Source organism: Furipterus horrens, unplaced genomic scaffold (assembly GCF_987537825.1).
Source record: "Furipterus horrens unplaced genomic scaffold, mFurHor1.1.pri manual_scaffold_11, whole genome shotgun sequence".
Lineage (NCBI taxonomy): Eukaryota > Metazoa > Chordata > Mammalia > Chiroptera > Furipteridae > Furipterus > Furipterus horrens.
Window position 1 is genome coordinate 77773416 of NW_028327181.1, and position 241029 is coordinate 78014444.

At 45.8% G+C, this 241029-nt stretch overlaps 8 protein-coding genes, 2 non-coding genes and 2 pseudogenes across 20 annotated transcripts in view; 4 read left to right on the forward strand and 8 right to left on the reverse strand.

The window, feature by feature from the left end:
• Nucleotides 1-2105: 2105 nt before the first annotated feature.
• On the reverse strand, nucleotides 2106-64667 carry PLXDC1 (plexin domain containing 1). Of its 3 annotated transcripts, XM_090291771.1 has the most exons (15): nucleotides 64408-64667; nucleotides 56021-56199; nucleotides 35812-35955; nucleotides 35444-35513; nucleotides 34721-34843; nucleotides 33994-34112; nucleotides 32946-33045; nucleotides 21500-21595; nucleotides 17327-17408; nucleotides 13973-14033; nucleotides 12850-12985; nucleotides 7297-7332; nucleotides 4547-4707; nucleotides 3248-3392; nucleotides 2106-2894 (listed from the first exon to the last, which is right to left on the reverse strand). In XM_090291771.1, the coding sequence occupies exons 1-14, from the start codon at nucleotides 64481-64483 to the stop codon at nucleotides 3273-3275; spliced, it is 1503 nt and encodes a 500-aa protein (XP_090147897.1). In that variant the 5' UTR covers nucleotides 64484-64667; the 3' UTR covers nucleotides 2106-2894; nucleotides 3248-3272. The 3 variants fall into 3 exon arrangements, with proteins under 3 accessions (XP_090147897.1, XP_090147896.1, XP_090147898.1); XM_090291770.1 differs by having other exon boundaries at nucleotides 2106-3392; XM_090291772.1 differs by lacking the exons at nucleotides 12850-12985; nucleotides 13973-14033; nucleotides 17327-17408 and having other exon boundaries at nucleotides 2106-3392.
• A 2069-nt stretch (nucleotides 64668-66736) lies between these two features.
• TRNAC-GCA (transfer RNA cysteine (anticodon GCA)) lies at nucleotides 66737-66808 on the reverse strand. Its single transcript has one exon. It is a non-coding gene; the product is annotated as a tRNA-Cys (tRNA).
• Nucleotides 66809-67511: 703 nt separating this feature from the next.
• On the reverse strand, nucleotides 67512-67583 carry TRNAC-GCA (transfer RNA cysteine (anticodon GCA)). Its single transcript has one exon. It is a non-coding gene; the product is annotated as a tRNA-Cys (tRNA).
• A 429-nt stretch (nucleotides 67584-68012) lies between these two features.
• Nucleotides 68013-77322, reverse strand: ARL5C (ARF like GTPase 5C). Its single transcript, XM_090257561.1, is given in 9 exon segments — nucleotides 68013-68822; nucleotides 70394-70545; nucleotides 71088-71171; nucleotides 72316-72463; nucleotides 73600-73660; nucleotides 74269-74350; nucleotides 74352-74395; nucleotides 76738-76793; nucleotides 77267-77322. Coding segments are annotated over 9 exon segments (732 nt in total). The 3' UTR covers nucleotides 68013-68773.
• Nucleotides 77323-79268: 1946 nt separating this feature from the next.
• CACNB1 (calcium voltage-gated channel auxiliary subunit beta 1) lies at nucleotides 79269-97438 on the reverse strand. 3 transcript variants are annotated; one of them, XM_090291204.1, is made up of 14 exons: nucleotides 97175-97438; nucleotides 94634-94720; nucleotides 91498-91617; nucleotides 90636-90758; nucleotides 89945-90081; nucleotides 89663-89739; nucleotides 88258-88277; nucleotides 87917-87997; nucleotides 87429-87487; nucleotides 87135-87244; nucleotides 86833-86984; nucleotides 83262-83357; nucleotides 82653-82838; nucleotides 79269-80934 (listed from the first exon to the last, which is right to left on the reverse strand). In XM_090291204.1, the coding sequence occupies exons 1-14, from the start codon at nucleotides 97256-97258 to the stop codon at nucleotides 80470-80472; spliced, it is 1797 nt and encodes a 598-aa protein (XP_090147330.1). In that variant the 5' UTR covers nucleotides 97259-97438; the 3' UTR covers nucleotides 79269-80469. The 3 variants fall into 3 exon arrangements, with proteins under 3 accessions (XP_090147330.1, XP_090147329.1, XP_090147331.1); XM_090291203.1 differs by lacking the exon at nucleotides 88258-88277 and adding an exon at nucleotides 89104-89258; XM_090291205.1 differs by lacking the exons at nucleotides 88258-88277; nucleotides 94634-94720; nucleotides 97175-97438 and adding exons at nucleotides 89104-89258; nucleotides 93274-93365.
• Nucleotides 97439-99950: 2512 nt separating this feature from the next.
• RPL19 (ribosomal protein L19) lies at nucleotides 99951-104267 on the forward strand. 2 transcript variants are annotated; one of them, XM_090291207.1, is made up of 6 exons: nucleotides 99951-99970; nucleotides 101104-101210; nucleotides 102380-102502; nucleotides 103110-103230; nucleotides 103596-103706; nucleotides 104047-104267. In XM_090291207.1, the coding sequence occupies exons 2-6, from the start codon at nucleotides 101105-101107 to the stop codon at nucleotides 104168-104170; spliced, it is 585 nt and encodes a 194-aa protein (XP_090147333.1). In that variant the 5' UTR covers nucleotides 99951-99970; nucleotide 101104; the 3' UTR covers nucleotides 104171-104267. The 2 variants fall into 2 exon arrangements, with proteins under 2 accessions (XP_090147333.1, XP_090147332.1); XM_090291206.1 differs by lacking the exon at nucleotides 99951-99970 and adding an exon at nucleotides 100117-100198.
• A 4988-nt stretch (nucleotides 104268-109255) lies between these two features.
• On the reverse strand, nucleotides 109256-121980 carry STAC2 (SH3 and cysteine rich domain 2). Of its 4 annotated transcripts, none has more exons than XM_090292257.1 (11): nucleotides 121530-121980; nucleotides 114951-115260; nucleotides 114488-114585; nucleotides 114231-114321; nucleotides 113109-113221; nucleotides 112944-113016; nucleotides 112791-112849; nucleotides 112215-112312; nucleotides 111773-111824; nucleotides 111301-111438; nucleotides 109256-110791 (listed from the first exon to the last, which is right to left on the reverse strand). In XM_090292257.1, the coding sequence occupies exons 1-11, from the start codon at nucleotides 121617-121619 to the stop codon at nucleotides 110630-110632; spliced, it is 1284 nt and encodes a 427-aa protein (XP_090148383.1). In that variant the 5' UTR covers nucleotides 121620-121980; the 3' UTR covers nucleotides 109256-110629. The 4 variants fall into 4 exon arrangements, with proteins under 4 accessions (XP_090148383.1, XP_090148382.1, XP_090148386.1 ...); XM_090292256.1 differs by having other exon boundaries at nucleotides 113109-113224; XM_090292260.1 differs by having other exon boundaries at nucleotides 110672-110847.
• A 7042-nt stretch (nucleotides 121981-129022) lies between these two features.
• On the forward strand, nucleotides 129023-144974 carry LOC149998373 (transcription factor CP2-like protein 1). Its single transcript, XM_090257562.1, is given in 18 exon segments — nucleotides 129023-129060; nucleotides 131958-131997; nucleotides 132000-132116; nucleotides 132948-133068; nucleotides 133201-133274; nucleotides 134002-134107; nucleotides 134215-134321; nucleotides 136517-136669; nucleotides 136893-137003; nucleotides 137521-137618; nucleotides 137851-137905; nucleotides 138184-138277; nucleotides 138629-138719; nucleotides 139155-139237; nucleotides 139730-139875; nucleotides 139989-140040; nucleotides 142020-142161; nucleotides 144458-144974. Coding segments are annotated over 18 exon segments (1638 nt in total). The 3' UTR covers nucleotides 144468-144974.
• A 3233-nt stretch (nucleotides 144975-148207) lies between these two features.
• FBXL20 (F-box and leucine rich repeat protein 20) lies at nucleotides 148208-227205 on the reverse strand. Of its 3 annotated transcripts, XM_090291991.1 has the most exons (16): nucleotides 226112-226177; nucleotides 200296-200408; nucleotides 181411-181472; nucleotides 175567-175621; nucleotides 172994-173068; nucleotides 171599-171693; nucleotides 171052-171120; nucleotides 165314-165409; nucleotides 162932-163058; nucleotides 161781-161855; nucleotides 156404-156534; nucleotides 154211-154271; nucleotides 153553-153597; nucleotides 152186-152242; nucleotides 150791-151003; nucleotides 148208-149296 (listed from the first exon to the last, which is right to left on the reverse strand). In XM_090291991.1, exons 2-16 carry the CDS (start codon nucleotides 200314-200316, stop codon nucleotides 149189-149191), a joined length of 1290 nt encoding a protein of 429 aa, XP_090148117.1. In that variant the 5' UTR covers nucleotides 200317-200408; nucleotides 226112-226177; the 3' UTR covers nucleotides 148208-149188. The 3 variants fall into 3 exon arrangements, with proteins under 3 accessions (XP_090148117.1, XP_090148115.1, XP_090148116.1); XM_090291989.1 differs by lacking the exons at nucleotides 200296-200408; nucleotides 226112-226177 and adding an exon at nucleotides 226925-227205; XM_090291990.1 differs by lacking the exon at nucleotides 200296-200408 and having other exon boundaries at nucleotides 226112-226354.
• On the forward strand, nucleotides 176330-178193 carry LOC149998375 (large ribosomal subunit protein uL30 pseudogene; annotated as a pseudogene).
• LOC149998376 (magnesium transporter NIPA2-like) lies at nucleotides 212733-216240 on the forward strand (annotated as a pseudogene).
• A 4172-nt stretch (nucleotides 227206-231377) lies between the features above and the next one.
• The window catches only part of MED1 (mediator complex subunit 1), a 22694-nt gene continuing 13042 nt past the window's right edge, over nucleotides 231378-241029 (reverse strand). Inside the window, exons 11-17 of the mRNA XM_090290580.1 lie at nucleotides 240197-240308; nucleotides 239555-239679; nucleotides 239192-239310; nucleotides 237911-238112; nucleotides 236215-236310; nucleotides 235992-236097; nucleotides 231378-234865 (exon numbers count right to left, since the gene is read on the reverse strand). Of these exons, the coding sequence (XP_090146706.1) occupies nucleotides 231634-234865; nucleotides 235992-236097; nucleotides 236215-236310; nucleotides 237911-238112; nucleotides 239192-239310; nucleotides 239555-239679; nucleotides 240197-240308 (3992 nt within the window). The 3' untranslated portion in view covers nucleotides 231378-231633. The remainder of the gene's footprint in view (nucleotides 234866-235991; nucleotides 236098-236214; nucleotides 236311-237910; nucleotides 238113-239191; nucleotides 239311-239554; nucleotides 239680-240196; nucleotides 240309-241029) is intronic.

Consider the following 241029-nt stretch of genomic DNA (forward strand, 5'->3'; position numbering starts at 1 on the left):
TAGCTCAACTGGTGGACACTCTGCTTTTCAAATAGTGTGGTTAGCTGGCAGCTTTTGCCATTGTCTTAATTTAACTAACCAAGCTACAGGCTGAGCACACTACAGGTTCACCCACTGTTTTTAGCCACGAAGTGCACATATGTGTATATACGTATATATGCCTAAAATATATATACACTCTGGGATACATTACAGAGGGAAGCTATGGTAAAGCACAAACATTAAAAAAATTGTTTGCGCCCTGGCTGATGTGGCTCAGTGGATTGAGCGCCAGCCTGCAAACCAAAGGGTAACTGGTTCGATTCCCAGTCAGGGCACATGCCTATATATTGGAAGAAAATGAATCGATAAAAACTCCTCCACATGGGAAAAAAAGTTGTTTGCATGGGTCCATCAATAACTTCTAGTAGTGACAAAAGGACATTTCAACTTTAGGATTCAGGTCGAGACCTGGGGAAGTGGCTTCTAGAGTCAGGAGTCTGCCTGATTATGGCAGGAGGGAGGTGGGCAGTCAGTCAAACTAGGAAACCCTGTCTGCCCCCTGGGGCATTCCTGGGTGCTGAGGTTGGTGGCTGAGCTCATATGCACTGTTGTTCTAGAAGCAGAAACCCTTGGGCCCTTACTCGACAAATCCACAAATCTAAGAGCTACTGATTAAAGAACAATGTCATTGTGCTCACAGCCTGATCCATGGTCCCCTCCACACTTGGCCTCTCCATTCCTTTTCTTATTCCCATGTTCTTGCTGGCTCTCTAAGAGCAGTATAAAACATAGCCTCCCTGGGACCTTCTGATTTCTGGGTACAACACGGCTCCTCAGAGCCCCATCTCACAGGGTTCAAACTTCCTGTCACAGTGATGAACTTTCATGGACCCTCCTCTCCTATCTCCTGGGGTGGGGGTCACCATGAGGATGCCCATGTGGAGAAGGTGCCTGCCAACCACCTGCTTTCCTCAGATGGTATATGCCTGTGGGGCAGAGGAGCCTGGAAGCCCACGAGCTCTCTGTGGTTGATCATGCACAGTACGCGAAGTGCTACTTTGCTTTCCTGGTCTGTCAGCCAGACTTGGAGCGTTGACCACAAGACCCTGATGTCTCCTTCGGGTCACTCTCCACAGCTACCCGGCTAACCTGCTCTAAGCCTCAGAGTAAAACTCCTGGGTCTAAGAAGCGCTAATCTGAAAGAGATCCTAGGGATAGCTGGGACCCAGCCTGAACTCTGGGAGTGCCTACTCTGTTTCTTGGGAACACCAGGCTACACATTTCGAGACATTCAGAGACTCTTCATGTTCAGAGGCCTCTCTCTTAATGACACATCTTTCATTCTTTTTGCTGATGGTAAACCAGGCTACCTGATGCCAGACAGCCTCAGTGCCCTCCCCTCTGTCATCCCAGGGGTTAGCCAGGCTTATTTGATCCAGCCACCCAGGCACCTGGCACTTTTTCTCTACCTGCAGGCCTTGGCGCAGCACGGCTGCTTTCTCCGATCTCCCTGTTCTTTCCATTCGGGAATCCAGCATGGCTGGCAGCATTCCCACTGGGAAGAGGCGTGCTGGGTTTGGGCATGGGACAAATGGCGCTGTGCACTGCATTTGGCCACAACAGAAACTGTCCCACTGGCCAATTAGACTCATAAAGTTCATAGATGCTTTGCTGGGCATGCAAGAGCGAAAGTCACCCTCCGCCGGCCAGGAGAGCTGGGAGCCCAGACCATTTCCTTGCCTGGCTTCACTTTTCTCCATAAGACAGCTCTTTTACAGAACTTTCTGTCCCTCAGGAGCTCGAAGAGAACCCTGTTCTCTCTGTGGCACGGTCTTCTTTCTTTCTCAAATTCTGACCCTCTCCATAGCTCTCCCTTGTCTGATTTATGAAGAATATATATATATGGCTGAGGTCAGGCATGTTTCCTGCGCTGTCATTCATGTCCTTACCAAGGATGAACCATGGGGTGCTGAGACCACCTGTCAAGTGTTTGACTGTGTGTGTCTGGTTATTTGTGGACTCCTGAAGTCCCCTCCCCCTCTCCCACCTCAGGAGGGCGGGTAGTTTAACTTCTTCCTTTGCAGTGTCCCCAATGACATGCATAAAAGGGTTGACTAAGTGGAGACTGTGATATTCCATTTATTTACTGCTGATACTTTTTACTTTGGAAGAGGGTGAGCTATAGATTTTCATTTTAACTGCTCTGCAGAAGCAGCCCTGACTCATCTCTGGGACAGAATGCCCTTCAAACCAGCTTAAGTTTGGGGGCCTAAAAGCTCTGCCCCCAAAACTTCCAGCAGAGCTGGGAGATGGGAGCCATTTTCCAGGTTTTACACAGCAAGTCCCTCCTTTTCGTGTAAGCGTCCTCTGTCCCAGTGGTTCCGGTGGCTTTGCTTCTCAGCACACTCCAACTGAAGTTCCCGCTGGTTATGTCTCCACAAACCACCCTGTATCTCTCTACTGGTGATCAAAATCCAGCTTGAAGGAGGAAAAACAGGAATCAGGAAAGCTCTACCTTTGGAGGTCCTTGCTGGCACTGACAGAGGAAAAGGCCAGTGAATACAATGGACACCAAACGTGCCACTGGACTAAAGAGCCCTTCATGGCTCGCCTGGCCAAGGCTGGGCCACAGCCGGGATAAACGGGCTGCACCCACACCCAACACAGAAGTACTGGTTCTCAGCAGAAAGGGCCAGTTGAGAGGGCAAAGCCTAAAGATGCAATGGTCCCCACAAGTCCTTTCCCCTCCTTTGGTTTTCCTCCATTCGTCAGTTTGACAAAAGGCTTAGAGCGGCTGTACCTGTGTTTGACAGATGGCCAGAACTCTTCCTCTAGACTTCTGGAGTCACTGAAGCAGGGGCTGAATGTGCCGAATCCATAGCCATGAGGACCAGCTCTGGAGTCTATGGACCCTGGAATGCAGTGGCCCCAGTCAAGAGCTCAGTTCTCTTGTGTCGTAGGCAGGGGTGTGAAGTGACCAGGAGCAGGGCATCTGGTCATCTCCAAGTGGGAGGGGGCCTCTGGGCCAGTTACTGAGTAGACCATTGAGAACCCCAGAAGGGGAGACCCCTTCCTTGAAAAACTCAGTGTGGTTGCTTTTCTGCCCCTGCTTCAATATTGGGGTGTGATGGCCACACTGTAGCTTTGCACCTCAGACCACTGTCCGATCTCCCAGCCAGGGTATGTTCAGAGGAAGCCAAGAAAAATCACTTCTCCGCTTTGTTTCGGTTTGTCTTGTTTGAGGTCACTGGGTCTTCTGTCCTACCTTTCCAAGGGACGACTTGGTGCTCTCAGAACTGCTCCGCCTCCACAAAGCCCTCCTTCTCATGGCCCGAGGGTTCAACCTCTGTGTAGGTGGAGTGGTTGGGGTGGTTGCGGAATCGCATGGCCGGCCAGTGGTGAGATCTCCGCTGCAGGGGCACAGACCACAGTCAGCAGGCATGACCTCACCCACTGGGAACCATCCCCCAGGGACAGTGCTGAGCACTGAGACTCTCTTTACAAGGGCACAGGGGGCCTACTGAGAGCTGGATGAAGTTCAGGGCCCCTCTCTCCAGAGGACTCCCTGCTGTGACCCCTCTACTGCTGGGAGACCTGCCGGGATGTGAGGGCCACAAGACATGAAGCTTTAGCAACATACAGAATGGAGCCCTGAGACAGTGGAAAGTCAGGAAGTAGGTGAGAGACGGAATGATCTGGAAGGCTCTGGAAAAGCCAAGATAACAGGTCCTACATCAGAATCAGCTGGGGAGCTTATGAAAATGCAGATTCTTTGGCCTGCCTCAGAACCCTGTTAGCATCCTTGTGGCTGGGGATAGATACCAGATAGGCTAAGGTTCAAAAATGACTGGTTAGGATTCACAAGAAACAGGGGTAGTGTAAACAAAGAGGAACCACCTGGGCCTCTGGGTAATGAGGTCACTGGGCTCATACACCCTATAAAGGAGACTGAGGAGAGCCAGTGAGAAGCTGAGAGCGGGGCTGGGACAGGAGCTGCCGAGCTCTGTGGCCCACAGGGAAGGGGGCTGGGCCTTACTGTCATGCTGCACCCTGGGCTGGTTCTTCCAAATTCTGAGACATGCAAAATGGTGGCATCCTCAGTGGAAGCTCCCAGAGGAAGCAACTCATTATTATTATGGTTTGTTGATTCTAATCTAAAAAACCCACACAGCAAAGAGGCAGAGACCTCAGTCCCATTATGGGTTTCAATAAATACCAGGGCTGGACTCTTGCCAAGAGAGACCATAGATCATTAGAGATTGGCTGCATGGCCACTACATGGCCATGTGACCACTTTTGGCCTTCTTTCTTTGCCCTGGGGCCTCATTCCACAAATGGGGGAGCAGAAAGGACAGGAGAGCAGGAGGGGTTCTGAGGGGCAGAACCCCAGGGGTGGGGGACTAAAAGGGCACTAGCCAGCGTGAGATGTGCCCGGATGGAGTCAATGAAGGCTCCTCGGGTGGGAACGGGAGCCCGGCATGTGGCAGGTGAGGGATGAGATCGGGAGAAGCAGGTACTGAGTGGCCAAGGAAACACTAATGCAGAAGCAGAGGGAGGAGCTGACCTCGATGAAGAAGAGCGCCGCATTGGAAGTGGGGTGGCCGCTGATGTAAATCCCCACCAGGATGATGGCCGCTACGAGGAGGACCGCCAGCACAATGCCCACAATGGTGCCCAGGTGCACTGGGGGGCCCTTGGTCTTGGGGGACAGGTTGTTCTGAAGGCCTGTGGAGACAGTGTTAGTGCAGGGCAGCTGCAGGGCAGCAGGGAAGGTGGGGCCATGAAGTCCTGGGTTCTGACAAAGTCCCAGAGATGAAAACTGTCAGAAACTTCAGTCTACTTATGAAAACAATGACAAGGTGGGGTTGGAGTGGGTGGAATCATGAGCATGGCATTAACATTCTTGGCATGGTTCAGGTGGTTTTTCAAAATCACTTGGAGTTGCTCTGGCCAGGTGGCTTGGTTGGTTGAAGCATCATCCCATACTCCAGGGTTATGGGTTCAATCCTGGCTTGAAGCACGTATCAACCAGTCAATACATAGGTGGGTGGAACAGCAAATTGATGTTTCTTTCTTTCTCTCTCCACCCCTTCCTCTCTCTCTCTCTTAAATCAATTTTTTAAAAATCACTTAAGAGTTGCCCAAATGTCGATCGAATAAGGTTTATAAAAGTTCTCTCTGATAACCCATGCCACATAAATACTTTGAAGGAATTCACAAAGGTTATGTGATGGTGAAGAGTTTGGGAGCTGGAATCTGGCTGCCTGGATTCAAATCTAGACTCTGCCACTTACTAGCTGCGTGACCCTGGGCAAATCATTTAACCTCTCTGTGTCTCAGTTACTGCTTATGTAGAACATGGGTAATAATAACTACCTGCTGGGGTTATTGTGAAGTTAAAATGAGATAATTCTTGTCAAGTACTGAGGACCATGGCTGGTATCTTGGACGACTCAATAAATGTCAGGTATTATGAGAGCAAAATGACCGTATTTTTACCTGTCATAGTCTATAACACCAGATTCTGACCTCCTGGAGGGCAGACAGTGTCTTACTCACCTCTATGTCCTCAGTGCTTAGAAAAAAAAAGGCCAACCTGTGATAGGAGCTCAATAAAAGAAACGAGCTAGGTCCTCTGCAGGCTAATAAACCAGCAGGCACTCTCTGAGAACATCCCAGCCACTTGAAATATATCCCAAGGAGAAAACTGAGTATTTCCATAGACTGTTAAGCTGGAAGCTCATCCAGTCCCACCCTTCCTGTGTGGCTGAGGTAATGGAAACACAGAGAGGTGAAGTTGATTTGTCCAAGGACACAGTCAGTGCCAGCCACTAAGAAGCCTAACTTCCTGATACCACTGAGCTAGCTATTTGCTTCTTCTCCCAACCCTAAAGGGATGTGGAGATAATAAAATAGAGACAGATAAGCAGGTAAGCAACAGGAATATCTAATCTTATTTACATGGTTAGTGGGTGGGATGGGAGTCAACAGAGGGTGGGGATTTCTTTTTTTAAGATTTTATTTATTTATTTTTAGAGAGAGGGGAAAGGAGGAAGAAAGAGAGGGAGAAATACATTGATCGGTTGCCTCTTGTACGCCCCCAACTGGAGACCTGGCCCGCAACCCAGGCATGTGGCCCACAACCCAGGCATGTGTCCTGACTGGGAATAAACTGCGACCTTTTTGTTCACATGCTGGCACTCAATCCACGGAGCCACACCAGCCAGGGCGGGGGTGGAGATTTTTAAAAGGATGCTGCATATGCATCCAAAATCATTGCCCTCCCCAATCCCTCTCCTCTGCAAGCAGAGGCAACCCTGGAGGTAAATTACCCTGGGCATTTCAGTGCTCGGTCTGTGCCTCTATGTGTCAACAGGTGGGAGGACTGAGGAGGACTGAGGTGACATGCCTCCAAGCTGGCCTCCCCTGACTGGCAATCAGCCAGCCAGCAGCCTGCAGTGACCCTGGTGATCTGATGGTAAGGGCTTGGGCCAATGAACACAGGGTACAGAGCCGGGAACGTGGCCCAGCTGCACCCCCCCCCCCTGCCTTGCACCCACACTCTGCAACACACATGCACAATCACACCTACTGCCCACAGAAGAGTAACAGTTTCATCTCTGTGCTCTATTGATAGCCTCTTCTCTCCTGCTGGAAGCCCAGACCTCCCAGGCCCTGGAGTGGGAAGCACTTCCGCCTCCCCTTTGCAGTGTTTGAAGCGGAGCCTGAGCCAGCTCTGCGCAAAAGGCAGGAAAGGTGGGGCTGCCCCATCTCATCAGAGACTGGCCTCCCAGGTAATCCTGGGGCAGGGGATCTCACCTTCTGGCACCCTATAAAAATTGTGGTGGACAACTTTTGCATACTCTCTGCCAACCCAGGTAGGGACTCAAAGGAAAGTTGATGTGGAGGAGCTGCCTCCACCCCTCGCTGTGAGGCCCAGGGGGACAAGAGGCCGAGGGCCACAGGCCTGGCACCACCGTGCCTGCCCTTGCACAGCCCTACTTCCTCTTCTCTCTCATTTTAGGGTGGTGGGTAGTCGTGAGCAGAGACAACGGGAGAAGAACAGCAGGAGGTCCCTGACTGAGATAGGAAGTATCTAGATATAGACACATGTTTCTTCAATCTAGGGGACTTGTGCCCAGAAGCCCCTGCCTTCCCACCCAGCAGGAGGTCTAGGACGCTCAGGCTGCTGTTGTTGCCCCCTGCCCCCCTCAGAACGAAAGCAAAGAGGCCAGGTGACTGCTGCACCCTCTTCTGGGGTGGGCCCAAGAGGCAGTGGGTCTGGCGAAGAGGGGCAGGCAGTTCTGTACTTACCGTCTCCTCCTGCATAGGGATTCAACTTGGTGTCATCTTCAAAAGGAAAGGAAAGAAGATGGAATATTAGTGGAACCATTGTGGCCTTTGTCACTTTAGGTCTGGATAAGACTTTAGGGAGGTTCAGTTCAAACCTTTGTTGGAGGCAAGGACACTGAAGCACAGAGAGGGGAACTGACTTGCTCAAAGGTCACACAGCCGTGTAATGGTAGAAGGCCATGAACAAGCCAACTTTTCCTAGTCTCGTGTCCATTCATTTAACAAATACTTATTGTCAGTTGTGAACTGAGCACTGGCAGTAGGCACTGCCTTTGCCAGCAGGGAGTTAACAGGTGGGATGGATGGACGGACAATTAAAATCCAGCCTAACGGGGCTCTGACTGGGGGCCTCACCAAAGGGAGACAAGAAGGAGGGGTGAGTTATGGGGCTGAGAAAAGGGGTCTAGATGGAGGAAGGAGCATGGGCAAAGGTCCAGAGTCAGCAAGGACTTGGCTAGTTGAGAAATAAAAAGCAGTTCAGTTCTGGATGCTGTGGCTCAGTGGATTGAGTACCAACCTGTGAACCAAAGGGTCACTGGTTTGATTCCCAGTCAGGGCACATGCCTGGGTTGCAAGTCAGGTCACCAGTTGGCAGGTGTATGAGAAGTAACCACACAGTGATGTTTCTCTCCCTGTCTTTCTCTCTCCCTTCCCCTCTCTCTAAAAATAAATAAGTAAATAAAATCTTAAAAAAAAAAAAAGTTCCATGTAGTTGGAGGTGGAGAGGATGGGAGCAGGGGATGTCAAGAGTGAGGCTGGGGGTGGGGGCACAGATGTCTGAAAACCAAGCTGAGGACCTTTCACCTTCTCCTAAGGGGCAGCGAGAAGCTGAGGAAGGATATGAGGAGAGGTGAGTAGGTCACAAGATCAGGTTTGCCTGGAAACCTCCCGTAGGGTAAGAGGCAGAGAACAGATTTCCACACTAACACACGCTCTCCAGTTCAAAGTGTGTGTCCTGTGGCTTCCTAAATAAGTTCCAATGATTGACCCTTCCTGCAGTTCTTCCCTGCTGTCATGTGGGGAAAGGAAGGCAAGAGTCCCATGTTGGCAGCATGCTCTAGATGACAGCAGGTGACTGCTTTAAACACTGAAATTGAACAAATGGAACCAGTCCACAATGTAGGGCTGCCAGCATGCCTCTTGTTCCTCTTCCCCCTCCAGCGCCTCCACCGTCTCTGTCATTTTAAAGGCTTTGCTGGCTCCCCCCTGTTCACAGGTGCTCAAGGCCCTTGCAGTCTGCCCCGAGTGTTCTTTCCTTATGTCACGCACCACACAACTCAAGCCTGCCGCAGTGGTTGGAACAGGCTGCCCAAGGCTCTCTGACACCCTTGGCTCACGTGTCTCTGAGCGGCTGCATGTCCTGTTCCTCCCGCAGGGCTTGCCCTTCCTCCCGTTCACTCTCCCTCTTTCAGAAGACCCAGCCCTGAACTGCCCTCCGCAGGAGGGGTTAGGGCTGGGATTAGGGTGAGGTGAGTGAAGCAGGGTCTGGTCCTGTCTTGACCTATACTTTTGATATTTTGTTCATTATGGAATTTTTGGCATCCATTTCGGTTTTTACAAATATTGCATTAAAGTATTATTTATCCTGATTATGGCTTTTGGGGATAGCAGGGGTGTCACCTGAAGTTTTTTACCTGCATTCAGTGGCTCACTCACCTCACCCTAGTCCTGGCCCTGTCACTTCCCGGAAGACACATGGGTGTCCTCCTCGGTGTCCCATTGCATTTGGTACCTATTTCTGTCGCATCTCAGGTCCCTAGACTGTGACCTCCTCAACACCCAGCCCAGTTACACTCCAGGGTTGCACATAACATCCCTATTCATTTTCAGTAAGTTTTGAAATATCAAAAACAAAATATCATATTAGATAATGGAAGGCTAGACCATAAGAATATTTAAAAGTGATTCTCTATGAGGGAAAGAGGAGAGAAAACTAAAAACTGAACTTTTAAAAATACACTTGCTTTTGTAGACTTGACTTTAGATCTATGTAAATCATCATTTAACTATTACATAATTATAAAGAAATCAAAATTTAAAAGCACCCCTAAAAACTGAAAGCAACAAACAAACAAACAAACCACCCCCAGCAAGTTATAGACATGACAGAAATCTAGATTTTCTTCAGGATTTTCCATAAACAAGGTATTTAAACATACCTCTGACTCTATTTTGTTACAACAAGTTGAAAATAATGAATTGGTTAATCAAAACTGACCAGAGTAACCCTAACCATCACTGGGAAAATTAACTTAATTTGAACCAACTTGTTTCAAATCTAGAGCATTGAAAATCCATTGTGGCCCAGTCCACACCTACCCCTGGCAGATGAAAGGACATGGTGCCACCTACAGTGACTAAAGGTGACCACGCTGAGACCACGACAGCTTTTCTCCCATTTACCAAGGGCTGGTTCCCAGCTTCCATCTTGTTGGGGTCCATGGAATACAAATAGATTCCCTAACTAATGGATTGTGGTAGAGTCCCATGAAAACTCACAGAGGGAAGAAATGCGTGTGATGTTTATTGAACGGGTGGTCGCTTTTCTGTAGTTAGCTGTCACCTCCTGCTGCTGTCAACGTGTTCTGTTCAGCTGCTCATCGGATGAGCCCTTTTATTGCAGCTTTTCCGGGTGAGGGCCTGTCTGTCCTTGTGATAAATGCATGGGCTTTGTGGCAGCTGGCTGCCACTCAGGGGTTATTCTGACTCACACCTAGCCACACACCTTCCAGCAGCTTGAGCCCACTGGCTCAGTCCTGCACCGGCAGTCCCTCTGGCTGAAGTGCTGTATCCCGTTTGCTCACAACATCTCCCTGTACCCTGAGGTGGACTCTCCCTCGCCTGCCTCCACAAGGCTCCATGAGTAGGTTGTAACCACACAGGCAAGAGGGTGACTGAAACCTCTCCTGCCAAGATGTCCTGAGAATCGGGTGTGCAGAAAGTCATCATCAAAATGTTTTCTCTTACAGATTTAACTTGATCATCTCTGCTGCCTCCTCCAGGACTGGAATGACAGGAAGCCACAATCATCCTCACTCTAATTAATGTTTTCTTTGGGGGACTGTTACACAGCACACAGAAGTGAGACACATTCCTGGCTGGCAGGAGATACACACATAATCAAACTGGCCAAAAGAACGCACTGCCTCTGTGTGGGGACAGCCCACCATGGCAGGAGCTGAACAATTCAAGTCAGACTTGAATCCAGTCCCCAGATGTGTGCTGGGCTCTCCACAGCCACTGCAGCCACCTTTGGCCTGTGACGCAGGGTGGCTCACCTGAAGATCTGGTAAATCCCTAAGCATTGAGCTCTGAGGATGTTCTCAATAAACACATAAGGTTAACTCAGGGGTGACTGGCCAGGGGGTTCTTTTAACTGGAATTTCCTTTAATTGGAAGGTCACCTGGACTTGATTATTAACTCCCTGAGGGCAAGATCTCCTCCTGCTCTTTTTCATTCAATTTATTCAGTGCCCCCTAGCACCAGCAGGAGCTCTGCCCTCACTCCCATGGGGCCTTAACCCCCTACTTGCTATTCCTGGTCAATTCTGGAGTAATGGGAGACAATGAATCTACCTTGCTTGTTTGGCCTTCATAGTTTTTCCCTGTTCCCTGAGTCCATGAAGACCTTTTACTATTTCTTGCAGCAGTGAGAAAAGCAGTGAGATTGAGGGGCAAAAATGGCTGCCTTCGGAGCCAGATGAGACCTGATTCCATCTCTTCTGGGCTGTGTGACCCTGGGCAAGTCATTAACCTCTCTGAGCCTTAGTGTCTCCTCTACAAAATGTGGATAAAAGAGTATCAACAAGCAGGACCATTAGGAAGACTATTAATGAGTGCACAACATTAGCACCCTACCTGGCACTCAGTCAGTCCCCCCGCCAAGTGTTAGCTCTTCATTTGTTCGCTTTCCTCTGACTATCCTCTGGGTTGCTGCTCTAGTTCTCTGGTTCTCTAGGCTGCATTAGAAATGCAAAGGCTCCACCACTTATGTCCTTCATGTGACCCTGAGTAACCTTTGTTACCCCTCTGAGCCCATTTCTGTATCTACAAAATGGGACTGTGGCTGAATAATGCTTTAAAATAGTAACTTCTTTCTTTGCTCCTTTCCTCCTTTCCACTTGCCTCTTTCAAGCAGGTGTCCAGCTCAGGGGAGGTGGTAAGAGCCCACAAGTCTCTCAGTCTTAGCCTAAAGGCAAGGAGCTAAAAGCTAGATTTGATGTATTGAAAATGGATAAGAGAGGGATTTCTTATACACAGCCAGAGTCCTGGAGGGGCCTACACAGGCTCTGGAGACAGTGTAGGTGCCTCCGGGTGGATGGACCTCTGGCGAGATCCACAGCTCCATCCACCCCAGGCCTTAGGAGGGCAGAGAAGCCTCTGGGGACAGCCAGGCCTCAAGAGGCAGGGAGAGATCAGCAGCAATCAAGATGCACACAGCTGCCCTACTCAGACCCTCTGCCTCACAAGGTGGAAGGGACAGGGAGCCCAGCCCCAGAAGTTCTTAATTATTTACTTATTTATTTTTTATTGTTGTTCTATTACAGTTGTCCCATTTTTCCCCAAGCCAAGAAACTTCTGAGGTGGGACTCTCTGCCCTCCAGCTGAATAAGTGCTGAGAGAAGAGAATTATAGAAAAACGAGGCAATCTTTCTGCTACCTCTGAGTGTATAGACTGCATCTATTTCTTCTACTGGGATGATAAGACCTCACAGGTTCTGTGAGGATTGCTAGGAAGATTAACTCGTCGTCGTCGGCAGCCGTCCGTCTCGAGAGACGATGGTGTAGCTTCTTAAGAGTCTATCTGCACCGCCGAGAATGGTTGTGCAGTCCGACTCGGGAGTGACACGGTATCTGTCTCCTCCCGTGTTGAATCGACATCTTGTGATGACGCTGGAGTGTCCTCTCCAGTGGAGCTGAAGCTACAGAGTCTGGGCAGGGTGATATGGAGGGTCTGCTGTTGCCCATGCAGCAGACCCCCCCTCTCTTCGCAGCTGAAGGATCCAAGGGAAAGACGGAGTCAATACAGCTTGGCTTCAGGTGCGCCGCAGGAGTTGCCGGTGTTGACTACAACGTCAAACCGCCTTAGGGACTCCGGCTCCGGATTTTCTGTCGGGGTTTACTCCCTTAGCCTTTCCCCTGAAGAGGTATGCCGCAAGGCAGCAGAGGTTTTTTGGAGTCAGAGTTTTCCTTCTCTGAGGAAGATTAACTGAGATATTATATAAAACACCTGGCCCTGGCTGGACATGCCTTTTTCTCCTCACCATAGGGAACTTCTTCCCACTGCCCCGACGTGGGCCAGCACAGCGGCTAGAGCCTGGATGTGGGGTCCACTTGCTCTAAACTAGGCTCTGCTTCTCACCAGCAAGTGAACCCAGTTCTCTGAGCCTTGGGCCTCTCATCGGTGAAAGGACAGGGCAACTCTTCTTCCCTGAGATGATCCCTGTCAGAGGTGGTGATGCTCCAGGCCAGTAGCCTTGCCCATGGCTTCTCTCCCTTCCTCCCTGCTGCTACCTTCTGTGGTGAGGCTGTCCAAGAGGAAGGAGGAGGAAGTGGTGCTGAGGTCTCCATCAGAGGGGCTGGAGGAACTGTCAGGGGAAGATGAGTAGTGGTCCTCGTCCTGGAAGTCCTCACACGTCCGGCCCTCTGCCTATAAGACAGACCCAGAGCTGCCCTGGTCAGAGACCCCGCCAACGGGCATGTCACCCAGGTGAGGATGGCAGGGACACTTTCAACCCTCGGCGGCCAGAAACTTTAAGATTCCGGTGCATGGTTCAAGCATGGGGATCTACCTGAAGCTGTGCCTTGAATACCTTTAAGCCTTCCACTTGATCCTGAAAGCATCTCATCTTACAGGGCAATTGACGTGTCTACTGCTTTAAATCCTTACTCAAGTAAGGAGCAGAGATGCTAATTTTAAATAAATACAGCAAATCTGTACATTCACCAACAGCCAATGTCAGAAGTGAGCTGCTGGGCAAGATTCTTTCAAGGCCAGAAAAAGACAGCTCATCCAGCCTTACTAATAAAACATGGGGATGGGTGCCCGGGAGTAGGGTCTGGGGGTTTACGTTTAAATCTGGGGCCCGGCACCTTCTCAAGCTTACCAACTGTGAGATGCAGGCCTCGCTGAGCCTCAGTTCCCCACTCCTATCAGTGGGGGCACCAGCACCTAGCTCCTGGGGCCATGTCAGGGTTAAATCAGAGCAAGTGTAGGGCAGCATGCAATGATGTGCACTGGAACTGCCAGAGAGGTGGAGAGAGGAAGGGAGGGGAAAGGACACATGGGTGACACGTATGTCAATATGAGGTGTGACAACAGGACGCTCCCCACCCAGGATCAAAGTGTGGGGCATTCTGGAAAATGTCAGTAGTGAGAAGAAACCTGTATGGGATTCTAAACTGGAGGAGCCTGGAACAACCCTCCTTACTTCCAGATGACTGCCACCCTCAAAAGCCCGAAGGCTGGAGTTGCAATCCCTTCACAAATGTCACCAGGGGCATAGCCTCCCAGGGGATCTGAGTCCCAGGTGGAGGGGACAATTTCACCAAGAGCCAAAAACACCCTGAGAAAAGCTACCAGGCAAGGGACCTGCCGATAGCTGGTTTCCCACAACCTGGCTCACAAGCCTCTCACCTCCTGGGCACAGCCATAGGACAGCCACTCCTGGCGGTAGCGGTCAAAGCCACTGGAGCATCTGCAGGGGGAACCAAGGTCAGAGGTGTGTGTGTGTGGAGGGGAGAGTGATAGAGAAGCCCTCCTCTTCCCTTCCCCCATGCAGCAACAGCTCTCCCATGATAGTGAGGAGGGGGCTAGCCTCCCAGGGCTCAGGTGGTCAAGCTCCCCAAGACCATGGGCAGGCGCCCTCAGCACCAGGAAGCTGTGGAATCAGGAGTCCTACCCTCTTGCCCCATCTAGTCCTTTTCCAGAAGGAGGGGAAGGTGTTTGTGAAATCCATACCTTTTTTCTGACCCAGCTCCCAAGGATGAAGGCTTCACCTGCCCAGATGTGTGTGTAGAAGGCTAGACAGACTACATGACCTCTCATGACCTTTCAGGCCCCCTTGACTCGGGGCTGCCCTGAAATTGCTAAAAATCCTGGGAATTCACATACACGGTCTCATCTGGGGAAAACTTGTTCATTCACCGAGACCGCTTTTTTGTGGAAGGGCCTGAACTGGCAAGGAGAGGCTGGGCAAAGGTGGACATCAGCAGGTTTAGCCAACACCCACTGCGTGATCACAGAAGGGCAGAAGTGAGGGTCCTGCCACAGGCTGGGAGGGATTAAAAATGGGCTGACCAGCATTCCCTGGGACTTTGTGCAGCTCAGCGGGGCTGGAAAACACCGAGCACTTCCCCAGGGAAGGGGTGGGGGCATGAGGAGGAACCAGAGAATGTTCTCCACGGCATCGTGATCAAATTTCCGATCTTCACTCTCTGGTGCCAGAGGAATCCATCAAGCCCTGCTCAAGTGCAGGGACATCTGCATGGGAAAAATAATATCACGCGCCACCAGCACTGAGGAAGAATTCATGTCTAGTTAACTTGAGTTAACTTTCTGGACCAGCAGCTGCCTGCGCATCTGCCCGAGACCTGGTAAGGCTGAGGGCTGAGGCTTTCCAGGGACTGGCAGCCTTTCCCTCTGAAGATGCTCCAACCTGCTACTCCTGCAGCAGAGCCAACCAGACTGCTCTCCTCAGCTCTCTGTGTCCGTTGCTGTGGGGGCTGGAGGACGGGGTCTCTACTGGGGGATGGGAATTAAAGTTTCTTTTAGGCCACAGTGATTCTTTCAAGGACTGAGGCTTCGATATAGGTCTAAGAGCATCTCATTCTAAGCCCCGAGCCAACCAACCCAGATCCAGAGAAGAAATGGCCATTTATGGAGTGCCTCCTGAATGCCAGGAGCTGCCCCAGCCACACGCTGCTCCTGCACCATCTCACGGGACCCTCACAATGGCACGGAAGGCAAGGATTATGCCCCTCATTTCCTGAGCCAAATCCTGGAGTTAAGGTCATCCTTAAACTCTGGAGTGGGGGCAATGTGGGATGACAGAAAAACATGTGCCATGGTAAGTGAAATTGCCTAAATCAGAGCCAGCCCCAGGGCAGGGAGGGGAAGCCCTGGGAGGCTGCAGAGGGCAGAGCCGGTGGAGGGGAAAGGGTTAGCCAAGAGCCCAGCAGCTGTTGGTGGGAGAGGGCATGCTGGCCTGCTCTAATGCACCAACCCTGCCCTCTGACAGTTTAGAGACCTGGATTCAGCTCTTAGTAGGAGCTGAGGCTTCAGAGAGCTGGCAAAGAGGGAACCATGCTGGGGTGAGCTCAGGCCCATGGGCATCTGAGAACCGGAGGTTTCCAGAATTACATCAGCCTTGCAAACTCTGACGAAGCTCCTCTGTCCTGGAGCTGACATTACCACAGCAAAGGCGGTGCCCACACCTGAGGCCCTGCCCTCCCCGAACCTGACCAGCCCTCATTAGACTGGCACGGTTTCCGGGACTGAGTATATGCATTAAGTGGGGCTGCGTCAACGCGAGGGTTTGCTTTCATCTGACCCATTTTACTGTTTTCATGGCTCAGCTGTTGCTGGATGCTGAGTCATGTGGTGACAGCCTGCCCAGGGGTTCCGGGGCTCATCTGAGGTCATCTGGATTAGCTCTCCATGCTGAGATGGTAGCTCTTGAACTTGAAAGTGTACAAGATGGACCACGCTGCAAGCCTTCACTCCCAAAAAAACCAACCTGAGGTCTACCCTGTGTATATTCTCTTGGAAGCTCTGTGCCTTTCATGTGAAGGGCTCTGAACACTTTGCAAAAACACCATTTGGTTTTTAAGGAGTTAAAATAAGTGTGTTTCTCACCCATGTTTCTCTCAACCACATAACTCCAGCCCATTTTACAGGGAAAACAAACTGAATGAATAAGAGCTGTGGGAGGAACACCTGAGGGTCCTGATGAGACCCTCTTTCTCCTCCCAGCTGGGAACTGTGTCCCGTGTGCTAGTCAGGCTGCCAGTAAAGGCAATGCCTTCTATTTCAATGCCAGGATATTGGGAAGGAGCAAAGGAAACACTGACAGATGTGTGACAGCTGCATGGAACTCAGGGACACCATAATTTCTAATTTTTAAGATTGCCTTAAAGGCTCTTGGAGGTCACAGAGCATCACACTCTCCTGGGAGATCTAGTCCCCAGAGAAATTATTCTTTTCTTCCCTCTGCCATTTACTTATCGTGGCCAGGAGAACAGGGCTCAACTTCTGAGTCTCATCTGTAAGGAAATGATTTCAGAACAAGGAGTGGAAGATGAGCTGGATTTAAGAACTTTATCCCTGAACCTGCATTTCATCCAGAATTTTCTCTGCTTCTAAAACCAAGTAAACACAGCTTTGTTTGCCCCAACTTCCCATAGATGCCTGACATTTCCACACCCCTGGTTTTGAGGAAACCCTGTTTTGCAGCCTGAGAAATATCTTGAGGTGGTGTTTTGGGGCCATGGGGCTCTCACCCAACAGCAATGGGTCTTTGGGTCATTCCCAGTCACTGAGCAGGCAGATGTCACGCTTGCGAGCAGATACAGCACTGTGTTGAAATGCAGGATTCTGGGCTTCTCTCCCAGCGATCCTGATACAGGGGCCTGGGGCACGTCCCAGGAATCTGTGAGCCTTGGCTGATTCTGGAATGCTAGCAAACTCTGGACCTCTCCGAGAAGCCCTGCCCTAGGGTGAACTAACCCTTTCCAGCGGGTGCAAGGAGGGAGCTGCAGTACCTGGAATCTCTAGGAGCCTAATGTCACAGGGGCCCTGCCACACAGTCACCTTGATTGGCCACAAGCCTCAGGAGGTAACTCACTTCTGTGACCTCCTTCTCCTAAGGGTCAGAGCGAACTGGCCCGAGGTACCTTCATCTTGGCAAGGAGGCCTGAGGCAAGGAGCAGGGCCTCTGCCCCTCCTCCACAGTTTGCCTGAGGGAACCAGGGGGTCAGTCTGGGCACAAACCTCTGGAGGACATGGCACCAACTGCAGTTGAAGGTCAGGTCCGAGGACATGCAGGCATCGCAGCTCCGATGCTGCAGGCAGGCTGCAAGAGAGAAGCAGTGGCCCCTTAACATCTGGCCCTCCATGGGCCTCCAAAAGGTGCCACTTTCCTGAATGCTGAGTCCTTACTGGACTATGCAGTCTCTGACTAGCAGGGACCCTAGAGGTCACTAATACCACCCTCACTTGAGTCCAGCCCTGATTCCTCCGTCTCCCCCCACCCCTTCCTACTTTCTGTCTCCTGGGGGGTTCAGATCCTGAGATGATGCTGGGGATTCAGCAGTAAGACCTGGTCCCTGCCTCCTTGGGCCTTCTTGTGGTCATATGGGGAGACAGACACTAAACAGATAATCAAACAAAGATAACCACATGGTTATTATTTTGATGAGGTTTACGAAGGAGAATTACAGGGTACTATAAGCATGTACAAAGGGATCTCGCCAAGTCTGGGAAGTTATACTCCGGGCCATTGCCTACTATTAGCGGGTTGAAAGGAACTCTTTTAAAATTGAGATATATTTAACACATATTGAAGAAGTTCAAGGTGTACAACATATTGATTTGATAAGAGTTATATTGTGATATGATTGCTATTGCAGCTAACACCTCTACTATGTCACATAATTATCATTTTTTCATGTGGTGGGAACAATTAAAATCTAGTCTCTTAGCAAGTTTAATGTTTATAATACATTTTTGTGTCTATAATCACTGAAAACGATTTCTTAAGATATCCTGGTTTGACCCCCAGGCAGAGCACACATTCCCCACCCCTGACATTCGGTCCATGTGAAGGGGTGGTCTCGGGGTCCTGCTCCTGGCCTCTCTCCACTTCCTCACTCTCCTCCTCCCAGGAAAGTCCGAGTGTCCCATTGTGAGAGTAAACCAGACATATAATTCCATTATTTCTTTGTCCTCTCTGGCAAGGGGGCTACCCCAGGGGGCGTGTGGGCATCCCTGCACATTCAGGCTTAAATCTTACTTGGGAAGTTACGTAACCCCTTGGTGCCTCCATACCTCATTTATACAGGAGGGATCACGCTGCTATCTGCTTGGCAGGTCTGCTGAGAGGATGACATGAGATAATACCTAGAGAGGGTTTAGAATAGTGCCGGCCACGTGGTGAGCCCAGTGAATGCTACGTGTTATTGACTGTGGTCTTATTCATTCCTCTCAACATTCCTATCAGGTATTCATTCACTCATCCGCCCATCCATTCATTCTTTCAATAAATATTGGCTGAGCACCTGATGGGCCAGGCACTGTCTTGGGTGCTGGAGACACATCAGTGAACAGGAAAAGACGGAAGCACTGCCCGCACGGAGCCTGCAGTCTCGTGGAGGAGACGGCTAAGGCATACACAGACAGACAAATCTACACTAGGTTTCTAGTGTGGAGAAGGGCTGTGAAAAAAATAGAGCAGAACAGGGAGGCCACACGACTGTGGGGATGTGTTCTCTTCAGGAGGCTGGGGAAGGCCTCTGGGAGAGGAGTCTGGGGCAGAGACAGAGAGAGGCGAAGGAGCGAGCCGGCAGAGCTCCTAGGGGCAAAGTCTAATCAGAAGGGCGCCTATGCAGAGGCCTGGGAGGAACATGCCCCAGGCATGTTCTCAAGAGCAGCCAGAACACTAACAGGCTGGGCAGAGTGGAGAGGCGAGACCCTGTAGGCAGCGTATAGTCAGTAGAGAGCAAAGAAGTTAGTGGCAGCAGACTGCTAGGGGGTGGGTGGACCCCTTCTGGCACCTGCCACGGAAAAAGAGCAGAGAGGGCCAGGGGAGCACAAGGTACAGGGGCTGGATTTTAAGAGTGGTTCACTTGCGATTGAACGCCACCCACTTAAAGTGAACCAGAATGACCTCTGAGTGGCAGCCAGCTGCCACAAAGCCGATGCATTTATCACAAGGACAGACAGGCCCTCACCCGGAAAAGCTGCAATAAAAGGGCTCGTCTGATGAGCAGCTGAACAGAACACATTGACAGCATCAAGAGGTGACAGCTAACTACAGAAAAGCGACCACCCGTTCAATAAACACCACACGCATTTCTTCCCTCTGTGAGTTTTCATGGGACTCTACCACAATCCATTAGTTAGGGAATCTATTTGTATTCCATGGACCCCAACAAGATAGGAGCTGGGAACCAGCCCTTGGTGAGTGGGAGAAAAGCTGTCGTGGTCTCAGCGTGGTCACCTTTAGATGCTTTGTGGGAGGGACTGACTGTAGGCACCATGTGCTTTTGTCTGCCAGGTCTTTGCAGGTCTGACAGGGTGGATGGAAGGCAATGGGCTGGAAATGAGCAGAAAGTGGCCTGGCCTGAGAATGAGAGCTCCGGCTGTTTTGTTCCCTTATGTATCCAGAGGGCCTAGAACAGTGCCCAGCATGTGGGAGATGATTAACATGTTTACTGAATTGCTATATAGATGCTTTTTTATCCTCATCATACAGAAGCAGGAAATGAGGTTTGGAGAATCACTGAGCTAAGAGGGGTAGGTCTGGATGTGGACCAAGGCTATCTGAGCAGAGGACCTGAGTTCTTAGCCTCTGTGGGGTCCTTCTGCCCCAGCACCCACTCTCACCCCACACTACCTTCTCATGAGCCTCTTCTAGAAGAGGGACCAGCCACAGAGTACAATGGCTTGGAGATAGCCCATCCACACCTTTGGAATAACCTTGGACAAGACCTCTCCCACTCAAAGGTAAGGGAGAGAGCCTGGGCTGGGGGACGCAGTTTTATGAGGACAAAACTAACTGGCGTCCGAGAGCCTCCAATCAGAGCCTTGGTAGAACTGCCCCCACCCCCAACAGCTGCACCCGTCTGAGAGCCCTGGCCTGGCCATTCCCAGTGACTCTGGAGGCCCCTAAATGGCTCTAGTTAAACTGAAATCAAACCCTGGGAGCCTCATGGGGTGTTCATAAAACCCACTGACCTTTATTTCTCATCTGCATTTTAGATGTCCTGCGTGCTATTAAATGCTCACAAAATTCACTGGAGGGGTGGAAAGTGGCTTACATGTACAAACAGTGTCCCAGAAACTCATTCCCAGGACATTTAGCTTCTTCCGCCTGGGGAAGTCAGCCCTGTCCTTGGATGTCCTTGCTCATAAATGAAGTTTTATTCAAGTCCTAGGATCCGAGGTTTGCTCTCACCAGTTCTTAAGAAACCATGGGTTCTTAGGCCCCGGGCCTTTCTTGCCTAGAGGGAAGGTGACTGAGTGGGGGTCGGGCTGAGATCTGCAAGGTGTCCCAACCTTGTGACCACATGGTGTCTGGGTCCCTCCTCTATTCCAGGGGAGGACACATGCTGAGCCCAGACTAAGACATGTGGCTTAACATTCGAGAACCTTCCTTTGCCTTTTTTCCCACTCCCTACTCCCAGATCCTCCAGGGAAGAGGAAAGGGGGTGGGGCAGGGGAAGCCAACAAGAAATGTCCCAGAGGGCAGGGAAAAGGCCATGGCTTCAGAAGCTGGGAGGTACTGTGAGACAGAAGATGAAATTAAAACCCCCTTTAAAAAAATACAAGAATTGGAGTGAAGTCCTCCTTTCCCTCAGTCTCCCCAGCTACTCCGACCAGATCCTAAAGAGCACCCGACCCTGACCCTGCGGGGTCCACAGCAGCAATGAGGGCCTTGGCCATGGTGTGCCTTCAACTGTAGGTGAGTGGGGTACAGAGTGAGGAGAGGCCCAGGGCCCGGGGTTCCTGGAGAGCTGCTGGCTAAACCCTTTTATGGCCTCCTGCCCAAGGGCTCCAGCATCACCCTCCTGGAAGGAAAACACAATGATAAACTGTGGATCGGTTCAGCGCCTGGATTATTTTTCCTGGGGCTCAGTCTAAGTTCTCAGAGGTACATCTTGCCTGGGTTCCAATTATGTGCTAATAACAATAGCTGTCATCTGTCAAGCACAAACCATACCCCAGCCCTAAGGAGTGTCAGTTAGTGTCAGAGCTGGGAGGGAGGTGGTGTTAGGCCCAGGTGACGAATGAGGAATGAAGGCACAGATGTCAGGTGGCCACACCCCCGCAGGGGCCAGTGCTGGGCCTGGGAACGGCGTTCAGTCTGTTTGACTCCAAGGCTCTTTCTAGGACACTACTGTCCTAGACCGCCTTCCCTTGTCGGTGGGAACCACCCCTACTTACTTGGCAAGGGGGTGAACTCCACGGCCGACCTGCTGGTGACCTTGCTGGGGTCCAGCTCCACACGGTGGTATTCAAAGATGGCCCTTCGCCGAGATTCTGAAACAGAGGCAGAGCCTGTTGTCAGGAACATCTCCTGGGCACAGGGCTTCCGGGACTGTACCAGGAGCCTGATGGTGGGCGAGAGATTGTAGTGAGTGGAACAGAGGGCAAGAAGTAAACCCATCAACCTGGGATAATGAGGCTGATGCTAAAAGGAGACAGAAGGACAGGAGTTGACCTTGGGAGAGCTTTGTGTTATGAGCAGGTTTAATTACTCACTGCAGAGGCCTGGCTGCTCCTGGGGTCAGGACATAGGCGATCCCACGCTCCTGCACGTCTCTGTGACTATGCAGCTGCTGCTCCCATGACCCATAATGCATTTCCACCCCTTCTCTCCCTGTCAAGCTCACCCTTCTACCCCTGGCCGCTTCCTCTGACAACCTCCCTTGACCATGTCCTCCTCTTCCCCACTCAGGCCGGGTGCCCTCCTCCCACTGCACTCACCACCTTGTGTGGTCATTAGATTTTACTTGGAGGGTGGGGGCATTAGACTGTGAACATCTGGTTCTGAACCTGACCCAGAGGGAGCACTCTGCACATGTCTGTGGATGGACAGGCTGACCTTGGAGAACCTCTTCCCTCCTGGACAGAGGCCAGAGTGAGGTTCAGGGCCTGGAGCCAGGCTTATGTCCCTCCTCAGGCCCTGCAGAAACTTCGTACAGGACCTCAGAGTCAAGAACCCAAGTTGTGATTTGAGTTCTGGTCCTGATTCACTGGACAACCTTACGGCCTCAGTTTCTTGTCTGTGAAGTGGAAAGATAAAAACACCTACTACAACGCCCTTTGGAGGAAAAACCTGGAATTGTAGATGAAAAGACTTTTCCTAAAATGGCAATCTGAGATGCTCTGATATTTCCCATAATGCCCCTATTCTCACCCAAGAAGCATGACTTGGGGTTGGTTTCCTTTTGTTCTGAAGAGCAGGCAGCCAGCCACTGAGCTTTGTGAATGAGTTTGAGTTTCTTATGAGGGGAAAGGGTCACTGACTGTTTGGTCAGCCCAGCACCCCTTCTTCTTCTGAACTGCTTTCTTAATTTCCTTTGGGGAGATTGCCCCCAGCCCCTTCCTCCATGACCCTGCCTCCCTGGCCACACACTGATTGGTCCAGGGCTGAGCATCTGATGGAAGCTGGACCAATCAGAGCCCTTCCCCGGGACTTTTCAACTATAACCAATAGGCTTTTTGCTCTCTAGTAATGAAGCTAAGCTAAGCAAGGCCAGAGAATGAGGAAGTACTGGTGGTCTATGGAGACCCAGGTCCTGCCCTGGTCCCTGTATTACCAGTTGTCAGCTCCCCTTTCGCTCTATGGGCTACTTTAGTATCCCCAATGTAGCCTTTTTTCCACATAACCTAGTTTGAGTTGGGTTTTTGCCACTAGAAGCCCAGAGTAGGTGAGGATATAATTTTCTCATTCAGCTGAAGGTGGTTTGGAGGAAAGTTCCCCAAAGCAGCAGCAGAACTCACTTGAGGCACCCATGAAAGAGAGCGAGTCCTGTGCAACTGCTGGGTGCCCCATCCCCTGCTCCCCCTCCTTTATGAAGAATCTGGGTTGCGGGGGGCATCTGCTGCTTAAAAGAATATCTTATCTATGTTTCTTTCATTTATTTATTCCCCAGTCTTGGAATTGTTCCCACCTACTTAACTCAGGATTGAACCCCAGGTGGTGTGGTACCAAATGAGCCCCGCTGCAGAGTAACGGTGGACACTTCGGCCCCTGCAACACTTGAGACCACAGAGCGTCCTTGAAATACATTCCATGCAGTGAAAAGGAAACTGCCCGGCATTGATGCCAGCAAAGCTCCCCTGGAACTAAACAGGAATCTGCAGCCCGCCTCAGAGGCCTGTGCCTGAAACACTAGCACTACCCACCCACATGTCACTAGGAGGGTCTGTCTGTTTCCCGTGGGCTGGGGTCTGCTCTGGGTCGAGGGGAAAGAAGATGTAGAGACCTCCAAGAATGTAGGGAAGAGAAGCTCCGCAGCAGGAGAGGGACCACACAGGGAGGAGAGGTTTAGGCTCTGCCCTTACCACCTGTGTGACCTTGGACAAGGGACTAAGCTGAGTGAACCTCATCCAAAAATGGAACTAGTTATTCTATACTTATGGGGTTGTTCTGAGAATTAAAGTCGGCAGCTTAGGCCAAGTACCTGGACCAGAGGAGCCACTTCGAGTATAAGAGTTCCTCTTTCTTCTCACCACATGCTCCCTTTATGTGTTTGGTTTTCTTGTGGCTGAAATTCTAGGGTATTTTCAGTCTCTCTCAACCCTTCAAGCTCTACTCTGGCCAAAGAACAGGAGGAAAAAGGATGGCATGTTTCTCTCCCTCCCTCTCTCCCCCAACCACCCCATAGCAGATTTCTTATCAGTGATTTTTTGAGTGGGTCTCTCAGCTCCTCGGCATCTCCTGAGGATGCTGGGGATGCAGTGATCCCCTGAGATGCAGCCTGAACACGGGGCTGTGCCGACAACCTGGACATCCCGGTTGCCCATGGTCACCCTCCCAGCCTCGAATGCTGTCCCTCCACTGCCCACTGCAGGCCTCTCCCTTTTCCTCTGTTGGGTCCCAAGGTCCAGCCTACTTGCTTTCCTCCTGAGGGGGCCAGCCCTCCACCCTTGTCTCCCTGGTCCAGATTGACTACTGTTTGCTTTTGCATCCCCTGGAGAATGAGGTAACAGGAGAACTGGGGGAAGAGCAATACTCGGGTGGTGAATAAACCTTGGCAACCTACCAGGCCACCTCCGAGGGCTCCTCAGAGAGGACTTAACCTCAGAGTCCCTCTCCCCTCCCCCAGCCTACTGGCTCCCATGAAGAGGGGCAGCGGGAGGACTTTGGCCTTGGCCTTCATTTCCTGCCAGGGAGGACGGGGAGGACGACCACTCCAGCCCCAAGGCACCCTCCATCTGGACCCCAGGATTGGAGCTGGACAGTTTATAATGAGATCCAGGCCTCCTTCTGTTTCCTCCTCTCTTCCTTTCATTGCAGGCAGATCAGGGAACTTTCTGCTTCTGAGGAAAACAGCTGGAAAGGGTGGTGGAATGAGGGATCTGGGCACGCCTGGAGGGTGTCTAGAGAAAAGCATGGCCCAGTGTGGGCTATATGAGTGAAGAGATGGGCCACAGCTTCAGAGACTCAAGCATATCAGGTTGAGAGCTGCAAATGACAAGTTGTCTTGCCATTCATTTCACAAGTGGGGAAACTGAGGCCCAGGCAGATTAACCCATGGACTGATAAAAGTTTGTATGATACTTCACAATTTACCAAGCCTATCCACAGCCCTAAATGGAAAAGAATTACTTAAATGAGAAAACAGCCCTGGCTTGTGTAGCTCAGTGGATTGAGTGCCAGCCTGTGAACTGAAGGGTCACCGGTTCGATTCCCAGTCAGGGCACATTCCTGGGTTGCAGGCCAGGCCCCCAGTTGGGGGTGCCACGTTGGGAGTGTGTGAGAGAGGCAACCGGTCGATGTATCTCTCACATATCAATGATTCTCTCCCTCTCTTTCTCCCTCCCTTCCCATCTCTCTAAAAATAAATAAAATCTTCTTTAAAAAAAAGAGAAAAAGCATACAGAAGCACAGCTCCACCACACACCACATTCATTCACTCTCAACACTCAGATACCGCACAGACCAGGTGTGGGCCTGCTCTGTCCCCGGGGCAGTGCTAAGCCCTGAGCACTCAGTGACATGCAGAACAGACCTGGCCCTGGCCCAAGGAGCTCACATCATTGGAGGGTGCCTGGATCTGACTCCTCTCACTTGCTCTCACAACTTTCTGAGGGACACAGACAGATACCACTGTTCTCCCCTTTTCACAAAGGAAGAAAGTGAGATCAGACAGGGAACTCATTTGCTCAAAGCCACAGAGCTTTTTATTTTTATTTTTTTTGCAGAGCCCAGACTTAAAACTCAAGCCTCGATGTCAAGGCAGCTCCAGAAAGTCACCGAGGTGTGTGTAGAAAAATGTTTACAAACTGGCTCCTGGAGAGGGGCGGGGGGAGAGGCGGAGGCAGGGTGGGGGCCTCACTTGTAGCATTTGCTGATTTTTGTAGCAAAATGGCTGATTTCAAGCTACCAATCTGGAGTCACTGAGCATAGAACTGTGAAGAGATGTGGTCAAGCTGCTCTGTACAAGCTTCTCCAGCACACCACTGTTGATAGCTGTGTTTTTAAAGGAGTCCAATGGAAATGTTTCCAATTTTTAAAAAAATCATTAAGCCAGTGTCCCAAAGACTTAGTAATCATGGTTTATTCTCTCCCAAACAACCCTAAGTCTGAGAAAGAAGAGGCCTGAGAGGCGAGCCTCAAACCTATCAGGCAGGCACCGCCTGGTGTTCACAGGGCTACCAGGGCACTAGAGAGGAGAGAACCACCCTCATCGAAAGCTGACTGAGACTCACAGAGCCCTGTGCAGGCCTGTGCACAGACGCTCACACACAACAGATTTCTTTTTTGATACAAGAAAGGCCCCTTGCCAAGCAGGAATGGGCTCTGAGATTGGGATGCGGAAGGGCTCCTGGCTGTACTTCATCTGCCCAGAGGAGGCACCCTTTTCAATCTGCATGAAAGCCCTGCCTGTGTGACACCAACTCTTGTGAGAAGGTGGCCTGGGCTTTAAGTGACCCTGGGAGACGAGGACGGTCCAGGCAGCCTTTCATAGCTCATCCCATCCTATACCAGGGGCCATCTCTCCTTCTAAAAAACCTCCCTTTTAGCACTGAAATGTAACAGAAAAAAATACATGTGAAACTTCATGTCTTCCGAGGTGCCTGAGGCCCTGGGGTCTACAGTCCAGTAAACTTTTCTTCCTTTATCCACCCCATCCTTCAGGGCTTAGCTCAAAGGCCATGCCCTTTTGAAGACTTCCTCCTTCCTCAGGAGCAGTTAGTGGTCCCTCCTCTGAGCTCCACCGTGCAATGTCCAGTGTCACCTGTTACATTGCTCCATCAATATTTACTTTGCTGGCCACCTGCCTCACCAGGCTGCAAGCTCCCCGAGGGCAGAGCCTGCAAGTTATTTGTTTCTGTCCCCCAACCTGAAGCACCAGGCCCTGCACATAACAGGGCCTCAAGAAATGACTGTGAATAAATGAATGGGTTACCAATAGTCATGAAAACCTCAGCAACATATTATAACTTCAGCCCGCAGCCCGAGGGAAGAACGCCCTTCCTCCCCAGCCTACCACAGATTATGGCCTTTCTCAAAAGGGCCACCCCCAGTGGGCCAGAGACAGCCAGACAACTTAGAGCTCAAAGTAGATGAGCTGGCTTGTAGGACTTCTCCAAGGACACAGGGGACAGCTACTCATGGTCAGAAGGAAAGTGAAATGAAAGGACAAAGCAAGTCAGAGTTGGGGCACAAGTGAGCCAAGTTCAGGGACCGAGACACACAAACAGCCCCCAGGGAAAGTGGTGCTCGGAGCAGAACCCAGGGGTGTGTCTCTCCACCAGTCCAGCTCAGAGTGGAGCTGGGGCTGTGCCACAAGCAAGGAGCAGCCAGAGGAGGCCAGATGCCCTCCAAAATCCACCACAGCGCTCCCAGCAGGTGCAGGGGAGGGCCCAGTGCGGTAGGATGGAAGAAGTGGGGGTGGGGTATGCAGAAACACATCTCTGATTTAAAATATTTGCTCATCTCAACTGCTAACTTGTACTTATTTGAGTCTGTGGCTTTGGTAATAGTTTTAGTTCGCTATAACTATAACTGTCTGTCTAAATGACCAACAGATCCCTTCTGGAACCAAGACAGAGGCCACCCCAAAGCCACATATTTGTCCGTTTGAGACATTCTCTTTTACCTCTGCTTCCACTCATCAAAGATTCAGAAATACTATGGTCCAGACATGAAAAGCCCTGCCACCCAATTAAGAAATATTCATGATTCAAAAAAGAGGTTTATATGTGCCATTTTGTTTCAATACAGACACCAGTGGGAAAGAACCATTGTTCAGAAAAATCAGACTCATAGGACCCACTACAAGCTTCCCTCCAAAATGGATGGTTATGATATAAAAAAACATCAGACAATGGTTCAGGAAAAAGTGTTCATTCACTCATTCATGTATCCGTTTGCTCATTTGTTATTCCTTCAATAATTATGAATCAGCTCTAGCTGGTGTGGCTCAGTGGACTGAGTGCCAGCCTGTGAAGCAAAGAGTCGCCTGTTCGGTTCCCAGTCAGGACACGTGCCTGGGTTGTGAGCCAGGTCCCTAGCTGGACACGTGTGAGCGGCAACCACACATTTGATGTTCCTCTTCCTCTCTTTCTCCCTTCCTTCCCCTCTCTCTAAAAATAAATAAATAAAATCTTTAAAAATAATAATTATTATTACAAATCAAGCCCTAGCAAGTGGCCCCAGAGATAAACACAATGAAGGTCCTGCACCCAAGGAGGACCTCCTCAAGCACTAAAACAGAGTAGAAAAGAGGCAGAGAGAGCAGAGGAGGCAAAGTGCCCTGGCTGAGTGGAGTGGCTCAGCGGCTGGAGCATCTTCCCCTACACTGAAGGTTTTGGGTTTGATCCCCAGTCAGGGTAGGTCTCTCTCTCCATCTCTCTCTCTCTCTCTCTCTCCCTCCCCCCACACACACCCCCTTCCTCTGTCTCTAAAAATCAATAAATAAAAGGAAAAAATGGCAAGGCTCAGGGAACAGAATAGAGAGAAAAATAAAAAAAGTGAAAAGAGAGGAGAAATGGCCCCCAGATGGATAAAAAGCTCCAATGGAGAGCACTGTAAAGGATTCTTTATCCTTTATTCAGAGAGGCCAGATACAAAATGGGCCAGACCTGGTGATGACATGTCCCCGCCCACCACGCCCTCACTTGGCTGGTTCTTCTCTCTCTTCTGCAGCCAGTTCTGAGGCCTCCCACCCAGCAGCCCCGCGCAGAGGTACAGCACAAGCCTCTGACACATTTCCAGACCCACATCTGCCTTTGAAAGAAAAGGAACGTTCTGGTAAAGGAGAAAGCCAAGTGTTAGGACCATTGAGGCCATTCCATGACCAGCCAACAGGCAGTCTATGATTTGGAGGCTTTAATAATGAAATCTTCATTAATCGATTCCACTAACTCAGAATCTATCAGTTTTGAGGTTGGCTACACTGAAGTTGCTTTTATACTGTCCATAAAAGAAAAGGTTTCTTAAACAAATGACTAGAGGAAATTATATAATTATATTGACTCCTGGGGGCCCCTCCAGCCAAAGAGAGTTAGTAAGCTACTCTGTGTTTTGTGTGCCTCTGCAGAAGGATGCTGCTAATTGCACATGAGTCTCTGCATCAAAGCACATTCTGCAGACCCTCTGCTCCAAAGCCTGTGCAGCAGTTCACATAAGGAAGCAATGGTAAGAAAAACTCTCCTTCCCTCAACCCAGGAGCGAGGCTGTGAATTCCCTCTGCCCTCAGGCAAGGGTGGGAGGAAAGTGGAGGCTGGGAAATGAGAAAGTCCCTGGACAGGGTTCAGTCCTGTGGGGATTCTTGAATAGCAGGAAACCAGCCAAGCTTGGGTACAGGGACAGTGATGCCACCCCTTCTGTAGGACTAGGTAGGCTTGGACAATGGGAATATCCATGGTGACAACAGGGTCTGCAGACCACAGCACTCTCCCTGAACTTGTGCCTTGTTTCAGCCCTAGTTGTTTGGGATTTACTGTTATTTGCAGCTCAACCTAATCCCAACTAATTCCCTACTTCCTGGGTTGAATATCAGACCCAGAGAAACCTGACTGCTTCACCCCATAAAAGCCATTATTCCCCAAAGCAGAGATCATGGCCCATTGTAAAACCCAACGAAGGCCATAGAGACTGTCCTAGAAAAACACATGCATGTGAGGATGCTCCACCTGCACCTCAATATTCTTCCTAATGTCTAGGCCTGACCCGTAAGCTAAAAACCTTGACAAGGAAGATGCAAGTACCAAATAACTCATCCCCAGCTCAAGTGGTGCCAGGCAGGCCCTGCTCTCCCCTGGGGTCAGCAGGGGGCAAAGGACAGGGTCTCAGCTACACCCACCTGCTTCAGCACTAGCTCTTGAGCTGTTACTCATTGTTGGAGTGCCTGCCAGCCATAGGCACTGGGCAAAGTGCTGGGGCCACAGTGAGCCCCTGGGGAGCTCACAGCTAATCGGGGAGAAGGCAGGTGAGCAGGGCAGTGTGATGGGTTTAATATTAAAAGTATCAACAAAGAGCTAGAGGAGGGGGAAAGGAAACCATGAATTCCGCTGCAGGGAGGAGGTCCCATCTGAGTTTTGCGAGCTGGTAAAAGTGGGTAGTTTATATAAGAAACTGTGCCACAGAAACTCAGATTGTCCTTGGCATGTTCAGGACCCATAGGGCACACACACCAGCACTCCTGGACAGGGTGGTGGGGGATGGGGGTTTGGAGATGAGCCTCCAAAGTCAGGCTCCACTGCCGGGGGCCTTGAAATGGAATGCACTCTCAGGGTTTTGACCTGATGCTGCAGGCAACCAAGAGCCAGAGGATGATGTGACCAGATCTGTCTGACAGTGACAAGGAATGGGGGACAGAGGGACGGGAGACTGGAGTCTGGGAGCCCTTGGGCAGTGACTGGGGGTCAGACCCAGGCTTTGAGCTGGTCGGTGGACATGGTACCTCAGCAAACACCACCTGAAGTCACCAAAGCCAGCGGTTTCCACCACAGAGCCCTTGCGTCTCCTCCCGGTTTCTCAGAACAGGAAAGCTGCCCTCCTGTTTTTTCAGGTGCATTGTGCTTCCTCCCCCCACCCTGTACCCCGCCTCCCTACATCTCCCTGACTGGCTCTAAAGCAGCCTTTCATTCAGATGCAGACACTCGGGGGATCTGACTTCCTCTAAATCACCCACATTCAACAGCTGGATCCAACACGCATTTCCTGAGACTCTGCCGTGCACAAATCCTGTGAGGGACACACAGATAAAACAGGCCAGACCCTGCCCCAGCGGTTCCATGGTGCACAGGGAGGTGGGAGTACGCATCACTGTCCTTCCTGCAAAACAGCCTGGGATGTGTGCACATACGGCTGTGGTTGTTTGGGAAACTGAAGAGGAAAGGATTCACCCCATGAGCGGAATGGAAATGAGCCAGACTCAGAAAGTCTCAACTGTGGACCCTGAAGTTTAAAAAAACCCAGAAGAGCTGGTTTTCATTTCTCCCTTTCATAGCTGTGTGACCACAAGCAAATCACTCCACCTCTCTGAACCTCTGTCCTCATTTAGAGAGGGACAAACACAGTAGTACCCCCTTATCTGCAGAGGATATGTTCCAAGACCCCCAGTGGATGCCTGAAACTGAAGATAGTAGCAAACCCTACATATACTGTTTTTTCCTACACATACATGCCGATGATAAAGTTTCATTTTTCAGTTTGTCACAGTAAGAGATCAACAAGAATAATAAAATAGAACAAGTATAACCATATACTATAATAAAAGTTATGTGAACGTGGTCTCTCTCAAAATATCTTGTTGTCCTGTGCTCACCTGTCTCCCTGTGATGATGAGAGATGATACGATGCCAATGTGACGAGAGGAGGGGAGGCGAGGGACACAGGCATTGTGACGTAGCATTAGGCTACTACTCATCTTCTGGTGAGTTGGCTACTGACCAAGGGGCAGTGAGTGTATACAGCGTGGACACGCTGGACAGAGGGATGATTCATGTTCCCAAGCGGAATGGAGCGGGACGGCAAGAGATTTCATCAAGCTACTCGGAACGGCATGCAGCTTAAAACTTATGAGTGTATATTTCTGGAATTTTCCATTTAATATTTTTGGACCATGGTTGACTGTGGGTAACTGACACCACGAAAAGCAAAACCACGAATAGGGGGGCCTGTTGTACATTCACTTACAATGTTGGGAGGATGATCCAAGAAGATACCATAAAGCTCAGTGCCTGGTGATGGGATCATAATAAGTATGGGAAGCAGGCTCTAAAACGGCCTCCAAGGACCCTCCCTTCCTCTTGGTAGTCACACTGTGTAACCCTGTCCTGGACTTAGTGACTTGCTTCCAACCAGTGGGATATGACACAGAGTGATAGGACAGCACTTCAGAGATAAGGTTACGAAAAGACCGGCTTCCAGCTTACTCACCCTCCACTGCTGTCTTCCTAGCCTGCTCTGATGGAAGCCAGCTGCCAGGCTGGGAGCTGTCCTACGGGGAGGTCCACATGGCAGGACCTGAGCGGGACACTGAATTCTGCAAACAATGTCGTGAAAGCTCTCGGAAGTGTATCTCTCCCCTGACAATTGTTGAGATGACTATAACCCTGGCAAACACCTTGACAGCAGCCTGTGAAAGACCCTGAACCAGAGGACCCAGCTAAGCCGTGCTTTGCTTCCTGATTCACAGAAACTCTGAGATAATGTGTTTATTGTTTTCAGCCACTAAGTTTCAGGGCAATTTGTTATGTAGCAGTAGCTGACTAATAAAATCAGGGCGATCCTGAGACTGTTTAGCAACTAGCTCAGGTGCTAAGCAGTTAAAGCAGATGCTGACAGCAGCAAGGGAGTGTGTCTTGCAAGTTCTTGCTGAGCCTCTTACTAGATCACTGAGAGCTCAGGAAAGGGGTCTGGGAAGGGACAGGTCAAGTGCTGGGAATTTATCTTATGGAAATAATCACACATGGGGCATAAAAGTACCTACTTGCAAGAATATTTGCTGCGGCACTATTTGTTGTAGCAAAATATTGGAAACATCTGAAAAGTCGATACCCAGGGGACTGGTTAAATTAAGGACATCCATGCAATGAGCTATCATGCAGCCATTAAAAAGAATGAGGTGTGTGCTGATATGGAATGATGAGCAGGATAGACTTTGTTCAGGGGAACAGTGGCATCATGTGTGTTAAATGTGTGTACATAAACTTATCCGAAGGCTTGTAGCTGTAGAAATAACCTGGTAGCCCTGGTTGCCTCAGAAAGGGGAACTGGGGTGGGGGCAGGTCAGGGATGGGAGAGAAGCCTAATTTTTCTGTTTCCTAGACTCCCCTGTGATGCTCCTTCCATCACCTGGGGGCGGGGAGGCAATTTTGACTGTGCTCTGGGAGGACTCATAAACCCTAACTTGGTGTCTGGAGATTTTCTAAATCGGGGATTGCCAAGTGGAAGGGCCCTGGCCCCGCTGCCCATTGACAACCAGAGCAGTGCTTCCTGCAGGAGATTTTATTGGATAAAATGGTTCCTCTGCTTTAATGAAGAGAAGTTGGAGCTCGATATGCCCCCTTTCTTCCCTTAGTTCCCACTCAACTCTCCACCATCCATCCACTCGCCATCACCACTGCCACCTCTGACTAGCCTGGGTCAGTCTGAGCTGAGTCCAACCCAGTCCAGGTCTCTGCTGAAGCTGTGGGGACTCACCTGGTACGTCCGGAGATGTATTGACAGTCATGAAGGCATCTGACAGGCCAGCTTTTACGGGGTGCTGGGAGGAGCTGATTTCCAGGACGGACATTGGGATCTGCAGCAGGGAGAAGAGGCTCCATCTAACCCCTAAACACTCTTGGGCCAGCCAAGACATTCCCTCTGCTCTCCAGACCCATCTGCCTGCTTGGCGCCGCCTCTTGGAGGATGTGAAGACATCTCACATGCAAAGGATCCCATTCAAATTTCAAGTCTTCCCCACACCACCAACAAGCACATTTCCATGTTCTATGCTCCACCTTTGTGAATGGCACCTCCATGCAGGCCAGAGACCTGGGAGCCCTCCCTTTTCTTCATTTCTGCCTCCTCTGTATAATACATCTTTAAATCCTGTTAATTAGCCAGCCAACTGGCTCTCAAATCTATCCAGTTCTTTCCATCGTCCCCCACCAGACTCCAAGCTGGCAGCACCTCTCTCTTAACTTATCTCCCAGCATTCCCTCTGAGCCACCAACAATCTGTTCTCCACTCTGAAGCCAGAGTGACCTTTGTCAAAGGCAAATCTGGTGTCCCCCTACCCGTCTTGCCCCTCACTCTCTCCCCTCCAGCCACTTGCCTTCTTTCAGTGCTTCATACGAGCCATGATCTATCCCGTCACAGGATCTTTGCATATGCTTTTCTTTCTCCTGGAACATGCTTCATTCTCCTCTCTGCTTCCTTAACTCCTATGCCTCCTGCAAAGTTTAACTCTTTTCCTTAGGGAAGCCTCTCCTAACCCCCCTGTGACAGGCTCTGGTGACACAAGGCACCTCTACTTAGGAGCACTTTTTACAGTGGCAATTCTACATTTGCCCCTGCAATTATTGTCCATTGTCTCAACAAGACTTAAATTCTACAAGGGCGGGGCCCACAGCCATCTTATTAACTGCTGTATCCTCAGCACCAAGCCCTATGCCAGGCATATTTCAGGTTCTCCACCAATAGTTGCTAAATGGAAAAGAAGGCTCCACAAGACCCAGTCACGTCTGAAGATGGGCTTACTCACCTCCTTGTAGCCAAATACAATGCGGCCATCACGGTGCAGGGCTGCCTGGAAAGTGAAGCTGCCCCTGTCCTCCCGGCCTTGGAGGTAGACATGGTCCCACTGAACAACAAAGACTGTCCCTGTGGAGAACAGCAGAGACCTGGCTGCATGGGGAGGGAATTTGGGGAGCAGGGCATTGCAGAAACAGTGGCCAAAGTGGATGGGCCACAAGTTGGGCCTCTTAGGGACGATGCAGGCAGTTTGCAAATTTGACTGAAGGCAGGAGCTGGGTAAGCCACAAATATCAGCCTGGCTTCCAAGCTGGAGAGGAACCAGAAAGTCCTACTTCAGCCCCCAGCTACCATGCTTGAGCATCTCTTACTCCAGGCATGCCCCTTCCTTCTTGCCTATCCTGACACAAAATAAACAGGAGAAATAGAAGAAATGCCTGTTCTCCTGGGGTGGGAGATTGGGTGTTCAAGGACAACCTGCTGAGCATAAGAAACAATAAAGGTCCCTAGTACTCATTTCCCCTCTACTAAGAGCCAAGCCCTTTATCTCGTTAACTCATCAGATCCTGCCGGGGAGCAGGCATCTTGCTGCATCTTACAGATGAGGGGGCAATACAGAAAGGTGGAGTGACTGCCTTACTGTGTGACTATGGCAAGTCCCTTGCCCTCTCTGGGCCTTGCATTCCTCTAAAGGGAGCCCTGGTACTAGGTGACTTAAACTCTGAGATCGGTCTCACCGTTGTCAAAGTAAGCAACCGTGGAATTGTCGGAGTAGCCAGGGTTGAAATTGGCCATCAGAGGGGCCACGTATTGAGTAGCTGTGAGCATCCGATGGGTCACGTCACCAGTAAAGATGAAGCCTAGGGTGGGAAGAAGGGCAGAGGAATCACCAGAGAAGGCCCAGAGGGCTGTTCCCTTATGCTTTCTCCCCAAGGGCAGGAAGGAGCCATGCAGACATAGCTAGAAGCCAGCCTTGAACCTCTGTCCTCTATACTGAGCTGGTAGGTTCAGGGTTAGGTGTGTACGGAACCAGAGAATGTTCTCCCTGCCCCTCCAGGTGGGCACAAATCCCCACCTCTCCCTCTCCCTAGGAACGTACACAGGAATCAAAGATGGGCTCTTGGTATCAACAGGGAGTCTGGTCCCAGGAACCAAGCTCTCAATGCAGCCTCCCTTTCCCTCTCAGTCACAGATTCAGAAACACAGGGACCATAGGGACTGCCCACACTGGCCTGAGCCAGCCGAGGGACACACACAGGAGCAAGTGAGCTGATGTGAGGGAGGCATTTGAACTCACTCACTCACCTCCCTCCTGATAGTGGGCTCCCAAGACAGTCAAACATGGATCCCTCCCTGGCCCATCTGTACAGCCCTATCTCCAGTGAACCTCCCCAGGTATGTCCCCCAAGTTCTGGCTGAGAGCTCCAAATCCTCCCTCAGACCTACTGACCCGGCCTTACCTCCCGTTGCTATGGTGATCTGCCGCAGGGGATGCCCGTAGAAAGGGAAATCAAAGGACAAGACCACTCTCTGCATGGGATAGGACAGAGTCAGCGTGGGCCAAGCTGCAGGCCGGGGGGGTGGGGGGGACTGGACATCTACAGTGCTCCATGCTTGTCTGGACAGGGTGGGGGGGGCAGGCACATCCAGGGCAGGCTGACGGGACCACAGATGGGCACCCCAATTCTGGCCAAGCCATCCAGGATACCCTGGAAGTCACCTTCCAGATTATACACCTTAGGCCATAGCCATGCCCCCTGACCAGGCGGGGTGGGGTGGCTCCCAGCACCCCCGCCCAGGGAAGCACTGCCGGGAACCGGGCACTCACCGAAGCCTGCCGGTGGGTGTTGGAGAGGATTCTGTGCACCTTCACTTGGCTCCGGTTGGCTTCGGCCATGTCCACCCACAGCTCCTGGCTGCGGGGCTCGCTGGGGCCGTACAGACGGGACACATAGTAACTGTGGTTGTCCTCCTGCCACCACCCAAGACAGAGCCCACAGGAGGCATGAGGTGTCAGGCATGCCAGGAACCCCCTCTTCACGTCCCCCACCCACATTCTCATACAAGCAATCATGGCCCTCCTCGGGAGCTGGACCTGTGGTCCAGATGGCTGGTTTACTTCCGGTAGCTCCATACCTGGCCCCTAGCCCTGCCCATACAGCGCTGGCCTCAGGCACATCCAGACCTGCTGTGTCCATGCTCAGCCTGGTCATTCCCAGACTGGCCAGCAGGTTTTCCTGCAGCCCCTGAGTCCCCATGAAGCATACAAAGGCAGAGCTTGGCTTGAGGCATCAAAGAGAAACAGAGAGGGCAGCCCCAAACAGAGCGCTTGTTTTCAGGGAGCTCCCAGACTGGGGGGCAGGGAGCTCCCCTGCTCCGGGAAGTACCCTTTCTAAGGGAGAAGGAAAAAACTGGATCTTAGAAGCTGCCAGTCTAAAGATGGAAGCAGACCCTTGATCTTGGGCAGTTGCTGGTCTGATGGAGGAGGTGGGACTTATGCAAACTGAATACACAGTTATAGAGCCTCAAGCAGAGAGATGATACAGGTCCCATTGTACAGTCACTAGAGGGCTCAGAAAGGGGAGAGAAGCAGCAAGGATTTCTTCAATGTGTATTTCTAACCTCTGCTATGTGCCCAATGGGGATAAAATAAAGAACAAGCCAGAACACAGCAGGAAGGTGTTAATTCTATAAAGACTTTCCTGTGTAGGAGCATTTAGTACCAGGATTGAAAACAGGCCGGGAAATGGTTGGTGAAAGGGTGGAAGAGCCAGGAGAGGAAGCGTTGTCACAGCATTTCAGCCCACGGGGTGGGGGTTTAGGGGGGAGTCAGCTGTAGGAGAAACGGAGGCCGAACGGGCAGGTTCACTTGGCTGCAGCCACAGAGACAGGGCTGCCGACCTATGAGAAGCCCCGGACGTCGTGGGTCATCAATCAGGCTGTCCAGCGGCAGTGGCTTCAGACACAGCAGAGCAGACCATGTGCTCTCTGCCAGCCTGCAGCTGCCCAGCCAGCCCTTGCCCTGGGCCCAGCATGAGCAGGGACAGGATGTCAGCTCTCCCCACCTGCCAGGAGGAAGACTGCTCTTCTGACAAGTGACATACTCTGGGCACCTGGGGTCAGGGCAGAACTGGGGGAAGATGAGCAGAAGAAACATGTAGACCAGGGGGTAGATTTTGCACAGCCATTGCCTGGTTTTACATCCATCAAATAAAACTAAAACATGTTTGAGGCCACATCACTCCGCTCACAAGCCATCTGGGGCACCTGTTGCCCTTGTGACAAAATCCAAACCTTAGCCTGGCACCTGAAGTCCCATCATGAGCCAGTGCCACCTTCTCTCCAGTTTTATTTCCTCTTCTCAACTTCCCCTGTGCATCCTTGTGCCCCCACTGACCAGACCAGACGCCTCTGGCAGTCTTGTGCCACCAGTGGTCACTCATGCCTTTGCACATGCTGATCCTCCTGCCTGGAATGACCTTCCTCACCTTCTCCCCATGGCTGATACCCACTTCCTTAATGCTTAGGTTAAACCTCGCCTTCTTATTGACCTTCTCCCCCTACTTGCCCAGTGAGGTCCTCCATCTCTTGCAAATGGCCCCCACCATGCATGGGAGCCCTCAGAAGATATGTGTACCATTTGTGAGAATCATATGAGCCCACCCTTGTTTGATTTCTGGTTTTACTCATGAAATCACCTGAAGGGGCCAACCTGATGCCACCACCCTTGGGGTGAGGGCAAGTGCCCACGTCAAGGATATTGCCTCCCATTGCTGCCACAATCACACACCCTGGGGTCCCAGAAGGTGCTCAGGGGAGGAAGCACTATTTCCCAGATCTGCCTGCGGGCACCGAAGGCACCTGTGCCTGTGGCCAGAGCTCTCAGCCTTCCTCAGGAAAGCAGTCCTTCCCACTTCTGCCTCTCATTCGACTCCCAAGGGGATCAGACGCCATGTCTTTCCTCCTGGGTCTCCAGCTCTTCCATCTCCACCATCTCTGCTGGGGATCCTCACCTTGATCAAAGAACATACAAGAAACCCAAAACATGCTCCCCTCCCCCGAAAAATCACCTGCCAAGAAAGAGAGCTCCATGCACACCAACTCATGCCAAGAGATATGTACAAAGATGTCCCCAGCCTGCTTCCTGGATTTCACATAGTCAGTGGTTTCTATCCCGCTGCAAAGCAAAAAATAGGGGACCCTGAACAACACTGTGTATCTGATGGTCTGCAGGACCCTAACTCTGACCCCAGCTCAGTTGTGACCACCTTCCAGAGCCACTGCCACAGCTCACCTCTTCTTCCCTCTGGTTCAAATATAAAGGTGGTTTATTGCCCTGGCTGGTGTGGCTCAGTGGGTTGAGCTCCAGCATGCTGACCTAAAGACTGCCCTTTCAATGCCCGGTCCGGGGGCACACACTTGGATTGCGGGTCAGATCCCCAGCTGGGGGCATGTGAGAGGCAACCGATCAATGTATCTCTCACACATCCTTGTTTCTCCTCCTCTCTTTCTCCCTCCTTTCCCCTCTCTCAAAAAAAAAAAATAAATAAAATCTTTGAAAGTGGTTTACTAACTTACGAGATTTAAAAAAAAAAAGTGGTTTATTAAAGGGCATGGGTTAGCTTTAAGATTTTCCTGAAGAAAAGAAAACAAGTTAGATGCTATTCAGGCTGTTATTTAAATTTCAGCTGCCCTCCCTTCCCCCAACACCCAGCTGCCCAAACTCTGATCCCCTGACAAGTGGGGACAGGTGAGGTCATCTCTGCACCCATGGCTCAAGGTCCTTGCATCCTCGGAGCTGGAGAAGTGTTTGCCAAGGTGAATGAGGGGGGAAACCAGACCCTTCTTTTTGCCTTTATAAGAGAAGAAGGAGGGATTGATGCCTGGCATTGGGTTGAAATTCTGGAAATAAACCTCGGCTATCTTTTTATGATCTATGGGTGAGGGGAAAATGAGTGGCCCAGCAGAGCAAAGCAGCTCCTTTTGTGTGCTGTTGTGGGATGAATTGTGTCTGGCAAATTCAGCCCTAACCCCGAGTACCTAGGAACATGACCTTATCTGGAAATAGAGTCTTGGCGGGCACTAATTCCAATGATGGATGTCCTTATAAAAGAAAGAAGAGGGAGATTTGAATACAGAGGCACAGAGATGACACAGGGAAGAAGGCCATGTGACAATAGCAGCAGAGGTTGTGTGACACAGCTTACAAGCCAAGGAACACTAAGGATTGCCAGGAGCCACCAGGAGCCGAGAAGAGGCGAGGAAGGAGATTCTTCCCTAGAGCCTTCGAGGGACCATGGCCTTGCCAACGACTCGATTCAGCCTTCTGGCCTCCCAAACTGTGAGAGAATGAATACATTTCAGTTGTTTTGAGCCACCCAGTTGGCAGTGATTTGTCCTGGAAGCCGTAGGAAACTAATACACTTGCCCACAGGTGTGTTGCTGTGGCTCAAGTCAGGTAACCCTGAGCTGTCTCCCCTCCCATGTCACTGTCCTGCTCAGAATGTTCTGGGCTTTCCAGCTGCCCTTTGATGAAGGCCACACTCCTTGCCACAAATTACAAGGCCCTGGGGGGCAGACTCCAGATACTGCCTGTTCAACATCCATTCACCCCCTCCACTTTATTACCAGAATGTTGATTTTGTAGCAGGCAGCAATGGAGCCAGCTAAAGAACCTCATTCCCCAGATGTCTTAAGGGTTACACGTGACACATGTGACACACGTGACATGTGAAACAGGCTGGCTAATGAGATAAACTGAAGGTTCTAGGGGAGCCTTTTGAAAGAGGTTAAATTTGACTGCTTGCCCCTCTTGCCTTTGCCCTTCTTATTCCTTCCTGGAGTGCAGATATGATGAATGGAGCTCAATAGCCAGCTTGTGAGTTTAAGGACAAGAACCGCACCTGAGGATGGTGGAGTGAAGAGCTAGATGGAACTTGGGGCCCTGATGACATGTGGGAGGAATGCTTGTTGCATCCTTGGACTCGGCCCTCTGATACACACACACCCCCACACAAAGCTTTCCTGATGCGTGGAAGTCTGGCCCCCATCCCCACACACATTCCTTTCTCCCTCTGCTCTTCACACTCCAGCCCTTTGGGGCTCCTCTGAGTCACTGAAATCACCAAGCACTTGTCTGCCTGGACCCTGGTACTTCCTGTGCCTCAAAACCTCTTTCTTCTTCCAACAGAAGCCAACTCCTCCTTGTCCTTCAGGCCTCAGCTCTGCAGTCCTTTCCTCAGCAGCGCCTCCCCAAAACCCCTGCTACACTCCCCACACCGAGGACTGCTCCCTCTCAATGAGTTGCGCACTTGGGATGATTTATTTGGCTTTTAGACTTGTTCCCTCCACACCTGCCTGCCCTGTAAGCTCCCTGCAGGGAAGGTCAGCCTTTATCGATGATGCTTAACCACGGAGTAGGTGCTCAACTGGAGGATTTGTTAACGAATGAACGACCATTCAGTTTCAAAGCATGGCTTGTGAAACGCCTGCCCACCCTTTGTCTGGCCGCTGCCATGCATTCTGGTGACTAGAACAGCATGGTGTGACCAAACAAAGCAGGACGGCAGCTAGCAGGGACAGGTGTCACTGTACTGCAGGAGTCAGTTAAATACAGCTCCCCAGCAGGAACCTGAGCAGGCCCGTGTTTTGTAAAATGGCTGTTTGAAGGCTGGGGGAAGGGTCTTGTTTCCATCAGCTGCTTCCTGGGACTCGCCTGGTGATAGCGTTCGCTAAACCTCCACGCGTTGGAAGTGAGGGCCCTGGACAGAACCCACGTTCTGCAGTTGTGAAGCCCAAATATGCTGACCTGTCCCTTGCTGCCTCACTGAAGAGGCAAAGGGTGGGGTGACTGGGGAAGCGTCTCACCAGCCCATTGCTCCGACTCTTCTATTTCCCATGAAGGAAAATAGTTAACTGCCCCAGCAGGTGCTGCTCCAGGCTGAGTGCTGCTGGGGGATCCTTGGACAGACAGAATCACCTCACTCTTTGAGTTCCCAAGGGGCCCTCTGGTGGCCCCTGTTCAGTGACGAAAGGTCTTGAGGAGCTGCTGCCTCTATTTCCTAGGCAGAGATTCTCTCCCCTGAGTTAGCAGGTCCCTGGAGAGGGAGGGCCTCGGCACATGGGCCACGCTCAGGCCAGGTGGGTGAGGTCAGGTGCCTCAGGCCTCAGAAGTGCCAAGGCAGCCAGCCCACCAGGGGAAGAACTGCCTCAGGCGGCACTGCCATGCAAAATCTGCCATAGGTCCCAAACAGGCCCCAACAGACAACCTCTCCTGGCACAGGGTGACTGATTATTCCCAGAACAGTGAGGCCGGAAGCTGTATCTATTTAGAGCCCTGGTCTGAGGAGGCTCCACAGTGATGGGTGAGGCCAAACTGCAGCCCACAGAGAAAAGGGGACAACTTGGAGCTGGGGTCATTCCTGGACAGAGCCAAGAACAAAGGCCACGGGGGTGGGGAGGTGCTTGGGAGAACTGGAGGAAAGAGAGGGGCAGCTGGCATTGGCAGAGCTGTGACAGTTGCACGGGGTATTTCAGATGGATCACCGCATAACAACTCTGGGAGGTGAGTACTAAAGTTAGCCCCATTTTATAAGTGGGGAAACTGAGGCCCACATATCTATCTGAATCCATGTCAGTCTCACTCAAACACGAGGCCTTTTCCTCTGTCTACTGTTTCTCAGGTCTTTCAGTAACTAGTTCACTGGAAGGTGACTTGGGCCACCTATCAGTCATTGGTTAAAATCTCTCACATCATAAGAACTGGCGTGGGTCCTTTAGGGCAGCAGTCCCCAACCATTTTGGCACCAGGGACGGGTTTTGTGGGAGACAGTTTTTCCACGGACTGGGGGTGAAGGGATGGTTTTGGGATGATTCAAGCACATTACATTCAAGCTCACTTCCTGCTGTGCAGCCCGGTTTCTAATAGGCCTGGACTGGTAGCAGCCCGAAGCCCGGAGGCTGGGAACCCCACTTTAGGGAGCACAGAGCGCAGGGACAGTGTTGCATTCATCTCTTCACCTCTAGCACCCACCTGGCACAGGGCTTGGCACCTGGCAAACAGTAGGTGTCAGGGATCTGCTGGCTGAATGAGTTCAATCAACAAGGACCCCACAGCTGCTGGTGCTGCAGGCTGTGCTGAGAATGTGCGACGTGGCTCCAACAAGGACAGCATCCTCCCCCATCACCGATGTCAGGTGGCACAAAAACCACTTGTGTAGGACCCCGCTGCCTCCTCTGGGAATCCAAGCCCATGGAAAGCATTCCCATCGCTGGGACACCCCCCACACAGGAAGGTGTCTCCTGCTTTCTCAAGTTCTTCTCCGAGGAGTAAAGCTAACAAGGGAGGTGCTTTCAGCACAAGGCAGAGGAACCTGGTCCCACCCGGCTTACACATGGAAGAAAAGCATTAGATCAAGTGGCTGACCATCCAGCAGGCCAGCAAGCATGGACCATGGGCAACTCTGATGTCAACAGGGCATTGTCCTAAGTGTGACTGCTGGGCCGTAGAAAAGGGAAGGAAGACCTTACATGCATCTGGATTCAATAAATACCTTCTGTGTAAGTGAAAAAGAGACAAGGATTGAAACAGAGAAAGCAGCCCAGGTTTCCGACAGCTTTTCAGGTCCCTGAGGTCAGACTGTCCTGCATCTTGGCGCCCTCACTATAAACCTTCCCCCTGAGACAGCTCGATTGCTCCTTGGAACCAAAGGGCCCTAACTAGAACAGTCTTGCTCATGGCATGATCAGAGCAAGGACTTCCAGGGATACCCCAGACAGTCCGTCACCAGCACAGATAGTGAGAATCTGAATGGGAAGACAGAAGCGAGAAACCACATTTCGGAGAGAACTTTTCCCTGGCAACACTGGCCACCATGTCTTTTTTCTTCTACAAAGTTAGTCACTGCTGGCTTCCTGACTGACCACTGGGAGAAGAATCATGTGGTTTGGAATTCTCCAAACTTGGCAGTGCTTCCCGTCTATAGCTGCAGGTCCCTGACCGTGTTGCCACTGGCAGCAGCAGTTTTGAAGATGGAAGTCCACTCAGGGCGGAGACTAATCAATGCCTCCTAATGACCATTCTCTCCTTCTTCCTCCCTGAGTAGCAGAACCTCCCAATTTTAAGGAAGTACATCACCACCCAGTTCCCAGCCCCCGTTACAGCTGGGTGTGCTCAATGACTATGTTTGGCCCATGGAAGAGGAGCAGAATGATTGCCCTCAATAGGAATGGGGCCCTCACCTTCCTTGGTGATCACTGGCTGGGCTGCAGATGTGATGGTGGCCCCTGAAACAGCCATCTTGGACCACAACACAGAAGGCACTTATTGTAGAGGAAACCTGGGTCACCAACACCAGGGAAACACTCCATCAATCCCTGCTTACTTATGCTCAAACTATTACATATCAGAGAATAAATTTCTCTCAGGTCCAAGTGCCTTGTAACAATAGCTGAATTTGTATCCTAATTAATACAAGCTCCTAAGCGGCCTCCTCAGGCCAGTCAACCTGAGGGTTTCTTCACCGTAATCCATACAGATGTCTCTTAAAAAGGATCTGTGTCCTGGCTGGTGTGGTTCTGTGGCCTGGGAACTGAAAGGTCACTTTTCAATTCCTGGTCAGGGCACAGCCTGGGTTGCGGGCCAGGTCTCCTGTTGGGGGCATTCGAGAGGGAACCAATTGATTGATTGATGTTTTTCTCTCACATCAATGTTTCTTTCTCTCTCTTTCTCCCACTCTCTGAAAATAAATAAATAAATCTTTTTTAAAAGACTTGACTGGTGTGGCTCAGTGGATTGAGCTCTGGCCTGCGGGCCAGGAGTTTGCCAGTTTGATTCCTGGTCAGGGCACTTGCCTGGGTTGTAGGCCAGGTCCCCCAGGGTGTGAGAGACGCAACCAGTTGCTGTTTCTCTCACACATGATGTTTCTCTCCCTCTCTCTCCTCTCTCTAAAAATAAATAAATAAAATCTTAAAAAAAAAAAAAGGATTTAGAGGCCTTGCTTGGCAGTTAACTTGCCTGAGAATTCACCCAATTCACAGCCTGTCATCGCATTTGACCTGCTGTCTGTGGGGCAGTCCCTTTATTCCAGAGGGCAGCCCCCCAGACACTGTGGACTGGAGGCAAGGCACTAGCCGGAGTGGCCTGACACTACAAAGGGTCAGGGAGCACAGCACACGCCAGAGCACTTGGCAAGTTCATCAAAGGGAGCTACACTTCCTTGAAATGCCTGCAGGAAGCCCTAGTCAATAACCCCCATTCCTTTGGGGAAGCAGCATGATGTGGATTTCAAACATTTTTGACCATGAAATCCTTTCCTCCAATTAGTCTTCCATGGAAGCTCAATACATAAATCACATCAAAGTAAAGCCACTCTGGGAGAAGTAAAAAGAAGGACCTGGAGCCAGGTTGAGCTACTTCCTTCTCCACACCCTCAATCCACAGGAGCCCAGGAAGCACCTGTGGGAACCCTTAGGGTTCTGTGGAGTGCAATTGGAAAACCACTGCTCTAGGATCAAGTGCAGGGGCTGTGACATCAGACAGACCCAAGTTCAAAACCTGGCTCTGCTACGTAAGAGTGCCAAGCATTACTCTCCACTCTGAGGATCTGTTCTGTCAGTACCCTTCCTCGCAGAGTTGGTGAAAGGATTACACAAAACATATCAATGGAAAGCTCTTAGCTCAGTGCCTGGTCCACAGCAGGTGCTTGATAAGTGGGAGCTCTGATGATTTTGTTGGACCTTCCTAGGAAAAGGTCTCGGTTATGGAGGCTGCCTCCTCAAAGCCATCCCCAGCTCCATCCTAAACGTCTGCTATTACTGAGTCTCTCCTGTCTCAGTTATTCACGTCCAGAGCCTGCCAGCACTTCATCTGTGACAGCGGGGCAGCATTTACCTTGGCTGAGCTCAAAATGGTTCTGGACAGGAATTCCGGCGAAGCTGTCACCATCAGCCCATCACCTGCCAGCCAACTGGCAGGTGGAAATGCCAGGGCACACAACCAAGGGCATCCTAAGGGGCCTGCTGGAGGCCTGGCCAGCCAGGCATGTCGGCTGCTGCTCCCGGCAGCTGGGTCCAACCCAGGAGGTACCGATGGGATTACTGGGGACGGGGGCACCCCAGCCCCTGCCTCTACCATTCCATGAGGCCTTACAAGGCCAACAGGAATATTTTCTAGGTCCCTGATACTCAAAGTATGCCCCAGGGACCAGCAGTATCTGTGCTACCTGTGAGCTCATTAGAAATGCAGAATCCTAGGCCCAACCCCAAACTTGCAGGATCAAAATTGCATTTGAACTAGTTCCCCAAGAGATTCTTTTGCACAATAAAGCTGGTAAAGCGGTGGTCTAGAAGCACTCTCACTCATTTTTGTCCATGAGGAGACAGTGGTTAAATGTTCAGACTCTGAAGGCAGAAAGACCTAGGTTCTTGTCCTGGTTCTGCCACTCACTAGCTGTGCTACCTTGGGTAAGCTCTTCACCTCTCTGTTCCAGGGTAGTATTAGAAATACCTGCCTCCCGGGGTAGCTGGGTAGATTAAATGCAAGGCCACAGAATGAGGCCGGCATTCAGGAAGGGTTCCTTTTACATTACCTGTTATTATTTTCCCTTTGCTCCTGTATCCACACAACAACCTCCACCTGACCCCAGAAGTATTCAAGCATTGGACTGAAACAAACCTGCAAACCCACAGAGAACACTTGTCATCACAGAAGTGCAGAAAGCGGGTCTCACCCAGGAAGGGAAGGACCCAGACCAGACAAAGGGGCACTCACATCAGTGCTGAGGTCTGGGTTAAAGAGCTGTCAGGGTGGGTGAGGCTGACCTAAGAAGGCCCTGGGAGTGTGGGGTTCGACCAGGCTTGGAAAGAGGGTGTGGACTAGCTTTCTAGACAAAGCATTTCTTCTTTTCCCCAACACTACGTGGTAATGGAAGAATCATCTTATCCTGGCACTGATTCAACATGTGGGCTTTGGGAGTAGTATCAGCCAACCAGAGATTTTTATAACATAAATATATATCATATAACCACAGAGAATTAGGACAACAAGGAAAAAGGAAAACAAAAGCAGGCCTCCCCCTTCCTTCATCTGGTCCCATTTGGCACCATTTCTTCTAGTCTTTTTCATACATATATAATCCCCATGGTTATCATCCTGCTAATCACCCAGTCGTGTGGGCTGGTTTAGTTAATTGCATGACATCTAAAGCAGTTTTTGAATAAAACATGGTCCTTAACCATCACGTGTATTGGCTCCCTACTCAGAAGAAAACATACAATTTTCTTAACTATTTTCCTATTATTGGGCATTTAGGTAGCTTCCAAGTTTTATGCTCCCACGAATACTGTGTAGTGTATTTACTGGTGCATTTCCATATCCTGGGCTATTTTTCCTCCTTCAAAGCTTTTGGTAGAAAGTGGTACTTATCACACTTGAATGTGCATACAAATCACCTGGGAATCAAGTTCTGATTCTTCAGGTCTGAGGGCTGGGCTTCTGCCTTCTCACAAGCTCCCAGGTGCTGCCAATGCTGCTGGTTCTCCACCAGACTCTGAGGAGTAGTGAGCCTATGAAGAGTAGCACCTAAGGCTTCCAGGCCAGAAATCCTCTGTTTGCTGGGATCCTATCTTTGCACTTTCAGGTAAGATCTGGGGTGGGGGTGATGTGGGGGGTGAGGGGGGTTGGAGGAGCACAATCCTTTTTTCTTAGACCTTTCTGGTTAACCTTCTCACCCAATTAGCTCAACTGATTTTTATAACAACTTGTGAAGCATTCTCAGCTCCATCTCACAGATGAGGAATCTGAGGTGTAGAGTGATGATGTTGTAAGAATATATACTGTCCACCATACCTGGGGCCACAGTAGGGTGGCCAGATGTCCTGGGATTTCCCAGGATGCTGAACGTTCAGTGCTAAAACCAGGGCCATCCTGGGAAAACCAAGGTGGTTGGTAATACGAACCCTGTGCCAGGCCCTTTACATAGATTCTTGTAGAACACCTTTATAGTTACACTTAAAAAATAGCATCCCCACCTGCCAATAAACAAATGGACTCAAGAGGGATTAAGAAATCTGCCCAAGACAAAAATAAATAAATAAATAAAATCTAATTTTAAAATGGGCAAAAGGAAACTTCCGGCCAAGATGGAGGCCCCGTCTCCCTCCACAACTAAGAAGGACTACAACTACTGCAAAAACCATAAATAAGCAGAAGTTCCAAAAGATAAGTGGAAGTACAACGTATGAAGTTATAAAGAAGTGGTGCTTGTCTGGACGGGTAGGAGGGGCGAAGCCGGGGCGGAGAAGTCAGGCTGTGCTGGCGGCGGTGGTGGGAAGGCAGTACAGACACCCGTATTTAAGGGGAGGCGAGAAGCACTTGGGAGCACCCCTGGCTGCAGACCAGACCTGTCAGCTTGCAATTCCAACGCCAGGGAAGGCAGACCCCCATTGCCTTGGATATGAAGCCCGGAGGGGGTGGGGACAGGGGAGGAGGAGGCTCCGGTCTCTCAGCGGAGAGGGAACAGCAGGAATCCATCTTAGACCCCCGCCCCCGCACAAAGGTCCACAGTGCGGTGAGAAGGGTCGCCTGGTTGTGACGCGTGCACGGGGCTCTGCCCCCAATAGCATAGGAGGTGTGACAGCCCCGCCCAGGAAGCAAAGGTAAACACAAAACTGTCAGGATGGCACAGATCATGATAGAGATCCCAGTGACACAGCTGACAAGACAGCAAATATCTAATCTAACGAAGCAGCAGATAGGATATCTTTCTGAGGCACAGTTCAGAACTTTGGTTATAAAAATGCTTATAGACCTAACAGCATATCTTAAACAAGACAGGGAAGGATTGAAGGCTAGTCCTGCTGAAATGAACAAAAACACATATGAAACTAGTGGTGAGGGAAAGAAAACCAGGGGTCAAATCAACAAATCGGAACATAGGGAAGGAACAAATAGTCAACCAGTGCAGAAAGAGGAAATGAAAAGTGAAGAAAATGAGGAGAGGCTCAGAAACCTATGGGACAGTTATAAGCGGGCCAACATCTGAATCATAGGGTTGCCAGAAGGTGAAGAAGAACAAGAAATTGAAAAATTATGTGAAAAAATAATGAAGCAGAACTTCCCTAACTTGGGGAAGGAAATAGACTTACAGGTCCAGGAAGCACAGAGAGTTCCAAAAAAACTGGACCTAGGAGAACCACACCAAGACACATTATAATCAAAATGTCAAAAATTAAGGATAAAGAGAGAATCTTAAAAGCAGCAAGAGAGAAGAGAATTACGTACAAAGGGGTCCCCATAAGACTATCAGCTGATTTCTCAAAAAGAAACTCTGTAGGCAAGAAGGGACTGGCAAGAAATATTCAAAGTAATGAAAAGCAAAAACCTACAGCCACGATTACTCTATCCAGCGAAGCTGTCATTCAGAATAGAAGGGCAGAGAAAGTGCTTCCAGGACAAAGTAAAACTGAAGGAGTTCATCAGATCCAAACCACCATTATATGAAATGTTAAAGGGACTTGTTTAGGAGAAAGTGGATCAAAACTATGAACATTAAAATGAAAACTGTACCACAATAACCAACAGAAGCTAGGGAATTGAAACAAAGGCAAACTAAGTAGGCAACAAGAGTGGGAAAAGAATTATTGGTATGGGGAACATTTTTGGGGGAGGTCAGTGGGGAGGGGGAAGGGGGGAAAGGGAGGGAGATGGTACAGGAATTAAGAAGCATAGTAGGAGGGAGTGGAGTAGACAGGAAGATGTTGAGAAGAACTATATGCACAACCAAGGGGCATGGACTAAGGAGGGGGGACAACTGGAGGGAGGGGCGTCACTGGGTGGAGGGGAACAAAGGGAAAAGAAATTGGGACAACTGTAACAGCATAATCAATAAAGCATATTAAAAATAAAATGGTTGATTTTATATGACCCACACTGGAAGGAAGGAAGGAAAGAAAGAAGGAAGGAAGGAAAAAGGTAGTGTAAAAGGATGAAAGGAAGAAGAAACCAGCCTGCCCAAGGGAAAAGGTCAATAAGAGGGACGTATATGGGAGATGGACCTCCTGGGGCTGTGCACCCAGCAGAGGCGCTGCTGAGGGAGGGGCGACAACAGGGACTGAGATCCCATCAAGGGCCTTGAATTTTGCTCTAACATTTCAACCCTATAAGATGGCTACTTACCACCCCACCTAGGAAATATAGAGCTAACAGGGGCTTGCCGATGCTCGCCCTGTCAGGTGCATTAACTGAGGGGTTAGGTGTCCAGCCCAAGGTAGGTGCCAGAGCCAGGACTGCCAGATTCTCCACAGTGATGGAGACTGGACGTCTGGACTCCACCTCTACCTCCCACCTCCCTGGTTACCCTTTCTTCTCACAAACTCCCTTATCTTCTCTCTCTTCAAATGCAACTCACAACTGTCCCCTCCCTCCAGCCCCCTCACACTCTACTCCCAGACATCTTCCCACACAGGCCTCCTCACCTCCTCCTCCCTCCCTGGCCTGGTGGGGTTCTTCAATGAGCTCCGCTTGCTCTCCATGTGTCTGTGCTATGAATCTGTCCTCCTGTCCTGTCTCCTCTAGGCCCTTAAATCTGCAGAGGGAGCCTTCTGGAGGGCTCCTTTTGGGAACTGCCTGCTTGGGGAGGTTGTAGAAACCAGGTAAGAACTGTACTCGTCCACCTCACTGTTCAGCTGTCTAGGAGGACATGGTACCTGCCCCGCTGCAGGGTCCTCAGCATTTCTGGGCCCGCCATGGTGGTGGATGAGCTGGGAAGTTTTGCTTGGGCCAGAAGGGAGAGGAATTCATGGAAGCTGGGTGAGGGGAAAATTGGGGTGGCAGGAGGGACTCTCTTCTCTTACGGAGTGAACCTATTCTATTACAGGGGACCGTCCAAATCTTAATGTTCTTAAACTTGGTCCCTCCCAAACTCTGGCCTCAACCACAGAACTAAGATTTGAAAATCCCCAAGATGGAAGAGAACCTTTGTCCAAGGCCTCCCCCTTCCAGCCTCTTGGAGAGGAAACTGTGGGACATCCCGAGGTCTCTGACTTAGCACTGTGGCTTCCCCAACCCCTTTCCCCCTCCAAAGAAATTCCCAGGGTTCCAGGGCCTTAGGAATGGTCTTGGTGAGAAAATCTCTGGAAAACTGGAGTTCAGATGAGTTCTTTTCCCACTGGGATGTGGCTTTAGAGTGGGCGTGAGAATAAAATCCAATGAAATGGCTCTGACCGGGGGCCTTGGAGCTCAGTTCCCCTTGGGGGTGCAGGCTGGGCCCCTCAAGGCCTCACAACAAGAGGGTCTGACTTGGAAGGGGTGTTGTGGTGAGGTGGCCAGGGAGGGGTGCTGGGCAGAAGGGGCTGAGCAGAAGGGACGGGCAAGAGGGGTAAGTAGGGTGTCTGGGCAGGGGGCCAGGCAGAAGGACGCACAGGGAGGCTGGGAAGAGGGGTAAGGGCAGAGAGGGTGAGGAGGAAAGATGGTCAGAGGCAGGGTGGGCCTGAGAAGGCCTGGGATAGAGGCTGGAAAGAGGGGCTGACCTGAGAGCTGGGCCAGAGGGACCTAGCCAGGAGGGAAGGCACAGCCAGAAGGATGTACTGAGGAACGAGGAATGAAGATGAGGGGCCAAAGGGAACGGCAACTCACCTGTCAGGCCCTCAGCCCCTGGATATGGCCCCAGAGTAGGGGCAAAGATCAGGCTGTGCTATGGATAAACAGTGGAAGTGTTTTCCTGTTGAGACCCAAGAAAACTTTCTGAAACAGACCATATCAAACTTGCAGAGATGTCCCCTTCTCACTACTCCCCTCTTTCCCAGCCCTGTGCCGCCAAGGTTGGGTTTCCTTCTGCCAGAGAGACCCTAGCTCTCAGAAATGCTTACCAAAGATGCAGGAGAAGCAGGTATCTCTGGGCCCCTTTACTGGCTCCTGCAGGGGCTGAGGCTGCCCACTGTCTAGGTCAGGGTGGGCACATAGCCTGAGCAGTGTTGAGGTCTGGCTATGCTGATGGGGGTGACTATCAGTGTCCCCCAGGGACCACTGCTCAGTGCAAGGCCTAACAGGCTCCATGGAAGGTAGAGAAGGGGGCACAGGCCTCTCTGAGGTCAGGCACGAGAACTCGTGGGGTGTGGTGTGCACACATGTGTGTAAGCCCTGCCGTTCTCTTCTGTGTGTGGGAACCTGAAAGTCAGTCAGGTTGGGATCCTTGGAGGTCACTGAATCTGGCAGCCTGCCCTGGGCATAACCTCTTCTCATCAGTAACCCTCTTTTGAGGTCTCTGGGGGTGAACAAATCCTTACTTCTTTTGTTCCTTCAAAGGAGGAGTTCCCACCATGTGCCAGGCACTGGCGACAGAGTGATAAAACAGTCTCGGGTCTCATGGTGTTTCGGCTCCAGCAGGAGGACAGGCAATATAAACAAATAAATAGGGAATTCAGTGCAGGACAGGAAAAGTGCTATGGAGAAAAATCATCTATTTCCTCTGCCCCAGTAGCAGCCCCGCAGCTACTGGAAAAGAATCACATCTAGAGCCTTTTCTATGCCAGGCTAACTACCCCAAACTCCTGCAACCATTCTGGATCACTCTGGTTTTGAGATAATCATCTAAAAGGAAGGCACAAGCCCCTCAGCGCTGGTTAGGCTGAGAAATACCCAACAGGATCCCCAGAGCCCCAGCCCTGTTCCCAGGGCTTCTGTGGGTTTCCATTAACACAGCTGGCTTTGCCACCTCCATCCCTGGTAGCCACTTCTTCCTCCTGACTCATCCTCAGCCCACAGGAGTGGGCCCCCAGCCTTTCCTCCTGAACCGCTGCTAAGCCACATCTCTCTTGCCTTATTTTAAACATAAGTGTCAGGATTTCTATTTACCTCAGTAGTTTCGTCCAGGGGAAGCCCAACCATCCTTCAGCCTGCTGAGGGTGGTTTCTGGTTCCTGACCTGACATCTGAACCCTCTTCCAGCTAAGGTGGAGGCCTGATCTGGGAAATGCGGGGCGCAGCCCGTCACACAGTCAGAGGGACCTCCTGCCAGGGTGGCTCTGCTCTTCCACATGGACTCCTGGTGTGTGGCTGCTGAGGGAGCCATGAAGTGCGGAGATAATGGAAGTCTTGTGGTCAAGCACAGAGCCATGTGGTGCCTGAGAAAAAGCCTGGTATCCTGGTGATCCATCTGGTAACCAATTTTGAAATTGGTTTGAAATGTTACATGTCAGAAGTTCCCACACGCAGAGCACCATGAGAATCAATGGGGGCTCTTTTAAAGAAACAAATTCCCAGACTCCATCTGCAGAGTTTCTGAACCAGTCAGTTTAGGGTGGAACCCAAGAATTTGTGTTGTTTTTTAAGTGCTGGGGTTATTGAATCCATGCTGGCACTTAAAGATCTCACTGCCCTTTCTGAACGCCTACAGACAATTGTTTCCAGAAGTCTGCGTCTCCGTCGGTCTCTTTCCACAAGGTCCTCTCTGCACAAACTGGGACATGGCCCTCTGTCCCAAAGCAAGTATCAGTTCTGTAACTGATGGCCCAACTAAGCTGGGGGTAGGGAAGGGTGAGCCTCCAGGTGCCCCCTTACTCAGGGGACTGCTCCTGCCATGGCCTTCCACTCCACCACCCCACCATGGCCCCCTGGTTCTGACGGATGGAGAAGGCAGGGCGGAATGGGAGTGAGTGGGGCTGCACGAGCTACCTCAGGGCCAGGACTGGGGAGGAGAGTGAGGCACTGGCCTCGGGTACAACATTTAATGACCAAAACTCAGTCATCGAGACAGAGAATATTTTAATGCCATATTTTTTAAAAAGTAAAGATTAATGCAGACAAATCTATGATGAACACAATATCAACACTTTAAATAAAGACAGGATCAGCCATGGTGCCAAGCCATGTCATGGCCTGAGATAAAAGGAATAATCAGTCATAGAGATGATGCAGAGAGGAGGAGAGTTCTGAGCGGGAGTTGTCTCCCTGCTCCCTCCCTCCCAGGCTGCAGGCTGACACTGGTCTCTGTCCCACCCCTGTTGCTACAGTTCTTGTCCAGCAGCCCCTCCTGCAGAGGCAGCCACAGCTCTTGCTGGTTGGGTAGGCACCTCCCTGCCAGGTGCAGCGGCCTTTTCTCTGCCATGCTGTTGCTATTCCTAAAGTGCTGCACACTGCCCACTCCTGTGCAAACTAGCCCTGCATGGAAAAAAGAAATGATGCAGACAGGAAGCAAGGATGGAAGGAGGGTAGGAGGGAGGGAGGAAGGGAGGAAGGAAGGGAGGGAAGGAAGGAGGGGAGAAGGGAGGGAGGGTGGGAGGGAGGAAGGGATGGGGGGAGGGAGGGTGCAGAGAGCGGGAACGAAAATGCTTAAACTAATTTTCAGTATCTTTAGAAAGAAGATATTGCATCTATGGCATGAGAACAGGAGCCTTTTTTAAAGAAAAGAAATCATCAGAAAATAATAAAGAGCTCTTGGAAGTTAAAAATATGATAGGAGGGGGAAAATCAGTAACATTAGAAAATAAGGTTGAGAACAACCACTGAGTAGTCTTCAGCTGTTCTTCCACAAACTCTTAAAGAGAATAGAAATAAGGATGACAGAAAATAAACAGTTTCTAAAAGTGTGGGGGGGGGGGTGTGGAGAAAAAAAGATAGAGAAAATCTCCCAGAAAGTGGAACAACAATAACATGCAAACTAATAAACAACAAAAAATGCAAAGGGACCAACAGACAACAGAAGAGAGAAGAAAGTTTGCAGATCATTCCCCAAGAAAGACAATAAATCAAGGGGAATTGTAGAAAGAAGAAGACATGATAGGGAGAAGATTATCAAAGAAATGAAAGAGGAAGACTTTCCAGAACTGGTGAATGTAAGACTCTAGGTTGGAACAGTCCATCAAACATCCAGCCAAAGCAGGGCCTTAGCTCATGGAGGTTACAGAGAACACCCTGAAAGCTTCTGGAGGTGGGGGAGGGGGAGTATACACAAAAATGGGGCATAAGAATGACATCAAACCTCTCAACAGTGACATCAGAAGCCAGAGGACAATGGTGAGGTACCTGCAAACTTCTGAAGGAAAATTATTTTTAATCTAGAATTCTATATTCAGCCAAACCATCCATCAAGTGTGAGACAGAATTAAGGCATTTTTAGACATGCAAGTTCTCAAAAGAACTTTTTCTCCTGTGTAACCTTCCTCGAGAAGCTAAACAAGGGGCAGAAGCCAGAAAGAGAAGACACAGGATCAAGAGAACAGGACGCCCAACTGGGGGTTCCATCGATGAAGGGGAGACCCCAAGATGGCTGTGGGGCAGGCAGCGGAACAGCCAGTCCAGATTGGAGCAAGACTGTAAAAGAGAGGTTCTGGGGGGTGGGGGGCGGGGGGTGAGAACTGACAGGTTTGTCTACCTCCAAAATTGTACTTGGAGCTTTTAAACAACAAAATTCAACTGGAGTAAATTTGAAAGAGCTTATTGGCTTTATTGAACGATTCATGAGTTGGGCAGCATCTCATCTAGTAGATAGAAGGAAGTTTCTAGCAAAGAGTAGATTGTTTGCATCAAGGTCACCCTCTTTCAGGGGATGACAGAGGTCTATCAGGCAGATGACCTCACTAGAGCTGACCAGGTAATTCCAGACTGACTGGTTTAAGATTCCACTCCAGGGAAAGGTTGAGACTATAATTAAATTAGGTATTAAGTGTTGGTTTTTGTGCTGTGGGTTTAGCACAAGTGACTCCATTTTGGGCTGGTGGTCTCTTTTTTAACACATCCAAAGGACGTGTAAGAATATATACAACTGCAGTAAGTACAGAAAATAAGCAAGTGGAGGGGGCAGGGATCCTGGAAAAATAAAAATATATGAGAAAGTAAACAATGCTATCACCCTGCTTGGATTAGTGGTGAACAATATTTACATGATTATAATGATATAAAGCATTTTACTGAAATGCTTTTAACAAAAATATTGAGAGTAAAACGACGCTCGGGGGAGTATATAAAAGGCAGATCTTCATCTACACAATAGGCAGCCAACAGAAAATATCTAAATGGATTAATCAAGAGGCAGCAGCATAAGCAAATTACTTAGAACTACAGAGGTAACCAGCAGCAGAAATGACTGAAGCCATGCGTGGGGGTGGGGAGCGGCTACTGTGTTTTGTTTTCCAACTTTAGCATTCTTAGACCTTTTTGACCATCTCTAAAGCACTTCTTGGACTTAAAAAAAAATTATGAAAACATAAAATAAAGGACTATGTACTGAGTAGCACAACCTCTTGTTCCCTAGCTTTTCAGCATCCTGAGAATTGACCCTCCTTACTCTGGGCCATAGGAATGTACGCACTCACACACTCTTTAACAGATGTCACAAGCAGCTCATGGTGACAGGCACACAGGAAGACGGGCACAATACACGTGCAAACACACTCCTGCTAACATGCACACATGAGTATAGAGTCACCCACACACATGCAGAGAACCCCCAATAAGTGCCCCAGAAAGCGAGCTGGAAAGCAGGAGACACTGTGAGGACGGCCTCAATCCCCCTGACCTCCCTGCAGCACCCCAGAACTGCACCAGGAGGAGGAGGGTCTCTCCTGGGGCTTCACCCTCATTGCTTCCTCTGCTCGGAGTTCCCTGCCCTGAGGCTGAGCAGCCATGAACTCTTTGGGGACACACAGTCTGTAGATGGCACAGAAATGAGGTGGCATAGGGGCCAGAGCTGGCAGCTGGATGTGACTAAGAATGCCACCTGCATTCAGCTTTTAGTGAAGGCCCTAAGCAGTGGAAAAATGCAGCGTTAGGGACCCTGTGGACACGCTGTGCATCCTTGAGCAAATCCCTTTACCTCTCTGAGTCCACGAGGAGGTAGGCAGCCAATAAAACTCTTGAGATGCCAGATGTTATGACCCAGGCTGGGCTCTGCTCCCATCCCCCTCCAGATCCCTGTCTTCACTATGACCTCCAGGGCCAGCACCAAAGGATATGAGATTTGCGTGTCTGACAAGGGTACATGGGGTGCTTGGTGGACCCCCCACCGCCATGTCCCTCCCCCTCCATATTCCTCTAGCACTCACCACCACCCTGGTCCTGTTATCCGGCAGGGTGTCAATGGCCAGGGTGCTCCCACCTAGGTCCTGGCTCAGCTGGGTCCTGTCTGGCTCCGACACTTGCCCAGGGCTCTCTCGGGCTCTCCGATTCCAGCCCGGCATGGTCCCCTTGGCGGTCCATCCAGAGCCTCGGCCTGCATCCTGACCTGGGAGAAGGGGGACAGAAAGCTGGGTCCTGGGAGTCCAAAGTGAAGGTCTGGGAGGGGAACCAGCGCACTCACTCTGCCAGGCCCCAACCTCATGCCATCATTGCCTTTGAGGACACTGACTTCCAGGGCAGGAGACACCCCACATGCACTGAGAGACATGTATTCAGCTCTGCTCCATGCCCTTTGCACATATGACTTTCAGCCCTCACCCCAGCCCTCCGCAGCAGATAGGATGCTCTCCATTTCACAGACAGGAATCAGTGACTCACAGAGGTTAAAGGTCACACCACAGGTTAGGGATGGAGGTAAGTTTCAAACCCAGGTAGATCTACCTCCAAAGCAATGGTTACTCTTAACCTCATTACACACTGGAATCACCAGGGGAGCTTTAAAAATTCCTGATATCTGGGTCCCACCCCAGAGACTCTGATGTAGCACAGTCCACGATGCAGCCTAAGCGTCAGGATTCTTAAATGATCCCCAGGAGAGCTAGTAAGAAGCCCTGAACCTATCAGTGCATACGAAGGTGAGAACCACTGCTCTGGAACCTTCCAAGCCAGTTCCTTACCTCTCTGACAGAATGATACATAATCTCACCTTCCAGGGGACTCCAGGGACTAGAAGCCAGAGGCCAGAGTTCTAGTTCAGGGCTTCTCAACCTTGGTAGCACTGGCATTTTGGACTGGATAAATTCTTTGTTGGAGGGCGGGGGCAGTTCCTGAGCATTGTGACATATCAACCAGCATCCCTGGCCACTTGCACTAGATGCCACTCCCTCCCACGTTGTGATAGTTGCAGATGTCTCCATAGTGGGGGCCGCTGTTTAATCCTACCACTACCTTACGACACCTTGGGCAAGTCCTTTTCCCCATAAAATAAGGAGCCTAGACACCGTGAAGGATGGCAAATAGCTTTCATCTGAAAACACACCTCTAGTTAGTGACAGCCAGGAGCACTCTCCAAGAAGAATTCCCAGGCTCCGTTTGTGTTTAGCAGGAAAGATTACTATGACCACTTAGCAGAGTCTGCCATGGCACAGGGCTGGAAAGTGGTAGTGCCCAGGCCATTCAGCAGCTATTCCCGGACTCGATGTTCTCTCCACTTCCCTCACTAAATTTAGTCTAAATGACGCAGAAATCATGCTTGTCCATTTCAGAAAGATGTGTGCCCTCAAAGATGTGTTTTATATTGTCACTCCCATTGCCACACCCACTAGGGATATGCATGTGGGACACAGGCCACAGATAGGTGGATCTGATAGGCCCCACAATCTTCATCAATTTCAGGCCCACCTTGTGTCAGATGCCCTTCTCGACCTTGGTCTGTGCCCACCTACTCCCCAGAGCCCTTTCCTAGAGCATCCCGTGGTGTTGTACCATGTGCCTGTCTCCCTGGTGCCCCCAGGACTCTCCCACCATCTGCAAATGTGTGTCCTCAGTGCCTAGCAAACAGTAGGTGCTCAATCACTAACACAATTGAGTACACGGTACCGGAGGTAACTTGGGAGCCAGGAAGCACAGAGGCTGAGACAACGATTGGCCAGGACCAGGCCTGGGGCAGGGGCCAGGACTCTTTGCTGTGAGGCTCTGGTTTGTCATTAGACATTTTATCCAATTAAGTCATTCTTGGCAGCTGGCACCTGCTGGACCCTTGCCGGTCCCTTCTCACTTCTCTGCTCCTAATCGCAACCAGATGCTCTGGAGAAGATAGGGAGAGGGGTGGTCTCCAGACCCCCTCCCCCAAGATGCCCACTGGCTGAGATGGACCTGGGCCCAGTCCTGGGAAGACAGCCTGCCCTTGGTCCCTACCTCAAGCCAGGGCTGCCTTGCCCTTCTCGGGCGAGGCCCACAGCTGCCTCTAGAAATAGGACTGTTTGTGCTGGGCTGCTCTGCCCAGCTCCCAGGGTCCTCCTGCAAGCCTGGGCAGGAGCCAGGATAGGAAAGGAGTGTGTGCAGAGCAAGTGGAGAAGTTTGACTGGCTGGGACAGGGATGCTGGGGACCTGCAGGCATCACAATCCTGTCACTGAGACAGGAGGGTGCCTGGAGGATGAGGGTCCAAGGCCTGGGGAGAAGGCAGGGAGGAGGTGCTCAGCTAGAGGTGAGGTTGGTGAGGACACATCTGTACCCACAAGCTGCTCGACCTTGGACCCATCAGTTTACTTCCCTAAGCCTCAGCTTCCTCATCCCTCAAAGGGGAACAGCAATCATGCCTATGGTACAGGCTGCTATAAGCCTCGGTGAGAAACAGAAATTAGAAGGCTTTATAAATAGAGGGCTCAGGGCCAGGGTCAGAGGCAGAGTCTTTGAAGACGGGTAGGGAAAGGATAGAGAGGAGTCCGCCTTGTCCTGAACCTTGCCTTCCCAAACCGCACCGCTCCGTCTCCCTGCCACCCTCCCTCTCCCAGCTGGCTAGGACAGGACATCACCCCCTCAGCCCGCGGAAGGAGCCAACACAGCTGGTTGCTCACGTGTGTGTGTGCAAGGGCCCACGTGCCTGTGCATACACGTGCATGCACACACACACAGGCTTGTCCGAAGGCCCTGGCCTCCTCCCTGCGTGCTCATGCATGTGTTACACACCTATTCAAACCTCAGTTGTTCCCTGCTCTGCCTTCTGCCTTGCATTGTAGAGCCTCTGCCTGTGAGTGAGGGCGAGAAGCTTCCAGAACAGACTGTTCATTTATTCATCCACTCAGTCACCCATGGCCCCAAGTAGCATATGGTCTAGTGGGCTGTCGCAATAGTAATAGTAAATAATGACAATGATCTCTAATTGTTAAAGAAACGCTTACTCTGTGCCAGCACTATTTCAAGGGCTTTAAACAAATTAACTCATTTACTCCCCACAATAACCCCAGGAGATAGGTGCTAGTTTTAGTTATATCTATTTTACAAATTTGGAAACAGAGGCACAAATTGTTAAGGAATGTCCCAAGGTCACACAACCAGCCCGTGGCAGAATTTGCACTCAGGCAGGCTGGCTCCAGGGTCTGCTCGGACCACAGGAAGTGCAGCAAGATGTGACGAGCAACCCTGGGATGTTTTCTGAGGCACAGGGGCATCCTCAGGGCAGGACTAGAATGTGGGGTGGGCTCCCGGAATGTGGATGCCATGCTCTGAGAACCACTGGACCTGAATCTGGGACTGCCCTGGGAGACTATCCCCTGTCTTGCAGGGGGCAGTGCAGTCGCACACCACCACCCTGCTCCAGGGCAAGAAGCAATGGGTAGATTTCAAGAGGCCAGGTCATGCCACCCTCATGCCTGGTCCAAGCCGCCCTCTTCCCATCCATCACCCACACTTGCCCCTCCAGCCCCATGACCACCACTCAGTCCAGTAGCTACTTTAGCCTCCACCTTTTATGCCCTTCAGCTAGTCCTTCACACCTCCACCAGAGCATCCAGAGGATAAGCTTGATTCCAACTCACCCATGCGTCCCACTCGCCACAGCCCTCCAGCTGAAGACTCGGCCACTCTACTCAGCATTCAAGGCTCCTTGTGACTGGATTCCTGCCCTCTCCTCCAGCTTCCCATCTCCCTGAAGCCCTCTCCAGGACCCAGCCCTGCTCTCTCTGGCCACAAGGATTCACACACACAGTTTCTCAGATAGGATCACTCTGCTCCATAAATAAACCCTTCTCCCCATGAGCTCTTGCTCATCCTTCAAGCCTCATAAGATGTCACTTCTTCCCAGCGCATCCTCTGACATCACTCCCCTTTGTCCCAAATGCTACATGTGCCATCCCAGCCCTGCTCCCAACATATGGCTGCTGCCTGTGCATCTGTGGGCTCCAGGTACCTGGCACAAAACAAACGCTCAGTAAGCTTACATGGATGACAGACTGAAGGGAAGAATGGGAGGGAGGGAGAAGGAAAAGAGAAAAGGATCAAGGGAGGGAGACAGGAGGGGAGGAGGGAGATAGCAGGGGAAGAGGGAGAAAGGAGGGGAGGAGGGAACTTTAAATGCTCTGAGTAACCGAGATCTGGGCTGAGAAGACCCTTCCCTTGGGGCACAGCCCCACTGGAAACCTCCTCTGCAATGTCACAGCAATAAAAGACACAGGTGTGGAATCCGACAAGCTTGAGAATGAAGCCTGAATCTATTACTCACTAACTAATGCTGGACACATTGCAAAATCTCTCTCAGCTTCAGTTTCCTTGTCTGTAAAATGGGCATGATAAAACCTACGCTTGGTAGGTCGTTTTGAGTCTTTAACAAGGCAGCCTTCCCTGGGTTTCACATGAGGACCCACTTTCCGAGGGGTCTGGAAAAGGCTCCAGACCCAGAGCCGAAATCCTGCCTCCAAGTTACAAAGCCCCCAATTGGTACCCTCTCCCCTCCTGCTGGAGTGCAGGTTCCACTGACAACCCTTATCTGGGGAGAAGGAAGGAGGCATAAGGAATTGGCAGGGAGGGACCACCAAGCAGCTCTGAAGAAAAGGGAGAGGAGAGAAGAGTTTGGCCTCCTGTCAGTTTCTCTTGAAGGAAGAGGCTGGTGTTTGTGGCCACCTCTGATTCACTCACTCACCCAGTACACATTTATTGAGACACTGCTGGGCAGTGGGTACCATGTTGGCTGCTGGGGTGACAACAGTGATCAGACAGACACAACCCCTGTGCCTATGTAGATTCTAGTTGGATAAGACATATACAAAATCAATAACATGGCAAATAAGACAATGGGAGATGGTGACCCGTGCTATAAAGAAGACAGACAAAAGGATTAGAGGTGTTGATACTTTGGACAGAGCCACCAAGGTGGGGTTTGCTGAGGAGGTGGCCCTTGAGCTGACTGAGACCTGGATGAGAAGCCACTTACTGGAAGGTCTGAAGGAAGGCAGCCTGAGTGTGTTGAGGGACAGAACAGGGACAGCGAGGCAGGTGTGAGGGTGCAGACAGGCTATCTGATGGCCACATTAAGAAGTTTGAATCTCAGTCTTGGTTTGTTTGGAAGTCCCCAGTAGTGAGGAGGCGGCTGGAAGCAGAATCATAGCTAAAGGGGCCCTAGACAATCTAGTCCAAATCCCACTTTATAGAAGGGGTTTGAAACCAGGGCTCAGAGAAAGAAGTCGCCACGGTCGCCAAGGGTTGGTGCTGGTTCTGGTCTCCCGCCTCGCAGACCCCAACACCACCTCCAGCTGCCTCTTCCTTCTATGTCTGTTTTAGACACCTCTGGTTCTACCTGGGCCAGACCCTCATTGTCCCCTGCTCCCACTAGGCACCCCAAGGCCATCTTCCTCTCTGTCCATCTGTCTGTCTGCCAGCCTCTCCTGGTATACCTCTCCACCTAGCTATATCTTTGGGTCACTCATTTTCTTTCTTCTGCTCCCATTTTAATGACGTGTGAAATGGTAAGGCTCTGCCTTGCCTAGTGTAGCTCAGTGGATTGAGTGCCGGCCTGCCAACCAAAGGGTCCCTGGTTTGATTCCTGGTCAAGGCACATGCCTGGGTTGTGGGTCAGGTCCCCAGCTGGGGGTACTCGAGAGGCAACCACACATTGATGCTTCTCTCCCTCTCTTTCTCCTTTCTCCTCTCTCTAGAAATAAATAATAAAAGCTTGAAAAAAAATAAAAAGAAAGAAATGGTAAGGCTCCATTAAGACCACCAATCCATCAAGAGAGGAGCTGTATAGATGGAGATGTGAACAAAACCAACCCCACCTCCGTGTCCCAGATTTAAGTTCCATGGTGTGACCTTTGACCAACTTCATTATCCTTAGCAACCATTTCAAACTTTCTAGTGCATAATTATCTGTGTTCCTTAAAATGTAGCCATAAATGTTTTTTCAGTAACAGCTAGAATCCCATGACAACTGAGATAAATATCAAACTGGTGATAATATTGATTTTAAACAACTGTCTATCACAAGACCACCAGGAAGTATGGTCCCTGACACTACTAAATTCGTTGTCCCTTTGTCCTGTCAGTCATTAATACCCACATTAAACTATTTTAAAAGTACTACAACAGGGGTCCATTAGCAGAGAATAATTTGGGCAAAACTGCTGGGCCATTTGTCCACTCAGGCCTGATCTTCCCATGAGTACCATAAAATAAATCTCCTATATTCTACACAGTTGCTGACTTGGCTTTCAGTCTGAAGACACCTTGTTATGATGGCCAGTACAACTTGGAAAGGAGATCTCAGCTCCCTCCTGAGCCATCGCCCTACCCAGCCCAGAGGGCTCAGGAGCCTTGGCGCTGGATGGCAGCACCCCTTCAGGTCCAGCTGCCCTTTCACTAGTCCCAAGGGCTCCACCACCCATCAGAGTTAGGCTGTCCCTCTTTAGTGGCTCACCCACAGAAAGTCCTACCCCGACACCTGTCCTACCCCAAAGAAACCCCCTAACAGCTACCCCCTCTGGCTTCCTGAAGCTTCCTGAGGTCTAACCAATCTTTCCTGCTGCAAAGAAAGTCCATTTCTTCTGGCTTAATCTCTATCAAAGCCAAGAAGACAGAGCATCCCCTACTTAAAGATGTGATCCAAGTTTCTGCCTGCCCTGCTCTGCTGGCCATTCCAGCTGTCTACTTCCTCAATCCAACTCTGAAGAGGCAGCCTTCAGCCAGGCCTGGGTCCAGCCACTATCCTCCTTGTCACCTCCCAACTTCCCTTCCCCAATCCTCTCCATGGTTCTTCCAGTTCTGCAGAAGTTCAGAGCACTCCCTCATCAACCCAGTCACATTCTGAGTTCAAAAGATCCCACCAGGTTGGTTGGGGCTGCAAAGGACCTCAAAAATTGACCTGTCCAACCTCTTCCTTTATATATATATTTAAGTTATCAGTCACCCATACATATTACAAGTCAAAAAAGGAAAGACAATCATAAAAAGAAAAAAGATCTCTCATAATTCCACCAGAAGAGCCAAAGATTTTGCCCACAGTCTCACTGTATAATGAGGCAAAATAGGCTCAGAGAAGGAAAATAACTTGCTGAAGGTCACACAGCAAGTGAGATGCTGGGAATAGAAGCCAAGTCTCTGGCCGCTGTCTGTGTGGTCTCCCTGAAAACCAGTGGGATGGTTTCACACCAGCAGCCTCTTGCCATATCAGCTTCCACTGCTCTCTGCCCACGTCCCCACCATCAGCACGCTTCCCTATCCTCCTTCCCAACAGGGACCCAGGCCTGTGACAGCTACATACAGGGACCCACTAAAGTCAAGAATGTTGTCACTGACACTGCACCTGATGCTAGCATACCCCCGAGAACTAGCAGCCCAACTACACACACACTGCTCTGTTCTGTCTGAGGGACCCTATGCCAGTGAGGCATAGAGCTCTGTCTCCCCAATTCTGTCAAGAGATTTGACTGCAAATTACCCCCCTTCCCAACCCCAGAGAAGGTCTGGTTACATGAGGAGAATGTAAAATTACCTGTTGAGAAATGGTCCTTTTATAACATGAGAGATTCAAGGTAGATCTCAGAAAGGACTTCCAGTTGGGAGAGATGGTTGTAGAAAACTGGTGTAAAGGGAAGAGGAGTGTGCAGACAGGTACCTCCATCCCCACTCCCAATCTACAGCCAGAGCAACTAAAGGCCAAAGGCCACAGGGCAGAGCAGAGCAGGAGTGAGAGGAGGACCTGGAGAACGGGAGGTAGAGGATGGGGGAGCAGCAAGTTACTTCTTCCTGGGCCCAGAACCGCTCTCCAGGTACCAGACAGGGAGAGGACAGCTTCAGTCCTGGCCACCAATGCACTTCCTCTGGGAGAGATGCTAGTCTCCACCATCCCCTTGTCTGCTCGCACCCAGCCTCCAAATCCCACTCAGACCCAGATTGGGTCAGCTTGGGGATGGGGGCAGGGAAGAGAAGGGGGAGGCAAAGCTTGGCAGACTCCCCATCTCATCAGAATTCAGCCTTGCCCCATGTGGCTAGGGGTCCTACAAGCCTCCCACTGATCCCTTTGGGACCACAACCCACTGCCTCATGGAGCCCCCTCTACAGGGCTACTTCAGTGTCCTTCCAAGAGGACAATTTCTGATGCCTCCACCCTCGCACACCCTCTGTGTTTAGAAAAGTGGGGTTCCTGTCCACCTGCAGCAGCCCACAGGGCTCCTGGCCTCTTGCGGACAATACCCCCACCCTACCCCCACCCCACCCCCACCCACCCCGGACATCACCAGCCTGTCGGTACTTGCCCCCGCCCACGCCTGTCTACCTGCCCCCTCCCCACCCCTGGCCCACCCGGCAAACTCCGGCCAGTCCTACCTGCTCCTGGCTGGGGGCTCAGCGCCCGAGCAGCCTCCTGGACCACCAGCACCAGAAGCCAGAGCTCTCCCCGCATAGTGAGCTCCAGGATCCGCCCCCGGCCAGCTGCAGTCGAGGGAGGGTGCCCAGGCTCGGCCACGGGGTCCCAGAGGATAGCGGTTGCAGAGCTGGGTGGCAAGGCGATGGTGGAGCGCGGGGCCCGACGAAGCGGCGGGAGCGGCGAGCGCGCGAGCTGGAGGGGGACGAGCAGAGCGGCGGCGGGGAGCGGGACCGGGAGGGGGCGGGACGGGGTGGGGGGCGCGACGCCTCAGAGCTCACCCGGGTCTTCCCGGGGCCCTCCCCCGGCACTCTCCGAGGGCTCCCGCAGCCACTCCCGCAGCCGCTCCGCCCCAGGAAGAGGAGGGGGTCGGGAGAGGGGGCGGAGTAGGTGGACGGTGTGGGAGACTTTGGGCAGAGAGAATCCCGAAGAGCATCAGCTGTCCCCCTCCGCCCCCAAACACCGCACCTTAGTTCCTGCCTCCCTTCCCCTCCTCCACTCCCCTAGGGAAAGCAAGAGAAGATCCAAGGGACCAAACCGCAGGAAGGGACAGGTGCCCTTTCCTCGGGTCCTGGTTCCTGCCATTCCACCTCACCCTCCAGCTCCACCAGGTTTCCAGATTTTCTGGGCTCTTCCTGGGAGTTCTGTGGATGCTCACCCCACCCCGTGAATCTCCCCTAGCACAGCCTCCCCCCTCCCACACACCCCCCCTCGGTACTCTGCCCAGCAGACGCCTGAATTCCACCCCCCTCTCAGGGCTCTCTCCACTTTACCACACAACCCCCCATTTCCAGAACCATGTTTCCCCCTGCCCAACAGACTGGAGGGTACAGAGAGGGGGCACCCGGAAGGTAACCCAGACCATCCTTCTCTGGGGACCCCAGGCCTGCTCAGAGCCCGACCCAGTCAATCTTCAAAGCCAGCCCCAGAGCAAAGACGGTTCACCCCCTCTTCCAGCACCTTATAACATGCTCTGGGGATAGATTTCTTTCTTTCTTTCTTTCTTTTTTTTTTCTTCCAGGACAGAATAAAAATACCAGCAATTTAGGAGATTTAATAGACGGCAGGGAATCAGGTCAGGACCCGGAGGTGCCTCTTCCCGCTCCTGACCTAATTCGTCAGACAGCAAGGAGCTGGAGCTCTGGAGTGGAAGAGTGAGGTATGGGGAGCACCCTGGCTTCTACGGGTCTGGGGCCTAGGAAATGGAAAATCGCGGAGAGGGGTATGGACCCTGAGCACCATTGGGGGAATTTCCTAGGAGGAGGGACATGCGTGGGGACGGTAAAAGGAATAGTGTGAGCTGGAATGAAAAAAGAACTACAGACTGACTCATTTCTCAATATCCCAGTTCCTCCTTCCTCAAGGGCCCAGGGTCAGCTGGAATGAAAAAAGAACTACAGACTGACTCATTTCTCAATATCCAAGTTCCTCCTTCCTCAGGGTCCAGGGTCCCAGAAAATAGCTCCTGCAGCCCTAAACCCTCTATTCCCTTAAATTGAGACAAGGAAAGGCCTGTCTGTAAATCCTTTTCTAATTCAAATCCCGATTCTGCAGACTCTCAAATAGATTCAAATAAACTGCCTTTTCCAGCTGCGGCTTCTTGCTGCCCTCTAGTGGCCATGTGACGACTCGCAACGCGCGTGTTTTGAGGTTTCCCTCACTTTCCCGCACCTGCCCAGACGCTGTCCACCCTCTCTGGCTCTGACCCAACTGGTCCACATCTCCTCGCCCCTACCTTCTGGGAGGTCAGGGTGAGAGGCCCAGGTCTTTTTATAGATTCTCCAGTTTGGCGTGCCTCGAAGTCTGTTTTATAAGGTCTTCTACAAGGGCTCTGGCAGAAACAACTTGGAAATAATTAGAAGGAAATGACAATGTAATCTTTTTTAATGTAAGCCTCTAGAACTTGAGCGTACATCGGAACCACCTGGAGGACTTATTTAAAAACAGATTTCTCGGCACCACCCCCAAGTTTCAGTAATTCTGGGGATAGGGCCGAGAACTTGCATTAGTAACGCGTTCCCAGGTGATGGTGCTGGTCCCCGGGACCATACTTGAGAGCCACTGCTGTAGAGTTCTCGTTTCTTGCACTCTCTCACCGCTTCTCGTCTGACCCAAGAGAGGTAACGAAGCAGACGTCAATATAAAATTGTGGGGAGTGAGGAATGGGGACAACTGTAACAGAACAATAAAAAGTGAAATGAAATAAAATGTATCACATGACTTTTGAAGGAAAATATATATATATATAATTGTGGAAAAGAAACGTTTCGAGTGTAGCGCCCAAAAAGGTGAAGGGGGCACCCGGATTTGAACCGGGGACCTCTTGATCTGCAGTCAAATGCTCTACCACTGAGCTATACCCCCTCTTGCCAAGCGTGGCGCAGAAAGCCTCTTAACACTGATTATACTCAGGCACTGTGGGGGAACTCTCGAAGAGTAGAGTCCAAAGTTTAAAAAGCTATAAATTTCAAGTGGTTAAAAGTCTGAATGCGGGGTTTGTTTTGAAACATTGAGTTTAAGGCTTTTACGGACGGTGTAAAAGAAATTCAATTTGGAGATATGGGAGGGTAAGGCCCTCGAGATCTTTGAGATCTCTCATTTTGGAGCGTTCCTTTGGGCCACGGTCCCCTTCTGTCCTGCTAGAGCCCCGTTGGTGCTGCTCAGAGCCCCTCTCTCCTTCCTACACTGTCACGCGGGCTTCTCCGGACCTTCCTTCCGCAGCACCAGCACCCTTAGAAACTCAGCCTCCTTCCCTGAGAACTACCTTCGGGTCACTGGCCAGGCAGACTTGGGGGTGCTCCCGCTTCCCCCTACCTAGGGCAGTGCGCCTTAGTACAGTCCACACGAGTCAACCCGAAAGTCTTCGCCCTCATTCGAAATGCATTCGACTTTTAGACACACACACAAGCTGAGCGCGTGGGTTGGCAGGACCCGGGCCTGCGTCCTCACTGACTACAAAAGAGGTTTGTTTGCAGGGATCCTCGGCCGCATCCCCTGTCACCTGCAAGGGAACGTAAAGAGAAGTGGACTGCTGGACCAAGAAAACTAGAAATGCCTGGATACGGAAAGGGGGCACCCGGATTTGAACCGGGGACCTCTTGATCTGCAGTCAAATGCTCTACCACTGAGCTATACCCCCACCTTGATGTGAATTTTTGTTAAGATAAATTTCTGTGGAATAAGAAAATGGTATCAAATTGTGTTTTTATTTCAGGGTTGTGCTAGTATAATCTAATGGGAAAAATAAACAAAACAAAACCAGAACCTAAGTAAGGACAGCTAGAATTCCTGAGTTCTTCCTTCACAATCACGCCTCAGGAAAACCACAGAATTAAAGAATCCTGGGCCCTTCATATCTGTGTCTAGACTCTCGCCAAGATATCCACTATCTAACTTGGGAAGAAGATAGACCCCAAGACCATCCGGGGTCTGCTGCAGTAATAGCGCCTCTCCCTGTATACAGGGCTTCCTGGGTTTCCATTCTGTCTCCAGCTCGACCTATATAGGACTCTTGGGCTTTTTCAGCCCCTAAGGGCCCCTACTCCGGCAGGCGGAAATAAGAGATGAGTACTTTTCAATGGCATTTATTGCACCTTTATAAAAACCCAAATATAATGTGACAACATCATTACAAAAAGACAAGTGGGACATTTGGTAGGAGTGGGATTTACATTGGAAGGACACTGGGAATGAAGGGCATAGATGCAGTGGCTTAAAGTTCAAAAGCTGTGGTCAGAGCCGGCATCTCAGAGGGAATGGGGAGGCCAGGAAGGAGTGGAACTCCCTGCAGTGCCAAACACTGTTCCTGTCTGGGATGTCCGGTCCCACTCCCTCTCCCGTCCCAGCTTTTGGTTCTTCCCTCCTTTCCCCTGAGCACACCTGCATCGCCTTTCTAGAATATCCTTTGCCAAAAGATAGGTGAGGGGCCAGAAAGCTGGGGTAGGGGTGAGAGGGTTGAGGATGGAATTCTAGGATATAAAGGAGTCTCTTACTCTGTCCAACCCCCACCCAATTTTTCCTACAGAAAGGCTGAGAGCTGAGGGGAGGAGGCTCCACTTCCTAATTCACCCAACAGCTTCCCTGATTCTCCAAGAACACTTGCTTCCATGGAATGAGGGGCAGCTTCTCCTGCTGTCCTGTCTGTAGCAATTCAGGTATCCAGTCTAGCTCCTCCTTGGGGAGTTGGGTGGGCAATGACAATCTCACTGTCCATGGCTGCTCCTGCTCCCACCAGAGAATTGTAGAAAAGTAATAAATGGTCACTTGGGTTTTCCACCCATGTAGTGCATGCAAAACCCCAAAGTTTCTCATTGGCCTCAGGATGGAATGTCAGTTGGCAGTGGCCCGAGATTGTATCCACTGGAGCCCAGTGAGCAACCTGCAGGAAGGGAAGAACAGGACAAGGGCCAGCATATCTCATGAGGATGATGACCTTCAAGCCCCCAGGCCCTGCCAAAAGCCAACTGAAGGGGCAACTGAAGTTGCATCCAGTCTTTCAGTCAACAAATATGAACAGACTGAGTACATACTATGCATCAGCTACTGTGCTAGGTGTTGCCCTCTGGAGCTTATGTTTAATCATTTGATATTCAACAAATGATTAAACAAATAATTCCATAACTACATACCTTAATAAAGGTTAGGAAGGCCTCTGGATATCTGGGAGTCAGGGGGCACTTCTCTAAGGAAGCGGCCTGGAAACCTACCTTAGCAATGTCTCTGGACAAATCTCTAATGACCCCTTCCCACCCACTTCATTGCAGGACGCAGAACCAGAGAGATTTCAAAGGCCTGGGAAGAGGCCTTATACGCATGTTCTCCCATTAGACTGTTAGCAATGCTAGAGCAAGGGACAGGGGAAGAGGGGCATCTTGATCATGTCTTTATTACCTGGTACAGTGCATGACACATTAGGGTATTTAGGAAATGCTGGTTGAATTGAACTGACTGTGGATTGGGGGAGAAGGAGGTCTTCTTGACTCAGAGGGTAGCAAGATACTACCAGAAATGTGCAGCTCCTTGGTCTGACCTGCCCAAAGCCTCCCCTTCTTCAATCAGCCGTCTAAGTCCTCAGCCTTCTGTGATTCCACTTGAGATGGAAGAGGAAAGGGAACTTTCCAGACCTGATACAAGGCTCTTTCTATATGACTGTGCCCTAGCTCCTTCATATCCTTCAGGAATTTACTCAGTAACTACCTTCTCAGCAGTCCCTCCCTGGATCTCTCATCTAAAATTGCAACATTCCCCATGTACTTCCAATCTCCTTTCCTACCTGAATTTCTCACTGAGCATTTAGCACTTAAAAAATATATATATATATATTTATTATTATTATTATTATTATTTATTTTCCTACCCCCCCACTGGAAAGTAAGCTCCATGAGGGCAGATATTTTTGTCTGTTTTGTTCGCTGCTGTTCTCCAATGCCTAGAACACTGCCTGGCACAAGTAGGTGCTTCATACAGTGTCTCTACAGAAAGTCTGGGAAGTAGTAGGTATAATCATCCTCTTTACAGATCAGAAAACTCAACGTCAGAAGAGTCAGTAATTTTTACCTAGAAGATTTGTTTCTGGTCTTCCCAGGGCTATCTCCTCTTCATTCAGGTCTCAGCTCAAAGAATATCTTCTAGTAGAGGCTGTCCCTGACCACAAGAGCTAAACCAGACTATCACTGTGATCCAATTTCACTTTCTTCAAAGCACTGATCAGTACCTAAAACGTTTGTGTTTAGGTGGGTTGTCATGTCTCTCCCCACTAGAACAAGCCCCTTGAGAGCAAGTACTCTCTTGCTCACTGCTCACCCACAGCATCTCCATTGTGGGAAGCTGCTCAACTGACTTGACTACCTGTGAACCAGATCCTGATAGGAGAGGCAGGAGAATGTTCTGATGGTCAGTAGTTCACTGGTTTGGCCAAGCCCTAGAGGTCCAGGTGGGGCAGCCACTGACCCTTCCCCCGTGAGGGCACAGAAGCCCTGTATGTGCCACGGGTGGTCTTTGATAGCACTAAGGGCGAGGAATTGAGAGATCTCCACAGTGGTCATGGAGTCCTTCATATCCTGCTTGTTGGCAAAGATCAGGACGGAAGCACCTCGCAGAGCCTGTGGACAGAGTAGCTCAGCTCCAGTCAGCCTGCTAGGGCCCAGCCTCTCTTCCCAGTGCCCCATGAGGGCCCCCTGGCTCCCCTCCTCTCCTGGCAAGAGAGGCCTACGCCCGCACGGGGTGGGGATGGGGGCCTTCTCCCAACATAGCAACCCCAGCTAATGACACTGACAGCTCATAGAATAGCTCCAAATCAGCTCATATAATCCCTACAACAGCCCCACGACATAGGAATTCAATGATTCTCGCCATTGTATAGTTGGTAAAACAGGATTAGAGAGGCCAAGTGACTTGTCTGGGGTGCCACAGTGAGTGGGAAGTGGTGTTAGGACCCTGAACCAGCAACTTTGGCTTTTGTGGTCAGCTATGCTTAGGGCATTATTGTCCTTCATCTGAGATCAACTAGCTCTGCCCAAGGTGCTGAGCTTGAGGCTCTCAGAGACTGGGTCATCATTGGGTAAGAAGCTCAGAGAGGCTGAGTGAGTAAGCTGAGATCACACAGCTAGCACACTGGGCCCTCTGCCGATCACCGGGGGCTTACCTCATGGGCCAGCATCTTATACAGCTCCTCCCGAGTGGTCAGCAGCCGGTCCCGGTCTGTGCTGTCAATCACAAGGATGATGAACTGGCCAGCAGAGGGAAATCATGAGTGGTGGGCATTCTCTTTGCTAAAAGTGCTTCCTGCCCACCTGTGCCCCTACTCGCCTCTGCACTACCATGAGCCAAGTCCCACAGGGCACACATGTCCAGGCTCAGGGTCTCACTGCCCTAGTCCCATTTTTTGGTTGATTATTTATTTATTTACTTATTTGTCCTAGTTCCATTTTAATTCTCCTTTCCAACCAGATACAGGGAATCCACAGCACAGCCTCAGATTTCATACCAGAGGCTATGTCAAGCCCTGGGCATTCGTGACTCCAGTTAGCCCTTTGGAACTGAAACTACAGTTGACCCTGAACAACGCGAGGGATAGGGGTACCAACTCCCACACAGTTGAAAATCCACATATAACTTTTGACTCCCCCAAACTTCAGTCCTCCCTTGTTATCCACGGGGAACTGGTTCCACGGCCCCCACGAATACCAAAATCCATGGATTCTCAAGTCCCTTATATAAAATGGCACAGAACAATGCATACAGTTGGCCTTCCACATTTGTAGACTCCCAACTGAAGATCGAAAATACTGTTTTTGATCCATGGTTGTTTGAATCTGTGGGTGCAAAACTCAGGAATACAGAGGGCTGATTGTATATATATTGAAAAAATCCACATGTGAGTGGACCCCAGCAGTTCAAACCCAAATAATACAGTTTAAAGGTCAACTGTATTGTTATCCCCATTTACAAATGATGAGACTAAGTTTCAGCAAGATGATGTAGCTTACCTTTGGTCACATGACTGGTGAGTCGCAGAGCTGGAATTTGAACTTGGCTATCTCATTCCAGTTATGAAACCACTGAACTCTACTGCTTCCAGAGCGGGTAATGCTGGCCCCCGGAGACAAAGGGTCTACCCATCCAATGCATCAAACAGAGCTGCTAGCAAGCAGACAAAGTTGCTAGGAAATATTCAAAAATTTTAACAGGCACTGTGCTGTGTAAGTATTTGACACACATGCATTAACTATTGTTCTATCATTTAATTTTCACAACAACTCAGGGAGGTCATTATTATGATCCCCATCTCACAAGTGGGGAAACCAAGGCTCAGAGAGGTTAAGTAGCTGGCTAATGTCCCACAGCCCCTCCAGCCCCAGTGCTCACCTCACCTCAGTGTTGGAGTAGTATGTGTTCCAGGTGGAGCGCATAGCCTCTTGTCCCCCTATGTCCCATATGAGGAAGTGGGTCTTTTGCAGAACAATCTCCTCCACATTGCTACCAAAGGTGGGGCACGTATGGACCACCACATTCATCAGGCTGGGGAGGTAAGAGAGGGTACCAAGAGCTCAGCCCAGCCCACTCCCACCTCTGGCCTCCTACTCCTCTGCTCACAAGTCAGGCTGAATCTAATTCAGAACCAATCAGCCCAGGTTGAACGAGCCTCTGCTGAGCGCAGGGGAGTGCAGACAGAAGTGAGACCAAGTCCTTCCCTGGCTTGGACCCCAGAGAAGGGAGACTTAATGGAGCAGTCTTCCTGAAATTTAATATGCAGTTGAATCACCTGGAAGACATGTTAAAAATCAGAAGCTGATCCAGTGGGTCTGGGCTGGGGCCCAGCGTTTTGCACTTCTAGTAAGTTTTCAGATAATGCCAACGCTGCTGGTCTGTGGACCAAGCTTTCAACAGCGAGGGATTAGAAAAACAAGACAGACACAAGTGAGGGCCATCAGAAAGGTGCTCTGTTTATAGTGACATAGAAAACGCACACCCGTTTATATGTAAGGAATTCCTCCGGAAAGTCTGAGAAGTAAAACTGGTAGTTAAAGGTGAGAAAGAAACTTACTTTTCATTGTATACTCTTGTACTGTTTGGATTTTCCTTTTCTTCTAATTTTTAAAAATCATTTACATATGTCACTTTTTCAGGGGAAAATTTGTCCTAAGTAAATATTCTGGAGACTCCAGAACGGGAGAGGTGCCATCCAGGTAGAGAATTTTTTTCTGCGGGGGCAGGGGTGGGTGGGGTGGGGGACTCCTATGGGTAATTACTAAGCACATGATCCAGACTCTGCCAGACCAGGAGCTACGGAGCCCAGGGGCAGAAAGATGCAAAGGTGAAGTGCAGGAGGTAAAAAGGAGGGACCTGCTGCTAGGGGGAGCGAAGAGCAGGGAGGCGGGAAGAACCTGCCTGCCCACCAGCTTCAAAACGACCCCCGGTTTTGGCAGGGGCCGGCGGTAGATGGCCGGGCTCAATGGGGTTGTCCATACCGATCAGCATTCGAATGCCAGGCCAAGGGGCCACTGAACTGAGGGACATACCAGGAAGGTTCCACTAGCGTTCCCCACAGTACTCCTCCCGGGAACCTAGGAAAGGGCTCCGGTGATTGGTCCAAATGTTTGTCAGTCTGGTGGGAAAGCACAAACCCCCTCTCCCCACCCCCGAGAGTCACTTACAACTGGTAGAGAATGGTGGACTTCCCTGCATTGTCCAGTCCCACGATGATAACCTTGTGCTCTGGAGGCATCCGGGGGGAAGGGCAGGGTCAGAGCCAAACGCGATGACCGAGGATTGTGTTACCAGTTAGGCCTCCAAAATTGGAAACAGGTGCTCTTAGTCTGGTACCATTTCTTCTCCCCCGTCCCCGTCTCCCACCAAAAATAGAAAGAAAGAAAAGAGAAACAACAGGACAGATTTCTTTCCCGCCGGGCCTGGACACCTGCGCCACTCAGAGACAGTGGAAAAGAGAGGTGGGCCCCATCTCCCTTGCTCCACATTTCCAGAAAAGTGATTGTCGGAAGGGTCCGGGGAGCCCTGGGCTTGCCAGGAGGAAGAGTCCAGGGAAAGAGCAGAGAGCGAAGTCACAGTTGCAGGAAATCGGCGGCAGCGTTTACCGGAGGAAGGTGGTTCGCCCAGCCCTGCGCCCTGGTGCGCACGAAGCCCATGACTCGCGAGGAGCGGGCAGGAAAGGCACAGGGGAGACTGTGCAGCAAGAAAGGAGCGGCCACGCGGGACCCTCCTAGTCTTCGGTTCCCCAACGCATCCGCCCCGACGACTCCAATCCGGGGAGCCCCAGGTGGGAGCCGGATCAAAGCGGTCGCTTGGATGCCCCGTGCGTCTCTTACCCATTTTCCCTAAGATGCTCATCATCTTGGTGATCAATTGTCCCACAGCGCATTCCGAACCAGGCAGAAGCAGGACTCGGTGGACCCTCGGGGTCCAGGGTCGAGCCCCGGAGCTTGGAGCCCCGCCCTCGGGAGGGCCGGGAGGGGTCTATGAAGTCACGGATGCCTCACGAGTCTTCTCGGGGCTTGGGAATTTTCTGGGACGCTGACCCCTCACGGGGGCTATGAACGTTATGGTGACAACAAACTACCTGTCCAGAGCCCTGGAGGTGCAAGGAAAATGGGGTCCAGACTCCACATTCTGCCCCTCAGCCTGAGAAAACTCCAGAGTTCTCTGGGTGGGCTGCTCCCCTACTGCAAGTCAAGGAGACTGTACAGTGTCCCACGACTAGATCCCAGCTCTCCCTTCTCCAAGGCTACCTACACCTAGAGCATGAGACTAAAGCAAAACCCTTGGCCATCCACCTTCTGCACCTGCCAGCTGTACTGGGTAGACAGGGCTCCCTGATCCTCTCTGTCTGCGCTGGGAGAATATTCTTGACCTTCAACAGGTTTCTAATTGTTCATCTGTGTGGGTTTTGTAGGCCCACTCAAAACAAGTTCCCTTGGGGAAGGGCAGGTCTCCCTCCTTTTGCAGGACCCTTGGTGATAGGCAACGTCCAGGAATAAATCAGTGCTACTTCTATGATTTCCTGACAAACCAGCTGTTCACGCACCACTCCCTGATCCCAGAGGGTAGGCATCTGAAGACAGTGATGGAACAAAATAGAGATCTCTCAGCCAGAGAACCTACAGAAGGATCCAGATACTAAAACCCAGCAGAGGAGAACCTGGGCCAAGAGAGCCAGGCTGGAGCAATGGGTTGTTTGTGAATTTCCTTCTTTGCTTAAACTGGGAAAAACCAGAAAACGAAAAGAGAAGTGGGGAAGGCAAACCAACCGCAAGCTACAGGGGTGGTTGGGAGACACCAGCTGTCACACAAGAGAATTGGCTCCTTCCACCCCACTGCTGTGGCTGGTTTCCCTGCCTCTGTCTCCCCTTACCAGGGCATCTTCCTCACAGCCCTATTAACCTTCAGAGTCTGTTACTCCACAGCTCAATGGCTCCCTATTGACCACTGGATTCAGATCAGTCTCCTCACCTGAAATTCAAGAGCCTCCATGAACAGCCCCCATCAGCCTTTGCAACTTATCTGCCATTTCCATCCACTGGTCCTTGCTCCCATATGCACAGCTCTTTCCAACTGTGCCTTTGCTTCTGCATTTTCTCCACCTGAATGCCTTTCCCTCAGAAAGGTGGATTCCTGAGACCCATTAGCTGCCTGCCATAAAGGCCACCTACTTCCCAAGCCTTGGCCTGGTTCTCCAGCCAAATGGGGCTTCTCTCCATACTGAGATTGCAGACTGGCATGCCTGTTTCTTCCAATCACCTGTGAGTCCTAGAGTGCAGGGCTCACGTCTTACTCAGCTGTGTACTTCCCCTACTCCCCACCTGGTTCGGTGCCTGGAACACAGTAGGGATGTGTTGCTCTTGGACTGAAGTACAGTGAATTAATCTACAGCCTGAGAGATGGTGTCTGAAGAGAATAAAGAAGAAGAAAGGAGGAGGAGGGGGAGGGGGGGGGAGGAGGAGGAGGAGGAGGAGATGATTAAGAAAAGCTGGGAAGTTGTGAAGCAAGAACACAGTTCTCTAAATACAGAATTTTCATCCCACCCAGCTTGGTAACAGACTCAGAAGGAAGAAGAATCAGCTAGCAGAGCCCATCTTGCTGACTCCATTTCAGCCCTAGGAAAGGAGCTGGGCCTTTGACTGGGTGCAGTAGGGTAGAGGCACAGAAGGGTGCCGAGGGAAGCAGCAATGTGTTAAGCGTTTTCACCATCTGTTTTCCGGGTGGGTGGGGGGGAACCTCTTAGTGTATGCATACTGCCCCCTTCACCACCACCAATTGCAGAATTGAAAGTGACATTCTGCTAGCAGGAGCACATTCAGTAAACAGACAAGAGCCGCCTTTGCTGTGAGGCCCAGAGCCTGAATCTTGGGGGCATTTCATTCATTTTTCATTCATTTGACAAATATGAACCAGGAGTTAGAAAACATGCCAAGTAGATGAAATAGACCCAGTCTAGGTCTTTTAGAGCTTACTGTCTAGTGGGGAGACAAATCCACACACCAAAACAAAAAACAAATAAACAAACAGAACACCCTGGGAGACAGCGGGTGGGAAGGCCTGGTTTAGAAGGGAGCCAAGGCACACTTCTCTGAGGATATGATCACTGTAGCTAAGCGAGATTTTTCTCTAGGGTACTGGACTGGAACACCATCTCGCTTCTGGGCCCCAGGGACCCCAGCTCAGCTAATTTTATTTTCGATATGTGGAAACCTTCAGCCACACCTCAGACTGAGGTTCAGTCTGGTACAGAACTTACTGCAAAGACAGAAGCAGCTAGTGAGGTAGGGGGAGTCCCCAGTGCCTCAGTTCCTGAGCCCTTGAGGTGGCTGCGGTAGTAGAACTAGCCTCTCTGGGCCTAGTCGCAGCTGACTTTCATGGTTGTTGACATTCTCACATGTGGACAACCACCAACGTGCTGACTGTGTCGATTGAGGATTGTGGTTACCAAGAGACAAAAATCTCTCTCTCCTCCTCTCAATATTTTCAAGCTACCTAGAAATGCCCCAGCCTGTAAGCTATGGGCAAATACAATTTCAGACAGAAGGCACACGGTGAGGAAACAGAAACATATTCAAACACCTGCTTCCTCCTACCCAATCCCCTCTCCTCACAGAAACTGGGCTATCCTGGGGTAGGGGAATTAGCCCTAGACTTCGGTGTCATGAACACCACAGAACTTGAAATCCAAAAATCTGAGTCCAAGTCCTTGCTCCATGGCCATGTAACTATGGATGAGTAGCTTATCGGTAAACTGGAGTTAATAATCCCTGTACTTGATTCAAAATATCAGGCTCCACGAAAGATGGAGCTCTCTGATGAGCTCCTCACCAAGCACCCAGCTGCCTTTTGCTCTTCTCCTTTTGGATGTCCTCCCACAGCTCCATAAACCCACCTTGTCCAAGGCTAGACATCATTTCTGCCTCTAACCTGCTTTCTTTCTGTGACCCACACTCACCCCTGACAGCTCCCTCTCTCTCACTGGCCACCTCCAATTGCTCTCCAAGAGCTTGCGATTCTAACTACTAGATGTCTCTGGCAGCCGTAGCCTCCTTTCCCATTCCACTGCTGAGGCCTAACGCAGGCCCTGCTCGTTCACCGGCAGTATTGCACGTTTCCAGGCTAGACCCTCCGATTCATTTTCCAAACTGCAACCAAGGCAATATTGCCATCACTGCTTACAATCCTCCAATTTCAGGACAAAGGCCAAACTCCTTAACGTGACTCAAGGCCCACGATGTCCTGCTCCTGCACGCCCTTATCCAACCACCACCTTGGGAGCATGCTTCGCTAGTGAAGCCCAAGAACATGTTCTGCATGTCACTTGTTTTCTCTGCCTTGAACACATTCCCATTTCTCTGCTTCTAGTCCCAAGCCTTACTTTCTCTAGGAAGCTTCTCCTGTTTTCTCTAGGTTCAGGCTGTGACCCTTCTTCCCGGTTCCCCCAGGACCCAGTGCTTCCCACATCAGAGTTCATCATGCCATCCTGAATTGCCTGTGGCTCCAATGCAGACTTGTGCCTTGTACATAGTAGGTGCTCAGCAAATGTGTGTTCAATGAATCAACATGGGAATGAAGGATTGCACTGAAAGGCAGTGCAAAGAGCACTACCCAGGGAGGTGGAGACTGGACTTCAGTCCCAGCAGTGCTGACTTTGCCATCAACTCCCCAGAGACCTTGAGCCAGCCACTTGACCCATGGGCCTGCCCAGCTTTTTCCTTGGATCTGTTAACCCCTCATGTCTGTTGCCCTCTATACACACACAGACACACAAGGCATAGAGGGGCACTCAGGTTGAAGACCTGGGAGCTCTAGTACTTTGGACCCACCACCACCTCAGAATCAAGAACCAGGGAAGCGGAGAAATGGTTTGTGGGTGCTAAGTGAGACAGGATACAGGTGACAGCAGTAACAACCTTCAGAAGTCCACTTCCTGCCTGCTGATGGTGGCAGGAACTGGCAGTCACCTGATTTTCTTCGTCTTTCAGGGGGGTGTCCTCATTCTTTCTGCCGCCTCCCCCAAGTCAGGGCTGGGAAGGGGGCAGTTGTGGGGGCTTCAGTGAAGAAAGCCAGAACTCAGTCCCTCCCTCTCCTGAAGCACTGGGGAACAGCTGAGGCCACAGAAGCAGAAAAAGCAGCACAGGCCTTTCAGACATTGTGCCAGTGGGTCTGGATCTCACCCATTATACAACACCCATGACGTCCATTTCCCCACTTCAGGTTCCCATTTTCCCTGACTCCATACTTATAGAAGATGGGTTAGGTGTGGGGTTTGGGGCTGAGACTGGCCACGTGGCTCCTGTCAGGTTCAAATGTAATGCATCGAAACCACAAAACAAAGCCCCATCTCTCCTGTGGAGCCAACTAGTGGCCCCCAACCTTTATGGGACCAGGGACCGTTAGTGTGGAAGACTTTTCCATGAACAGGGTATGGGGCCCGGGGAGACAGGAGGCGAGCAGTAATGGCTTTGCCTGCTGCTCACCTCCTGCTGTGCTGCCCGGTTCTTAACAGGCCACTGACCAGTACTGACCTGCGGCAGGGGTCGGGGAACCCTGGAGTAAACAACTCCACACACAGCTTATTTCTGCACACACCCCTTCCATCCTCCTGCATGCCAGCAGCTCCCACTTGCCTAGGCTGGCAACTGTGGCGGGAACAAAGCAAGCTTGGGAGGCTGCTGCAAAGGACAGGATGGAGGTTTTATATGTGGCAAAATACTTCTCTAGGGGAGTACAGAGGAACAGACAGATGGGGGCACAGGATACCAGACAGAAGTGGTCTCTTCTAACCAGTAAGTGGAAGCTGCACCTCACCCCCAGGTGGGGGTGGGGGTGGGGTGGTACATTGGCACAGGAGGTGGCGAGACAGGCATGAGGTGCCCATCCCTGAGGTGGGCAGCCGGGCAGGGCCCAGTCTTTGTTGGCACAATCGGCTCTCTGACCCAGCTGGGATGCCAGGGAGGGGCAGGACTGCTGGGCTATGGGAATGCTAGGGAGAGGAGCAGTCCAGGTCAGAGGGGGTATGAAAGCCTCTCCTGGGGGGGGGAGTGGAGTGGACATGGATAAAGAACAGGGTCACAAGAGGCAAATACAGAGCAACAGCAGCAGCAGCCAAGTCCCCCAGGGGAGATTCGTGGTCCCAAGGGAACCCCTGGGATGGTGATCATCTCTTGAGCACCAGCCCAAAGGGCCTCTCTCCTGGGGTGTCAGGGTGATAGTGAATGAACAGTTTTTGGTTTCAAAATGAGGCGGACCAGTGTTCCATGGGCTCCACACCCAGGTGGCACAGGGATGGGAGGCTCAGAAACACAGAGCCCCTCTCGTGATGGCAGCAGACAAGGAATGTTGTAGGCAAAGCTCATTCCTGGGGCAGGTGAAGGCTGAGGCATGGAGGTGGCGGGAGGGTGGGTAGCAGCATCTCAGGTTGCCCACTCCTCAGGGTTAGGTCCTGGGCGGGCAGATGGCACATCTGATGCCCATCAGTTTCTACCCAGACCCCTCCCCAAGAGGCTTCCATCCTGTAGCTTTCTCTTACCAGTGTTGCCAGAAAGCTGGGGGGAGGGGCACGATGAGGAGCCCTGGATCTGAAGTTTGGGAAGGGAACCCTCATGGGAAATCCTGCAGTCTCCCTCTCCAGGAAAAACCTCCTACCTTTCCTAAATACTCCCGGTTGGAAAAAGAAAGGGCCACCCCATTTAGGACGCTCATTTAGAGCCCCAAGTAGAAAGAGTTAAGGAAGTGCACCTTTTCTCTGGGAGAGGGAAGAGAGACCCCTGAGGTGGGAAAAAGGGGACACTGCAGACAGGTGGGCATCCCCCCCACCCATTCACCACAGGTAGATAAAAAACCTACAGCTGGGGCTTAAGGGACCCCCAGGAGCTGGGCATCTACCACCAAAGAAACCCCAAACATTGAGCAAAGGCATCTGAAAGGAGACAGCGCCCCCTGGAGGTAAGATGCACCCCCGGCGGTGAGCTGCTGTCCCTCCCCTCTGCTGGGCTGCGGGCCCTTCCTCTGACAGTGGCCCCTGCCCCTCAGCGGATGTAAACACCCCGCCCCCAGCCCTCCAGCTCGTTCTTGTTGCGCCCCAGCACTGGACCCCCGCCCTCCGTGCAGTAGCGGGCCTTATTTCGGCCGCGATTCCGGTTGTCAGTCAGCTCCTCTTCATAGTCTTCTTCCTCATCCTCCCAGGATCCCTGACGAGCTGGAGGGGTGCTGCTCCCCGCAGGGTCTCCAAGCCCTGGCCCCTCTGAGGGGTCAGTCTCCATGTCCACACATGAGTCTCCCAGCTCCGTGTAGGCAGAGTTTCGGTTGCCAGAGGTGTCGGCATCAAACGTGTCCTGGCGGGACAGTGCCCGCACGGTGCCCACTCGGCCTGGTGGGTGGCTGCTGGGGTAAAGGCCTGGGGGCTGGCCCAGCTCCCCGGGGTACTCGTGCACACTGGCGTGCTCCCCGGTGGCCCGTTCCAGCGGCTGGTCCCCGGACGCAAGGTAGGGTCCCTGGTTAGCAGACAGACAGCACAAACCATGCAGATCAGGCAGGGGTGAGAGAAACACAACAAAGCAAGGCAGGTTAGTGATGGCACCGAGGCACCAGCCTGGCTGAGGGAGCAGGGGGCTGGCTCTATGGGGTGGAGCCCCACAAAGGGTGCTAGAGCCCAGTCAGACAGATCTTAGGGCATTTGCTCCTCTGTTAAGACAGGGGTGCCCAACCTTCCTAAGACTGAGGAGGCGTGAACTCTCCTGGTAACTATGGTACAGAGCCCATGAGAAATTAGTCATCACTTCCTCAACCCATGTCATTAACGCTGTCCTGGCGTAAATCACCTTTAACAGCTCATTAGTAGTGCTACTCGTTAGTGGTTGATTGGATTAGTCAGTGCCCCAGTTTTCCAAATATTAAGGGTATTCTACTCAAGCTCACTAACCCCAACTCCTTCAGCCCACATCAGACGCTATTCAGAGGCTTCTAGAACCCCACACTCCTCTGCCCCCAGATGATTGGAATTCCTCCACTGCCCCCAGCAGAAATTCAAAGCAGCAGGATAGAGAAGGCAGATGGGTCTCCATCCCCCACAGGAGATGATAAGGTGACCCAATGTCCTCAGCACCAAACTGCCACATGAAGGTGACCTGATGGCCACTCCCACCACAGAGGTTGCTGGATGGGTGCAAAGAGGCCTGCGTACTAGTCCTGCCCCTTTAAGTTGTATGAACCTAAACAAATGACTCCCCTTTCAGTGGCCCAGATTCTCTGTGGTGGGGTGATGGAGATTAGAGCAGCAGTTTCTAAACTGTCCCCTACAGATCTGGGGTGGAGTGTGGAGGGCACAGAAGTGCTTCAGGGGTCCCCATGGAGGTAAAGTGGAGGCCAAGCCACTAGCTCCCTCTGAGCAGAGCAAGGATGCCTTCTCTACACACTGGGCTTCAATATAAGATTCAGTGAACAAATCGACTGTTGCTGAAAACAAATTTGAAAAGCAATGGTCTAGAATGGTTTTCTTCTGGCTCTGAGAACCAAATACTTAATGATGTGCTCTCAGAGATGGGCCACGGCTCCCACAGGAGGAGGGGGAGGCAGGGCAGGGCACCCACAGGAGGGCCTTTCCTGGAATGTTTAACTGGGAGAAGAATGGAAGGTTTAGCATCAATCACTGAAGATGCTACCTTCTAGGTCCCTTCTGAGAGGCCTCCTGGGGTAAAGGCTCTAGGGGAGGGGGCAATCTCTTTGGATTTAAAGGCTCCTGCTCTGTGGGATTCCCTCCTCTATTGGGTTTACAATGCTGTGATCACTATTGTGTCTAGAATGGGGATGAAGTCCAGCAAATTAACCTATCAGTCTTCCCCATGTTTTCTTTCTTCCTAGTCACTTGTCTTATAGAGCTCCCAATCAGGCCTCATACCCCCAAATCACCCGGCAGTGGACATAGTCCTATAGGACTAGGCCCAAGGAGCACCACCAGCCAGTCCCAACACCATCAAAAACCACAGACACCAGAAGCTGCTGGTCACCACTTTTTTCTTTTTTACAAAATAAAGCTCTTTTCCTTCCTTCCCCATGTTCCCTGCATCCAGTTCCGGGCCCTGGGCAGGAGAGGAGATGGGCAGGGCACCTACATGGCTTGCTCCTGCTGCTGTGGCACCGCCCTGGCCTGCTGGGAGGCCTCCAGCCCACCCCAGAAGCTGAGATTTCTCCTGAGTGAGGTGAGCACCTGTACCTGGAGGTTGGAGACAGGGGCAGGGCTGGCAGCCAGGGCTGCGGTAGCCATGGTGCGATTCAGCAGCGGGTTAGGCGGAGTGCTGCTGGGAGGGTGTGTGGCCTTCCAATAGGCTTCCAAGTACTCGGCCAAGTGTTCGCAGGCATCCTCCAACTGGTTCTCGTCCAGGATGATGTCAAACATTTCCTGTGGAGGCGGGGTTAGGGGCAGGGCTAGGATGAGCCAGGCATGATCAAGGGGGTGAGGGTGTGGCCTGGACACAGTGGGTGGAGAGTCAAGGGGTTGAAGGACAAAGTTAAAAAGAGACTTCTGGATGTCCAGAAAGAGAAGGGCTCTCAGATACATGCATTGACAGAACTATAAAAGCTCTTGGCACCCACACAGTCCAACTCCCTCATTCGAGATTTAAGGTAAGCAAGGCTTAGATTCCACACAGAGAGGTGGTACTTCTGGGGCTTGAAGCCAGATTCTGACTGTCCAACACTTTCCCGGAAAACCAGTCTGTAGGGATGAGCCCAGCCCAGGTGTTCCGGTCACTCTGTCTCCCATGCAGGCCAGAGGAAACCAGAATCCAAATGTTCCCCCACCCCCGCAGGTCTGAGAACTCACAGGGGGACACTGTGCCAGCTTCTCCGAGGCCGCTATTTGCACATTCAGGTGTTTGGACTGAGACTTCCCTCGAGACTTGATGAGCCTCTGAAGTACCTGGTTTGGGGGGGAGAAGAGGAGCTAGAGGGACTCTTGTAACACACCAAGTTGGAGAGGCAGGTCCTGGTTGAAGCCAGTGTGGCGAGCCGGTGTCAGGGCTGGGGGATGTTCGATGACTTTCATCCCTGGCCACCTTCTTTAGAAATCACCTCGCCAGCTCTATATACATCCTACACAATGCTCAGGCTCTCTCCTGGGTCTTACACCAGCCTCTCCTGGAAAATTCTCCTAACAGTGGCTATATGAAGGGCGCTCACAGGCTTCATTCACTGTCCAGACCAGCTTCTCCTCCATGCTAACAACAGCCATGCTTTATGGGGCACTTACCATGTACTGGTACTGTTTGGTACTTTTTATATGACCAATTCATTTAGTCCCAACAATACAGTATTCCCTCACTTATCGTGGGTATTATGTTCCAGACCCCCCCGCGAAGTAGGAACCTTACATTTATTCTACACTCTTAAACCTACGTAACTTTAACAACATACATATATAGTACCGCAAAAATTCGCGATAAATAATTAAATATAATATTTTTTAAATCCCACGGTATAGTAAGGTTGCAATAAGTGAACCGCGATATAGCGAGGGACTACTGTAATCGCATTAGATGAACACTATTATTACTCTCACTCAATAACAATAATAACAACAGCTAAAACAAAGCCACAACCTTAACTAAGTGATCAAAGTTAACATCACCAACAAACCAACATCATATGCCTCCCGATGCAATGCACTTGGGACACATTGCTTTGGTGATATTCCAACCCAAATTGCAAAACCTAAATCAAGTCATAAGGAAAACATCAGACAAACCCACACTGAGGAACATTCTACAAAATCAGTGATCTCTACTCTTCAAAAATGTCAGTGTCATGAAAATCCAAGAAAGGTAGAGAAACTGTTCCAGCCTAAAGAATACTAAAGAAATATAAAAGCTAAGTGCAACACATGATCCTGGCTTGAGGGGAAAATTGCCATAAAGGGCATTATTGGGACAATTGGTGAAAACTGAAGATGAACTGTACTTTATTTTATTTTTTAAGATTTTATTTATTTGTTTTTTAGATAGAAAGGAAGGGCAAAACTTCGATGTGTGAGAGAACGTCAATCAGCTGCCTCTGACCACCCCCACAACCCTGGCACATGCCGGGGTGGACTGGGAATGGAATCGGTGAATTTCGGTTTGTGGGTGGATACCCAACCCACTGAGCCACACCAGTCAGGGTGAGATGAAGTATATTTTAGATAACATTTCTTGAATCTGATAATGCCCTTGCTCTTAAGAAACACATGTTGAAGCATTTAGGGATAAAAGCATACAATATCTACAACTTCTCTCTAACAGTTTTATACACATAACACATACATACGTAAAGTAAATGTGGCAAACTGTTCAAAAATCAGTGAATCTGAAAAAAACTGAGTTATATACTTTAAACGACTGAATTGAATGGCATGTGAATTATAGCTCAATAAAGCTGTTAAAAAAATTAGTGATGCTGCCCAAGCTAGTGTGGCTGAGTAGATTCAGTGCCGGCCTGCAGACAGAAAGGTCACCAGTTCCATCCCTGGTCAAGGCACATGTCTGGGTTGCAAGCCAGGTCCCCAGTTGGGGGTGTGAGGCAACTGGTCTATGTTTCTCTCCTACATATTTCTCTCCCTCTCTTTCTCTTTACTTTCCCCTCTCTCTAAAAACATAAATAAAATCTTAAAAAATTAGTGATACCCTGGCTGGGTAGCTCAGTTTGTTAGAGCATCATCCCAATATGCTCAGGTTGCAGGTTCGATCCCTAGTTAGGGCACATACACAAATTAACCAATGAATGTATGAATAAGTGGAACAACAAAATCAATGTCTCTCTCTCTCTCCGCCTCCCTCCCTCCCTCTCTCTTTCCCTCTTCCTCTCTCTCTCCAAAATCAATAAATACATTTTTAAAACTAGTGATTCTGAGTAAAGGATATTCAAAGGATGAGAGTTCTTTGAACTATTCTTGCAATTCTAAAATAAAATTAAAAAAAAAGAATAGCTATAGTGCATAGTAGGTGCCAGCCACTTTACATGGTTAATCCATTTATTTGAGCTTCACAACCACCATTTGAGGATCCCTATTTTACAGAGGAAGAAACTGAGGCATAGAAATGTTAGGTGCTTGCCAAAGGAGCACAGACCTGGTAAGTGGCAGCACTGGGGCATCCCGGCAGCCTGGACTCTCAAAGATTCCCCACCATTAACTTCAGTCATTGCTTGTCCATGGGGAAAATGGACATACTGTTGCTTTCTAGTTCACGACTGTTTTTGCATCCATTATCATATTTGATCTTTTCAACCACCCCAGGAAGTACTTAGATCCTATCACCCCTTTATGCTCAGAAAGGTTAAGGTTAAGAAACTGGGTGCTTACAGGATGCGATCATGAGGTAATAACAGTTGCCGCCCCTGGTTGCCATTATGAACTCTGGGCTCTTCTACATCATTACCTTAAACTCTCTCAACAATAATGCAGGGAGAGATTATAATCCCCATTCTATAAGGGAAGAAATTGAGGCTTTAACAGCAAAAAACCAACAAAATCTACTTAATAAGCCAACCAGAGCTAGATTAGGCCCCATGCTGTCTTCTAATTTCAAACCCTTCACCTACGTTTGCCCTCCATTTTTCTCAAACCCTACTTCTTCACCTACGCTTACCCTCTATGTCCTCCCCCATTAACATCTAGGACGGAAAACTAACGGAGCTGCAATATGACAAAGAAGTAAATCAGCCTTCCTACCGATTTCATCTCTATCAAGGTCCCCATGAGGACAGTGCAGCAAAAAGGGCTGCAATCAAAAGACAAAAGACCTTCCAGCTGTCAAGTAGCTGGGTGACACCTGGGACAACAAGCACAGAATTCTTTCAGTTTTCTGGATCAAGGATGGGAGGTCAACCAGAGCAGAGATAGGGGACTGGCCTACATGACCCTAATAATAATCCTTATATTAATATTTATACAGCCCTGGCTGGTGTGGCTCAGTGGACTGAGTGCTGGCCTGAGAACCAAAGGGTTGCCAGTTTAATTCCCAGTCAGGGCACATGCCTGGGTTGGGGGCCAGGTCCCTAGGTTGGGGGCATGTGAGAGGCAACCACACATGGATGTTTCTCTACCTCTCTTTCTCCCTCCCTTCCTCTCTCTCTAAAAATAAGTAAATAAATAAGATCTTTAAAATATATATTTATACAATATTAATAGCTGATATAATAGCTAATAATGATGAGGTACATTATTGCAGATCCTTTGCCAACTACAAAGTATTCAAATTAGGTTGAATCTTTGCAGTGTCCATATGATGGAGTTTTACAGAGAAGGAGAGTAAAGCTGGGGTGATTAAGTCACATAATTAGTCAGCAGTAGCTGGGATTTCAATAGGCAGCCAGACTCCCGAGCGCTCCTGTCCCCTCTAGGGTCAGGCTCCGGTACCCACCTTGGGAGAGGTGATCTTGATGTAAACAACAATGGGGGCCAGTGAGGTCTTAGAGAGCTGGGCCGGGTGGTTGATGGTGTCAGCGTCCAGAGCCACCAACTGAAGGGTCCGGGCCAGCTCGAAGATTCGCTCGATCTCACTCTGAACCTCAGCTGGGGGAACACGGAGTTATGGAGAAGGGGGACTGTAAGGGAGCTTCTTTATTGAGGCAGTGGGTGGATAGGACACTTCTGGGGCATCCACCCCACCTCCCACCCCTCGCAGATCTGGCCCCAGAGAAGGCGATTGAGGGGCGGGCTCACCCAGGCTGGAGCGTGTGTTGGAGCGCTCAATGATGATGTGCTTGCTGGGGTTGTTGAGGACTGAGCGCTTAGCCAGGGAAATGTCCGCTGTCACACGAGTGATGGAGATCCTGGGGGATAAGACAAAGGGAGTGAGGGGCAGGTGGGCTGGAATGCCCTGCCTGTTCCCCAGGCTCCAGGCCTGCCTTCTATCCCTCTGTCCAAGAGTCCCAAAATTATCATTCAAACCCTCCTGCCCATCACCAGCAGCAGAAGACCGCAATGGGAGTGGGGAGCTAGCTCCCAGGGTCTTACCTGCCATCAAACCGATGCTTCAAGAAGTCAAATAAAGCTTTCTGCATCATGTCTGTAACCTAAGGGCAGGGAGTGGGGTACAGGGAGAGTCAGACTTTTAAAGCCACTCAGCAACGTTGAGTTGCTGGGTACTTGTCCCCTTCACATTCCATTTTCTTCTTAAATTCATGAGATGAATGGGATCTTGGGGCTGAGGGTGGTCCTTCTGAGTCTCGGAGCTTCCAATGAGCTCTCAGATTCCAAAGGTCCTTCTAGGTGGTACCTCTGGGAAGACTCTTCTGGGGATTTGGGGTTGGGGGCTGGATCCTCTGAGTGGATCTCCCTGTGGGTTGGGTCAGTCTGGGAAATTTCTCTGCAGGTCTGTAGCTCTCTGGGGAGGACACCCGGGAACCTGGGCCCTTCGAAGGAATCTCTCTGGTGTCTGAACTTTTGGAGTCTCTCTGGAGGTCTGGGCCCCTCTGGGTCCACTCCCCTCTATGGGCTCCTACCTCATAGCCCTTGAGCGACGGTCCCACCAGGATGATGGGCCTCATGGAAGGCACCACGTCATAGGGGGGCACATGCTCTGTCTGGAGGGGAAGCAGGGAGGGGAAACCCCAGAGTGGAGATGGCATTAGCCCCTCTCCCCCCTCCAGGCTTCCCCATGCATCCTTTCCTCCCCCTGGTCCCAGAGCCCAGATGTGGGGGTCAGGATGAGGGTAGGAAGGGATGGCCAGGGAGAACCAGGAAGGGTGGGGGAAATGGGACAGATACGGGAATGGGTGTTAGAAGGTCCCCCTAGCTCATCCCAGGAAGTGGGGAGAGGGACACAGAAAGCTGTGATACTCACCGACTTCTGCTTCTGTTTGGCTGGGTCCAGAGATTGCCAAGAGGGGGAGCGGGGAGAGAAGGGAGGGCACCCAGGCAGGGGCAGAGGGCAAGGAAGGAGCCAGGACAGGAGGGGCAGGGAGAGCGGGCAGACGAGGAGAGATAACAGGGCATGCGTGTTAGTGACAGACGGAGCCAGAGAGAGGAGACGGGACCCCATGCCAGGGGGAGCGAGAGATGGCCCTGGACCAGGGCTGGGAGTGGGACTGTCTGTCAGTCCAATGGACTCGGAAATAGTCAGACATACCAAGACCCCCCTTCTGGGTCTTGGAAAAAAGCTGGGAAAGGTGACAGCCCTTAACTTGGTCCCTACCGCTTGGCCCCAGTACAGGCTAACCCGCCCATCTTAAGAGTTCCCTTAACGGTCCTGCTCAGTAGTCAGTAGACCCTCACATGCCCACCCTAGACTCATGGAGTTTGAAAAGGACAAAGAAGGGCCACTGGTCCACTCACTCCTTCGCATTGGGGGTGGGGTGGGGGAAATGTGGAATATCCCACTGTAGTGAAGGGAAAGGTCGGGTTTCATTGCCACCAGACCCCCCTTACAGTGGGGGAGGAGGGGAGCCTTCCAAGAGAAGAGGTGCTTCAATGACAAGAACAGAACCACCCCTTCCTGCAGAGTGGGCCAGGGTAGGGTTGTGTGGAGACAGATATGTCTGTTCTCTGGGCCATCCCATCCCTCCCACCTCCTCAGCACATCCTCACAGAATCAGGCTACTACCAAATCTGAATCCAGCCCAGCCCTCTCCCCTGCCAAAGATCTGGGCCCTGACCCCCTCCCGTCTTGTAAGTACCCAGCAAGAATTACCTTCTTAAAGAAGGGGATGCGTTTGCCATGGGGTGGCGGAGTGGTAACACTGCTAACACTAGTCTTGGCAGAGCCACCATGCTCCCCAAGCTCTGCCTCCTCGTCCTCTAGCTCTAGGGGGTCTAGTTCAAATGCTAAGTTAGTCATTTCATTACCTGGACCGGAGAGTCAGGAGAGAGGGAGGAGGGAGGCGAGGTGGGGAGGAGTGAGATGGACATGGAGACACAGATACAGAACGCAGGGATGGGATGGGGAAAAAAGAAAGAAGAAGAGGTGAATGGAACAGGACTGGGAGAAATGAATGGGGGGCAGGGGGAGGGGAGTCAGGCAGAGAGATGGAGCTACCAAAGAAATGGGAGAGGAGAGACATGAGAGGATGGGCGCTGGCGGGCCCAGCTTGTGGGGTGTCCTACTCTTCATGGGGAGGGGACCCCTGGATGTGTGTGGAGGACTCAGGACCGAGGTGCCCAGTACTGCAGGGGAAGGAGGGGAAAGGAAGTGGGGAGACCACCCCACCCAGGAGCTTCCCCCGACTCCCTGGGGAGGCAGCAGCTCTTACCACTGGCAGGGGGTGTGGGGCGGCGGGTGCCAGTCACCACATCTCCCAAACTGGAGCTGGAGTTGTCACCTGATTTGCTGTGTGGGCAGAGAGAAAACGGAGCTGTGAGCAAAGGGGAAATCTGTTCTCTCACATGCTGCCCTGCCCCTATGATTCTCTGGCCCCACTGGTGAAGTCACAGGCAGCTCTGTGCCCCCTGGGCAATGGGTGAACCCTTGAGGCCTAGTCCTGGCTGGATGGCCTCTCCCTGGGCTGGCAGTGCCCCGCCCCCCAGCCAGACACCTGGAGCTGAGGCGGTTCTGGCGCAGCTTCTGTTCCTGCAGCAGACGCAAGCTGTCCAGTTTGACAGGGCTGGGGATGAAGCCAACCTCACAGCCCTCCTTCACCAGTCGCCCGATCCACCAGTCATTATTGTATTTCTGCAAACAATGGCAGGTGGGGTGGGAGAGACCAAGAGGGGGATTGGAGGTGCAAGCCAGCAGCCACCCTGCAGGGGAAACCACCCCTGGTCTTGCCTACCCTGCCCAGGGGATGGCACCCTCAAAGAGCCCCACCTCCAGCTCCAGCCTCTGAGTACAGCCCCAATTTTCAGGAAAACTCCAGGACCAGCATCCTCTGGGGCCATGGATCACCCCACCCCCAGCATATCCCTGTGCTGAGAGTCCTTTCTCCCTACATGTGTCTTCCCTGCCCTGGAAAAGCAGGGACACCTACATGTGCCCGGAAACATGCCACTCTACTTACAGGCCTCACCACAAACCCGCCCAACAACCTTCTGACATAAGCATCACCATCCCATTTTACCAATGAAAAATCAGAGGCTCAGAGAGGTGGAGACAGTAGTCTAGAAAGCACAGCAGACGCAGCCCAGCTCTGCTTGGTTCAGAATTCTTTTTCCACTACAGTTCCAGATGCCTTCTCTCCTGGCACCCACTACCCTGCCCTCCCTCCAGATGCCAAGTGCTCTCTCCACCTCCTTGATGTGCAGGAAGTCCTTGGGCTCGAAGGTGATGGCCATGCCCTGAACTGGCACCTCATCCCCTGGAGATGGGTTGTAGCCAACATTTGTCCGAACAGCAAATGCCACCGGTTTGGTCTAGAGGCGCACAGGGAGGACAACAGCCAGACGGTTAAACCGCAATGTAATGTACAACTTCTTGACTGAGGTGGTGATTCTACAGGAATTTGTTTTATAAGCTGTTCATTAAAAAGTATACTGAATGGTTTATGTAATTTTTTGTATTTATATTAAATTTACAATTAAAAAGAAACCAAAAAGTAGAACTCAGCCCTCTCAGGGTGGAGGAGGGCAGTGGGGAATGATAAGTATTAGGAGTTGGGGAGCCCAGAATGACACCCAGAAGGAATCACCACCACCATCATCATCATCATCATCATCATCATCTACTATTTAGTGTGCCAGGTACTGTGTTACATATTTCATACACATTTATCACAAAAATCCTATGAAGTATTATTATCTTCATTTTAATCAATGAGGAAACTAAAGTTCGGAAAGGTTAAGTAACCCACCTAAGATCACACAGCTAATAACAGCGCCCAGGAATTTTGACTCCAGAAAGAAGTGTAAGCTTTTAGCATTTCTCAAGCTCCTATTGTGTGTGGAAGTAGTACTAGACACTTATTATACTGTATAAGGAGGCAGGTATTACAGGCCGTATTTCACAAGTGAAAGACAAAGGCACAAATGAAGCTCAGGTGTATACCAGCTAGGAAGTGGCTGGGCCAAAACTGGACCCTGGGTCTGTCCAGGCTGTCTCTGAGGCCCAGGGGTGGGTGAAATAGGACATAATAAACCCCTCCTTCTTTCTCACCTTGGCTTTCTCGAGCTGGGCTAATGCCTGGCGCTCTGCCTCCTTCCTTAAGGCTTCCCGGTCCTCTTCCAGAGACACATCAGAGTCTGATGGACGGCTGGTGTAGGACTCTGCTGAGCCCTGGAAACAGACAGGGCCAGCTCAGGGCCAGCTCAGGGCTGACACTGCCTCGCCAGCTCCTGGGCCTCAGAAGTCATGGAGGTGCCACCCATCATGGAGGCCTCAAGCCCCAGGCAGCCCAGCACGATGCCATAGGCCTAGGAGAAGATGGTATTGAATGGGAGGAACCAGGGATTGAGGTTTGCAGGCCCACAGGAAGAGTGCGGCTCTAGGAAGGGTGACAGCAGCAAGCCAGGGGTTAAGGCAGGTCTAAGGACAGCTGCTTGGGGCCCAGGGAGGGGCAGGAACCTGATAGGGGCAAAGCCAGGAGAGGAGTGCCAGGGGACGAATCTCCCCTCCCTGCTCTTCATTCTCTCCCCTGCCCCCAGCACCCGCGGAGACAGACTCAGCAGAAGCCCAGTGGGTCCTTCTAGGGACTGTAGCCACCAGCTTAGGTCTGAGCTGCCTGCACTGTTGGCAGCGAGCAGCCTGCTCAGTATGATGGGGCCACCAAAAATTCAGCTACCTTGCACTCAAGGGTGTGGGAAGACAAGAGTCCAACAGTCCCTAGCAGAATCAAGAGAACCCCAACCCTCAGGCTCTCACAAGGTACAAAAGAGTCCGATATTCCTGAGGTGGTGCGGGCAGAAGAGGCAAGTGAAGAGTAGAACAGGGGAGCAGGCCTTTCCTTAATGCTAGGGCTGCAGCTGCCAGGGTTAAGGCCAGCTCAGACGTCGGACGGCGCCAGGAAGTTGGTCTTGTCCACACTGACCATCCCAGAGCACAACTTCTTCAGTGATGCAGGCACATGTGTGAGACACACGTAGCCTGTCCAGACTCGCAGTGTGAATGACCAGGCTAACTCATGGGTGTGCTTGGATGTGCAACTTCAAGTCTGTTTAGGAGGGTGTGTTCTATACTATGCGCTGGATGTCATGACTGAATGCAGACAGGTATACATGAGCCCAAACAGAGGGGTGCCCTAGAGGTCAGTGTCCCTGAGGGTATGTAGCACATGAGGGCAGGAGCCAGGAAGTGTGGCTTTGTGTGACTGTGCTGCGGTGCTATTGCTACGAGGGGTGGGAGGGGTGGGAGATGACAGAGATGACGTGGAAAAAGAACAGGACTGTAGAGATGTGGAGGTTTTCTCCTGAGGGCATGAAGGGGCCACTCAGCCAGAAATGCCCATTAGGTTGGTATGGGGGGGGACCTGAGAAAGAGAGAAGACAAAGTTCCACCTCCCCCAGAGGACCCTGGTCATTAGCTAGTGCAACTGTCCATCCTTTTCCCAGTCAAATCATGAAAATGGGAGACTCGTGAGGGGAAATGTTGGGGGTGGGGGTGAAGTTGCTAATAGACGCTGGAAAGAGACTAAAGGAAGGAGAGTGGAAACCAGCTCACTATCACTGTCCACCCCTCCTGACGGGAGCAGCCAGAGTCAGGGAGACAGATGCACAGAGAGCCAGAGCAACAGACCCAGGACAGGGTGCCAGAGAGGCGCTTACTGGCCCAACATACATATGCACACATGCACACGCACATGCATGCACACAGACATATCAGGAATGGCGGGGGACGGGAAACAGTGAGGAGGGGAAGAGACAGGCTGGAGTGAAGCCCCCTCACAAGCTTTCTTGAGGGGCTGCTCCCACCACGTCCCCCCCATCCCCAGCTCACCACCACGAGGGTCCGGTTGGGCACCTCCATCACAGCGCCCTCGATGCCTGGCCCTGCTGGCCTAGGAGGTGGCCCAAACTGCCCGTTCCCCCAGGGGGCTCAGGTTACAAGCAGAGTTGCTACATATGCAAACTGCGAGGGTATATTTAGCACAGAGACGGAGCAAGGACTGCCCCCCCCCCCCGCCAGGCACCTACTGGGGGTCAGAGCAAGGGAGCTAAGAAGAGAAAGGATTAGAGGCTGGGGTCTGACACCCTGGGCTGCCAAACACCAAGGTCCTTTTCTGTCAAGAGGGGTTACACTGAGAGCACAGTGTAGCCCTAGTCCAGTCCTGCAACAGGAGGAACGAGGGAGAGACTGAAGAAAGGACTTCCTATCTGTGTACTTAGGAGATGCTGGGATGAACAGCTCCTTTCCTGGGCTCGTATGTGCCAAGAGCTGTGGAAACAGGAATCAAAGAGAAGGACCTCACTCTAATCTGTGGTGAGTCTGCCTGGTACTATTCCCTCTCTCTGGCCCAAGGGGGGCTTGAGCTCCACAGGACCCCTCCTCCCTACTATTCTCTGCCCTCGTATGCTTTTCCCATTTCCTCTTCAACGTACTCCCTTCCCTTCTCTGATCCCAAGCCCCTCTCATCTTTTTTGGGTACCAGGCTTTGTTGAGATGCTCTGTAGTCATAGCAACCACATGCTTCTCCCTGAGCCTGAGATGGCCTGGGGTTGAGAATTAGAACAGAGATGAGATTGGCATCTTCCTGACTGAGCACAGATGACCCCAAAAAGCTATTCAGTGACTCTGCCTTCAGTGAGGGGTGCTGGGCTAAAGTCCTTTCTAAAATCAATTACCTCCTGCCAACACCCCACCCCCCTCAACACGCTTTCTCTCTACATACTAAAGAACAGTCATATCTGGATGTGAGGAGGGTATTTCTTTGACCCATACCTAACCAGGGCTCCAGGGACTCAAATGTTCTGACTCCTCATTTCTTAGGACTTGGCTAGACCCCTTGCTGTCAGATTCTGGGGGAGGACACGGAAGCAGATAGCCAGCAGGGGGAGTGGGTGACAGCCTGAAGCAAGCTAGGAGGCAGGCCAGGCTGTCACTGAATGAGATGACGCAGGCAGGCAACAGGGGCTGGTGCCTGGTGCTGTGGGCGGGGCTGGGCGGGGGCTGAGGGAGTGGGTGCAGCTGACAGTATATGCAGGAGAGGTCATGGGGAGTCACTGTAATGGGTGGTTCCAGGCAGGAGACAAATGATATGCGGGAGGGTGTCAGGAGAAAACCTCAGACCCAGTTCACCAATGCTGGGCTCCACCAACCAGCCACCACCCTCTTTGCAGCCCAGCCTCCCTATTATTACCTGGCGGACAAAGCTGTTGGATGTGGTATCTGAGGATGTGCTTCCATCCGACCTTTTGAACCGTCCTTTCCTCTTGCTGTATTTGCCCTAGAGAAGCCGGGAAGGGGCAAGAGTGGAATCAGAAAGGCCCTTTCCCAACCCTTACCCTCTCAGGCCCAGAGCTACAACTAAACCTTGGAAATATCATTCCCTGATCTGAACAGCCCCCCCCATCTTCTTCCTGAGATGGTACAGCCCAAGGGGGAGGGAGAGCCCAGACGACAGTCATGGGGTGCAGGACAGTGCGAGAGCCCTATGAAGCGCACACAGAAACCCCCAAACCAAGCCAGAGAGGCTGGGAAGGGGGAGGTGCTGAGTAACTGGAGGCTCATTAGGCAACAAAGCTAATTAAGATGCTGGGCAGGCTGCAGAGGCGAGGGAAGGGAGAGGCTGCCTGCAGTGCTGGGGGTGGGGGTGGTAAAGAGACCTGGGGAAAGTCTCCCTCCCTCTCCCCTTCAGCTGGAGCTGAGGGTGGCTGAGTGTGCCTGTGGCCCCGAGAGAGAAGAGGAATTGCCAACTGCCAATGGGGCCCAGCTTGGCTTTTCTCGGGCCCAACTCTTGCTTTCCTTTATCGCAGAGTGGAGAGGGGAGTGGCAGCTCTCAGCTCTTGAAGACCCAAAACTAAATTTCCCAGGGTGGGTGGTGAGGTATGTGAAAAGGTGTTTGGAAAGTAAACATCTAACCCCAGCCCACTGCCATGGGGTAGATTTAGCTCAGCACCCCCTACCCTGGGAGGACTTTTTCTCAGGCCTCACAATCGCAGTGGTCACACCTCTCCCAAGGGGACAAGAGCCATCAAGCTTCCACCCACTAACCCTCAGCTGCCAGTGCCTACATCCTGTCGGCATGGTACCCACCAGGCTGCATCAGTCTAAATGCCCCTTGGCCCTGCCCCAAGATGAGCCTAGGACACAGCCCCCACAAATCCCTGGGGTAGGCTGGCTCAGTGTCACTGGCCAGGCTCCTGACTTGGCTGAAGTGGACACTGCCTGATCACTCAAGCTGCCACACATTCAGGTATTTCCAGGCCTCCTGTAACCGGGGGCTGCTTTTTTGCCCTCCTCAACTCACATACACACTTTGGTCCCAGGCCGGTCTGGAGTAGAGGGTGATGATTGAGGGTTCAGCCCTCCAAGCCCCTGCCCCCAGCCTGCATCCTTGAGTTTCTTTACCAAAGAAGGTAGATAAGCCATGACCAGACTAGGATCTCTGGTTCCTTGGGCCTGAGTACAAGAAGGAGGATGGACAAATGAGAGAGAAGGGCACCTGGGAACCCCAGAATCCTTCCTCCCATCCTCCTCTTCAAACCAGACACATACCCAACCTCTAGGATTGAGGATCTCTACAAACTTAAGAGGATCCTGCAGTAAACCCCAGACTCACACCACCGCCACCCCAAGCTGGGAAAAGGGAGTGGCACTCAGAGGGACAAGGGACAGCTGAATGAAAGGCCCCAGTCAGCTGCCTCCCAGGCTCCAAGGGGCCTGGAATGGAGAAGGGAGGTATTTTTAGGTCTGACTTGACCCTGGACGGACACACACACACACACACACACACACAGCAACCTCGCTATCATGGCGGTTACTGTTGGTCTAGGCTGGCCACAGCAAGAGAAGAGTTAATGCTATCCTAGCCTTGGGTTATTGCCAGTTGAGAGAAGTACATGTCCCAGAGAAATCCCCCTCACGGCACGATCATGCCAGACCTTGCTGGCCCCCAACGGGCAACCACCACACCCAAGAATGCCCCTTCCTCCTCGGAGTAACCCATGCAGCACAGGAAAAGTGTGAACGGGGGTGGGACAGCGACCTCCTCCCCCAGGTAATTCAGTTTCTTCCCCTCCAGGGCAGTGAGTTGGAATCTATCCAACTTTCCAAACTTTGGAGGCATTTTTCAGGGGGTGAGGGTAAGAGGAGGGTTGGCAGGGAAAGAGAACGTGGGTATTGGGGGAGAGAAGCTCGTTCAATATGGGGGTGTAGCTGACGTGGCTGAATGGGGGCCTGGCCCCTTCCCCACCCTTGAGGGCCACCGTCTGCGGCTCCGAAGGCCTGCTGGCGCCGCCCTCTGACTGTTGCCTCGGGCATCTCCCAGAGCCACCCCCACCCCACCCACCCCCGCCCAGCGCCCGTGAGCGTGCTCTGCGTCGCCCCCTTTGCCTGAGCTTGCTCCCTAGCCTCCCTGAAACCCGGAATCACCCCCGCTCGCACCCTCACTCTCAACCCACTGGAGCCGGTACCCGAGCAGCAGGGACCCTGACCATGGGGGAGACAAGGAGGCGAGGGTGACAGGCAGCCCGACCGCCCCCTCAGGCTCCGCAAAACCGCAGCCCAGTTCCGGGCCAAGCGCCCATCAATCATTAACACACAGGGACGGGGGGCGTTCCGGAGCCCCTCTCCCCTTCACGCCGAGCACATAACCCTTTCCCCCCTAGCGATCCTCGAGCCGACTCCGCTAGGACCGCGGGGGCGGCCCCCTTCCCTCCGCGCGGCCACCACGCCTCACCTGTGGGCTGGGGTCGAAGACCTCCATGGGAATCTCCTGGGAGGGTGGGTAAGGGCCCCGGGACATGCTGGTCTTCTGGACCATGGAGAGGAACCTCCCCTCCGGCCGCCGGCCCGGGCGCCCTCAGCGCATGAGACAGGGCGTCGGAACCGAGAACGGCGCGGCGCAGCCAGCACCCGATTCAGCCCCCGGGCCGGGCCTGCGGCTGCCTTCTTCCTGCCTGCCTTCCCTCCTTCTCTCGGCTCTCTCCTCTGCCTTCCCCGCCGCCACCGCCTCCTACCCCGCCCCTGAAGGCTCAGCATCTCCCCCCGCCCGCTCCGCTTCCCCCCGCCCCTCCTCCCTCCTCTGCCCGCCCCGGCCCCGCCTCTCGCAGCCCCTCCGCGGGCTCCGCACAGACAATGGAAGCACGCCCCTCCTGGCTCGGGAGCTGGGTGCGCGCTGGCCTCCGACTGGCCAGGGGTGAGGGCGGCCCACTCTGCGGCGATGGGGGGGCGGGAGGGGGTTGAAACTCTCCTGGGGGGAGGGGGCGGTTTACCAGGGAATGCCAAACGCTTAATGGAGGTGTAAGGCGGATTAGCATGGCTGGCACCGCGCCCCACTTCCAAACGGCCTTTTCTAGCTGGTCTCCTCATTTACCTCTAGCTTGGGCCACCGGAACTTCCCGACCCGGTTATCCCGGACCCTACTTTAACTCCTTTCTCCCCTGTGTAGGCCCAGATCGCCTTGAACCAACAGAAGGGCCCCTTCCTCTCTAATATGGTACCTGCTCCGGGGAGGCTGAGGCTGGACTGGGCAGGGTGTCCAAAGGGGGTCCCAACATAGAGAGCAACAAGAAATCTCAGGGACTCAGGAATCCTGTGTCCTAGTCGCTAGTACCCCCAGGCCCTTCCAAAAGGCTGGGCCAGGACAGGGCTGGGTGAGGTCCATGTACCTTGGAAAAAAGAAGAAAGAGGAGGAAGACATGGAGCTGAGACAAGGCTAAAATCAGATCTGTTGACCTTTGACCTAGGATTGCTCCCCCCTTCATCCTTATTTGGGGACAAATATCCAAGGCCTGGACCCCACTTAACCATAATCTGTGGAGAGAAAGAAGTAGGGGATTCTGGCAAGAGACCTTGGTGCCAGTTTGGCTCAGGCTCTTTCTGGTTGTGTGGCCCTTGGATAAATCACCTTTTCTGTAAAATGGGGTTGCCAGTACTATGATGTCTTTGTCACCTGGGATTATTGGGAGGATGAGGGAGAAAGAAATTAAATGATAGATTACTGGGGCCTTTGGAGATGTAAGGTGATGTGCAGGAGTCAGGCATGAATGACAGGAGGATCTGGTACCCGCCCCCCCCCCCCCCCCAGCTCTCCATCTACCCTTTACCTTGTTCCACAAAGAGGAGAGATGAGAAGTAGAATGGAGCTTTGTCCAGGTTCAGTGACCCTAATATAAGGCCTGCCTGCTGTGTGTTCTGCTAGAGGGGAAACTGAAGTTCACTGACTCCTCCTCCCCACTCTGGGCTCTACAACAAGTGGATGGCCAGCTGTGAGTTGTTTCTCTGAAGCCTTTTAGCAGATCCAGTTCTCAGCAGGGTTCCCTTCTGACCGTTTGCACAAGAGAGCCTGGCATGACAGAGAAGGCATGGTTTTTGCAGTCAGAAAGACTTGGATTTTCAATTTCTGTTACCTCACTTAGCTGTAAAGTGACGATGACACTAATTGTATTGTGAGGAAGTGGCATAAATTTTACTCCCCTTTCTGCTTTTGAACTTCTGAGCTCTGTTTAGCAGCCAGGAAAAGTGAGAGATGGGGTGATAAGCTGGAGCCAAGCAAGTTGGAGCCAGAACTCAGATCTAGGTTTCTTGGACTCCAAAACATACTCCTTGGGTTTTTGCATCGGGTACTCCAGACCAGGAGGGAAGAACTGCGGGTTGTGTGGTCATTCAAAATTTTTTTAACTTTCACAACTCTGCATTCACTCAGCCCATAACACTATTTCCCAAGTGCTTCTTACTATGTTCTAAGTCAGCAGTTTTCAACCATCGTGCCCTAGAATCTTTAAAACACGCAATACCTGACTTTAGTCAGGGGCACTGACTACTTCTCCTTTAGATGGTAAAAAAAAATGACATCAGCCAAACACAATAGCCGTCTGGTGTGAATGAGTCAAAATTATACCTATGGGGGGCTGGTAGTCAGCAAAAAACTTTTTTGGTGTGCTGCAGAATTTTAGTAATCAGTTTATGTGTCATGAGATGAAAAAGGTTGAAAATCACTGTTGCTAAGTTCAAAGCCTGCTGTAGTACAGTGTGGGCCAAACAAAAGACGATTTCCAACATCAAGGACCTTGTTGTCTTAAGACCTTCCTTTGCAAGTTGCAAACATTATTTCGTGATTTTCACAACTAGATTACGGAAGTATTAGGATTAGATACACTTTACAGGGGAGAAAATTGAGGCACTAAGAGATTACGAACCGCAGTGGTGCAAAAACAAGCAAATGTCTTTGGTGACCTATTCTGCACTCCAGGGGCTCACAATCAAATAAGAGAATGAATAAAAAGTGGCTCTTGTCTGATACCTGCCCTATTATTCTTTCCCTTCATTCACCAATTTTTTTTTTTTCCTTACTAATAACACCCTTCCAGGAAACACAGGACGCGCGCAAAGACTGGGCCACTGTACCAAACCTGCCCCGCACCTCCACAGTGCCGCCCGTGCAATCCAGCTGACTTCCGGCTTCCACTACCCACGTGATCAGGCTTCCTGCCAAGTAGGAAGTCGGACTATACCACTTTGTCTTACCGAAGGGGTATATATTTTTATATTTTTAAGTTTAAAACGATCCCCGCTATTAGGTTTCTACTATCTCGGGTCTTTACACCGTATTCAAGTAAGTTTAGGATGGCGGGAGATGAAAGGACAAGAGGGGAATAGGGATGAAAGCGGAGCGCGGTTTGGGCTCTCCCCTTTACAGATAATGGGAGGAACCTAACCGAAGGGAGGCCTTTCCTTTCGCCACTGGGGTAGCAGCCATGAGGTGAGGAACGGCGGGTCTCCCACATACGTTGGTCCGGTCTTCGGGTGGGCGGCGAGGCTCGCTACCGTGGCCCCGGGTGGGAGAAATGAGCCGGAGGCAGCCCTGAAGCGGCCGGTCCTAGAGCTTAGGGTAGGCCGGAGCACATTAGGCCCCGGCCTCCGTCTCAAGACGGTAGAGTTGGGGGAGCGTTCCGAGAACTTTAGGCCGCGGGAAGTTGGGACACCTCGCCGCACACGTGTCGATGGCGGCCCACGCGGGCAGAGGAAAGGTAGCGGCTGTGACGAGGCCGTGGCCCCTTTGGTCGCAGGGCGCTTCTAGATCCCTAGCAACCCCTGCAGGCCGCTCATAAGAAAACTCAGACCCAGCCCTGACGGCGTGACTGGGTTGGTTGAAGCATCCTCCGTGCGATTCCGGTCCACCCTGCGTAGGGAGGCAACCGATCAATGTTTTTCTTTCTCTCTCTCTGAAATCAATAAAAACATCCTTCGGTGAGGATTTAAAAGAGAGAAAAGCTGAAATTAGCTTATTGCTGTGATAAGACAAAACGAGCCCTGGAAGCAAAAGGAGCAGACTAGCAGTAAATCAGGTCTACTGGCCTCGGGTTCTGTGCTAAACACTTACTTGTAGACTGAATACCAGAACAGTCATAAACCTCCACATTTTTCAGAGGAGAAAGACCTTGAAACAGGAAAGATTCTTAATTTGGAGGTGTGGTGCTGTGGGTGGCAAAAGCCTTAGTGGAGGGGGATGTGTTGGCCCTTCACACCAAGCGCACATTCACATCTGCTTCCTTGTGTGTTCAGTTTCACAGCTTTAGAAGACCTTGAAGGGTGGGTCTTGCTTGGATGCTCATTCTTGCCCAGGGATGGCTTATAGGGCCTGATAGTATTTTCTGTTTGTCACAGTATGCTCAGGCTTCAGAAGAGGCTTGCCTCCAGTGTCCTCCGCTGTGGCAAAAAGAAGGTCTGGTTGGACCCCAATGAGACCAATGAAATCGCCAATGCCAACTCCCGTGAGTTCTTAGGTTCTTCATAAGATGAGAGTTGTGTTAATCCTTAACAAACACAGGAAAGCTCACGGGGGTGGGGGGGTGGCTTATGACATAAGAGGAGTTACGGATATAATGGAGATGTCAGGGCTTTTATTCCTGCCATTTGCCAAAATGACAGGATAGAAGTTAATGGAACCACCCAATGTTACGTTGATGAGTATTTCTAGGGTGAATATTCTGTTTTATGACTATGTGAAGAATTTATGAAGAGATAGTACAGGGACTAGGGAGTCGGGGTGGCCAAGGAAATTATGAAGTGGGAAGAACTGGGGCCTCAGACTTAAATAGAGTCTGTTGGCATATTCAAGGCAAACAGATGGCAGCCCTACAGGTAGCATTGGCATACCCACAATACTTCCATATAATGTTACAGGAAAAAAAGTATTCAATAACATTTGTTAAAGGTGGTAAGACATATTTTATTGGAGATCATTGTGCTAGGTACAGGGATCACTGCCAAATGGGATTTTATAGTGGCGTAGAGAGATTGGGCTCAGATCTGAATATAGCATGGGCAAATAGAAATTGGAGCCAAGGCACACAGTATAGGGGGTCAGTAGATGGGAAGCTATGAAGAGGAAACAGGTCAGAGAGATCCTGGCTAAATGAACCTAACAGGATTCTTACTAAAGACAACAACCCAGGGTGATGGGACTTCACCCAGAGTTCTTATAAAAACTAGACTATACAAAGAAGTACACAGATGGGCTTAAGAGAAGGTTCAGGAACCTGATGAAAGTGGTTAAGCGAAGACTGTCAATATCAGGGAAGTCTTCAACCAGTTTGGGTTTTGGCATTGTAGTGTGTGCTCAAAAAATCCTAATCTTGCTTTAGACCATTAGCTAATAAGGTGAAACAAATAGGATCTGAAGGACTAGGTTGTAGCTGTACATAGGTTGGTTACACATCCTAAGTATATATTTTGAATACCCTATAAAACATCTGAAAGTAAAGGGAAAAATTTTTTTTTTTCACGGAAAACTAATTTTGTTATCTCCAGCCATTTTTTAGGCCACTGGGCTGGGGATGTAAGCAATGTCCGTGGCCTATCCTATTTAAACTCTGCATTGTGACTGGTATTCTTGGGGATAAGCCCTACCTGACTGACCAGGTACATTATGTTTTTCCAGGTCAACAGATTCGGAAGCTGATCAAAGATGGGCTGATCATCCGGAAGCCTGTGACTGTCCATTCCCGGGCTCGATGCCGGAAAAACACCTTGGCCCGCAGGAAGGGCAGGCATATGGGCATAGGTAAGTGCATTCTTCTTCCTCTAAGACTTAAGAAATAGTGGATGCTTAAGCCTAGACTGAAATATATTCAGGATCTTTTTCTTCCCATTCTGTCTAATCTTGAGCCCTTTTCTTACTCTGTTGTTTGATGTGTTTTCTTTCTGTGTGCAAGAAGTCGGCACTAGTGTCAAAATTGAAGGTATTGATAGAAATTACATTGAGCACCTACATTATGCCAAGGATTCTACTAGGTACTTCAAAATATTGTCCAGTAAATCCTAAAAGCACATTCTAAGGTCAGGATGATTTAGGGAGATAAAGCCCCTTCCAGCTTCATACTGCCTTTGTGCACACCTTCTCATATCCACATTCTGTGTGAAGCAAAGAGGGAAAAATGGTTTTGCTTGTGCTTCCTGAAAAACTGACTATGAAAGAAATTGAATATTTGTGGTCATCATCTATAAAATGGAAATAATGTTCCTTAAAATAAGATAAAGCACTTGGTACATGACCCAGTGAATTATAAAGTGTTTCAGGAGGTGGTAGCTATCATGACCAATCAGCTGGCTTTAATAACTCACTTGAGAACTGAGTGCAGTAGAGTAGACCTAACTCAACCTCCCTGTAGGTAAGCGAAAGGGTACTGCCAATGCGCGAATGCCTGAGAAAGTCACCTGGATGAGGAGGATGAGAATTCTTCGCCGGCTACTCAGAAGATACCGTGAATCTAAGAAGATTGACCGCCACATGTGAGCATACCCTCCCCTTGAGCCCACCAAGACCCATTTGCTGCTTTGATGGTTTGCTCTTGACATAGACACAGCTCTGTCTTGTTGGCCTTGGGGAAGGAGCCATGCGTGTTAAGTAAGCTTAGAAAATTCTTCCATGCTGGCCTGTTTTTTTTTTTCCCCCCTAGACATTATCAGGACAGTTGAAGAATTGATCTGCCAGACAAGCTCTTCTGTCTGGAAACTGCATAGAAAGTCTTGGTTTGGGGGAAGGTAGTTCATGCAGCAATAGGAAGAGGAACCCTATGTGCTTTAGGAACCTTGTGTGGAGGCGACAATATCTGATCCCATCCCTGGCTAGAACTTCTGCTCCTTTTATCCTGCAGGTACCACAGCCTGTACCTAAAAGTGAAGGGTAACGTGTTCAAAAACAAGCGGATTCTCATGGAACACATCCACAAGCTGAAGGCGGACAAGGCTCGCAAGAAGCTTCTGGCGTAAGTTTCTTCAGGAATTGGCCCCTGTGTCATGGGGGCAGGTTCTTTGAACTTTATTATAAGGATTCTTTTGAGACATTTAAAATGTGCTAATGCTTAGTCTTGACTCAGATGCAGTCTGTTAGAGGTACATGTTCCTCTGACCTGTGCACACTCCCACACCACCTACTGTCATCGTCAGGGTAGGGACTGTAGATTAGTTAAAGTAGGAGCTCTTGGTAGCCGAGGCAACTCATATCTCAAGCTGACTATGCTCAGAGAGAGGTCTGGGCATGTGCTTCCATCTCTCAGCAGCTCATCTGTTCTCTAACTGATGCATCTTTTCTCTTCCATTACTCAGTGACCAGGCTGAGGCCCGCAGGTCTAAGACCAAGGAAGCTCGCAAGCGCCGTGAAGAGCGGCTCCAGGCCAAGAAGGAGGAGATCATCAAAACACTCTCCAAGGAGGAAGAGACCAAGAAATAAAGCTCCACCTCTCTTACCTGTACATAGTGGCCTTGGCAATTACATGGATCAGTCGTTAAATAAAGTAGCCTCATCTACCTACTTCTCTGCTTCCAAAGTTCCTGTTTGTGGGTCTTTACTATTTAGAGAGCCAGAGCTGACTGCACTCAGCACTGGGGTACTGGGATGTAGACCCTTTCCAGGGGGCCTGTTCCATTTCTTCCTTCTCTCCTGACTTCTAGTCAGATGCATTGACCCCTCCATCCACAAAAGAGGATTGTTATTTTGTTTTTTTAAATCTGGTTTCAGTGGCGTGTGGGATTTACTTTGAAGGGAGGGAAGGAATGGCTTCTACCCAGGCCTCCAAAATACTGTGCTTTGGAACTGCTTTTACATGAGTGACCCTTTGGAAATGATCTCAAACGTTAGTTGGGAATCAATAGTTGTGATATCAGTTGTCACACTGTATTAAAAACAACAGAGAACAGAATGGTTATACTTAACAACTGGCCACTGAGGTCCAAGGTTGAAATCTGCCCTAGAACTTGATCTGTAAATAGTTTTATTGAGGTATAACTGAAGCTGTCATTCTGAGCATCCCAATTTCTAAATCTTTCCTTCCTGTCCTACCAGGTTGATTTAATACCCATCACATGTGATGTAAAGCAAAAGGCTTTTCTCAGAAATTGGAAAAAAGGCACATAAAAAAGCCTGTGAGTGGCTTTATGGATTTGCACCCCCTTTTACAAATAGGAAGTAGGTTTTTTGCAACTATTACTGGAAGTAATTACCAATTTTACAATAAAATATCTTCTCTATGAGCTGAGTACTTGGACATTGATTCTAGTCTTAACATCTTTTGCAGAAGAGAAAATGGTTTTGGAGTCACAACTTCAATTAATGCAGACTGGGGAGGGGAAAATTGATTCAAGATACTTAGGAAGTAAAATAGGATTTTGTAGACATCAATTGTGGGAGCTGCAGAAGACTGGCTTGGTCCCCAGGCCTTGATCTGTGGAGGACTGGGCAGGAAATGCCTTTAGTGATGAGAAGGAATCAGTTGAGGAGGGGAGAAGGGCTAGAAGAGTGGAGTTCTAGATACACTGGGTGGCAGTTTGAGGGCCAGAAGTCCAAGTGAAAAGGGTCAGTCAGCCAGTTAATATAGAAATGTCAACTCAGGTGAGGTCTAGGTTGGAAGTTTGTGTAGCAGGGGCCACCTCTATATTGGACACAGCTAGGACTTAGGTGCCCATCCTAGTTACTTCCCTACCCTCCACCCATCTAATGAGGTATTCTCATTTGAGGGGGAGCAATACAAAGCCAGTCAGCCTTCAGGGGATGTACTTGGCAGAAGTAGTCTTGAGGGCAGCAGACCTCTTCAGCTCTCCCTCAGTTGTCTTTGTCCATCTGGACATGGTGGAGAAGGTGGGTGGCCCAAGACAGGGATGTGTAGATTCAATGAGAATGTCCAGAAGACCCCCATCCATGTGCGTCAGGGCCTGGGACAAGAGCACTGATTGGTGGCTTCCCTGTTGCCACCGTAGCAGCTTGTAGTGCACTTAATTCTTTAACTCTTGCTCTAAACCTTTGCCGTCCCAAGTGGAGGAGCTGTGGTCTAGGAGGGGAAGGGCCTTGGCCAAGCTCCCAGCTTGGTGCATCGGACATCTCCTTCCCAGTCACGGACCAGAGGAGGAAGGGCATGGAAGACCATTCCACCTCCACCTGCTTCAGACTGTGAAGGGACGACAGAAAGGAGAATAAAGTAAGCATGGGACCTGCACCCTGACACCTTCCTGCCTGCAGGATGGAAACCGGTTTCCACCCTGGACCAGGAGATGGTGCTGTTTTCTCGCAGGTTACTGCAGAAAACTGACTCACTTTTTGTTTTTGGGGGGATGTTGGGAGTGGGGAGAGGGAAGGGTTATGGGTTGTGGGACCCTATCTCTTGGGAAGCTTTGGTTTTAGTTACTTCTTTCTGAAGTTCACTCCAGATCTTGGAGTTACTTCTTTCCACCATGGGCTTCCAACGCCTTACCAGAGCAGTGCCTAGGAAGGACACCCCCCCGCCCCCCCAACTCCCACCCTAGCAAACAGATCACTGGATCTCTTCCAGGTCTTGGAAACTTGTGAAATTCTTTTTCTTTTAATTATTTTACTTTATTTTTAGACAGAAGAGAAGGGAAGGGTAAAGAGAGGGAGAGAAACATAGAAGTGGGAGAGAAACATCCATTGGTTGCCTCTCAACACCCGCCCCAACTGGGGATCAAACCTGCAACCTAGGCATGTGCCCTGATCAGGAATCGAACCAACAACCTTTTGCTTTGCAGGACAACACCCAACCAGCTGAGCCACACTGGTCAGGGCGAAACTTGTGAAATTATGATGAAAAGATATGTCCATTCTCTCAAGTGCATACAACTGGTCCCATTAAATAATTTTGAATATCCTTTAAAGGGGTTTATGGCCCCCAGGGAAGGACTCCCTTGAGCAAGTTCAATTTCATTTCTGGAAGAGGACCCTGAGGTCCAGAGAGGCTAATGACTCTCCAGTATCACAGTGTTTCATGAACACATAAACACGAGCACCCGCCTTTGACTCCTCTGGACGTGGGCAGGTTTGACTCAGGGTGGGCTGCAGCAGAGGTACCGCGCACAGAAGCTGCTGAAAAACCATGAGCTGCAGAAGGGGTACAGGGTCCCTGGCCTCCATCCCTGTGCTCTCTGTGATGCTGAGAGGGACCACCTAGGCTGGTTCCCTGCAAGCACCAGGAGGGCTAAGGCTGTGACTCCCCTATCCCCCACCTATGGTATCCATCTCCCTGCCCTTTTAGGCCTCCTTATCTGGTTCCCAGACCTCCCCTTTTTGCATCTGTCCTAAGTCTAGGTAACCTTTATCCCCACACAGTTAAACTCAGGCTGAGGTGGGAGGATGGAGGGCACATGTGAGTCAGACAACAGTGCCAAATGCTGGGTTGGCACCACCAGCAGATTCCTGGGCATCCTCTACCCCAGGCCAATGGTGTTGCTGGTCTAGCCACCCCCTGAGTGGGCACAGAGGATGGCAGAGGCTATATTGGGGGCACCAGCTGTTCCCAGCTCTCAGGCTCTGAGCATGCTGTCAGCGGTTCAGCCACCCGAAAAAGCTGTTGTGCTCAGCAGTGCAGCAAATGGGCTGGGAAGGAGGCGGGTTCCAGGCCAGTTGCTGGTTGGTGGCAGATGCAAGTGGGGTGTGCGGAAGACTTCGCTCAAAGGCTCTCACTGTCTCTATTGTGGTGGGACCTCTGGAGCCCCTGGCCCAGCATCTCAGAATGTCTCTGTTCCCACCTTGCTGGTTTAAGGCACTGAAAGACACAGGGTTCAGTGGGAGAAGAGCTGATCTGCCAAGAGATCTATCTGAGCCTGGCTTGACCACTATTTTGCTGGGTGACATTTGGCAAGTTACTTGTGCATCTGGGTCTCAGTTTCCCCATGTATAAAAGGGGCAAGGTTGGACAGGATAATCTCTATGACCTTGAGTAAGTCACCTAATATCTCTGGGCCTCACTTGCCTCACTGAGTCATTGAAAAGATTAAGTAAAATTAAGTTCCTACACTGGCTGGTGTGGCTCAGTGGACTGAGTGTCGGCCTGCAAACAGAAAGGTCGCTGGTTTGATGCCCAGTCAGGGCATATGCCTGGGTTGCTGTCCAGAACCCCGGTTCAGGGAGTGCAAGAGGGAACGATCCATGTATCTCACACATGTGTTTCTCTCTCGCTCCTTCTCCTTCCCTTCCCTCTCTCTAAAAATAAATAAATAAAATCTTAACAACAAAAATTAAATTCCTGTCTTGGTTCCTGGGACACAGCAGGTGCTCATTTATGTGAGTCTCCCTCTTTCTAAGCTTTTGGGCCAGATCTGTGACCCCTTTTTTCACTCCGACCATCAGGGGTTCTTGGAAGGGGAGGTCATCCTCCTTCTCCTTCTCCCTCACCAGCTCTAAGGCCTTCATTGGGTGAAGGTGCCCAAAGAAAGCTCAGGGCCTGGTCCCACCTGGCCTACTTTGCTTTGATAGTGAGGAGGCTGGAAAGCAGAAGCGGGTGAGTGCCTATCGGGAGGAGCAGGTCCCCACCCACTGCATTAACGCAGCCCCGCGTTGTTCTGGCATCGCCACAGCCCGCCTCTTGCTGTCTCCCGGCTCCCCTCTGCCTATAAATAGCACGGGACGTGCTCCCAGTGACGCTGACGCCGGCTAGGCTGGAGGAGGAGGAAGAAGGCAGTTCCGCCCTGAGCAGGTGGGCGGCGAGCACCGCTGCGGGAGGGGCGCCGTTTGCGGCCCGCTTCGTGCCTGGCTCGCGATGACCGGCAGATTGAGTCATCTCAGGGCCCCCCTGTCCGCGGCTGTCCCCGCCGCCAACGGTTGTGCCTCGTGGCTGGCAGGTTGCGGAGGCGACGTTGATCTGGGGTGGGTATTGAGCCCCCCGCGCCCTGGACCCGGCTGGTCTCTGAGGGCACCGCTGCGTGGGCAGGAGCCGTCTTAGTGAGCAGTGTGTGTGTGTGCCCACCCCCTGCGCAACTCAGGTTCGCCTGGTCCCAGGAAGTGGCCGCAGCCCCACCCTGTCTTCCTCCAGAGTCTCACACACCCTGGTTCCTCCTTTCCTCGGGTCCTTTCGACGTTCTTCTCCCCTTTTTCTCCCCAGCCCCTTCTCTCAAACACCTCCCAACCCTGGCTGCTGTGGCTCAGTGGATTGAGCCCCGGCCTGTGAACCAAAGGGTCGCCAGTAAGAACACATGCCTGGGTTGCGGGCCAGGTCTCCAACTGGGGGCACCCGAGAGGCAACCACACATTGATGTTTGTCTCCCTCTCTTTCTCCCTTCCCTTCTCTCTAAAAATAAATAAATGAAATCTTTAACAAACAAACAAAAACCTCCCAGGTCCCATCTCACGCTGCTTTGAATGAAAGGGAGAAGGCTTGGTGGCCCCTTCAATGTCCGCAGCAACACCTCATCTCAGAGCCCAACAAATTCTTCCACCTCCAGGCCTGTCCCTTCTCAGTACCCGCAGCCCCCGCCCCACTTCTTCCCCCCTTTTTTTCTCCGTTCCCAAGCAAATAACACAGAGCACACAGGATGGGACAAGAAACATTTAATTAGGAGTCTGGGGGCTCAGCAGTGCCCCAGCAGACCCATCATGCAGCCTTATGTACAGTGGGCATTGGGCCGCCCCTGGGATATTGCTGAGGGGCCCTCATGGCAGCAAACAGGGCAGTGTGGCTTGAGTCTCCCTCTGCAGGAGTAGGGTGGGGGGAGAAGGAGAATGGGGCAGGGCCCAGTGGGTAAGACGATGTTTCTCCCACTGCATGGGAGAACATGACTGTGCCCAGGATGGGGGGGTGGCATCAGCTGGCACAGTCAAGGGCACAAGAGGAGGCTCTGAGCTGGGGGGAAGAGGGAGGTTGGCACCAGAGAAAAGCAACCTGCAAGGGAAGGGTTCTCTTTGTGTGTGCTCACCCCACCCCCAGGGTGCCTACTCCCTTCCTTTCCTGGTGATCCACCTTCCTTGTCTCCTATTTCCTCTTCCTGTCAGGGCTCTCTGTCCAGGACAAGGGAGCAAATACAGCCAGAAAAGGGGCTCCGGCAACAGCAGCCTTGTCACCTGCAGAGTTCTGAGAGGGGGGTGAGGAAGGGCCATTTGGAAGTCAGCCCTGAGGGTAGGGTTCCTGGGGCCACCTGTGAAGGCTCCCCTGGCTGAGTGGTCCTGCTGTTGGGGGCTTTTAGAGTCCTGACAGTGAAATGGAGGTCATTTGGACCACGCACGGGTCAGTTTTTTGTTTTCAGTTGGATATCTGTGTTCAGGTTGCTCTTGGGTATCCTTTTCCAGTGGGCAAGGGTAGGGTGAGGCTGCTCTGTGGTGACTGGCCTATTCAAGGGGACAGTCTCTGATTTGCCACACACCCTCCCCAGACCTGAGCCCTCCCCTCCTCTGTCTGCCCAGGTTTCAAGTAATGGGAGAGATTCCTGCAGAACTTTCCTGAGAATCGATGGAGTGACAAAGGCAGTGAGACCAGAAGGTGGACTCGGAACCCTCGCATAGCCCTGAATCCCCTCCCCACCCAGGGCAGAGGGCTGAGAGGCAGGGAAGGCACCTTCCTAAGGCCCCAATTCCAAAGGGGCAGCATGGTCACACACACGTAGGCCCAAGCGGAGGCTCTGTGGGGAGGGGGAGGTGTCCGTCATGCAAAGCTGCTGTGGGCACAGGAGGGCTTTCTGGAAGAAGCAGCAGGGAAGATCCCCCAAGAATGCCCCTCAGGGCTGGACTCAGTACTGTAACTGGACTGGGGGTGCTGCGCACTGGTCAGGCCTGCCTGAAGCTTCCCCATACCTCCCACTTTTTCCTCCTCCCCCACCCCCAAGTCCCAGAGGAGCATGTCTCTCAGGACATCCCGGGACCCAAGAAACTAAACCTTCCTCAGTGCAAAGGTTCCCCAGCTACGGTGAGTGACCTCTAGGAGAGAGGCAGAGGGAGTAAAGATGTAGGCAGATGCCTGCTCCCCTTCCGGGACGAGAAGCAAGGGCCAGGCATGGGCAAGGGTGGCATCTGGGTTCTCTTGGCTCCTCTCAGATCTCGGTCAGGGCGTCGGCTGGCACCAGGCCCCGCTTCTTGCCGCTGCTGACGCGGATGAAACCGTCAGCATCCTTGCTCCTGCCCACGCCCACACAGATCTGAGCCAGAGAGACATGGAGCTGAGGCCTGGCACTGCCTGCAGCCCTGGCCCCGAGTCCTGCTATGGCTCCCAGGGGGCCCACTCCAGGGAATGATGAAACCAGCATCAGATGTGATTGGAGACCTCAGCTGGGGTGATGGGAGCAGATCCCTTGAGGGCACAGGGTGCAGCAGCACGACCAGGACATCAGCAGACACAGAGCAGCACTTTGGGGCTGATCTTTGCGATCAGCTGGTCTAATGTGGCCCTACTCCCATATCGCAGAGGGAAAAGAACTTGTCCAAGGTTACTTAACAAGCCAGAGGCACAGCCAGCTTTCAAACCCAAGCCTGCAGACTCCTAACCCAGTGCTCCTCTTCTCCCTCAAGCTGTCTAATGCAATTCGGCCCTCTGTCCATGGCTACCAATCCCAAACCCCAGCAGCTGCACGCTGCATGGCCCGGGCACTCACCTGGTTCTCCTTGAGGCTCATGTAGCCCTGTTCCTTATTCCCGGAGAAGGGTTGGCAGCAGCGCCAAACATTCTCGCCTGGCCTCACCCGCTGCACAAAATTGGCTGGAAAGAAGCCAACCCGGTCGCCAATCTTGCCCTGGGGATGAGGCTGGCATGAGCACCAGTGCCAACCCCCACTGCTTTCTCTAGACCCAGTGCCCACTTAGAGCCAATGCTAGGTCCTAAGCTCTCTGTACTCAAGCCCCCAGTCAGGTGGCTTCTGTGCTGGGAAAGGCATCAGATGGACAGAGGGACAGGGCTGAGGCAGTGGGGGTCAAAGCAAGAGCAAGGTCCTAGGCTTGGCTAGGGCCAGTGGCTGGAAGAGAGGTGGTCTTGGGGGCCTGAAGAGAAGGTGGGGGCAGTGCCCACTGAGGGCAGAGGTTGGTAAAATGCCTACCCGGGTCCCTCTGCTTCCCACCCTGCCATGTCACCTTCCACCAGTCCTCGTTAGAGTCATCCACCAGCATGATCCGATCTCCAGGCCTGGGAGGAGAGAGCCAGGGCAGCATAGGGGGCAGGATGGGCTTGCCGTCTCGGCATCCCAACAGTCCCAGGCCCCCAGATATCCTGCATGCCCGCCTCAGCTGAAGGAGGATTCTTGATGTCCTCAGAAAGATGACACCCTGTGACTGCAGGGACAGGAGACATTCCCCAGAACAGAGCTGGGGCAGGGGGCAGGAGCCATGCCATCAGCACCAAATCCATCTTGGACTCTGGGCAGCTCTGCTTCTCTCTGGGCTCAGCAGCCTCAAGGATGCCCGGAGAAGGGTCCCGAAGGGCCCCTTTATGCTCATGTTCCCAGGTCTCGAAGTGTAGAACCCTGAGGCAGTAGTCAGGGGGCGCCAGGTGGGGCTGGGCATGAAGAAGACTTACTGTAGAGCCAGGTCGTTGTTCTCCTGGGGCAAAAACTTGTAGAGCGCAACATAGGAGTACATGGGCCCCACATCCTTCCTCAGGGGTGGTTTGGGGGGCTGTGGAAGACCTCTGGGTTAGCGACAGGAGGGTGACACCCTCCTCACTCCACCTACTTGCCCTGACCCTGCTACCTCGGAGTTAGGAGGTGGGACACAATGCTCCTGGTCAAGGATAGGGAGAGGTCAGCCTCACACACCTGCTGCTCTCACACACCCCGGGGGGGGGGGGTGGCGGGGGGCTTGGCCAAGATGGAGGAGGGAGATGCTCTGATGCCTGCTGCACACTGAAACTGCCCACCCTTGGGGGAACAGGAGTGGGCTCAATAGTCATTGGGTCAGCCATGGAAGGTGTAACACCCCATGCCTCCTGTGCCCATTCACTCTAGCATTGGCTGTCCCTGTAGACTGAGGATTAATGATGGAGCAGTAATGCTCCCATTCACCCTGCTCTCCCCCACCTGTGGGTCAGTGACAAGGATAAGTGATATCCCTTTCCCACCTGGCCTGCTGGGGCTCGGTACCAGCATCACCTCACCTGCTGTCCAGGGCTCTTCTCCTCTGGTCCTGACCCTTCGCTGTCCACAGGGGCTGTGACTATTGCAGACACCAGGGTGGGGCCAGGGTGTGAGGGAGCAGGAAGCAACCACACCGGGTTCCCTTCCTGCCCCTGGTCCCTACTGCCACTCACCACCGTCACCAGGGCCCTCCTCAGAGCTGCGGATGCTGCCTTCTCCGTCCTCAGTGAGTTCATCCCGCTCACTCTGGGGACAGAGAGAGAGGGGAGGGTTCAGCCCCTAGACCTTCCTTCTCAAAAACCCCTGCTCCCAAGTTTCCCCATTGGTGCCCACCATACCAAGCTCCGTGTGGGGGACTCAGAGGTGCTGCTAAAGCTGGATCGGTTCATCAGTGCCAAGGAGGTGCCATAGCGTAGCGTCTCATAGACGGGGTCCACCTTCCCGCTGGCTCCTGCTGAGGATCCACCCTCAAGGCCAGGCACCCAGCTGCCAGCCTCGCTCAGCCCTGAAGCCCTATATCTCAGCCCTGGCTGCACCCCTCCCCACTCCAGCTCAGCATGAGCAAGGTTGAACTGTCTCCCCTCACCTGCCCCACAGGGAGAGTTCCACGTCCTCCAATGGAACCCATGCAGAAACCCGGGGCATCCTGGGCTCCTCCCTCTCCTCAGTGCCTACATCACTCCGTCACTTAGTCCTACCTCTCAAATGTTTCTAGAATCTACACACTTCTCTCCACCTCCACTGCTATCCGTCTTGTCCAAGCTACCACTCTCTCTAAGCAATCATCAGGATCTCCCAACTATTCTCCCTGCTTCCACTTCAGGCCCTCCAATCCACACAGAAGCCAGATGCTGTTATAAAAACACAAAAATTGTCCTTAGAATAAAGTCCAAAGAACAATCCTAAAATGGACCCCAAGGCCCTGCACCCAGGGTCCTGTCACACCTTCTCACTTCTACTCCCTCTGTCTCAGTCCCTTCCTGCCTCAGTGCACACCCTCTGCCCATGCCAGTCTTCCCCAGATCTTCATGCACCAACACCCCCTCCTTTACACCTCCAGGATGCCTTCCTGGTCTCTGTGGTTGAGGATGGTGCCTGCTTTATCTTGTCTTTATTTCCCTCTCCTTGTTTTAGACATTTATCTGAATGGTATTAATTGATGATTGGTGTAATTATCCATTTCATGTCTAGCTTCCTTACAGACCATGAACTTCACCTTCTTCAGTGCTGTGTCCCTGTGTCCAACATGGTAACTGGTACTTAGTAGGTGCTCAATAAAGTTTTTGTTGATGAACAAACAAATAACTAAACCCTACATTCAGGACAGAAAGCATCAGAGAAGGGAAGTGGTAGCAGTGCCAAGAACTGGCAGTGCCAGTGTGACTCAGGTGCCCATCTGAAGAATGGATGGGTTTCTCATCACACCACAGTAGGATCAGGAACAGCAGAGGGATACTCACCAGTGGGTGGGGACTCTCTGCTTGCGGCACAGGCTGGTGGCGGCTCATGCACCAGGAGAGGGGAGCTGAAGTTGCGACGGAAGGAGGAGGACTATGGCAAGAGGGACCAGAGAAAGGGCATGAGGATGTCACAGCCCACAGAGCACTTGGCCTGCCCCAGGCCCAAGGACCACCCCACAAGAGGAACCAGCCCTCGTAGCTCCATAGGCCATTCCTGGGAACTCTCAGCCAGCTGTCTCCACATGGTCCCCACTCACCGTCTTGATTGGGCATTGCTGATGGGAGATCTCCTCAGAGCACCATAGGTGGACACTGACTTTGCATGTCTTACACCGCAAGCCCTGCTTGGAGTTTCCTGGGAAGAATTAGAGTTCGGAAAGAGAGGCTGGTCAAGAGAGGACATATCCGTTGGCAAAGAGCAAAGGAGGCAGGTTAGGGAGTGGGGAGAGAGTGGGGGTGGGGGGTGGGGGTGGGCATCCTCAGGCCAGTCTCCGGGACTAGCACCTACCCCTGGAGCAGTCAGGGTGTGAATTGGCACTGAAGCCTGAGTTGTTAGTGAACACAGCAACACTGGACAACCACCTGCCCCCAACAGGGCTCATTTTTCTGCCCAGGATGAGGGGCATAGTTAAGACTTAGAGGCTTGAATATCAGGAAGTTCCAGAGGCCCACTCTCCTCACCCACCCTGGCCCAGCACCTTGCCCACCTCAGGCACCTACCCACAATTAGCTGGTGGCACAACTCACAGGGGCTGGCTCGCTTGAAGACATGTTCCTGGAAGCTGTGCAGCCTCACTGGTTTGAGTGGTGCCAGGGGGCGTGGGACTGGGCAGGGGGAGGGTGCCGGGGTAGGCAGGCCCCCCCTATCTGTGGATACCAGCGGTGGGGAGGGAATGGGCAGTGGGGTTGGGGGCGTCAGCAGCACCTCCGTGGGGCACTTGAGCTCAGAGCCCGAGCGAAGGAAGAAGTTCTCCACACTCTTACTTCGGAAGATGGTCTTGAGAGAAAGTGAGCGCTTGAACCGCTGGAGCTGAGAGAGGAAGAGGGCCTGTGAGTGGAAGGCTGAGAGGGGGCTGGCTCCCCTCCAGGATGTCTCTGTTGGTCAGCAGCAGCCTGAAGGCTGAGGGCCAGAGGTGAGATGCAGTCCTAAGAGAGAGGCTGCCAAGTTCCAGAGGGTGGGCCACAATCCCAGATGCATCCAGTAACCTCCACGAGCAAAGGAGTCCTGGCTGAGCAGGCACAATTAGGAGGAGTGGGGACTGTGGCAAACTGCACAGCCAGGGACAGCTGCTGGTCTCCTAGCTAACTGAGCTTAGTCCGCATGGCCAGCCCACTACTGTCAGCTTTTCCAATTTTTCTAAAGAAATCGAGACTTTTATGTGAAATGGAATAGAAACAAATTTAAGAGGTTTCATTTCCTTTTCTTTCTGCAGAAATGGCAGTATGCTATTTTTCTTGTACCTTGCTTTTTTCACTTAATAGTAAATCTTGGAAATCATTCCATACCAATACATAAAGAGTTTCATCATTCTTTTTTATGGCTACACATGGTTTCATTGTGTAGGTACACTGTTTACTCAAGTTAAAAAAAAAACAACAAAACATTTTGGGCCCTGATTGGCGTGGCTCAGCCGGTTGAGCATCGTCCCACAAACCGAAAGGTCGCTGGTTCAACTCCCAGTCAGGGCACATGCCTGGGCTCCAGGTTTGGTCCCTGGTTGGGGTGCATACAAGAGGTTTCTCTCCCTCTTTATCTGCCTCCCTTCCTCTCTCTATCCAGACAAATAAAGCAAAATATTTTGGAAGCCACGTTCCCAGGTTTCCACCTGTATTCTTGAACGGGTGGGAGTGGGGCGGCAGTCATCCCAAACCCTCATCCTCAGGGGTTAGTTTCCCTCTAAATCACCTCTCCAGACCTTCCGCTGTAATCACTTCATCACCTGCACAGCCCTGCCTTAGTTCAGAGCCCAGCACCCCAGTCTGATTCAGGACCACAACCCCTTGCCTCCACCTGCTCTCCATACAGCTGCCAGGGAGGTGATCCCTGACCCTGCTACAAACGTCTCATGCCCCCTCAGGACCCAGCCAAGGCCCTTGCCCCAGGCATGAGACTTTGCAGCTTGGCCAAACTTGCCTTCCACCTGCAGCCCAGACACGAGGACTTCAGCTTATCTGGGTGCAAGCCTGTAAGCTATTGACTTATTTGTCCTCTTCTCTGCCTTATCCAGTTAATACCCTCTTTATCCTTCAGGATTTTCAGTGACTCCTCCTCTTCTGGGAAGCTGTCTCTTCTGCAGGTACTCCATTTAGTGGAACCCACTCCCACTCCCACCTCTGGGGCCTGTGGACATCCAGTACTGACTTCCGTTATAGTTCCAATCAGGTTTATGTTATCATTCATTCTCACTTTCTCAAGAGACCGTGAGCTTAGAGCAGGGGCAGATGCTTCAAATCCCGGCAACACATAGTAGAGGCAACACATAGTAGGTGCTTGGTCACCATTTGTTGAATAAATTATGAGCAAGTGGCTGAGATACTAAATGCAGCCCATGTTTTGGAGTGCAGGGTGGATTCTACAGTGAAGCCAGGGTTATTTCCACTGCTCACCCAAACATACCATTCTGGATTCTGCCCAGAGTGAGGCCTGGAAACTTCTCTATGCAGATCTTTGCCCTACTCCCCTCCTGTTGAGATCCCCCTTACCCCTGCCCACTCCTTTCCACCAGCGATAGAAAAAGGGTGGCAGAGGCCTGGCTTCAGAGAGAGATACTTGGCCAGGGTTCCCAGCTGGCACAATGGGCAGCCTGTGTGCCATGGCTGCCAGTCTGGCAACCCTGCCAAGAGGATGGAAGTGGTGGCCCCTCCAGCCCCAGGGAGGTCAGCAGGCAGCAAGACAGAGTGGGGAGCAGAGAGGGAAATGTTTGGGCACAAGGCAGGCCCAGTGTGCCAGCTGGAAAGCCAGAGCCTTGGGGTGTCTGGCACACTGGGCTGCCCAGCTCCTTCCAAATGCAGCTTCCTGAACAGCACTGTGAGCTTCTTTGTGTGTCTATGAGAGTCAGGGCCCCAGGCCCCAGATGCCTGCACGTTGGGGCAGAGGTGGAGGGCCAGAGGGACAATTAATTAGAACATAAATGTGTTCTTGGGCCAAATATGGCTCTGGGGGCTCTCACATGCCCAGAGAGGCAGGTGAACCACTACTGCCCAGGGGCTGTGGATATAGGGTACATGAGGTCTCTGGGAGGATGAGCTGGGGGTGGGGGGGAAAGTAAACCTGCTATCTAAAGGAAGTCACTTCACTTCCTCTCTCTGAGCCTCAGTTTTCCCACATCCAAGAGGAAGGAGGCAGGACTACATACTCTCTAAACAATGCAAGGTTCTGGGTCCAAAAAGCAAAAACATAAACTTATAATGAGGTGCTATCATTGTCAGTGGACCAGAAGTGAGCTGGCATTTTATACGCAGCCTGGCACTACCGTCTGAGGTGGTGACAATTATCCCACCTTTCAGAGGAGGAACTGAGGCTCATTGGGGTTGTCACTTTCTCAACATGAGTCCTAAGTTGGTAAGTAGCAGAGCCAGGACTTGAACCAGTGGCTTTAGCTGTTGAACCTACATGATTAGGAGCATCCTGCTGCTCTGTGCCCTCACCTCTGCCTCTCAGTTGCTTTATAGGCTTGTCTACTAGATCAATAATGAAATTTAGGGTTAGAAGGGACTTGAAAACTGGCTATCTAGAGCAGTCCCTACACTATGACCCAGCATGTCCCCTCAGAATGGTTGACTGTTGACTGCCTCTGTGATGGGAAGTATACCCTCTCTTGAGACAGACATTCCATCTTTGGGCAGCTTCAATCACTGGAAAGTGCTTCCCTATATAGAGCTGAACCCTGTCTCCTGCAATTTTTGCCCATCACCTTCTGTTCCACCCTTGGCTCCAGAAAGGGCTACTCCCTCTTACACATCAGTCCTTCAAATATTTTAAGATATCCATCATGTTCCCCCTTCCAAAGACATTATTTTCATGGTAACCCTCAGAAGATTACTGTAATACTCCCTAATCTCTAGCCTGTGCCCTTTCCTGGTCACACTGCCACAAGCAACCTCTGCAGGGTTCCAGAGGTCTCTGGAACCAAATGTTCTCTAGCACCAGGGCAGCCCCATCTCTGTCTGAGATCCCCTGGCTCAGCTGTGGGTCCTGTCTACCACCTGGGGTAGCTGGCATGTTAAGGGCTGCGGCCGGAGGGCAGGAAGGGGACACCCCTTGCCAAATGGCTTGCTTGATGCCTGCCCACTCCAGAGACATCTGGCTTGGCTAGGCAAAACTCATTTTGGCTCAGTCTGGCCAGGTGTTCCCGTTCCTGGGACATCTAGTTCCCAGAGATGATCTTTCCTCATCTCCCCACCAGCTATCTCTTTGGTGTGCCTACTGTCCTAGGACCCATTCCCTGGCATGGGGAGAAGTTGCCATGTACCCTGGAGAGCTGTACTACCTGGAGCCTATTCCATTCCAATGTACCAGGAGCTTGTATAGCTTGGAGCCTGAACCACTGGGCCTATTTTTCTGAATTCCCTCCCAGAGTCAGTGTCTGGCTTGCCTGTCTCCTTCCCACTTCCCCACATCCTAGATGGTTCCTTCTTTCCTCAATTCTCCACACTGCCTCCTCCCTTCCTGCCAATGCTGTAAAGGGCACTAAGCAGGGGGCAGTGGGTGGTGGCAGACTTGGCTCAAGTTGACTCAGATGGCAGAGCTGGCATGGCAGGATCTTCCCAAGGATGGCAATCAAAGGAGGTGATGGCAAGCCCTATGTGGTAGTATGCAATGGGGACCCAGAAAAGGTGATACCGACACTAGAAAGATCATTGGGTAGCTCGGGTGCAGGAGTGAAACCCAACCTTAGGGTGGACAGAAGGCTGGATTTGCGTTGGCAAGAAATGCCCCGGGGGCCCCAAACACTGACATATAAGCCTGGGACATTGGCTTCATTGCCTGATAGGCACCAGCCCCCTCTGCTGTATCTGCCTCAGACTGAGCTGGGTGGACAATAAGCAACCTCCTTCCTTTCCTCTGCCCCCCTTCTATAGTCTGGAGACAGAAGTTTCTTTGAGACTGGTTCAGGAGGGGGTGGAATGAGGCCAGCAAAGGTCCTGATTTATTCTCTCTCTACCCATCTCTGCCCCCCGCCCCCTACTGTGTTATTACTGAGTCCTTCACAGAGGAGAGGTATAGGAGAGGGGAGTTAATGTGCAGGGCTCCAACTGGCCTGGCACAGAGGGGCCAGGTCAGGTGTGCACTCCCCCTCCTCCTCTGCTCCTGGGATATCCATGGCTCAGACCAGGGTGGGGGGTGGGGGAGTGGTGGTGATGGCATTACAGGGTCCTTAGGCTGGGAGGAGGGCCGTTACAAACCTGCCAGGCCCAGACCTCCCTGTCCCCAAAAAGCTGAGCTTGCAGCTTGCTGAGTGCTGAGGCAGCACTGCCTAGGGCTCCTTCCTGCTTCCACTCCTGCATGCTTGTGGAGAGCCCTTAAGGAAGGGGCAGGGCTGTCAGGCCTTGGCGTGGGAAGCAGTGCAGGGCCTGGGAAGCCTCTAAGGCCCTGCAAGCAAGGAGGGGGATTGTGTATGTCTGTCCAGAGTGACTGGAGGCAACTGAGGTCAGGGGCCTTGGAAATCAAGATGGGTTCAGCTTCTGGGACTCTCTGCTTGAAAGAAGCTATCACAAATATTCCAAGCAATATCCTGCCACCCCAACACTTCTTTCCTTTTCCAGTAGACACTTGACTGTCTGAGGGAACATTAACTCTGTGGTCTGAGAGTCCACAGAGGGGGCAGGAGAAGGTCAAGTGTATATCTGAAGACTTGGCCATGGAGACCCGCTGGGTCCCTCTGGTTTGGGGATGAAAAGCTTCCTGGGCTGCCTCAGCCAGACTCCACCCTGGCCCTGTTCATCTGCTCCTGGTCACTCCCCTGATGACATTGACCTTGAATTAACCTTATATCCTGGAGGGATGGACAAGACAGAATTGGGAGGAAGATGGGCATTGGAGAGAACTATAGATAAGTTAGGGATACCAGGGAGAGCCAAAGACCCCATCCATTTCTGGTTCTCGCTGCCACCCTCCTCATGGATAACAGGAGTAGGGTGGAAACAAAATACCAGGTGGAAGGGAGAGGGAGGGGGTCTTGGCCTGAAGTCTGGGGAGGGGGCAGGGAACACCCTTGACAGCCCTTCTTCTCTCCACATCCCCTTCTTCTCTCCACATCCCCAGGCCGGCTCAGGTTGCTTCCCGCAGAACTTCTTGCGGGTCAGTTGTGAGCACCTAGAACTTGGGGAGGGAGCAAATAGATTGGGGGGGGGGGCACAGAACTTGAGAGGCATTCTCTCCCTCATCCCCTTCAACTCCAGGAGTCTGGGCTCTGCCAGACTTCCCTGGGGAATAATTTATTCATTGTGACTCCCGCAGGAGTAACAATCATACATAATTAGGGTTAATTATGACATTCATTAATTACGATGACTCCTCTTTTTGCTTTTACCCTCCCCATCCCACCCCACTCCCGTCCCGCTCCCGGGGTGGGGGTGGGGCTGCCTGTCTTTCTGGTCTGGAGCCGCAACAACAGTCCCTCCGTCCCCGCCCGCGGTGGCCTGCGCTGCCGCAGCCCCCAGCGTGGACTCGGAACCTGCGCACCCCTGGGCCGCGGCCTCACGTCCCCCGAGCCTAACCCGGTTGGGAGGGGGGAATGCAGGACTGCGGCGGGTCAGAGACAGACATCCAAAGAGAGATAAACACATGGAGACGCCGAGAGAACCCGGGAGAGACGCACGCAGAGAGATACCAAGACAGAGACAAAAACAGGTTGTAGAGACATTTTCAGAGAGACACAGGCAGAGAGGCTGAGCTACACCCAGAGACCTGGCGGACGCCAGAGGGGTGCGCCTCGCACGTACACCGGGCGCGTACACCGGCCCACACCAGCTGCACAGGGGCACACACTACCTCCGCCTTCGCTGCGCCGATTCCCTCCAACAAAGCCGAGTTACAACCTCCCTGGAGGGTCGCGGTAGTGCGTCCGCTCATCACGCGCGCAAGGGCGTGTCGTGCTTGTGTGATGGGGGCTCCTTGTGGCCCGTCGTCGCGAACCCACTCCCACCGAGTCGCAGCGCGGAGCCTTAAGAATCACACCCGTCCCGATACTGTGACCCCAGGGCACCCAAGCCCACAGCGGTGGCCGCGTCCGGAGGTGGGCGTCCGGACCGGGGGCGCACCCGACAGGGGTCCAGGCCTCGTGCCTCCCGAGTTACCTTGGTTTCTTGGAGGACAGAGACGGTCCCCGGGGGTGTGTGGGTGGCCGCGTCATCAGGTTCGTTCTCCTTCTCGCCCATTTCGGTCATGTTTGGGGGAGAGGGGAAGAGAAGGTACAGAGACCCAACGGCCGGCCCGCTGGGGACAGGCTGGGGGTGACAGGCGTCTCTCTGGGACCCTGAAGCCCTTCTCCGCAGACTGCTCCCCAGTGAGCCCCAGCAGAAACCCGCCCAGACAAAACAACCCCTCACTCCCGTGCGCGGGCGGAGAAAGTTCCCGGTTTGGCCGGTGAGGGGTAGTAATTACACCGAGCGCCGGGAGCGGGACGACCTGGGGAGTGAGGACCGAGGGTCTGCAGAGGATGCTGCTTGGAGCGGGGGGAGGAGGGAAGTGGGGACGCGGGACTGAGCTGAGGGAGGGAGCAATGGAGCAGTCCGTGTCCGGCCGTCTCTGCCGTCCTCTGCGCCCGCCCCCCATTCTCCTCTCCCTCCCCCGCGGGCCCTAGCCTCACACCCGGCAGCCCCCTCCGCCCAGTCCTCGCCTCCTAACTTTGATTTAGGAGGTCGCCTGGTCCCTCCCCCTTTCCTCCGCGGCTCCCTCGCGCCGCTATGCAAATCAGGTTCTCAGCTATTGGCTTCCGCTGAGGGCGAACAGGGCGGAGCCTGGGGGGGCTCGACAAGATGGGGCGGGGCTTGGAAAGTAAATAAGTGGAGGGGCCCGTTTTACACTGAAAAACCCGGAATGGGTGGCGTGACTAGGTTGAGGGATGGCTCGGAAGATCATTAGAGTCTGTATGGGGTTGGGGGGAATAGAAATGGGTTGCATCTGCAGAAAGAGAGCGACAGTGGGATCCAAATTAGGACTTTCTGATAGCGAAGTGGAGGAAGAATGGGGATCCTTCTACCCCGTTACCTGGATGTCTCTCTGCTCTAATGAAACTTTCTCCGAACATGCACACCCCCTGGACTAAGAGGTAGAGATGTCCTCAAGCAGAGAAGGAACAACTTAACATCATGTATCAAAGGCCAGACCTGACAATTGCTCTTTTGTGGATGGAAAGCAGGACAATTGTGTCACTTTTCAGTCTTATTTATTGTCTGGACTTCAGCGGAGAAGCAGTCTCAGTCCCTGTAGCTAAGGTCCTCTAAACTTCTCCAAGACACGCCTCCCCCCTCCTATAGAGCCTACCACGAATGGAGTTAGATCACTGGGTAGGGAAAGGTGGAGGGGGAAGCAGGTTCTTGTCCTCCCAGGAGTCGACTTCTTCTGGAGGTAGCTATTATAATATGTATTACTTACCTGCCATTTCCCCAAGTACCTCTCCCTCACCTCCTGCCCTGACCGAAAGGTCTAGCTTAATCTCTTGGCCTGTCCAAGGAAAGGGAGGTAGGTTGGAGGATTGAGAGACTCCTTTCCTGGGTGTGGGTGGAGAGGCTTCTGGGTCTAAGTCTCCTTCCTCCTCATCTGCTGTGGGTGCTGAGATGGGGGGAGGTTGCGCTCAAGAAGGAGGAGAGGCTGAACCCTGTGTCTGCCCATACACAGAGCCCTTCATGCAGTTTCTGCCCTCTCAAGGATGAGCTCACCATTGGAGCACCGCTCAGGTTACTGTGTCCAAGAATAGAGATTTATTTGCCAGTGGCAGAAGTAGGACAAGGGCAGAACTGATTGTGGGGGCTTAGCCCCCTCTCCCTCCATATTCACCCAATGCAACCACAGACTCGCTGAGTGCTAGCTTTCCTGAAAGGAGCTTCAGTAGAACCTGGCCTCAAACAAACCTCTCCAAAGGCCCACTCATTATCAGCTTTCTCCCAATCTCCTCTGAGGGGTGCCCTTTTCCCTCTTGTCCAGCCCAGATCATCCCCAAATCCCCTCCTTGAGCAACTGAGATGTAAGAATGCTCAGCCTGGCTGGTGTGGTTCAGTGGATTGAGCAGCAGCCTGCGAACCCAATGGTCACTGGTTTGATTCCCAGTCAGGGCACATACCTGGGTTGCCGGCCAGGTCCCCAGTTAGGGATGGTTCTCTCCCTCTCTTTCTCCCTCCCTTCCTCCCTCTCTCAAAATAAATAAAATCTTTAAAAAAAAAAAAGAATGCTCAGACCACCCTGAGACTGAGGTCCCTCATCTATCCTGAGCTGGAGCAAACATGGGTTCTGCATTTGGAGACCTCCTGGGGGGGAGGTACCCCTGTCTCTCCCAAATAGTAGAAACTCTGGGTTCCTTAGAATCCAATACCTGTGTAGTCACTAATTAACTGTGACCTTGGGTGAGTAACTATACCCTCTAGAGTCTTGATTTCTTCATCAGCAAAGTGGACATAGCGCTGCCTCACTGTTAGGAGAATGAATGAGAAGTCAGGCAGGGAAAATTAATTTTCTTCTTTCCTTCCTTTTTTTCTGAATATTTGTCCCTTCCCAGTGCTTTTTCTGAAGCAGAGAGAAGAAATAGCTTCTTTCCCCTCACTTTCCTGGGTCGTTTGGAGCCTGTTATTTCATGGGGGAGCCAACCCAGAAAAAAGATTCTGCTGAGACACGGGGAAGAATTCCTAAGGGAATCAGTGGTACCAGTGACCAAGGAAAGCCAGGAAAGTTGGTGGGTCCTGGACCCATCTGGTCTTGGCAACAGAAGCCCGAGGTGGGGCAAATGTGGAGGAGGCAGGGGGCTGGATGCCATGACCTCTGGATGTCCTTTCTGGAAGTGTTTTAGAGAAGTCTTTCATGAACTAAGTCTGAGTCATTGTCTCAGTGCCAACAACTCCTACTGCAGTGGCTCAGGGACAGGGCATGAGCAGCCAGACTAGCTTCTCCTGGAGAAGAAGGAACATTGCCCCATCTCAGATTCAGAGGGCTGAAATGAGGAGTGGGCAAAGCCAGGGGCGAGATGCCATGGGTGATAAGTGGCAGTCACACTCTCAGAAGACCTCCCTAGACTGGAAGTCAAAATGGAACTACTGGGGTGCTTCTTACTAGGAGAGCTGCATGAGTGAGAGTGGGCGCTGGGATCTCAGGAGCCCAGGCACAGAGGGATGGGGCACAATGCCCAGCACATTAAGAGAGCCTGATCCTCATCCCATTCTGCCCCCTCCCTTTAAAAAACCCTAACCCAAGGATATCTTTATTGATTTGAGAGAGAGAGAGAGAGAGAGAGAGAGAGAGAGAGAGAGAGAGAGAGAGAGAGAGAGAGAGAAACATTAATGTGAGAGACACATCAGTCAGTTACCTCCCATATGCACTCCAACCCAGAATCAAACCCAATACCTAGGTATGTGCCCTGACTGGGGATTGACTCTGCAACCTTTTAGTGTACAGGATGACACTCCAACCAACTGACCCACCCAGAGAGGGCCTAGTCTACCCTTTTCTTTCTGTTCTGCAATGTTGGGCGTTGGGCAGAGAGCTGTTCTCTGGAGGGACTTTGGTTTTCTTCTTTTTAGATTGGCAGAATTGGACTACATTAGGTTGAAACAGGGAGTTGGATTAAAATGGGGCAATAATTGCATATCTCTTAGTTTTTTTTTTTTTTTTTTTGATGATTAGACGAGTTAATACCTGTAAGGAACTGGACAGAATACATGCACAATAAATAGTTATTATTGTTATTATTATTATTTTAAGAATCCTTAATCTTGGGCTTGCAGGTGAGCTTCAGGGAGTTCATGAATTCCTTGAAGCTGTGTAAAATTTTTGAGGATAAGCACTTTCTAGGAGAGAGTCAGAGCATTCATCTGCTCCTCAGAGAATTTAAGATCCCCAAAACATTAAGAACCTCTGACCTGAATGACCCCCAGGGCCCCTCCACTAGGAGGTTGACATTCTCTGATGTGAGGAATTGCTACTCCTTCCACAAGGACTGACTGACCTCTTTTCCCCCATAAAAACCTTCAGCTCAAGCCCCTCCCACTGCGGCCTCTGTCCCCATGGGTTGCCAAGGACAATCCAAGCTGAAAGTGAGTGGCTGCCTTTCCCTCTAGCTTTAGACTTGACATCTCCAAGGTAGGTGAGTCCCTCATGGTTGAGGTCAAGTCTGTGTTCTCATCTCCCAGCTGGGGAGAGGAAGAGGGCCAAATGGGGCCGGGGAGGCAGAGGACATCATGAGTAGCCTGACCTTGCCCAATGTCCCCTACCTCCCCCTGCCAGCCAACCCCAGGGCCCCAGAGGCAGATACCACTCCAATGAGCTAAGGCTCATAGCAGGCATCAGTAATTATGACTTTATGGAAATATAGAAGGCTCTTACGCAAGCGCCTGACACACTTCCCGGCTGTGGCATCTGGGACAGCCAGGTCCCCAGGGACTGGAGGAGGGCCCCTCCACCTCCTGCTGACACCAACCCCTGGAGCTCAGGACATTGGCACAGAGCCGCCCTCCCACTGCCTGTGGCACTGTCCATAACACGCCCTGGGTGAGCTGTTCCCTCTTTCTGTGCCCCAGGCTCCCTGGAGGGGAGCAACATGGGCTCCAGTGTACACAATTCCTCTCCTGTCCCCTGCCAAGCCCAGGCTGTTCTTGTGTGAGGGGGACAGTGGGGTTGGGGATGTTTTTCTCTCCTCCGTGAAGAAAACTTTTCTTTCCAGGAAGATGTCCCCTTCTACTCTGTTTTGTTTTGTTTTTCCCCCTCCTTGAGGCTGGGGATATAGGGCTGACAGCAGCCATAGTGGGGTGGGTCAGAGCCCCTGGCTGCCCCTCCCCAGGCCTTGTGCCAGTTTGCCCACCACCCACTTCCCAATCCTCTGATAGTGTCCTGAAGTCATTGCTTTCTTCCTCTAGTCCATTCATTGTCCTACCCCCCACCCCCAAAGCATCTGTTACCAAGGTAACAGGAATGTTATCCTTTGGGGCGAGCAAGGGGGTAGACCCCAGTGGACTAGGGTCCCTCTCAGGCGATAGAATTTTAGAGATGAGCACTGAGGGACCCTTAACTATAAAGGAGGATCCTTTTGCTGGAGAGGGGCCCTGGACACAGATTGGGTGGAGGCTTTTGCTGAGAGCTGGTGGAAAAGGGAGGATGAAATTTGGAAGCAACTGAATCCAGGGTTAGAGGGTGACTCTGGCTTACCACGGGAAAAGCGTGAGGATGGTGGTGCCAAGGAGACTTTGAGGCAGGGAAGGTAGAATCTGCCTAGAACTCCTTACTTGGGGTCCAGCCCTTGAACTTCTGAGGAGAGGTTTTCTGGCTGGGAAAATCCAGAGCCACCTGAAGCATTATCTGGGAGCCTGGAGCCGGCCTGGGCCCACACCGCCCCCTGCAGGCTACACTGCAAGTAACACTGGATGTCCTGCACCGAGGCGTGTTTCGTCCCGCTTTTAAGGGTCTACATTTGAGACATCTGAACTGTGAGGTCCTGCTAAGTGCCTTGGAGTGGCAATGGACATTGGCGCGCCTGATCCCTGCACTAGAGGCCTGACCCAGAGAGAGCAATAATTCAGAAAGTCTTTCTGAGCAGGGAGCAGGGGGTAGGGAGCAGTGGGGACCGAGTTGTGTGTGCTTCCAGCTGAGTTGACAGAGGCCATCAAATGCACTGAAAGGCAGGCAGAAGGGCCAGAGTATTCTAGACAGAGGTAACAGCCCGGGCAAGGGCACAGAGACGTGAAACAGAACAGCCTGTTCCGGAAGCTGCAGGCAAACAAAAGGGAGGAGGAGTTGTGAGAGGGAAAGGCAGAAAAAAGCGGAGAAATGGCCTTGAATGTTGGGCCGGGGAGCTAGCTGAGTTTTCCTGTACCGAGTGGCTTCTCAAACTCACTCACTGGAGCCCAGCAGGGCATGGAGGAAAGGGGCGGGGGTGGCAGAGAGCGGGCAGAGTGGTTTACTCAGAACTTTAGAGCGTTTTAAAGGCATGGCTCTCTATTAAATGTTTGTGCAAGCCTTGCATTTGACTCCAAGAATATCCATGGGGGTTTTCGTACCAAAAAATTATTTTAAGCACTAACTATTGTGTGCCAGTGATGCCCTGGAAGACAGGCCACAGTTATGCAGGGGTTTTCACAGCCCAGCTTGAGAATACTGTAGTGCTGAGAACGACGGGGAAACATGCGTGTTCTTCACAGAGGAGTTGTATGGTGGTTCCTGTGTATTGTGGGGAGCGCTATGGCTCCCATATGCAACAAAACAGAAACAGAGAGCCAGAGTGGTGGGCTCTTGGGGTTCTCTAGCCAAAGGCTTCACTGTGGGATGGGCAGGAAGGAGTCCTGTGTCTTGGTCTGGGTGTGCTTCCAACTCCCAAGGAAGTATTAGACCCTGGTGTGTGTGTAGGGCAGGTTCCAGCCCACTTCTTACTAGATAATAATCTTGGACAAGGTGTATTCCTCTGTTTCCTACTTTAAATGGGAACCATCTTATCTTGCAGGTAGGTAGTAATGTGCAATTGGGACTGGGCTTTCTTTTCCGGGATCGTACATCTCAAATCCTCAGGACAAGCTGCTTCCCTTGCCTGTAATGTCTTCCCCTCCCTCCTGAAGCTTCCACATGCTACTTATCCCGAGGATATACCCAAGTCTATCAGGACCCTGTCACACCTGATGAGACCAAAAATCCTGTTTCCTGCCCCTGTTCCCCTCCCATCATTAGCCTCCCCTCCTCCCATCTATCAAAACCTCAACAGCCCAGCCACTATCATTCATATTACTCACGGTCAGGGCTCACAACCAGGAATGGGACTGAGAGCATTTTGTCCCCATTTTACAGCTGGAAATCAGGTTCCTGGGTCTAATACTTCCTTGGGAGTTGGTGAATGAATGAATGCATGGATGAGAAATGCTTCTTCCATCAGCCCTTCTTTGGGGGAGAAGTAGCCTTCATTCTTCAGCTCTCCAGGTTGGAATGCTGTCTGGAGATTGATTTTTAAATTCTATACTAAATTTATTAGGTAGAGTGGGGCAGAGAACAGTGATTAAGAACAGGAACTATGACCTAGATAGTCTGGGTTCAAACCCTGGCTCTGTCTTCTCTTAGCTGTGTGATCTTGAGATAATTACTTATCTCTCTGAGCCTCAGTTTCCCCATCTGTATAATGGGGGAGATGACAATAAAATAATAGCATCTTTCTCAGAAGGTAGACTGTTTGAAAAGCACTGAAGAATAGTTTATTTGGTGAATAGACCCTCTATACTTACGTTACAAAAATAAACCTACAAGTGTTAAATAAATAAACCTATGATGTACTAGGCACTGGGGATACATAGAAAAAAAGCACCCACATTTACAGAAGGCTCCACTATCATATCATTCAGTTTCCACTCTAGCCCTGTGGGGTAGAGGATCTCATCATCCTCTTTTCATAGTTGCAGCATGAGGCTCAGAAAGGTTAAGTTACTTGCCCAAAGCCACACAGCTCACTTGAACTCAGTCTGTCTTGACAAACATACCCTTAACCTGAACATTAGCAAACTTCTCTTAGTCCACTCCTATGGGAAGAAAATAATTTGACAAAGTACACAAAAAATAAACTGTACATCAGAAGACTGCTGTGAAGGAATTTGGTGATGGGCAGAGATGGGACATGGAGAACATAAATGCCAACTGGCTGGGCTGCAGGCAGTAAGTTTGACACATGAGAAGAGGGACTTTCCAAGGGCAGACATACTAGTGGTTCAGAGGTACTCTCAGGAATAAAAGGTTGGGGGCTTAGAGCCAGGCCTATGCATTGCCCAGCTCTAGGGGACACTGTTTAGTGCGGTGCTCTTTGGAGCTGTGCACCCCAACTCCTCAAAGGCACTTTCCTGGGAAAAGGGACTTCCTCTTGGGGGTGGGGGTGCTTGTGTGCACAGGCACACAGACACACAGGGATTACCATATGGCATTGCCAGCTTCCCCTGTGTGTGCGAGCACATGCGTGCCTGCACATGATGTCTAACAAATCATGCTCTCCTCCCTTCCTTATTAAAATAATTTCACCTGGAACTCAGGGCCCGGGCCTGTTGACCAATAATGTGGGGGTAGTGAAAGGTGTCTCCTGAGTCCTGTACAGGCAGGATTCCACCCACCCAGGTACACTGTGTGAAGCAAGAGAGAGAAGGAGAGGGAGACTGGGAGAAAGAGAAGGAGAGAGAGAGACGGGCACATGGTAGTCACTCAATAACATTTTGTTGAATGAATGAATGACATTTTTCTTCTCAGCCTCTTTTTCTTTGAGGGAGGGGTAGACCTCACGCTTCAAGGCTCCAGGTTCAAATGTTGCCTGGGGATAGAAAGCAAAACCAAACAAAATGTTTTGGTTAGAGGAGAAAAGGACACTAAATTGTTATTTCTCAGAATTTTTACAGATAAAAAGTTACTTCCTTGGCTTAAGAAACCCAAAAGGGTATTATTAGGATGGAGTTATGCCATGGCCTAGAAAATGACAGAGCATTTTGGGTGGCAAAAATATCTATTAAAAAAAAACTGCACCCAAAAAATTGCCCTAAAATTATCTGTGTGTTGGCAAGTTTCTGGGACAGTCATGTCTGTAGCCCCCAGGACTCAGGACACTGGGGTCCTTGCCGGTGTCCCTTGCTACCCCAAGGGGAGCTTCTGGTAATTAAACCCTAGAAAAATATTCAGTGCCACAGACATTCCATTAATCCTCACTGCCACTCTGGGTGGAGAGTGGCCTTGCTTCCATTCAGAAGGGTAAAGAGAGAGAGTCTGGGCCATGCCTCTGCTTCCAGGGGGCTGGGGGTGGGGGTAGGGCTCATATTCGGCAGGGCTTGAGACTCCTTAGAGTGGGCTGCCTGGACCAGAAGTTTCCTAAGGCCTCTCTGGGCTTGAGGATGGGTTGTTCGGATCCTGTGCTGTTGTGCTGTGCTGGCCCAGGGGGCACAGCGAAGAGCAGGGCAGGGTGTGTGTGTGTGCTGCGGTGGCCGGGCACCACTGCCTCAAGCCTGGCTTTTTTCCTTAGCAAGAGAGCCATGGAAAACCAGAAACAAGCCCAGAGACATCTGGGTGGGGACAGAAGTGAAGAAGGATGGAAGAAAGAAGTAGCAGCCGGTAGGGAAGGGGTGGTGGTGCCGGGGCGGGGTTACAGGCAGCTCTGGAGGTGGAGGGTGAGTGAGAAGGCAGGGGATTCGATGCTGGAGTGGGAGCCCCACTCCCAGGACCTGCTTCTGGGGATGTCCTCAAAGGGGGCCCACACCAGCCTCACCTTTTCTATTTCCACCCACCTGTTTATCTCCTCTGCCCTGAACCCTACTCTTTCCAGGCCAGGGCCAAGGTAGCTGGGACCCCTCCCACTCCACTTCCCCTGGCCTTCCTGGGATCCTGCTGTCCAGCCTTGGAGGGCTCCCTTGCCTTGAATCCAGCTTTGGGCCGTGGGTGGGCTCTCCAAGTCTTTGAGATCTTATCACAGAGATCTTGGGTACTTGGGCTTCTTTGGCCCCCACTGGCAGGTATGTTCCCATTTCCTTCTTCTCCTCTCTTCCATCTTATCTGACTTTATGGAAGGAGAATGCAGGTACAGGAACAAAGGGCCAGGTACCTGGAGAAGGAGGTGCCCTGTGTGATGTGAGGTGGGGCAACACTTTGGTTTTCCCTTACCCCCAGGCAGGCTCCTCAGAATCTCAAAGTCTGGATAGCTAGGATCACATGAGCTCAGGCTCTGTGTTTAGAGCCCTGTTTCTCTGCTCTCTGCAAGGCCCTTGTCTGTTTATATCAAACACAGTAGTTGGTGGGTGGGCATAGGCTGGGGCTGTCTGTGTACAGTGACAACAGGGGCTGATCATGGGGAAGGAATCCCTCCCCAGGCAGACTGTATTTGTCCATAAACACAATCCACCCCATACCCCAGGGCAGAGGAGGGACCAAGAAACCAACCCCACTGGAATTCCGTTCCTTCTACTGCCCTGGGATGGGTCATGCCCAGGCACAGCTCTTTCCTCCCCACAGGCAGGCTTTCCCTCCCTAAGTTGTTTCCACAGCAAGGTGGACTATGTTCTGTAAACTCCAGTCCTCTGGCAAAAGGACAGGTGTCCTGCCATCACTGCACCTGTGTGTTGGGCTCAGAGGCGAGGAGGGTCAGAGGCTGGCGAAGAGCGAAGACCCTTTGCTGGCCCATGTGATGCTGCATGTCTGCTTGTTCTGTCCCTGGGAGTGGTAAGGTTCCTCCCATGCGGTCATGTGAGGTGTCCAGGCCCATAGGTCTCCAGGATTCTATATGGCTGTTGGATCTGGGGCCAGTCTTGATGCTTAAGGGGCCCATCATTGTTTCTGGGCCTCTTGGGGAATGGTGGGGGTGTGGGCATCCATCCCTGTGACTTTGTTTTGCAGTACCGCCATCTCCCCTTCAAGTTAATGATTGATAGGAAGCACTAGGGACACCATTTCTTGATTAATCCCCAGCTTGTGCTGCCTAATAGGTCCAGAGTTTCCTAGATCCCTGGGTACTCAGCCAATCAGAGGCCCCAGGCCTCACTCCAACCCTTTAGTGGGTTTGCTTCTGTATATAGAGGCTGAGGCCCCAGGTGGACAGCCCAGTGGTTCCAGCCCAACCCAGTGCTGAGCTCTCTGTCACACACCTGGCCCTGCTACTTTTCCAAGATGCTGTTTTGGCACAACCAGTCGGATCACCTGTGGCCCAATCCTGGGGAATTGTACTCTGGGCCTCCAAGCAGCTTGCTCAGGTAAGGACCACATCTACTTCCCTCAGTCCCCAAGAAAGGCCCTGGTCTGCATTTTGGTGGACGAGGTAGGGCCATCTGTTTCAAGTGGAGGACAATGAGCTTCCTGCTCTTGGGTTCCTTTGACAGTGTGGATGTGGTCAAATGTACCTGGAGCCCTGGCTGGTGTGGTTCAGTGGACTGAGTGCCGGCCTGTGAACCAGAAGGTTGCTGGTTCAATTGCCTGCCAGGGCACATGCCTGTATTTTGGGCCAGGTAGTGGGAAAGGCAACCAATTTCTCTCACACATTGATATTTCTCTCTCTCTCTTTCTCTCTCTCTTCCCTCCTCTCTAAATATGGAAAATAACTAAAATTGTTTTTTTCAAATGTACCTGGAGTTTAATGGGTCCTGGTATATCTTAAAGCCCTCTGACCACCACCTGCTCAGGATACTTTAATTGGGCATTGACTTGGTATCAGGCAAGCCCTGAGGTTGCAAACAAGTAATTGACACCAGCTGTTTGCAGATGTTCTGGGACTTGCATTTTTTTTAAAACTTTATTGTTTTTCTATTATAGTTGTCCCATTTTTTTCCCCATTGCCCCCCCCCCCCACTGACCCATGGGACTTGCACCTTAACAGGAGTCTCCCAGAGGCCACAGGAGCTGAATGGGGGCCCATTTGGCCCTGGCTGTCACTAGGGTGCCTGCTACAGGAAACTGGAGGCTCCCTGGAGATAGGACCTGGCAGAGAGAGTAAAAGCTGCATAGGGGATGGGGTGGATAGGGCAGAAGGCTGGCAGTGCCCTCCTCTCCCTGGCAGGGAGTCCCTGCCCTTGCCCTACCTGAAGCAGGAGGAGCTGCCCAACATCCCTGGCACAGAGCCTCCCTGCCCCACATTCCAGTATGTGCTCTGTGCACCCACCTCACCAGCCATGAAGCAGCAGGAGGAGGCCCTCACCTACCTGAACCAGGGTATGCTGGGCCTGGGAAGGAAAGGGGTTAGTGGGCAGTGACCTCTGGAGGCTGTGCCAGTGTGGGCTTGGGGGGCAGGCATCATCTCTGCCCCTCAGAGTGGGGTTCACACATCCCCTTAACCTCTCGCAGGCCAATCCTATGAGGTACAGATGTTCTGCACCTCCAAGCTGGGTGATGCCACCCAGGGGCCCCGTCTGCTGAAGGTAGGTGCATCTCCTCTCAGATTTGGCAAAGGCGGGGTATGACTGTCTCTCTGGGCAGGAGGCCAATGTCATCACTGTGATGTCATTGTCAAGAAGAACCCTCTCAAGTCTACCTTTTAATTTGACCTTCACAGTGATGGGTAAGAATTGTTGAGGCAACAGGCACAGAGAAGTTAAGTATTTCTCAAAGAAACAGAGTCAGTAAGTAGCAGAACCAGGATTATAAATACACACACAATTCTGTCTCTCACACAATTATTCATTAACTCCCGTTTATTGCCAGAAACTGTTCTCTGGGCTAGGGGTTCAGCAGTAAAGAAGCAGATGTCGTCCCTTTCCTCAGGGGGCTTGCATTCTACTGAGACAAATGTGTAATTGCACAAATTATATACAACTAGAAGTTGGTTTACAAATTGCAAATTGATAAGTACTGCAAAGAAAAGAGATGGGTAGAGTGACTAAGAGTGGAGAGGGGTTAACTCCCCTATTTTACAGATGAGGAAACTGAGGCTCAGGGTCTCTCAGTTATTTCCCTAGTTTCATAATAGCTTGTGAGTGGCAGGTGGGCATCTGGACACAAATCTAGTGATTCTAAGTCCTATGCCTCTAGGGAGTGAGAAGGCAGTGGGGGAAAGGGTGGGATGGCTGGCATATGTCAGGTGCAGGAACTGCTTCCCAAATGCCCAGGAACCTCTGACCTATGAGCCTCGCCCTCCTGTGCCCACAGAGTGTGGTGCGTGTGGTGTTCCATGACCGGCGCCTGCAGTACATGGAGCAGCAGCAGCTGGATGGGTGGAGATGGAGCCGACCTGGGGACCGCATCCTGGACATCGGTGAGTGGGGAGTGGCCGTGGACCCTTCAGGACCACTATCTGGCTTGGAAGCCCTTATGGATGGGGAGGCTGAGGTTTGTTCTCTGCTTGCCATCTTGTGCCTGCAGATGTACCACTGTCTGTGGGGCTGATAGAACCTCAGGTGCTGCCCTTACAGCTCAACACAGTGGAGTTTCATTGGGACCCTACCAAGAGGACCTCCCTCTTCCTGCAGGTGAGTCTGAAGCTGCAGGTCAGATGGAGGTGGCAGCAGCCTAGGTGGGAAAAGAAGGTGAGTGTAGGTGGGAATGAGGGGACAATAAGAACAAGTCACTTCCAGAAAACACCTTGAGGAAAGAATATGGATAAAGGTTTATTGATTCTCACCATAAGGAAGGACTTGTTAAATATTAAAACAATGGAAGAAACTACAAAACATAAGACTTAGCTTCATACAAAGCCATGGTCTGCAATACCTAGGCAAAATTAAAAGGAGACACTAAATGGGGAAAAATAGTTGCTAATGTATTATATCCTTGATGTATAAAAAGTTCTCATATATCAATAAGAAAAAATAGATGAAACCCCAATAGAAAAATAGGCAAAGGGTATAAGTAGACAATTTATAGGATACTAAATGTAGACAGGTCAACCTCATAAAATGATAATTAAAATTTCATACATATCATGAAATTTATATTATATATATCATGTAAAGTATAGCACAAGGAACATAATCAGTAATATTGTAACAAGTACGTATGGTGCCAGGTGGGTACTGGAATTATTGGGGGATCACTTCATAAATTATATAATTGTCTAGCCAATATGCTGTACACCAAAAACTAGTAAAAATAATATTGAATGTTAATTGTAATTGAAAAATAATTTTTAAAAAATGTTTCACATATATAACTGCTCAAAGACTCAAAAAACTATTATTGGTGAGGTTGGGGGAAACAGACACTCTCATATCCTGAGAATGCAGATTGGTGCACCAATCCTGTAGATATGATGGCACTTACATTTATTAAGTTTAATATTCATACCTTTTTACTCAGTAGCTCCACTTCAAGAAATGTATCCTATAAAAGATTGTGAATAATCAAAATGTCCATCAGGAGAGGCTTGACTTATAAATAACTTTGGTATAGGCTTACAATGGAAATTGTATAGCCATCAAAGTGATAACTCAGAAATATTTCATTATAAGAAAAACTGCTTTTCTCTATGTAAAGAATAGGCAGAATACAAACTTGTCTTTAAAGTTTAATTTCTATTTTTTAAAAAACAAAAATATATGTTTGTATATGTGTGTACACAAGACTTCCCCGCTATTTCTTGCCCAGAGAAAAAGATGGGAAGAGACAATACTTGAATGCCAATAGTGTATCTCTATGGGGTGAACTGATAGGAGATGCCTGTATTCGTCTATATTTTTTGTGTTCTCCACATTTTTTATGCTGAATAGATTTCCCTTTATTGTCAAAGTCAACTTTGTATAAGTCCCTTTCCCTTTTTTGAGTGCCCACCATGGTCTAAGCGCCTGGACTAGAAGTCAGGCAGATGTGGCACAATATCAGTTCCACCACTTCCTAGCATGGCTCTCCCAGGTCACAGAATCTCTGGAAGCCTTAGTTTCCCCACCTTCAAAGTTAAACCCTATAACTGTTCTTCATAGGACCGTGGGAGGGCTGTCACGGGCAGTGGGTGTGAACAGAGGGGGAAAGACCTCGGTTACCCTTGGAATCCTAGTGCTAAGAGGAACCTAGAGGCTACAGGCCATGTGGGGAGCAGACCAGGAAGGCTTCCTGGAGTAGACTGCTAGATTTGGCAAAACAAAACAAAACAAAAAACAGACAAAAATAAACAAGACACTCAGTTACATTTGAATTTTAGATAAAGATTTTTTTTTAGTATAACTGTATCCCATGCAATACTTGACACATATACCAAAAACGTATTTGTTGTTTATCTGAAATGCAAATTTAACTGGGCACCCTGTATTTTAACTGGCAACCCTACCTTGGACTAGAATGTCTTGGCTCAGATGTGAGCAGCGGGAGCTTTCCAGGTAGAGGGTTCTAGGGAGAATTCTGCAGGTGTGTTGGGGCATAGACTGGCTAGATGGGTCAGCAGGTTCATTACAGGTGAGAGAGAGCAGCCATGCAGTGAGGTTGGACTTGACTCTTCAAGGTGCTCAAATGCCAGGGGCAAGAACTGTATTTCTCATCCCTTAACCTTGCGGAGCCACTGAAGGATTCTGAACAAGAGAAAGAACCTAATAAAGCTACACTTTAAGAATAGATGTTGCTTCGGAATGGAAAGTGGCTGACAGGTGACAAGCAGGCAACAGGTTTTAGGTGGAATCCCTAGAATGTAGGTGGGACCTGGAGTCGCACTGCTTCCGCTGCTTCTCCTCCATCTCAGGTTCACTGCATCAGCACTGAGTTCACTCCTCGGAAAAAAGGTGGAGAGAAAGGTGTCCCCTTCCGCCTCCAGATCGATACTTTCAAGCTCAGTGACAAGGAACTTCCACCTGAACACCTGCATTCAGCTGGTTGCCTCATCAAGGTGTTCAAGGTAAAGGCTGCATCAGGTCCCCTTCCCCCTCCCTCTCAGGGCTTGTCACCCTGCCTTGCTGGCTGTGTGGATTCTGGCCCAGCTTTGCTGTGGGCCCTCTGGGGCTCTTTCCTTCTCTGTGCACAGAGGGATGGGGCTTGATCTCTTTCTTAGTCCCCCTTCTGTAATGAGACGTGTGCAGGTAAAGAGGGGCCTCTGAGGTTTCCATGTCTTCCTCTTGTAGCCCAAAGGAGCTGACCGGAAACTGAAGACTGACCGGGAGAAGGTTGAGAAGCAGCCCCTGCATGAGAGAGACAAGTATCAGACTGCCTCTGAGAGCACTGTCTTCATGGAGGTGTGTGCTGGGGAGCCAGGGATGGGAACAGAGGTCTGGAGAAAAGACCCTTGTTGTACACCTTGGGAAACTGAGGCCTCGAGGGCTGCGACTGCTCCAGGATGATCACCCCACTCCCACTCCCCAGCGATTCCACCCGTTTCCTGCAAAGACAAACTGCACCATCTGTTGTTCAAGACTTGCAGGATCTGACTCCTTCCAGGCTGCCTCTCCTGTGCCCTGCTGCCACTGCCACCTCACTTCTGCTCCCTCTGCCGGGAGCACCTCCCTTCCTGTGGCTGCTTCTGGCTAGCTCCTCTAGGAAGCCTGCCTCAAGTCCTCGAGGCAGACCTGTAGGCTGGTTTACCCTCTTCCTTGGTGTGGAAACTCGATCTGCTTGTCAGGGACTCCTAGCACAGGGACCAAGTCTGGCCCAAGACAGGTCCCTTGTCAGCTCTTAATAGACACATGGAGGGAGGGGAGGGACAGCCACCACTGCCCTCCGACTGTCCAGGAGGACGTTGCTGTTTGCCCACAGTGTTCACCGTGGCCAGAGCCCAGTGCAGGACCCTACCAGCCTCTAAGCCCTCTGGCTCTGACTTCCCCACACTCCTGCAAGCTCCTGTCCCCAGAGAGGTGAGTGAGGATGAACACTTCAGCCCTTTGGGGTGACTCACAGTGGAGAGAAGAGCTCCTCAGCCCAGGTATCATCAGGGGAGGGCAGGGCTGAGAGGTGTGCTGAGGCAAGGAAGAGGTTCAGCCCTGTGCTCTGGGGAACATGGGGATGACACCTGGCAAGCTCTGCCTCCCAGGGCCCGCAGCCGGCCGCGCCGCTCCGCAGAGCCCCTGACTCTCTGCTCCCCTACAGGTTCTGCTGCTCACCCCCATTCATCTTGGACACCTTGGGGGGCAGCCCCGCTGAGGTGAGTTTTCCCTCTCTAGCTCTCCACTCACTATCCCAAAGCCTTCTTAGCAGCTTCATCTCACGCTCCAGAATAGGGTGGCCCTGCCCCCTGGTGGACAGATGTGGTATGGCTAACAGGTCACAAAACTTCCTTGATGGGACCGGGCACTTCCCACTGGCAGGATGAGCCTTCACTCTCAGACTTGGGGCCCCCAAGGGCAGGAGCTATATCGCCTACCCCTTGTTCTCAGTCTGTGGGTCCATGGTGTTACCCGGACTGCCTTTTTTATGTCTTAGGATCTGAACCCTGGAGCTTCCATCCTAGAGACGCAGCAGTGGTTACATCGGCATCGGTTCTCCAGCTACTGCCGGATACTAGCCAATTTCACCGGTAAGGCTGTATAGGGAACCAAGGGTGGGACACTCCGCAGGAAGCCGATTAACTGTCCTGGCTTTTAGATGCCCTTCAACTAACTTTTATTTAGGACTAAGACTTGCCAGGCAGCATGCTTGCCAGGTTCTCTTCTATTATTCTATATAATTTATATACTACCCATTGAGAACAGGGCTCAAAAAGATTAAATAACTTGCCCAAGGACAGACAGCTAGCAAGTGGCAAAGCTGGGGTTTGAATCTAAGTCTCTCTGGATATACTAGGGCTATTTGTAGACTAATGGACTGTGCCCCTTGCCAACCTCGATGCCAGGCCTCTTCCCCATTCTGGCCCTGTCTGCCTCTGCAGGCACCGATCTGCTGAAGCTTACCCGGCAGGACCTTATCCAGATCTGCGGGGCTGCTGACGGGATCCGCCTTTTCAATACTCTTAGAGACAGGTGCTGGGCACTGCCAACCATGGTCCCCTTCCCACTGTAGTGGCACCTACCAGTTCAACTAGTAGTCATGTTTCATAGAATGCTTAAGAGGCATCTTAAAGGACACTTATACCACAGAGGAAGAAACTCTGGCCCAAAAAGGACACTGACCTTCCTGAAGTCACAGAACAGGCTGCCAGGCCTGGGTGAACAAGTTAGGTTCCTATGAATTCTTTCTGTGGCCATCCTATTTGCATCAGTTTCTGGGGACAGTTAGATTTTTCTCATGTTCTCTTCCCCAGGATCCAGCGTTCATTAAATGCTTAAGAAATGCATTTGACTTTTCTCCCTGGAGATCTGGGAGGAGGCAGGGTCTCTCCCAAGGGCCGGGGTTCAAAGTGGGAGCTGTTAGTTCAGATATGAAGGGCTGATACGTAGACTGTTTTCCTGGTCCAGGCCCGTCCGTCACCGGCTGACTTTGTATGTGGCTCAGGAGGCTTCTAGGCAAGAGAATGAGGTTCCTAAGAACCCTGACTCAGGTGAGGTTCTGGCCTCTTTCCAGAAGAGATTCAGGTGTGCCTGCATGAAATCCCTTCTGGTCTGGGGAGACTGATACTCCACCATTCCTGGGACCCAGAATTCCCCTGCCTTCCATGACCAGATTAGTCCTCTTTCCAAGATGTCTCGCTGGGTTTATTCCTCCATGTTCTCTCGCTAACCCCATCTGATTTTGTCATTCTATTTGCATGTGGGATTAGAACATAATCCTGTTATTGTACTTGGGTTTCAGTCATATGTAGATGTCCCATCTCCTCTTTCAACTGTGTCCTCCCCGCAATCTGAGGCCTCTTCAAAGATGAGGAATAGGAGGTGAAGACTAAGTGGATTCATAAGCCTTTTTCCTTCTTTACTCTCTCCCCTCATCCCCCCGCCCCACTCCCATGAGGCTGTCAGCATGACCTCTCATCCTCCTGGTTATCTGGGGTTCCCACTGGACCTCCTCTCCCACTAACTCCCTGCCCACACTCCAGGCTTTTATCAAGAGATTTCTCTGGATGAACTCAGTACCATAGAGCTGATGGGGAAACTGGCAGAGCTCTTGGCTCTCCCAGCCAATCAGATCCACCGCCTCTTCCACCAGGGCCCTGGGGGCATTCTCATTCTCCTCAGCGACCAGGTAAAGTGGTGGCAGCTCCCTACAAGGCTCCACGAAGGCCTGGATCACTTCCTTCTCCCTACCCTGGCTTTTTCTGTTTGGCTCTAAGAACTGAATTGTCTTCTCCCTTGCAGGTGATTCACAATCTTAAGGATGAATCATACTTTGTGGCTGTGGTGAAGAAAGGTAGGGGTTTTAGAGGGAGATGTCACAAGGACAGAGATTCATACAGCTAAAACACAGCTATTGATTGCTCAGGAAAATCGTGACTGGAAAAAAATCATTCTCACGAAGGGAAAAAAAATGCCCCAGTTTCTGCTAGGGTGTTTATTAGAAAGGGAGGTAAGACCCGGTGTCTCTCCTGCCCCACCCAACCAGCAACAATCATACACGGCAGGACAGCAGGTGCTTGCTGACCAGTCAGCTGGTAGTTCTGGTTATTTGGACGCCCACCCTCTGTCCCCCCTGTAATGCTACAGTGCACAGGGAGGCTTCCTAAAAATGTTGATTCAAGGTGGGGTTGGAAGAACACTTGGGTGTGGAAGATGTGCTGTAGTGTACAGTAGCGGTGGTTGGCGGCCAGCCTCACCCCAGTGGTGCCCTCTTTACTGCTTGCAGTGCAGAATCCAGATGGCTACTACCTGGTTCTGACCTAGGCCCAGGGATGCCCTGCTGCAGCGGAGACTGAGGCCAGCCTGTTCTCCGGGGCCCTGTTCACCAGAAAATCCTCATTGTTTCCCCAGGCTTCAGGTGAAGAGCCAAGCCAGCTTGTGTCCTTCCCCTGGGGAGGAAGCCAGCAGCCCCCAGGCTTAGTTTTTTTCTGCTTAGCAGCAACAGTTGTTGAAACCTGGGACACAGCTTCCCAAGATGAGCTGAGCTGGCCAAGCCTGAGGCAAAAAACCTGGCAATACGATGAGTTTTTGCCCCCTAATTCATGTTTAAAATGTACTCACCCCTTCCTTTTTTGCAAATTAAAAAAATATTTTAAAAAATCTACATTTAATGCTTGTTCAATTTTCTTGGTGGCATGGTCTTCTTGGAGAAATGTCCTCTGCCTAAATTAGACTAGGGCAAGGGGCAGACTGGCTGAATTTATTTTTTTCAATTAGTTTAGGCAAAAACTATTCACCAAAGCCTCCAAAAGACCATTCAACTATCTAATTACTGTGCTTATTTAAAACCACGGTTCTAGATATTTGGGAAATACTATAGCTATTCTTGAACATTGAAGCCATAGGGTTTTATGATTTTTTAAATGTAGTTTAATCCTTTTATTTTTAGGTCTTAAGAAGTCTTTCCCTATATTAAGATAATAAATATAAACAAATATTTTTCAAAGTTTAAATTTTAATTTTATATTTCACTTTTGGAGGTGTATTTAATCCACCTGAAACTGATTTTTTTGGTGTCTATTTTCCCATGTAGAAAATTTTATATTAAGTGTTTTAAAAAGTGATACCAGGTCACATCTTACTCTGCTTACTTTTCATTTCCTTCTCTCAAAATTTTATAAGGAATTTCAAACATACTGAAAAGGGAAAATCCATATGTATGGAGTGGAAAACAGGCGAAGGCACCCTCTTAAGGATTATTAGCTTAATTCCGTATTATTAGTCATGTGCCTCAGTTATCATTTACTGATCTTTGGTGAGCCTTAAGCCAGGGAGCCTCTGGCTAGGGAGGGTAGGACGGAGGAAGGCTCTGAAAACTGGCTGAATTTAGAATGCTTGGGGAAGGGGAAGTCTGCTTATCCTTCAAGACCTAGTAAGGCCTCCCTCAACATTGAGGGCTGATTCAATATGGACAACTGAGTAGGCACCTGCTTGTACCCCTGCAAAAGACTCTGTTGGACTCACCTAGATGACCAACTCACACTAGGCCTTTACCTCATGCAGGATGAGTGAATTTCAAGTGGGGCCTATTAGTCCGGGGTTTTTCATGGCAGGACAGATACCTTGAGATTTCAATTTAGATTGCTCATCTCCACCAAAAAGATAGGGACCCCATATCATTAACCTGTGTGTCTCTCTCAACTTAGGAGCCTCTAATACAGAGCAGGCACTGAATTATTTGCTGAAATCAAGTAAATAAAATCAGGTAACAGGTGTTTACAATGTGCCGTTATTACCTCTTTTTTTAAAAAGATTTTATTTATTTATTTTCAGAGAGAGGGGAAGGAAGGGACAAAGAGGGGGAGAGTAACAGCCATGAGTGGTTGTCTCTCACACAGCTCCAAGTGTGGACCCAGCCTGCAGCTCAGGCATGCACCCCAACCGGGAACCAAACCGGTGACCCCTTGGATTACAGGTCAGTGCTCAATCCACTGAGCCACCCCAGCCAGGGCAATTATCACCTCTTTTAAATCTTCACAAGTCTAAAATATGTACTATTACCCCTCCCTACTTTAACAATGAAGATGAGACAGAGGGGAATTCAGGTGCAAGTCAGGCAATCTGACTTGGGAGCTTGTGTGTTTAACCATTACACTATTCCACCTTCATTCCTTCCTATTTGTGGTAAGGGCAACCCTCCACGCAGGTAAGGGACTCAGGTTGAATTGTTACTATCAAAATAAGACAAAAATTTTTAGAAACTCTGATTTATATGTCTTTTTTTTTTTTTTTTTAGAGACAAGAGTTCAGAGCATTAAAAAAGGTATTAAGTAAAGGTTATTAGTAAAACAATATTTTAAAATATAAGGATGCCAAAAGAAGTCCCTTCATTCAGCCTCAAGAGCCTTTGCAGTTCTAGGGTTCAGGAAAGTTAAGAATCACAGCTCCAAGTCAGGCTACTTCCACAAAAAAAAGAAAAGTCTTCACAGCTTATTTCCTTTAATTACATCATAAAACAAAATTAGAACATACAGGAAATGATAATAGTTACATAACAATTTACTTTATATATTTATATATAAAAACATTTTTTTTAGTCCGAAGATTTTAAAGCAAAAGGAATCTTCTACTGCCACCTTAGATTTTATTTTGAATAACCCTCCCTCCCCCCCCAGTCTCAAGTGCCAAAAGTACTGGGTGGAAACACAGCTAATGGAACCTGGTGTTGAGTCACCATGTAGGGAACTGTGTTGGTCCCAGGGACTGGCTAAGCGCTGGGCAGGCCTGGTGGAGAAACAGGAAGCAGCAGCTCCCACACTCTGAAGTACTCCAGGGTAGGCAAAAGGCTGGGGAAGGCTTAGACCAGACAGCGATGTCTGGGATCAGACACTGCCAGTCAGCCGTCCTCTGCATTTTACCCCGTCAAGGGCTGGGGTCAGAATGGGGCCAGTACCGGGATGAAAGAGCCTGCTTTGAAGATAAGAATTTCTCCCACAGCACTATTTACCCATATATCTCTGTCCCCAAGCAGCACCTGCCAGGTAGGGATAGTCCTCAGTTCTCTGAGCGCTGCACAGGCTGCTCTTCTCGGGAGGAGAGCAGCTGGCAAATAACCAAGACAGGTTACTTGGAAATGAGTCCTGGGAGGACCAGAGTGGGAGGCATGTGAAGGTTGAGTCCTAAAACGGGAATGGAGGAAGGCAAAATTAAGAAGTACCCTCAGTATGGGGCAGCCACAGAGCCTCAGGGCCCAGCTCCAAGAGCTGCAAAGAGATGAGAAAAAACACAAGTAGCTTCCGATGAGCCCCATCCTACAGAGGTTGTAGAGGTTAGTGTGTAATTTGGGGGTAGGGTGAGGAGGGAAGAGAAGAAACCTCAGGCTCCCCTCTTCTTGCACTTATTAACAGTCATCAGAGAAGCACAGATAAATTATTAAGGGAAGGAGAAAACTTGTAAACCCAGAAAAGTAGCAGCAAAGGTTTCACTTATTACAGATCTATTATATAGCACTAGGAAAGAAAATCATTCAAGTCTTTAGGTGGGGGAAAGGTAAAGTAATCAAACCATGCCATTTACAGATTCCTTTTCAAGTTAGGATTTTCTCAGACTTTAGGTTCTCATTCACTAGAGCCATAAAAAAAGAAAAACAGTGGCTTCAGGTGCTGAGGGTTAGACTAAGGGAAGAAACACATACATGTGTGTGAACGGCAGTGCAGTACAGATCTGAATTAAGAAACAGTAGTAAGAGACAATGACAAGTGTAATTTAGTGGGACAAAGTTCTTCCACTTTAATAAAAAAAGACATCACTTCAAAGATTTCCTTGGGTTCTTGGGGTATGGCAGAAGAGAAAAGGTATGTCTCAACACCTCTCTCTTCCCATGTCTTTTTGGGGTGGGGATTCGCACTGCCTACCTGCTCTTGCGCTGGTGAACACCATGCCCAGAAGCAGCTGGGAAGCACTGGGGGTTCTTTCAGTGGTGCCAGTCCCCACGTGGGTGACTTGACTTAGGTGTGTGGAAACCAGAAGCTCTCATTGCCAGTAAAAAGGGTATGGATCTATTCACATGTGAAGCAGCTGTTTTTATATGTTCAGGACAGATGCTTATACCTGAAGCAAAGAACCCCAGTTCCAGAACTGATTCTCTCCTTTACTTTAAATCTCACCTACCGTTTTCCCACCCCAGTTCTTCAAAACAAGACACTGAAAAAAACACAGAGAATACACAGTCAGTTGATACCGTTTTGGTTGCTCATCGTTCTTTTTCCTAGAGGGCAGTGAACCACACTGGTGGAGAAGCACTAAGAGTCAACACCTGGGAATAAAATTCTACCACGGGCTTACTCAAAAAACACATGAAGCAGAGATGGAAGAAGTGCATTATGGAATTTCTCTAAACATCCCAAAATTGAATGTAACTCACTTGGGCTCCAAAGATTCATTAAGATTCAGCTGAGAGGTTTTTATTAACTTTCCTAAGGATCAAACGCTTCAGAAATGTACAACTGATGTTCCCAAGAATAAAAATGGACAAAACAGGTAGACTTGCCTTGAGGGGGGAGTTGCAAAAACCCTTCAGGAAGAAAACTCACTTGCCTCAAATGGTAGTTTCTGGCAGATAGAAGGTCCCAAGTGAAAAGGCAAGCTTAGAGAAGCATTGTGTTTGCTAGAGAACCAAGATGGTAAGTAAGGGCATCTGGATATAGCAAATACAGCCAAATTTTATTAATTATACACTATTAACATGGTCTTTAGCAGCTTTTTGCATCCTCCAATGTTACAATTAAAATTTATAATAAAAATAAAGGTGAGGAGAGGTGGAGACTCCATATTTCCCCACTCTCCTACTGCTTTAGGGTTCTTTGCTCCTAGATCATTATAAGGGGGAGGGCTCTGCTTCAAGACCAATCAAACATCTTAAATCTCTTCTCAGACAAAACCTGGCTAATTCACATGGCCTGGGTTTGAGGTGGATAAAGATCCTAAACTGGTGGGAAGATAGAGAAGGCAATGCTTTTATAAAAAGTTTCAGAAGCTCAAAGCATCCCAACGAAACAATCTGTGCACAACAGACAGAAACACACCCTTAAGTCATGTACACAAGGAGGGAAAAGGCAGAACAGGCCAACTTCCTCTCTCACTGGTAGTGACTGTCATGAGCAGCCTGTGATTTTTAGCACAATAAATTTTAAACAGCCAACGGTCTGCAACCATGATGCGCCAAGTGTTCCTCCTCCAAAACAGTATGGCCACCTAAGGATATGCTGCCAATACAGGCAGGCAGGAAACCAGCCAATTCTTTCCAGTGATACTATCATATTTCCTAACAACTTCAAACCAAGAGAGGTTCCAGCACATACTTTCTTTAGCTGCCCACGGCATTAGTTGGCTATTAAACCAGTAACAATGCATTTTACAAGGCAATTAGAATATAAGAACTTGACTGCTGTAGCATTATAGCAACATTGAACTGTTCAGTTTGGAAAGCCCAAAATAGGATATAGGAATATGTAAAACTTCTAATTTACAAGTTTGATAAATCAACTTAATTCATGAATGTGAAAATTTACAAAACACATTACAAAATACTTTTATATCCACTAAAGAGCAGAATAGGAGAAAACCCTTTTTATCTGAAGTACAATATACTTTCATATTCCAAATATTGGAGAAAAAAATGAAGCCAGATTCCTTTTACTGCTCATATCCAAGTTTGATTTCAAATTCAGTAAGCAAACATCAAAGACCACCCAGTGAAAAATGGCCTGAGCCACATGACAGTCACTGAATTCAAGGCTGCCCAGGATAGTTTCGCCTAGATCAGAACGAGGACCCAAAGAAGCAGCTAGACTGGAAAATTTAAGAACCAGCAGCGTCACTGGGAATGAGATGGAGGCTTTAAATGGACAGCGAGGATGGGTGAAGGAAGGAAATGGGAGAAGTCAATTAAAAAAAAAGCTGGAATCACTTTAATGAGGCCAACGAAGAGGATGTAAAAGATACTGATGTAGCAAATGATGCTGGAAAATGTAAGGGATGAAAAGGTTGCTTGAAAAAACGATGATCTGGATGTTTAATAACTTTCTCCAGAGGACACTGCAATAATTCTTCCTGGCTATCGGCAGGTTTTATGGCAATAGCTTTGAGGGTACCTTCTTACTTCTTCCAAATCTCTTCTTTGTTCACGCTGCAGTTTTTCATTATAGAAGGCATATAGTGGCGGGGCTCTGGAGTCAGACAAATGGAACAATAAGCTTTTCCTAAGGAGAGTTATACCTCTGAAACCTTACTAAATTTTCAAAAGTGTCTCTGATGTTGAAACCGGAAGCATTACGTTCAGATAAAAGGACCCTTTTCACTTGACCAAAACTTACCATGTTCTGGGTTCTCAAAGTCCTGGTACATTTCATCAGCTGGCTGGAGTAGGTTGCAGATTGGCATAAAAAATGTATTTCCTTCCAAGCTTGATGGGCCTGAAGTTTTCTTGAGAAAGGAACAAGCCTCCTGCCTGACCACATACTGCTGCACACTCCAGGCTTTTATTCTCTTACTCGACTCTGTTCTTGGCCCAGACAGGCAGGGATCACCTGGGCAAGTCCACATGGACCTGTACATGGGTACTCTTTGAGGAGAGAAACAGCATTGCCAAGACATTCATGTACTGGTGAGTAGGGTCTTTTAAACTTATATATATATTTTCAAGTAAAGAAGTACCTTTATAGCCTCAACTATTGAGTAATTCAAATCCACACTCACCAATCAATCAGGGTTTTATGGTCAATTTGTGCTGGCGCTATAAAAAAAATTATACATTAGAGTAGATGGCTTCTAAATATTACTTTTTAGTTTTGTTTGAACGAGTAACCTGGGGATCTCAATATTATGAACTACACCTGGAAGTGTGTACAAGTGTACATATTGCTACATGTGGGGTACGGCCAGGAGAGTGAGTCTCACTTTAAAAAGTATGTTTCTTACACTGTAATTTGAAAAGAGGATAAGGGGAAGGGAGAATTAAAACTGTAAATAATTTCAGTTTCTAAAAGGGAATAATTAAAGAGAATTTAAAATAAATGTAACATATTAGATATTGATGGGTCATACACATTTCTAAGGCCCTTTCATGGAATTGCCTGTGAAGAAATAAATCACAATTCTCACACATGCTGGTTGAACCAGCACCTGAAGCATTAAAACAAGTCTTAACAGTCTGGATCATGCAGATGATCTAATATGATGGTGGGCTGCACACTAATGTTCTAAAAGGCAAAAAAAAAAAAAAAAAAAAGGCATCCTATTAAAAAAATTATACAAGCTTTCTAACCTTGGAGTTTAGAAATCTACTTCTACTACTTTAGAAACTCATTGAACTCATCTCGCATGATTTTTTTTCGTGGGGGAGGGGAAGCTTCTTTGACTGAGTCATGGGCACTGAATATTCCACTCTGCCCTCAGTTCTGATAACCAGGCTGGGCAGAGGCACCAAACCCCCTACTTCTTCTCAATGTTCTCTTTCTGCTGCCCGAATTCCTCCATCTGGCTACACTTGTATTTCATTCATGCGAAGTCTGGAGCATAATAGAGATACAGATGACAGGTTCTGAAAAGGTTCTGGTCCTTTGAGGCTCCAATATTAGACACGATACCACCACCACTGACCTACAGTTGACCAGCTGTTACAGGGTCATTCTTGCATTCCTGATAGGCTGAATTGGGGGTAGAGGAGAGGGACTGATTAGCTAGACGGTACAGCTCCTCTAGACGCATTCCTGCTAAAGCAAAACCACCTCACAGACACAAATCAGAGATGTCACTGATCATACCTAGATTTCAGTGAACATGCAACATGCCTGAGTTTGGGTGGTGGGGGCTTTCACGCTCAGTTTTGGGATTCGCCATTCCACTCTTTACTAATTATGCATTTTGCTTTCCTCATTAAGTTAGTGGAACTTGATGGAAGGAAAAATGTGCAGGGGAATATTGGGCATATCATGCATATTATAACATATCACACAATGTAATAGAAACCAAAAGGCAGAGTTTACTTTCATCAAAATAGTTTTAGCTCAATTTCTTCTCATAACTTCTCGTGCTTTTATAATAGTTCCCCTTCAGACTGGCAAAGATTCAGGCAGGGTCCCCTAATGGTAAAATTTAGAATTAAAAAAATATTTATTGATAATGTCTCTTTTAAAAATGTTTGGTAACCCCAACTAATCATCCAAAATGCAAACTGTAAACACAACAGCAAAAGAGTAACAATTGAGTGTGAGTAAGCAGACTATGAACAGATGACAGACTGAGCAAGAATGCAGGAGGGAGCAACAGAGGACAACAGGTGCTACAGAGTGACAATTTGAGTGAATAAGTAATCACATTTGGACCACAGCGATTTCAATGCAACCATTTAGGAAACCTCTGGGCCAAATACTAAAATAGAAGGCGGCCTGGAGGAGCCTCCTTTGTGAGCATGCTCAGCATGTTGGCATGGGAACGAGGAAGCACAGAAGCTGTGTAGTCATCTCACAATGGATGGCTGCCATTTATAGGATGCAAAGAAATTTCCTTTCTGGTCCCTGGATACAACATATATTGTTTTTCTATGCTTTCCTTGACCCTGGAGGACTGCAGTCGCTTTTCCAAATTTGCTAAAGAAACCCCTTAACAAAACAAACTGTAGTAGCAGTAACACTGGGTTTGCTGGAATGCCCCCTTCCCCCTACCTTGCCTATGATTTTCTTCTGGGTACATCCAACAGAAATGGTAAACTTTTACCAATCCACTTGGTAAAGCCAGCACAATCTTCAGTCCCCTAGTCACAGAGCTAGAGTGGGTGGGGGTGAGAATGGGTATGTGTATGTACGTGTGGCTCTGGGAATCTGGATGCTGCTTCACTTTGTAACCTTTGCCCAGAACACTGGGGTCGCTTCCACTGGAGACTCCGCGGTAACTCTAGAAGTGTCATTAAATACTTAGTTCACCAAGGTTGATCACCTCCACTGTCATAGGATGATGCAGCATCTGCAGAAGCGCTGTCTGCTGCCCCCTACTGATGGGGGTGGAGTGACAGGTGCGAAGTAGGCGTGGACTTTAATATTGGGTAAATGGGTCTGGAACAAGAAAGAAACATGACTAAGAGAGAGGGTTAAAATAGAAAGAGCAATGTTGCTTTTCAGAAAAAACACTGAGGAGCTGAGTGGCCATGAAAGCAGAGCAGAGGCTGAACACTAGCAGCAAGATGTTGAGGGGCCTGGGGTCTATTCTGTATCATCCCACGTTATTCTAAATGACTAAATCACCTCATATAACTTTGGTACCAGCTTCCATAACAGTACAACTGGGGAAAAACTCCATACCAGTTTCTTAACCCATGCCAAAGGAGATTCCTAGTTTGATTCCCATAGCTGAAACAAACTATATATGCTTAAAATAAGATTTTATTCCAAGTCATTTTGGACAATGTTTCTTCTGATATTTAAAAATACCAAAAATTCCCCCTTTAATAACATGCTTCTAGTGTTTACTATATGAATAGTTTCTGAATTCCTACTATGTTCAAGGCACTGTGCTAATTACATATGAGGCATACAAAGATGATCAAGATGATGATCTTGCTCTTAGGGAACTTATAGTCTAGACATGCACATAAATAGCTAAGTTAAAACGGAAAAGTGTTAAGTGACTTGATGAACATATAAAGACTCTGAAGACTGAGAGATGGAAGAGGTTCCTGACAGCCAGGAACCCTATAAGTAGGCCACAGAAGAGGCTCTGGTTGATCTGTGGCTCTCCTCTTTTTCAGGAGAAGAAATATGGCTCCAAGGACTCCTCACTGCAGTCATGCTCTCAGTCTTGTAGGTCTGATGGGAGAGGAGGAACCGAGGCCAACTAGAAATCAAGATGAGATTTGATACTCCTTTATGTGATCAGGTGCCATGAAGCCAACATGATTTTTCTTAGAGGTTGGTTATAAAAAATAACTAACCACAGTGCCTTCTCACAGCAGATGTGAAGCAAATGTTCCAATAAATGTCTATTGAGCTGAATATTCTAAAACACAGATTCGTCCAGCCTTTTATAACCTCCTAGCTGGCAACCTGTCTTCTGGTCATTTGGCTATGCATGGGTCTCTCTACTATGGAGAGTGGGGCAAAAAAAAAAAAAAAAAAAAAAAAAAAAAGGGAGAAAACTACTTGATTCATTTATTGTCTTAAAAAATAAAAACCCCAGCAGAAGGGGTTGATGTGAAAGAAAATACAAATTAAATTCTTAAATCCTATTTAACTAAATATTTTCCTGATGTTATTTCTTTCTTTCCTTTAGAACCAAAATCTGGCATATGTTTTTCACTCCAGGCACGTTACTAAGCTCTGGACATTACTGGAGAAACTCTGCTGGGAGGAGACCTCCTTTTCTTCCCTTCAGTGAGTATTTTTCTACTAAATTTCCATCTTAAACTATCAACCTTTAGGTTTGTTCTCCATTTCCCCCTCCTCTGCTAAATGTCCAAGTAAATGTAGTAATCCCAGAACTCTAAATCTAAAAAAATAAAAGGGAAGGATGCTGAAAACATGAAAGCCGGAGAGCGATATAGCCATCTTTACCCTGAGTCTCTTGATTCCAGCCCGTGTAATTTGCTGGCAGTCATAGAGCTCTATCCGCTCAAGGCTGTGACAGCTCTTCAAGTGCTCCAGGGATGCGTCTGTGATTAGTGGGCAGTTGTCCAGTTCAATCACCTCCAGCTGGTCATGAGCACAGGCCCCGTTCCCCAGGTGACGAATTCCATCGTCTGTGATCAGCTCACAGTGAGACAGACTCTGCAGCCAAACAAAGCAAGGAAGGACACTGAAATATCTTATGGCATTCTTCTAGCCAGAGGCCTGTCTACCATCAGAAGTGAGGCCTTTCTGGTTTGATTGTTATGTATGTGGAACCACCACTAAATCCACATGGTAAAAGAAAGCAAGTTAAGAGTTGCTTAGGGTTCTGCTTTTGACAATCAATGATCAACATTTCTGTGTGTTTCTAAATATATTTTGTGAATTCATGTAATGACTGTGATATAGTTCATAAACAAAATAAGATACACAAATGAACATTTTTCTTCTTCACAGAGACAAGGAGGGCTCAAGCTTTTCCTGCACAAAAATTTCTGGGATTTGGACTAAATACTGATTACCTGGTACAGGGGGATGCCCAGTTAATTAAATAAAGTTGATTCTTACAGCTATCAGGTGTGGTTATCTCTTCACATAAATCTCTTTACTTGATCTATTTCCCTTAAGTTCCTGGTTCTTATACGTGAAACTCAAAACCCTTGGCCCAACTTTGGGCAGTGATGTGTCACCAAATACACCAAAAATGAACCTAAGTACAGAATGGTCAATCAAAAGGCTTTTCCATAGTGTTACTAGAAGCAGTAGCAGAGAACTCTCTGCAGTAAAGCCTTGATTGCTTCTGTTTTTGTTCCAAGGTGAAGCAAACTACATTTTGGGCCATCTTCTCCCCTGGACCTCTTGAAATTTAAACGTCATTGAGGATGGAGACTAATTCATGTGGGAGACAGAACTCATGCTTTCCACATCAGTTTTCAATCTCCAAGTATTGATACAGAAAACATTTAACATTTTCAGTTCCTTCCTTGGTCCTCTGTAATTTGGCAATTTGGAAAAATATGGTTTCTCAAAATAGTAACCTGACACCAAGAAGAAAGTAAGAGCTGGGTTTTGTTTTTTTGGGTTTTTTTAAAAAAGATTTTACTTATTTATTTTTAGAGAGAAGGGAAGGGAGGGAGAGAAACATCAATGTGAGGTTGTCTTTCACACGCCCCCAACTGGGGACCTGGCCCACAACCCAGGAATGTGCACTGACTAGGAATCGAACTGGTGACCCTTTTGTTCACAGGCAGGCGCTCAATCCACTGAGCCACACCAACCAGGGCAAGAGCTGCGTTTTGATTAAATCTAATAAACACATACAATTTTCAGAGTCAAACTCACCAATACTTGAAGTCGAGGACAGTGTATAGAAAGTTGGATTAATGTGCTATCTGTTATCTGAAAGAAACATGTAAGTTTATTTTAGGTATAATTCCAAAAACCTCTGGCTTGTACCTCATTCTTGACTATATTTATAATCTAAACTGATATCCTAATTGATAAATTATCAAATAACAAAATCTTGAGGTTGAAATCCCAATGGCTACCTGAATCTGTTCTTTAAGAAGCTAGGCTTCAACACATCTAGTATCCTCTAGTCTTAATCTTTGTACAGGTCTGCTGAACATTGTTTTGTTTTTGAAATGAATGAAAATCTCTGCCCTCATAACTTACAGACTGGACTTTTTGTTCTACCTCCTTAGAACTATCACAGAAAACAATCAGGAGACAATGCTCCATGAAAAAAAATTAATGTGAGCACATGCTCAATTTTTAGATAGTTGGCCTGTACTTTATAAGCCTTGCCACAACTCAGGATCGATGTCTTGGATGTCAGTTATCTTCCCAAAGGTGGCACAAAGGGTTGCTGGAATCTGGGTTACCTATGAGCATTCAGGAAGAAAGAACTCCTAAAGGAAGAACAGTTTTTTATAGTTATCTTAGGACAATAAGTAAATCAGTACTTCTTTTCAAATTCTTCCAACTCTTTGAGATAGAATATTATTCTAATATATATAGCTTCACAGGGGCTAAGAAATGTGAAGAGGGTAGGGAGTTGGGGCAGATAGGTATATGCACATCTCTCAGAAGGACTAACACTGGGAAGGACACACAGGGCACTCAGAATGTGCAAGATATGAATGAACATAAACAAGTCTTAATTTAGTTAAGAATTAACAGATGCTAAGTAGTGTTGGATAACAAGTATTTTAGAAAAAACTGACCTCATTAGTTACCCAAGTAAATTTTTTATTTTTACCATAAAAACAATTCATTGTTCTATGTTCTTTTTAGTTTCTCTCCAATCAACTAATCTCAAAGCTCTTAAAATTGGTAAGAAAAGAAAAAAGGTAATGATATAGGGGTCCAGTGTCCAGCTAAGCTAAAAAGAGGCAGTGCTATTCAGTACGATGGGGTTTTAATTATTTACTAGTATCAAGACTCTGTAGGTCTAAGGAAATATCTTGGTAGCTTGAATGTTTGGTTCTTCTTTCTTCCCAATGGCAACCTTATTGATGGCATATATTTTCCTAGTTCCTGAATACATAACCATGTGTTCTCTGCCTGGTGTGCCTGGAGGACACCTCAGTAAATAGAGAGTCAGCAGTGCTGCCAGGCACTGCACTACATCAGGGGAGGGAAACGAATGTTGTATGTATGCAAGTTTCTATCACACTGTATTTCTGAGTAGAAATCCATAATCTTACCTGAACACACTCTTCTAGGTCCATCTTTTCAAGCTCATGACAATTCTATAAAATACAAAAGCAAACATTACAATACAAACACTTAAAATATGGGAAAAATTTAAGGCCAGAAGACTAAGTGGTATTAAATAGCAATTTACCTGACCTGAAAGTAAACATCTTTCTTTTTGTTTCATTACATTGGTCAATGAGAGTTATAATTTTAAATACTACTCTTATAGTGAGATTTATAAACCACTCCAAGTACTAAAATATTCTGGAGAATACAGAAAATCTCTTAAAATGTCTCCATTTAAAATTAGGGTTATATAGTTCTTCCAGTATTATTCTCACCCACCAGTCGCATACAAATAAACAGATAAGTTTCTTTCACGAAGCACAAGAAAATCCTTGCTTAGTTTATCATAAGAAAATGTGGAAAATGAAGTCTCATGAAGGAGCATCATGTTATCCAATGTATGTCTGCATTTCTAGAGCAGCATGTATTCTACAAGCCTGTAGCCGTGGCACGAGAACACTCAGGAACACCAGCCACAGGTAAGTTCCCCCACATCCCACATCCTCAGTTCTGCTGCTATTCCACATCTCCCTCCATACTCATTCTTCTGAAATAAAAATCCCAAACAAAACCTACACAGAGCCTGAAGAAAGTACTCACCCTGGCCAGAGTGGTAAAGCCTACATCTGTTAATTGAGAACACCTTGCAACTTCTAATATTCTGTTAAAAAAACAAAGTGAAAATCAAGTCCTTGGTCCCTGGAAACTACATTTATTAAAATAGCAAGAATTTAAGAAAACAACCTCCTATTCCCTAAGCACTATGTAATATAGTGACATAAATAACTAAGCAAGTCTGTATACAGATCTTGCCGTTCATTTTCATGGATTCATAATAAAGTGGTCCTGTAAATACCACATTTCAGAGTGATGCAATCATAAGAATATAATAGAAGCTTGTAGTTAATGCCCAATGCATAAAAAATGCATTTAAAAGGATTCTTGATGGCACACTGCTTACCCCCAGAGGGTAGCTTGTTCCTAGAAAACGGAAATGAAGGTACTCTGTTAATCTGTTGCTAAAGTAAATTAGTCTCTTTCCCTATTTTACATGTAGGTCCACTCAGATTTAAACAGGTTTTAAAAATGTAATGAAGAAACCGGTTAATTACAGGCCTATCCCAAATATGGAATACCATACCTATGAAAAAATTCCCTTAAGCTTCCTGCCCCCTCTCATAGGCTCCCAGGGAGGCCCAGAGGAGAGGGAAGCTGAGCTGGCGGCCACTCTCCTAATTAGGAATTGCTCAGCACCAACCTAAATGCCAACCACAGGACTGGGAGTCAAAAGCAGCCTTTCTGTGAAGTTTGGTGGCATCTACATGATGGTACCAGAGAATATTTATATGTCTGCTTACAAATTACTTACAGAAGTTAAAAAAAACAACAACAACATATAAGAAATCAAAACAAAAATGGGCAATACTTTCAGATAGAGCTTGGCTATTTCCTTAGCTCCTGAATAAAACTCTACTCTCAGCTTCTAATATTACTAATTAGTCTATGATCTAATAAGGAATTTTGATACTGTAGGCATGGCCAGTGATTTAAAAAAAGTTTTAAAAAGTTTCATTGGTTTAAATTATTATTATACGTAGTTTAATGGATTCTGGAGCAAGACAGCCTGGGTTTGAATCCTTGCTCCTGCACTTTCTAGCTGTGAGACCTTGAGTAGGTTACTTGACCTCTCTGGGCTTCAGTTTTCTCATCTAAAATATGGAGATAATAACAGTGCTTATATGGTGTTTAACGATTAAATAAATATTTGTGAGTCATTTAAAACAATGCCTAACATGGCTAACATAAAAGTACAAGTTTTATTTTAAAAACAAAAAAGGTATATGGGGATCAAATAGTGTGTTGTGTGCTCTTACAGAATCAATTAGGGTTTGATAGCATGTGCATGTTACCATAGCATTCTTCGTTTTTAATTATATTTTACTGATTGTGCTATTACAGTTGTCCTGATTTTTCCCCCTAACACAGCATTCTTAATAAATATTTAGCCAATCCTATATTTAGGCAGAGAGGTGGAGCCGTAAAGAAATAAGGTTTGTGGTAAAATACCATTAATCAGCATAAAGAAGGCTCTCCTGTGGGGCTGTTTTTTCTTTTTAAATACTTTCTGCTATTTACTGGCATTATTACAATATAAGTGACCACAGAATAAGCTTTCAAAATCTTTCTTCAGAAAGGAATTACAAATACTCCTTGACTTGTGGTGGGGTTATGCCCAGATAAAACTCTCATATGTTGAAAATAATGTTAAGTCCAAAATGCATTTAATACCCCTAACCTCCCAAACATCATAGTTTAGCCTAACTTACCTTAAATGTGCTCAGAACACTTACATTAGCCTACAGCTGGGCAAAATCATCTAACACAAGCTTATTTTATAACAAAATGTTGAATATATCTGTAATTTATTATGTGTATTGCTTTTCCACCACCATAAAGTCAAAGAACCCTAAGTTGAACCATTTTAAGTAGGGGGCCATCTGTATATAAAAGCATTAATAAGAGAAAATGCCTTGATTTCTTTTCTCAAGTAATAAAATAAATGATCTTTTTCCCCCTAGTATGGATACTAGGAAGTAGAAAATGGGGACTATTATCCCTTGGTGCAGGCGAATTACATGTAACCAAATAAAGTATAAAGCAAGAAGGAAGGCATCTAAAAGGTTAGTGGCCTTGTAGTGTGTCTACCTTAAAGATTTCAAGGTTCCAAGGAATAAATATAAGCGAAGGAGGCCTCTGTTTTCCCGATTTTTTGAGCTAAACAAAAATCTTTACCTAAGTCGTGGGCAGTTCTGACCTAGAGCATTCAGGATGGCATCTGTGATGTTGGAGCAGCCGGAGGCACAGAGGGACTGTAATTTATGGCACCCTCTGCATATAGTAATGAGACCTTCATCTGTGATTTGCTAAAAAACAAGAGCAAAAAACCCCCACAGATATTATTAGTAACTTAGTGGGACAAAAAGAAAGAAAAAATGTTATCTCAGTGAAAATAAGTACCAAAAAGAAATAAAAGCAGATTTAATATTAATCAGGTAGTAGGCCTAAAAGAAAACGAACACACTTTGTTTCTTCTTTCCAGTTCCTTTTCATCTAGTTTGAAAGAGAATCTGTGCTCATTTTGGAGCTAAAGCGAAGAAGCTATAATAGGATTCTTTTAACCCAATTGATTGGGAACAGCATGGGGTGCATTATGGTGTAGATTCAATTAAGTGGTTATAAAGTCTACAAAACAAATAAGAATGACAGTATTTATTTATTCATTTATTTATTTTTAGAGAAGGGAGGGAGAAATGGAGAGAAACACAGATGTGCAGTAGATACATCGATAGGTTGCTCAGCTGGGGACCTCGCCCACAACCCAGGCATGTGCCCTGACTGGGAATCCAACCAGCGATCTTTAGGTTTGCAGATTGGCCCTCAATCCACTGAGCCACACCAGCCAGGTGAGAATGGCAGTATTTTAATAGTATAAACATATGAACAGATTAAAAAATGATACGAAGTTATTAAAACATAAAACAACCTGTGGATAACAGTTGCAATCTCATATAACAGATCCATTTATTTCTATTTTTTTATTTTCTAATAAAGAATATTCTACTTTATGAAGATAAACAGTTATATCCAACTCAAATATAATTTTGTATGTTTTAAATTATTTTAAAATGAAAAAAGAACAAAGATGTCACATTAAAAAAAAAGTCAGATTAAGAAATACAAACTGACTTTCGGCCAAGATGGAGGCCTAGACAGACACACTGCGTCTCCCTCCACAACTAAGAAGGAATAAAACTACCTCAAAACTAGAGACAACCAGAAGTTCCAGGAAATCAAGCTGCATGGAAGTCCAACAAACAAATATATAAAGAAGAAATTCTCATCCAGACAGGTAAGAGGGGTGAAGCAGGGGAGGGGAGAGAGGATGCTGTGTGGTGGTGGCAGCAGTGGCAGGCTGGTGGAGGGTGCAGTCAAATATTTTCAAAAGTCAAGAAGGACACCTGGGGAACACTCCCAGCACCAGACCAGACCACACAGCTCACGGTTCCAGCACCAGGGAAAATAAAGCCTCGTTGCTTCTGACTGTCCAAACCAGTGGGGGTTGGGGCGAGGCAGAAACTACCAGTCTCTCAGCAGAGTCCACTTGTTTTAAGGGCCCCCACGGTCCTAGAATGTCTGCAAATCCACCCACTCTGGGAATGACAGCCAGGGCAACAGCTGGAGAGGCGCCAGTCCCATATGGAGTGGGATAAGTGCCTGGAAAGGAGGCAAGTGCTGAGCTGGTGGCACTGTTCCCTCTCAGATCCCTCCCCCACATACAGTGCCACAACGTGGTGAAACGGAGCACTCTGTACCGATGAATGCCTAAGGCGCCGCCCCTTACAATGTAACAAGTGCGACAGCTCTACCTAAGACACAGAGGCAAACAAACACAGGAGCCTGTTAAGATGAGGAGACAGAGAAATATGGCCCAAAAGAGGGGACGGATCAAGGTTCCAGTGGGAGAACTAAGCGACGAGCATATAGCCAACCTAAAAGATGCAGAGTTCAAAACACTGGTGATAAAGATGCACACAGACTTGACAGATATGCTTAAGTATAGCAACGCATAAGGGAAGAAGTGAAGGCTATGCTAAATAAAACGAAGGAAAATCCACACAAAACCAATGGTGAAGGGAAGGAAACTGGGATTCAAATCAATGATTTGGAATATAAGGGGAAAAAAAAAAGTCAACCAGTACAGAATAAGGAAATAAGAATTGAAAAAAATGAGGAGAGGCTTAGGAACCTCTGGGACAACTTTAAAAGAGCCAACATCCGAATCATAGGGGTGCCAGAAGAAGAGGAAGAGCAAGAAATCGAAAGCTTATGTGAAAAAATAATGAAGGAAAACTTCCCAAATTTGGCAAAGGAAATAGACATACAAGTCCAGGAAGCACAGAGAGTCCCAAACAAGCTAGACCCAAAGAGGACCACACCAAGACACATCATAATTAAAATGCCAAAGGTGCAAGATAAAGAGAGAATCTTAAAAGCAGCAAGAGAAAAGCAGAGAGTTACCTACAAAGGGGTGCCTATAAGACTGTCAGCTGATTTCTCAAAAGAAACTCTGCAGGCATGAAGGGACTGGCAACAAGTATTCAATGTGATGAAAAGCAAGGACCTACAACCAGATTACTCTACCCAGCAAAGCTATCATTTAGAATGGAAGGGGAGATAAAGTGCTTCCCAGACAAAGGAAAGCTAAAGGAGTTCATCATCACCAAGCCATTATTATATGAAACGTTAAAGGGACTTATTTAAGAAAAAAATGATCAACACTATGAACATTAAAATGACAAACTTACAACTATCAACAACTGAATCTAAAAAATAAAAACAAAAACAAACTAAGCAAACTGACAGAATAGGAACAGAATCATAAATATGGGGATCATTTGGAGGGTAATCAGCTGGGAGGGGGAAGGGAGAGAAATGGGAAAATAATGCAGGGACTAAGAAGCATAACTCGTTGGTGTAAAATAGACAGGGGAAAGTTAAGAATAATATAGGAAATGGTGAAGCCAAAGAACTTATATATGCATGACCCATGGACATGAACTAAGTGGGGTGGGATTGCTGGAGGGAAGTGGGGTACTGGTGAGAGGGGAGCAAAGAGAAAAGAAATTGGGACAACTGTAACAACATAATCAATAAAATATACTAAAAAAAAAAATACAAACTTCCAGTTATAACATAAGCCATGGGGATATAATGTACTCCATAGGGAATACTCAATATTGTACTAACTGCTGACGGTGACAAATGGTTATATACACTGTTGTGATCACTTCATAAGATATATGAACCACTATGTTGTACACCTGAAACTAATATTATATAGTATGAGTAAAAATAAATTTTCAAAAAAAAGGGGGAAAAAAAAGTCATGCAGGCCCTGGCCAGATGGCTCAGGTGACTGGAGCATCATCCTATACACTAAAAGGTTTCAGGTTCAATTCCTGGTGAGGGCATACACTTCAGTTGTGGGTTCGATCCTGGTCAGGGTGCACATGGGAGGCAGATGATTGATGTGTCTCATTCACATCGATGTGTTTTTCTCTCTCTCCCCTCCCTAAAATCAATAAGCATGTCCTCGGGTAAGAATTTTAAAAAGTCATGTATAAATGTCTTGACATGTTGGATATGATCAGATATAACCAGAACTTCAATTTGTCCTGTTAGATTCCCTAGTTTTGAGTAAGCCTCAGAAAAGCTCTCCTGTCATCTCTGTTTAATCAGTGTCCTTAAATTCAAGGACTACTAAACAAAATAAAATCAAGCTTTAAATAGTCACTACTTAAACTAGTATTTTCTCAATACTGTACAACTGAAACAAAATACAGATTAAAAAAATGATGCTAAGGCAGATAGAAGATTTTGTCATAAGGATAAATTAATGGGGTATATACATAGGTAGAAGAACCTTAAAAAGTGCCATGCAAATGTAATATATCATTATTGCTAAGCAAGGATAACTGAAATGTAAAAGGGGAAATAACAATCAAGCACGAATATTTACCAGGCCAGTGGAATTTGTGTCACACAATATTGGGAAAGTATTGTAGGGCCATACTGTCTTTTCCTTTTTAATGTTTTTTAAAAAATTTATTGAATTTATTAGGGTGACATTGGTTCATAAATCCTTTTTAATGTTTTAAAGTCTATAAGGAATAATTGAGGAAGAAGAGAGGAGAAAAGTCAGTCATATTACCATTATTTAAAATTTTAAAAAGGATAAAATTTACTAAACTTTTATGTTTTCATATTAGTCAAGAAAAAGAGAATGGGTCAAAAATGTGCTTTGGTCACTTCAGTTTGTGCAGGAATATGAAGTCCTATGAATGTTGAGAATCACATTTCATCATATTTTAAGAAAGAAGTAACAGCAACTCATATCCTAACATCTGGATGAAGGAAAACAGTAAAATAAACACATGATAGAACCAGTTCTTTATGGTTATTAACTGTGATTTCTGTCTGTTGGAAGGGTAAAGGGAGATGAAACTAAAAGAGCAAATGATAGGTATGATATATATGCAATACACTCACATATATATACACATATATACAGAATGTGTGTGTATATGTATATAAATAAAATCTGAAGAGGCCCAAGAACAGTTTTTTCCTGTCACTTTAAGATGGTTTTATGCTTATAATAACAGTTGTATTAGCGCTTTCTCTCAGGCCAAATATTTCAGTTTCATAAATGAGATCAGGCAGATTCTGGATTCTAGCAGCTATGGCATCAGAATTAAAAGGAAGGGGTGGTCGGAATTTTAAAAGAATGTCATTCTTTTAACTCAGTCTCCAGAAGCCTCTTAAGCAGATCATTATCAGCAAGCACAACCCTGTAAGAGCTGGAAGGGCTGCAAGGGCTGCAAGGGCAAGTTGCTTAAATAGCACAAAATGTAGCACCTTTAAAGTTATCACTTTTATACCAGTCACTATGCTCTCAAGCTTTAGGTGATTAAATAAGGGGAGAGTATAATAAGCAGAAGGCTTAGTAAAAACAAGGAAAACCCTCACCAACTTTTTTCATTGCTGAAAGAGGCTCTCACTCCAAAGCAACACACATATGTACTCTTCAAGGCAATAGAAAAAACAAAGATGTATTGTCAACGTTCTAGGACCCTCAATAGTTTCAGGAAATTCTCTAAGTAAAATTGAGGAGTTTTGAGATAGACACAAAAAAGTTGATAAGTCTAAAAGAAACCAAATGTGGACTACAAATACTACTTGAATATAATTTAAAGGGTACATTTTGCTGACATCATCTGTTTAGATCAGTGGTTCCCAATAGTTATGACTCACTGATAGATCTTAATTGATGAGTTGTAATTAGTTTAATTTTTAAAGGTATTCTTAAGCAGAAAAGAAAGGGGTGAAGTTATAGTTAGCCAATTTGGAATTCTGAATAAGCTACCTGCTTATCTGTGTCAAAACCCCTGGAAGTGAGTATTGTCAAGCAAGTAAAGAATCATCAGTATGTCTACTGTGTCCCCAGCGCTGAAGTAGAAAAACCACTGGTCTTGATGACTCAAACTCTTACAGTAATAATACAGAAATCCATTAGTACTACAGAAAAGCTATAGGGAGGACTGCTTACTAAGCAGGTCTGCAAATTCAAAGTCACCAGTTCAGGACAGTGTGCACCTATGTACTTGAGAGCTTCATCTTCTAGCTAAAAGATTAAAAAAAGAGAGGGAAAAAATGATTACTGACATTGTTTCAAAGGGCAGAGATTTAAGTGTACACACTCATCAATACATTCTAAATATAGACAAGCAAGTTGCAAAGAACAATGAAACATGATCACCTAAAGGTGTAATTCATATTATCAGTATTGTGGATTTTTCTTGTGATAAATACACTTTACAGCATTTTGCTGAGCATTTATGATGCTAAAAGAATTTTCAAATTTCTACTCTTCCGACATTGTGGGGGCAGGAGCTGAGAAAGGAATCCAGTTTATCTGCTGCGGGAAGATTCGCGCCATGAGTGCAGTGCTGAGGGCAGATGGCAAGTAACTGATTATAATGACGCATCCCAATCAATATTTTTCAGTCTTCCATTAATAAGCAGAAGCTCAAGCTGTTGTTTTATGATAGTCACACCTCCAAAGTTCTGTTTCAAACAACAGAACATCTCCCATCACAGTGAAAGAATGAGGGCATTTTTAATGGAACTCAAGGCATGGTTTTAATAACCGTTAAAAAAATAAAGAGCCTACACCTACTTTGTCAGTCACTTCTAAATCCACTAATTGCCACGCCAATTCCTTCCAGTAATAGTTTTAATGACAAAATAAGCTGGATTTGTAATGTGACAGGCAGGAAATAAGCATCAACACTGTAAAATGTAGGTTGCTGTATACCTGACACATTTAAGAAAAGCTTCTGGTGGTTTAAAAATGAGTGAAAATTGCCAAGGAGCCTTCCTTGCCTATCCAGTTCAAGGTTTCAGGCAGTAACAGCATGGCAAGTTTTCTTTTTCAGATTAAATTGTGTGAAACCCTTCTTGCCTATGGTGCTTACTCAGAATGATTTTTGTCTCCCCAGCCTACTTCCCCTCAACACAAAAATTTATCTTTCGTTAGATGTTAATTCTTCTCCTCTCCCCTCTCTCTCTTTTTTACTCTAAGGAAAACACTAATTTTTGGTAAACTTGTGGTTTTGGTCAGTAATACAAAACAACTACATATTCTTTAAGTCAACATCTTGGGCATCATTCATAAGCACTACACGGAGTATTTATTACCTGTGTGCAGCCTTTTAAGAATAAGGCCTTGAGACCCCCACAGCCTCTCACTAGTGCTTGGATGCCATCCTTGGTTACTTGGTCACACCAGGAAATATTCAGTTGCTCCAAAAGTGGACATCCCTCACTTGGGATAAAACAAAATGAAACAAACATATGACTAAATTCAATTTCAAAGATACCAAAGTCTCACTTTATTGGCCATTTAGTCAGGAAATGGATAGAGCCCGATGCTCTCCCACAAGAATACACATATTTACTTAATGTAAATTTAGAACACAAGCAGACCCATAATAACAAAAGTGGGTTTATCAGTTTGTGGTGTTCATGTGGAACTATATCTCTAGGAGCGATAGCTCAAATCCAGCTTAACGAACAAGCACAAAGCACAATACTGTTTTTTCAGAAATATTAGACTTTAATAGAGGTTTATGCTTTGCAAATTATATTCTTTTTGCACTTACCACATATTTAAAAGTTCCCTAGATATGAAATGAAAATTAAGTGACTTGTTCAAGTTAACCAAGTAATTAATGAAGAGTTTATAGAGTCAAACCCAGATCCTCTATCAAATAATTCTATTACTTATCAAAGTACTAATGAGGACATTAAAACTTTTATTTAAAAAATTAGAGAGGATCTGTATATTTTCCTTATCTGGGAAGTATTTAAAGTACCTTTTTCATAGGCTAAATTTAAGATATATTGTATTTGATCTCAGACTTCTATCAAATACTAGCTTTATCTTTGAGCTTTGATTTCAGATTTGAACTACGGAAGAATCCCAAGCTCTATGACATTCTTTGGAAAGTTTTGATTTTAACTGTTTTATAGTGTGACTTCAGGCAAGTCACTTTAGGAAGCCTGCCCAAACCTCTCCTAATCCAAGATTAGCCACAGTCATTTTATGTTCTCCCCAATCGGCTGCACTTCTGTCACAGCACTTAACCACACTGTAACATGAGGACACGTGTAGTGTTTTTTTTTTTCTCACACTAGACTCTGAGCAACTTAAGGGAAGCAACAATATCTTATTCAGTCACATCCCCGGTCAAATCACATTACCTGGCGTTTGAAAATGTTTTAGATTTTCTATCTGTGAAGTGTCTGTCCTATCTATATCTACATCACCATTTATGTGACTATTATAAACTATAAATGTAATATTATCCTATTATGCTACACAGCAGTCTTAAGATACATACAGTATTTGCTTAATATTCATAAGGAAGGTCTAGATTTGTGGATTACTTATACTCTACTTAACTGAATATACATTCCTTCTTTTAATAGCTTAATTCTTACTATTTATAAATGTAACCAATATATGGGACCATAAAAGGCTGATAAAAAGTAAAGTTATAGATGTGGATACATGGAACGGACTGACAGCTGTCAGAGGCAGGGGGAAGGGGGCAACTGAATGAAAGAAGGTGAAGGGATTAGTCAAAGAACTATATGCATGACACATGGACAGAGACAACAGTGTGGTGATGACCAGAGGGAAGGAAGGGGGTATGGAGGTTGGGTGGAGGTGGGCAAAGGCGGGGGGTGAGGGGGAATATCTGTAACAGTGTCAACAATAAAAATAAGTTAAAAAAAAGTAAAGTTACAAAGAGAATGAGCATTTCACCTTCCTTTTAAGATACATTTTCTGTAATGTACTTAAAAAATACATTAACATTAAAACAATTAAGGAGGAGAAGGGGAGAAAGAAGGGGATGGGTTTAATTAAGGAACTAGTATAAATGACCCATGGACATGGACAACAGGGTGGGAAAGAGGTGGGGTAGGTGGGACAGGGGAGAGCAATGGGGGAAAAAAATGGGACAACTGTAATAGAACAACAATAAATTAATTAAAAAACAATTAAAACTTATTGAGTGTTTACTACATGCTAAGCAATTTATATACATTAGATTGAAACAAATGAAACTTTCACTTATAAGACAAAAGTTGTTTGAATATTGGCAACTTTTCATGATAATACTGTTTAATCCTAATAACAAACCTATGAGATGATAAGGAAAAACTCAGAAGAGTTACATTTGTTCAAGGTGCCTGGTCAATAACCTGACTCCAGAGCACTGCTTTAATCACTAAACTATAGTATGTGTCAATTTTTGGGGGGAGAAGGGAGGAAGGCTTCATAAAAATCTAATCATTCATGTGTAAACAGTACTACTGTGTTCAGAAATCCTAGTTACTTCTAGTCATTTCACCTGTCTATAGTTTGGCCTAGTGGTAAAACAAAAGAGCTATTCTGAACTATAGTACATATCCATAAAACATAGTTTCTTTCAATTCCAACTTTATGTCAGTTATTTAAAAAAAATAAGTATTTGTTCTGATTATTGGACAATCTTATTATAAGAAATTTACCTCAGAGCTTTTAGAGACATGTTTGTTATTGATGTACAGGAAGCCAAGTCAAGGTGCCTGAGTTTGGAACAGAACTTGCTAAGGCTAGTACATGTACTGAAAAACGGAAAAAGGAGAAATAAACAAACAAATAACACATCCTTAGTATATCATACATGATTCTCATTAAACACATGTGTATAAATATGAACTGTAAAATTTCCATACCCCCAACAAAAGCAGTAATAAATCCTGGGACCTTTCACATTAAGAAAAAGACCAGTGCTCTTTACAAGAGATAAAAAAGGCTGTGATGTGTATGAGAATTTGTGTGAGGGGAAGATGGTGCTTTATTCATATTTGGAAATGGAATAGCTATTAACAGCAAACTGAGTATGTGCTGAGAACAGATCTACATGCATTTTGCAAATCTAGGAACACCAGAAAGCTAACCTGCTAGCAAGCAGAGACATGAAGACTGAAATCTCTGCTCAAGATAACATTTTGCATGGCAGTAATATAATTGGATTTTTGCAAGATATGCAGAGGATGCATCATCACTTGGCTGAAACAAACTAAGTTATGTAACATTACTTCCTATTTTCTTTTATGAATTTCTTAAAGGCTCTTTTTCCATAGTGGTCAGTGCTCAGTCTAATTTTTTTAACTTACTATGAAAAATTTCAAATATACACTAGAGTGAATGATAGAGAAAGAAACATGTACCATCATTAAGCTTCTATACTTACCAATACTCTACTATTTCTGTTTCATTCACTTCCCTCTTTTTTTCATTCTAGTGTTTTAAAGCAAATTCCAGACATATTTCACCTGTAAATATTTCAGGACATATACCTAATAGATAAATATTTTAATTCCTTAATATCTGATATCCAGACTACATTCAAGTTCCCCTAATTCTCTCATAAATGCCTTTATCAAAGTGATTTGATCAAATTAGGATAATAAGAACCATACACTCTATTTGGCTGATATATTCCTTAGGTTTTTGTGTGGACCTATGCTTCCATTTCTTCTGGCTAGATGCCTACCTAGGAGAATTCCTAGGTCCTATATAAGTTTATGTCTGATATTTTAAGAAACTGCCAAACTGCTTCCTAAAGCAGCTATACCATTTTAGATTTCCACCAGCAATCTACGAAGGTCCCAGTTTCTCTATATCCTTGCTAACACTTGGCACGGGTCCCTTTTATTTTTATTATAGCTGTTTTAGTGGGTATGGAGTGTAATCTTCTATTGGGGTTTTATTTCACAATTCTGTAATAAACGTACAACATTGGCTACAATCTCCAATAGAAAGTTAAATAGAAATGGCAAAATAGGTAACATCCTTGCCTTGCTTTTGGCCTTAGGGTGAAGCACTCAGTCTTTCACCATTAAGTGTGATGGTCAGCAGTAAGTTTTTCATACATGTCTTTGACCAGATTGAGGAAATGCCCTTCTATTCCTAGCTTGTTGAGAATTTTTTATCATGAATGAGTGCTGGATTTTTTCATTTGCTTCTTCTACCTAATGATGTTCTAGTTACCTATTGTTGTATAACAAATTATCCAAAAGTGAGCATCTTAAAACAACAAACATTTATTCTCTCAGTTTTTATGGGTCAGGAATACTGGCACAGGCAGCTTAGCAGGGTGCCTCTGACTCAGGTCTCTCACAAGGCTGTAATCAAGGTATTGGCCACAGCTGTAATCATCTCAAAGGTTAACCGGGTACAGATTCCCTTCCAAGCTCATTTAAGTAGCTTTTGGCAGTCCTCAGAAGATCCAATTCCAAGTTCACTCAATTGGTTTTTGGTAGGTTTCAGGTCCTCACTGGCTGTTGGCCAGAGATCTCAGTTCCTTGCCAAATGGGCCTCTCCACAGAATTACTCAAAACAGGACAATTTATCCTCGCCACCCCCCACCCCCAGGCAGAGCCCTGAGAAAAAGTAGAGCAAGGCAGAAGTTGCAGTCTTTTTGTAACCTAATCTCCAAAGTGATATCCAATCTCTTTTGCAGTATTCTATTGTTAGAAATGAGTCCTTAGGTCCAGTGCATGCTCACGGGGAAAGGAATACACAAAAGTGTGAATACTAGTAGGGGGTAGGAATTATTTGGGGGCTATTTTACAGGCTGACTATCACATTGAGATGATCATGTTGTTTTTGTTCTGTATTCCAGAGGGCAGTAAATCTCACCAGCTGCCTACTGTTATATAGCCCACAAGTCACAAGAATGGTTCTGACACTTAAATGGTTGAAAGAAAATCAAAAGAAGATATTATTTTGTAACACGTGAAAATTCTGACATTCAAATCTCAGCACCCAGAAATAAAGTTTTACTGGAGCACAGCCATGCTCATTTGTTTATGTATTGGCTATGGCTGCTTTTGTAAAACATTGGCAGGTTGAGTAGTCATGACGAAGACTGTATGACCAACAAAGCCTAAAATATTTTCGTATCTGACCCCATGTAGAAAGTCTGCTGTCCCTATTTTATTCTACTAATTGAGATATTGCATTAATTGATTTTCAGACATTAAATCACATTTGTATTTCTGGGATAAATCCCACCTGCATATGATCCCATACCTTTTTATATGTTGCTAGATTCAGTTTGCTAAAAATTTTAAAGGATGGCCCTGGCCAGTGTGGCTTGGTTGGTTTGGAGCGTCGTCCTGTACATCAAAAGGTTGGGGGGTTCAGTTCCCAGTCAGGGCACATACCTAGGTTGCAAGTTCTATCCCCAGTCAGGGCACATATGGGAGGCAACCAATCAATGTTTCCCATTTACATCGATGTTTCTCTCCCCCTCTCCCCTCCCCTCTAAAATCAATAAACATAAGAAAAAATAAATACAAAAGAAAAAAACACAAGTATTTTTGTATTTCTGTTCCTGAGGGATATGCATCAGGAGAGTTCCTTTTATTGTGATGTCTTTGTTTGCCAGCTTTGGTATCAGAAAAATACTGGCTTCATAGAATGAGTTATGAAATGTTTCTCTCTCTCTCTCTTCTTTTTTTATTTTTTCCTTTTTTTAAATTAATGAGTTTAAAGATTTGTATTATTTCTTCTTTAAACATTTGATCACAATTCAGGGAGACCAAGAAATACTTAAAGAAATAATACCCTGGCAACTCTTCAGTTTACAGTTTCCCTAGTGTAATTGTTTTTTCCTTATTAGATGTTCTTTGCCAAGCTTTGTGGGGTAAATTACATACGTGCATATGTAGTTTACTCTTCAGTCAAATCTATGTAATTACTGTAGTCATTTATTGAGTAGCTTCTCCCTTCTGAATCACAAATTCCAGCCACCTCGGTCTCCCTAAATTCTAATCTCTTCCTCTTAAAATCAGCCAGAATTTTGTGCATTTGGGTTCCTTCTCCTTGGCCATTAACTGGAAAATGTTATCAAGCAGAAAGCCAGAGTAATCATAGGGCTCATGTCATGTTTCTCACTCCTGTGCTGCATGTTGTCCAACATCTCAAACTGATTGTTTTCTATGTTTTATAAGGTTTTATTGCTTTTTACAGCAGGAAGGCAGTTTCTGTCATGCTGAGAAGCAAAAGTCTCCATCTTTGATTCTTAAAGTTTGTATCTTTTTCTTTTATACTATGTTTAAACTATTGTTTCTAAAATTACTAGAACAAGCAAAAATCTGAACACTGACCAGGAGTTATTTGATAATTTTAAGATATTTTCCCCCACAGGAATGACAGAGTTAATATGCTTTTGTTAAAAGTCTTTAACTTTTAGAAATGCATATATGATATCCACAACGTTTTTCAAAATAAGATAAAATGAGGGGGTAAGATGACACAAGACTAACCATAAAGCAATCATTTCTCAATTATCAAGTTGAAGATGGCTGATGGGTTCAATTTTGTCTACTTTGGCATAATATTTAAAATTTGGTTTAAGAAGTCAAAGGTCAGTAGAAGTAACTTCTTTCTGGTGGTTATAGCTCCGACTTGGCTGGGGCTCATGTGTTTTGTTTTTAATTGATTTCTTTTTTAGCTTAATTCATGTTTTAATTATGAAAAACATTACATGGGTATTAAATATAATTCAGAACTCTTTCTTTCATCCCTGTCTCTTCATGTGTTCTCCGCCCCCAATAAGTAATCATTTTTCTTAATTTTTGATTACCTTCCATTGTTTCTTCCAGAAAATATTAATAAATATGGACATATATTTGTATTATATCCCCTCACCCTACAAAAGTATCTTCTTATACAAGTTCCTCTGCAGTTTGCTTTCTTGACAATATATCCTGGAGATCACTCCAGAGTACTATAGAAAGATTCTCTGCATTGCTTTTCTTTTCTTTTTTAAAAAAGATTTTATTTATTTATTTATTAGCGAGAGGGGAAGGGAGGGAGAAAAGGAGAGAAACAGTGATCGACTGCCTTTCTCATGCCCCAAACCAGGGACCTGGCCTGCAACCCAGGCATGTGCTCTAACTGGGAATCGAACCAGTGACCTTTCAATTCACAGTCTGGTGCTCAACCCACTGAGCCACATCAGCCAGGGCCATATTCCTTTTCTTAACCAGTCCTTTACTGATAAACATTTGGATTGTTTTCTGTCTTTTGTTATTAAGAATAATGCAACATTTGTTATTATAAACAGTAAAAATGAATATAGCCTTATACACAAGTATTATATTTTTGCCAGTGGTATATAAATTTCTAGAAAAATGTGTAAATTATATGTCACTTTTTAGACACCAAGTGGTCAAATTCTTACTCTCTATAACATTAGGTATTCAAAGGAAAAACAGAAACAGGTAATTTATCTAAAGTAAATGCTGGGCTACTGGTGTAAAATCATAGTGTAGTAGGGGTTAGTAAATTATCTATCTTATTAAAAATTTCCAAGTCAGTCCACAAGAATAATACTTGTTAGTAGAATCAATTAATAACCACAGTCGTTGTCTTTCAAACACTTTTTTATGTTAAAAGTTAATAATGTTGTGACCTCAAAGAGAGGCATAAAATAAAAAATGTATATACCCTGTGCTTGTAGTATATTTCAACTTCCTCAAGCAATTCTAAAAATACCATCTCTTTTATGAGGACTTTTTGAACAAAAGATTCAGTGAATAATCCTGGCCCTTCGCTGTGAAAGTATGCTTCTTCACTTCACCTCAAAATAGGCTATGATTTCCCTACATAATATTTAAATGTTATTTTATACATGTTATTACCAATAGATATCCTTGGGCTTTCTTATGTCTACCTTTGATGTCTATTGTGTCTGTGATGATAAACTCTCAAGGATGAAGGATCAAGTTTTCTTTCTTTTATATTGTGAACAACACAAACACAGCACATTTGAAGTAATTTAATAAATGCTCTTAGTATTGATTATCACAAGGTGTTTAGTCTCATTTTTAAGATTTACATCTTTTTATAGAACTATTTGTTTACCTTTACTGTGTCTTTTGAATGATAGCTACTAGTGTCTTCTTGAGATATAAGTCATCCTAGTAATTTATATCATTATTATCCCTACTGCATATTCATTGACTACAATTTTTAAGTTTCACTTAAAATATCAAAATAGAATTTGGGCCAGATTCCAAAATAAATTTATTTCATTTCTATTTTAATGTCATTTTCTCCTTTTAAAATATCTTTCTTCTATAAAACCAAAATGAAATTTGCTAAATGTATTTAGTACTATGCATTTAAAGCCAGTATAGGTAAAACACCAGGGGCTATGACTTACCCATCTTAAATACAAAATACTTACGCATCTGTAGTCTTTGTACATCCATTTAAATTTAGTACTTCAATGTTCCTACAGTTTTGTGCAAAGGTCCTTTATAGGAAAGAAACAAAGTAAAAGGTTTGAAATGAAAGGGCACAATTCTGGTATTAAGAAAGTCATAAAAGATATATATTATCATTGGTAATATTGGATATTAGTACAAAAGTAGTTCACAATTACAAATAAATTAATTTTCAACCATAAACTTTTAACATTGATCTTTTTGTCAACCAAGGTTAAAATTACCTTAACTTTGAATAAACAAACAAAATTTATTCCAGGCTTCAAAAGAACTATCTATAATACGGGGAATTTGGCCTTTTTGGAGGGGGCACTTGTTCTTGTTTTATCCTTAAAACCATATATTCCATTACTGGATATTTTTGTGTTATAAGCAATATATGTGTGTTTGGGTTCAGAATAGCTTCAAGAAAGGTATAACTTCCTTTATAAATAGCCTTTTCTGGGTGAGATGATGCTTTCTTTACTTTAGTCAGGGAGATCAGTTAATCAATAGTCATTTTCTTACCTTAAAGCATTGTCTCCTACTCCAAGACACCCACGAAGACTTAACTTTCGTAAAAAGCCCCCACATCTTTTTGAAATATTCTCTACTACTCGGCCCTGTAAAAAAAGACAGTTAAATAGAAAGATAAGCCATCACATTGATTTTGAAAAGAACACATTCTCATTTTTAATAATTTATAAACCAAGAATTTATAAACCATTTTAAAGGCTGTTATTAATTCAATAGGAAATTTCAACTTACTGTAAGAAAGCCTTCCTGATTAATGTATCAACTTGAAACATGCCTAAACTCAGTACTGTTAATTTTACTCAATTAAGATATTCTGTATTTGAGAAAATGGTGCTCTGTAGTGCTTTTATGCCTATTAAGATATATGTCTGTGTAAGGTCTTATGTCTATATTAAGGTAGACTGCCCTCCTGATTAAACTGTAGCTATTGAAGGATATTAACTCCATTATTTCTGTATTGTTTCCAAAGTGTTTACTATAGTACTCTAATTACAGCAGAGACTCAATGAAAACTTAATAAAGAGCTTGCTGAATGACTCTGTGGTCCATGTTGCTTTAAACATTCTCTTCCATAAAGATTAGTAAATAGTGAAAAACATAAAAATCCAATTTAATGTCAGTTGGTATTATTTTAAAAGCACTTTTAAATATAATAAGAAGTTCATGAGGCTTTTAAAAAACTTCTTACATGGATCCTCAAGACAATTAAGTTCCACTGGAACTTAAAAAACTATACCGCAAATCTAAATTTAAATCTCATTTAATCCTTTTAACACAATGAAGAATCTATGATTTCCATTCTTCTGATGAGAAAACCAAGGACCACAGAGCTCAAACTGAGGTTAAAATAATTTAAGTTTAAGCCATCATGCTTCTCTATTTTAGAAATAATAGGCAATCCTAAGAGATAAAATATGGGGGAAAAGTGAGAAGCAAAAATACTTGAATAAATGACTTTAACTTTATTCTTTTTTCATTTTCCACAGAAAAACTACCTATAGGTTTTTCAAGAAACAAAATGCTTGTCTGAAGAAGAATTTATGCAAATATCATACCCCAACAAGTTAATTGGACTGATTCTTCAATAAACAAATATAAAAGACTTCCTTAAAATGAGCAAATACAGGTTAAAATTTCTACCACAAAATTTTTGGGGGGTCTTATTAATACAAATAATTTAGTATTAGTTCAGTAAAATAATTCTGCTCATTTTCAAAAACTGAGTAAGTTCTTGTGACCATTGCAGGCTCCCATGAAGTTCACATGCACTAAAATTAATAGTTTGTCTCCCCAAGGAAAGGCGATTTATATGGTTGGGGCTAATCTGTTCTGTGCTGTAATTACATTCTAACAAGAGAAATGGGGCCGCACACGACATAATTATACCTCAATATCCCTCTGGAAATCAAACAGGTCAATTCGCTGCCAGTTACTGCCATCCAGAGCCAGAACATTCCAGGCCTATTTCGAAGACAGACACAGAATGAGCAGGAGCCAAAACAGAAGGGAAAAGCAAGCAATATTTGAGTTCACAATTCAGTCTACTGACGACTGAAATTGACCAAATCATTTCTCAGCCCTGCACCATTAACTTCCAGTAAGTCTGCCTTCTTATTCATACTTTATTCTCCAATTAATTATCTCATAAATGAGTAGGTACAGAAACTAGCAGCTACAAAAGATATTAGGGGGCTGGAGAAGGACAGACTATATTAAATATCATAGCCAGGAACTGTTTTCCAACTGGAAGATTCTAGTTTCTAACAAAAATGAGATAATTCAGCTGACAAAAAGCAAGTCTGTTACTCTATCCCTCAACAATGATCAAGATGAGGGTTGAAACCAAAAGAAGAAGACAGTACTCTAAAGATTGCTATGTTCAATACATATGTGGTCAGACAAAACTGTGATATGGCAACCTGGGACTTACAAAAGATAGTATCATTTCTCTGCATACATGATAGAGCCTTAATGCTTTCCTCAGATTTAATGAAAGTTGGCATTGTGCTTTCCTTTTTTCTTTTTTTTAATTAAAAAGATTCAGGCATGTTTTTCAATTGGTCATCATTCCCCCTAACTGAATTCAGTTGGTAATTTTAAAACAGTGAAAGTTTAAGATTTCTCATATGCTTTTCTTCAGTAAGCTAAAAGGAGGCTTTTCAACTTTTCAGGATTAGGTGAAAAATGACTCAATTAGAATAAATTTGTTGTGGATCATTCTGTATTTTAATCAGAAAGCCTTTAAAAGTTTTCCCTATTGAATTTAAAGTGTAAACAAAAGTCTTAATATTGTTGAGCTGTTAACTTAGAATTTCACCTCTTACTATAACAATCAAAACACAGATTTGATACTGAAATTTTAAAAAGGAAATTGTGAATACACTTACTGACCCCAGCAGAAGTGTCACACAATCAGCAAGAAATACGTCTGGGGTATGAAAGTAAACAGTTATTATTCTAGAAATCTTTAAGGTTTTCTCAGGAGTTCAATGTTATCATACTTTTTCTTTTGTAGCTTCCTATTTCTCCAATGGTTTCTTAAATGGTTAGCATGGGAGACAAGAAATGAAACTTTTGAAGTTCATGTGTTTACTAGATTCTTGGGCTAAATATACCTCTGATTTGGTTTGCTATTTCTCATTTCCTTATACTACTTTCTCCAGCAACAGGAAACATGCCAAACTGAGACTAAAATTAGGAATGACAGGTTCCTTTTCAAAGTCTGTTTTTTAAAAAAAAACACACAAATTAATTCAATACTTCAAGTTCAGAGGACAATAAGATAACTGATGTACTAACCAGATTTAATGAAAATTGAAAATTGGCATTATGCTTTCCTTTTTTAAAAAATTAAAACTACTAAGAGGGCAGAGAAACCTGCAGATGAAAACAATTAAAATTCACTTGGGCTAAGACCAGACGCTACAATTAAACAGGTTTAGACACTGGTCTGAGTATATTGTTTCTCAATGATAACCTCAGCTTCATATGGAGACAGAAAGGAAAGAAACCCCACTGATTTGTATCTAGGGTAACCAGTTAAGTACCAGGGACATAAATGTCATAAATCATCAAAACACTACCGACTGTTTTCAAAATAGTTGATGCACAGATTTAGTAAGGCTTTTAAGATGCAGAAATTACATTAAAGTTAGCAAGACAGAGTGAGTTTTTTATGGCAAATTTTGTGCTTTGTTTTTTATAAGGAGAGTGGTGTTGGTAATTTGAAGGAAAACCTGGGTCTACCGACAAAGGTAAACACAATATTTTATGATATAACTGTGTTATATATCCAGCACCTAGAATTGTATCACTGTCCAATTTATAAAAAGATGATAATTGTAAGTACAGATTCATTTTATTAAGTTAATTATTATATATTCATAACAGTCTAGTCTTTATATTAGTGGCAGACAATAATATTATGATTTTTCACTGTTTTGTCACAGCAATATTAACTGACAAAAATGTAATTAAGTGTAATGTAGAAACTGACTTTGAGAATGGAATCTGGTTGGCTCTAGAATGAAAAATAAATAAAAATAAATAAATTCTACCTATTATCTTTTGAGAAAAAAAAGCACGGGGAGATAACATGAGAATTAGACCCTCAAGAGCTTTCCATATGTATATGTGTGTGTATAAAATGAACCAGGAAAACACCATGAAATACTATTTTATTATAATTCTAAGAAGAGCCTAAACTTTTACTAGTGATTTTTCCTTGAATATGTTTCTTCTGTTTGTATTATACAAATAGACAAGAGTTCCAAAAAATTACAAATGGTACATGTAGTAGAATTATAAAATTACAAGGGTTTGGGTATGCCACGGGTAAAACATCCTTTGAAACATGACACAACTAACATCTCAAGTAAATGGTTCCCCTACTACACACAGAAGCTGGTATCATCAGTGTCAGGAAGGGGTGCCCCTCTAACCATGTCAACCATTCTTACCCTGGAGACCTGAGCACAGCGACACAAGGTAACAACATCCAGAAAAGAAAATATCCTAAAAAGAGAAAGAGACAACTTTATTATAATATAAAGTAGAGCAATTAACAAAGATAATACTGCCCATATAAAATATAGGGGGGAAATGTAATCTTTTACTTGATAGTGTATGTATAAGTACCATTCTAGTTCAATTATACACATCAAGGGATGATAAAATACTTCTAACACAATTTTTAAAATAAAAAAAATTTTTTTTTTTAAAAGGGGCGAAGGAGGGGAGAAAGAGGAGGAAAACATTGCCGTGAGAGAGAAACATTGATTGGTTGCCTTTTGCACGCCCCGAACCAGGGACCTGACCCACAACCCAAGCATGTGACCTGACCAGGAATCAAACGGGCAACCTTTAGGTCTGTGGGACAACACTCAACTGACTGAGCCACACCGGTCAGGGCAAAAGATTTAAGTAAAAGCTTCTGAGTTAGCTTGAAAGAACAAAACCTTATTTTTTAGTGATTAGAGGCTGTCTAATATCTTCACATTTTGGAACTTGGAATAAACAAACAGAAAATTATGTGCATTTAGTAAATATTTTCAGTTTTTAAAACTTTTTTTATTTGGGTAAAATATATGTAAATAACATTTATCATTTTTTGAAAGGTAGGAGCATTTATTTTTATTTATTTATTTTAGACAGAGGGAAAGGGGGGAGAAAGAGGAGGAGAGAAACAGCAATGTGTGAGAAAAAATGATGTGTGAGAGAAACATGAATTGGCTGCCTCTCGCAACTGGGGACCAGCCCTCAACCCAGGCATGTGCCCTGACCAGGAATGCAGCTGGTGATCTTTCAGATCTCAGGCTGGTGCCCAATCCACTGAACCACACCAGCCAGGGCTTAACCATTTTTTAAGTGTACAGTTCAATGGCATTAAGAACATTCACATGATGCAATGCCATTGTAATGTTGTGCAACCATCATCACCCATTTCTAGAACTTTTTTTCTTTTTAGTTGTTTTATTTTTTAAAGAATATTTTATTGATTATGCTGTTACAGTTGTCCCAATTTTTCCCCCTTTGCTCCCTTCAGCCCAGTATCCCCCTTCCCTCCAGCAATCCCACCCCCCTTAGTTCATATCCATGGTTCATGCATGTAAGTTCTTTGGCTTCACCTTTTCCTATACTATTGTTAACATCCCCCTGTCTGTTTCATACCTATCAATTATGCTTTTTAGTCCCTGCACCATTTCCCCATTTCTCTCCCTTCCCCTTCCCAGTTGATAACCCTCCAAATGACCCCCATACCTATGATCCTGTTCCTATTCTGCTTGTTTGCTTAGTTTGTTTTTATTTTTTTAGGTTTTGTTGATAGCTGTGTTTGTTGTCATTTTAATGTTCATAGTTTTGATCTTCTTTTTCTTAAATAAGTCCCTTTAACATTTCATATAATAAGGGCTTGGTGATGCTGAACTCCTTTAGCTTTACCTTTACCTACGGAACCCAAATTGGCATTTTTCATCAGAATCAGAGGTATAAATTGTGTGAGTCCAAAGGTCTGAAAGGTGCTGCAGCTTCTTCCCCTTCGCCGTTTCTTCAATGGCCCCTTTGTTAGGCTCAACAAGGTCTCAATTAACCTGCTGAGGATTGTGGAACCATATACGAGGTCTGTCCAGAAGGTATCCAGCCATGTAATATGAAAATAGAGACATAACTGAAGAAGATACAAGAAACACTGTACACAGGACAATGACGCCTCTCAGTCCCCTTCAAAGTAAGCACCTTGGGACCTCACACAGTTCTCCCAATCACCATCAGCTGCCCTGTTGCATTTTCCTGAATCTCATCGACAGTCTGAAATCTCTTCTCTTTCAAAGGTGATTTTGGTTTTGGGAAAAGCCAGAATTCACAGGGTGCCAAATCTGGGCTGTAAGGGGACTGAGTAACCTGGGTGATTTGATGTTTTGCCAAAGAACTGCACAAGCCATGATGTGTGAGCGGCCAATCACCAGTTGCCCACAGCTGTGGCCTTCTGAATCATACGAAGTTTCCTCAGAGGAACATTCAAGCTTAACACAAAATTTGATGCAGATTCGTTATTCTACTTGTTCAGTCATTTTCAATGTGACAGTCATGCAGTATACATGCTCACTCAACAGCATCTACAGCCCCCACTGACTTAGTACAGTGAAGTTGTCATTGTTCACGCATGTGTATTCCAGTCCACTCTCCTTGGTTGCCAGGTTACATCGATGTCGCGCAAACCATTCTTGTTATATTAACAATGGCTGGACTTTTTTCCAGACAGACCTCATATTGCATGGGGTACCAAAACCTGAAGTCAGTAAATGAACTGACCTATAAGTGTGGTTATGGCAAAACAAACAAAAAACAAAATGCCCCGACAGATAACACATTGACTGCTCAATCTCATGGTAAATATGACACCATTTGCATGGAGGATCTGATTCATGTGGTCTATACTGTTGGAAAATGCTTCAAAGAAGCAAACTTCCTGTGACCCTTCAAATGATCTTCTTCATGAGGTGGAATGAAGAAAAAGACCACCTATTTTGTAGAAGGTGGAGATGCTGGCAACAGGGAAAACCAAACCAACAGCTTATTAGAAAGATGACCTATAGCATCTGCTATGGTTATTTTTGTAATTTGGTCAGTTAATAAACAGTGACTGATTTAAAATGGAAAAAATAAGTAAGTAAAAGGAAGGCACACACACACACGCACACCCATCTATCCTGAATTCTGGTCAGTTAATAAACAGTGACTGATTTAAAATGGAAAAAATAAATAAGTAAAACGAAGGAACACACACAAATACACACACATACCCATCTATCCTGAATTCCTGGTAATTAAACTGAATGAAAAGCTATAAGGAATCATCAAGGTTCTAAGCTTTTTCAAATAAAACATTAAATAGCATATGGGCAGATAGGAGCACAGTATTCCTATCCTTAGAAAGGCCTGCTTGCCATTTTGGCCCTTGAATGGCATTTAAGAACTTGGATTTTGGTAGAGTTCCCACTATTCCCTCAGTGAGCTTCCCTGGTAGACAACATTTTACTTACGTTGTTACAACTTGTTGCTGGAGGAATTAAGTGCATTTTGTGTGACTCCACTGGGAAAGGACTCTTGGAAGCTTATTCCTGGTTTTCTCTCTTTTGCCCTACGCACTTTTCCCTTTGCTAACTTTGCTTTGTACCCTTTCCCTGTAATAAACAACAGCCATGAGAATGACTATATGCTGAGTCGTGTGTGTTCTTTCAGTAAATTACCAGACCTAAGGGTGATCTTGGGGACCCTCAACACAGCACAATTATCTATTTCACACAAAAAATCCCAGCCAATCATATAAGTTCAGAAAGTTCATCTTCTACCAATTCACACATATTATATATTGCATGGTAATTATGTCTCAACACTTCCAACAGCTGAAAAAATAATGAAAAATATTTTAGATTCTTATCAGTAGTAATAATCCTCATTCTGAAACTGTACTTTGTTTTACAGTTGAAAGGGCATGTGTGGGCTCAAGCAGTCTTATCTCTCATGTCATTTTTACAGTTATCAATATCAACCTCAGAAGAACAAGTCACTTTATACTAGCTCTTAGAAAATACATAAGACTCTTTGTCTTATAAACACTGACATTCATTTTTCAAGAGGTACTCCTAAATAAATACATACAGCTCTGCTCTGAAAGAGAGTACTGTCAATCCTGCTAACTGATAGCACATTATGCAAACAGTGGATTCCAGCTTGCTACAGCATTCATAATAAACTTTGTTTCAAAAGGGAAGAAAGAGAATCAGTAAATTAAAGTAAGTTAAAGTTAGGAGGAAACAAGAACACTTGCTTAATTCATTGGTAACTTGACTATGGCCTTGCATTTACAAGGAAACAGTATGGTCCTAAGAACACAACTGTCCTCCTTGTGGGTTAATATATGTTGGATTCAATGATGTAATAAATCTAATCAAACCAAATATTGCATAATATTTATTAAACTGTATTTTAACAGAACACTTATATAGTCTCAACATCTCACAAGACATTTACCAGTAACAAAGAAAAATAATTTCACAGTGGAGAAAGACACTATCTTAACAAGTGATCAAAGTTAACATCACCAGTAATAAGCATAGTGACATGTGTGCCTCCTGTTATGACACATGGACAAGGGCATAACGTCGTCGTTGTCGTCGGCAGCCGTCTGTCTCGAGAGACGATGGTGTAGCTTCTTAAGAGTCTATCTGCACCGCCGAGAATGGCTGTGCAGTCCAACTCGGGAGTGACACGGTATCTGTCTCCTCCCGTGTTGAATCGACATCTTGCGATGACGCTGGGGTGTCCTCTCCAGTGAAGCTGAAGCTACAGAGCCTGGGCAGGGTGATATGGAGGGTCTGCTGTTGCCCATGCAGCAGACCCCCCCTCTCTTCGCAGATGAAGGGTCCAAGGGAAAGACGGAGTCAATACAGCTTGGCTTCAGGTGCGCCGCGGGAGTTGCCGGTATTGACTACAACGTCAAACCGCCTTAGGGACTCCGGCTCCGGATTTTCTGTTGGGGTTTACTCCCTTAGCCTTTCCCCTGAAGAGGTATGCCGCAAGGCAGAGGAGGTTTTTTGGAATCAGAGTTTTCCTTCTCTGATGTGCCCTGACTGGAAGATCGAACCAGCGACACTTAGCTCGCAGGCCGATGCTCAATCCACTGAGCCAAACCAGCCAGGGTAAACGTTGTGATTAAGTGCCTAAATAATGGCCACTAAAAATAAGTCCCCTGATGCCTATTTTTACTAGGTGATTCTTGAATCAGATATATGTAAATCAGGAGCTGTGTGTTTTATGTTATGAGTGATCCTAAATGTAGTTTCTACACATTCAAAGTAAGAATGGTGCTCTGGCTAGGTAGCCCAGTTGGTTAGAGCCTTGTCCCCATAGGTCAAGGTTGTGAGTTCGATCTCCCATCAGGGCACACACAAGAATCAACTAATGAATGCATAAGTAAGTGGAACAATAAATCAATGTTTCTCTCTCCTCTCTAAAATCAATAAAAAATTTTAAAGCGTTGTGCTGGCTCTCTCTCTCTCTCAAATCAATAAATAAAAAAAAATTTAAAGTAGGAATGGTAAAATCTTAAGTGTAATACAGGAAAAGAAAGGGTTTCAAATAGCTTGCCTTATCTTTAAAATAAAGGGTTGTGCCCTGGCTGGTGTGGCTCAGTGGACTGAGCCCTGGCCTGCGAACCAAAAGGTTAACAGTTTGATTCCTGCTCAGGGCACATGCCTGGGTTGTGGGCCAGGCCCTGGCTGGGGCCATGTGAGAGGCAGCCAATCAATGTTTCTCTCACACATCAATGTTTCTCTCCCTCTTTTTCTCCCTTCCTTCCCATCTCTCTAAAAATAAATGAATAAAATAAAGGGCTGTTATTCTTCTATATAGCACCTCAGTATGTATAGTAGTTTGTCACAAATATAAGTGGGGGGGAAAGGATGGATTAAAATCAGCCTTCAAAAAAATTAGTACTATAATAAAGTAAAATATACTACCTCTTTCACATTATACACAAGAATAATGCAAAGGGAAAATGAGTAAACAATCATATATAGCTAAAAATTGGGTAGGAGAAAATTGTTTCTAAATTACACATTCAAAATCTTTATTTATATCTAGAAAATTCAAAGTAAGGTTAACAAAAGAATCAGTAAATTTACAAATTCAGGTCATCCAGATCTTATACATATATATGAAAAAAAGTAGTAAGTCTATAAATTTTTAAATAGACGATATATACACACACACAAAAACCCCATAAAATTAGTATTCAGACCTACCGTAACAGGAGTTCTTTGGGAAGTTTTTTATTGATTACAGCTTCATCACTATTTGAGAACATCTGCAAAAATAAAATATTTTGTTGTTACTTAACATTTTATTATGTTCAACTCAACATTTTAGAAGTAATTCTCTTAGGAGAGAGATGAATAATTATAGAGTGTATTATAAGCTGAAGTCATATTTTCAGAGACTCTTTAGGCTGAAAAACGTCTTTGAGACATTTAATTTAATCCCTGCCTTTAGGGAAAATGAACTAATAGCAGTCAGAAGGATGACACTATGTGCCAGGTACTGTTTTAAGTGTTTTTTCAGGCATTGATATATTGAATCTTCATATTATCCCTAATCTTCATTTTACATATAAGGAAACTGAATCACAAAAGGTTTACTTGCTTAACACCACATCACTATTAAGTTTAAAAATGCCATTTTTAATACTCAGCCAGGGCTCATTAATGGTATTTAAGGAGCCCTGGCCAGGTAGCTGAGCTGGTTAGAGTGTTGACCCCATAGGCCAAGGTTGCAGGTTTAATCCCTGGTTAGAACACACACAAGAATCACCCAATGAATACATAAATATGTGTAACAACAAATTAATGTTTCTTTTTCTCTCTTAAATCAATAAATAAAATTTAAAACAGAATAAAAATGCCTTTAAGGAGCATTTGAAATCTTGTTCCCTGGTATGTCACCAGTTTGGCTTAAATAAACTCTTAAAAGTATTTAAAAAACTAAAAATAAATAAAATACAAATGCCGTTAAGATAAGGTGATTTCCCAAATAAAACTCACATTTACTTGTTCAAGGAGGTGTTCAGAAACCTGGGATAGGGAACATTCTCTTATGAGTTTTATATGTCATGCAGCAAACCAATTTAACAAATTAATCAAAACCATTTCTTCCACAAAGAAGATCATGACTATAAGCTTGTCTAGTAAGCTACACATAAAAAAAAAAAAAATCAAATAGCTATACCCAATAAAAAGCACAGTAAAAACAGCAAATACACATCATTAAACTGATACACAGATGCCTTGACTTTATGCAATGAATATTTACTGAACACCCTGTCAATATCAGACATTTTCTAGGTGATAAAAGAAGACGTTATCTCTGTACTTCCGGAGCTCTTGTTCTACAACGAAGAGCACAGAAACAGGCAAATATTTTATTAATTATTAGTGAAAAATGACAAGAGGTATGTGAGAGCAAAGGATGAAACAATTCTAACCACAGGTGATATCTAAACTGGGTCTTAGAGGAAGGCCAGACAGTAACTAGAAAAAAACAAAGAGGTAAGATGTATAAGGCATGGAGTCATATATAAGGTCCTGGCATTTCATGATTCAAAGTAGAAGTAATTGAGGAGAGAATTTGAAGGGGTAGGGAAGCAGTGAACAGTGTATTTTCCCCTCAATCACAGACATCCACGGAGTAATTATAATAAATATTTTCTATTAGTTATAGTAACCTACCTTCCAGCTAAATGGGAAGCACTGTGAGGGCAGGGACCATGCCTTTCATTGCCATCCTACTTCCAGCATTGAGCATAGAGCCTGGTATATGATAGGAACTTGATAAATCTAATGAATGATCAACTAACTGTTAAGTGGATGGTGGGGTTAGGTTATGAAGGAAACTTGCACACCAGGTTAGAAATTTGAAACAATCCTGTAGAGAAGAGAAACCTAAAGAAATTAAACTCTGGATTCGTCGTCGTCGGCAGCCGTCCGTCTCGAGAGACGATGGTGTAGCTTCTTAAGAGTCTCTCTGCACTCTCCAGTGAAGCTGAAGCTACAGAGCCTCGAGAGAAGATGGTGTAGCTTCTTAAGAGTCTATCTGCACCGCCGAGAATGGTTGTGCAGTCCGACTCGGGAGTGACACGGTATCTGTCTCCTCCCGTGTTGAATCGACATCTTGCGATGAAGCTACAGAGCCTGGGCAGGGTGATATGGAGGGTCTGCTGTTGCCCATGCAGCAGACCCCCCCTCTCTTCACAGCTGAAGGGTCCAAGGGAAAGACGGAGTCAATACAGCTTGGCTTCAGGTGCGCCGCAGGAGTTGCCGGTGTTGACTACAACGTCAAACCGCCTTAGGGACTCCGGCTCCGGATTTTCTGTCGGGTTTACTCCCTTAGCCTTTCCCCTGAAGAGGTATGCCGCAAGGCAGCGGAGGTTTTTTGGAGTCAGAGTTTTCCTTCTCTGATGTGCCCTGACTGGAAGATCGAACCAGCGACACTTAGCTCGCAGGCCGACGCTCAATCCACTGAGCCAAACCAGCCAGGGTCATACCAATATATACAATAAGATATATTATTAACATTTTAAAAAGAACAAGTCCACTTTAAACTGCCCTGCAATAAACAGCTCAGTTTCTAATGATGAGTCCATATCACTATAAGATAAACATTGAAACTCCTATCATGGAGGCAGACACAACTCTGAATACATAAACTCCAAGTAGATATCAATTAAATATCTAATTAGTAAATAGGAAGAGTATGAAAATTACTCAAAACTCGTGAAACAGGAAAAAGATGAGTAGGAATTAAATTTGTCTAGATTGAAAAGCATATTATGATATGATTCAATATCGGAGACAGACTACATGATCACCTTCACCCTTTATTATTGTTTTTGATATTTTGGAGTTTATGACATAGGTATTACCAAAAAAGGCTTAGCCAAGCAGTTAGGAACAAGAAAAATTTCTCTGAATTTATAGGTCCAGACTTTCTATCACTTTATAATGCTACTTCAATCAGCTAAGATAGACTTCAAAATTGTTTGAGATGACACAATCATTTATTTAATGGGAGAACATATTTAAATTCTAGGAAGACTTAGAATTAAATATAAACATAAGGAAGTTACAAAAAGGCCCTGGCTTGTGTTGCTCAGTGGACTGAGCACTGGCCTGTGAACAAAAAGGTCGCCATTTTGATTCCTAGTCAGTGCGCATGCCTGGATTTGTGGTCCAGGTTCCCCAGTCGGGTGTGTGTGAGACAACCGATCGATGTATCTTTCAGAAATTGATGTTTCTCTCCTTCTCTTTCTCCCTCCCTTCCTTTATCTTTAAAAGTAGATAGAAGTAAATAAATAAATAAATAAATTTTAAAAAGAAAGTAGTTCTCCTAGTTTGGGACTCTGGACTTCCCGGAAAAGCTAAGACTGCCCAACCAGTTCATATTCACTTAAAGCTTGGGACAGCCTATCACCACAGAAAACAGTATCCTATCAAACGGGAGGCCCTAGAGGGTCTGCAGCCCATCATAGAGAAATCTGTAACACACAGGCTGATAGTACCCTGTCAATCCCCCTGCAATACTCCAATCCTCCCTGCTCTTAAACCAACAGGGGAGTACAGATTGGTCCAGGATTTATGACTAGTTAACAAGACTGTTGTTCCCCTGCATCTTATAGCCAAGGCATACACCATACTTACTCAAGTACCAGAATCCACTCAGTGCTATACAGTTTCAGACTTTAAAGAGGCCTTCTTTTGCATCCCTGTCCACCCAGATTCCCAATACCTGTTTGCATTTGAGTGGATAGACCCATAAGCAATGACTCATCAGCAAATATACATGGACGGTACTACCACAAGAGTTTAGAGATAACCCTCATCTGCTAACAAGAGCATCAGAAAAAGAGCTAAGGGAATTATCATTACAAGAGGGAGTCCTCTCACAATATGTATATGATATCCTAGCCTGCAGCCCCTCAAAAGAAGCCTCAGATCCTAATACTATCCAAACTCTGAACTTCCTTGGGGACCAGGCATATTGAGTCTCTAAGAAAAAGGCCCAAATTAACAGATAGAAAGTAAACTATTTAGGATATATCCTAACCCTAGGATCTAGACAACTTTCACAAGAAAAAATAAAAGCAATCACTGAGCTAACACCACCTGCTACCAAACAACTCCGTTCTTTCTTAGGAATGGCTGGATAGTGCAGAATTTGGATCCCAAACTTTGGACTAACTGGGAAACCTTTATACAAAATTGCTAAGGGAACAGGCACTGGCCCCTTTTAAGGAAAGAAACATGATCAGACTTTTAATAAAATCAAGCAGTCCCTAGTTGAGGCCCCAGCGGTAGACATCCCTAACTTAAACAAGCCTTTCTCTTTAGACATAGCAGAGAAGCCTGATGGGCCTTAGCCCAACAACAAACCTCTACGGGTTGCATATTTCTCTAAAAACCTAGACAATGTAGCAACTGGGTAGCCTCCGTGTCTAAGATCAGTTGCAGACACAGCAGTGCTAACAGAGGAAGCTGCTAAATTAACTGTCAGGGCACAAGTTAGAGGTCTTAACTCCACATCAGGTACAAGGAGTATTAGAAGTGAAAGGGCATCTCTGGCTAACAGGAAATAGATTGACCAGATATCAAGCTCTTCTGGACAATCCTGAAGTAACTATAAAAACCTGTTACTTAAATCCAGCCCCTTAATGCCTATAAAATCATCTCTAGACTTGACCCATTCCTGCTCAGAGATTATTAATCTTACCTATTCCAGTAGAACTGACTTGCTGGCCAACCCTTAGAAAACCCTGACAAAGAGTGGTTCACTGATGGAAGCAGCTTTGTACAGAATGGACAGTGAAAGGCGGGATGCAAAATATTTAGTTTATATGACACCATTGAGGCACGACCCCTTCCCCTCTTGACATTGGCCCAAAGGTTGAAATTATGGCCCTTACCTGAGCTTTATTCTAGGACAAGGAAAAGGGATTAATATCTCTACAGATTCCAAATATGCATTCCTGGTTCTGTACACTGCCATATGGAAAGAAAGGGGGCTCCTTACTATTAGAAATTCCCCCATTAAACATGAACCAGAAATCCTAACTCCATTAGAAGGAGTTAAGTTCCCTGAGCAAGAGACAGTAATGCATTGCAAAGGTCGCCAGAAGGATATTTTCCCTATCTCCTGGGGATTAGAAGGGCAGACCACGAGGCAAAGAAGGCAGCACTAGGGACTACCAAACAACAGATCTTGTTCCCCTCTGTGAACGGCTCAGATATCAAGCCCAACTATACACCTGGGGAGAAAACTTGAGCTTCGGAGCAAAGGGGCATCCATGAAGGACCCTGGATATACATGGACCAAAAACTCTTCCTTCCCTGGGCCTCCCAGTGGAAATTTTTAAGGGCTTTGCATGACTCCTTCCACATAGGAAGGGATGCCACAACAATGGTTAACAAATTATTTGTAGATAAAGGACTAACAACTACCATAAAGAATATCTGCCAGGCCTGCACCCTTTGTGCCTACAACAACCCTGGAAAAAAACAATCCCTTCCCAGCTGTTACAGCCTATTCAGCAAAGAGGGACCTACCTGGGAGAAGATTGGCAGACTGACTTTGCCAAAATGCCTCCCTGCAGAGGATATAAATACTTACTGGTCCTGATAGATACCTTTATTGGGATGGACTGAGGCTTTTCTGACAAGGATGAAGAAAGCCACGGGAATAGCAAAAACTCTCCTACAGGAAATAACAACCAATTTGGTCTCCCACACTCCCTACAAATGATAACGGGCCCTCCTCTATATCCAATATCATTCAATTAACCTCTGAGGCTCTAGGCATAAAATATCACCTTCACTTCGCTTGGAGACCTCGGTCCTCTGGGAAGGTAGAACAGACAAATCAGACTTTGAAAAGGGCATTGGCAAAGCTATGTCAAAAAACTTATGAAAATTGAGTTAAATTACTACCCATAGCACTCATGGGAATCAGGGGCTCCCCTAAGGTCAATACTAGACTCAGTCCATTTGAGATGCTATACGATAGGCCTTTCTTAACTCTAGATTTGATATTTGATACAGAGACCCATCAAGCAGTTAAGCATATAATAAACTTAGGGCAGGTACAAAAAGCACTGCAGGAATATGGAAATAAGGTCTTACCATTGCCAAAGGAGAATTCCAGGCCACTGTGCCTCCAGGGGATTGGGTACTTCTCAATACTTGGAAAGAGAGGTCCCCTAAAAATCAACTTAACTCTAAATGGAGGAACCCTACCAGATTGTCCCAAGAACCACCATGGTTGCAAAGCTGCTAGTAGTAGATAGTTGGGTCCATATTTCTAGGGTAAAACCACAGATCCTCCCCTGGACCTAGAGAAGAATCCGGACTCCACCTAAACCTGTGAATGCTTAGAGGACTTCAAATTCCTGTTCAAGAAGAAGAAACCTTAAAGATTAGTGAATATGAAACCTCTTCTTGTTAACAACCTGTACTCTTGCTACTGCTTCTTAGGTCAATAACTCTCTTTTCTAAATTGCCCAGGATTTTCTCTGGGGCAATACTTTTAACAATTGCTGGGTTTGCCATTGTCAACCACAATACAGTGGGCGACCCGATAGAGAACAAGTCAGTCATGCCAACTTCAGCACCCAGACCTAGGCCAAGACAGAGAATCTGGGCAACATTAGGAGAAATATCCCTAACAGTACTTTAGGCCAAAGGAACTAACACACAATCCAGGCCTCAAAGTAGTCTTGTGAGCCCAGGAACCCAAATGGACTTTTAAGTAGATTACTTATTGGTCCAGGAGGCTGGGGTTTGTGCTCCAGCCCATACTCCATGATACACTCATCAGGGCAAATAGAAACAAGTGCTAACAAAATATTACAGCAAGCAACATGGCTAAAAGGACTGTGTCCTGGAAACCCCAAAACTATCTGGCATATTATTAAGGGATACCTTCCCTCAGTAACTTGGTTTCTACCTCTGTTGGGACTGATTAATCTTAGGCCCTTGAAACTTTAAACTTTTGGTTAAATTCATATCTTCCAGACTCACCACACCAGGATAACGATGCTCTAGGGTTTTCAACCAATCCCTAAGGAATCCGATGCCAACAACTTACAACACGCAGCATTCATGCTGGCCACAGGAATTCCTCACGAAGTACTACATAAGACAGGGTGAGGGTTTCATGGTTCTCAGCAGGCAGGGTCTATATTGTCCCATTCCAGCAGGAAGTAGATACAAAATATTGGCCACCCTCCCTCAACAACCCCCCAAAAAGAATTGTTGAGGACCATATCTTTCAGGGAAAAGTTGAGGCAGGAGATGGAACAGGAAACCCTGAGGCACTGCAGCTGTCCTCAGCCAGCATCCCGATTTCTGAGAATCACCTTGTGACACCTGATAATAACTAGCATTGTGGATTCCTTCCCAAGTAGGCAATCAAGGAGGATCATGGGAGATTGCATGTCTAGAAACCAGTAAAAACCCTATTAAGCCTGTAACCCTTCAAAATAAAAGAGCCATTCCCTGGCCAGAGATAGCCCACTCCCATTTCTTGGGAAGTGTATTTTCCTTAATAAATTTCCCATTTGCTTTGCTTTATAGTATCTGTATGATCAGTCCAATTCTTTGTTCATGACCACCAAGATCCTGGGCCCCATCTCCACCTGCAACATAACAATCTTTGTCAGATGGACAGCAGGGCCTTAGTAATTCATGAGTTATGAATCAAATTTTCAGATAAGTATAACTGACACACACAATCCAGCAGACACACATTATAGAAAAAAAAAAAACTTTTTAAACTCTTAACATCAAGATGGAACAAAGCATTACTCTAAGATGAAACAAATAATATGTACTAATAATTACAAAATACAGAAAACAACACCTCAGCACCATATTAACCTCAAAGTACTCAATCTCTAGTTAATACAGTATACTGGGTTTAGATGACTCACTAAAAGTAACTGCCTTCAAGCAAGCATCAATCTTCCCTATGGACAAAGCCTTCTGGGCATAGATGCTGCTCTCATTGGATCAGCATTATATATATATATATCCCATCTAATGTCTTAATAACAAAAATCAGCTTCCCTCCTTGCTGCTGTTTCCTTGCTTCCACAGCATCAACTTGCCTACACTGGGCTTTTATCACTTTCTGTGTTCTAGACCTAATGATCCTTACATAAAAGAGGGATCCAGATGCTTCCCAACAAATCTGAACCTGCTTACTTTGTCATCGGGCCTGATTACATTTGTTAGCCAGCTGGAAGAGTCCTTTCAAAAAAGATCAAGGGTCTTGAAATTAATGACACTTTTCCCCCCTTTCCAAATGTCCCTTTTTTGGTGGTCTAGCTATGTCACCTTTCCCCTCTTCTTGTTGCTTTGTAATTAGTGAGGTCACATTCTTAATTTTTGAAAAGTTTGAGCAGTTTTCTCCCAGAGATGCTGGTATATCTATTATAAGAATGGTAACTTGCACTTAAAAGGCCATTTTCCTCTATATTTTACTTTTTACCATGCTCTTAATCTGAGATTCCATTTTAAATGGAGCACATAATACAATGGAAACTGCATATAGGTAAGAAAAGTACACAGGTTGATCCTAAAGTTCTCAACAGACATCTGCTCACAGTGCAGCTATTGCACATGCTGGCAGGAGCCTGGGCCTTCCTCTTACATGTTTTTCCTAGAGATAACACTAGGAAATGGAATTGCATGCTGTTTCTGAGTCAAGTGGACATGCCGTGTAAGCCCAGAGGTCCAACAATTTACTGAGGCTAATGCCAAGAGATTATAATCCTGACAAAAAGTTAGGGTTCACAAGTCATATCGGGTCATTGCTATAAGCTTATGAAGTACAAAATAGAAGGATAGTACTAAATATTGTTAGGGAATAATTCAAAATCCAAACTTTAACTTCCATAAATTAACTTTTTTGTTTTAAACGTCCTGTATAGATTAATGGGTTACCACATTGCCTCTGATTTGACAGAACCACTCTGAGGCATCCAGGCTTGACACTATAGTCATGTGTAAACACTGCTCAACAATGCACAGTTGGATTCAGACCACTGAAGTCTTCAGGCCAAGGAAGTAATCTGTGCCTGGCACTCTAGGCTCCCACACATTGCAGCAGAGTTACAGTGGTACTGAGGACAAGGTTGGTCAGACAGAGAGAAAGAAACCCATCATACTGGTTTGTACAGTCATTGAGAAGCCACTGAGTCCTTTTAAAGCAGTAAGGTTGCATGATACTAATTTTGTTTTTAGTAAAAAGACCACTCTAGCTACTTTGAGGCAACTCTGGAAGCAAAGTCCAATAGAAGACTATTTCATGAAACCAGGTGACACATGCTTGGACAAGGAGATGGGCCTAAGTGATGACAAGGAGAATGTCAAAAGGTCAGGGGTTCAGCTCCAAACAATAAGTTTTAGATGTCTGTGAATACCCAGGGAAGGAATACTTTTTTTTTTTTTCCATTTATTTTTTCTCTCTCTTTTTTTTCTTTTATTTTTTGGTTTTTCAATTACAGTTGTCCCATTTTTCCCCCATTGTTCCCCCCTACCCAGACCACCCCTTCTCTCACAATCATATCCCTCCCCGTTGTCCATGTCCATGAGTCATTTATACACATTCCTTGATTAGACCTTTCCCTTACTTATTCCCCTTCTCTCCCTCCCACCTCCGCCTATTGACTGCTATTCTGCTCCTTGTCCTATTTAGTTCATTTGTTTATGTTGTTCTTTAGTTTCCTGTATTAGGTGATATCATATGGAAGGAATACCTTTGATTAAAAACTGAAAACTAAACAAGACCTCATAAATGACAAACCACACCAAACTCTTAGGGTCTTCATTTTGCAATAATTATTGCATTCCAATTTTTAAGTATAGTCTCTTGATTATGCTATTACAGTTGTCCCAACATTTTCCCCTTTGCCCACCTCTTCTTGGTACCATTTCCAGTACTATTCATAACATCACCCTGTTTATTTTGTACCTAACAGTTATGTTTCTTGATCCCTGCATCTTTTCTCCCATTCTCCCCACTGACAGCCCTCCATATGATCTCCATATCTATGGTTCTGTTACTCTTCTAGTCATTTTATTTTTGTTTTCTTTAGATTCATTTGTTGATAATTATTAGTTTGTTGTCATTTTACTGTTCATAGTTTTGATCTTCTTCTTTTTCTTAAATGATCCCTTTAACATTTCATATTATAAGGGCTTGGTGATGATGAACTCCTTTAGCCTTTACTTTGGGAAGCACTTTATCTGACCTTCCATTCTAAACAATGGCTTTGCTGGATAAAGTAACTTTGGTTGTAGGTTATTGCTTTTCATCACTTTGAATACTTCTTGTCAGTCCCTTCTTGCCTGCAAAGTTTCTTTTGAGAAATTAGCTGATAGTCTTATAGGAACCCCTTTGTAGATAACGTTTTTCTTTTTTCTTGTTGCTTTTAAGATTTTCTCTTGATATTTAACCTTTGGCACTTTAATTAGAATGTGTCTTGGTGTGGTCCTTTTTGGGTCTAGCTTGTTTGGGACTCTCTGTGCTCCTGGACTTGTATGTCTATTTCCTTCACCAAATTTGGGAAGTTTTCCTTCATTTTCTTTTTCACATAAGTTTTCGATTTCTTGCTCTTCCTCTTCTCCTCTGGCAACCCTGTGATTTGGATGGTGGCACATTTAAAGTTGTCCCAGAGGTTCCTAAGCCTCTCCTTGTTTTTTTTCAATTTTTGTTTCTTCATTCTGTACTAGCTGTCTATTTCTTCCCTATTTTCCAAAAAGTTCATTTGAATACTGGCTCCCTTCTTTTAACCATTGGTTTCATGTGGATTTTTGTTTATTTCACTTAGTACAGTCTTCACTTCTTCCCTTATGCATTTTCCATACTCAATCATGTCTGTGAGCATTTTTATCACCAGTGTTTTGAACTCTTCATATATTAGGTTGGCTATCTCCTCATTGCTTAGTTCCCCCAGTGGAACCTTAATCTGCTACCTCTTTTGGACCATACTTTTCTGTCACCTCAACTTGACAGCCTCCTGGGTTTGCCTCTGTGTCTTAGGTAGAGCTATCGCACCTGTTACATTGTAATGTGTGAAGCCTTAAGTGTTTGTCAATGCAGGGTAGCCTGTTTCACCACATTGTGGTGCTGTATGTGGATGAAGGGTCTGAGAGAGAACAATGCCACTTGTTTAGCACTTGCCCCTTTTCCAGTCACTTCACCCGCTTCCCATATGTGATCGGTACACCTCTAGCCGTTGCTCTGGGTCTGTGTATGCTCTAGGACCATGAGGGGCTCTCTAAACAGACTCTCCCAAGAGACTGGAAGTTTCTTCCACTACTCCTACCCCCACTTGTTTTCACAGTCAGAAGCAATGAAGCTTTATTTTTGCAGTGCTGGAACCATGAACCGTGCAGCCTGGCCTGTGGCTGGGATCGCTCCCCAGGTGTCCCTCCCAGATTTTATAATGTGTAACTGTTCTTTCTGATGGCTGGCCACAGCCACTGCCTTGTTGCCATTGCTACCACCACAGATGCCACACCGGGCCCTCTCTGCCCAGGCTCTGCCCTTTCTACCTGTCTGGATGAGTACTTCTTTTTGTTTGTTTGTTTTTCTACTACAGTTGTCCCACTTTTCCCCCCATTGCTTCCCCCCACCCTACCCACCCCTTCTCCCACAGTCAATCCCCACCCCATTGTCCATGTCCGTGGGTCATTTATACTAGTTCCTTGACTGATTACTTCTTTATATCTTTGTTTGTTATACTTCCATGCAGTTCTGTTTTCTGGTAGTTCTGGTTGTTGTATCTTTAAGGGAAATGTAATCCTTCCAACAGTTGTGAAAGGAGGCAAAGCATGTCTGCATTTCATTTTTTTAAGTACATTTTATTGATTATGTTGTTACAGTAGTCCCAGTTACTCTGGATTAGGAGCAAGGAAATAAACTAAGAATATCTGAAATTATAGCTCAAGTAAAATATGATGCAGGTCTCTGTAAGATTTCAGGGGCAGTAGAAATGAAAAAAATCCTGGAGAGAAGAAGGATTTTTGTTTTGTCAGATATATGTATGGCTACACCTGTTTTTCTGTGGATGTTATTTGCTTGGAGAATCATTTTCCACCCTTTGACCCTATCTTTGTTTTTGTAGCTTAGATGTGTCTCCTCAAGGCAGCATATGGTTGGGTTTTGTTTTCTGATCTAATCTGCTACTCTCTGCCTTTTTATTGGTGAATTCAGCCCATTTATACTTAGGGTAATTATTGATGTATGAAGATTTCCTACAGCCATTTTATCTTTTGTTTTCTGGTAGCACTGTTGCCTCCATTGGTTCTTTTCTTTTGTGTCTGACTGTTGTTCTTGTTTGGTGGCACTGCATACTTCTTTCCTGTTCCTTCTCTTTTTAAGTTAAATTATTGTAGATATACTAATTTCAGATGTTTTCTAGAAAACCCAAATGGCTTCTGCTCCAGTTGATGGTAATGTTTGTAAAACAAATGTTTCACAGAAGCAATCAATTGTATGTTTTAGATATTTTACTATTTCAGTTGAATTGAAACTCTAGGTTTCTCATGCAAAATACAAAGGGTGTCAAAACTAATTAGATCAAGGCTATAAAGAATTACAACAAATTTGTGAAGGATTTAAGCTATAATCCTTGTAGAGGAAGTGACTGTTCAAACATGTGACATTCTTAGGGTATCTGATTTTTTATATTAACCTGAGGATATATCATTATGTATTTTTATAATCTACACACAAACAATTATAAGGATGTAGTCAGAGAAAAAAACATGAGAGCAAATAGATTGTTCTCTCCTTATTGTTTGTTTCAAGGTAGGTTATTAACCCCTAAAAAGCAAAGAGACATAGCTACAGCCGTTTCCTAGGGATAGCACATTCTTAAATTAAAAAATAGAAACACTTAAGTGATTTTGTTTGTCATACATTAGCACTTATTGTTGCTTTGCATAATGCTATAATTGTTTTCTATAATTACACAGCTGAAAAATACAACTTTAAAACCACTTATTACAAATTTTAATTACATCATCTAACAGAGTTCCTGAATAGTATTTTTTTGCTATTAATGTAGCCTTCTGATCAGTTTTTAAATCTTACTTTGGCAAATTTTGGGGATTTATTTAATAACATAATAAATTTAAATGCTTAGCAAACAAACAAGAGCCAGAAGCTTTAAAATCTTGGATCTGGGTGGGAAATGACAGGATGAACAAAGAGAAAAGAAACACTTGCTCAACAGTGACCCCTGCTGATAATTTAATTAATTAAACAGTATAGTCACCAACTCCTAAATTTTTTTAAAAGATGTAATCTATATTACTCAAGCTTTATAGAAGAAATACAAATTTTAGTGAGTATTTTGGGAGATAATACATCTCCTCTTCTAGAGTAATAGCATTCCCAATTTTTAGCTAGCACAGGGCTGTGTGGAAAGACTTTATTTCCCTTACAAACTGGATTAAGGCTAGGTTACTAAATTCTGGCCAAAGGAATGTAAGATAGTGATGAGTACAATTTCTAGGAGTGTCCTTAGAGAGACAGCAGCTGATTGATGTTTCTCTCATACATCGATGTTTCTCTCCCTCTCTTTTCCTTCCCTTCCCCTCTCTCGGAAAAGAAATAAAATCTTTAAAAAGATAAGTTGTAATAATTGCTAAATTTCACCATCATGGAATTTCAACTGCATATAGCATTTTTAAACAGCTTCATTATGGTATAATTCACACACACTAAAACTTACTGGCTTTAAGTGTACACTTAAGTAATTTGCTGTGCAACCATCACAATTTATTTTTAATGAATTTCCACCACCCCAAAATATCCTTCAAATCCATTTGCAATCAATCCCTGTACTGATCTTCAACCTCAAGCAATCAGTAATATACTTTCTGTCTCTGTAGATTTTCATTTTCTGGACATTTAAAAAATGGAAACATGTTTTGTTTTGTTTTGTTTTGCAACTGGCTTCCTTTATACTGCATAACATTTTTGAAGCTCATCCATGTTGTGACATGCACTAATAATTCATTCCTTTTTATTGCTGAATAGTAGTCCGATGTATGGAATGCCATATTTTGTTTAATCTTTCCTAACTGAAAGACATTTGGGTTACTAGAATCTTCCCCCACCCCAAATCAATAAATGGCTTTTATTGCATCTTTAAAATATCAGTAAGTCTGAGGAATCATCTGGCCCCTTCCTGTTTCTATGGCTGGACAACTTAGATCTTCTTCATCAGCTTGCTAAACTGTTCCTTTTTCAGAAACATAGATATCTAAAAATTGTCCTGATATCCTTGTTTTTAACTGTTGTGGCTTGCTGAATCAAAGCAGCTATGTTAGATATAAGTTCAATGTTGTTTCCTTCAAGAATTAACTCATCTTCTGGGCTTGAGATACTGAACAAGCATCACCTTGACTTCATTCGAACCCTGTGAATGTTTTTTGGTCCAAGCAACTTCTGATTTCAACAAGAGAACTACTGTCCTGAATAATGACGTTGATGAGGAAGTGAACATACATACACAAACCTCATCTTGTAATGGAAGCCCAGTTACACCCTTGATCATATCTGTACATAACTGCAGGTAGTGTGAACGGTAGCCAGTTCCTTTCTATTTCCCCACCATTTGTGAACCTGGAGGCTCTTCTTTTTTTTTTTCCAAGGAGACTGAATTCTAGTGATGTGATTGAAGTCCCTCTGCAGGGTGTCTCTGAGACTCTTCACAGTAACTGTACGTCCCTTAAGAGGGATGTCAACACTTGTATGAGGTTCTTTGTATATTCTGGATACCAGACCATTAGGAGACATAATTTGTATATAATTTCTCCCATTCTTTAGGTTGACTTTTCATTTTTTTGAGGGTGTCCTTTCATGTTCTTTCCATATTTTGAATGTCATCCACATGCTTTCTTGCTTCCTTTGTTTCTGATGAAAAGTCAGCTGTTAATTATATTGTCCTTCCCTTGCATATCATTGATTATTTTTGTCTTGCTTTCCAGATCTTTTTCTTAGTACTGGATTTAAATAGGTCAACAAAAATGGGTCCAGGTGTAGATCTCTTTGTGTTAATCCTGCTTGGATATCATTAAGATTTTTGAATGTACAGATAAATGTTTTGTCAAACTTAGAAAAATTTCACCTGTTATTTCTTCAAATATTTTCCCCTGACTCTCCCATTCCTTTGAGACCCTTATTAACATGTTTGTTGGTATATTTATGTCCTACAGATCTCAGAGGTTCTACTTATTTTATTTCATCATTCTTTTCTTCAAACTGAATAATTTCTATATTCAAGCTCACTCGTTCTATTTCTATGAGATCTCCAAACTGCTACTGAGTACCTCTAGTGACTTTTTCAGTTATTCTATTTTTCAACTCCATAATTTCCATTTGGTTCTTTATTATAATTTCTCTCTCTTTATTGACATTCTCAGTTTGATGAGTCACTCTCATACTTTCCTCTAATGATTTAAACCCGATTTCCTTTAGTCTTTGAACATGTTTATATTAGCTGCTTTAGCAGTGGCAACTGACCTCTTTTAGCTGTATATGATAAAGTACAGTAAAAAATATGCTAAAGAGAGAACTATACAATTTTCAAAAATTTTGGATAACATACAGAAGGCCTAGAATTTGCTAGATTGGAAAATAAAACTATTCCTCATCTTCTGCCTCTTAAGCCAATAAGATTCTCAAAATGAGAACTACCCTCCGGGTAAATATCAGATCAAGGGGGTAGCTATAAACTCCTTTTAAGACCTCAAAAAAATTTTAAATCCATGCCGTGTTAACTCTCTCAGCTACATAAAAAGTCCTCTAAGAAAATTAAAGGAATTATGCCACAGTAGCATGACACAACCAAAATTGTGTTGTAATGATGTGGCTTTTTAGGACATAAAATAACACAAATAAGATTCACAGAAAATCCCAGAAATATTTAAGAAAGTTGTACCAGCTGTATTTAAAAAGGGACAGAGACCACTCAAAATCAAAAGAGGATTCAGGGCTTCCAACCTTCTATAGGAAGTAAAGTACACTGAGAAAGCTACTGGGCTTCAAAAGACATTTCTAATGTAAAAGCAGAGACCTCTCAGAAAGCAGCGTTAGAAGCCCAGTATGTGGTACCAAGACAGAAAACAATGGGTAAGAGAACCTTTCCCAGCAAGTAGTACTGGGCCCCTATCAAGGCACATTTCCAGCTCCTGGAGTAGGTGGCCCTGACAACATGTGCCCAGGTAGATTTCTGAATTAATATGGACCAACAACTGCTATGTGCCTCCTGTTACTCCCCTCTTTTAGGGGGAATGTCTGTTGCCATTATTCTACCGCTGTGACATCATTGTTTTATGTTATGTATATGGAACAGATAACTTTCCTTTTTCATTCATAGGTCTCTGGATCAAGAGGAACTGCACATGAGAACACACATGTCTATCTATCTATGAATCAGTTACAAGTCTTTACATTTATTTATTTTTGAATAAGATTTTGGAGATTTTGAGAAGGGATATTTTGCATGTGTTAAGAATGTAAATTATTGGAGACAGAGGGGAGACCATAGTAGAACCTTTTAATAATGGCCCCAAATTAATCTTATGTCTTTGTGACGATGTCCATTTGCAATGGAATTTTGCTGCATTTCCCTTCAAAAGGTACAGTCAATTCTTCCATCCTTTGTATCTGAGTTAACATGGCGCCTTGATCTGACCAAAAGATTATGGTGAAACTAACACTGTATGATTTTCAAAGCTAAGCCTTAAGAGACACTGAAGCTTTAGCCTCTTGAAACACTCTTGCCACCACAAAAGAAAGCCCAGGATAAACTTCTGAATGATGAGATCATGCGGAAAAGACTACCAGCCAACAGTGACACCAAGGTCTCAGGCTGTACGTGCGGCCATCTTATATTATTCAAGCTCCAGTCAAGCTACCAGATGAGTGACCTTTTCCAGTGAGCAGCAGAACTGCCAGACTACATAACTGTTTTAAGCCACTAAGTGTGAGTAGTTGTTAACAGTGAAACCTACAAAAACAGTCTATGTTTAAAAAGTTTATGATTCATGATCTAAATTTCATAGATTTGAATAAAACTTAAGACATACAAAGACAGCCCAATATAAATCAAATCTTTCAGTAGGAGAAAATTTTTAGTAAGATTAACTTTTTATAAAGAAATCCAGCCATGATCGGAGTGGCCCAGCTGGTTGGGTGTTGTCTGTTAAAGTGAAAGGTCGCTGGTTCAGTTCCCTGTAGGGCCATGCATGAGAGGCAACTGATCGATGTTTCTCTCCCTCTCTCTCTCCCTCCCTTTCCCCTTCTCTAAAAATAAGTAAATAAAATCTTTTTTAAAAAGACAAAAAAATTATTTAAAAGAAAGAAATCCAGAGTTAAAGATTTAAAAAAAATTTTTTTTTCTATAAGTAATTTTTACTGATTATGGCATTCCCTAGCTAAGCCAACACCAGATGGTTTTCTGATTGGATGGTTTTCTTGCCAGAATCTAAAAGGAAAAACATTTTTGTATGGCTAAATAAACATAAAACAAAATGAGTTTGTAATTCCTCCACCTAATGTCTTTTCCCTAACAGAAATATAACTACTTTTTAGAAGAAAACTACTGCCAGTGCACTACCATCTTATGACTAAATTTATCCTAAGAAAGAAATCCCTAGATAAAACACCAAAGAAGGGATACATTTAGAAAACAGACACATTACTTAATAGGTCAAACTTTCTGCTTTGGACACCTCTAACATCTGACTCAATATTTCAAGCTTTCTTTTATCCCACTTATTGGTTATTTTACTTAACCAAATTTATATCCACTACCAATTCACTGTTCTCAGTCTAGAATAAGTACACATTTTTATTCTGTTCTCTGTTGAGTATCTCTCTCATCTACTAAGTTTCAGCTGTACCCAGCAACATTCTAGGGCCCCGAGAACTGCTCATGCCTGAAAATTGTGAATGAAATAGGGGCTATGTAATAAATCTAACAAGTTCAGTGACTGAAGTAACCTCACAGTGATCTGATCATAAATTCCTCACTGGGCAGGTCATGGTGGTTAGTCACACCCCAGGCCTGTAACGTCTTTAGTGAAGCTCTACCTTTGTCTTAAGTATGCTCTGTCCATTGTTCTTATGCATCTAGGTTATATCTTTGAAATGCCAGAGTAATCCCCTTTTTCAGACCCCTCAGGTGTGACCACCCTCAAGGGAACACATGATCTTATTGCCTGTATACTATTCCAATTCATGGTAATTGTTGATTATCTTGTACCCACCAATGTAAAAGTATGTCTCTCCATTTTACCCTTTATTCAATCATAGGGATTTCTCTCCCTTGCTTTTTCACCTTCTTAATCTATCACCAATAGATTCCTTCCCTCCTTTGATTCCAAATGTGAAAAAAGAACTGCAAAACTGCCACTCTCCAGAGCATTTTGAGATCTTGCTTCCCAACATGTCCTCAATTTGGCTGAATAAACTCTTCAATGTTCTACAGGTTTAGAAGTTCTTGTGTTGACAAAATCTTCCATGTCCTATTGAAAACTTCTTCTGAAGTTTGAAGTGAAAGAATTAAAAATTCAAAGTAGTGATATAATTACATGTCCTTGTCACCTCTCCTCTTCCACTTATCCCAGTCCCACCCCACCTAACTACATGCTAAAGAACTAAGAGGTAGATACGGCAAACCACAATAGGGTTTGACTCAGGAGTAGCAGGCATTGAACTGAATTTCATATTCCAAAATGCCACAGGGATTGGTAAATCAAGGGAAAGCAGGGTGTGATTTCCTCATGTACAAATTCTAGTCAATGTGCCAGAAACCAAAAACTGGAAGAATCTGAGGAATTTTCAAAGACATATGTCAGACACTAATTTTACAATTCACTCACAAACACACATTCTAAATCATCTTACTGCCTCAGAAAATATTTCCAAAGCAATAGTATTTTAATTTATGATGGGGGACTCAAATGAAGCAAAAATTTTAGTTTCAGGTAACAGCTAATAAGCTTAGTAATCTATGTATGTAAAAAGTTATGGTTTCAGAAACTGAAGGTATGACCCACCTTGACTCCAGGAGACTCCATCTTTGTGCTCAGGAGGACTGCAAGCAATCAAGATGGTATCTGAGGCATGGTACACCAGGGTGAGACGAACTTCGCCCAGGACACAAAGACCACTGCCCAGGGCACAAATGAAGGAATACTGCAGCTTTTATCTGATTAACTTTTTCCCTGAATTCCAAACCCCTTACCTACACTTTTCTCTCCTTATAAAAAGGGTCCATTTATAATGGAATTTAAGATGGTCTGTTAGGGTCCAAACCCCCCATCTTCTCAATTGCCAACCACCTGAACAAAGCGCCCGTAAAGATTCCATCCGTGTCTCTGCTTATTGGGTCTGGTAGGTGACAGGCAGCACGAACACCAGCTTTTCCCCTTTCATTTATTCACAGAAAAAGCATTCCCTTATTTTAGATAAGAAACAAATAAAATACATTGTACCCTAGATATCTTAACTGCACGCCAGAAATTATATTTTAAATTTGAACAGAATGAGAAGAAACAATATGTTAAATTAGGATAAAGATTCTTTAAAGTGGAAGGGAAGAAACAATTTTGTAAGAAAGCCACCCCTGGCCGGGTGGCTCAGTTAGCTAGAGCATCGTCTTGCACACTAAAAGGTTGCAGGTTCGATCCCTGGTCAGGGCACATCTGTAGGCTGCAAGTTCTTTCCCAGGTTGAGAGAAATATGGGAGGCAACCATTTGATGTTTCTCTATCAGATCGATGTCTGTCTGTCTGTCTGTCTCTCCCTCTTCCTCTCTTTCTAAAATCAATAAAGATATCCCCAGGTGAGGTTTAAAAAAAAAGTCATACCAAGTTAACAGACGAGGGAAATCTATTAGACTCAGGCCATGACAGAAACAAAACAATAGTGCTATTATAAAAAAACTAGTTAAACAAAGAATGCATGATATAGCTAGGTGTTTGACTGATATTAATTAACTGATGAATATCTGGAAAGAGGTCTCAATAATATGCCATGTAGCTTAACTAAATTTTTATAAAAAAAGTCAATCTCGACAAAAGGACTTGGGAAAACTGTAGGGTCCTCCCTATCCCTATACTCTACTGAATCATCCAGGGCAGAGATTTTCAACCAGTGTGCCACAAGAATTTTTAAAACATGAAATACCTATTTAGTCAGGGGCACTGACCTCTTTTCCCTTGGACTATCAAATAAAAAATGACAACAGCCACCATAACAATAGCCACCCAGTATGAATGCCCCGACTTCAACCATAAATATATAGGTCATATAATAAGAGTTGCATTTTGTTGGTCACGTCACAAAATAAGGTTGCATCTGATTGGTTAAGTCTTGTTACCAGATATCCTTATAAACAAGTACAGGTACCTGATTTTTTTAAAAAGTCACTGTAGAGCAAAAAAGGGAGGAAATTGCCATTATTATTATATTTTTGGTAAATCAAAATTAAACCTATTTTCATCAGATTGGCAAAAAATACATTTTTTGGTGTGCCACAGAATTTTAGCAATGAGTGTATGTGTGTCATGAGATGAAAAAGGTTGAAAATCACTGTTCTAGGGGCTTCTTATGATATTTGCCTCTTTTTCTAAATATGCTTGCATTATCAAATTTGTGTATTATCTACTGATATACTTCCATGAATGTAAGTATTTAGCTTCAAAACCTACCCTGACGTTCCATATCCTGTGTAATTTCATCACAATCTTTGTTTAAATAAGAGTTAGTGTGAATATGGGATTGGACAGATACTACTCAATGTTGAGCCAAGTAGAAGAGGACCATGCATTCCTCCCTACAAATTAATGACTCACTCATTTTTTCTATTTCCTATATATTTTTAACTTTTCCTCAAATGCTCCATCATGTCATTGTCTATCAATATTCTCTATATGCTCAAACACAGCAGATACTGTTTTTTCCTAGAGCCATACCTTCCCAGAACCCTTTGTTCTTTCTTCTACTTCACTCTGTTGGGGAATTCTCTAGACCAGCTACACAGCTGTCATCCTGGGTTCTTCCTAGGCTTTTCTCTTTGAATTCTGCTTCTTGAACCCGATTTCTTTTCTCTTGCTATTTATTTATTTATTTATTTATTTTTTTCTCTTGCTATTTAAGGGCACATAAAATAATAACTTTTTTTTTTTACGGCTCATGAGAACCAAAATTTTGGAGTCACTTGCATGCCTAAAAATATCTTTATTCTAGACTCACACTTGACTGACAATTTGGCTACAAATAAAATTATAGGTTGGAAATCCTTTCCACTGAAGACACAGGTTGATGCATTTCTATCTTCCCATTACTGCTCTGATATATGATGCCAGTCGGATCGGTCCTCTAGTTACACTTTCTGGAAGCTTTCAGTATAGTCTCTGTAACCTCAGTTTCCTGGAATTTCATGATTAAGCCTATTGGTCTGTGTCTTTACTACTCTTTCAGCTCTTTCCATATGCAAATATATTATTCATTTTGGAAAATGCTTTGGAAATTTTTTTGGTATCACTTCTCACTGTTTTTTGTCTTCTCATTTCTGAATCCTTATTAGTCAAATATTGGACCTCTTGGTCTATCTTTAATTTTTTTAATTTAAAAATAATCTTTTTGTTCTAATTACTGATTGCTTCAAGTTTACTTTTGCTCTTTCCATCTAATTTCTTTGGGGGAGGGGTTCATATTTTTTTATTTCCAAGAGTTATTTGTTATTTGTTGAAAGATTTTCAAAACAGCATCCTGTTCTTCTGAAAATGCAACACTGCATTTCTTAGAGATTAATACCCCTTCTTCCCCTTCTACCCCACCCCAAGTCTTATTTTCCCCTCTGCTCTCTGCCTTGTCTCTTTTTTTGTTTGCTATCTCATTTTGGAGGCTTTCTTTAACTATCTGGTTAACCTTGGCTATCTATTCCTATTCATGGTATTAAGAAGCAAAATGAAAATTCATTATGATTTCACCCAGTGGTCTATATGTATATTACCATTTAATGCCTTGGCTCAATACCCCTATCTTGTTCATAAGATGTTCCTAGACACAGAACCCTCAGTTTCCAGTTTTCTGTAGGAAAAAAAATAGTCAATCCCTAGTTTCCTAGAGGGAGAAGAAATAGTGTGCATAGGATTCAACCACATAATATAAAACTTTCAACCATTACCTACTTTTAATCTCAAGCCTCATTCTTGTCCTTTCAAACTTTCCGCTTCTAAAGTTGAGTCTTCTAGGCAATTTTGTAGGGTAAGCTTGCTTGTCCCTGAAGACAACCCAATGCGTACCTTCCTCCACTTGGCTAAATCACTTAACACTCGTCCGTCCATTTTTTATCATCTAAAAACAGTTGAAATTTATCATCTAAAGATCATAGTTTCTTCTTCCACTAATTTCTGTCCCTATGGTCTTATGCCTCTTTTTATTTCTTTATTATAATTTTAGTGCTTTGAAAAGGAAAGGAAATAGAAATATTGAGCCAAACCTTCATGTTTAACCAAAATTCTCATGCATGAGTTTTAGATGTCCTGGGTAAAATCATAAAGAATGTTTACTAAATGCGTGGAGACCACAAAACTCATGAGGATAAATAATAACTCAAATAAAAGAATAAGGACTCAGTGTTATTTTGAAAGGATAGTATCAAGAGGAACTAAACAGGAACTAAGCAATTACCAGTTACATAAATACAAAACAGGAAACTTGAGTTTCACAAAAAACTTATGGAGTTTTAGTTTATCATGAGGTGGTCATGTAACTTTATGTAACTTTTTAAAAGGAAAAAAACGTATAATCTTAGAATACATTAATGGGAAGTAAAGGACCATACCAAAGGACAAAACTACCCTACTGTATATTCTGAGTGTCTGTTAACTCTAATATCACATCTGACTAAATATCACATAGAAGATGGATCCCAAGATACAGAGAGGTTCTAAAACTAAGTTCTGGGGAAAATGGTAAAGATAAAAGGAATATTTAAAGTCTTGAATAAAAGAACATATTGAATGTCTGGCCAATTGTTCTTTAGAATCAAAGTAGTTCTTTATTATTCCAGATAGCCAACATAGAAGAATGGAGACAATTTGTATTCAGACAGATTTGGCTTAAATAAATCTGTAAAGCTGTGAGCTCTCCCCATTACTGGTCAACCATCCTTTCCAGTATCAGGGATGTCAGAGTAGATTCTTCCTTTGAAAAGGAGCTTGAACTAGATGACATTAACTTTTGTACCACTAAAAGACCAATACAACAAAGGAACCAAGAGACAAAAAGGTCATTATATAATGCTAAAGGGGTCAATTCATTAAGAAGGTATAGCCATTGTAAATATTTATGCACCCAATATTGGAGCACTAAATATATAAAGCAAATACTAACACAGCCAAAAGCAGACATATACAGCAATATGACAGTAGCAGGGGGTTTTAATACCATACTCTGAACAATGGATAGAACTTCCAGACAGAAAACAATAAGGAAACAGAAGATTTGAACAATACTATGGCGCAAATGTACAATACCTTACAGGCATATATAGAACATTTCACCTGACAGCAGCAGAATACACATTCTCCAGGACAGAACACGTTAGGCCGCAAAATAAATCTCAACAAATTCAGTAAAAAAAGAAATTAATCTCAAGTATCTTTCCTGAGCACAATGGTATTCTGATGTGTGTATTCCAATACCATGAAGTGATTCTCCAGTCCTTAGCGGACACTGACTGGGTGTCCTACCAATGTAACTCAATTTTGACACCATCTATCAGGAGATAGTGTCAGATACCATACATAAGGGTTCAGTTCAACAAGACTGCCCCCACTTCAGCCACCAATTGCAAGCCCAGGTTGGTGTTACCTGTGCTTTTGACCAACAGGCTATAAATTGGTGATTCCCATGACCCAACTCCTCAGGTTCAAGTAATTTGCTAGAGCAGTTTTAGTAAGCTCAGAGAATTTACATTTGCCAGCTTATTATAAGGAATACAAATGAACAGCCAGATAGAGAGGTACACAGGGTCCAGAAGGGTCATGAGACAAGAGCTTGTGTCCCTATAGAAGTGGGGTGTGCCACCTACACACAGATGTCCTTTTGGATTTTTATGGAGACTTAATTACATAGGTATGATTGATTAAGTCATTGGCCATTGGTTACTGTTCAACCCCCAACCCCTCTCCTCCCTGCTGTAAAGGGTGAAGGGATCAAGTGGTAGGACTGAAAATTCCAACCCTCGAGTCCTGGTTCATTGCCCTGGCAACCAGTTTCACCCTAGAGTTACCTAGGGGCTTTCCAGAAGTCACCTTATTTACATTGAAAGGGGCTTATTATTAATTACAAAATGTCATTTCACCTTTATGGCTCTGAATTGAGGACAGTCTGGGGAGTGAGAAAATGAGTGAAGGTGATCAAAGAGTACAAACTTCCAGTTACAAGATGAGTAAATTCTGCAGATGTAACGTATAGCATAGTGACCATTATACCACATAGTACACCTTAAACTTACACAATATTATATGACTATAATATTATCTTGATAAAGCTGGAAATAAACAAAAAGAAAAAGAAAAATCAAAAAGGAAACCAATAGAAATAAAAAAATGCAATTAACATAAGGATTATAGAATGTGCTAAAAATAGGTTTTCTTAAACAAAAAGAAATTAAAAATTAAAAATGGTGCAGACCAAGGAAAAAGCAGTCCAGTGTAACAAATTAGGACTTAATGGAGAACACAGGTTTAATAACTTTCTTTGGCAGTATGCTTGATCCTACCTCCCCAAACCAGTGGTGATCCAAAATGAAATAAAATCAACACAATGTGATTTTTCATAAATCTACATTCCATTTTTAAATGTTGGGATTATATCCTTTAGATTTGTTTTAAATTAATCTGCATTTTATTTTAAAATATCAGTGGTATACCATACATTTAAAAAAATACTATTGGCAACCTTTTATTAGTTAACCCTCTCCCTCCCCCGCCCAAATTTTCTAATCCGAGGCTTTTGTAGATTTCCTAGAATGTACATTTTGTGAGGCAGTTCTATAAAAAATATGGTCGTGAATAACTTTATGAGGTTGTTTGCCATCAGCCATAAAAATTAACATAAACATGTTTACAGATGTTTTTAAAAAATCAACATTGATAGGCATGAGCCTGTTGATATATAAGCAGAATTTAATAATTCAGTCATCTTTTCTCTGGGGCCATTCTCTTATAAGGACAATGATTCTCTAATTTTCTGCTTGGCTGATGGAATTCTGGAACTAGGTAAGGGATGGAGACTGGCTGGTTCCACTATTCAGTGTGACATCTCAGCCCCATCATCCTCTGGACTCGGGTTCCTAGGTTCTGAACTTCTCAAATTCAATTCTTCCAAAGAATAATCTCCTGACCTCTACAAGGCTGATGGCAGCAGCCCAACTGCTTAGGGTGAAGAGGGTGAGTACTGGGGGGACTAAAAGGGGCTAAAAGGGGGTCTATGTCCCATTGCAGACTTTCAGACAGCCCCCCCCCCCAGCTTCCATCTGTAGTATATGGTATCTCCATGCTCTGTTTTTCAGGCAGGGGTCCTTACATACAAATTATAAGCTGCCTCTAGTCAGTATTCTTTCCTCTATAGGCACTTGAGTTTGACCTTTCTCTCCTGTGCTAGGCCACTCACTATTTCTGCTTTCCCTCTTCCCATAGAAGTACGATTATAGATGTCTCATAGTTTCAGAGATGGAGTTTCTATTTGTTTTTATGTGATTTTCAAAAGAGTCTGGAAACAATTTTACTTTGCTATCTTAAGGTTTTAAGATGTTTGTAATCTTTTAAGTCAAATAACCTTGAAAATGATCCACTGCTATTCAAGCACTAAATGTTTATGTTTGATAATTAACTCCCAAAGGGAAACACAAGAACTCAAATGCTGAGTTAATTTAAACTATTTGTTTTTCAAACAGAGCATATAGTTTCTCACTCTATGGCTTTATATCAGTACCGCAAAATCCCGCGATATATCCAAAAATCCTCGATACATAAATATAATATTTTTTAAAATCCTGCGATACAGTGAGGCTGTGATAAGTGAACTGCAATATACAGAGGGACTACTGTATAGGAGACCACAAAACATTTTCTCACTAGATTTTCTTTCTGCTACATTGCTAGCTTTCAGCCTATTGGGAACATTTTATTAACCCTAGGTCAGCACTGTCCAATATAAATATAACACAAGCTGTATGTGACTTTGTAATAGCCATTGGTAATCAGTGAGATTTTTATAATAGCTGTCTTAGATTTCTGGAGTCTTCCAGATGTCCTTTGTCTAGCTAATCCTTCTAGGTTGCTAGTGACCAAATAATTTGTGATTACATGATCATCTCTATTGCTGTTATATAGAATTGACTATCATGGTAGCTGGATTGAGCGAAAAAGGGATTAAGGCTCAAACTCAAAAGAGTAAATAAGGACTCAGAACATGGGAAATTCCTTAAATAAAAATTAACTTTAAATAACTGTTTATGTTACATAAAATAAAAAACTATACACTTAAAAAAAGTTTTAAAAAGAATAGTATAGGAAAGGGTGAAGCCAAAGAACTTATATGCATGACACATGGACATGAACTAAGGGGAGTGGGATTGCTGGAAGGAAGGGGGGTACTTGGCAGAGGGGAGAAAAGGGAAAAAAATTGGGACTACTGTAACAACATAATCAATAAAATATACTTTTAAAAAGTGTATGCAAAATAAATAAATGAATAAAAAATAAATAAATGAATGAATTTAGACATGGCTTGAAAACTTTAATATTCTTTTCAAAAAAACCAAAAGACAAAAATAGGCAAAAAGTTAATAAAGACTGAGGATTTGAATAACATATACAATAAGCTTTATCTAACAGATATGTGTAATGAACTAAATCAAATAATAGTAACTTGAACTTACTGAATGCACATTGTGCAACTGGCACCTTCCTTGTAAGTACTTTTTATATATGGTATTGTTCAACTCTTACAACCCTGGATGGAAGGATTCTATTGTTATCTCCATTTCACAATTTAAAAAACTGAGGTGCAGAGGATAAATATATTCCAAGGACACAGAGCTTTAAATAGTGATCTTAGCCAAAATGTGAAATGATTGAAAAAATTAGCTTTGCCATAATTAAGACAGTGTACTGCATGCCATAATTAGAAAACATTAAGATCTTTAAAAACAATGGATCCTTCCTGGCTGCTGTGGCTCAGTGGATTGAGCGTCGGCCTGCAAACCAAGTATCGCTGGTTCGATTCCCAGTCAGGGCACATGACTAGGTTGCACGTCAGGTCCCCAGTTGGGGGCGCGTGAGAGGCAACCACACAGTGATGTTTCTCTCCCTCTCTTTCTCCTTTCCCCGCTCTCTAAAAATAAATAAGTAAATAAACAAATGTAAGGCATTAAAAAAAAAAGGATCCTTAATGTTTTCTTGGACGAACATTATGAGCCCTTTTCAAAAGTCTCATCAGCCCTTTTGAAGGGCTGATTTTTAAGTTTCAATAGATGTTTTAAAATTTTCCAAGTTACCAATCCAAGGTTCACCTTTCCCTCCCATGCTAAAATTCACTAGGTTTTTTCCCTCCTCCACTTTTATTTGTCTCCTCTACTGAAAGGGTCCTGAGGCCTCCTCCTCTGTTGAGCCATAACAATTTCATATTCAGATATAAGACCATAATTTTGAACTTAGGAAAATGAGATACTCTGGACTCCAGCCTCTGACTGGTAAATATGCTTTTCTCCCTTCCTGCAATGCAGTCTTTTAAAAATCAATCTCATTGTAAAATTTTGTATCTGTGGTCATTTTTCAATATCAAACTCATGCATTCAATAAACAAAAAATCCTACATTGTTCCAACACACAGAATATTTACAAAAATTGATGACCACTTTGGGACATTAAATTTAAAAACCTGTTACCACATAAGCTACATATCATGTGTAATACATGTATAATACAATAAAATCTGGGATTAACAAAAAATAGCCCCCTAAGATCAATATATATAACCTGAAAAATCTGAATACAGACAAGAAATAGCTGAGCTGAGACTTGAACCCAGGCAGTCTGGTTCCATGGTTGTGCTTCAACACTAAACACTAATGTCTTTATTTATTATGCTCCAAGTTAGTGTTACACAAAGTGTGGTGCTCACTTAAGCTCCCTTATATTTCTTAGGTGTAAATTCATGGGTCCAGGTGATTTACCAGTTTTCTATGTGACTCTTTGAAAACTACCTCTCTTAAACCACAGCTCTTAATCCTAGAAAAACGCTTTGCTTTGTACTCCCCATAATGTAAGATAACGAACACCTTATTGTTTAAGTCAAGAAAAAGGCTTTTCTATTACTTGTAGCTGAGAGCACCCAAACTGGATAATACAAATGAGAACACAAAAACCAACATACATGGGAAGGCCACCCTCCCCTCCGCAACGCCACTCTTATTAGGGATTTCTGGACCCAAGGGTAGGTGGGATGACCATGTCCAGCTTGAAGCAGCTAGAGGAGCATGAGACCTTCGCCCACTGTCCTGTATAAGATTATAAAGGGTCTTAAGTCTGAGAGGGTGGAATTGTTACAGAGCAGGGGTCCCCCAAACAAATAATTAACTAATTTAAAAAACAACATACAAACTCTATAGCTTTTTTTTTTTGTATTTTCTTAAGTATATTTTATCGATAATACTTTTACAGTTGTCCCAATTTTTTCCCCTTTGCTCTGCTCCACCCAGTACCCCCCCTTCCCTCCAGCAATCTCACCCCACTTAGTTCATGTCCATTGGTCACGCATATAAGTTCTTTGGCTTCACCCTTTCCTGTACTATTCTTAACATTCCCCTATTTTGTATCTACCAATTATACTTCTTAATCCCTGCACCATTTTCCCCTTCATCCCCTCTTCCCCTTCCCAGCTGATAGCCCTCCAAATGATCCCCATACCTATGATTCTGTTCCTATTCTGGTTGTTTGCTTAGTTTGTTTTTGTTTTTTTAGATTCAGTTGTTTATAGTTGTGAATTTGTTGTCATTTTAATGTTCATAATTTTGATCTTTTTTTTCTTAAGTAATTCTTGTTAACATTTCATGTTGGTCATTGCTTTTCATCACTTTGAATAGTTCTTGCCAGCCCCTTCTTGCCTGCAAAGTTTCTTTTGAGGAAGCAGCTGATCGTTCTATGGGAACTCCTTTGTAGGTAAGTCTGCTTTTCTCTTGCTGCCTTTAAGATTCTCTCTTTATCTCTAACTTTTGGCATTTTAATTATGTTGTGTCCTGGTGTGGTCCTCTTTGGGTCCAATTTGTCTGGGACTCTCTATACTTCCTAGAACTGTATGCCTATTTCCTTGGCCAAATTAGGGAAGTTTTCTTTCATTATTTTTTCACTTAAGCTTTCAATATCTTCTCTTCCTCTTCTCCTTCTGGCACCCCTATGATTTGAATATTGGTACATTTAAAATTGCCCCAGAGGTTCCTAATCCTTTCCTTGTTTTTTCAATTCTTGTTTCTTCTTTCTGTTCTGGGTGAATGTTTATTTTCCTTTTGTTCCAAATCATTGATCTGAATTCCTTCCCATCACTGTTGGTTTCCGGCATATTTTTCTTTATTTCACTTTGTATAATCTTCACTTCTTCCTTTATTTGGTGGCTGTACTTAATCATTTCTCTGAGCATATTGATCACTACTGTTTTGAACTCTGCATCTGATAGGCTGGCTATCTCCCATTTGGTTTAGTCCTTTTCTTGGAATTTTGTTCTGGTCTTTCATTTGGGCCATATTTCTTTGCCTCATCAATTTGGCAACCTCCTCCCTGCCCACCACCTGCATGTGTTTGTTTCTGTGTATTGAGTAAAGCTGCTTTGACTCCGTGTCTTGGTAGTATGGCCTAATGTAGTAGGTGTCCTGTAGGGTCTAGTGCCACAGCCTCCCCTATCATCCAAGCTGGATATTCAAGATCCATCTTCATGTGGGCTGAGTACACTCTCCTCTTGTAGTTGAGCTTTTGGGGCTGTTGGCAGATCAATGGAAGGGATTTACCCAGGCCAGTCAGCTGCAAGGACTGGCTGTGACCACTGACCACCACCCTCGACCCTCCATGGAGAACAGCTGTGCAAAGGAAGGAAAGTGGTGCTCTCACTTGTTCTGCAGCTGTCCACTGGGTGTGTTGGCCCTGGTGTTCCCCAGGTGGTGGAAGCCAAGGTCAGTCCCCACATGTGTTTTGCCTGGGGCACCCTGCCTGAGCTATAAAGCAATCTGAAACGGCTGCTACTTGTGCTGGGCTTGAAGATTCCTAAGCAAAGCCAAGCTGTGAATCTAGACTGGCTGCTGCTAGTGCTGGGCCTGGAGCCCACTGAGGCCTGCTATTGCTTGTTTGATAGGATTTAGGAAGTTGTGAAGCATAAGCCAAGATCAGCCACTCATACAAAAAAGCAGCTTGGGTGGGCTGATAAATTGGGTAGGGCAGAATCTGTGGGGATCTCCAAGGCTGGTCAAATACTTTGATGGAGTCTCAGATACGGCACCAGCTTGTCAGCTTTGTGGGGGGAGTGTTTAGAATAGAGACAATGGCCTCTGCTCACTTTGATGCCAGACACTTCAGCTTCTCCCTGTATACCAGTGGTACCTTTCAAACTGCTACCCTAGTGATGGAGCTCAGAGGGAGTGAGTCTGAGTAGGTGAGTCTGAATGTGGGTTCTTTAAGAGGAACTGCTTGGGGCTCCAGCAGTTGCTTCCACCGACTCAATTCCTGATGGTTTTTGCAGTCAGAAGTTGCAGGGACTTATCTTTTGGCACCGGAACCCTTGGCTGGGGGGACTGGTGTGGGGCTGGGACTTCTCACTCCTGAAATATTCCTCTTGAATTTTTATCCACCACAAGTAGGTGAGAGACTAGCACGTTCCACGTCTGTGTTCCTCCTACCCATCTCGATGTATGCGGTTTCTTTAATTCCATAGTTGTCAGACTTCCATTCAACTAGATTTCTGACAGTTCTAGCTGATGGTTGTTCTATATTTTAGTTGTAATTTTGATGTGGATCTCCTATCCTTATTCTTTGACTTAAAAACAAATGGAACCTTATAACTACAAACTACACAGTATGGGGCAACAGTAGGTTTACAGTTGTTTGTATGGAAAAGAATACAATAATTAAATATACAAGAATAAACTCTGTGTTTTGCATACTCACAACTCTAAACCTACTTTTGCCATGCCCTGTATAATGAATTTCTGGAACTATTGGGGAAAGAGTTATTTTCCTGTTACTTTTTCTCTAACCTTGTTTAATTTCTGCTTAAGTCTCTGAGGGATGTCACTTCAGAGAAGAGCAGTTACTCTGATTAGTTCTACCATTAATAGTGCTAGTTTCATTTCCCTGAAGATGTATCAGTAGAACCAAAGAAATTACTAACAAAAACCTGCAGATCTTATCCCTTGATCCATCTTTGTAAACATGGATGGAATACCACAGAGAAGGATAATTCATACTGGTATGTTTAAAAGTAAACCCTCACATGTTAGAGTAAAGTGCTAATATTTTTTCAAAGCAGTGTCAATGGATTTTCCTTTAAAAGCATTAAAAGTGTAATGTATCTCTCATAAGCAGTACGAGGATCACAGAAAGTGTGGATACTTTCCATGAAACTGATTCTTATCACTTTCCCATATATCTATCTCTGCATTTACCAGAACCCACTATTTTTCTTATGTATCTTTCTTCCTAACTAGACTACAAATTCCTGGAAGCAGGGACAATTTTTTTGGAGCAGCTTTGTACCTCTAACAGCTATCAATTTCTAACACACAGTTGGTACTAAATAAATTTCAACAGAAATGAATTCCTACCAATAGCATGCTTTGGTTTTCTATACTGAGATTTTCTGAGCCCTGGTAAAGGTCAGATAAGCTTTGTTGAGCTCTGAGACTTATCTTTGTTCTTGAGAGCTTGAGAGGCCATATACTGTGGCGTAATGGTTTCATTAGTGAAACATTGTATTGGATCATATAAAATGCACAAATTGTAAAATAACTATATTTTAGGTGCTGTACATTAGATTCTGCACCTTGTTTCTAAGGCTAAACATCCAGGATCAAACAGAAACCTGAGAAAAGGGGTACTGATTTTATGATTTCAAATTCACGGTATATAAGTTATTTCCCGATGGAATTGAGGTTGTAAAGATAAATTATCTTTATATTCCTTATTCTAGTATTTCTTTAACAGACATTTACATCATTCTCTCTTAGGACACTTGCATGCCCAGATCCACTCCCATTCAGTAAATGCCACTGGTTCCAAGAGATTAGTACTTCACTAGCACTTATGATGGCCATTCAAGTTGCTACTTATTTATCTCTACTATGGAATTCAGTTGCCATAAATGAAATTTAGTTTTATTTATTCCTCCTTAATAATGTCCAATTTACTCAGGGGGAGTACTATTAAAAAGATTTCTGCATTTAATCTTTTTCTTTTGAGGTATAACTGACATACAATATTAGGTTTAATTTTTAACTAACATTAATCCAGTTTGTATTAAGGTAGAGAAATAGATACTGGAAATCTTATTTTAGAGCTGTAAAGATAAAGAGAAGTAAATAGTTTTCCCCCAGGGCTCAGTGTGAGTTCACAGTAGTGCCAACATTAGACCCTGGAGATCTTGATTCCTATAGTTAGGACAAACTCTTCTGTCTGGACCGGCAACAATGAGCTCAGATGAAATTTCTGTCACTTAGGGCCTACGAATCTATCTTTTGAGGATTTTAATCTAAATATAATTATACTATCTTAATGAATGTAATGACCTCAGTAAAACTGCATTTGTTGTTGTGTAGATCTAGATTTGGAAAGCCTCTTTTGTATAAACTCAGTCAGCTTTGACTAAGAATACTAAATATTAAGTCCCTTATTTTCCTGAAGTTATCATTCATGATGTTAGAAAAAGTTCTAGTATTAATAGTATTTTAACTTATCCATGGAGAATTCCAAAATATATCAGGTTTTTTTCCTACAAATGGATTGCAGAAATAAGTTATGATGTGATTTTTTTCAAAGACCATGTAAACAATTTTCAAAAAGCAGGTAAGAATGCATGTGGGAAAAGGGTATTAACGATGCAGTGCTCTTTTTCAAAAATAAATGTATCTCTCCTTGTGCATGATCAATTGCTCCATTGTTTAATCTTCTACAAATCAGAGAATGGAGTTTCTTGGGTGTAAGCAAACTGATCTAGTATTTTAAATGTTAACTTACAATTTGGTGTCCGATTCTCATCTTAGGAGACATTTATCCATATTTACCTAATGGTTGCAGTATAAACTCTAGATTAAAACACTGCTAACTTATTAACATTCAACTAGGTTGATTACAATTCATAGGTGTTCCTGTTTAGTAAACCCAATATATAAAACAATCAGGTAAATAAAGAGATAATGAGTTACATCTTCCCTTTATAACAGATATTTCCCTTTAAATAGTAAATTCCTCTAAAGCATTTAAGATTATATAAAGCTGGGCTTCCCCACAAAGGAGTCTGTGCAAAGCTGCAGCCCCAGATGCTTGCACCTCCTACTTGACGGGGAGAAAAGTGCTGAAGGCGTTGACCCTGCCAGCCTAATAGATGGGCCCATAGGACCTGTGTGAGGACAGTGTGAGTGGAGGTGAGCAGAGTCAGATAACTGAGAGAAAGCTGTGCAGTCATCTACCACCTGGCATTTGAAGACTGCATCATCTTGCCTCCAGCATTCTCTGTCCTGTGATCAATGTGAGTCACTTGAACTTCTTAAATAACAAACAAAATGAGCCAGGGGACCGAAAATATGAGCTCTATACTGCTCTGGGATTGGCTATAAGCACCAGCATTTTCATTGGAGGGAGTTTCATTTGGGCGGGGAGCTCTGTGACTTGGCAGAAATGCTCCATAAGAGCAAGTCAAGGTGGCTATGCATATATTTTTTAAAAATATTTTATTTTTTTATTTTTTAGACAGAGGCAAAAGGAGGGAGAAAAAGAGGGAGAGAAACATAAATGTGTGAGACATACTTTGATAGTTTGCCTCTCACATCCCCCCAATTGGAGACCTGGCTCACAACCCAGGCATGTGCCCTGACTGGGAACCGAACAGGTGATCTTTCAGTTCACAGGCCGGCACTCAATCCACTGAGCCACATCAGCCAGGGAACCATGCATACGTTAAAGAATGATTGTGGTGGGCAAGACTGCTATCAGTGGGAGTCAGTGAGGTGGCCAATTTTGCTGCCTATGCCTTTGCACCAGCTACCCCAGTTACTCCATTAGGAGCTCTCGGCATCCTAGTAAGTCATACTTTCTAAATGAAAGACTTAATTTTCATGGGAAAAATGGATGTTTGCTAAGCATTCTAGTATCTATAGTTATGGTCATTCATGCTTAAAAAGAGAAGGGGACTGAGACTTTAAATAAACTGTCTCAAAAAAAAAAAAAAAACAACTGTCTCACTAGCTTGGGGATCCAGGTTTTGTGGTCTTTGCGATATTTGTGGTCACTGTGTCCTTGATATTAATCTTTGTGTTGCAAACCCACCATGGACAACTAACATTCCAGAGTACATCACAATCTGTTCCGTGATTGGAGTATTTTCAGTCTCCTGTGTTAAGGGTCTGAGCATTGATATCAAGGAGCTGTTCACTGGGAAGTCTGTGCTGCAGCAACCCCTGGCCTGAGCCCTACTGCTAAGCCTCATAATCTGTGTGAGTACACACACAGATCAAACTACCTGAACAGAGCCCTGGACATATTCAACACTTCCCTCGTGACTCCAATTTACTATGTCTTCTTCACAACATCTGTTCTGACTTGTTCAGTTATTCTTTTCCAAGAGTGGCAGAACATGCCTGTTGATGATGTCACTGGTACTTTGAGTGGCTTCTGTACAATAATTGTGGGAATATTCTTGTTGCATACCTTTACGGCTTTAGTTTAGTGAGTCTTTCTGTGTCTTTTCAGAAAGACAAAAAAAGCAATGAATGGCAATCTCACTTCTATATATGAAATTCCTATTAATAATGAAGAAAGTTTAACCTGTGGAACTGACCAGCACATTGGTGAAATATCTCCCAAAGAAATGGAAATCTGATAACTATTTAAGAAAGATATAATCAGCCCTGGCTGGTGTGGCACAGTGGATTGAGCGTGGGCCTGCGAACCAAAGGGTTGTTGGTTCAATTCCCAGTCAGGACATATGCTTGGGTTTCGAGCCAGGTCCCCAGTTGGGGGTGCGCAAGAGGCAACCACACATTGATGTTTCTTTCCCTTTCTTTCTCCCTTCCTTCCCCTCTCTCTAAAAATAAATAAGTAAGACCTTTTTTAAAAAAAAGAAAAGAAAGATGTAATTAAAAAGTTAATCTATAATTGTTGTTATAAAATGAATCTGAGTATCAGAATATGTCTGAAAAGCAAGTATTCTCAAATAATAGACAATCTTCTTTAAGGTTGGACCAAAAAGTTACTTTTCTCATATTTAACTGATGGTAGCTCACTAACATGATCTCAGTACCTGGTCAATTTTTGTTATCATTGTATTATTATAGAAGTATTTAAAATTTTCTTTCACCAAAATCTAAGTGTCCTAATGACAGTTTTAAGTCTATAAAAATGTTTTATTTTTTCATTGGCAGGAAAAAAATATTAATTTACAAGAAGTCTTAAAAACGTTTCTACTTCACAAATTAATATAATAATAGTCATTATTAGCTCAATGGGTTAGACCACTGTCCTAATATGTCAAGATTGCAGATTCCATCCCCAGTCAGGACATATAGAAGAATCAATCAATGAATGCATAAGTAAATGGAACAACAAATCAATGTTTCTCTTTCTCTCCCTTCCTCTCACTCTCTAAAATCAATAAACAAAAAATTTTAAATAATAATAGCCATGATTTATTGAGTCGTGCTGCACAGTAGACAATTTGCTAAATGCTACACAAACACAGAATTCTCACAATCCAGTGTAGTAGGTAGTATACCCTTTTTAAATATGGAAAATTTGAGACTTGGAGACATTAAATAACTTATCTAAAGTCAGATGGTGTAAGTGGCAAAGCCCGGGTTCAAACTGACTTCAAAGCTAATGCTCTTAAATAGGTTCTTCATATATAAATAAACTCCATAAAGCCTAAGAAATTGAATCACTATAAAGGACAGGATATCACACAATCATTATATCCATTCCTCATTCCCTTGGCAAAGGTGATCATTTGGAGAAATATACCACAGTTGTATTTTCTTCCAGTGTCTACCTCCATTTTTACCAGAATTCCGGACAAAACTAAGCAGGAATCCAAAGCATAATATAGGTTAAGATCACGAAGGCTAAATGTTTTGTCTTTGCTAGCAGTTGTATGCAAAGAAATTTAAGAACACTGGCAATAAACTGACTATTCAATCGCTCACCTACAGCAAAATGGGAGATTTATTTACAAGGAATCGCAGAATTTCCATACCAGAAGGAACCTTAGAGTTGAGACAGAGGTCCAAAGAGGTAACTTACCCAAGGTCACATGGGTACCAGTACACACACATTTGTGTATGTATATAAAAATAAATATATATGGGAGTACTTATTTCATAGTTAAAAACTGAATTATTTCCCTTTGTAAAATCTTTAAGATATCACCTTAACATTTTCATTCTCTCCTTACTCAAATTAACTTCAAAATTAGAACATTAAAATATATAAATGATCTGGTTAAAAAAATAAAATGACAAAGGATGGCATTCTAAAAGTGAACTCTGAAAAACCTTGCAGTTAACATTAATAGTTAACATTAAATTGTTAATTTGCAGGGAAATGGAAATCCCTTTTCTTTTTCTTCTCCCCACCCACACCCAAAAAGGAAAACAAATAACAAAACAAAACTGGCTCTTTGCTGTTAACTGCAATTCAAGATATAGTAAGTAGGCAATGACCTTCCCTGGGCCTAAAATGTCAACCAAGAGTGACATATGCTTAAGAACAGGTATTCTACACTTAAAAACCTGTCCTGGTCGGATACTAGCTGCTCAGAGCATCATGCCGATACACCAAGGTTATAGGTTCGGTCCCTGGTCAGGGCACATATAAGAGTCAACCAATGAGCCCTGAGCAGTGTAGCTGAGTTGGCTGGGTGTTGTCCAGCTAAGTGAAAGGTTCTGGGTCAGGGCACATGCCTGGGCTGCAGGCCTGGTTACCAGCTGAGGTGCCTGTGAGAGGCAAACCGATCGATGTTGTTCTCACACATCAATGTTTCTCTCCCTGTCTTTCTCCTTACTTTCCTTCTCTCTAAAATAAATAAATAAATCTTAAAAAAAAAGGAGTCAACCAATGAATGCGTAAGTGGAAAAACAAATCTCTCCCTCTCCTTCCTCTCTCTAAAAACCAATAAAAAAAAAAACCTAACAAACATGCCGTAATCTAGAAATCTTACTGTTTCTTTTTGGCTGTCCCTCCTACCACATATACTCCCTCACTCTGTAGACAGTAAAGCAAGCTCAAAGCACACACAACAGCTATATTTATGGCATCTTCTTCTTCTTGCAAATTATTTAAAAAACTGATAATGCTTTTCGAGTTTTTACTTTTAATTATGAAATTATATCTGCCTTCATCCTATAGTTGATTAAAAAGTCAGATGCATCAACAAATATCGTAATAGTTGGTACATCTGATTATATAATATTGGGCAGGTGTTTAATATATTGTCAACCTTCATCTCCACATTGTTAAATATGATTTCTGTCTCAGCACCAAAGTAATGCATAAGATCAATTTACCACTTATTTTCATGGTGCTATGTTTCCCTTTTTAAGTTTTTACTAGAAATTCCTGGGATCAAGGATACAAATGACAGAACAACACATTACCAGTATCTGTTACACAACTCACTAAATCCTTGTCTACCATGATTTAATAGGTGACTTTAACTGAGCAAAAATAGATTAACTTAATTACATTTCCACCTGATGATAACTGTCAGATATGAGGCTTATTATAATGCCAAGAGAATATCATAAAATCAAATTGGAGGAAATATGATTAGGGAATAAACTCACCTATAACTCACATGCCTGCTAAATAGTTATTTGATATGTGCTGAAAATAACTACCCAGCAAAGCTATTCTTTCAACAGAAACAGCCTTCAAAAGCTAATGCAAGCTTGTTTTGGATTTATTTTAATATATGTCACATATCATATGTAATATGTTATATATAGCATATACAACATGTGGTGTATTTAATATATAGCATATACACTTTAGTATGTTATAAGTTATATAATTAAGCAGTATGAAACACAAATACTGTTGCATAGTTCAATACCATCACCTATTATTAGTTGCTATTAATTAAGTTAACATTTATTATCAATGAGACAACGTGCACTTAGACATAAATCTGTAAAACCACAGCTGAATGCCTTCATTTTTCTGAGTCAATTTTGGGTGGGGGTCTGATCTAAAAATTCACTAATTCTATAAGAGCAAGTAAAAAAAATAGTGTAAAGACAACTATGCACAAGTAGCTAAATTTGGTGAATTTATGGGCATTCTTTCTTCTTCCTCCCTCCCTTGGATTTTCCTGGTAAAACGGAATATTTGATTTTGAACATCTAAAAATACCCCTCCAAAACTTCAGTAGTAGATTACTGAAAATTTTAATTCAGTTTCCAAACTGTCACCAATTGGGAAACAGTAGTCTAAGGGCTAGGAATGGAACCTTGGCCTGTAACAAAAGTACTTACTCATTTGTAAGAAAAATGAGACCTAAATTTGAAAAGAAACAATTCTGAGGATGACAACAGAAAAATTAAAAAACTTAAGATTAAAACAGCAACAGAAACTAACAGTATAAAACGAATAAGTGACCTAAAACACAAGGACATAAGACTTTTAAAAGTGCAAATACTTCTGGCAGAATAGTAATTTAATGAATTAAAATCTTCAATATAGAAACAGATTACATCTAAGAATGTAGGACTTAGACATCAATAATATTTTTTGTAGTTTTTGCCATGTCAAAAAATTTTAACAACTTAATGGAAAAAAATACTTTTCAATGTATAATGGTTTTTTACACAATACTTTTCAATGTATAATGGTTTATCTCTATAAAGACTGGAAAGATATAAACATGTTAATTTTTAAATAATGAAGGACTACTGTATAAGTACATGATATAATGCATCATGCTTCAAAAAGGATCCATGATTATACAATAAAGAAACATCAGCCCTGGCCAGTGTGGTTCCGTGGACTGAGCACAAGCCTGGAAACCAAATGGTCACCAGTTTGATTCCCAGTCAGGGCACATGCCTGGGTTGTGGGCCAGGTAGGTCCCCAGTTGGGGGTGTGCAAGAGGCAACCACACATTGATGTTTCCCTATCTTCCTCCATCCCTTCCCTTCTCTCTAAAAATAAATAAAATCTAAAATAAATAAATAAAAAGAAGAGAAACACCAATAACACTATTCAAAAATGGCAGATTGCACACCTTCCTCCTAAGAAGCCCTTTTTTTTCCTAATGTGAGACATTGAAAAATTAAACCTGCCTTTTGTCATCTAGTGGTTATGGATTGAATGATGTTTTTTAACCCCGTTGCCAAATCTGTTGCCCCCAGAATACAACAAGGATGCAAGCCTGTTAAACCGAGCACACCATTGTCTGGGGACAGCCAGCTGACCTGGAGTCTGCAAGATCCTTCCCCATGTGGGAAGGCCACCCTCCCCTCCACACCCCCACTCTTATAAGGGATTTCTGGACCCAAGGGTAGGTAGGACGATGACTATGTCCAGCTTGAAGCAGCTAGAGGAGCTCAAGACCTTCGCCCATTGTCTTTTATAAGATTATAAAGGGTCTTAAGTCTGAGAGGGAGGGATTGTTATTTTTTATTGTTAAAATAATTAATTAATTTTTTAAAAAGAAGAATATATGAAAGGGTGAAGCAGAAGAGCTTGTATGTATGACCTATGGGCATGGACTTGGGGGGCGTTTGCTGGGGGAGGGGAGGTTCTGGGCAGAGGGAAGCAAAGGGGAAAAAATTGGAACTATTATAACAATATAATCAATAAAATATACTTTTTAAAAAATGGCAGATTGTCTGAATGGGCCTAAAAAGCAGAGACCTCTAATTTAGATTTTCTATAATATTAGATTGCTTTCAAACCAATCTCTAGTACTCTTTCTCATTGCAAGGCCTTACAAATAAGAGTGAAACAACTAACTCTCACACATTAGAAAAATATATAACGTTTTCCACATGCACCAAATTGGAAAATATGGTTATTTACTACGCAAAATGTTCTTTAGATTACAAGATAAAGCCTTAAGGCGGGGACTGAGCCTACAACTTTAACAAAATACCAGAGTGGCTGTTTCAGAAAAAAAGGCTAAAGAAATATGGGCCTCTGCTTTTATTCAAAAATTACAGATTTATAGGATTCTGGAACAAAGGGAACCTTAATAATTGATTCTAACTCGTTCTTTTGCAAAGGAGGGAAATGATCAAACCAGAAAAGTGAAAAGAAATGACCAAAGTTATAGTTAGTTGGTGGCAAAAATCAAGACTAATATCCAGTTCTCTTAAGTCCCAATGTACTATGTGCTTTCTGCCATGCCACATTTTATGATTTTGCTCACTTTGAACAAATTGAATTAATAAAATGAAGCAAGCTGTAATATTATAGATTTATCAGAGCAGCAGTGAGGTATAATGAAAAACAATAGTGAAAATACTTCAAAATATCCAAATTGGAGCTTATCACTTCTTTACTGTATGAGTCTACTATCTCCGGGTACTGATTAAACTGTAAAATGCAATGTGAATGTCAGTTAATGTTACCACTATAACTTTTTTAAAAATGTTAAATTTTTAAATAAACCCAAATAAGACAGAATCTTTCCTCCAATAGTACTTTGGTCTCATAATGCAACTATTAAAAGCATGACAAAGTGGCAAGGTTTAACTGGAAAAAAAGAAAAAAACACCTAAATTTACACGTCTGTCACTAAGCTCAGTGAGTGTTAAGATAACATGGGTTACAGAAATGAATATGAAGGGTAGCTTCATTCTCTTGAAAGGAAAAACAAAATAAAATATACTAGATGAAGAACTTAAGGAAGCTCTTCACACATTTTATGAGCTTTTATGATACACATGCTAAAAACAGAGCAGACTGATAGAGTGGAGTCAAAAAATGCAGACTGGAATCTCTGCTTTCCTGCTTACTGGCTGTCCAACTTGAACACCTCTCAGGTCCTAGCTTTTTTCAAATGTAAATTGGAATTTTGAGAATTAGAAGCAACTGAGGTAAAACTCCTAGCTCAGTGCCTAGATATATAACTTTTACTAAATTTGAAATTATCAAAATCTGCTACAAAACTAAGTTTACTATAATTAATAAAGTAAGTATTTGAATGATGAATTTCAATTAAGAGACTAAAACAATTGGGCACACATTATGTTATTTTTTAAGGGCCATTATTGTATAGATTTAATGCCAAAGTGATACAGTAACGAACAATAATTTTCACACTTGTGTATCTTTTTCACTTTTTTATCCAACTGTCGTATACTTTGGCTATTTATTTATAGGATGCTACATATCTGACTAACAGGTACTCTTCTCCCTTGGTTTCTAACTTAAAACTTTTTTTCTACAGCAATACCCCTGAGTGTGAGATTTAAAGTGTGTTGTTTCCAGTTACAACATCCTAAAGCATAATATACAGGATACTCCCTATAAAAAGATAAGCTTCAGTTATCCTCCCTCTACCAGAAAAAGAAAAAAAAATGTGGCCAAGAAAAAGAAAACAATGTTTTGCTTTTTGTGTTAAGCATAACTAATTTGAAATTAGTTATTATTTGCTATGAAAATTCCCTGCACTCACAAAAAATCTGAGATCAGATATCTATTTACAATCATAAAATGATCAGTCCTTTAAAAAGCATTCTGAGAAAATAAAAAGCATTTAGAATATTTTGAGAATTAAAAAAAATTGATGTAAATGTTTTAGATATGAAAAGCCTCCTTTATGTTATCTACATTCTCAATTCATTGAAAGAACTATTGAAAATGTTTTCAATGAATTAGCAATAAGTTTATTACTTCATAAAAGATCAAATAGCTTATTGTTTTACTACTTGTAAATTACGACAGTAAAGAAGTAAATGTGCATGTTCTGGCCAGGAAGCTCAGTTGGTTAGAGCATCATCCCAATATGCCATGGTTGCGGGTTCCATTCCTCATCAGGTGCATACAAGAATCAACCAATAAATGCATAAATAAGTGGATCAACAAATCAATGTTTCTTTCTCTCCCTCTTCCTTCCTTTCTATCTAAAATCAATAAATTTAAAAAAGAGAAAAGTAAATGGTTTTTAAAAACACTCAGATAATGGAGTTCATTAATACATATCATTTCCAACCCTTCTCATTTGTATTCTGGCACGGAACACTTCACATAATAAAAGAGTAGCTTTTCATTTATAAATAAGCTGTGATCATGAACACTGTACAAGGAGGGGTTTCCCCCCCCCCCTTTTATTCTTTTTAGCATCTTCTCAGAAACGTTTAGAAAGCTTTAACTGCCAATTTTATCCCAATCAAGGTAAGCAGATTTTTTTTTAGTACTACTACAGATAAACTACAAATTAAAATATAAATTATAAAAATACTATATAGCAATGTAATTTTAAATCATATACTACAAAAGAACACTTACCCAGTTTACACAACTTAAGAGTGAATAGCAAAATGATAAAGAGCTGGTTGCAATGGCAAAAGACTATCCCCCCACTTAAATCTTTAGTATTTGAGTGCTTTCAAGATTCTGTTAACTGCTAAATGTCTGTTCAGAAATTTTAATGACAGTCCCAACTTTTACAGCAGTACTGAGTATGAAAACACCAAAAATTAAGCTTATTGAGTCTCTCTACATTAGGGCAATATAAAGTTCAATTAAAGTATTGGATCAGCAAAAAAGTCATTCCGATCCATATGATGTCTCTAGTAGTGCTTAGTTGTCTTTAACTTCATTCAAAACAATTTTGTTAAGAGTATATTGTGACAGCACTCATATCGTCATGCGTTTTTTAAAAAACATCAAAATTGGTAAATTTTTGTGCAGCGATTTTAATAATGAAGATGGAAGATACGCAACATTTTCAGTATATTATTCTTTATTATTTCAAGGAAGGTAAAAATACAATTGAAATGCAAAAAAAAAAAAAGATTTGTGCAATGTATGGAAAAGGTGCTGTGACTGATCAAACGTGTCAAAAGTGGTCTGCGAAGTATCTTGGTACTATTGATATTTTGGCCAATGATTCTTTGCTGTGGGGCTGTTTTATGCATTGAAGAATGTTTAGCAGCGCCCCTGGCCTCTACCCACTAGAAGCCAACAGCAGGAGATAGCTGATATACTCAAAATATCCAAATCAATATAGTTATCAGTGAAAATGAAAAATGTGTCTTCTATTTCATGGAAAAACATAACAGACTTTTTTGGCCAACCAAATAAAAACCAAATCATATCCACTATAATGCTTTCTTCCTGTGGTTAAGTTAAATATGAAAACTCTAAGGAGACCAATTCCTTAATTTTTCTCCAGTCCTTGCCTGCAACAAGAATACTGTAGTTCTGAATTTAAATTTCCCCTAAACACTTCCTATCTTGATATTTGTGGATAAATTTAAACTATTTTCCCATAAGCATAAAAAAAAAAAATCAAGCATCAGACTAAAAAGACCCTTAGGTGAAAATTTCACCTTCTGCACCTAGTTGGCAAGTTTCCTGAAACTTCTGTCTCTCCGTCTTACAATTTCATCCTTCAAATGGAAATGAAGAAAAACACCAAGTGAGATGTACACTGAGCTGTGAGTGATCCCAGGTCAGCCTGATTCTCTGCCAGAAAAGGCCAGGTAACGTTTTCTCTCGTTGTAGAAGTTTCTTTCTCTCAATCCCCTTGGTACACCTTGTAAATTACTCTACTATTGTAATTCATCTATAGTTACTTCACTTCCCAAAGGAATCACTTCCCTACACAGTGACTACTCTCTAAAGACGCTTTCAGATGTTTCCTTATTTCTCCTTCCATTTCTCAATTTCATGACTATAGACCTCTCTCGTCAGAAAAGCTCTTCGATACAAACAAATCTGAGTGAATTTTCTTAAGTTCTCTCAGACCTTGGTCCCAACGTCAAAGCCAGTACATATCTAACAGTTTCCAGAAACAATGAGCTACAAAAGTACAGACTAAACGGGAAAGAAGAGGAAGTATCAGAACAATACCCCAACCAAACTGAAAACCCGTGGTCGTCTCATCCCGGCCTACCACCTCCACTTCCCTAGTTTAACCAACGTCTCTCAAACTCGGACAAATAGCCCCCTGACCTACAGTTTACCCCCTCGATTCACGAAGAAGCTGGCAGAAAGAAAAGCAGGCTCCGGTCGGTCGGAGTTGTGATGCTTTTTCTGCCGGATGGAGGGAGGCAAGCCAAGGATTGTGTAAAGAATGGAAAGCTGAGTGATAGTGGGGGGAGGGGAGAATTAGGGCGCCAGAGCTAATCCCCAGCTGGGGCCCGCGGGTGTAAGAGGCAGGAGGCGACCAGCGGGGAAAACGAGGGAAGCCGGGCTGCACTAGGCTTTCGGGTCGCGAGGACGCGGAAAGAAGTGAGGCAGCCCCAGCGGCCGGTGGGTGACTGCGCTAAGCAAGGGAGGAGACTCCGTGCGGAGCCAATTTGGGAGCACGAGAGTGGGAATCTCCCTCTTCACGATGCCCTAGTCCACCCCGGCCCCCGGCCCCAAGCTCACACCTCAAACCTGCTCTTGGTCACTCCGTTCACGTCCCTCCTCATGGGGCCGGCGGGTGCGGCCGGGACCGGGCGCTGCGGCGAGCAGAGTGCAAAGCCGAGCGGCCCCGGGCAGGCCCAGGAGTTCCGGGACCCGGAGGAGACAAGAGGAACGGCGGCCAGGGACCAACGGAAGGGGAGGAGAGACCTCTTGACTGCGGCTGGGCCTCCTCCACCTACCACGGCGCCAGCACAGGCGACGACTGCTCGTCGCTAGCTCTCTTCTCTCCTCAGCCTCAACTTCAACCCAAAACAAAAACACTCCCCACCTGCCAGCAACGCCGCTCCTCATTGGGCAGAGCCGCCCGGCCTCGGAGCTGCGTGGGGAGAGAGAGGGAGGAGGAGCGCGGGGCGGCGCGGGACCACCCCTCCCCCACTGCCGGGCGCAGCCTACGACAGTCCGCCTGGGAGCAGCCGGAGTGCGGCGGCGGCAGCGGCGCAAACCCGCTCTCGGCTCCCAGGCAGGCAGGCCCACCGCGAACTGGAGAGGCAGGGAAGTGCCTATCTGTCTGTGTGTATTTGTGTATGGGAGGGGCTGTGGGGCGGGTGCTAGTGCGCGCGTGCTCGCGGACCCGGGAGAGCAAAGGAGGAAAACTGCACGCAGCACCGGAGCCCCCTGTTCTCCCCTCCGCGGGCAGGGAGCACGCTTCAACCACCAAGCACTTGAGTGTTCTGTCTAGTCTCTCCAGCCCCTAAGTCTTGTCGCTTCTTCCCCGATAGCCTGTGCTGTCACACACGTCCTTCCCGGCCACCCAACTCCCTTTCCCTATCACTCACTGTCGCCTTGAACCCAAAGTGCAGCAGGCGGTCCCTGCTCGGAGCCATGTTCCTCTTTCCGGTTGTCTCTAGGTTTGGGGTAGTGCTGCTGTTGCTGCCGCCGCCGCCGCCGTTGCTACAGCTGTCGCCGCCGCCCCCGCCCCTGTGGATTGCATTACCGGGTGTTGCAGGGAGGCTTGAAGGGGTGCTGCGGGGCGTGGGTCTCCCTGTGCATGGATCAGGAGGGCAGGGAGATAACTGCGCTCGCTGCCCACTGCTCCGGGAATACGCAGTGATGCGGCACCTCGCGTCTTAGGGTCAGGGGGTGCAGTCCTAGAGCTGGGCGAGTGTTCCTTTAGCTGGGGGAGGGGCGCGTTTTGGTGTAAGTGGGGGCGGGCAAGGCTGAAGGGCTTTTGGCTTCCCCCGCCTCTCAGCCACCCGACCGCCGCTGGCGCCCAATGGGCTCTACTGCCTGCCCGTCCTCCAATCAGGGCTCTGGTTGGTGAGAACCTGATCCTGACGCCACTTTGGCGGGAGAAACAAGCGTGTCTGGGCGAGTAGGCGGTGCTGGCTAACAGGAAACTGACATTTATCTGACTCCTTAGGTTGTGTCATCACATATACTTTAGCAACTCCAGCCCTCATGGTGTCGAAACTTAGGATAGAATTGCCATGAATTAAGGAATAAGAGTTTATCCTTAAAACAGCGACAAACTGCAGAATCATCCCAGAGATAAAATATTAGGAATTATCATAAATTCCAGTTCTGGCAGGGCCACTGCTCCTAACTCCAAAGGAGATAGGCGTTTGTCTTCAAACCTACTTTTAAGAATTATTTTTTCATATCTTTTAATTCGCAGTTTTAGTGACTGTCTTAAGGCTCTCATTACAAGTTTAAGAACAAGTAGTGCTGGAGAGCTTTAAAAATTGGCATATTTTAACTGTAAGGCTTACCCAACTCTTCAAGCCTTCTTTTTTTTTTTTTGCCCCCCATCATAGACAGGGCTTCCTTTCCTAAGCAAGAAACCTAAGCTTCAGAAAACTCATTCTCAGGCCCACACTCGGGTCTAGATGTTACGTTCTCTGCCCTCACAGATACTTTTAATGTTATTGCTTGACTTCAGCCATATAAAAACAGTTTAGTTATGGCTCATCTAAGAGCAGTTTTCTCCCCAGCAAGAAGTACTGTTGAATTTGGTGACAAAGGCTTGCAGAAAATAGTAAAACTGGATCAAGTAGATAAATGTTTACAGGTCTTGTTTCCTTACTTCAATTATCTTTTCCAGTTAACCTATTTTGAGTAATACTGGAGGTTGACTTTTATATTTTCTTTTTTATTTGGAGGGGAAGGTAGAGAGAAAAGGAGGGAAACATCAATTGGCTGCCTCCTGCACAACCTCAGCTGGGATCCTGGCCCACAACCCAGGCATGTGCCCTGACCAGGAATCAAAACTTGACCCTTCCATTTGCAGGCCTATGCTCAATCCACTGAGCCACACCAGCCAGGGCAAGACTTTTACTTTTTGATAAAGTTTTAGTTGACCAGACATTTTTAAAAAGGCAAATAAATGAAAATTGTTCAAAGGTTAAAAATTTATAACACACAGGCATACTACTTTTTATCAGAAATTTATTTGCATGTAAATAATCAGATTCTTTTGTAATGTTTTGGGGGGAAAATCCCACAGATTTTGTCTCCTTTCAAAAAAAATGAAAAACCCCTAAGTATTTACAGAAGGGCCATACACACAGAAAATCAAATTTGAAAGATTTTAGAAAAGACTCTCCCCAACTGCTCCTGATGTACATTTTTAAAAAATCAAAATTAGAGCCCAGCTTTTACAACTTAGCCTATATCCCAACCTAGTTTCTGAGATGTTAAGTACTTCCTACCCCTCAAAAAACTAATTTAAGGATAGAAACAAGGGAGGAGGATTGAAAAAAAAAAATAATAAGAGTAAATGAAAATGAGATTGCTCAGGGACTGTGAATAACGTTTCCTATACTAGAATCTGCTTTAAGTAACTTGACTGAATGCTGTGGGACTCACAGACTCCCTGAAAGTTTTTGTTTTTGTTTTCTGAGAATTCATGATATTGCTGCACTAAAATTTTAGACCCAGGCCTTAAGAAAAATCTTTCCAAGAGCCACCAACCTGAAGCCTGGTTTTGGCAACTATATCCTGCTTCATTCCCTTCCCCCCACAATACTTGTTTTAAAACACATTGATTTTGAACCTGAAATGTTCATGTACATCAGAGCAGGTTTTAACCAAGGACCCCTAATGTGCCAAAAGACAAAAGAGGAATCAGGTCAAAGAATACACAAGACATCAGCAGCAGAAGACAGGTAGAAGTTGACTTCATGTCCTTGCCGTCTTTTGAAACAGGAGAATGAGTACACCTAGACAGGAGGGAGGTGTCCCAGGCTTGGTTTATTCTGCCTCTTCTCCTCCACCCTGTGGAGAAATGCAGTGCTCCCTGGTTCTCAGGCAGGGTGAAGCAGTTTAGCCCCGGCTCCCTGTTAAGCAAGTTCAGATGCTGGGTCAGTGTGTGGGGTGTGCCCATCGACAATTCAGGGGCTTATCCTTCATCCAGATCCTAACTCGGGATCCTTTGATCTGGGATGAAGACAGAAAGAGAGAAAAAGCTTCCCAGTTTACTCATTTTGGTATTTGATGGCTCTGCTTGGGGGAGCTGAGCCCCTGATACTATGCCGTAACATTCCCCATAAGATTTTCCCCACCCAGAACAAACTCAAAAATCATGTAATTTTTTTTTTCCTGTAGAAACCAATGGGATAGGATTCAAAACTAGGTGAGAAACTTGTGAGAAATCCAACCTGGTTGTATGTCTGAGAGGCTGCTACTGTATCAGCATCACAAGATAAAGCACTCTGGTATCACCTTGCCCATGTCCTTCTTAGTGTCACCCAAGACATTTGACTCTGATATGGTAACCGATAACTTTTCTTGCTCCACTTTGCAATGTTTCGTTTCCTACTTCTTATTACCTTGGGACACAAAAGTGGCAGAGTTGTCAAGAGCTGATGACCAGAAAAGGGAAAACACTAGAGGAAATCAAACAGGAAAGAAAGCCAAAGCTGATTTTCCAACTCTCTGCTAACTCCAACCTGCAGAAAGAGCTGAATATAGAAATCTTCAATATCTGATGAAGTCACTCTATTTATCACAAACATAAACAAATTGATGACCTGGCTTTTTTGTTTTGTTTTAATCCAGAAGAGTTGTGCTGGGGACCGTGCCCCGTCCTGCTGATACAGATCCTGAATGGAATCATCAGGAATGGCACAGTGCAGGTGTCAAAATCAAATTAAGGCCGCAGAATTTTGAGAGGACCCTCCAAATACTGAGAACTTGTGTTGCACTCGAATGGTCTCCTGGATTTTTACATTTATGAGAAGGGCTTCTTATTGATGTCCCCCAGAATCCAGACTCAGACCTATTCCTCCGAAAAGGTCCAATTGTGTTGCTACACAGTAGCAAGGGTTTATCTTCATGCCCATTGAGCATTCCAGGCCCTACTTATTACTTCAAGTGAGCTTGAAATTGTTTTAAGTGAACTATGGCTGCAAATTTTTACTGTTTTATCTAAGGGAGCACATGAGTGATTAAAGTCTGGACTCCTCTTTGTGAAGAGAAAGGAGCCCAGCTCTCAGGAATGGCATCAGTTCTCCTACAAACAAAATGCTGGGGTGTGGACTTTTGGCACATTGTGGGAATAGGAGAACTATTAATTCTGCAATGGTTTTCATGCCACTGGGCCAGGGAGGCTGTCCCACATTAAACCTTACTGCATCTGAACACGTTAACATCCCAAAAAGCCAGCCCAGCTTTTTTGTAAAGGAAAAACAGACTAAATTACCTCCACAGGGAGGTAACTCCTAATATTCCTATGATGTTTGAATGCCATGTAAAACCTCCAAAAAAAAGAGAACCATTTTGGTTTTTCTCCTTAACATCAAAGTTGGGCTCTGATTTGCTTGGGCTTGATGCTATAGTACCAGCACAAGCTACAAGCTCCCTACAACCAAGTAAGCCTTGCTCTTTGTCCTCCAATTATTTTGAACCCCAAACCTCACAGAGTTAGAAAGAAATACTGTATAAAACAGATAAAGGGTTAAAATATTACAAATAAATAGCTAAAATTACTTTCCCTCCCCCAAACACTCCTAAGGAACAGACACCAAATATTACTTCAGTGTCCAAAATAACCAAAGTCCTTCACTTGTCCATGCCTCAAATGGACAACTACCCAAAGGTGAACAACCTTCATGCAAATGCATCAAGGAATGTATTGCTTTTTCACTCTCTGTCCAGCCCTTACATACATGCACTAAAATTGAGTTTAAAACATGGCCTAAAAATGGAAAAGGGGAGAAAAAAAAAATATATGAATTTTCCCACAAAACTGTTTCCCACCCTTCCCTCTCCCTATGCCCCTCCCACCCCCTCCCTTTCATAAGCAAGTATTTTAAGTTTTTTTTTTCTGGCAAAGGAACAGTGATTCTTAATCAAACCCTAGAATCAAACCTATGATCTCTCTAGTAGGATCTGGCCATGCCTTTCTAAATTCACCCAGCTTAGTGTCAAAGACATGCCACTTAACATTCTTAAACACAAAATTAGACCTGTCTGACTCACCCCTTATGGTGGTTTGCCTATAAACTTTAGTTTTTCTCTGGCTGTGTTGTCTTAAAAACTAAGATTCCTAATTGCCAATCAGAGCCACATCCATAAGATCATCATCTTCCTCCCCAATCATAAAGTCAGGGCTGAGCCTTGAGGGCCTGTCTGTAGATAAGATTGTGTTACTTGTCATAGACAAGGACTGGTCTGAAGAAATGGGTGATTTAGACCAACTCTCTGGCTTGATGCTATGAGATTTTTTCTTATCTCGGTCTTTGTCCCGATCCCGATCTTTGTCTTTTACTTTCTTCTTTTCTTTTTTGTGCTTCTTATGCTTCTCTGTGCTGTATTCTGGAAGTGGTCGGATGCCATCATCTGAGCTGGGACTGTTCTGATAAGATTTCTCTGCTATGGAGGAGCCTGACTCACTTTCACTGTCCAGATTCTGGGGAGTATATGCTGGTGACTTACTATGGCTGGGAGAGCCACGCTCATGCTTTGGAGTGGAACCACTGATGAGTGGAGAACCATAGTTTTTGGAAGAGGCCATCTGAGGCCTAAGCCCTTCTCCACTACTTTCCCCGGGTTTCTGCAAAGTGACTTTGGCTTTAATGCTAGGGGATCCCCCATCATGTTTGCTGATGATAATTTTTGCCACACCTGTGCTCCCCACATTTTTTGACTCTGAAGTCTTCTTAGATGAATCCACTGAGCCCCCCGAGGTGGAAACCTTTGATTTGTCTTTATCACTTTTCTCACGCTTGCCCTGGAACTCTCCTCCTGACATATTATGTTTGGAGGACACGGGATGGCTAGAAGAATTTGTGCTCGCCCCCATCTGGCCATCCATTGGGTCTTCACCTCCAGGGCCACTGGTAACAACCCCATGCTTAAGTTTATCTATGACAGCTGTTAAGGATGGCTTTTTATTTCTGCTGGGAGATTTCCCTTTGGAACTCCCATGCTGGTTCTGAGAGGATGAGATGGAAGAGCCACTTGAGGAAAAGGAAGATGATGATGATGTACAAGAATTAGATGATGGGGGAGTTTTTAATGAGCCTGAGGATCCTAACCCTGAAGATGACTTCATGCCAGTGCCTGAACCAGTTCCAGACATGTGAGAACCACCAGAACCTGAACTGATAGGGGACTTGGCTTTAGAGGATGGGGGAGTCCCAGGAACAGGCTTCATTGGAGAGGCAAGCTTATCAGAGCCTCCAGGTGGCCTTGAATGAGACGGGGATATGTTTGGTTTACTTAAAGGATTCATAAGTGATGATGGCTTTCCTTGAAGTTTCATCTTGGTACTGCTGGAACCACTGCTCAGTCCATGCTTGGTGATGGGAGAGGAGCCTGGCTTCCCACCAGACTGGGATGAATTTTTGGACTGGCTAGACCCAGAAGACCCTTGGCTAGAATATATACTGCTACTTAACTTGGAACTTGATGAACCTTCTGATTTACTGCTTTTCATCTTGCCTGAGTTGGAAGCAGAAGATGAGGAAGAAGAAGAATGGCTATGGTGGCTTTTGCTGCCTGAGGAAGACACAGAACCACTGCTGGCATACTGACTGTGAGAAGAGGGCTTGCCCACCATTACAGTTCCCTTAGGAATCTGAATAGTGATTTTAGGAATGGGAGGTGTGGCAACACCTGGGGGAGTCTGAGATCTTCCTGAACTGCCTGGAGATTTGGATCCACCTGTACTGGTAGGTGGGGTGAAAGGTCGGTTAGAAGAACTGTGAGACGGGGACTTTCCCTCAGTGTCTGCCTTCTTCCTCTTTGGAGGCTTATCTTTGCTTTTGCCATCATTAGAAGGGGTCCGACTGCGCTTCCCTGGTTTGCTATCTAATCCTGGCCCTGACAGACTACTATTACTTGTGCCATTGCCTTCCTTTACTCTCTTTTGAGTCTTGTCTTTCCCTAAGTCCCCAGTGGTCAGTAAAGGACTCTGGCTACCACTGTGATGCTCCAAAAGATCCGCAGAACCCAAAGCCTTACCAGCCACTGCTATAATACTGAAATCAACTGTATCAGCTTGGTTATTGCCTTTAAACTTAGTCTCCCCATTATCACCTCCAAGCATTGGCACCCCCAAAGTATTTAGTGTCTGAGATGCAAATCCTTTAAAATCATCATTATCTCCACTTTGGCTGCTTTCATCAAAGTATTCTTCTCCAAAACCACTTTGGCTCTGGCTGTTCAATAAATCAGGATTGAAATCTACTCCATCAGAAAAAAAATGATTGGTAGGAGAGTCACTACTGGGACTTCCAGCAGCATCTGCAATAAGGTCAGCTGGATCAGTGTATGGATTTTCATTATTATTGGTTTGAAAGACATCAGGGTCAAAGAGAGCACTCTGAGAATGCCCAGAGCTTGAAGAATCTCGAACAGGGGTGCCAATGGGTGGACAATCATCACTAGTGCTGGGAAGCTTAGAGGCTTCTTCTGCAATGTCTGAAAGGATATCAGTTACATCTGGGCCAATGCTGTCTGAACTGGATAGTCGGACCATCCTTTGAATACTGGGTTGGGGATGAGGTACTGGTTGTGGGTAAGTTGTTGGGGGAGTACTACACTGGCTTGGAGCTGGAGTGATGTGTGGTGTATCCAGTGTGTCAGCTGTCATGTTGACATCAAAGATAGGGTTTTGTGAGTCAACATCCATTGAAAATAGCTCCCTCTGAAAGTCATCTTCAGTCTGGTGCTTGGGTTTGTCAGGTAGTAATCTTGATGACTTCTTCTTCTTTGTCTTGTTGCTTCCCGAGCACATTTCCATCCGGGGTGAGCCGGAAGAGGAGTTCTGCCTTTCTAAAGGACTGCATCCATAAAGGGTTGAGAAATCCTGGGCAGGATTATCTTTAAGAAGGTTCATGAGCATCGGGTGGTTCTTGGTGTTGCCGGCCATCGAAGAAACAGGTGGCGGCGTGTGATGAGGAGGGGTCGGACTCGAGCCAATGGTAGACCCCCCGTTCCCTGTGATTTGCAACAAACTGGTAAGAATTGGGTTCTGAGACACCTTGCTGAAGTCCTCCCCATGGCCCACCGACTCATGCCGATCTTTGATGCTCATGCTCATATTAAACAAGGTGGTAATGGGACCCCCCGGAAAGGTGTTGGTTGGTGTAGTGGTACCACTCATTGGGTTGTTGCCTGTGGTCATGCCATACCCTGGGCTGCTAGCCGGGGGCAGGTTCTTTTTCACCATGTCTTCAACTGTCTCTGCAATGAGGGACAGTGCTGGTGTGTCGGCCTGAATGGTTTCAGCCTTCCTCCGAATAGCCCTCATCGTCACAGGGATGGACATACATCTGTTAAGATAAGATGAAAAAAACAAAGTTAACATTGCAGTAGCTGCTGAATAAAACCAATTTTTCATTAGGGAAAACAGGCTGTAATTTTGTCTGAGATTTAGATATGTCATCAGAGGTTTGCAGTAATGAAGTTTTCAAGTAAGGCAAATAACCCCACAGGCAGGAGCAGTTCTATGAAATGCCAGAGCTTTGGGTATTTATTCTAAAAAGAATCTGCACCAATAGGTAATTGTCAGCCTCTTTTGAAGCACCACCAATAATAAACTAACCATAAACAAAAATCCAAATAACTAGCTATTATAATGAACTAAAATAAAATTGGTAATAATTAACTCAGTAACAAAATACCCTCCTTTTGAAGCTTCACATGTGATTAACAGGATATAGATTTATCTTAATGAACCAGTAGAAAAATCTCTTGACCCATCAAGTTCTAAACCTTAATGGCTTAGATCACCCAAGAACTATACTGTGCAAAGTGCTACTAATGATATGAAACCTTGTTTATTTTAAAGCAAAGCACTTTTTATCTTATAAATTTATATTTATAAACCTATGTTTGAAAACATTTTGCTTTTGAGTGTGTCAGCAACCTTTCTTACAGGGCCAGTTAGTAACAGTTTAGGCTTTTGAAGATCATGTGGTTTCTGCCGAACTTTGCTGCCATCTTAGCTCAAAAGCAGCCATAGACTATATGTAAATAAATAGACATGGCTATGTTCCAATGAAATATTTACAAAACAGTCCACTAGTACCTGCTCAGAAAATATCTCACAATTACATATTAATGTTTCTGGAAAGCTAACTGGCTTAATTATCTTCCCACATACTGCCATTGACATGTTACATATGTTAAAAAATCACAGAGAGGATAAGTGAAAAAAAATCTACATGTTATTTTGGCTCTCTCCCTCCTATAAGAACCCTAATGCCAGACCTGAAGTACCTACCTTACTTTCTGTTACTCTCATAATATTTTAAAAACCAAAGCTCATATTGCTTTTGAATCCAAAAGCAGAGAAGGGGTGAATTCAAAGCAGTGACTAAATGCTTTCCTCCTAAATTTCCAATTCATTGTTATACACTTCTTACTGAGACTCTGATGGAAAAGGGCCAGTGCTACCTTTGAACAACTTTGGCAATGAAGTCATCTGTGCAGATGAGTGCATCTGACAGCCCCTTGTAGAGTTTACAGCTCACATGTGTGGAGTCCTGCACATCCATTACCACTGAAAGACAAAATATACAGGCGGTATTTGAGATATATTCAGCTTCTGACTCTTCAACAAGAGATAAAGGACCAAACTGCTGTCATGAGAGAGGTTGTAGCCGCCCGTACAACTCACCACACACCAGGGAGTCATTCACAGGATGTTGAAAAGATACACTGAACCGGGACTCTGAGAGGGGACACACTTCAAATTGGAGGAGCCCAGGAGAATCTAAAAGACAAAGAAAACATCATAAAATAATCAACCGAATATAAAACTTGAGACAAGTAAATAACAATCCCTAAGTATAAAGAATAAAAATGTTTCCCTTGGAAACTAAATCCTACACCTACTATATCATCCACAGATAATAGAAGGAATCTGCCAGTTTATGTTATAAATACTCCAAAACAAAAAAGTGACTAAATTTCAATTTTTTAAAATGAAGGCACTTTATCACTAAATTGTTAAAGACCTTGACAGATATAAACACCCTGCCTTAAAAGTGAATTCTGAATATAAATGTGGCCAAGAGGAGTTCCTCATTCTATTTGATAAGCAGACATCTAGAATAACTGCCTTAAACCCTGCTTTCTATCAGTGTTTGCAGCTGTTCACTGTGCAACCCATAATCTGGTGAGCAGGAATATAGGGCTACTATCTGAAACAATATACTTATGCCAAATACACACATATCTGTCATTGTATGTTCCTAAACCAAACATGCTAGCAGCCCAGAGATAATGATCACATACTTTCTTGGCAGAATGCATCTCTGTAGAACTAAAGTCATAACTAACTTACAAAAACTCATTTTTACATGCCCTGAAGCTATATTGGAGAATTCTCCTAGGATTCAAATATATGAAATATAAGGGCCATAAGCACACTTGTGTATGCTCTGTACATTTTCTCACTTCTGCCCTGGCTGGTGTGGCTCAGTGAATTGAGTGCCAGCCTACAAACCAAAGGGTCACCGGTTCAATTCCCAATCAGAGCACATGCCTGGGTGGCGGGCCAGGTCCCAGTTGGAGGCGCATGAGAGGCAACCACATATTGATGTTTCTCTCCCACTCTTTCTCCCTTCCTTCCCCTCTCTCTAAAAATAAATAAATAAAATCTTTTAAAATTTCTCATTTCTAAAGCAATTCTTATTCCCATAAAAAATGTCTCCTGATTTACCTTCCCTGTTTCTTCTTGCCTACCATTTGCACTGATATATCTCTATCAATGAAATGTTTTACAACTAAGGTAAAAAGTAACTATGGTCAACTAGAGCAGCCAAAATTCACACCAAAGCTTCTAATAGCAAACTGTGTTTGAAAAACAGCAGCGTTCCAGAATCCTGGGAGAGAAAGAAAAGGGCACAGGTTTCACCCCTTTTTAAACTATTCGATTAAGTTCTCCAAAGAATGGGGAGAGGAAATATACTCAGGACTAAAACCACTGTCCTAACAACCTAAAATTTAGATAGCAAGAAGTCCTCTCTCACAGCATCCCAAGTTCTATTTTATATTCTGTTGCAAGGTCCAAGCCCTTAGCTACCTAATTATATCACTGTATGCAGAGAAAGAGTACGTCTACTGCAACACCATCCCCCTCACCAAAAAACAAACAAACAAACGAACAAACCAGTGGTTTCCAAATGCCAATATATAGATTGATTCCATCAAATCATCTGTGGAGCTTAAAGTAGATTCCCAATACCTCCCACTGAGGTTCTAATTCAGTTCGTGTGCATGTGGAAAATAAATACCAGTATATGATGGGTCACCTAATTGAAGTTTGCAGTTCCAATTACCAGTAAGTATATCAAAAGGAAAGGGAGTACCTTCTTTCAAAATAGTTCTTTTGACACAGCTTCCAATTAGGGTATTATAGGCCACTTGGTGTCTGATAAGATTTAGGATAAGAGGAACCCGGCCAGGGTGCTGAAAGGTGATTTTGCTAAGAAGGGTTCCCTGAAGACTTCTGCCATCTGGAAGAGGGGCATCCTTGTTGAGGAAATAGCAGTGCTGCTGACCTGGAAGAGCCTAGGCAAAAACAAACAAACAAACAAACAAAAAGGAAATGAATACTACTCACCCACTGTACTCCAACCACAAACTATCCTAAAAAAAACCTATGCCTCAAAACTCAGCAGCAAATTCTTGGTGAATAATATAACTCCACTGTGAATTCTTTGGTCAGCTGGTGTTATAAATGCCAAATACTCACTTGGCTGAAAAGACTCTTTTTTTGTAAATATCCTACTAGTGGTTTCCTAATCTAGCTAACATAAAATTATCTCAGAGCCCTGGCTGGTGTGGCTCAGCGCATTGAGTGCTAGCCTGTGAACCGAAAGGTCACCAGTTCAATTCCCAGTCAGGGCACATGCCTGGGTGGCAGGCCAGCTCCCAGTTGGGGCCGCGCAAGAGGCAATCAGTCACTGTATCTCTCACACATTGATGTTTCTCTCCCATTCTTTTTCCCTCCCTTCCCCTCTCTCTAAAAATAAATAAATAAAATCTTTTAAAAATATATTACCAATATAATTACCAAATCAATATAAAAGAGTTTCCTGAACAATAAGGGAAAACCTTTATTTTTATAAAATACTCTACATATAATTATAATGCAGCCAGAATTTTGGAACTACTACTTTAGTCTACACTATCATCAAACATTCCAATAAACTCAAGTGCAGATGAGGTTTTAGAACCTTCTTTAATTTATTAATTCCAGCACTTTCTTCTCTGTATGTACTGCAAGGACCTTTCCCGATTACAAACTCATGGCACTTGAAGAAATTAAACAATAAGAATGCTTTAAAATAAATAAATAAACAATAAGAGTGCTTACCACCTACTTACAAGCTTGTAAAAACTCAGAATACCATTAAGAGACTTTCATCTGAAATTTTCAGTGAAATGTATGTTGTTTCCTAACTTAAAAGCTCATGTTATTTCTTCAGTATGTTCCAGAGATTTCTATAATTTTCTGCCTGACTAAGGAAATAGGATATCATCCAGCAGTCCAAAACTATGCTATCTGACCTCAGTAATTCTACAAAAGGAAGATTCTGATCTTGGGTCCAAACATAACCTACGACAGTCCATAGTGCCTTACTTACAGCATAAAACCGCATGTTGTGATTCAAAGGTATAGGGTCAGGGTCCTTTGACAGCTCAAATTGAGTGATCAATTCATAGAGGGGTACATAAGTTGGTTGAGTTTCAAACAATGGAATTCCTAGGGGGACAAAAGGATCAATATAATGATGACAATAAGATCAAAATGTTTAGTTTTGTTTTTCCTTCATAACTTGTATTTCATCCATTTATTCAAAAGGTACTTCAGTACAAAGCACCATGACATTTATAGCCATCCATACTTTTTTGAGGCCTTCGAGATCAAAAGAGGTCTAAGATAATCTAAATTTCAAGTTTGCTTTTCACATTTATAACAAGATTAGCTCCTGATGCTTAAAACTCACCTGTGCAGTTCTGAAGTTTCTGAACAAATGCTCTAGATACTGGTATTGGCTGGGGAAATTTCAAGAAGAAACAGGCAGGAAGATCAACACTGTTGGCACTGGTGATTGAGGAGAAGGAGGGGGTCCTTCAAACAAAAGTAGGGGAGGGTTGCATTTTGACTTGATATGAAAATAAAAATCTAAACACCCATTCTTAAGACATATATGTATTATATAACACATGCTCACAAAGCCTATCAAAACTTCCTCTTTGAACTTTCTTCCCCCAATTATAGAACATCCTATTTGTTAACCCTAAAATATTTAATCAAACATCTATTCTGAGGCATGTCCTCTAATTATCACTCCAACATAATTCCAAATCAACATAAGTCCCATGAGAAAAAACGGAGCAATCATTAAACCATAGAAATTTGCACAGTTCTCTCTCTCTCAGGACAGAGATTGTCTTTCTGTGAGCAAACATCAGAGAGGAACATTAAAATAGACATTGAAAAAAGAAATTAAATGAATAAAACAAAAAGCTAATCTCTAGAAAGTCAAGTGAGGGAAAAGCCAAGTGAAAGTAATAGTTGCTTCATACTGGGCTTGAAATTGAAAAAACAGATTTTGCTACTCTCAAATTAATTATATTTGACTTACCATTTGTTATCAACTGGATGTGACCCCATAATTAATGGTGCAATTGGGAGTTTATACATAGCAGATGTTCCTTCAATTGTGACTGATGCATTCATGCCCAAAGATCGAGGAACTGGGAAGAGAAAAGAGAGTATTCTCCAAAGTAACACATAAGGATCTTAACTTTAAAAAAAATACAAAACAGGCTAATTGAGCTAACTTCTGCATAACATGTCAGCCCTATTGTGTTTGTCAGGTACTTTAATACCTATATAACTTAGAAATGCTAGAAGTTTCCTTTCTAACCAGCCAGTATTTCTGTCTGTAAATAAAACAAAAAACAGAAAACAATACAGTCCAAGGAAAAAAATTTTTAAAGGGTCATTACTGTTATTTACTTTTTTCTCCAACTTCAGAATGTATTTAAATAGAATTATGATTATAGGATAATCAATGAATGACATTAAAAGGGCACCAAATGAGATATTAGGCCATTTCTCACTTGGTTTTAGTGTATTTAAGTGCAAATAGAAAATAACATCCATTATTGTAATTCTTTAGTAAGCTAATTTCTTCACCTTTACAGTAATGATTAAAGGAGGTTTTTTCCAAGTCTATGGTGGTTTATATCTTTTCGTTCACTCATTTACTTATTCAATAGCACTTATTAAGCTTTTATTAGGTGTGTATATGTACATATACATATGTAGATATGTATGCATGTGTGTGTGTGTATGTGTGTGTGACTATATCAGGTGCAAACTTTTGTAGGGATGGCAAACTCACTAGGGAGTAGCAAACCAGAAAGTGCAAGCAGGACTGGTCATTCATATTTTTAAAAATCCTTTTAAACA

Coding starts and splice junctions, on each gene's coding strand:
- RPL19 (XM_090291206.1), top strand. Junction 101,211..102,379: donor AATCGCCAATGCCAACTCCC/GTGAGTTCTTAG, acceptor ATGTTTTTCCAG/GTCAACAGATTCGGAAGCTG. Junction 103,231..103,595: donor AAGAAGATTGACCGCCACAT/GTGAGCATACCC, acceptor TTTATCCTGCAG/GTACCACAGCCTGTACCTAA.
- CACNB1 (XM_090291203.1), bottom strand. CDS start 97,258: ATGGTCCAGAAGACCAGCATGTCCCGGGGCCCTTACCCACCCTCCCAG. Junction 94,721..97,174: donor TCTTCGACCCCAGCCCACAG/GTGAGGCGTGGT, acceptor CGGCTTCTCTAG/GGCAAATACAGCAAGAGGAA. Junction 82,839..83,261: donor AGCTGGCACAGTGTCCCCCT/GTGAGTTCTCAG, acceptor CCGCCTCCACAG/GAAATGTTTGACATCATCCT.
- STAC2 (XM_090292256.1), bottom strand. CDS start 121,619: ATGACCGAAATGGGCGAGAAGGAGAACGAACCTGATGACGCGGCCACC. Junction 114,586..114,950: donor GTGCCACCAGCTAATTGTGG/GTAGGTGCCTGA, acceptor AATTCTTCCCAG/GAAACTCCAAGCAGGGCTTG. Junction 112,313..112,790: donor AGAAGAGCCCTGGACAGCAG/GTGAGGTGATGC, acceptor GGTCTTCCACAG/CCCCCCAAACCACCCCTGAG.
- PLXDC1 (XM_090291771.1), bottom strand. CDS start 64,483: ATGCGGGGAGAGCTCTGGCTTCTGGTGCTGGTGGTCCAGGAGGCTGCT. Junction 4,708..7,296: donor TCCCTATGCAGGAGGAGACG/GTAAGTACAGAA, acceptor CTGTCTCCACAG/GCCTTCAGAACAACCTGTCC. Junction 3,393..4,546: donor CGGCGCTCTTCTTCATCGAG/GTCAGCTCCTCC, acceptor GTGCCCCTGCAG/CGGAGATCTCACCACTGGCC.
- FBXL20 (XM_090291989.1), bottom strand. CDS start 226,972: ATGGCTCCGAGCAGGGACCGCCTGCTGCACTTTGGGTTCAAGGCGACA. Junction 165,410..171,051: donor TGTACAAAGACTACAGATGC/GTAAGTATTTTG, acceptor TCCGTTTTTCAG/TACATGTACTAGCCTTAGCA. Junction 163,059..165,313: donor ATGTCTCTAAAAGCTCTGAG/GTAAATTTCTTA, acceptor TTTTATCCCAAG/TGAGGGATGTCCACTTTTGG.